Source organism: Brachyistius frenatus, unplaced genomic scaffold (assembly GCF_029030835.1).
Source record: "Brachyistius frenatus isolate BFR_SWC_R1_liver_20210118 unplaced genomic scaffold, ASM2903083v1 Contig_169, whole genome shotgun sequence".
Classification (NCBI taxonomy): domain Eukaryota; kingdom Metazoa; phylum Chordata; class Actinopteri; family Embiotocidae; genus Brachyistius; species Brachyistius frenatus.
In genome coordinates, this window is record NW_027210768.1 from 278,976 (window position 1) to 567,333 (window position 288,358).

The window sequence follows — 288,358 nt, forward strand, 5'->3', positions numbered from 1 at the left end:
TCAAATAAAAACATGGAAGACCTTCTGCCATGTTCCAGGAGAACAGCTGGAACAAGAACATCAAAGATGGCTGATTTCATTATGAATGTTTCAGTTTCAGGGAGTTTGTTTTCTGCAACACGTTTTAATAACCCGAACCCTTTTAATAACCCTTTTAATAAACCTTTTAATAACCCTTTTAATAACCCTTTTAATAACCCTTTTAATAAACCTTTTAATAACCCTTTTAATAACCCTTTTAATAACCCTTTTAATAAACCTTTTAATAACCCTTTTAATAACCCTTTTAATAACCCTTTTAATAACCCTTTTAATAAACCTTTTAATAACCCTTTTAATAACCCTTTTAATAACCCTTTTAATAAACCTTTTAATAACCCTTTTAATAAACCTTTTAATAACCCGAACCCTTTTAATAACCCTTTTAATAAACCTTTTAATAACCCGAACCCTTTTAATAACCCTTTTAATAACCCGAACCCTTTTAATAACCCTTTTAATAACCCGAACCCTTTTAATAACCCTTTTAATAAACCTTTTAATAACCCTTTTAATAACCCGAACCCTTTTAATAACCCTTTTAATAACCCGAACCCTTTTAATAACCCTTTTAATAAACCTTTTAATAACCCGAACCCTTTTAATAACCCTTTTAATAACCCGAACCCTTTTAATAACCCTTTTAATAACCCTTTTAATAACCCGAACCCTTTTAATAACCCTTTTAATAACCCTTTTAATAACCCGAACCCTTTTAATAACCCTTTTAATAACCCTTTTAATAACCCGAACCCTTTTAATAACCCTTTTAATAACCCGAACCCTTTTAATAACCCTTTTAATAACCCGAACCCTTTTAATAACCCTTTTAATAACCCGAACCCTTTTAATAAACCTTTTAATAACCCTTTTAATAACCCTTTTAATAACCCGAACCCTTTTAATAACCCTTTTAATAACCCTTTTAATAACCCTTTTAATAACCCGAACCCTTTTAATAACCCTTTTAATAACCCGAACCCTTTTAATAACCCTTTTAATAACCCTTTTAATAACCCTTTTAATAAACCTTTTAATAACCCGAACCCTTTTAATAACCCTTTTAATAACCCGAACCCTTTTAATAAACCTTTTAATAACCCTTTTAATAACCCGAACCCTTTTAATAAACCTTTTAATAACCCTTTTAATAACCCTTTTAATAACCCGAACCCTTTTAATAACCCTTTTAATAACCCTTTTAATAACCCGAACCCTTTTAATAACCCTTTTAATAACCCTTTTAATATCGAAACGAGCATCGAGGTCAGTTGAGCATTATCGTTGAAGGCGTCGCGCGGATCCCCGGACAGGTTGACGTCACGCACAGGTTGACGTCACGCACAGGTTGACGTCACGCACAGGTTGACGTCACGCACAGGTTGACGTCACGCACAGGTAGCTGTGGTTTACAGACATTAAAGGGTTACTCACTTTCACGTCCGTTTTTCGTCTTATTTTCTGGCATCTTCCGTAAGAGCCGGAACCGATAGTGTGCAACACCTCGTAGTCCTCAACACGGGACGGCATCTCGTGCTTCTAACGGTAGAAACGTAACGTAACGTAACGTAACGTAACGTAACGATAGATTCAGCTGCAGTTTAACCAGCTGCTTCCCAGCAGTCCTTCAACTTACTGATCTGCTGGTGAAGCTTTGCTGCCGGAGAAGATCTTTAAATGGACCAAATATTTGGGTTTCGTTTCCTTTGCTCGGTCGTTCACTCGTCTGGAGCAAACAGGAAGCGCTTCACTCTGTTTAAACTGGTGCCGAAATCCTCGATGTTGATTGGCCTGCACGCTCCGCACGGTACCTCCCAATTGGTCAACGGGAAAATGCAAGCTTGTGTGGTTGCTAGGCGCCTGAATACCGCGAGAGTAGCGCGCGAGGATGGCATGTATTCTCCTCTCCACATGGGGGCACCAAAAACACACAATCAAGTCGGAGCCACGTCCTTTATCACCGTAGCAATCATGCTGAAGGCATAACGGATATTACAAAATAAAAAAAAACAGCTTGCATTGGGACTGGCCCTTTATGTTTTTAATTAAATTAAATTAAATATTCTTTACTGGAAGACTTTTAGATTTTTTTTTTGTTGTCATATTTTGGACGACATGCTATAGTGTGACTTCCCCCCCCCCCACATTTCAGACAACATACCCAGGGCATGACGTTTTTTCCACATTACGTTTCAAAATTTCCAAAAAGGAAAATTTCCCTTTTAAAATGCTATACTATGACTTTTCTTTCATAATTTGAACAACATGCTATAGTGTGACTGTATGACTTCCTTTTGAATTGACAAGCATGTCTCCAGACGGAATCAAACCATTGACCTTCTCAATGAAAGGCAACAGCACTAACCACGACAGCTGTGATACTGTGACTTTCTTTGGTGCTTTTGAGGACATACAATTGTATGACTTTTTTTCATATTTCAGACGACGTGCTGTATTATGACTTTTTTTGCATAATTTGGATGACTTTGGGTCACTTTTTGGCTGCCACGCCACGGGCACAGCGCTCAATGAAAACAAATTCTTTTGATAACTTTTAATTCCAAACATGTTAAGAGTACACAGAATAAATTTCAAGTCGGTCCGACAAAATCTGTTCGTTAAAGTACAACATGTGTGAATCGCCAAAAATGGCGACTAAATTCAAAATGGCGGACTTCCTGTTGAGTTGACGTAATGGTGCGATGTAACTTTTTTGTACATTTAGGTGTGACACGTGTCCACCAAATTTCGTACATGTAGGTAAATGTGGCCGCCGGGGCATCTCTTTAGGGGGCGCTAGCGAGCCATTTGGCCACGCCCACTCGCGACTCCACTAAAATCCAAAATCTTTTGCCCGGAGAGACTCGCGGAACAACTTTCATGAGTTCTTGAATATGATAAAGCCTCCAAAAATGCAGTTGTTTACAGAGAATAATAATAACGCAAAATAATAATTGTTTGTTTAGTTGTTCTCATGTTATTGGGATTTGTTTTTTATTTACAGTTTGTGGTTTGGAGTTATAATGATATTGTGACTTTAATTCACTACGTGTAAGGCCAGACATAAATATGTATTTAAATATTGACAGCAAGGTGAGCAGTTGGGATCCAAATAAACATGAAATACAATATCATGTATGACCAATGCTCAGATTTAGAGGTTATGACACAGTTTCTATTTATTCTATTTTATTCTATTTAAAATAAAAACATGTTGAGGTTAAATGTAATGCACACTTAAAGGTGAGTTTGGCCTTCAGATTTTCTAACTGATCTCGCTTGTCTTTTGATGCTAAAAAGTGATTCTGGCTCCTGGGTTACGCACCGTACAGAGATATTGCGATTCTCAAGGAACAGTAGGAGTAGCTGTCTAGAAAATTAATCAAGCAAAGGTAAAAATAGCTCACTAAAAATATCCATACCCAAAGGACCAAGTTACATTTGAGTATAAATACAAAAGTTTCATGTGCACTCAAATCTTTGAAACTAAATTAACAGACCGCTTGTGTGTGAAACAGTCTTTGCAAACCATTTAAGGAACTGAAACAGAAGTAAAAATCAACATGTATCTGGAAACTAAACGGCATGTTTTTATTGTTTTCCGTCCCTGACAGTGACTGACATGATCCTCAGGGTAGCTCGCCTCACCAGGCCTTCCCCCGTGTCCTCCTGAATGCACAAAAAGGTCGCTGGCTGTCATGAGCTCCGTTTCCATGGCTGCATATGCGAGACAGACGGGAGGCCGATCGGCGTCTTATTGTCACTGAGCATTTGATTTGGCCATCAGGACCACATGAAGAGTCGCCATCTGAGAGCAGCCACACAGCGACCTCACATTGTCGGGCGCCACGTACGGCACATAAACAGTCTGCCCTGAATCAACTCATTCACTAATTCACTATCTGAAATGTATTTGGTGCTGCAGGTGTCCTCTCCCAGAAATATGATTCATTTGAAACAACCTGAGCTCCACGCTGAAATGATGAGTCAAAGGAAAGGAAATGAATCCTCAACAGTTTCCATAATTATTAGATGTTGAAGCGAGAAGCGCCAACAATTTGTTGACTTTGACTTCTGAACTTCTCTGTTCTCTCTGGTTTAGTTTATTTAGACTGTTGGTCAGAGAGAAAACTAGAAAAGTTCTGTGAACACTCACAAATCAGTCCATTTTTTTTACAGGAACAACTTCTCTCTCTGTAACTCTACAAAGTTTATTTCCGTGAAAACAACATTCAATCCTTCATCCGTATGACTTCTCCAGAAGGATCTTTATAGCTGACACACGCTGAGATCAAACTAATTAGATCTGCTTATTATCTGTAACTTTATGCACCTTCTCGTCATATTTCTGATTTCCAGACACCAAATAGGACCAAAGCAGAATTAGTTTAAGTTAATAGTGAAGCACGATCAAAGTAAATCCTGAGACAGACGAACGGTGGTTTCTCTCATTTCCAATGATGCGTGATCCGCTGTCCGAGATAAACGTAGTCTCTGGGACTCTGAGTAAAAGCTCCTCTCGGCGGGACGTCCGCCGCAGCAGCACTTCAAATGATCCTGTCGGCCCTCCCTGCTGCCGGGACCACCGCACACTGACACCACTCACACCGGTCTGCCTCTACAAAGGTCACTCCTACAAAGAGATGGAGGAGTTTGGACATCAGCCAGGAACAGTTGTGGTGGGGGAGGGGAGGGGAGGGGAGGGGAGGGGAGGGGAGGGGAGGGGGAGCGAGTGGAAAACTGACAGCTAAAAACACAGAGACAGTCGGGTGCCCGAGGCCGCTCTGACGTCAGCTGTCCTGTTAAAGCCAGCAGTTGAGAGGGAGGACAGGGAGGACAGGGAGGACAGACAGCTCCATCCCACAATAACCTCCTCCCCTCTGCCTCTGTAGTCGGGGTTACAGGAGGCTCACGGTGCCTCCGTCACCTTTGACTTCATTGTTTTGCGTGCAGCTCAAACCAAAGTAGCAAACACACGTTGAGTGACCACGTTCACCTGATTCTTTTCTTTTCTTTTCTGTCTCAACTTTCCCATTTTTCTGAAGCAGAAGTGATAAAAATCATCTTCTACGCACACAAAAGGTTTATTTCTCAACAAATTTTGTTCACAGATTTGTTCAAATCCGTGTTAGTGAGCTGTTCACCGAGATCCTCCTGACAGGTGTGCTTCATCGAGATGCTGTTTGAACACCATGTGCTTCAGACTGGTCACAATCGAAGGCCAGTCTAAAACCTGCTTCTTCATGACAGTGATGAAGTCTCAGAGACCGATATCACAAAACACGGAACGTAAACTACATTCAAGACACACCTGGAGGTAAAACAGACAAAACAACATTTGGGATCTGGAATAACTATTGTCACGATGATCTCTTCATCTTTACACTCCAGAGACACATGATCTCCAACACGACGAAAACTCGCACGATACGATTTTAACAGCAGCGACGGTTTGACCAGCGTGACAGCGGGACGGGTGCCGGGGACACTCTGGGACGCCCACGGCTGCTGCAGTGACATTTGACGCGTCCCTCCTCCACAGCTGGATGTTTTAATGCTTGCTGACTCGAGGGACTCCGCTGTCACCGGAGCATTCACGAGGGAGCAGGCATTAAAGCGTGATATTGAGGACCTCGGGGAGCAGGACCCGTTAAATAGTCCGTCGCAGGTGTCCGAGGAGGATCGCCGGTGGTTCTGCAGAGGAGACAAAAGTTCCTCTGGAGATAAGTTTGTCTGTGTAATATGGTTGACCTTGAAGAGAGCTCCGCTGAGGAGCAGGAATCTCCATGAAGGGTGATTGTACTCCTCCATCTCAACACCAACAATGAGCAGCAGCCACCTTGGCTCCTGACTCTCAACCTTTTGGTGCGTTGGTGAAGCTCGGTGCATATTTAATCCCACTTTCCAGCTCACTTCCTGCTGTTTTCACACTCAAGCCCCATTGGCTGCCCGAAGCGTGTGGCTTCTCAGACCCGACCCGACACACATCACTCCAGCTGCTGTAGAAATGGAGTTGATGGCACGCCGGCCTTAGTTTCCATTTATCCTGTGAATCTGACAATTTTAGGGAAAACCGGTAAATCAAGAAAGGTGATAATTCAAAGTCACTAGAAGCCTGCCCCTAGTGGCACTCAGTGGTATTACACTTTTAGGCGTTTCTGCAGTGGCATTGCAGATTCGCAGGTTACATACATTATTATATCGTCTATGATTTATTCTCGTCACCACTCTCATATCTGTGGAATAAATATAAGGCAACAACCAGCAGCCTGGAAGCTAAGTTATCCAAAGGTCAAAATAGTAGCAGCAGCACCAAAGAGCTTACTGATTACCAAGTTATAATTAGTTTAGACTTTTAGAGTTAGACTTTATTAATGTCACATTTGGGAAATTTAATCGTCACAGCAGCATAGAAACACACAAAAGGTGCACACAATATGAAAAAATTACAAATACGTATACATAAAATAAGAGAGAAAAATATTTATTTTAGAAAAAAAATAAGAGCGATGAATACACACACACACACACACACACACACACACACACACACACACACACACACACACACACACACACACACACACACACACACACACACACACACACACACACACACACACACAGACTATATACACAAAAACAAATAAAATAAGATACAAATAAATAAATACAGCTTTGTTTATCCTGTACTTAAAAATAAATAAATTTAGAAGTGCAAAGAGCCGACCTGGTTTAAGATGCACTCGGTTGGCTCAAATATTTTTTGACCACAATGCAAATAAGGTTTTGAGGGCAGAGTTGTCTCTTTAAGATGCTATAAAGTACCATAAACAAAAATCCCTCTAATAGATCTATTTTCCCGTGATAACAACTAACCAATACTTTTATTTTTAAATTGTATATGAATGATAACTCTAAGTACATTTAAGTACATATTTTGATTTAAGTAAAGGAGAATATTACTTGTACCCTGTATTTTTCTGTCCACTTACCCCCAAACTTACCCACTGCATTTACTACAGTCCTAAATAAGAGTAGGTTTGATCCTCAGGTCTACAAACACTCTTAAGAAGTACACCGACGTATCGGTGACCCTCCTGCTGAGGAAAGCATATCTCCTGTCTTGTGCTGAGATGGCACTCTTGACATCAGCTCCCTAACGTCTCAGCAGAAATCAGAGCTCTGTAATATGAACCAGTTCATTTCAGCAGCCTGTGACTGACGCCACAGTTAAACAACAAGTACAGAACTGAGCAAACACAGGCTTCGGTTACCCAGAGACCGTTCTCAGCAAGATCACCTCGAAGAAGACAGGATGTGAAGTTGACATTTACATTTGCAGACAGCTCGAGAACACCTCAGAGAAGGCTGGAAATCAGGAATGAGGATTTTCCCAGTGTAACATTAGATGTACATTTTTCCAGAACATTTGGTCACTTCTCTGAAATATTTCTTTGATAACATCAACTTATTTTTATCTCGCGCATTCATAAACTGCAATAACAGAAAATGAAGGAGCCTCTTGTCTTTCCACGATCGTGGTAATACTCACAATCCTTCACACCAGTTGCATGTGCACATAACAAAAGCAAAGATATTAAGCAAACGTTTAGCAATGGGATTAAAAAACAAACAAAAAAACCTGTTTAAAACCTGCAAAATTTACAGACAAAACTTTTACTGAATGCCTTCAGTTGTATATTTTTCCTTCCTCTTATGTATTAATTCATTGCTATTAAATAATATGCATCCTGTTATTTTTTTATTAATAAAAAAAAAAGCATTATTATTTGATCGGAAAACAGAAAAAAACTTGTTCAAACCCCTCAGATTAATCTTCTCAGAGGTGCTGTGCCTTTTATACAGTGGTGTGAAAAAGTGTTTGCCCCCTTCCTGATTTCCAATTGTTTTGCATGTCTGTCACTTAAATGTTTCAGACCATCAAACAAATGTAAATATTAGTCAAAGATAACACAAGTAAACACAAAATGCAGTTTTTACATGAAGGTTTTTATTATTAAGGGAGAAAAACAATCCAAACCCACATGGCCCTGTGTGAAAAAGTGTTTCCTCCTCCTGTTAAAACACAACTTAACTGTGGTTTATCACACCTGAGTTCAATTTCTCGAGCCACACCCAGGCCTGATTACTGACACACCTGTTCTCAATCAAGAAATCACTTCAATAGGACCTGCCTGACAAAGTGAAGTAGACCAGAAGATCCTCAGAAGATAGACATCATGCCGAGGTCCAAAGAAATTCAGGAACAAATGAGAAAGAAAGTAATTGAGATCTATCAGTCTGGAAAAGGTTCTAAAGCCATTTCTAAAGCTTTGGGACTCCAGAGAACCACAGTGAGAACCGTTATCCACAAATGGAGAAAACACGGAACAGTGGTGAACCTTCCCAGGAGCGGCCGGCCGACCAGAATTACCCCGAGAGAGCAGAGACGACTCATCCGAGAGGTCACAAAAGACCCCATGACAACATCCAAAGAACTGCAGGCCTCACTTGCCTCAGTTAAGGTCAGTGTTCATGACTCCACCAGAAGAAAGAGACTCGGCAGAAATGGCTGCATGGCAGAGTTCCAAGACCAAAACCATAAATGGAACCATGAATTCTACCGTCTACCAAAACATCCTGAAGGAGAACGTCCGGCCGTCTGTTCGTGACCTCAAGCTGAAGCCAACTTGGGTTCTGCAGCAGGACGATGATCCAAAACACACCAGCAAGTCCACCTCTGAATGGATGAAGGAAAACAAAATGAAGACTTTGGAGTGGCCTCGTCAAAGTCCTGACCTGAATCCTATTGAGATGCTGTGGCATGACCTTAAAAAGGAGGTTCGTACTCAAAAACCCTCCAATGTGGCTGAATTACAACAACTCTGTAAAGATGAGTCGGCCAACATTCCTCCACAGCTGGAAAAGACTCATCGCAAGTTATCGCAAACGCTTGATTGCAGTTGTTGCTGCTGAGGGTGGTCCAACCAGTTATTAGGTTTAGGGGGAAACACTTTTTCACACCACTGTACATCACCATTGTATTTGTTTCATGTTGAGAGCAAAAATAAATTCAAGAGAAGCACACCGTTAGGATCTTTATGATGTTTTATTCCAGCACAAGTTTTTTGTGTTGTAAAATGGCTGTGTAGCTAGGAATTAAAGGAGAAGTACAAAATGGAAAATTACAGACAGTTCTAGAATAATTTGTTTAAATCCCTATTGTGTTTATTTCCTAAAACCACATCTAGGAAAACATCATTTCCCTGCCTTCTTTGGAAACATGGTCAAAAAAAATAAAAGTGAAAAATAAAAACAAAATTAAATTAAACAAAAGAGATGAAGCTTCAATTCAAGTCACTCTCACGATGGAGGGGAATCTGAAAGGGCCGCGGGATGAAACACATTTACAGCCCGATTTAAAATGTTTTCACCTACCTCGTCAGGTAGCCCTTTTTATTTTTATTTTTTTATTTATTTATTTTTTTTTGCATTTCACACAGTTTTTTTTACCAACAGTGGCACAGACGGATGGCAGCCAGCGACAACTAAAATGCACCTTTATGCATTTGTTTATGACAATGATAAATACTGCTCCGCTATAAGTTTTCATAGTTAAAGCAGGCTAAGCAAATTACATATAACCGACCTCAAAACCACGACACGAGTACATTCGAGAAAGAACACCGGCATCATAGCGAGGGCCGTGCCAGAGTTTCCTCGGAAGTGACGAGTGATTCCCTCTTTCGCTGGGCCAGTTTTAGCCCCGAAGCCATCTTCATATCAAATACACCACATGTTTGTCGAGAGGGAACAGCATTATTTAGGATTGCGGTCAACCAAGAACACCTGGAAAGGTTCGATAGTTTTCCAACTAAATACCCAATGATGATTTAAAAAAAAAAAAAGGTTTGAAACTGGGCCCATGTGTGGCTGTGCACGTAGACCTGCGTCATAAAGCCCGCGCGTTAACTCGCTGGTCAAAAAAAAAAAAAAGAAAAAGAAAAAAAGAAGGTTTAACACTGAGAAGAAGGGAAATCCTTACTTTCTTCTTTTTTTTTCTTTTTCTTTTAAACATTCATATTTTTAAATAAAATCTCTGAAATGATCACTGACCAAAAGAGACGCTGCAGTCATCTCCAACAAAGACAACTCTTCCTCCGCTTCGTTATGTACAAGATTTAAACATACCAGGACACGAGGACAGAAACGGCTCATGTAATTTTAAATGAAATAAAATTTGACCACTGGAGGTGAAATTGCCGCCACACTCTGACATCACAGAGCAACACGACATGAATCATATATATCAAAAATGGGAGGGGGGGGGGGGACAACAACCACACACACTCACTTAGGCAGGTTATGCTGTAAATTTACAGTAATGACACCTATAGTTCCGTAAGCCAAAACCTCTATTGTAGAATGCTGAACATTAGGGGAGCTTTCTATAAAAATCAGCTTGTTTTTTCTCCCATGTCTTTTCCCACCCCGACGACACTAAGCATATGGCTTAAATATTTGTAAAACTATGTAGTCCGATGGGGAAGAAGAGTCTCTGCCTTGCTGACGTGGTCCTCGAGACAGACGTCCACTCTGCTGTGTAGCTGCACATGGCCGTGTGTGCGCGCATGTTTGAATGCGTGTCGAAGAGCAGAGGATGACGAGGGGGAGTCCACGAAGAGGAAGTTACTTTTTAGGTAATCAGACTGCAAAATCCTGCCCAGCGTTTGCCACCATGTTTTTTTGTTTTGTTTTTTTTCTCTTTAAAATTTAAATAAGTGTTTTACGGCACGTCTCCTCTTCCTCCCTTCTTCAAGTCTGTCACAGAAAGCGATCCGTCATGAAGTGGCGCTTCGTAGCCACCGTCCCTTCAGGCTTTCAGCAGGGCTGCCAGTGTAAACAAGATCCCCCTTTCTCAGCGAGCTCAAAATACTGCCTCCACAGACAGGCGGACACGGAAAAAAGTCCCGACGACGACAACAAGAACAAAAAAACAACAAAAAAAACATCAACAACAATTACAATGGCCGTTGTTGTGAAGATATGCGGGTTCAGGGAAGAAAACAAAAGAAATGAAAAACATTGACAGCTACCGTTCAGGAGCGTTTCCCGGGGCAGGGAGCAGTTAGGGCAGTATGGATCCTTAGTGCAATGAAGGCCAGAGGAGCGGCCGGCTGCGCAGCCTCAACGTTCGTACGGCCGCTCGCTCTGGAAGGTGGAGCCGGCTGATTCGTCAGCGGGCCGAAAGGTCCGGTGGGCTTCATCGACTCTCGCCAGGAAGAAGAATAGGGCAGACATTATGCTTCTAGTCACATATAATCGTTCACACACACACACACACACACACACACGTCCATACATACTTTATACTCTGTAAAACTACTACGGCTAAAGCCAAGGAGGGGAAGAGAGTCCAGTCCAGAGCAACTTCTGGAGGAGTCCTGAGCCTCGATTCGTTAACGTGGAGTAAAAAGTCATGTAGGTTTGAGTGTCTACGTGTATGAGGACGTGTAAACATCAAAATGTGAGTCGTGACGAGTGTGAGATTATTCTGCTAGGCCGCTGGAGCGAGTGTGTGGCGTAAGGGTTGTGTGCAAGTTAACTATGTCTGTGACCAGTTTCATATTGTATGGGATTTTGTCATCTGTGTGTTTGTGTACTTGTCTTCATATGTTTCTTGTTTTATTTGTTTCCTATTAAGTCTCTCCATTGTTGCAAATGTACATTCATCCATCGTAGGGGGGCAAGTGTGACGCTGGGCCACACACCGACTGATCCTGAGGCTTTTCCAGTGGTCCAATAAAGACTCTCGCCTCATCAGCGCACTCAAAATAAACAGCAGTAGAGGTACTGGAGGACGCTGTACCACATGTAGCCGGAGGCGAAAGCACACAACTGGATGATGCACAGCCACACGGGGTCGAGGGTCATCGGCCGGGAAACGGCCTCCTTCTGACCCTCCGGACGAGGGAACGACCCTGTTGAGATAAACACACTCGTCACCGTGATGCTCTTCATGGCATTTCTTCACTAAACAGTTGGTGCTTGAATGATGTCGATTTAAACTTGCTTTGAAGTCAGTGCTTCGTATTGTTCACTCGGGGTGCGAAAAAAAAGTGATATCACTGAACTATTGCAAAATATGTAATATTTTTTTAAACCACGTTTGACCAACAAGCTGATTCCTGAATCGATAACTAACTTATTAATCTCCTTAAACCAATGTAATAACAACTAGCAGCTAACTGTCGCCACAGGAAACCAGCCCGTCAGCCTGTCGGCATCGGCGTGTGAAGAAAGGGAAACGGGGAACTGTTCATTTATTTGAAGTCTCAGGTTTCCCAATCGTGAGTGGAAAAAAACCTCACGTTTAACGGCACCGCCGGCCGACAGCAGTTTAACTTCCTGCTAACTGTTCTCATCCGACTGTCTGGTGAACGGAAGCAGAAACTACATCAACACATCTGGCCTGAGGTGCTTCTGCTTCCATTCATTTCATTATAACAGCACTTTAACTTTCTTATAAAAGTCCTTCATTTATCTTCCATCATCAGATGACTTTGTTTAGCAAACAACCTTTATCTCCATTGTCTAGTAAACAAAAACCGTCCCAATGTCTTATCGCAACACTCGTAGAATCGCGATCAGAAGATGAGCACGTTGTGTACATGCATATATGAATTAGGTGGTGAGACCGACCTGTGTCGTAGAAGTGGGCCATCAGCTTCTCCTTGTCCACAAACCTCTGGTACAGCCAGTCGGTCAGGGCCTGAGCCTCCACAGGAACCTCTTTTATTGGGTACATCCTGAAGAGAGGGAGATGAAACACAGGAAAGGATTAGTGAAGCCTCACTCGGCACAAACTGTTTGCATTGATCTGTCGCGGAGGCGGTCGGTCCGAACCCGGGGAGTCGGCCGCCGTCCCCGAGCACAGCGGTCTATTTCAGACCGGAGTCTGTTACTGTCTGTGTTTGCAGGAGCTTCAGCTTGTTTTGGGGATTCGTGAGCTCATCAGAGTGTCAGAGGGAGACAGAAGTGCTGAGGGGGACACCGGCGGCAGAGAGACGACTCGTGTAGCTCCGCAAAATGTCTCGGTTAGAGGCGAGCGGGAGGAAAAAGTCCCAGAAATCAAACTGAAAAGTTTAATCAGCTTCGCTGTCAAGAAAGCGAGAAGTCGCAGTTTCAAGTGAGAGAGAAGCAGCACTTTTAAATCCCAGTAATTCAGTTTCTAAGCAGGACGCCTTCAGCTTTCTGTAATCACAGACAATGACTTGAATCTGTGTGGCGCGAACACTAGGGACTAATAAGGCTGCAAGTGAATGCTATATTCTTATCATGTGTTAGTTTCAGCAAATTGCTAAAATGGTTTGTTTTGTCAGATCAACAATTAACATCAAAAATGTTTCTAAAGATTAGGGTAAAAAAAAAAAACAGAAAAAAAAGATGAAGTTAGTGAAAGGTTAAGTTGAAACATATTCTGAAAATAAGGCAGCAGTATCGGAGGTCTCCAACAAATGATTATTGTCCTTATCAATTATTAAGCCACTGATATTCCCGATTGTGTAAATTCCAAATGTAAAAACCCAACTTGTGTATAAGATATTGAGTTTAAAATGAAATAAAACAGCAAATCATCACGATGGAGGAGCAGAACCTTAAAATGACCGTTACAAATAATACAAATAGTCTATTCCAGCTCTATTAAAATAGTTTTTCTATGAGCATATTTGATTATATTCAGCCATTTATATTGTCCTTGTAAAACAGTAAAAACCAAGAGTAACAATAATTTGTAAACAGGCGTCTCTCCCTGTAAACTGAGAATCTTTTCATATTCTACGGTTTGGTCGGACAAAACAAGACATCTGATAATATGGCGCAAGGACAAAACATTTTTTTTTGGTGATTTGGTGACAACTATTATTTAATGAAATGAAGGAAAATGTGCAGATGAATCAATAATTAAAGGTTTCATTATCTGTAGCCCTTCCTCAGAAACCATTGATGAAGACAAGATAGCCAACGTAGTGAAGAAAAGCTGTGCGGTTTATCTTAATTTAAACATATTTGGATTAAAGCAGGTCTGAACTTTGCCGTTATTATCCCCCAAAAGTCTGAAATTATTCAACCAACGGTCCAAAACTGCAAGACATTTGACTTCTTATCGCAGCGGATGGAGAGAACCCGCAAATATTCACATTTAGGAAAGTTTAACCACAGAACTGTTGCAATCCGACTTAAAAAAAACAACGTTTTCAGAGATCAAATCGGAGATCTGTAAACATTTAATTGTCAAGACAACTCCGTTAATGAATCAATTAACATGTTTAAGATGGCGACAACAATAAATATCTGCAATCACAAATGAAAAATGACCTTTGAAACCAAACAGAGTGACTGACTCAGCGGCTCGCGCTGCAAAACCAGTAGGTGGCTGATAAAGAGGGTCACTTTGAGAGCCATGACGAGGGTGCTGATGAAATCTTGTCTCTAGCCAGAAGGGGTCTCTAGTAGGCCGCTCTCCCACACAGCCGGCTCCTGGTCACCTTCAAATAGAGGTTACCGTCTCCTCCCTCAGACCAGCATTTCCTCTGCACTCAACGTTTGCTCAATGTTCCCCAACACATAATGTCCACCGTGAAAGTACATGTGAGGGAAGTCGTAAGTCATACACTATTGACTGCCGAGGTGATCGATGTATATTAAAAAGCAATCTAAGGGAAGGCGACGGCTCTACCGTCAGGCTGATGTCTGTCTTTTAGATGCAGCCTGAGAAGATTCTCGTTGGTCTGAACATCATGACGACGTCAACCCCGAAATATCATCAGTAAGACAAAAACAGGAAACGATGAGGAGGTGTTGGTTTAGAATATGCTCGTGATGTTTTTAATCATAGAAAAGAGGGATTTTTGCTGTGATTATTAGTAATTAAACTGAGATCAAAGGACTAGTCCAAACTAAGATTAACTGTTCATCAAGTAGAAACACGGCAAACAATCTCAGATTCAAACTTCCTCAATGAGGATTTTTGGCTTTTCTTTGTCACATATCAAGAGTACATTGAAGCTTTGAGCAGTCGTCACCAGTCAAGTCTTGATCGATTGATTATTGACTCCAGAAAAGAAATGAGGCGATTAATTGATAAACAAATTTTTAGTTACAGCCCAAATTTTCATGAAAGTATCAACATGATCCCCTAAAAAACTTTTAATGTCATGAAAATACAAAATAAAATTGCCATTGATTGATTATAAAAAGTTTTACGTTTTTACTATTTAATTTCTGTCTGTAGTCTCAGTAATGTGTATGTTTGAGGCATTCGGAGTATAATTGGTAAAAGTCTAAAAGAAAGACTGACACTCGACAGTAAAAACTCGGTCTTTGAACTGAAGCCCCCCCCCCCCCCCCCCCCCACACACACACACACTTCTGCTTGGTTCATATACTTTTAAGTGCACATCCATCGACACGTCTGCTCATTATCCCGCGGTTCACCGTGTCGGCGTCTCAACTCTGAACAAGATCCTGTCTGAGTAGAGAAACTTTAGTGTCCGCAGCGGCACGAAAACAAACAAACATCCGTTATCCGTTGAAGTTTCTAATGAAGCTGGACTTTTGAAAATGAAATAGCTTTTGACCAACAGCAGCACTGGGATATCAGGTGACTATGGTGTTTGTAACCAACGAGCACAGATGATGCTCGGTGAAAGAACCAAGAGGGAAAAGAAGTGTAGAGAGATGCTGAGAATAATAGTCACATCAGCAGCTCTTCATAAAGACAGATACGATAACGTGAATAGAAAGTAGCAATTAAAGCGAAGGGCGAATCAGGCAAGTCACCACCAGATGTTTGGTTCAGGCTGCTCGTGCAGGTCCCATTAGATTCTATTTTTCTGTATCATATAAAGCCCTTATTACACTGCAACGATCAGAGACTGTTTAATATAAGGGAATGAATGAGTGAATCTTTGATTTAATGTGACACGTGTGGGCCCCAAAGAGGGCTTCACACCTGCTCCACGATAGGATGCCTTCTCAAGGGCCGTCTCGGCTCTGAAACGTAAACCGATAGCGCTGGCAGAAGAGAACAGGAGCCGACACCCACTTATCAGAGGGCCGGAGCATTTCGGGTCTTGGGTAGCAGGTGGCTGCCCCAGTGCTTTCCTGCAGCTGAAATATTCATGCAGAAATCAGGATCTTTTGGTGTTCCCAGCAGCTGCTCGAGCTCCTGGGAAACAGCTGAGGTTAAAGGAAGCGCTGCCGATTCGGGACCAGAAAAAACCCAGCAACACCCTCAGATAAAGCACATATTTTTGCCGTATCAGCTGCTTTCACTGGTTTATCAGCCTGGTTTCTTTGAAGATAAAAAAAGACTGGAGTCACATCTGAACAAGTGGCTTCAGATGAACAACTTATTGCCACAATCAACCAGCGAGTGGAAGTTCCCCGGGTTCATTCACTGCAATGAAAACACCTGACTACATTTTAGGACACTATAAATTATATTGTCTTCCTCCAGTTAAGATGATAAATTCTGTTTATGGCTGCCCTAACGATTATTTTCATTATTGATCAATCTACCATTTATTTGCATTTAAAGTGTTTCTTTCTGCAGAATGGGGAGGGATGACTATAAACGCAATGTTGTCATGTTTGATCTTTTTAACTCTGAAAAAGGAGCATTTACTGAAATATTAGCTCATGGTATAAAAATCCAAACTGCGTATCTCAGACCATCCTGAGAAAGATGATCTAGCAATCAAAGCGATTAATGTAAAAGTCAACTAATTTTTGCAGTATTTGCAATTTAGCAAAAAATTCCTGCAGTAAATGTACTCAATAAAGTACAAAGTAAGCCTTCAACAACAACAACAGAAAGATAACTCCTCCTTTACAGCCAGCAAGGCTCTTCCACCTCTAATCATTAAAACAAACAACTAAACCAGAAGTGACGGGATTTATGGGTAATGTGGTCTTCTGAGAATTAGGCTACCAATTAAGGAATTCTTTCATTTACTTGCAATCTTTGCTAATTCCTAAATATTTACTGGTAGAAAAAAAAAAAAAAAACGACTATAAAACGAATTGAAAGTCCTACATCTCTTTTCTGTAGAGTTGGTTGCTTAATAGGTGTTGCTCAACTGTTTCTGAAATCTATTTGAGCAATTTACCCAAAATTGAGTGCAAGACCTATTCAATGTAAAAACAACAACAACAACAACAAAAAACATAATTTTTTTTTTTTTTTTTTAAACTAACCCTTTATATTATTAGCTGAAATAACAACAAATGTGGTACAGCCACTGACCTTACCTTTGAGCAAAGGGCACCAAATCTAAACATCTCTAACAACAAAACCCCAGTAAATTAGGCTTCAACCATTAACACAAGATTTTTGGCCTTGTAATATTAGCATAAAACAATACATGCATATAAATGCTCTTTAAAGTGTAGGTGAGTGTGTGTATAGATGCTGTGGAGAGGAAGTGCAGATGCCAGGACTCTACTGGCTGCTGATGTGCAACAGGCTGCAGTAAAGGTTTAATCTGCGGCATACATCATTGTTCTTGTTCTGGCTCCCAGAAAGCAAACAGCCTTTGATCAATCGGTGCTCCGCCACGCCGGCAGATTGAAACATTACGGCGACTGCGAGGACGAACCGAACAGTCTGTAACGATGCTCCGCTGTGGTTTTGTTTGCAGTCCTGTAGAAAAATGGAAACGGCGCGCCGCCGTGTCAACATTGAGAAACACAAGTATGGCGCTATTTGTATTTGTTGTGTGGAGAGTTTCAGCAGCATGTGGCACAGTGTATAATAGTGATGGTGGTGGTGGTGGTGAGGAGGAACTGGTGATGAAGTGTTGGCGTGGGGCCACGGCTGCGCTCTCATCTCCACCCTAACCCACTGGGCTGCTTGTTAACCTGACACCCTGGCAAACAGACAGACAGCTGCAATTTCTCCTGTCAATAACCTTCAACGTCAGGCTTTTACCATGTGCTGACCTGCGCTACGTGCTTCAGATGATGGACATCCTCACTATTAAGTGATGCCCCAGCATCTCTGGTTATTTTTTAGGACTTTTCTGAACAAAAATCTAAAGCAATTAACAGATTTTCGTACTTAATTTGACTTGGAAAGTTATGTACGTGTTTATTTATTAGAAGAAGAAAAAAAAAATGGGGTAGTAGACGGTGTGAATAAGAAGCTTGAGGTCCTTCATATTCACTGCCTTGTTTGAACCATTTAGCTCCTGTACAGCTCTTATTCTCGAGATATTGTTTCAACTCTGAACCGGCCAAGAAAGCGAATTAAATTTGGATCGTGGCTGTAAATGTCTGTCTACTCTACAAGCCTCTTTGGAGGGAAGCCAGTCATTGTTTGGGGACTCTATGAGTCTCTAAATCGGCGGCTGTGAAATCTTGAGAAACAAAGAGGAAGCCGGGGAGGCCTGCTCTCGGGCACGATGTTGTAAAGGTGAATATTGAGATTAGTGGCCGCTGTGGCTCTGGGACGGAAAAAAGAAAGTCTCCTGTCCTGCTCGCTGTCTCTTTCTAGTGAAGATAAGGTTCCTCATCTGAGTGCAATGAAGCTCCAAAATCCCAAACGGCTGACTTTGAGTTCTCTTTCTCAATCCTCCTGTCAGTCGTACAAGATGAAGCAACAATGAAAAGAATCGGTGTTAAAGTGTTGATACATCTTTGTTGTATTTGTGGCGGACTGCATCATTAGTCATGTGATTTCCTTGACGTTGGTGGAAATCCCTAAACTAACCACACACTCCACCTGACTCCAGAGGGCCCTCAGTCGCACAGCACAGAGACACCGTTATCTGCAATCAGGGAGAAGTTGAGGGACGGTAGGAGTCGGCTCCTTAATTGCTCCATTTAGTCTTTAATCTGCTTCCTCTCTGTCTCAAGGCTGTCTTTGTTCCAGGAAATAGTTTGGTGCAGAACAACAGACACCAAGAGATGCAGAAAGGGCTCCGCCAGAGGGAGAAAAGTTGAGAAAACTCCCAACATGCTGATACAGAAGACGACTTGTTCTTCACATAAAAACTTTTTCAGAACACTTTTAAAAAAGACCCCCCACCGCCCCCAGAAAGGCCAGTTCTTTTATTTGAATTCTTTGTCAACTTTGTTTATAAGCAGACCTACTCGTGATCGTTTCTTCTACCTCGACATGTACGTGCACTAATTTTGTAAAAGTTCTTGTGACCTAAAAAGGGCTGCGCAGACTTGTGAAGGTACACTGCATCTCCAGGCCTCAGGAAAGCGTTACCAGTCATAACGTGATTTCCCCACACAGCTCAATGTGGTGCTGATGATTCATGATGACAAACCAACACTGTCAAGTGACTCTTGTTCTGACCACGAGAAACAAAAAGTAAATGTGTTCATTTTGTCCTTTCTTCTGGATGAAATTACGCAATGAGAACTGACCTGAAATTGTGACCCGAGTGTCCAACTTTGTCTCCACTTTGATCGTTGTGTGGACGTGGCAGGATCGAACCTCCCCTTTGTCAACATGTCTGACAGAGCGTTGCTGTTGTCAGTCTCGAGGTTAATAACAGCCTAGCAGGAGCAACGACCTGTTATCAGTTCAGAGGTGAGGAGAATGGGGCAATAAAACCCCGGTCATAGGTGGGGAGGGACAACGTGTCCTGGACCGACCTGAAATAAACGATTTCAGAACAACCCTGTTGTTTGTGAGGCTTCACGGCCGAGGTCATTTTAGCCCAAAGGAAAAGGACGCTTGTTTATCTGTTAATCTTAGTTTGACACGCATCTTGTAAACTCTGTTGCAGGCTGATTTCTATGTTCGTCACTTTTTTAAATTCACTCCGTTTTAAAAAATTTATTTTATTGACATTTCAAGCTCGTTTCCTGTGAAGCGAGTTAAAATTGTGAATTGGCAGTTGTAAACATTACTGTTGTTGCTCCAGAAACAAAAACTGTCCCATCAGGATTATTTCAAGGCATACTTCATCTGTGAGCATGTAGGTTTTATTTTTCCACCCAAGTGTACTATAAAAACTAAAACCTGTGTGGGGTTTCTTTTATTAATAATGTGACCATAACAGTCCAGAATTATTATTATTATTTTTTTATTTCACTTTATTAATCCCTGAGGGGAAATGTCTTCACTACAGCAGGGGGGCTCTCAGGGGGGGCTCTCAGGGGGGAGCTGCTGCAGCAGGCTGCCACTAGCGCGGCGCCAGGTAACCTGACCTGAGGTGCATGTTTTTGGATGATGGGAGGAAGCCGGAGAACCCGGAGAGAACCCACGCAAGCACAGGGAGAACATGCAAACTCCGCACAGAAAGGCCCAGGACCGGATTCAAACCCAGAACCTTTTTGCTGTGAGGTGACAGTGCTAACCACTGCACCACTGCATGTAGAAAAAGCAGACGAAACTGTCGAAGAACAACTAAACACTGTTGAGGCTCTTGTGGTGTCGAAACCTAGTCATCAGATAGCTTTACGTCAGTCAGCTGCGCACACAAAGCTCCTGTTGTTGTATTCAAGTTCAATGTTTTACTCATTCTATTGAATTTGTGAGACTAAACTATTTTAATGTCCGATTCATCCGTGTTCATGTACTTTTTATGAAAATTTCATGATTTGTATTTGGTTTTCTAGAGTGTATAGTCTCTAATTGTCTTATCAGCTTTGAATTGCACCGTTTGACACCAATGTTTTTAATACAGATAGTTTAAGTACATTTAGCTGATAACAAATGCAGGACTTTACTCGTAAAGGAGTGATTAATTTTATCTTTGCGACATGGCTTCTTTTATTGATGTATTGGAGTACTTCTTCCCTCTCTGCTAATGAGCTTTGAAGTCTGGAGGAGGGCTTTCCATCGAATGAAGTGAATATGGGTGGGAGATGACTCCTACAAATGGGTTTCTATGGCGACACAAGCCCTCTGAAGACCCTCAGCTCTGGAAACATTTTTTATGATTCTACTCATTCATTATCCCAAGACACCATCTGTAATCGGCAAGACACTCATTACAATCATTTGTAGGACACGAGCATGAGAGATATTGATCTGGGTGAAATGTTGGGGTCCTTAATTAGCACAAAATGAGTAAAGAAAGTGGGAAATGTAGTGAGTGATTTACGTCTTGTAAGTGTAGATGTTTTTAACAAAGTGCTGGGAGAGAGAAAATAATCCGCCTCACATATCTTAGCAAAGCAGTGTGTATGGCTGCAAGCTCGACAATTCTGCGTGCGCGCCCGAGAGAAAGCCAGGTGCGCAGCTCAAAAGCATCCATGTGATGACCAGGCAGAGTCAGACTCCATAAATCACGTCACCTCGCAGATATTTTCAAACAGCAGCTTTTAGAAACGCACGCAGCAGCAAAAAAAAAAAAAAAAAAAAAAAAAAAGAGGAGAAGGTGCATTTAAAAGAAAATGATTTCAACGTATTTAACACCCACTACTGCCCTCGCTCGGCCTCTGTACACCCACCTAGCTCTCCCATCTGCCATTCACGGAAGGCTTATGATGCTGCAATCTGGGAGGCTGAGATTATATGGGGAGAGGGCAGGAGACACAGCGAGGGAGGGGGGAGCAGAGAGGGGAGGTAGAAGGATTTAAAAAAGTGCAGAGCGCTTGACACGGATTCATCTAGAATATTACTCAATACTCAGCTGCTTGTTGTGAAGCCGAAGCTGAGGCGCAGTCGTAATCTATACGGCCCCATAAAACGCTAACACGGGGGGAGGACGGCGGCGGCGGCGGCCTACTATCAAGGTCAGTTTACACAGAAATGCAGGCCGGGCCCTGACACGCCAACACAACTCTCCTTCTGTTTCATTTGGACCAGAACATGCCGCACTACAGCGGACATCTAGCTGACATGCAGCTATGACCTGGATCCGGCTGGAAGACACATAAACAACGATCATTTTCACGATGCTCTGAATCTGATGAAAGGGTGTTCGACAAGTAAAGAACACACAGAAGACGAGGACACGCCAGAGTAAACGGGCCTGACGTATAGGATTCAACACATTCAGTCACAATGAGGTACAACAGCTGAGTATCTCCTTGGTGTCACAGCTCCTCCACTCTGTGATGTCTATGGATTAGAGCTGCAACAATCAATCGATTGGTTGATCGACAGAAAAGTGATCGCAAACAGTCTTTTGTAGATTTCTTTTTTTTTTAAATGAAAAAAATCTTAAACTTCACCGATTCCAGCTTCTTCAATGTAAATATTTTTTTTATTTCCTCCAATGCTCGTTGATAATAAACTGAACATCTTTTGTTTGCTGACTGTTGTGGACAGAACAACATTTCAGGCTTCACTGGTGGCTTCGGGAAACACTGGTTGACATTTTCCACCATTTTTCTAACATCGAGGAAAATAATCGAAAGATTAATCAAGAAATTTCAAAAAAATTATTTCTGCATATTTTCTGATAAAGGTAACAAAACCAAACAATTCTCAGTATTACGACGATCTAAGGCGCTCTGGAGGCATGACACACTCGCCCCTAGTCGTTTAGTGTTTATATCAGTAGTGACACCTCTGGTGCCCAGAACTCAACACACCAGTCTGAAATGAAACACTTTGTCTGTTTGTGGCACTGAAAAGTTCTTGTTTTATGTCTTGTTTATAATGATCGCTTACACTTCCTGTTGTAATGCTCACGCTCAGTTTAAAGTCTTCTGCACTGTCACCCTTCAACACACTATGAGACGCCTTGGATTTTATTATTAGTGGGAATGCTGCTGCAATCACAGTAGAACCTGTCCTGAACGGACACAGCAGAAACACTGCTGTAGGGCGGCACGCTTGTCTAGCCGCCTCTCCCGTCTGCATCACCAAAGAGCATCGTATCGCTCACTCCCCCAGCGTTCCCCTGATCAGCAGGCGGATTAATCCTGCTGTTGACTCGGCACCTGTACCAACGTGGATCTAACTTCACTGTGATCAGCGCTGACTGTCTGCACGGCTCGAACCGAGTGCGCACACTCGTGACGGAAACAGCTGTGGTCGGGTGGCTCCCCGTCCGGTCCCCAGGCTGCAGAGCTGCTGACCAAGCGAGGGAAGCTGATTGTATCGATGTCTGATTAGAGAGGTGGGATGGGACCAGAGCGTACCCTGCTCTTCTAATTACAGACTTAATGAGTCCTGAGCTTTAGTCCAAATAGGCAGGGAGGCCCCTGGAGACGGGCCCGGCAAGCCAGGGTTCATTTTTACCTTTTACTTTGCCCTATCCAACCCTGCACACAAGAGGTGTGAACACACACACACACACACACACACACACACACACACACACACACACACACACACACACACACACACACACACACACACACACACACACACACACACACACACACACACGAGCTGTGTCAGGAGGTTGTTCAGAGGTGCAAGGGAACATATTAAGGAGTCCCAGTGATGTCTACCTGATGACTACTGCTTGAGCCTGGATACATCTTTTCTAACCTGTCGAGACAATGCACAGAGGATTTTCAGAGAAATCCAATCCCCGGCCCCCCCTTCCCTGTGTCCTCCAGTGGATAAACGAGCAACAGAGGAGAATCTGGAGGGCAAGGAGAGCAGGACAATATGGAGAGGCAACCGCATTTGCTTTGCATGAACAGCAGTGATATTCTTGGCTACAGCATTTCGGGTGGTGACTGTGGATACTGTAGCTTTACTTTTGAATGTTCGCAGACTGTTATACCACAACAAATCTTTTGAAACCCAACCCAGCAATTAAAACGTCTGGGCATGTCTTGATTTGATCACAAAAATCGATCACATTCAAGTCCTTGCGAACCAGCAATAGACCCGGATTTTTAAAACCATCCAGTTTACCAATAATACTAATAATAATAACAACAAGTACTACTTTTCATCTAAAATGTTTAATATGTATTAACACAAGCCTACGAGCATTGTTTGAACTTATTTCCTGTTGTAATGTGGTACCTTTTCATGAGACAGGTTTTTTTTTTTTCATGTTTGCTGTATAGTACATTTGCATGGTAAAGTATTATGGTTCTGGTTTGTCCCTCTCACGCAGGTGACAAACGACCATCCTGACATGAGTCACAACAAACCTCGAGCTAAAGTGGAAAGCAGGGTGTGATGATCAACAGTAGATTCTCACCTGTAGTGTACATGTGTGACTGTGGGAGGCCTGTAGCCAAAAATCCAGGTCTGGATGTCCATGGGTCTTGCTTTGGGGTACGCTATGGTCACGTCTATTACCCACTGCAGGCCTTTACGTTTATTAGCTGTCAAGGAAGAAAGAAGGAAAGAGAAAAATAGTTCAAACTTAACAATATATATAAATAATCCCCAGTGAGCATGTTCTTATCTGGCAGAGATTCTCTGACCCTCCACTAGCCTAGATCAGATCACCCTGGTCCTCCAGCTTTAGGACAGACTCTGTTACCAGAGAGTGTCCCTGGAGAATTTTATATAACAGCAAAGCATGCAATTGAAGGCTGGTTAACAGCCAAAGCGACTGGTGGACTATCAGCTGAAGTCCCAACTTCACAGAATTTGGCTGGTAGCTACGTGTATGAGTCACCATAAAATAAACATTTTCACCTCAAAAGCTAATCTTTCATAACATGTTATTCTACCAACAAATGACCACAAAATTCTCACTGTCTCATCCCCATTAATTCAAATAGAAAAGGAGAGGAGAAAAAAAAAGAAAAAAAGAGGGTGAGACGGGACGGCGAAGGGACGACAGATGGGAGAGGGGACGCCAGACGTGTGAATACATTTGGGAGTCTGCTGCAGGGTGCATGTGTGTGTGTGTGTGTGTGTGTGTGTGTGTGTGTGTGTGTGTGTGTGTGTGTGTGTGTGTGTGTGTGTGTGTGTGTGTGTGTGTGTGTGTGTGTGTGTGTGTGTTTAGCTGCATTAAGCAGGGTCAGCCCTGCACTCACCTGCACATTATCACGCACACTATGAAGATGAATGAAATAAGATGATGATAAGGATGATGCGTCTTGTCTACATTCAACATCTTGCTTGTTATTCAAGTACTGAATCTGAATCAAACATTACTTGTGTGTAAAGTATGTTTTAGCTTTAAGATTTACCAAAGACGACCAACGTGTGTCATTCCTGTGAATTCTGAGAAACATACAAGAGGTGAGCCGCCGCCGCCACAACAAGCTCTCGTCTCCTTCCCGGATGCACAGAAATAAAAGTGATAACCTGAACATCTGACTGCGGGCATTAAACTGAACGCTGGGAGTGTTCCTTTAAGCCTGAACGCCCTGCTCATGCTCGTCAAATGTAAAACAGCAGCCTCCGTCAGCACAGGAGACTTCACAATGAGCCTGATGTGAAGCAGTGCAGAATATTTGACTGCCTGGCTCATGCCACAGCCCAGTCTGCTGTTACTGTGCAGAGAGCACTTCCCTCTCAGAGCACACTGGCTCCTTTGTGCGACATCAACATGCCATGCCGTGTGACAAAGTGGAGCAAAATTTTTACTACTGATCGGTCACATTACATTTCCCTCCGTCAGGGTCAGCGGCGGGGAAACGGGGAATGTCTCCAACGAGTTCGAATTTCAACCTTTTCAAGAGCATAAAATACAGAAAAATGCAGGGAAAATGGGATGACGTTTATTTATAAGTTGAGAACAGACATTTCACGAGCAACATTGTTCCTCTTGTTTCAGTACATTATGTACATGTTGGTCAGTGCAGATCAATAAGGTCACGTTGTCTGTCAGTTCCTGTCAAAACAAACAATGTCTCCCAAAATAACCAACAAAATCCAAGTCATTTTGATTCCTTACTATACTTTGAATACTTCAAACAGGGTTGCCCCATGTGGCAAAATAAACAATGAGACAATACAACTTTGTCTACTGTAAGAGATATGACGGTGTTACAGGTAGTCAGGCACACTGGATGTATAATTTTGGTATAAACCTGTCGACAATTTCAGTCAACACTCGCCTGCCCTTCTGCTATCTGTGTTACCGTTTCTCCTCCACAAGACGAAACAACAACAATCTCCCAGCAGCAACATTCTTGCTGAAAAGTTTTATCAAAGAGTTGATTATCGGCCTGGCCGATATTTAGCATTTTTCCAACAATCTGTATTTTATTTATTCAATCGCCGATAAAAAAAAATAAAAAAATGAAGGAATTTAAAAAATGCACTGCTTTGGCTCTGATGCAGCGTCTCAGTCTGTAGTCACCACTCAGTGCTGTTGAGCAATGTCCCGCCAACAGCTTCATCTGATTGGTTCCAGCTCATGAGCAATGGCCAATCAACGCTGAGGACTTGTCTGGCACATAAGATTTCAGCAGCTCAGAGGATGGTTTCTAAAGTAAGACGGTAGACACCGCAGGAGTTCAAAACACCACAGTCCTCTACGGTTAAGTTGCAAAAAAATACCACAATTATGTCATATTTAATTGCTTCTTTTTAAGAGTTTATCGACACACGTTGTGTTTCATAAAAGCTCGTCGCACACAGAGTCGTTATCCCATGTTTCCCCCACCTCTGTCTGGGGAGAGCTGCCCTGCCGACGGGACCTCCGGCCCTGCCGACGGGACCTCCGGCCCTGCCGACGGGACCTCCGGCCCTGCCGACGGGACCTCCGGCCCCGCCAGAAGCAAACAAGATATGATGTTATTTATTTGACCCCCGTGCTCGCGCCTCATTTCAGCGCAGTCCGAGAGTCTCTCGTGCAATTTTCTGTCACTGAAAGTCGCGCTGATATCTGTGCTGCTGCTCTTCTGTCTGCTCTCTGTCTATCATGGCGGAGCTGCGCGTCGCTCACAGACGCAGCGCAGCTTAACAGAGACGATGAACGTTACTCGAGCTGATAACAACTACACTCTGTTAATCCCAAACACCTTTTCTATCCAGAGAACCTAAATTCAAGTCGGTCCGACAGAATCCATCGGAGGAGTTCGACAAAGTACAACGTGTCAGAATCGGCCAAAATGGCGACTAAATTCAAAATGGTGGACTTCCTGTCGAGTTGACGTAACGGTGCGATGTACCTTTTTTGTGCGTCCAGGTGTGATACACGTGTCCACCGGATTTCATGAATGTGGCCGCCGGGGCATCTCTTTAGGGGGCGCTCTCGAGCCGTTTGGCCACGCCCACTCACGACTCCACTAGAATACTAAATTTTTCGCCGGGAGACAAATGTGTTTCCACTTTCATGAGTTTTTGAATATGATAAAGCCTCCAAAAAGGAAAATCACCTTACGTAAGAATAAGAAGAAGAACGTCCAAGAACATTTTTACGAAATACAACAACAGGGCTTTCGCACCGATGCTCGGGCCCTAATCAGATTACATAGCAGCGGCATTTATTTATTTAAAGTCATTTGAATTACTTTTTTTTTTTTTAAGGATTAGTTTGTTATTCTAAATTTTGACATAAAGATATTCATTTTTTCTGCAAATGTATATCTGTTCCAAATATTGGTTTATTAGTCTCCTTGATTACCAATAATCGTTATTGGCTCTGAAAAAGCCATATCAGTCGACCCCTAAAAGAAATACAAACAAGCCTGAACAGTGACTCGGTCTGCTTTGTTGATCTGAACCTCATTAGTCTAGTAGGAATTAAATTACAACTTTTCATCTACTATATAAATTCATATCATGTGTTATAATAGACTGATATGAATACACATTTCAGACTTAAATACCAAAACATTCTCACCAGTCAGTACGACAGAAACAACTAGCTGATCCAGGAGCTGTGCAGGAGAACTGATCTACTGATGTAGGAGAAAGTCTCATTTCCTTGCAGCTCCCTCAGTCCTTCATGCTGTACTATATTTTATAATACTGGTGAGATTTGGGCTAAAAAGTTGATCACAAGCAAGAAATGACAGTCTACACATGGTGTTGAACTTAGTGTAAACAAAAGAGAGAAAACAAGGCTGGAGCACTTCCCTGATGCTCAAAGTGTTTTCTATTTAATTCCTGTATTGTAGTTCCAGGACTTTATGTTGATCTCTTACCGGTGTATTACTTGTTTTCTGGCTGGCATGTGGGACAATGTGACTGATTTGACCGTTTGTCCATAGTGTCATGAATCTAGTTTCCCTTGTAAATCCCTGAATTAAAATTGTTGTCTAACACCGATTTCACAGTCTGACAATTACTTCTAGCAAAAGCCAACTTGTCCTCAATCTTTATAGGAAATGGGTTTAGCTCGCTGGACAGCTGTGCACCCACATACATAGTTAAGACTGACCTTTAAGGATGCAAACCTATGTTTACTTAACATCTGTTTCACAAACCCCAGATAGAAGAGGCAGAAAGAAGCAGCTGGGGAAAAAGCTGGCTGATTTGTACCAATGTTACAGTGACATGATAGGCATCCTAGATATTGATGCGACACCACGGTTATCCCTGTGAGGGTAATTGGATCCCGATGTCGGTCCAAGTGTGCTGAAAGGCAGACATCGTCTCCTGCGGGTGGCTGGCTGGCCTAAGAGCGGGGCCCCGAGCCAAGGGATCGCTGGTGCCCCGTACGTCGTGGCAAACAATACTGTAATAGCAACAGCCGCGGTAATTTAAAATGACATCAGGCGGGTCCCGTCCTTCTGTAAACAGTCAGAGGAAGGAAACACGCTGGCAGGTATCTGGCACTCTATCAGGCCGCTCTGCAGGTCAGTTACAACACTTGAAACCCACACCTGTCCCTCCTACTGACTGAAGCACGGAGAAGAATGGCCACGGATTGGTTGGTGTTATGAAACCCGTTTACTCGTGTGTCACAAAGCTGTGAACTTTGCTTAGCCGCCAACTGTAAATATGGTTTTACAACTCAGACAACCTTATCAGTCTTTGCGACAAAGTGAGCCTCACCGCAAGCTATGAGCTACTTTGGCAACCGGTGACCCATGTACTTTGTACTGGCACTGAGCAGTGTATTTAGCCCGGGTGGCATTGCATGGCTGATACACAGCGGCACACACATTTACATCAAATCCTATTTTCTCCAAGTGGCCCATTTGTCTCTGAGTGAGTCAGCAAGCTCTGGGCACCTCTGCAGAGCATCAGGGAGGGTCAGAGGGAGACAGAGCTGTGTCTTTAGATCAGGCGTGCACACACAGAGCCCAGGATAGAGCAACACAGCGCTCCTCTGGGTATATGTGTGTGTGTTTTCTTGCCCTAGGTTTTAATGCCATTAGCTAGATTCAAGTGGAAGGACAAGCGCTACTGCAGCAACCAGCTTCCCCTCATCCTGAGCTGCTGGAACAGAAGAAAGGACGTAGTGGGAATGAATGAGAACTGGGAAGTGAACTGGAAGTAGAGTATACATGCGCAGAAAGGAATGAAATGCGCATTTAGACTTGAATAAGACTGACATGTCCAAATCCACAAAATGTTTAAAACCCACTTCCGCTGTCATCAGTATTTGTTGACACGGATGTGGTTGGGTTAAACTAGCAGAAAAGTCAAAACCACAACCGGTATATTGACTTAATTTAGTACATACAAACAGTCGTGCTCATCTTCATCTAAACTTTACAATGGCCAATTAGGAGCTACTTCTCCTTTGGTTTGACAGTCTGTCCTGCAGAGGGATAAACAGATGGCATCTTGCTGTTAGTGCTGAGGCTGTAGGACACAGAGCTGTGTTAGCAAACTCGAGGAAGCCGAAAATCTCTGAGCCACATTCTTAATAACGCCGGTCCGAAGCCTCTCCGATTTACAATTAACACGCACACCGTTAAAATGGATTCTGAATGAAAGCCAGGAAGAGTCCACTGGATGAACCGAGCGTGCAGCGTCGTCATGGGGGACTCTTTGAATCTGTATGTTTACGGCCGTCTTAATGTTTTTGCTGAGGACTGCTCCAAAGAACAGGAGTTATCTGGGTAATTTTGCTGAGTAAAAACCTAAACGTGTATTTTAGTCCACAATCCAGATTTAAGGAGGTGGTAGTTTTCCTCTTCAAACAAGGCTCTGATTCCAGTAGCATGAGAATCATTTAGTTCCACAAATTCAGCTAAAGAGAGAGTCACATGAATACTAATCATGTCACCACATCTATTATATGAATCGGGGATATGTTTATATATAATTATTAGAATATATGTTAACCTTAAGAGACATTTGAGGTCCGATACCCAACGACACGACAGCAAGGTGGAAATATTTACATTTACAAAAAAAAAAAAAAAAGGGAACCTCCTAGACCTAGAAAATGGATGGTCAGTAGTGGATTGAAAAACTGATATTTTCCATGAAGAATAAGTGAAGCTTTTCCTAGAAAATGGGAGACAACAGGAACAGAATCACATCAGGGTCTAGATATATCCAAACATAATATGGACATGTAGAGCAGAGGGAGAAATCTACACCCTACTTGGTTCAAATGTTTTGTTCATATGTGTTTTTCTTTTTTTGGGGGGTTAAAATTTCTTTAAATTGCCACAAATAGAAAAAAAATTTTTACTAACCAAGTAATTTTCAATCTAAAAGCTTGTTAACTGTAGTGTTATCTTCCTGCTCATTGACTGAATTTAGGCCTGGTCTCTAGACAGAACAATTACTCTCCTGCAAATCACCGCTGGGGTTTTCAGGAACACTGATGCAATTTCTGGCACCTCTGTGCATGTCACCCCTTTGCTCTCCTGGCAATCTTTACCACCAGTCGCCTTTCATTTAAGACAGGACTCCCAGAGGACAGCGGGCCACAGAGGTGATGATTTAATGCTTCATGTCTGAAGCATGCTTCGTCTCTGGCCTTCTAGCCAACATAAAACCCCATTTGATCAAGAACTACAGTACACCGTGTACAGAGGAGAGTTCACAGGGACTGTGAAGTGAAGTGAAGTGAAGTGAAGTGAAGTGAAGTGAAGTGAAGTGAAGTGAAGTGAAGTGAGAAAAAAAAACCCTTTTTCCAGACTTCCCCAGAAATAGCACTCGACTTTTTGAGACCCGGAAACGTCAGTGAAAAACACATCCTGCAACTTTGAAGAACTCCTTCTTCATTTTGTGTATGCAACGCCTAATGAGGCAGCTTAAAAAACCCATTTCAACATGGAGGAGTGAGTGTCTGAAGCTTAAGCGTGTTTCAGTTACCCGTCTGTTTCAGGGTCCCGACGTCGCTGCTCACGCTGCCATTCTCCTGCTGGGCCGACAGGGTTTTCAGGATAACGTGGGTGGCTCCGAGGCGAGGCAGCGTGACATGGTTCAGGTGGGGGAGAGAGTTCTTCTTAGCAAACAACTGGCTGGTTTCCCGCCTCTTGCGAAGGAAGCCGCCCTCTGGGAACAGCACTATCCACTTCCTGTCCCGGCTGTTGTAGTATTTGTCTAGGTGATCTTTCAGGTAGATCAGCTGCTTATCTCGGTAAGCTTTACCCTGAATGGAAGCAGAAAATATAACCATGATGTTGCATTGCACATTTAACAGAAACAATCGTATAAGTCAAGTATAAGTTTTAAAACAGGTTTTCAGTTTAGTTTCATTCAAAGAAGAATTTCTTAAATGAACTGACTGCATTTAAAACAGTGCAATTACCACCATCAGTTTCCCCAAGGAAGCCAAACAATGGAGGCTTAATGCCAACTTAATTCAATTTGATCGAAAGAATTTTTGTCAGCAAAGAACCAAGAAAAACCCGTACAAAAACAACCAAACAACCACAAATCATGAGTTGGCTGCAGTCACATTGTCGAGCACTCACAGCTACATTAATGGCATGATGGAAATGGATGAAAACATGATGGCCTTGACAACATTAAGAGCATTATAGGACGAGGAAAAGCGGGATTGCTTTTTGTTAGTCCTAGTCAAAAGTCATTTTAAATGTGTTAGCATAGCCCAGCTATGTTTATTAATGAAGCTGTATTTACTGCAAATGCTGCAACACAAGAGTTACAGTTAAGACCACATAATTATTCTGTCAAAACAAACGTCATTATCGAACTATTCTGAGCCGCAGCTATAAACTCTCTGATTCGCAGAGGCAGACAAGCTTTAAAAGACTCAACACAGCTCAAACCTATTCATGACCTTGAGTCTGTTGCAGTGGTTTTGCTGCAGATACAAGAACAACGTGAACTGAAGAAGGGGAAGTCCACCATGTTGCTTTTGGAATAACCTGAGATTGATCCGATTGTCCAATCAATGGATCTATATTACTACGACAGCACCCGAAATAAAGAGCACAACAGAGTAATAGAGTAATATTTGCAAACTTTCAAGCCTGGAAATAATCAATAATAATGAAACACAGACAGAAGAAGCCCCCATATGTTAAATGGACTGTCCCTTTACTTTACACATGAGGCTAAAAACTTTCCTCTAGAAGCGCCTGAACATGGATGGAAGACGACCCATGAGCTTAACCCTGCAGTAGCCATCCCATGACCCCAGTGCTGGGTATCATGTGGTTATTGTAACAGCGCTACTTGGAACTGCTGTTTTGAGTCTTCCCGTCTGGTGTACTGTCGGCATGTCTACAATTAACCATCTCCGTGTAACAATATTTATAAGTCACTGTGAATTAGCTTTTTCTTTTTTTTTACATCAAGATTGTGAAAAAAAAAAAGAAAAAAAGTACAACTGTATATTTCTAGACTCCAACTCATGTATTCATAACTGTGTGCAAGATTTGACACTCTAGATGTGTAAAATTGCACATTCAAAAATACACTCACATTTAGTATCACCTTACTTGCTTCCTTAACTATGAGGCTCAAGTGTAAACATGTGAAGAGCTGCTGGTAACTGTGATGTTCATGATTTTAGTGTATCCATTTTATGGCTTTGTATATCCTTAAATTAAAAACAAGATATTTTTAAGGCGTGCTTCCAATGTGAAAGTTCTCCCACTGACCAAATGAAGTAAAACGGCCAGCATCGCATGGTGCGTTGTGCACAATGATGCTCGAAGGCACGTCTGTCAGCCTGAGTGGACAGCAGATGCTCGGGTGGCCGAGGTAGCTGCTCACTGTGCTGTGTGAATGTCTGAAGTATTCTGAGGGAGGATGTCAAGAATGCACAGGAAAGAATGCCAGAGGGGATCTCCGAGAGAGGAGCATGGCAGGAAGGAGCGAGGCTGCTCAGACTTTCCACTATAGCCCGTCTGGCTGTTAGCAGGCTCAGGGTGCTTCACCCCCGGCACACTGCCTGATGTGAAATTCCATTGCAAAGCATTTCCATGACCTAAAAATGTTTAATTCCCTCTTGCCATGCTGTTTCTGCAAAAAGTGTGAGATGGGCGTGTGGGCTTTATCGCTTTTATTTGTCAGCTAAAACAAATGTGGACAAACACATTTGATCATGAACAGAGGCGACCCGTCAGCAGGTATTTCATTTACAATGGAGAAATAACATTTCCAAGTCTTTTGTCCATTTGGAGATACGGCTGTGATCATCGTGAAATTTTAGCTTACAATAAATTGTCATATAAATAATTATGATTAATGATGTAATTGTCTTTTTCTGCAAATCCAACAAATCACCTCCTCCAGGTTATTGGACTCTCCTTTTTCCTTTGGCTTACAACTGAGAGTTTTCCACACTGGTGCTCTGATGTTTGACTTTACAGCCAAATCCATGATGTTAATGTCAATAGATACTCATTGAAATGCGGTTTGTTGGCTATCAGAAGTTAAGCACCTCGAGATAAACAGTTGGTAGCGCTAACTGTCCACTCATGTGCCATTAAATCATGGGAGAAGAAAGATGATGTCATTAAAAGGGCACCAGTCAAACCCCAAATGGTAGAAAATGATGTGGAAATATGACATTTATGTTAGTTTCATCCAGCTGTTTGTATACAGATGAATAGAAACTGTTCTGATGATTATGCAAAATGAAATGCAGTCATAACTAAGATGGGTCTAACAGGAGCTTAGTCCTGTTTGGCGTCACACTCATTTCTGACCTCCAAAGTAAAGAAAGGAAATATAAACTCAGGCTCCAGAGTGGTCACGCATGCGATCAAAAATCTGACATCCCCAACTAATCATTGGTTGCACTGGTGTGCCTGAGATTTAGCAACAACAATAAGTGGGTATGCAGATGTGAATCAAATCATAAATCACACTTAAAAAAAAAATCAAGACTTGCTGTCTCAACATTGTCAGGCACTATAGCTTATATACACAAGAGATATCCCATTTGTTTCTTGTGAGTGGATGTGACCGCAGTGGATGAACTAGTGTTCCTGACCTCAAATTAACCTTTCAAACTTGCCTGATATTCCAGGAATTCCCTGACCAGTAAAAGCGCTGCCGGCTCCATGTGTAGGCCTCTCAGACTCGGCTTCAGCTGTCCTGACAACAAAGGTCTGACCCAACGAGGTTTGGCAGCCTTCCCACGCTACTGTCCACCGACATCACGGCTCTAGGAAGCCTGCTAATGTATCTGCTGTCCAGCTGGGACAAGCAGATGGGTAACGACTCCCCTTTTGGTGAGCGCAGTAAAAAAAAACGGGCCGCTAGTAACCAGGGTTGAATGAGTCGAGTTATGGCCCAAAGATCTGTGGTGTCAATCCTCAGACCTTCAGGAAGAAAAACGAGGTGTTGACTAGTGAGGGAAAATAGTCTTTTATCTTCCAGCGACAAGTGTTGCTGAAGCCTTCGAGGTCAGTATGCCAACTAAAAACATGGGCATCTTTAGCGTGTGAAACAGAGTGTGGTAATGGGCAATGATAAATATAGGGTGAGATAAAAAAATAAAAATAAAAAAAACATTTAACAATGTAAAAACTAAACATGCAAAGAGTTTTGGTGTCTCACCTGTCTGATGAAGAAGTCCCCATGAATCAGGGATACTAAGCCAAAGTTGGTGTATTTGAACACATGGTCCATCAACCACATCATTTTTTGTACCACCTGAAAAAGGCAGAGACATACAATCAGCATCAGTAACCATCACTGTAATTTTGCTCAGAGCCATGCTTTCTCCTCTAATCAGTAACACAAGTCTCTGGCTGTGGTGTCAGTGCCCCAAACTGATACCGCCCCTCTGAGCATTTCCGCCCTCATGACCTGCACTGATGCAGCTTTGGCTTACTGTCCTTTCAGTGCTAAGAGGATAAACTGGGCCGGGGATGCAGTTGTTGAGGCGGATCATGTCATCATGTTTGTGCAGTGCCAGCCTCAGCCCCCCCGCCCCCCCCAAAAAACAAAAAACAAAAAGGCACAACGACACAGCCGCCCCTCATCTGTATTTATGTTTGTGCTGCCAGACAGCTATGCAAGTTCTGTAGAAACACATGACGTGTTTTTTTTGTGAAAGTGTGAAAGAAATAACAAGTAACCTCATAAAATGTTTATGAATGTTTGGACAAGTTTGTCTAAAAATGTTTGGACAAGTTTGTCTTCCTTGCCCGTTTACAGTGACCGGTGTGAAACAAAGCAAAAGCAAAGCAGCCGCCACTTGACTCTTTTCCCATTTGCCGTCGGCTACCCGAGAACTCAGCAGCTGAACAGTCCAACGCATGTTTTGTAATTTGCATGCAGAGAACCGCAGCACTGTTTTGCGCTGCAGTCCTTCTTTACTGCCTCAGCAATTTGACTTGCAAAGTATCATCCCATAACCATGGCTATTTTTTACTACTAAGAAAAATATAATAAATAAGCAAACAAACAAAATAACTTCCTCCCCTAGAGGCTATCAAAAAGTAAAATGTATAATGGACAAAACCATTAACGGAGCACAAAAGAAGAAGTTCATTATAAAAATATTTAATCCTGGAGTTCACTAAACATCATTAAATGATGACAAATGATGGTGTACGACAAAGCAAAAAGGACTTTAAATTAGCTATGCTTTGTGCATTTTGCCTGTGTGGAGATAATTTCCGTCAGGTTCAAAATTAAATACTTGCAATAACTTAAGTAGAAATCCCTTTTATAGAAAGCTGCAGTCGACCAGTTGTGCAACACTTTGTTTCCCTGAATCTCTACAACAGAGGTGAAGAGTGTAAAGGTGGTGTGACACGTAAATCCACAATAGTCACATTGATAGCAAGTACTACTGAAATAAACACGAATTATCCTTTTAAAGAAACACACTCAGGCTGAGAGTGTTTTTAGAACAATGTTTGCAGTTCTACAGGAATTTCTTATTTGCAGTGACAAAGCCACACAAACATGCTTCAACAGCCGCCTCTTCAGAGGAATACAGACGGTGCAGAGCGGCCTGCAGGACCAAACTTCTGCACCGCTCTCTATTTACACTCAACAATATTTACACTATTTACAGTGCTACACTCCTGGATTTACTAAAAAGGACACAAACAAGGTTTCTTACCGTGCCCTTGTCTTGCAGGCACATCATTAGAGTGCACACGTCTCCCGTGGATTGGTGGTTGACGATGACCATGGCTTCTTCTTCAGTGACGGGCCGCACGTCATCGCCCCACTCCGTTACTGCCGGACGAAAACAAACAGACCAGACACGTTTTGATTAAACAAACTGTGCAATTAATAGCTTTCATATGTGCTCTCAGGAGTTTTCATGAACAAACTCCGTTTACATTTAGTGTTTCCCACTGCGTGTGCTTAAGGTGTGACAACCACGTTTCCGTCCTCATAAGACATCTGCAAAGACGACTTGTTTACATCCAGTGCAGGATGTTGTCACAATCATCATTTTTATCTGACAATCAACTATCATACACGTGATTGAGATAAACAATTGAATTGTCTTTTCTGTTCATTTTATGGCACTTTTATCATTAAAGCCTAATCATAGTTTGATATAAGCATACACATTAAGAAGAAGAAAAGCAAGTGGGACATATGCTTCAACATAACCGAGATCGAGAGCTAAGGTGTCTCTAGTAAACACTAAAATCCACTTTGTCTCCATCAACTGTTACACGGCTTAAAACTGAAAGTGTGCCCGTCATTGTTTCTTGTTTCTAATTCCACAAGTATCCCGACAAACTGACGACCACCTGTCTGATCTGCGTATCCTTCCTGCCTGCTTAGATCAGACAGTTTCTTTCCACGTAGCTACATCCGAAGTAGGCTGTATAAACATTTACACTTTGTGGCCAAATGAGTCTCAGACCAACTCCGGAGGTGGTTTGGATGATTACATCATGTACAAAAAATTGTATGTTTAAAAAATGTCCCCTCGGGGATTAATAAAGTATATACCTACCTACCTACAGTTGGATTTTAGCCATATTGCTGTGCTGATTATCACTGAACATGCATATTGAATCCATGTTGAAAGTGAATGAGAAAAGAGAAAAAAGAAGTGAATTTCAGGAAATGGTATCACAGCCACTTTCACTATTGACCACTGTGAGCAGAGCATATGGAACAAGTAGAAGAAAAAAAAGAGATGAAATGTAATTGCAGACTTTCAAACCTTGGTTTGAACATGAAAATACTTTCATATTCTGAGCTATCATGAGTGGTTTCTATTACAGCCATTTGATGTATGAGGTTCCCACAACAATGGCAAAGAAATGAACAACTTTCAGGGCTAAAAAACAACAACCGACATATTTATGGACATGTTATGACATTCTGTCATATTAAATCAGCGGTCATTTAATTATCCGTTTCAATAGGGTCACATATTTTCTCAACAAGTACTGAATGTAAGAGCTAACAGGATACAAAATATTGCCATGATCACGTCTACTTAGTATCACAAGTTGCACTTTGTTTTGGTAGCATTGCTTTATTTTTTAGTAAAAAACGAAGCAGGTTCTCAAACCTTACCGTCTGAATATTCTCAGTTTAAAGACGTAATCATCAGGCTTCGTGTCAACACGTGTTATTAGCAGACTTGTTGGTGTGGGAGCTCCCTGGCTGAAATAACATTTTTCATTTGGCTAGGCAGCACATTAGGTCTACATTCTGCTACAACAGTAGATGAGGCTTATTTGCATGTCCATAAAAAAATGCTCTCCTGCTCAGTGAAGACACATAAGGCATCCGTGTACGTCTGAGAACAGAACCGGGCCTTTGTTATCCATCACAGTGCTAAAAATAAAACAAAGCGAAATATAGCTGCAAGCTGCAGTTCTTTGGGTACAGGTACATCAAGCAGGGTACGCTGCACACAGGTGCACCAAGGTCTTATCTACCCACAGAAAGACCTTCATCATGATCCAACCAATCGTTGTGGAGATATGACTAATTTCCTGTTTCATGACTTTACAGGGAGCTTCATTCAAATGTCACAGACAAGACAGTTTGGATTAATAAAATGAAGGTCGGCACTAAATCAGTGATCAGCCAGTTATTGTTCATTCACGTCAATCAAAGCTTAGGGTCACATGCCCACAGCGTACAGCAGGAAGTATGAACTCTGGACGACTGAACTGACAGCTTTAAATGATGATCAGGGATGCAAACAGGTAAGTGGAAGAAAAAAAAAAGTGAGAGCTTTGCATGGATTGAAAAAACGTGCCACAAATAGATCCAGGAGCCACGATGCTCTGCCAGGAGAAAGCTTTGAAAGTCACTTTACACAACTACCACTACCTGTGGTAAAACAATCCACACACTTAAAAGGAATCAATACTTGTGAATAGATCAGAATACATAAAAATTTAATTTGCATTTTAACATTTAATATTGCTTAAACTCAAATTTATATCAGAGTTGCCAGATTTCGCTGCCACGTCAACCATAAGTTTGCCTTTTTAAACTCGAGATAATTTAAGGTCAGAAAGATTTTTTGGGGCGAACCGTAGGTGTTTCCGTGAGTCTGAGCCGAGGGGATCGTAGTTGTCCAGAACTTTTAGAAAAGTAAACATCTCTTGTTGAGACAGAAAGGACCAGAGGCATGTACACTGTACTGAACATTCAATTAAAGAGAATTTAAGGCTTTTGGGAGGAACCTATGGTCCTGCTGTGTTCCAGTTTTCAACAGCTGCTGTCACTACAAGCAACCACATGCATTTTGTTAAGATGCGCCGTACTCTGCCTCTGATTGGCTGGTATTTGTTGCCTTTTGTGGTTAGGAGTGAGATAGTTAGAGTAAGAGTGTACAGGTCAGAGCCAATCAGAGAAAACGTAGTGGCGAATCTTTGCAAAGTGTGGGTGGAAAAAAAGATTGCACCCACTTAAGAGGGTTAAAAATAAATAAATAAATATATATATATTTTCTGAGCTTTTGCTTTTGTCATGGTGACGCATGAGATGTCCTTCAAGTCGCAGCTCTAACCTGACCAAACCAACTGACCTGAACTGCTCCATGTCTGGAGCTCCAGGCTAACCAAGAGCAGCCTTGTCAGGCTGTTTGCACTGAAGTTGCTCTTCCAGTCTATCTTAATACTTTACAAATATACACACTCAGTTCTCCAACCAGCAGTTTTGCTTCCACTAAACTAGAAACTCCCTCTCTCTTGTCGCAGCCTATTATTCCCCCCCTCTTCTCCCCTCCCCTCCCCTCGAGTACCAGTAAGAGACTGAGCAGACCAAGACTGTATCTTCCCCCGTTGTATTTCAGGAAATCATGATGCAATTCATTGGTCATGTATCTTGAAAACGATGACATCATGTAAAAATGCGCTGATGTTGCAGACTTGCCCTAAATAAACTCATACTGGCTCGGGGCCAGCAGTTATATGTCTGGTCTGTCTGGTTCAATAGTCAAAATTTGACTAAATAAACAAATATAATCTAATTAATGGACAAATAAAAGCAATCAAATATTACTGAACCATGACTGATTGTTGCCAAATCTGCTTTGAATTGCAGTGTGTGGTAACTGTAACGTTGTGGAGATGATGAAGCTTTAATGTTGGACACATGATACTGAATCATCTCAGAGTTTGACATACACACCCGTGATGATTAGCAATGATGAAAAACAGTATGGTTGTTAATAGGCTTTCACTAAATTAACAGGCTCGTGCTACAGTGGTTCTACTTGACAAAGGCTTTCAACCTGACAATGCCCAGTGTCTATCATCATCTACAGGAGTGGATCCTCCAGCGCCCTCGTTCCCTTTACATCGTCAGGCCTCTATTCAGTAGCATACAGGCTACTTCACTACTCATTCACCTGCGTCTGATTGTTGATGGGAAACACACGGGAGCTACAACAAAGCAGGAAACACGGCTCATGTGAGACGAGGGGTGACAACAATAGCCCTGCAGCAGACCACGTGAGCTTCTTTTTCAAATTAAACACACTTCAAAAACTTTGCATATTAATGGCAGCCGAGGAGGTGAGAAGACTCCGCTGGGCTGCAGGGTTTTACTCGTGATCCCCGCAGTTCAGGGCTGATCTGACCCGTTTCAGTTCTGGGTAATGCCAATGTTGCATTAGTCGGGCTTTAGGGTGCAGAGTGAGTGAGAGCTTCTTCTCTATAGGGAGAGTTAACGTTAGGTTTTCTGGCTGATAAAGATTCATCAGAAAGTTTGATTTACACCAGATTTATCAACTCAATTAAGCAACAGCACAATTTTAACGCAATACAAGACAAGTGATTTTGATACTTGCACAGACAGAAATGCTTCGGTATTACAGAGTATCAAAAAAACGCCTTGTTATTTGGTATAAAATGCCAATACCAAGGCAACATACACACTAATTTGTTTTAGGGAGGGGACAGGATTTTTTTTTTAATAGTAAAGTAAAGTTGTTTACCAACCGACATTTAAAAACAACCGAGGAAGAAGGCCACTTTACTACTTCGGAGGGTTACTTTAAGTTAAACTAATTATTCAATATTCACTTGGAAATATTCTCCTATTGTTTGAAAAACCTGTGCGGTGCCCCCAAGTTTTAACTCGAGTAAATCTTACATTAGAAGGCCTGATTTCCTTCTTTCGAAACCAATGTTTGGCCACGTACCTGTCTTAAGTTGCATGCGCTGCGGTAACTGAAGCCTTCACTGTGCGCAGCTGACTAGCGATAACAGCTTGCATGCGAGGCATTTAGGGGACATCTGTAAATTGTAGCTAGAGAAGAAAAAAAAGCCTGGGTTACACCCTAACCCCTCGAAACTGCACGGAAACTAAGGATATGTACCGTAATGTGCAAGGTCATTTTCTTTTTGATCAAATAGATTTAAAGAAAAAAAAAGAAGATTGTTTTCAGTTACCAGTATTGAAGTCAAGGTATTTTGGTGCTGCTATAGCAAATATTTTAAACATACCCCGCCTTATACATATATGGTGAATGAAAACATTAAAGGGAACAAAACTAAATTGTTTTTCCATCTAAGCAGACATATCGATTTTTGTCCTGGAAAAATAAAACGTAAAAAATACCAACACGAGTTTTAAAAGGCTCTCGGCAGTAAAACGTGTATTTCTTGGCCTATTTTGTTATTGGGTGTTGTTTGTTAATTTCCCTGACACAACATGATGTCACATTACGATGGGAGATGACAAATGTCAGGCCTTAGTGTAAAACTCCCCAGCAATAAGAGGGGGAAAAAAAGGGCATAGCAGAAGCTGAGATCCCAATTCTCTCAACAGACTAGACCACCATGCAGTTCAACAGTGGAAGATCTCACCTTTCCTGGACTGTATAAACTCCCTGTCTTGCTTTTACTACTTCTGTTTCTTTATACACATTAGTACCAAGGTCACACGCGCACTTCACTTACTCTAAATCCATTCTGTGAAATGAAGGAAGTCAATACACAAAGCATGCAGCGGGAAACCAAAATGCATCATCTCGGAGTAGATTTTTTTCGTTTCCAAAGCGCAGCGGTCCCGACACAGTTGACACAGAAGTGCATATTCAGTTGTGAGGAAGTCCAGTGTCCCAAGGACAAGGCTGAACATGACGTGCTCATCTTCAAAATGGACTCAACCACTCTGGTCCAAAACAAAGTGAAAGGGATCTGCCAGTAAAGCTGGCAGCACACAACACAAATGGGATGCTAAACAATTGAAGAACGATAAAACTGATAAACTGCCTGGACGACATGATTGTGAAGTCATTGCTGCGGGCAATACGGCCTTAAAGTAATATGATGCAGCACTCTTATTTTTCCAATGAAAATATTTGCGTGGTGTTTCTCCACAAACAGCTTCCCTTGAATATCATCGATTGAGCCGATTTTGCAAATTTGTTTAAGCTTTAAATAAGTGCAGCTATTATAAAAGGGATCTATCTAATCTAGACTTCAAATCTTGTTAATCTAATCACGATGTAAACATACTTTTATCATTATCCTTCAAGTCTGGATTTAACTTCTTTCTTTTGGAACAGGACAGAAAAACTTCAGCTTTACTTCGAATCTCTGCGGTCAAGATTTTACTCTCTCGTGGGTCTTGGTGAGGAGTTCAGTTTTGCCCAACACGAGATGACAAGCTGCTGCTAAGAGCTGTGATCTGCATCTTCAAAGAAGCCTCCAAAACCTTCTTAATTAGCAAGCTATCTGAGAGCCACAGTTGCAGGCTCAATTTACTTGAGCACGTAAGAGTGTTCTTGAAATAAAACGGCTTAAATCAGTTCATTGTGTCAATTATATACCAGGCAGATATCCAAAAGCAGGAGGCCTTTTATGAGAAAAAGTCAGCAATTAATTGTTAGTGTAGACTCCGCTAAATGAGGTGTAAGATCTGCTGTTATGACCCGAGGAGAAAGGCATTCAAGCCAGCCGTCAGCATTAACCGTTTCTGCACGACTCGCACTAAAAGGCTAAATTATTGCCTTGACAGAATCGTGAGTGATTAAAGGTTGTAAGTTGATCTCGTTCCACCTTGAAATTCGACCAGCTGTACCTGCTGCAAGCTATTCGGCATGTTCACAATGAGATTTAGTCATGTAATGCTAATGTGCAACTTACTCATTCAGCAGTTCATTAGCAGATATTGGAGAACACGGTGGCTGGAAGCTTGAACAACATCTGCCAACATGCAGAAAGCGCAATCCCGGTTGTTTGTTACTGTTTATTGTATTATATTACAGATATGTTTAGAAAAGCCACTTAGACATACAAGCTTGATAAATGTCGGGCACGTGCCCAGATGACAGGATTGACGCGACAACAGTACAATCATTGATCTTTTCCAACCCAACAGCCAGACGACACAAGGTGTTTTTGAATCTTCCTGCATCCTCACAAAAACATCTCACCGAGGTTAATCAGCTTCTCTTGAGTCAAAGAAAGTACAAGAGGACAAGTTATTGACGTGTTCAATTTAGGCCTGTGTTTCACCTTCTGTCCTCCAAAGAATAAGATCAGTCCACATGGACACAGGAATCGAGAGCATACTTTGTGAAAAATGACACATCTGTGACACTTGGACAGGGGGTGTGCCGGGTGTACGTACACTGAAGGCAATGTCATTTCATAAGGAGCATGCCTTGGTGCTCGCTGAAGTCCCCATTGTTGAGGGAGAAGAGCGTATGTGATATCATAGAGATGGGTCATCTGTCAGATAGAATACATTAGGGAAATTGTCTTTGAGAGATGACACAGTTAGCGCAGCAGGATGACAGCCATGCTGCAGGCACAGTGTCTAATCCGGTATCTGTGGTCAGCTAAACGGCGTACCGCTGACCTTGCCGCCCATCTCTATACTTCCTTCTCTCTCAAGAGGAGAGAATTGGCAAGACATCATGAAATCTCCTTCACAAAGGTGGCTGTCCATCCGAGAGGACAACTTTGTGACGAGCGATGATTCAGAGCGGTATGTAACTGCCAGCCAGTGGACATTGGCAGACATAATTTGGAGCTCTTGCTGATTTTACAATAAAGCCTGATCTGTGCTACGAGTGCCGCCGGTAACGGTCACTACCAGAGAGCAAATGGTCCAGAAATTGTTTCTCCAGCAGGGGTCAAATAGAGGGAGGTTAAAGTAGCCGAGGACTCAGTCAATAGTAATCACAATTAAATCACAGATGTCAGGCTGCTAATAGCTTATTGCAGATATATTGGTATCGGTGTAAAACTGCAACACTGAAATGCTAAAGAGCGTCATAATTACATGACTCGTGCACCAGAAAGCCTTTCGATTTATGTTTCACCTGAAACATAACCTCCTCACTAAATACCTCGGCCACAGTTCTTTCTCATGACGTGTGTAGGATGGAGGAGTCTTCAGTCACGCTAGCGGCGCCGTGATGTTCAGTTTAAATAAAACCAAACTGTTGTTGTATGGTTTTAGGTGAAATGTCAGGTTCGTGAGTGATCAAGGAGACTTAACACCCAGTTGCATGGCAATCAGCCAACAATTGTTGAGACGAGGAGAAACTCAAAATGTCAACCTGTTTGAGGAAGTGTCAAAAAAGAAAATCTCCAGTACTCAGTGGGATTCATGAATGTCTGTACTAAATGTGTGCCAGTTTAATAGATGGTAAATGCTTCACTAAGTAAATGACAATCTGCCTTTCTGACGGCGCTAAAGGGAAAGTCAGGGGGTCACTAGGAAGTCATTATGATTCGTGCTCTGGAAACCATATACATCTCAATAAAATGTCATGGTTATTCTTCACAGAGTTGCGTCATTATTTTAGGCTGGACCACAGTGTGGGCTGACCAACCTCACCATCCCAGCTAGTGTGGCTATAAACAACAACAACAAAAACAACAACAAAAGTATAGTGGATTTACCATTATAAGATTTTTGAAACTCTAAAAATATTAATATCTGCCTAAAAATCCCTGAATAGATCAGGCACTATTCATGAATGAATGTACGTTATGATTGTGGCACAACTGTCTAAATTGTTTTTGTTTTTGTAAAGGAAGACAACAACAGTACTGATGTCTTCTAAATATGAGAAGTCTCAACATTGCCGAGAAAGTCGAGCAGTTAAAGATGAAATTGGCTCAACGGGAAAAGACATCTAACATTTTATAATCAACTACTTGATATGTAAAAAATTATTAACAGGTTACATTCGGTCTGAGTGTGTTCTGTGTGAAAACCTAACCAGCTACAAGGTTCAATTTAGTTCAGTCAATGTCTCCCATGTTGGTTGGAATAACTGGGTATCATCAACTGCCTTTAATTTCTTCCCCTCATTAAAAATTTAAAGCAAATTTAACCCCTTCCATTTGTCCTAAAAGTTCCTTGATTCAATTACAACAAATCATAATTAAAATATGGATTTCCCACATAATTCACTGTTCATCCACATCAATATCCCACAGTCCTTCTGTACACCAGGGAATTAAACATCAGCCTCCACCAAAGCAAACATGTTTCAGTGCCTCAGAACAAGAGATGTAAATGTTCCATTGGTGTTATCGCCATTTCAGCTGAACTGGAGACGCAGGGCCGATTCAACTCCTTCACTTGTGCTATAAGACACGACTGAGTCCATCTCAATCTACAGTGTGTTTTCATGCACTATACACATTAAACTTTTACTAAAGTCTGTTGGCAGGACATCACAAGTATGCTTTCCCTAAATAAAAGCTTTTAAAAGTGCACACAGCTCTTGCTTTTTAGAGCAGCTCTTACTGTGAATTCTAGCTCAAGCTACACGTTTGGCATCTTCTTGCCGTGCTTCTGGATTCTGGCAGGAAGTGGAATAATGATTCAAACACGAGTAATTTTCAGGACATTACGATAAGAGGTCAGCTAAGGTTGACCATGTACTGGAAAGAAACAAAGCTGGAAGTTATCTCGGCCGAACACGTGCAACAGAGATAATTCAGAACAGTCGGGGAAATGTCAATCAAACGTGATTTGTTTACACCCACACAGGCCAGAGAATAAGTCTAATCAGCCAAGGAACTGCTAACACTTCTGTGGGCGTACGGTGGCTTTAACAAATGAGAAGCAGTTTGCGTTATAGCCTCAAAGTGAGATGATCCGCGCTGAATTTACTTCACTGCCTACTGCTTAGCTAATCTTGACATCTGATCGTTCTCGTGCCACATCTACAGGAACAATGACATCCACGGAACGATGGAGTTTTGGGGAATATGCATTAAACGTGGCCGAGACTTTCTCCACGCCTGTCCTGGTTGGGAGACTGCCAGCTGGATTCTTTCAAAATAAAAGCAGACAAGGCAGCATCTAATCAGGTCCAACAGGTCTCTGAGCACTTGATGTTGTATGTAGTTAGTAAGCACAACAACATGACGATGGATTATCTTTATTAGGTATTATTTTATACATTTATAGGTTAATTGTTTGGACAAAAAAAAAATGTCAGAAAAGAATCATCAAACTTTCATATTCAGTTTACTATCTTAGAAGACCAATAGTGAGAAATAAATTACAATTTAGAAGCTAGAAATTGTGAATTTTAGGCATTTTTTCTTTAGAAATCACTGACAGTTACCATTTAAGTTTCTGTTTAAGTCATCTTAACAATATAATAATCAAAAACTGGATGTTTATTACTACTATTAACATAGACAAATCTAATCAATAAAAGACCTTGCAACAAATCAGAGTAGCCAAAAATCTAAGTGGAGTCAGCCCCAAACCGACTGTTTTCATTATTGATTATTCAGCTGACAATTTTCCAAAACAAATTAATTAGTCTATAATGATAAGCAAGTACCAATTTATGTATATAGAACTGTTCAAAACAGAAACTATAAAAGTGTGTCTTGGTGAAAGCAACTAAACAATACAAGAGCAAGACGATATAATTCAGCACAATGTAGTTGAGTCGATGGTGACATAATTAAATGTTTTGTGATCAATAGTCCAAAATCCCCAAAATGTTTGATTTCAATACACTAAAAGCTGGAAAAGGTTACCTAATCAATTAATTGAAGATTACTCAGTCAGCATTCAGAAGAAAGAAAACTTGCAGGAATAACAAGACGTCAATGACGGGCCTCTGTAGACTCCAGACAGAGATCATAAGTCCTAATAATGTGATATTCATGGGCGTAAATAACAGAGCCACACTGTGTTTCACGTAAACATTACATTCCCAATATGATCACAGACTGGGAAACGCAACACAAACAGGAAACAAGTGTGCAAATAATGTCTGCATGTTCAGTCACCGTCTCTGATCTCCTTACAGGTCCGACAGACCACCCACTCATACAAGATGCAATGAAAACGTAATCCTGCTGGCTTTAGGTCACCTGTTCAGGCCCACTGTTGTGAGGGTGACCGTCTAATCAGAACAAATTCAGTTGCAATGCTTTTTACAAAAACAGGGAAAAAGGAGTCCAATTGACTGACAATACAAAACTAAATACAATAAAAACTGTTTCCTGTGGCTTTCTGTCCAACATGTTTTGAAGTAATCAAGATAAATCCTGCAAAGCGAGTTAATAAATCATAGTTACCAGTCTTTGTTGCACCGATGGTATCAGTAGAACACAAAAACACTATCTCCATTAAAACAAAGAACACGATTCGAGGGTTGATATTAAAAGAACCTCTTCTTTGGAGCATGTTCACAGTTGTGGGTCTTGATATTACAGCGGCATATTTCAGCTTGTCAAATGCAGCTTCAGTAATCACATGCGAGTATCAGTTAGCTGACCTTACAGTGCCATTAGCTCGCCTGATAAAATAAAACACACTGCGGGCTTGGGAAGGGGTTTATGATGCACCGCTCAGTGAAGCCATCAGGCGGGCGGCGGCGGCGAAGCAATATCAGCTTGACATTGGTCGGCCTGTTCTTCAGAAAAATTAGCATCTTCAAACGGATGGCGCTCAGTTGTTTTAGTTATAGATGGCCGGCTTAAACAAATGTCACTGTGTCGTGCCTCGACCTCACTTTACTGAGAGCTCAGCTGAAATCCAGCACTTACATTTCCACAAGAATAACAGTATGAATAGAGGACTTTGTGAAAATTCTATTGTCAACATTTTTTATAGCAATCAAATCTCAGTTTCTTGTCTGCTACATGATACTTGTTTAATCACCTCTCACAAGTTAACCTGTTTGTACATTGGCTGTCAAATATTGTAAACTGTCTTCCATGAAAATATGTTGGGTTTTTTTTTTGCGACGCAAAACATTTTTGGTGGATTTAATGAGGAAGAAATGCCGGATGCAGCTTCTGGTTGAGTTCAAGAAACATTTAATGATAAACATAAGGGGCTAAGAGAGTACATTCACCTCATACAACCACAACTGCTCTAATCCTGACCCTTTATGAGACGCTCGACAAGATCTCCAGAAATCATGTGACATTTTGTGTAAACTGTCCTGGTGACAAAAAAAATCCAGTTCATGGCAGCACTTGGTGCTGATGAAATGATCTATGACATCTACAAAGCGCCGCTGTTCTGCTTCTCCAGAGGAGGTGATGCAACATCCTTCATGTTTGATAGTTCAACTACGGCTCAGTTTCCAGACTGCAGAACGTCCGACTCTGAGCGAGTACTCCCTGACACACATCTAGTACTTCTTGACTGCACATGCAGCCTGAACAGAATTAAATTAAAATTAAAATCCGCGTCACACCTTGTCAACAACACTACATATTTGTCTTCATGCATGTCAGAAATAAAACATCCGAGCGGCTAGGAGGAATCTGTTAGGGCTTCAACTAACCATTATTTTCATCATCAATTCATTATTTGATCAAAAAAGTCAAACATAAATAAATATTTAGTTTGAGACCACCGACCAAGAAAATAAGCAAATATTAACATTTAAGAAACCACAGAAATCCCAGCTTCCATGAATATGTTATCAGAGGAGCTGCCAATCAATTTCTGTTGACTAATTGCTGCTGTTGTTCTAAAAGACTTCATTGGTCAATAAGTGTCTCACAATAAGGTAAATGTACAGCTTCCTTTCCCCACTGCTGGTGGCAGCTCTACTCTACTCACCGGAGGTACTTCAGCAATTAGTTTTCTACTGCAGACGACACACACAGACCCACTGGATGCTTTCCTTGGAACCCAAACAGAGGAACGTTCGTCTGCACCTCGCACATCGATCCAGTGCGCTTTTTCCGGTTGCGATTAACTGAGTAATCAGGTGATTAATACTATAGTACCTTGACTTGTTAACAATGGCAGGTTTGTGCCGGATGTCACATGTCGCGAATGCAGTGGTGCAGTGATTGTGACAATCCTCTCTGACTAACCAGTGGTCTGCAGTGTTTTCATGTCACCTTTTGGCTTGTTTGGAACCTCAATGGACGCGATACCAAAACTTTCCGTCCGAAGGGAAACCAAACAAAGACGAGCAGAATGGAGCTGAGCCGGTATGAGCAGCGGTGAAGGGGCTTATGGTGGTCACCATTCAGCTCTCTGCTGGACTGTTTATGTTTAAAACAAAGGCTGCAACGCTCGCAGAATGCAAGACGTAATCTGCAGCTGTTCCTCGAAAGAATGAACAGAAATATGTCCTTTGAGTGACAGTGAAGCTGTGACCTTGGATAAAAACTGAAGTAATTGAATTTTGTGCTGAAAGGTCCTTTTACACAGTGCAGGAACCCGGTTGGTTACACAGGTAGCAGGTTGAATCGACCCATCCTCCTCCCACTGCCTTTGAGCACAAGTCACAACAACACCGGTGGTCACACGTGTAGTAAAACGACTGCTGCCGCCCGCTGATCTGTCAACAAGGTCAGATTTTCTAATGCTGTAGTTACTGTGTATCCCCAGTTTTTACTGTTTCACCTTTCTGAGCTGACATACCTGTGTCACAAAACACCACCACCAAAGATTTAACACGTGGCACGCTTACCTCATATGTTTATGTGCATCTCTTTGGAAGATGATGCATGATGTGACTTCTTTCATTTTAAGACTCTTAAGGTTTGTGTTGCAAATCCTCTAATGGCACCATTCAGCCATCTTTGTTTACATGACATGGGTACATCACATGAGTTTTTCTGCACTGAACTGTCATTTGAATTGATTATGGAGCCTCGTACCGAACTGCTTCTTAAAAATTGGCGATGCACTGTGGAGACAAATGTACATCGATTCTAATAAGACAGTTCAAACTGAGGTCACAATAGCTCAAATCTTAATAGTGTGACAGAAGGAAGCGCCGATGGGTCCGACAACAACCAGGCTATTTAATTCACACTAAACAGCAACTGATCCAAAAAGGCAGGATTTGGACCTTTTACATGCTATTTGACTGCAGTCCAATAAATGCAACTGCATGTTGAAGTGTATAAATGTAATATAAGAAACAACAGCAGGCAAATTACAGTGCAAGTTACATTTGATATTCTAAATTAAACTTTAGGCACGAAACAGCCAAACGGTGTCTCGCTTCCAAGTGCCGTCAATCACGGTGTGAGACACACGAGACCAGGTGCTCTATAGGCTGAACGCTTTGAATTATTCATCAGAGCGCCTTGTTGCTCCCGATGTCACCACTTAGCAATTTGTAAGCATTTTGCTCGCAGCTCTGTGCAACCGAACACCACTGTAGCCCGAGTCACGTCGAGATATTCAACCAGCCAGTTGAGAGGAACCAACACACACTTGTGACATCCTGCTGTTCTTCTATCACATGTATCAGGTGAGTGTGTTTGTTGTTGTTGTTGTTGTGGTGTCTCTGTCCGGTAATCATGCAACACCACGCCTCTGCATTGACTGTACTTATCATGTAATTAAGCGGCACAGTGGTTCAGTGGTTTGCACGGTCGCCTCACAGCAAAAAGGTCCTGGGTTCGAATCCGGGCCCGGGCCTTTCTGTGTGAGTCTGCATGTTCTCCGTGTGCTTGCGTGGGTTCTCTCGGTACTCCGGCTTCCTCCCACCATCCAGAAACATGCACCTCAGGTTAATTGGTGGTTCTACAAATTGCCCTTAGGTGTGAATGGTCTTTGTTTCCGTCTGTCTCTACGTGTCCCTGTGATGGACTGGTGACCTGTCCAGGTGAACCCTGCCTTCACCCTAAGTGAGCTGGGATAGGCTCCGCCCCCCCGTGACCCTGTTCAGGATAAAGCGGGTGGAGATGATGGATGGATGGGTCATGTAATTATGGACGTCACCAACAATTCCCTTTATTATCAACAGATCCGTCAATTATTTACGCTGATAATTACTTGATGAATTGATCAATTAAATGTCAAAAATAGATAAATCCAAAGTCCTTACGTTACCATAGAAACAAACTACATAAATTACATTTCTAGATAAGGAACATTTTCACATAATTACAGTTATAGAAGCAATTAATCTTGATTATTTGGAAATGCTCCAATTAAAGTGGAGAAAAGAGCAGCTGTACCACTTATGATTCAAAACAAAGATAAGATTTTTCTATAAATATTTCATATTTGTTCAACCATCTGTTCCACCTCTATTAGTGATTTATCTCCAGTTCAGAAGGAAACATTTAGTACATAATAGAAACTAACACCGTCCATGTTGGTAGTAACTGGCCTCAGGTTGTCGTGCTATTGTATTAACATTCAAGTCAATGATACGTTTCTCTGAAAAATATGTATCTGATGTTTGAATTTTGGTTTAAATTGCATAGATTAAGAGAAAAACATGTTTTGAATGGCTGGTTTGTTTAGATGAGGATAAAGAGTCTCTAACATTATAACACTTCGGTGCAGCCCAAGCTGCTGTAACGTCGCTGTAAGCTTTGCTTTACTAATGTTTGGTGATTATGATTTTTTATGGCAGTTTATGTTTAAATATCGTAATGACAATAATGCAAAACTACATGAAAATGAATGTGTTTTTTTTTAAATACCTGCCCACCACAACACCAAGGCCCTCCAGAAACCCTCCAGAAACCCTCCAGAAACCCTGAAACCCTCCAGAAACCCTCCAGAAACCCTGAAACCCTCCAGAAACCCTGAAACCCTCCAGAAACCCAGAAACCCTCCAGAAACCCTGAAACCCTCCAGAAACCCTGAAACCCTGAAACCCTCCAGAAACCCAGAAACCCTCCAGAAACCCAGAAACCCTCCAGAAACTGAGAGTCTGATCTTCAATTCAGGATAACAATCTGCTTTAACATCAGGTAAACAACATATTTCATCCAGACTGTTGGGAGGAGTTTTAAGATTCTGGAGATCTTCACGAACTGCTCAGATCATCTCAGGATGTCCAAACATTGCTGTGCAGGTGTTGTTCTGCATGCAGACCTGAGATCAGGTCTTACCTGTGTAGCCAGCGATCCAGCCCCAGGTGGACACCATGGCCAGCAGCCACTGGAACATGAAGCCTTCGACGTGCCAGAACATGGTGCTGTCCCACAACCGGAGCGGCTGGAGGAGCAGCATGTAGCAGCAGTAGGACGGGATGGCCACGCAGTTGTTGAGGACCATGAACACGAAGCGGATCGCAGACTTGAGGAGAACCCAGCCCAGTTCTCCGGCTCCGTCCAAGAGCTGAGCCATCCTGAAGCTCTGGCTGCTGTCTCCACCTGCTGTCTCCACCTGCTGTCTCCACCTGCTGTCTCCACCTGTTCCACAAAAGACAACAGTCTGTGTCTCATAACGTTGTCTTCTGTCCACCAGCTGTCTTCACCGAGGACACAAATCCGCTAAATGACCCGTAACTCACATCCAAGGACCCAAAGAGAAGCTAACCGGAACCGGAGAGAGAAGCTAACCGGAACCGGAGAGAGAAGCTGCTTCACGGATCAACACACACGATCTTCTGTTTATTATCCGGGTAGATACCGGAGAGACACCGGAGAACCGGAGAACCGGAGAACCGGAGCAGTAAAACATGTAGAGCCCGTTAAAGGACCGACCTAGCTAGTGCGGTGAGTTAGCATAACGGGGACAGACAACCGGTTCCGGTCGAACCGGTGATTTACACCAAAAGAGGCGGTCCGGGTTTCTGGGACACGTCCACCCGAGGACACCTCCACCCGAGGACACCACCACCCGAGGACACCACCACCCGTGGTCTCAGGGTGTCTCCGGTGTCTCAGGTGTCTCCGGTGTCTCCGGTGTCTCCGGTGTCTCAGGGTGTCTCCGGTGTCTCAGATGTCTCCGGTGTCTCAGGTGTCTCCGGTGTCTCAGATGTCTCCGGTGTCTCAGGTGTCTCCGGTGTCTCCGGTGTCTCACCAGTAGTTCTGTAGTTCAGAAGAAGGTTCAACTCACCGGATTAACGTCGCTGGAGCATCCAAGGACGAGATGGAGCAGAGAGGTGGAGGAGGTGGAGCAGAGCTGACCAGAGCTGGTGATGGAGGAGGAGGAGGAGGAGGAGGTGATGGAGGAGGAGGAGGAGGAGGAGGAGGTGATGGAGGAGGAGGTGATGGAGGAGGTGATGGAGGAAGAAGACGAGACGAGCTGAGATGTAGCTTGTAGCTTTAGCTTGTAGCTTTAGCTGTAGCAGGTCACGTGGAGCTAACCTGCTAACCTAAACGGTGAAATTAGCAGTGATGCTAGTTAGCATGATCCGCGTCTCTGAAGCTTCAGATTTCTGTTTCTCGAAGACCTGAAGGATCAAACGCAGCTGCTCCGTCCGGCGTCCTGCCGGGACGAACATCTGTTCAGTCTACAAACACATCAAACACATCAAACGGATCAAACGATAGAAACCGATTAACGGTTAACGGCTCCAGCTCCGGTCCACCGGCGACCACCGACAGCTCGCTAGCTCGCTAGCAAGCAGCTCCAGTTGAGCGTCGCTGGCTCCATCAGTCCGAGACACCGGGACGACTCCTCCGGTGCATCTTCATCATCTTCATCTTCATCATCTTCATCATCTTCATCAGCGTCGTCAAGTTAGCTAGCTGCTGAGCTCACAGAACAAAGCGAAGCGGCGGCTCCGATCAAACGGAAGAAAAACAGAAATATACACGTGAACATCAAACACGGCGGCGGAGATCCGTCCCGTTAACTCCCGTTAACTTCCGTTATCTCCCGTCATCTTCCTCCAAATCCCGTCATCTTCCTCCAAATCCCGTCATCTTCCTCCAAATCCCGTCATCTTCCTCCAAATCCCGTCATCTTCCTCCAAATCCCGATTCACAACAACAGATCCCACAACTGGAGCGGAAATGAGTTCATGTTGCTTTCAAAATAAAAGCTTCGTGGGTCACAAAGACTCTTCTGAACATTCTGATTGAAACGTCTTTTAAATAGATATTTAAAGATAGATATGTTTTACTTTTTTATTTACATATACATTTTTTCATTTATGGTGAAAATAAATGTTAATGTTTTGTAAAGAACATGCTTGTGTATTTCTACACAATTTGCTATCCAATATTTATATCAGTTTTTAAGATTGAATTGATTCCTTTTTATAGCTTAATTATGACCAATTAGATTATTTTGTATTACCTCCCCTTTGAATGGCAAATGTTGGACTTAATAAAATGACGTACAACCAGAAACCTGCCATCTGAGGCTTTCCTTGGCAGACGTCATCATACCTGCTAGAAATCAATTGGGAATCTTGAATTGGAAATTAAGTGATGACATCACCACGTGAGCATAACCAGTATATTTAAAGTAGTAATTTAGTAAAATAGTAAAGTTGTTAATCTTTAGAAAGTCAACCTCCGTATTTTAAAACGGAGTAGGATTTAATTAAATGGATTTCCTTGGTTTAATGAGGTATTAAAAACACACTTTGAATTGATTTTGAAATGCAAAACCGGAACTTTGTTAATTCATTCCTTCTCGGTGATGCTCGTCCACCTGACCAGTTTATAGTCCCTGAGTGACCAGACTCTGGTGGTTTCAGTGTCTATGAACAGGAAACGGCCTTTTTTTTTTCTTCTAAAAATTGCGACCAGATATTTTGACTTCATCTTAAATCATCCGGACTCATCTCTTTCTGCAAGTTATTTTTTTTAGATGACATCATCAGTGTGGGTGCGGGGCTTCACCGTTAAAATCAATGTATTTACTTCACTTTATGTTAAAAATAGCCTGAGCTATTTGATCCATGCTGTAGGTCAAAGCTCATCACATCTTTTTAGAAAAAAAAAAGTGATTTAGGATGAAATAAATTTTGATTAAAAACATTGATTTACCATGTAAATATAATTATCTAGTTAAAAACTGTTAAATGCTGATCACATTGTGATCAAGACAAGTCTGGAGTCAACACCAGAGATTTGAGAGTTCTCCGACTATGATGATCAGTTAATGACTAAGGTCTGCCCCCTAATGGCTCTCTGGGTTATAGCATCCATAAAGAAGAAATGACGTGATAAATCCAAGGACGTTCAGTACTACAATGGCTAACAAATTATTACGAGCATAAAATACTACAGATATGTGGATAGAAAGTTTAAAACATATTTGTGGCTGACTATGTTGAGAATCACTCCTTCAGGTTATACAGATGTCCAATAACGTGCTGCCTTTGATAGACTGCACACTGAAATGCCTGCAATAAGTTCTTTTAATCATTGAAAAAATATTTACATATTCAGTCTCTACAAAACCAAGCAGATCAAGTACACAAGTTGAAAGCACTGCACGGGCATTTGTTCACTAGAAGCGAGTGTACGCGCCCCTCTGTGGGGCCGGCTGAGCTCCTCCCTGCTGCAGCTGGTGGCGGAGCTGCTGGGAGTAAGGATCCTCCAGAGACTTGACCGACACCGTCGTCTTGGGCCCCGTCTTCCACTCGATGCCGCTCTCATCCACCACAGAGGCCTCCACAGTGACGGTGTGAGTGCCCAGGATGGAGAAATTCAGCAAGAACTGGGTGCTGAAGTAGTCGTTGTGTGGTTCTACGCGCTGCTCGATCTCATTTGTTTTAGCATCTAGTGGAATCTGAAAAGTGACGAATAAAAACGTGTAATGTGTGTTTGCTTATATCGATGAAAAAAAAAGATATACTTAGGAGAATTAATAATAAGAACACAGTAGAAAGGCTGAGACATTTTTTTCATCTGACCAAAAAACAAAGATGAAGCCAACATGCCTTGTAGTCAGGCCCGGTCTTGCTCTGGAGAACTGAGGTGACATTAAGACAGACAGATTGGATCTTCCGGAAGAGTCCCGGGGTCGAACCGTGTTGCACCACACCCTCCACCTTCAGAGTCAGCTGCTGACTGTTCTGCACTGGGATTGGCTCAGTCGGTGTTCGTGGGGATGGAGAGAGGGCAAGCTGAAACAATGAAACACATTCCTGGATAAACTTTGAGAACTGAAAGGATGTCCTCTAAAAGAATGAGTCACTCGTTTTCCCTTCACAGCCTCAGCTGCACTGTAGTCCAACATGAATAAACACAGCCAAACAAAAACGGATACTAAGACTTATAAACGGTATGTTGTCTTCTCTCCCTTGGCACAAAGTGAGCTGCTGATATCTGGTAACCATGGCTACCTGCACATCAGTCCATCATGAGAGAAAGTGTGCATTGTGCTGAAGAGATCATGAACGTTAAAGTGGTAAAAAAAAAAAAAAAGAAGCCACTTTTCACTGCTTTGCTGACAGTTACCAGTAAGTTGAGCAGCTTTATACCAGTTTCACGTATTTCTTTTAAAGTGGACTATTGGTTGGACTGTTTCTTGGCTATTCACACTGAAGCCCAGCCAAGAAATAATCCATCACATAATCCAAGAGAAATCACAGATAGTCCTTTCTTACATAAAATGTTAATTAGTGATCTTTAGAGGTGCTGGCAGGCAGATTTTTCCTTGTTTCAAGTTTTTATGTTTACCGGCTCCCTGCATTAAACATATTCAACAGTGCATTTACTTGTGAGTAATGCTGTGACTGTTTTAGGTTCTCCTTTATCCATTGTGATTGTGCATATTTTTTGTTGTGCTTTTCTCTTTAAAGTGATTAAATGAGTTACCTTGATGCTGGTTGACTGGAGCTTTTGGAAGAAATATCTCTGGAAAGACAGCGGCACCTTCAGCAAAGCTATGACAGCGTCACAGAGACAACCTGTGTGCTGAAACACAAACATGACTTTTACATCACTGAAATTATTTTACTGCCCCCATTTACAATTTTGGTTATCTTTATTTATTGAACCTGGGTGCTGTTGGGATTTAAAAAAAAACACACACAAAAAAAACACCTGACCAAGAGGGCAGCATTGAAGCATTGTTAGAGCTATTATTACAAAACACACAGAATAATGTGTCACGGTTGAGAAGAATAGTGTCAATGTCCAGTTGAGATGTATATTCAAATTTGAATGCAAAGAGCATTAATGGCATGAAATATTGTGTATATGAACGTATATTTAAGTACATAGGAGTCTACAAACTATGTAAAATAAACAGAATTGAAGGACAAACACACAAAAGAACAAGAAGAAGTGTAGAAGTAGAAGAAGCTTTGCTCAACAAACGCACTACATCTGTAACACGCATTTGACAGAACCAATACATTTTTCAGTCTGGACAACCTGCAGCACAAGTGTAAACCGCAGTACCAAATCACTGTTAATCTCACCAGGTGTGAAACAGGCGGGTGTTTCTTAGTGAGACCCTCCACTTCTTCCAGCACACGGTTGAAGACTGACATCATCCGTCGCTCATATTCGCTCTCCGTCTGGACCGACCCCAGGGTGCCGTACTCCTGAAAACTAGATTACAGGAACGGAGAGAGAGACAATATGTTACAAACGTCTGCCAGCAGAATGCCTCCGGGGGGGATGTGTGTTATAGTGAAGCACTTTCAATACAAAACACACAAGTCCAGGTTACAGTGAAGAAGCTTTTTATCAAATTAAATAAGGCGCATTTATTTTCATTACTGTGTCGTCTATCTGCGGCTTACAAAAGCTACATCTATTCGTCACGCTGTAGCCGGCCCGAAGCGTGATTGCATTCCTTCATAAACTCAATATGATGCATGTACACTTTGCTGACAGTCTGCCACAGAGAATCAGCTTCTACTCATGAGAGCTAACAATGATTTTGAAGTTATTTTGCTGCACAGAAGTTTGGCCAGATGTTTAGAAACAAAACACAATCCGAATTGCAGATGAATTTATTTTCCTAAATCAAATCCATAGAAATCTTATTTTTCTTTACAGTGACAGCAGCTCTCACCTGGCTGCCTGCGGGTCCAGTATCAAAGCTTCAATGACATGAGAGACGAGCAAACAGCTCTGTTGTTGTCTGGACAGACAGTTAAGGAAAACCTAAATAGAGAAGAGAAAACAAGAATGTCCAAAAAAACAACAAAAGAGTGATGTGACTAAGGCGTGTTTAAGGATACAACTCCACATTGCGATGGGTGGCATAATCAGCATCGAACGACGACTGGTGTAAGTCAGCGTAGCGAGCAGCGAGACTTCTGAACTCATCCATGCAGACCTTCATCTGGAGAAAAGAGAAACGACAGTGACCTCACGATTTACCACATCAGAGCACATTTATTCCTCTTGGACGCACACATGCTGCTCAACTACATAGTGTGTGACTTTTTTTTTTTTTTTTTTTAAAAGGACATAACAGGACATGACAAGGCAGCAAAAAAGAAAACATTTGAACAAAACAAAAATGCATACAGCTGCCAGATTAAAATAGCAGCACAATGATTCTTTCTGCTGCTTCTGAATTTTCACTTGTCGCGTCCCAATACTGCACGATGTTTACAGCGTATGTACCTCAGCTGAAATCAGAGAGTTGTGCCATTATCATCTCATTTCCTCGCATTCAGTTTAGGTCCGAATTAAAAAACGAAATGCTGTTTCACTTATTATGATTCACAAGCTGTTGCAGTTTGGTTAAGTGTGGTGATTTATAAGACATTAACAAAAAGCATTTCCACGACAATGACCTACCACAAAAAGCCCAAACTTCAGCACTTTACCTGCATCGAGATGCGGCCGCAGCGCTGCAGCTCGTTGCCTGAGGTGAGGGCGATGGTGGTGGCGATGGCAGGAGGCGGGCTGGTTTTCAGGCTGTTGCAGGTACAGATGAGCTGCGACAGGGCTTGCAGGGTGTCGATCCGCAGCTTAATGAACTCGCATTGGAATGTGAGTGGGCTCAGAGGAGTGCTGGCAGCCTGCAGGGAGGGATTAATTAGATAAAGGCACATAGACACTACAGTTAAATACTTCCACGGGTCTTGTTGAGTCGACCTAACAAGATACGGCCGAGTGTTCGGTGAGTTTAGTCGTTAGCAAAACGGGATGCTGTGGAACTGGCTTCGATAGCACCACTCTACGAACTGGCCCTCAGTGGCTCGAAGCATTCTGTCACTGGTGGAAGTAAACGCAAGTGCCTGGCAGCTTAACTGACTGTGAGGGAGGCGATGCCCTTCTGGTAGGAGCGCAGGGCCTCGGCGATGGCGCTCATGGCTTCGCTGTAGTCTCCGTCCTCCACGTGACTCAGGCACTGCTCGGCCTGAGAAAACTCCTTCAGGCTGTTCAACCAGAAGTAGAAGTGCTCCGACGCCACACGAGTCCGCAAACACTGGTACAGCTCGCTGGAGAACTCGTGGCACCCCTGCAGATTAACGATAACAATTTGACCATCTTGTTTCAGGTGTTTTACGTCCCTTTGTGACGCCATCCCGATTCAGAAGTGTGCTCACCATGCGGGAGGCTTGCCGTGCGATGCGATACACCGTCCAGCCATTTGCAACGTTCTCCAGCTGCTGCTTGATGACGGTCTTCACTTCAGCTGACAGAGACGACTGGCTAGCAACAAAAATCACTGTTGCCAAGGAAACCTGCATCAATCACAGGGATGTACAATAGCAATTGTAGTGAAGTGTAGTGGGGTAAGTGACATTTTTGCGGGTTTGAAGTAATGTATGGCCTAAATACAAAATGACAAGCTGCACGTCTAATTGAAAAAAAAAAAAAGAAGCATTTGCATATGTAGGTTGATTTTCAAGTAGAAAGTAGACATAATATAATCATCGGTACCACTTAAATATTTCGTAAATGCTGTTGTGAGTCTCTTATGGATCATCTTAAAACATAAAAGCTGCATTTAACTGTTGTTTACTGTCTAACCACCAGCTGACGTGAGACTCGTGCACCATCTCTCACCAGAAGCTCTTGCTGCTTGTCGGTGGAGGAGTGACTGGCCACTCGGTAGAGATCCACCAGATCTCCCAGCATGCCGTCTCCCAGCACGGGCAGGTGGGTGGCGATGGCCGCCAGAGCGTGGCACATGAGAACGCGAGAGGAGTCGCAGGACAAGTGGAGCTGGCCGAGCAGGAACTCCACTGCCGATTGGCTGAGATGGTGTCGACTTTTCAGCAGCTTAACCAACGAGGTGAGGGCGGTCTACGATGAAACACAAGAGGAAGCAGTAAGATGGTGTTACTCAAAATGTAGATGAGGGTCGGCTGATGATGTGGATGGCATGAGAGGTATGTGTTAGTTAGGTGATTTATGACATTTCATCTTCCGATTGAGAAATGCTCCCAAAATAACTTTAACTTCTGTAAACAGAGCTCGACATGTTTACATATCTTAAAAGTAAAAAAGGGGCATTTTGCACAGCCCGAGGAAAAGTTCTTTTTTTTAAACAGTAAGCATGGTACCTTCCCTGACTCGGGCTTGGTACCAGCTTTAATTGGGGTTTTCTTTGTATTTTTCAGCAAAGACCTCTTAAATTTAGCAAAACTTCTAAAAAAAAATTATGTTTTCTGAACACAAATATTCACACAGCTTTTAAAAAATAAATGTAGATCTAAAATAGCTAACATTCTGATTTAAATCAGAAACTATCCGATTAAAGAATATGCAAACACAACTACAAATCTGACCAGGCATTTGATGACAGAAGGGCGGGGTGATATACAGTGGGTACGGAAAGTATTCAGACCCCTTTAAATTTTTCACTCTTTGTTTCATTGCAGCCATTTGCTAAAATCAAAAAAGTTCATTTTATTTCTCATTAATGTACACTCAGCACCCCATCTTGACAGAAAAAAACAGAAATGTAGAAATTTGTGCAAATTTATCAAAAAAGAAAAACTGAAATATCACATGGTCATAAGTATTCAGACCCTTTGCTGTGACACTCATATTTAACTCACATGCTGTCCATTTCTTCTGATCCTCCTTGAGATGGTTCTACTCCTTCATTGGAGTCCAGCTGTGTTTAATTAAACTGATTGGACTTGATTAGAAAAGGCACACATCTGTCTATATAAGACCTTTCAGCTCACAGTGCATGTCAGAGCAAATGAGAATCATGAGGTCGAAGGAACTGTCCAAGGAGCTCAGAGACAGAGTTGTGGCAAGGCACAGATCTGGCCAAGGTTACAAAATCATTTCTGCAGCACTCAAGGTTCCTAAGAGCACAGTGGCCTCCATAATCCTTAAATGGAAGAAGTTTGGGACGACCAGAACTCTTCCTAGACCTGGCCGTCCAGCCAAACTGAGCAATCGTGGGAGAAGAGCCTTGGTGAGAGAGGTAAAGAAGAACCCAAAGATCACTGTGGCTGAGCTCCAGAGATGCAGTAGGGAGATGGGAGAAAGTTCCACAAGTCAACTATCACTGCAGCCCTCCACCAGTCGGGGCTTTATGGCAGAGTGGCCCGACGGAAGCCTCTCCTCAGTGCAAGACATATGAAAGCCCGCATAGAGTTTGCCAAAAAACACATGAAGGACTCCCAGACTATGAGAAATAAGATTCTCTGGTCTGATGAGACCAAGATTGAACTTTTTGGCGTTAATTCTAAGCGGTATGTGTGGAGAAAACCAGGCACTGCTCATCACCTGCCCAATACAATCCCAACAGTGAAACATGGTGGTGGCAGCATCATGCTATGGGGGTGTTTTTCAGCTGCAGGGACAGGACGACTGGTTGCAATTGAAGGAAAGATGAATGCGGCCAAGTACAGAGATATCCTGGAAGAAAACCTCTTCCAGAGTGCTCTGGACCTCAGACTGGGCCGAAGGTTCACCTTCCAACAAGACAATGACCCGAAGCACACAGCTAAAATAACAAAGGAGTGGCTTCGGAACAACTCTGTGACCATTCTTGACCGGCCCAGCCAGAGCCCTGACCTAAACCCAATGGAGCATCTCTGGAGAGACCTGAAAATGTCTGTCCACCAACGTTCACCATCCAACCTGACGGAACTGGAGAGGATCTGCAAGGAAGAATGGCAGAGGATCCCCAAATCCAGGTGTGAAAAGCTTGTTGCATCATTCCCAAGAAGACTCATGGCTGTACGAGCTCAAAAGGGTGCTTCTACTCAATACTGAGCAAAGGGTCTGAATACTTATGACCATGTGATATTTCAGTTTTTCTTTTTTAATACATTTGCACAAATTTCTACATTTCTGTTTTTTTCTGTCAACATGGGGTGCTGAGTGTACATTCATGAGAAATAAAATGAACTTTTTTGATTTTAGCAAATGGCTGCAATGAAACAAAGAGTGAAAAATTTAAAGGGGTCTGAATACTTTCCGTACCCACTGTATATCAATATTATATCAATACTGTGATATGAGATGAGATATAGTCTTAGATTTTGGATACCGTAATATTGTGACCTGTTACATGTGTTGTCTTTTCTTGGGTGTAAAACTTTCATTACAGTAAAGTAATGCAATTTTCTAAACTGACGTGACTCTTCTAGCTGTAATATTATTTACCTTTGTGCTTTTAATCAATATATCTACAGTAGTAATATTATTTATAAAGGATTTCATTGTGCAAATGTTTTGTGACTGTATCAAAAGTCATCCCCACAATATTGTTGCAATCTTGATATTCAGGTGTTTGATTTTGTTCAGATCTAGAGGGGAGCTTACAGAAGATGAGAGTTTTCTATATCATATGGTAAAATAAATCGTTGGTACAAAAAAAAAAAAGTATTAATGTATCCTGTAATCCTGATGTTTTCAATCAACCTTGTGGACTATAATGTTGTCTTACTTTGAGTGTGGCCTGTGCGCTGGGGCTGCTGTCCTGACTGCAAAGCATCAGAAGGGACTCCACCCCCAAAACGGTGTCCTGCTCCAACTGGACTATATCTGAGGAGAGGAAACACACACAGCGGCACTGAGCAGAGGCACACAACAGCAAAGAGTGAGTCTGAAACATGCTATCTCCCGCTGTAACTAACCTTTTTCTGGACAGGAAATTGCAATGTTGGAGAGCACTATGATCCCGTGAGCAGCCACTGCCAGGTTGCTGTGGTAACAGCATTCTTGTGCCAGTTTAACCAGGTCAGTGAGCCGGGGGGGAACCGAAGAGCCACCTGAGAAGGAAGTTTTACAGAATCCAGATTTGTTCCGTTTTTTAGATAACAAATAACAGCGGTGAAAATCTGCATAAGAAGCCTGGCTCCCTGGGATAAAATCAGCCCACACAAAAAGACACAGACACACACTGATTTAAAAGTGGACATTACCCGATGCATTACTGAAATACTGTTTGATTGCAATCGTTCCAGAGAGGGTGGAAAGGACAGCCAACATCCCCAGCTTCAAACTGTCGTAAGGGATGGTCAGGGCACACTCACACAGGGTCTGAAGAGGAAAAAAACCCCAAAAAAACAGTAGATGACATCGATTTTAAATCAACATCAAGACAATCCTGCAATGAAACTGTGAGCACCTTTACCTGAGTGTTTTCTCTGATCCACAGGTGAGGAGCCTTTTTAGCCAGGAGCTTTAAGTCATTGATTGCGAGTCTCTTCACAGCTTGTCTTGGATCATCTTTCAGGTATTGAAGGAGGAGCTGTAACTGTACAAATAAGGAATCAAACCAAAAGCCGATTGTTTGGATTTTGTTTTAAGGTGCATTAATAATTAATTGTTAAATAGTTTGATAGATATATTTCTCAGTCTCTTGTTGAGACAAAACACGACAGCTAATATTTACAACGAGGCACCGCTCCGTTAGTGACACGGCACTACCTGCTTGGGGATGTCGATGAGGGAAGACGCAGCCAGCTGGGTGAAGGTGTGCAGCGAGACGATGACCATGGGGGTGGAGGGGTACGAGTTCACCAGGTGCTGCAGGAGCTCTCTGCTGCTGGAAGCCAAGCTCGCATTGTGATGCATGTGCTGCAGCATCGGGATCAACTTCAGCTTCAGTTCAACTGGAGTGTCTAAACCTGAGGTCGAAGTGCACATCAAAGAGGAGTGGAAACTCAATGTAAAAGACCATTTGTGCACAAACTGACACCTATGTTGTCCTTCTGGATAACATAGAAGGACAACAGTTATGTTTGGATTTGTATTTAGTGTCTCTTTGTAGGGCAAAGGTACAATATGCAGATTTTCATACATTCTTTCAATTAGTATTTCGGCATGCAGCATGTTCAATGTTACATGTTTTTTTCATGAATTACCCATTTTTAACGGCTGTACTTCGTCGAGTGAGCAAACTAAATAAGTTGTTCTCCAAATGACCTCAGTAGAAACACTGATCCACCAGTTTAAGTTTACATTCAAGTATCTAAATAGTTGTGTGGAATATTTACCAAATATTATTATTGTTATTTGTATAATGAAGATGGAGAGGAGGTTATCAGGAGAGATGTTGTGAACAGTGACATTTTTAGTCCACAATAAACATTTTACCTTGAATCATCTCACTGACTTTGTTGCAAATTCCGGCTGCAAAGTCTCTGAAAATTAAAAACAGTGAGAAATTAATATCAGATTTAAACTGTGCAAAACAGCATCTCATATATGTTCATTACAGCTCAGTTGTAGTCGTGAGTTTTCTTACTTTGACTGTGCAGAGAAACTTGCAGCAGCAAAGATGGCTGCCTCCACTTCCACGTTGTCATGAGAGTCCAGGCTTTGGCGAATACTGTGGTGGGCATTTTTCCTCTCTGGGATGATGGAGGCCAAACTACCAAGCATCCTGAACAGAAGATGAATGAACAACAGGGGGATTTTTTTTCTTTTAAATCTTGGATGAGTGGGAAGAGCTGGAAGTTGGCAAGCGTATATGACTCATTTATTCAAATGTTATGGCATGAATCCCATGCCAACCGGCATGATGTGCAGCTGTTTCCCATTTCCACTGCACGTTATTACCTCAGAGTGATGGCTCGGGCCACGGGGTCGTTGCTATGGATGACCGAAAACACCCTTTTAACAAATTCGTCCACGTTGAGGATCTTCTCCAGATGTTTCTCACTCTGTTGGGTTACTTTCAGCACACAGAGACGCAGGAAGTTGTTGCTAAATAAGAAACAAAAAAAAGACGCGTGATGTTTGTGGCACAGTAGAACTTATACACTTTTAATGCTTTAAAATGCTGAGAAAATTGTGTAAAGTGTCTTTGAATTAGTTTCTATGTCTGACCAACATCTTAAAATAAGTTATGATTACATTCGATGCACAAAGCAGCAGCTGTAACATGTTGTTTTACTAATGTACCATGAGCAGTTTATTAGGCACACTTTGTTGTGTAATAAACAGTACAGTGAACCCTCGCTATAACGCGGTTCACCTTTCACGGTCTCGCTGCTTCACGGATTTGCATCGTGCATTGTGTTCTGCATTCTGATTGGCTAAACAGTCTCTCCGCTTCTTCTCTACCTGTTTGTCAATAACGTTGCGGTTTAATATGTACACGTACGTAAAACAGCTTGCCAAATTAAAAATAATCGATGGTGGCATGTCGGTTTATAAGAATCTTTTTGCTCAGAAGAAAAAAGAGCGACAACAACTACCGATAACTATGTTCTTCTCTCGAAAAACCACACCTGCACCGCCGGCTTTAGAAGAAAGAACCGCTGCAGAGCGGAGTCAGGATGCAGCGGCTCAGTCAGAAGAGCAGTGAAATACACGAGTCACTATTTGTCCGACTGTACTTTGTATTTGTTTTCATAATCATTTTTCATTTCCTCCCGTTCTAATCCAATGACTCGGGTCGCAGTGGGGCGGTGCTGATCTCAGCAATTTGAAGCCTTCAGTTCGTATTGATGATTCAAATTATTATTTTACAGTACAGTAGTTATTTGTAAAAAAAAAAACATTTATACAGTACTTTTATTTGTTAAACAAATGCTTGGGCCTGTAAAAAGGTTTTGTTCTTTGGTTTCAATGTATTATGGAGTATTTCATTGTATAATAATTGTAAAAAAAATAAAGGTTACTACTTCACGGATTTCGCCTATCACGGTTTCTATTTGGAACGTAACCCCCGCGAAAAACGAGGGTTCACTGTATTGTAAAAAATCTAAACTCAAATAAAGTTACAGTTGTCAGGATTGTTTCAAAGTGTTTCACGTTGGTCTTTTTTCATTGGTCTCAAATTGTTTGACTATTTATATTTGTACTGTATTATTATCAGGATGTCTGTCATAAATAAATCTCTTTGAACTGCATTATCCTGTACAAAAGGTGTTATACACATAATGTCTGAACGATTGAGGTCGGTCCAGATGATTGTGGGGTGTGTCCAATACTTACCCTCTCCTTAAATCATCTGGATTTATTACATCACTGCTATAATCTGGGAGCAGACTGTGTTAGTTTGGGCTAGGTGTGGCTATTAACATGTGAAATGACAATAAAAAAGAAAAGAATTAAAAAAGATAATCCGTTAACCAGCCATTACCCAAGTCTGAAGATGTCTGCTAGTTTGAGAAACGCAGAGTTGATGAGGATGGGAAAAGGGTACTTCTGGAAGAGTTTGGGGAACAACACCACAGCCTCGCACTGCTCCCCGAGCTTCCCCGACCGCAACCCTGGAAGCAAAGAACCAGTGAAATGTTAAAAAGCAGGTCGCTTCCATTCAATCTAACATGATGTGACACGACACACATCACAGTACAATCTAACATGATGTGACACGACACACATCACAGTACAATCTAACATGTGACACGACACACATCACAGTACAATCTAACATGTGACACGACACACATCACAGTACAATCTAACATGTGACACGACACACATCACAGAACAATCTAACATGTGACACGACACACATCACAGAACAATCTAACATGTGACACGACACACATCACAGTACAATCTAACATGTGACACGACACACATCACAGTACAATCTAACATGTGACACGACACACATCACAGTACAATCTAACATGTGACACGACACACATCACAGTACAATCTAACATGTGACACGACACACATCACAGAACAATCTAACATGTGACACGACACACATCACAGAACAATCTAACATGTGACACGACACACATCACAGTACAATCTAACATGTGACACGACACACATCACAGTACAATCTAACATGTGACACGACACACATCACAGTACAATCTAACATGCGACACGACACACATCACAGTACAATCTAACATGTGACACGACACACATCACAGTACAATCTAACATGTGACACGACACACATCACAGTACAATCTAACATGTGACACGACACACATCACAGTACAATCTAACATGTGACACGACACACATCACAGTACAATCTAACATGTGACACGACACACACCACAGTACAATCTAACATGATGTGACACGACACACATCACAGTACAATCTAACATGTGACACGACACACACCACAGTACAATCTAACATGTGACACGACACACATCACAGTACAATCTAACATGTGACACGACACACACCACAGTACAATCTAACATGTGACACGACACACATCACAGTACAATCTAACATGTGACACGACACACATCACAGTACAATCTAACATGTGACACGACACACATCACAGTACAATCTAACATGTGACACGACACACATCACAGTACAATCTAACATGTGACACGACACACATCACAGTACAATCTAACATGTGACACGACACACATCACAGTACAATCTAACATGTGACACGACACACATCACAGTACAATCTAACATGTGACACGACACACACCACAGTACAATCTAACATGTGACACGACACACATCACAGTACAATCTAACATGTGACACGACACACATCACAGTACAATCTAACATGTGACACGACACACATCACAGTACAATCTAACATGTGACACGACACACATCACAGTACAATCTAACATGTGACACGACACACATCACAGTACAATCTAACATGTGACACGACACACATCACAGTACAATCTAACATGTGACACGACACACATCACAGTACAATCTAACATGTGACACGACACACATCACAGTACAATCTAACATGTGACACGACACACATCACAGTACAATCTAACATGTGACACGACACACACACACAATCACAGACACGACACACACACAGACACACACACACGACACACATCACAGTACAATCTAACATGTGACACGACACACATCACAGTACAATCTAACATGTGACACGACACACATCACAGTACAATCTAACATGTGACACGACACACATCACAGTACAATCTAACATGTGACACGACACACACCACAGTACAATCTAACATGTGACACGACACACATCACAGTACAATCTAACATGTGACACACATCACAGTACAATCTAACACGACACACATCACAGAACAATCTAACATGTGACACGACACACATCACAGTACAATCTGACACGACAACATGTGACACGACACACATCACAGTACAATCTAACATGTGACACGACACACATCACAGTACAATCTAACATGTGACACGACACACATCACAGTACAATCTAACATGTGACACGACACACATCACAGTACAATCTAACATGTGACACGACACACATCACAGTGACACGACACAATCTAACATGTGACACGACACACATCACAGTACAATCTAACATGTGACACGACACACATCACAGTACAATCACACAGTACATCTAACATGTGACACGACACACATCACAATCTAACATGTGACACGACACACATCACAGTACAATCTAACATGTGACACACGACACACATCACAGTGACACGACACAATCTAACATGTGACACGACACACATCACAGTACAATCTAACATGTGACACCACACACATCACAGTACAATCTAACATGTGACACGACACACATCACAGTACAATCTAACATGTGACACGACACACATCACAGTACAATCTAACATGTGACACGACACACACCACAGTACAATCTAACATGTGACACGACACACATCACAGTACAATCTAACATGTGACACGACACACATCACAGACGACAATCTAACATGATGTGACACGACACACATCACAGAACAATCTAACATGTGACACGACACACATCACAGAACAATCTAACATGTGACACGACACACATCACAGTACAATCTAACATGTGACACGACACACATCACAGTACAATCTAACATGTGACACGACACACATCACAGAACAATCTAACATGATGTGACACGACACACATCACAGAACAATCTAACATGTGACACGACACACATCACAGAACAATCTAACATGTGACACGACACACATCACAGTACAATCTAACATGTGACACGACACACATCACAGTACAATCTAACATGTGACACGACACACACCACAGTACAATCTAACATGTGACACGACACACATCACAGTACAATCTAACATGTGACACGACACACATCACAGTACAATCTAACATGTGACACGACACACATCACAGTAAAATCTAACATGTGACACGACACACACCAGAGAACAATCAGAGACATGCTAACTCGTTAGCTCGCCCGTTAGCCACCTTTGTCCAGCTCCATGAGAGCAGAGTTCGCGTCCAGCTCTTGTTCTCCGTAACAAGCTTCTGACAGGAACGAACGAGCTGTTGAAAGCGACATTGTTGTTTCGTTGTTTTTTTACTCTTCATACAAAACTCTCCATTAGAAGTTCACTGGTCCAACAGACGGAGAACCGGCAGGGATACAGGAACTGCATCCGGTCCAGGGTTTTCACAATAAAGTGCTTGTTGTTCCAGTTGAAAACTTTTAGGTTTGTTCTCTTAACGTCAAAACGTTTTATGAAATGTGGGTAAACTATTATATTGAAATGTAAACCTTTTTGAAGGGGTGTAAAATACCAAAGTGCATTTACTCACCTCGTTACTTTAGTATTTTGAGTTACTTGTACTTCTGCTGCAAAACTTTTCACAGGGACAAACTGCACTTTTTACTTTACATAAATCATGTTATCGCTGAACACGGACATTCCTGCCACACTGACCCAGAAACAGCGCAGTGACTTTGAAAGGCTGAGTATCATCACCTGTTTTCAGGAAGAGGCCGTTATTATTGAGCTCAGTGACGTCACTACCGCAAACAGTACTGCGTTCAAGCAGCAAAGCTGTAAAACCTTTTGTAATCATTTATTTAATACTTTTGAAAATAAAATAAAAATGCTAAATGTTCCGAGTGATTTCACAGCAGAAACTATGAATCTGTGCACAACAACACGCATTTAGGTTGTTCACTTCAGAACAGGTTGACCATTTTATGGAGAATTTGAAGCAGGGTTGTTTATGTTGAAGGTTCAGTCCATCTTGTAGTTACTGTAGAAAACTTTACTTTACTTTACCAGCGGCACAAAGAAAACGGAAGCGGAAGCGCTCCCGGGCAGGAAGTCGCTGTTTTAACCAATGGTAGCGTCGAACGCAGTTTTAGCGGGGAATTCAGACTCTGCGCGGAGATCTGTTCGCGGGAAAGACCAGCAGCAGCAAACACGGAAGAAGAGCCGCCGGTGAACGAGCTGACAAACCTCTGAGGATCATCACCAGCAGCTTCAGGTCGTCTCCTGCTGCACCGCCGGGATGCTTTTCCGCTCGATAGTGGACAGAAGGTTTGGAAGACGGAGGCAGAATGGTGAGACTGGTGTGTTCAGGGACTTCTGCTACCGCGGTGTGTTCAGGGACTTCTGCTACCGCGGCGTGTTCAGGGACTTCTGCTACCGCGGTGTGTTCAGGGACTTCTGCTACCGCGGTGTGTTCAGGGACTTCTGTTACCGCGGTGTGTTCAGGGGCTGCTGTTACCGCGGTGTGTTCAGGGACTTCTGCTACCGCGGTGTGTTCAGGGACTTCTGCTACCGCGGCGTGTTCAGGGACTTCTGCTACCGCGGTGTGTTCAGGGACTTCTGCTACCGCGGTGTGTTCAGGGACTTCTGCTACCGCGGTGTGTTCAGGGACTTCTGCTACCGCGGCGTGTTCAGGGACTTCTGCTACCGCGGTGTGTTCAGGGACTTCTGTTACCGCGGTGTGTTCAGGGACTTCTGCTACCGAGGCGTGTTCAGGGGCTGCTGTTACCGCGGTGTGTTCAGGGGCTTCTGCTACCGCGGTGTGTTCAGGGACTTCTGTTACCGAGGCGTGTTCAGGGGCTGCTGTTACCGCGGTGTGTTCAGGGACTGCTGTTACCGCGGTGTGTTCAGGGACTGCTGTTACCGCGGTGTGTTCAGGGACCGCTGTGCTAGCTGTGCGGCTTCATGGAGGGTAATGCAACCTCACCTTTATGTTTAAAATAGTAAACAGCTGCATCGTTGGTTTTGTTCTGTTTCCGTCGACAGGAAACGGAAATGTAAGCAAACCAACTCACATGTAACGTCAGCTTGTTTCACTGGATGTTTCCTTTGAGCTTTTAGCACTTGTTGGAAATGTTCTCCAAGTACCGAAGATGATCAGATCTGGTTCAAACCAGCAGCAGCAATCATACGAGTCCAATCCAGCATGAACAAGTTGATCAGCCCTGAAACCTAAAAATGGCGTCGTTGCTTAATCAATAACAGTTTCAGAGCCCGACTGATCATCCAGTGGTTTATTACCGTACAACCAACACAAACGTTCATACGTATGTCGGTGTTAACGTTTGTGTTTTCTGATATGTGACGACATGATACGAAATTGCCCTACGTGTGTTTTTTATTATTATTTAAGTTAGTTATTTTTACTGTATGAGTGCACTGATGCTATTTTGACCAATAAAATGTTTTGTTAAACTTTAAATGATCCTTTTTCCAGGAAATATCTTTATCAGGAGTGATCTTTGCAAAAAAGATTGATATATTAGATCAATTTATATATATCAATTTATATATGTATATAGACATACAAAGTCAAGCATTGCCTAAATTAAAATAAAACACCTTACAGCCATCACAGAAATGTAGAAGAATAGATAATACAAATTTACCCCAGAATGCAGTGGAGTAAAAACTCACACGGTATCTCAGACTAATTTTACTACAGTGTCAAAATGACTTCTTCTCTGTGACTTCAATGTTCCCAGCCCTCCCTGCAGATCCGTGGGCCAGGTACCCCCTGAGCTCTCTGCTGGAAGGCTACCAGTGCGTCCGACATGACGAGCACATTTCTTATGGGAACCTGGGTGACACTGTGCCACCGTTTGGATTAGCTTTCTCCTCTGGTAATTATTTTGTCATTATATCTGCAAACACAGCAATGTTGTCATTTATCTGACTAATTGCAGTATCTCTTTTCAGTGGGGGACTTGCACAATGTCCTGGCAGCAGCTAATGAAGAAGGCATTGTGAGGGTGTACAACACGGACAGGCGTGAAAACGCGCTTCTTAAAGGTATTTGCAGAAACTTTCTTGTGCACATTTGACCTGTCTGTCATTTGAAAATGTCGGTGGCTTATCGTGTTTGAACTTTGCAGAATGGTTGGCTCATGAGAATGCTGTCTTTGATATTGCCTGGGTACCGGGGGAGCCTCAGTTGGTAAGTGCAAATTCATTCCATATTGTCAGTCCTACAAATATTCTCCTCAAATGCATTTATTGACATGACTTGTCTACCTCCCCCAAGTAAGATTAAGAGAGTCGTTTTTATTTTGTTTTGTTTTTATTGTGCTCCTTTGTTTTTCATAATTATGTCCTCTTGTTTTTAGAGCTGCATCTTTCTTTCTTTACAATCGAGTCCTTGTCTTATCGTGACTGGGCCATGCGTTGTTATCCTCAGGTGACGGCTGCAGGTGACCAGACGGCCAGGCTGTGGGATGTGAAGTCTGGGGAGCTGTTGGCCAGCTTCAAGGGCCACCTCTGCAGCCTCAAGTCTGTTGCATTCGCACCTCAGGAGAAAGGTATACTTTATACTGACCAAATAACTTGTTGCAGCAGGTTGTTTTGTTCCTTGTTGTTCCTTTAGTGTCAAAACATTGTGTTGATGGAGGAAATGTCGTGCTGGTAACACACCGAATCCTCTCAAAAAATAAATAAATCTGAATTTAAAAATCAAAAAAGAGAAAGTGGATTTGTTTTAGTATTAACTTTTAGGAATTGTATGCATGTCGTGGGAAATAGCATTTACAGTGAGACGATTTATAATCTAGTTAATATCTTGTGCATTAATTCTGCTTTGTTGTATCACATTATCAATGCTTCATCTTCTGTTGAACAGCTGTTTTCTGCACCGGGGCCAGAGATGGAAATATTATGGTCTGGGACATCAGGTGCAGCAAAAAAGGTAAGATGTTTTGTGTGTTAGACCTTTATTACTTAAATTTTACCATTTAACAGGCCTCAGGGGACAAGTACAGAAAGATAAATATTAATCATGGTATCTTTAATTCTGAGTATTTAGTTATGCTTGTGTCTTCCTCTCAGACGGTTTCTACAGACAAGTGAAACAGATCAGTGGTGCTCACAACAAAGCAGAGACAAACCCGCCCTCCAAAACCAAGAAGAGAAGAAGCAGCATGCGTGGCATGGCTCCCAGTGTGGTGAGTAAACAACTGTTTAATGAAATAAAAAGCGTGGGGACGCAGATAGAAGGCTAATTTTTATGTACTTAATCTTTGTTCACAGGATACCCAGCAGAGTGTCACAGTGGTTTTGTTTCGGGATCAGCACACACTCATCTCTTCGGGGGCTGTTGATGGGTAAAAAAATAAAAAAAAAAAAAAAAAATGTGTTCACTAACATTCAGCTCATCAGTGTAAAATGACTGAGAGCCACCACCTGACTTGCATGATCAATTTTCAGGGTAATCAAGATTTGGGATCTGAGGAAGAACTACACCGCACACCACCATGATCCTGTACCACTGCAGACGTACCCATACCCGGGGTCCTGCATGCGCACGCGACTTGGTTAGTTCTGCACAATACTGGCCATCACCTGGAATATACACATGAATGTCCGCTGAATGTCATTCCTCGTGTGTTGCAGGTTATTCTGGACTTGTTCTGGATTCCTCGAGATCCAACGTCATGTGTAACTGCACAGATGACAGCATCTACATGTTCAATGTCTGTGGAATAACAACCACTCCAGGTAAACAACCACTCCACCCTGGCTGTAAGCTGCATGTTATTTGTGCCAAAATGGGTATTGTCCAGATTATCACTGATTTATCACTAGATGGGGCTCATGTCCTTTGCCTTAATTATCATGGGGAGAATAAAGAAACAGTGTCCTGTTGATACAAATGAAAAGTAGGGATGCTTTGTGTGTTTGTACTAACATATTCTCATTTCTTTGAGTCAGACCCTGACTATGTTCTAAGTAATTACTTGATGTCCTAGACAGTGTAGCAGTGAATCAGGCGGTTAATGATGACACTGTAAAACAGGCAGCCATTTTGAAAGACATCACGAAACACTACGGTAGAAAGAGGGGGAACGTGTCACTTGAGTGTTGCATTGACCACTAAATGCACAGAAACTAAAGGGAAGTGCAACATTTCAGTGATTATTTTGGTGGTTTTTGTTTGTTTTGTTTTGTTTTTAATACTAATCATTTCTTTATACTCATTTGAGTTCTTCATGTGATATTTTATTTTAATTTTGTTCATTCCTCAAATTGAAGCTTTTTTTTTAGTGATCCTAATAATGGCATATGTTTTCTCCCACAGTGGCAGTTTTCAGTGGCCACCAAAACTCCTCATTCTATGTCAAGTCCACCATCAGCCCAGATGACCAGTTCTTGGCCAGTGGCTCAAGTGACAACCACACATACATTTGGAAGGTACATGCTTTGTTTTATTTTGCACTTATATTTATATCATGTGTTTTATTGTTTTATTTTTGCTGTTTGTGTCTATATGGTGTTGAGGGTATATTTTAGATTATTTTATTTAATTATTTTTACATTTTAGATCTCTGATCCTCAACATCCTCCCGTGATGCTTCAAGGTCACGGTGAGGAAGTGACATCTGTTGCATGGTGTCCAACAGATTTTACAAAGGTAAGACAGCTAAGATTCATGGATTTCAAAATTATGGAAAATGTATCGCCTTTTACCATCTCACCAGCATCATCTCCATCTTGTTCGCTTCATGCAAACCTTACATCAGATACAGAGGCTTTTGTATTATCCTGCTGCGAAGCTGAGCAGTTTCAATGAGCCTCTGTGTAATCCCCGCTGCTCTGTTGGCAGATTGCTTCCTGTTCTGATGACCACACTGTACGGATCTGGCGGCTTCACCGACAAACTAATGGAGCAAAATCATCAGTGGGAGAGGCTAACCTAGTAGGCTGGGCACAGCGAAAGTCTGCTCCAAGTAAGTACTTCAATTACCATGTATTCTAGTAAATTATGACCACAAACTCCCATTCAACTGCCACATAAACAGAGGGGCTCTCCTCGTATTATTAAAAGCAGCAACTTGTCTGTTTTTAGTCACTCTGTGTTGCTACCTAAACATGAAAAATATGGAAGTGCTATCTTGCCCTTGAATGCCAAATATTTCAAACTACTTGCAGTCTGGTGTCATATCTGAACTAAAATGAACTCGGGTTGTTGTTAAGGGCTTTCAATCAGAGCTGAGACGACCCCTGCCAAGACCCAGAGGACAGAAAGTCTCGGTGGGCTTGCCTCACCCCAGCTTGCTGCCTGCGCTCCCAGCGGCGCCGCCCTGCCTCTTCCTTCCAGCACCACATCACCCGTCCACTCCCGGGATGCTCGGACGACCGCTGTTCGTCAGAGAACACCGACTTCTATCAAACAGTGGTTATCCCCGACCCGTGGATCTCCCAATCAGATTAGTGCTCCACTCTGTCGGGTGCTGAGCCCGTGTCCCCAGAGCCCAGCGAGCAGCAACTCTCCCACAGAGCGACGGGCCAAACGCAGGCTGGAAACTGGTGACGGTTCATCTGCATGTGAGGTCGCTGAACAGTGTGACTGTGTTACTGAACTGTACCCAGCGGCCAAGAAAAACCGGGCTGTGACTGGTATCTGCTGCCCCGCTCAGGAGAGCCCTGTAAAAACAGACCGTCACACAGAGGACAACACACAAGGCTCGTCGAGGCAGACTGGGAAGGAGAACTACTCTCCTCGAGCAGTGAACTGGTTGTCGGTGATGGGCCAAAGGATGAAGAGAGGTCAAGGAAGCCCTCGCTTTCCTATAAGTCCCCGCGCCTCAAAGAAACAGGAAGGCAAGACACCAGCTTCACCAGTAAGTACAGAACTTTAACAAACTCAGTTATCACTCATCACCTTTTAACAGGGAGCTTTGAATTTAATGCACAGACTTGAGAGTAGTATTGAATAAGTGTGTTTCCCAAAACGCTGAAGTCTTTCCTTAAGGCTGAATGTATTGGTTTACTTCTGAGACACAGACATATCTGACAATCCTACACAGGCTTGAGAAATGATTAGTTGGTAACTGATGTCTGTCTCTCCGTGTCCATGCAAATGTTTACATCCATAGATGTTCTTATAGCTAATAAGATGATTATTGCTGTTGACCTTTTTTTACTTTTGTTTTTCAGGCCATCCACTCACCACAAACTATGAAGAAAATCTCCATGTATTTCACGAGAAGGCCTCTGGAGTGACCTGTTTGAGCCAATCAAACACTCTTGTGCTCCTGTTTAAGATACTGTGTTTTTATCATGAGTATTTTCAAGTGGAACCAACAGACATTTAGCCTCAAAGAACACTGATGTATACCCAGATTACACGAGTACACCAACCTGGGTTACACAAAGATGGACAAAACAGTCACTCTAAATATGTGACGCTGCGGTTTTGACACCCATTGGCTGCTTTTTTATGTTAAACAGGTTTTGCAGTTACTGCCTACACACTGGTTTGATGTTGCTGAGTAAATATTTCACTTTACTAGAATCTGTCAAGTTTAATAGATGCTTTAGCATTTTAATAGAAGAGCCCATATTTGGTCCAGTTGTTCAGGGGAGTGGACCAGAAGTACAAATAACCAAAGGAGGTTACCTGCTTTATTTGTACTTAACTGACACAAATTTGCTGTAGCCAAATTTTTATTAAATTTTAAATAGTTTTCAGTGTGTGTGTTGCATCCAGTTCTTCTCAGGATGTATTATATTAATACTTGATGCATGAAAAGTACGAATTATTAAGTACGATAAGGAGATATTGAAAAAAAAACCTGCAAAAGTAAATCTAATGTTATGTAACAACAGATGTTTTAAACGGGGAGGAGGAACAAAGGTGAGGCAGGCATACGTTTTCAACTCAATCTGATTTAAAAAGACTCCTCGGGGTGTCGAGGCCGTTCAGCCCTCTTCAACCGCACACCGGCAACCATTTGTTTTTGCATATCACATGTTCAAGGCCCGTTTTCTGCGTGGCTTGATTGGTCTAAAAAGTTTCTAGTTTTATAAATCCGCGCCCGTGATTGGCTGTTTGTAAACGTCGATCAATGACGTGCATCTGTCAGCGCTCCGCAGTCCAGCGCGCAGACAGACAGCGACGGAGCTGCGACGTTCACGGCCGCCTGGTTCCGTCCTCAGTACCCGCTGAAGAGGCCTCGAAGACGGAGCTGTCGCACGATATTCAGTGACGGGTGAACCCGGGAGTCTGTGAGTGAACCCGGGAGTCTGAGAGAGTCAACGGGGCTCAAAGAAATCCAACTTCACCGACTGCGGACCGTTTTTCTGAAAAACATTCAGCGGAAGTCAAAGTGGGATTAAAACCGATGCTCGAAAACGGCATTTTGCGTTTTAGAAAAACAGCAAGAATTGAATGCGTCAACTATGTTCAGTAACTTTGAATGCAGATGTCGGTAGAAACAGCTGGAGCCGTAAACATTACGAACTAACGTCCTCGTCTCTTAGCTAGGTGCGCTAGCTGCAGCTGCTGCGGGACTTCGCGTCCAGACAACTTTGTGTCATGATGGCGTCCACACGTTTAACAGGTCGACCTTCAGCAAACACCACGAAGCTGCACAGCCCGTCACTAATCTAGAGCCTCGGGGTCTTCTGGAGCTCCGGACGGCTTCGGGAGTCTTTTCTGGGTCGTGTTGTAAACATTGTTCCGTCCAACCCGACACGGACCGACCATGCTGGAGGACACAGAATAAGACCTGGACAGACGAGGAGACTTTTATTCCACCGGCGCTTGTCTGAAGTCTTCGATCCAGTTTGTGCATCAAAATGTCGGCCATCTCTGCATCCGAGAAGGTGGACGGATTCACGAGGAAGTCGGTGAGGAAGGCGCAGAAGCAGAGGAAGTCCCAAGGCTCGTCTCAGTACCGCACTTCCACCGCCCCGGTGGAGCTGTCCCCGCTCCCGCAGCTCAAAGGTACGTTGGAGGGTGGAGGTCTGAAAACACGTCATGTGTCTGCTGCATCCATCAACCTGGTCTGCAATTATTACTGTTCGCTGCACAAGTCTCAGGTCCACTGCATAAAGCTGCAGGTCCACTGGATAAAGCTGTAGGTCCACTGGATAAAGCTGTAGGTCCACTGGATAAAGCTGTAGGTCCGCTGGATAAAGCTGCAGGTCCACTGGATAAAGCTGCAGGTCCACTGGATAAAGCTGCAGGTCCACTGGATAAAGCTGCAGGTCCACTGGATAAAGCTGCAGGTCCACTGGATAAAGCTGCAGGTCCGCTGGATAAAGCTGCAGGTCCACTGGATAAAGCTGTAGGTCCACTGGATAAAGCTGTAGGTCCACTGGATAAAGCTGCAGGTCCACTGGATAAAGCTGCAGGTCCGCTGGATAAAGCTGCAGGTCCACTGGATAAAGCTGCAGGTCCACTGGATAAAGCTGCAGGTCCACTGGATAAAGCTGCAGGGCAGAGATGCAGTGGTCCAGAGAGTTGTGTACACATCTCCAACCATCTGCCCCACAGGGCAGGTGGCCTGATTACAGGCTGTCTGCCAAAGTTACGGCAGTTTTATTGTTCTTTATGAGTTTTGTCTGTTTCTGTTCCTTCATCATTGCTGCTTTTTTTGGGTTTTTTTCCAAGGTGTGTTACAAAGGCCCAGAATACCCTCATTGGTGCCTATAGGGCTGAATTATTTGACATGCACAGGCACATTTCCAGAGTGATGTTGAGGAAGGTTTAAGAGGAATTCATGCTTTTGCATCGAGGTGTTTTGCAGGCTACATCCAGATATCTCCACCATCTCCAGCTCTGATGGCTACATCAAACCACAAGATCTGTGACTGGTCCGAATGAGCTGCTTGTGTTGTCTGCTGTTTGTTGATGCTGGTTCGAGACTGTTGATAGTGAACACAACTTTGAGAAAGTTGAAGAACGACTCTGAGGCTTGGCATATTTATATATTGTGAAGTTTTAAAGCCGTTTCTTGTGCGAACATGCAGAATTACAACTCCAGTGTTTTGCCGGAGGCGAAATTGCTGGAACACTCAATGAAGTATGAAGCAGGCTTAATGCATTCGTACACTATCCAGATGATACTGATTAAAACCTGATATTAAAACACGCACACAGTACAGCATTTATTACACTTCACACGGCTGGAAGGACAAGAGACAATAAGACGCACCTGTTGCATACCAGCTAGTTTGTTTTCCAGTTGGTGATTTTCCAGTCTCAGCTGTCCTGAAGTGATTTGTATGACCTCCTCATGTCAGTGGCAACTATCAAGCAAAGCCCTGGGACTGTGCAGTGGAGAATACAGGACAGCAGAATGGCATCCAGTGAAGTGTGACCCTCGGTGGGATAATAAGGGTGGCCGTTATCAAACCTCACCGAGTCTGTTTTCAGTTGATGCACATGTGTGTTTTAGGTAGCTACAGGCATCTGGTAGGGTTTGTGTGGCCTGCAACCGTCACACTGGAGGCCTGAATATAACATTTATATGTTGAATTTTGTAGTTGTTGTTTTTTTTTATAGCAAATTATGCGCATAAATATTTTAATATATGTGTAAATTCAGCAGTTAATATGAAGTCTCTCTACACCCATGACTCTTGCCGTGGTTTTTTTTGCAAGTTGGCAGTTTGTACCTGAAGCAAGGTTGTACACCGATCGGGCTCCGAAGGGAGAAGCGTGAAGAAATATTTTATGCTTTACCTGTCAGTGGTTTTAATGCTCTGGCTGATTGGTAAATTTCATATTTAGATGATGAATTTCTAAGCTTTCAATACCTCTCATGAATTCAAATGTCACACACAGTAAGAATCTCACATCTTCTACCTATTTTTGTCATATTTTTCTTCAACAAAAACTGGTAACCTGACAAATCTAAACATGCACTTGACTCCATATCTGTTAGTTGTCTTCCTTTAGCCTGCGGCCAAATCTGATCCCGCTGAGCCTGCTAACCAGTGTGTGAGCAGATCATTGTGTACTTTAATAGATTCTCACTAATATTTCATTGTATTGCAGCACATATCTTGCGGTGTTTACAATTTTATGGACAGATGGAAATGACCGTATCTGCAGTATATCAGAGATAAAACACTATTTAACTTGTAACCCTTGTTACGTACATTGTATATTCGCTGCATATGTTTTGTAGAGACGGTTTTACTGAGAATTTAAATACTGTGAGATACTTGAATGTTAATGTGACCCACAAAATGAAACGGAATAGAACTGCATGATTAAATCTAATAAGTGGACTTTGATTTTGTTAAATTTCTCACGTAGAACTCAGACAAGCCTCAACAAATTTCCAACTGTGCTGATGTCACGTGGAAGAGCAAAGCTGAAGTAAGAAAGACTTGCCTGGTCAAGTAGTCTGAACTTTGCAACATGATGCAACTTCCCAAAAGCTGAAAACAAAATGTGTCACAGATGAGTTTGACTGCTCAGATACAATGTTTAAAAGTTCATAGAAAATGTATACGTCAATATTTTATGATGCATACAGACAGCAGATGGTAAAAAGAGTCTCAGCTACTCGGCATGATTTTGGTGTGATTTTCCCCAAAATAGAGCGTTGCACCACAACAACGCCCAAACTGACTTGAAAAGGGCATGGCAGCTACTGCCTTGACGAGGGTGGAAGCGACAGGCAAACCGTCCCGCTGTCTCCGACTGAAAGCTGGAGCGGGATTTGTGCTTCGTCTCTCGTTGGCTATTGCTGGTAGAGTTAAATTTGTATTTTACTTATTTTGTTTGACTAGTGTGCAGACGCTTGACCTGCTCGTTCAGTTGATTCTGCACAACATCTTCTTCCCCAAAATGTTTCTATTGATGTTTTGTAGGAAAATTGGTTCAAGGAGATGAACAGTTTTTGTGTTAAATAAAAGTGTTGAAGCAAAGCTGCAATTACTTGTCAGCAGTGCTAGAAAGCTTTTTATAGGGAAGGAGTGTCAGTACATGATGCGTATAAAGTGTGAAGTTACTCACGGAGAGTTGGACTTGTACAGGTTTATGGATTTTGGTACGAGTGGATCAGTTTGAAATGCTGCAAGAAATCTCCTACACATCAACGCTAAGGGTTTGAAGCATAGCTGATTATTAGATTGAATTATAATCATAAGCAAATGCTGTGATCTCATTTCATAATAGAAGATTTAGAAACCTCAAGGTATAAAAATAAAAAAATAAAAATAACATTTGTAAATGATCAACAGAAGGATGGAAAGATAGTTCAGTTGTCCTGATCAGTAAAGTTTGAATACAGTTGTGCAATTTATTTTCATCTCTTGTTTGTACGATGCAGCAGAAAATGCTCGGTCATAAATACGTTGTGAAGATAGCTGGCTGTGGTGTGGATATTTCCTTCTGATTAAGGAGGACAAACATGAAGTCAAGTAGGACACAGAAATATTCTGATCTAAATGTAACATTTAAAACCGTGATGGCACAGGAGAGGAATGTCATTTGTACTGTGTTGAATCTGTTTGGAATAAATTTGTTGTTTGGGATTCAGTCTTGGCGGTTAGCTGACTGTATACATGAGCATGTTAAAGACTTCTCATTCAGGTGTGAGACGGTGGATTTTTCACCAGATTCATAAATGGAAATCCATAAATTATAGATGCCTGCCTACACTTGTACTTACACAGGACGAGCCACAATTGTTCCAGCTTGTTTACACTCATCGATTGACCATCTGTTGACCGGCAGCAAAACGCCGTTGGAGTCATGATTCACATACAGTGCACGAGTCCGCTGTCACAAATAAGCTACGTGCACATGCTTAATGTTCATACTTACCGCATGTTAAGACGGTAATTTGTGGAAATGATTTCGATGTAATGTATGTACGTTTCCACGGCAACTTGATCCTTCTATAAGCGAGAACGAGCGCCGCGGCTGTCGGTGCACTATAGCGGGGGTGTTGTGCTATCAGCCCATAAAACTGTTGTCGGTTTACACAGTTGCCTGAAAGCCTAAAGTGATAAGAGTACAATGTCAACATGCAACAATGGACCTTTTTTATTTGCATTTACCAATCATCCTAGCGTGACTTTCCAAATGATGGTACCTCACCTACGTTAAATGAGCAACTGTTAAATTCATCTGCACTATTCCTGGTTGCTAGGGGACTAAGAATGGAAATGATTGCAGCCGGCTGTTTCAGTTGCTAAAAGATAGTGGTCTGCAAAGATGCCTCTTCTCTCCTGCAGTGGAGAGGCTGGAGTGCTTATAGCTCCTGTTGTGTGATAGACACTGAAAAGATGAGTCATTCAGAGACCAACATTGTTGCCATGGCAGCCAGAAGCCTTGAGAGCAAGTCAGGGAAATGTTTTACTTTCCAAATAGAGGCTGCCTCATTTAGGTTGATATTTCTGTCACTGGGGTGAAATTTTCAACTGAGCCATTATTTCTAACTGTAGCTTGCGTGAGGATGGTGTGGTGATTTATAGTCATTAGATTAACTAAAGTACAGTCACAGTGTCAACATTTATATTCACATTGCTGTTGTGTTGTGTATCTTTTTCTCTGCTTTAATGCTCTCCTTCGTCTGTTTTAAAGAAGCACTGTTGGTTCTTGAATCTATTGCTTGACAACTACATTAATCGACCCCCTAACACTTTCAGACTATCAACAGACAGTTTGAATAAATGGGATGGGTGGACTGAGAGGCAGAGTCTAGTCGGGGTTCTTACAACAGAAGATTTGGCGCCACAATGTTTATCAGCCCTAGAAATGAGCATTTAAACAGAGAATGTGTGGTTAAAAACTTTATACCAATAGATGTCATCACCACAGAGCTCGAAAATCCAACTAACAGCTGATCCAGCTGTACTGACATCATGAGAAATGGATTTGGCGTCACATTAATGTTCAGAGTACAGGACATTTCTCTTTCCCCTCTCATCAGGTCTTTTTCTTGCATCTCTCTTTGCTACTTTAATGGGAGGCACTAAGAAAATATTAAATATCAGGTGCATCAGTGCAACAAATAAAATGTTTAGCACCACTATACAGAGTTTTGGCACCCAGTAGATTATTGTAAATTGATTATCTTTGGATTTATGGTTAGTAAGTTGAAGACATAACATTGGAAATTGTGAAATTTATGAGAAATCTTTAAACATTTTCTGGTGTAAATCAAGAATAAAATTAGCAGCTCAATTGAAAAGTAAACGTAAGTTATAATTGCAGTTTAAATACCTAGTTACAGCATCCTTTTAGAAATGATTCATGAATGTCTGGACATGAAAAACATGCCCACTCCATTGGCCTATTGATTAACACATGTGTCCCACACAGGCTGTTTCCATCATGTCTGCCAGCAGATAGCAAATCGATAAATGATTTTCTAGGCAACAAAAGGACAAATTTTTGTTTTGGACTGTGTGTTCTTGTCACTGTTGCTGTTGGTCTGTGGCCTCGGGCCGGTTGGGATTTCTTTCCGCCTTTCTGTAAAAAAACAACAACAACTGCTGCCTCTACTTTATTTTGTGCTAGAGACCTGCTGGCTGCAGACGTGGGTTGTGTAATGCTGTGCCCAAATAATTACCGGTTGCAACTGGGGCTCGGTGCTAATACATAATACAGGTTAGTCTGTGAACCAATGGTAAAGATGTACAGCGTATCAGAATGCTTTATTTCCACCTCCTGAGTTCAAGATGGAATTTAGATGCTACACAGAAATATGAGAAATGGCTCCGTATGAACAATTATTACCAACTCTCGAGGTCTTAACTGCCACATAAAACAGGAATCGACTCGTTGAAAAAGTGTCCGGTTTCTTTTATGCTGACTTCAACTCTACTAAAAACGTCAAACTTTCCAGCGTCTGCTATCCGTCCACCTTGAGGCTGTTCTCCATGGCCTTAAATATAAACGTATCTGCTGCGCTGGCAGCTTGAGGAAGAGGAATAGTGTGAATGTCCTCTTGTGTGATCATTTGGAATTGACGAGCCAACGACGTGAAGGAAAATCACGCCGTGTTGAAATCTACTAGCCGAGGCAGAAAATAGGAATGCGCTCGGCATCACCCTTTCACCCGTGCACAGCCCTGACCTCTTTTGGCCAGATCACCTGACATTCATCTTTCTCAGCAACCGTAGCACATGCTCAAGTTTCAGAACAACCCGCAGAGGTAGTGAGCACATAGTAAAATAGCATTTGTAGTGTCTCTGCGACAGGCTGGGTTCTGCTCACAGTTCAACAGTACGAAGACTAAAATAGAACCAGGCCTCTCATCCTTGGACAGAGACCGGTTCTGGCTTCCTGCCTTTCCACTTGTGGGTTTTGTGTTCATCTTCAAATGAACAGTGGATCCTGTTTTTGGTGTTGAATGTGCTTGTAACGAGACACTGCTAAACAGACAACCTAACAAGTGGACACGTTGTCTTCACAGGTTTGAAGTTGAAATCAACACCTAATAAAACATGCATTCAAAAATATAAATAACTATAATTAGAGAGAATCTTTGACCCTGTTTTTATTTGGCGACATCAAAACGGACATGGCTGTGATCGGATCACGAGTGGCGGCAAAAGTACAGATGGAAACGCACTCGGGAAGCGTTGCGCTCGGATCTGTTCAGGCCACCTCCGACGGTGGAGTAGCCAAATGGAAACGGCCTCTTTGAGTCCTGAGTCTTGGCAACTAGTTTTTACTCTGTCTAGTTCAACAGGATTTAAAAACATCTCTGAATGACGGCTGATTTAATTGCTGAAGTTGGGTAAACGAACCTATTCGCCGCAGCTGTTACTCATTAGCATTCTGCTGGTGGCTGATTGGCCGACAACAGCATTCGGTTTCCTGTATGATTGCATGCCGTGACTGCATGCTTTGATTACGCTTGACCCTTGACCATTCATGCAAGTGTTAAGATCTGGGAAGGGTGCTTGTTTATTAGAGAGATTGGTGGTGAATTGATTCCTAAAACAGGAAGCCTGACCTCGACCAGCTCGTCATGTTACTCCCCGACTGTTCACCCTACATAGGAGTCATGTTTTCAGTGAAAACCCTACACAGCAGTGTGTTTTGCCTTAACAGGCCGTGTTTGCATGACCTGTGTCTGCCTTATGTGCTCCTTAAATCTGAGCATTTGCAGATTTTCTTTATGATCTTAAATGAAATCTCTGAGTTTTGTACTGTTGATTAAAAAAACACAAAACATGCTCTGTGAGAATGAGATTGACGTTTTTTTTTTGCAATTTTCAAGCATTCGACAGACAAAACAAGTGATTAATTCATTCTGAAGATAATCACCGGATTGATTGAAGAATGAATCAGTTTTATTTGCAACCCTAAAATGAGTAATTATAAGGTGTTTGTTAGCAGTGAGTGTTTTTTTTTTTCTTGTATGATGCACAACACTTCAATACTGCTCGGTTATCGCATTAACTAAAACGTCAATCATTTGTGCCTTCATTTGCATTTTCCCGCCTCTGACTCTGTTACATACACGTATTCTGACATTTCACAGTTTTATTCATGTGGCCGATTAATGTTTTATGGCACGCTAAAAGAACACGTCTTAACCACACGCGCTCTTGTACACACACCCACGCACTCACTCACTCACACAAACATAACCTTCTAGCAAACCTTAAAGGGAACGCTAACAAAGTGTGACTTACTGGAAATGACAGGTGTCTTGTTGGGTGTTTTTTCTCCAATCTACTTTAATAGATTTGAACTGTTAGTGCAGATAAACTACTTATTTAAAAATAAAAATACTCCTTTGATGACGAACTACCTGTTGAAATTGTATGATGCCATTTATATTATAGTAAAATGCCTGCGTGTTAAACATTCTACGTATTTATGTTTGTCTTTCTCTCAATGGAAGTCCTCATATCTGTGTGCATTCAATTATCCTTGGCCTTAAAGCTTTCTTTACTTCTCTGCCGTTTTAGTTTTGTAATTTATATTTAAACTGTTCCAGGGGATCTTTAAGATGCCTTCAAGTTACTGTATTTTGCCAGCATTATTTTCATGTGCAGTCTAAACAAATGTGGAGACTAGTCTCTAAAGCACAGTGTGGTACCATCTCATCCAACCAGTTCAGCAGCTGCAGTTTGACCTACGTGGCATCACTCCTGTCATGCATTAACAGACATATTTTTCAGGGTTGTGAATGTAGGAAGGCCGAGATGTTTTTTTAATGTCGCTCCATTTCTTGTGTTTTCATCGTGAACATTGTATGCCTGTTTAAAAGAAGGCAAACCAGTGAAGTCAGTACTGGACTCGTTTCAATAGCACCTGCAGATGTGCAGCTCAAGGACTTTTATTGCCGCCTCCTGCTGGGAGTTCTCAGCTGGTTTTCCAGCCAAATGTTACGATGTTGCTATTTTAGGTGATCCAGTTTTTCGCAGGTTTTTTCACATTCCTCCAATTTCCATGTTTCTTTGTGCCAAAATTATTCTGAAATCTGCCATGAAAGGATTTTTAAAATAGTCTCAAATGTCTCTTGTGGGATTTGCTGACAACTGTCAGAGATGGATTTAGATCAACTAAATTGTTGTAGTCACTTGATAATTTTCTCAAAACAGTCGCACATGAATCTTAATTCTTAATAGGTTTTGTTCTTTCTGTAATTTGTTATCCGTTTTAGCAGCACATGCTGAGCTACAGGTCATTTGGGACTTAAGACTGATCGCAAAATCTGATTAGTTTGTATGTAAGGAAACAATCTGGATTTGTATGTGCGCTTTGAAGCTGCCAGACTGCGTGAAAAATCTTAATATCCCAGGAAATAACTGCAGAGGAGGTCACCTGACCTGCATACTTTCCCTCAGTTTGTTTTGGTCTTTTTCTGCTCGGCTATAGTTCTGTGAACTGTTGATGGGCACCAAGAGGCCACATCTGAGTGTAAAGTTGTGTTGAGGAGGCGCGCTTTGGATTTCTGAGGTATAATATAAATATGTTTGTTGTATATTTAACTGAATAGGTCAAGACCCTTACTGTTGATACCATCATGGTGATTATTGTCCCGCGTTCACACTGGAAATGTACCCTGAAAGCATTGAAGCCAACATTTAACACGAATAGTTAAGTAAACCAACGTCAAAACGTTAATTCTAATGCAGAGATTTGATAATTTACCATAAAGTTTGCAAGAGGTAGAGCTGCATGATTAATCTTATTAAAAATGCAATCTCGATTCATTCCTTTATGCAATCTCAGTTCTACATGACAATTCTGCCTTGTTTTCGGGATTATCAGCTGCATCTAAATACAAGTGCTTATACGATCTCCTTCAACAAACGACAACGCAGCGTTACACCGCGTGATGCAGAGCAGCAGAAAAAAAAACAGCGAGCGGATTAAGAGACACAGTCTGAAAGAAACCACACGGAAAAATACCTGTTCAAAATTTGTTTTCATCTTTTTCTGCTTCAGGGGAATGAGTCAAAAAAGCATTTATATATAAAAAAATATTAGTAAATAAAATTGTGATAGGTGTTGCATAACCACAGTTTGAATTTGAAAGGACATACCAAGTGCTGCTGCTGCAAAACCGCAGTAATCAAAATGCAAATGGGGGTCAAACACTTGATGTCTGCTGCACTGCATCAAACTCTGAAAAATATCTCAACAGCACATTGTTAATAAAGTAGATTTTATTATTGTAAATTTATTTTAATACTTGATGCAAATTTTCAAACCGCATGATCCCTACAGGAATAGTGCATTTCTGTTTTCCTAGTTTCTCTTCTTCACAAGCTGCAGAACACAACACATCAGTCATGGGGGCAACGAAACATGGGATCTAAAATGGAAACTGATTGTGTAACTTCTGTAATCCCTTATGCAGTGTTCCTTTGTGCTCCAACCATGATAACAATATTCTGATTGTATTTAGACATTCAGTTGAGATACCTGTGTAAACATTACAGCATTTCTAAACAAATGGAACAGTAATGGTATTTTATTTAAAAATCCATCAACCTGCATGTCCTTTATGTCTTTGTAATATCAGACAGTCCAGTTTACATGGGGCCGAGTTCGGCTGATGATCAAGAAAAGCCTTGGTTCCTAACATTTCTTTCCATTTGACATTGATTAATCATGGAAAGTAAAAGCATTTTTTGAATTCCCAAATCCTTGCCTATTTCAGACTCGTTTCTTCTCGTCCAGAACAAACAACAACATTTGTCTGAACTACACACAATATATTAATATCAGCAGTCAGCTGTTGTGTATGTGTTTGCAGCTATGCGCCTCAGACACATCGGTAGTTTGCCATAGTAGCATATGTACGAATATTTGTAGCAACTTGCTAGAAATTGATCATCCTCACTGTTTTAGGGTTTCCTGACACTGATTACTCAACGGAGCCTAGTAGCAGTAATACTCACTCGTGGTGTTCCTTTAACACATTAGTGCTCGGTACAATAAGTAGACACTACGAGTCAATAGTGAAGCACAACTTGGAGTGGCCTCTTAATTCATTGTTTAGTGTGGGCTGTGCTTCAGTGCATATGAAGGAAAGCAAGATAGTAGCCCACTGTGTTTATTAATGGGAGCCTTCATGCTCATAAATTACAGGATGCATGTAATTATGTACTCTGTGCTGGAAGGGATGTTTCTGTCATGGAATATTGAACTCGTTCAACCCACCACTCAGCAATTTGTGCAATGTTATGCACAATACTTCCTCTTCAGCTCATTTCTGCAAAGCTGTTGCCCGTTTCCTATCGCTGTGCACTCACATCTCGGCATACGTTGGTGTTAAATTGATGCTAAAAAGAAGCGTGACATATTCAAGCTTAATTTCCTGTTCTTATTGCAAAGGGTCTGAAAACATAGTGTGGATATGGCATACACGGACAGCATTGTGCAAAGGTTTTTAGGCAATTGAAGGGAAGTGAAGATGCTTTCAGAAATAATTTTATGTTTTCAACTATTCAGAAACCTTTGTGTGGTAGCGTGTCATTAGTTAAAGTTTTTTCACTCATCGGTGTGGTTGATTAAACAGTTCATGGCATGTTTTTGTCAAACTCTGCAATGCTGTGGTCATAGAGCTGAGATCGTATTTCCTGTGTTGTCATCAAATCTGTACTTGTACTCTTCTTTTTTTTTTTTATAGTGTATATTGTTAAGAACCAGTCAGAATTGTTCAAGCAAAACTTGCTTAATTCCCGTGTTTAAAATCATACACTTTTTATAGAATTTTATCATGGAAAACATTGAAAATACATTGACTTGATCTGTAAATATTAAAAGCCACAGTTCAGCAGTTCTAAGCCCAAACACGAGTGCAAATTAGTTTCAAATGCAGTTTCATGTACAATCAAAAGATACTTCCTTCATTGGTTGTGTTAAGGAAATCCTGTGGATATGCAATTAAGGGATTTGTAATGACGACAGCATTGTACATCGTGCAGCCGAGCAAACTTGCTTTGTTCTGTAAGTTTGGTACTTAACAAACCACAACATGGTATTTGTCTCATATTGACAAACCGACATGGGATTCAGACATTTACTGTGGGATGAAAAATTGTGACCGGCATCAGATGGAACCCAGAAAATATTATTACTGAATAGCTTGTGCAACATGTGGTTTCTACATGACAGCGGTCGGCAAACATTTAGACGCTTTCTTTCCTAAATACAGAGCAGATGAGCTGCTGTGTTTCTTTAGTAACAGGGTTTTTTTTTTCAACAGAACAGCCTGCAGTAAATCGTAAGACTTAACTGTGTCATTCTCCCTCGAAGTTGTACTGAAAATAACCCACTCTACATGACAATTTTGTGGGTGATTGAGCCTCACAAAATTGTGCAGAAAACATTCAGGTTGCCCTGTAAATCCCGTTTTATCACTGTTATCTAATGGCATCTGTTCTTAATTGCGGTGTTTGGGAGTAATGATGCACCCTGTGTCTGTAATTTGAGGGCATGCTATCATTTTTTCCCCCCAAGATATTCAAAAGGTCAGTAATGAATATTAAAACCTGTAATCGAGGCTCTTTGTTTTTCTGGTGCCGTCGTCATTTCCTCATAGTAGAGGCATTTATTCTCAGAAGGTACATCAGTTCATTTGTAAAACACTTATACACTTTCTGACTCATGTCCATGTGTGGTATGAAATTGTATATTATGGCATCCAGGTAGAAGAGTAGGTGATTCCTGAAGCTCTTTTTAAGATTTAGCTGTTGGCATGTGGTGTACAGGCATATTTCAAGATAAAATCTTATTTTGGAGAGTAACCGAGTCCTTTATCTTTCAGATTAACAGCAACGTTCGTCACTGAAATAAACTCCACGTTCATCTTTGGCAGCTTGATTAATTTGAAATTTGTTTCCTCCATTCTCTCTTCTTGTTCTTTGTTCTCGTTCGTAGTTTCTTGGTTCTAGTGGAAATATTTTCCTTCCTTTGTTGAGCACCCTGAGGAATTTGTGCACAAATGCATTTGTATGCAAAAGGAAAAAAATAGCTTCACCTTGGGGGAAAGCATCTACATGTCAGACTGTAGCTAACAGGCCCAGCCATCTTTCCTTTAAGGGGGATGAAGAAATAAAAGGATTTTTTTTAATTTTTTTTTTACATAGAGGAATCTCACAGAAAAACATATTCTGAATATGTGAAAAGCCAGCTTGATCCATTGTCATGAATTATGATAAATGAACTGCTGAGCATGCTTTTTAGGTAGAAAGATATTTAAGATCCACTAAAAATGAAGAGCTTTTGAATTTAGACTTAAAGGAGAAGATTGACACGTTATTTCTTTACAGAATATAAATTCCACTCTCATGTCTATATTACATGATGAAGCCACAGCTAGCAAAGAAGTTACTGCACCTGGCAAAGAAATCGTCAATGAAATGTGTTTTTTTTACACTCAGATTAAATCTACAGATTAAAAAAACAAAAACAAGAACTTGTATGTTGATTAAGGAGATGTGGAGGGCCTGATAGGTGGAAGTTTGTTTCCTTTTAGTCAAAGTCATGCAAGCTTTCTCTTCTTGTTTCCATTGTTCATGCCAAGCTAACAGGCTGCTAGCTGTAGTTTAACATTTACAGTGCATTCAGGAAAGTGTACTGATCGTCTCATCTAACTTCCCAAATTGTCCAAGTCACACTACTACATTGCGAGTCTTTGAGTCTATCACTAAAGCATGCTTTTTTTGGCGACCTAAAAATCACTGTGGGTTTGATGACACCCAGCTCCACACACGTTGACCACATACCACTCACGGGGAAGAAATGTGAGCTATCCATGTGTCACGTTAACCACAGCACATTCAGGCCGAACGGTCCTTTCATCTCGTTCCACTTCGGTATTCAGTCTGCCCTTTCAGGATGGAATCCTTTGAGATTCAATACTTTGGAAAATTGGCATTAAGGCAAAGCAGTGAGTTAACAAGTCGTCGTGGTCCAGTTACACTCACACCGAGTTTATTCTGACCTGCAGGGTTCTGTTGCATCAGTACTTCATCAGCTGTCAACACCACTGGAACATTTTCACTACGTGTGAAACTCATTGTGAATTTTTTTTGCCTGACTGTGACCCCCCCCCCCCCTCAGCATTTCATGAGGTAAAGCTTGTTTCGTTACATAATGTCGCTCAATGGGAAACCGTGCACTGTAACTCCTCTCTGGTCGGCTCCTCTCAATCTGTTCAAAACAACCTGTCGCAGCAGAGTACGGAAGCACAGGTGTGTTTGTGTGTTCTTAGGCTACAAAAAACATTGTTTTCATCATTCACTCATCTGTTATTCTGTTTGTCCATAAAATGTCAGAAAATAGTGAAAAATGGCAATCGCAATACCCCAAATCTAAAAGTGACATATTCAGGTCGTTTGTTTTGTTTGCAAGTCTACACATTTGTTCGGGTCGAAACAGCAATTGTTGGGATTATTTGCTTGGGAATATGATCGAACAATTAATCGATTGACAAAATAGTTACCAATAATTTTCTGTTGATCAATAAATCAACCGATGGACTATTTTTGGAGTTTGTTTTTAGCCTGTGTGTTTTAGAACAGTTATGCATGCAAGTATTGGCTAACCGCATGCATGCAATCCATATTCTGGTAAAGATATGAAAGAGTATAAGGAAGTCGATAAATAAGCAGAATTAACTCATAAACAGCTCAAATATAATTTACGCACAAAGATATGCAGCAGAGAAAATCATTTTCATGTCAACAGTTGTCTCGGGCAGCCTGCACATTTCCGTAACCCCAGAACCTGTTGGGTATCTGGTTGTTGAGCTGTTGTAAATCAGAGCAGCAGCGCAGCTTCGCTTCAGCTGTAACGTCCTGCTAGTGCCACAGAAGGAGTTGAGTGTCTGCAGCGATGAGCTGCCGCTGGGCTGGAACAGAACATCACTGTACAGTGTGTCACTGCATCTCTGGACAGATGCCAAATGCTGTTTATAGCTTAGCTGGGGTCAAGTTTGACAGCTCTAATAACCCTGAACGCACTCACGGCCTAATCCATAAAAGGCTTTGCAATCAAAGCCGAGAATGACTGGATGGCCTCTGTGTGGCAAAAACATATGGTGTATTGTCCTGCGGTTCGGTTCTACTGTTTTGTTGTGCTTGTTGTGTCTTCAGACCTACTCAACCCGGTTTTAAATTGGCTACCGAGGCCAGAATTAAAACTCAACCCCTAACACGTTATATTTTAATTCTGTAAAAGCAACTCACACCAACTAGAATAACAGTCGTAGTGGTCACCCTGGCTTGTTTCATCTGCACACTGTTTCCACAGAGAATTAAATAATGCTGTCAAATGTATATTATCAGTAAATTAGTGTGTTTCCTCCATTTGTGTGATTGCAGATGCCCCGTCCACCGAGCAGCAAGAACTGTTCACCCAGAAACTCCAGCAGTGCTGCATGCTGTTTGACTTCCTGGACTCGGTGACGGACCTGAAGAGCAAGGAGATCAAGAGAGCCACACTTAACGAGCTGGTGGACTATGTTTCCACTAACAGGGGAGTGCTGGTGGAGTCGACGTACCCAGAGATCACTAATATGGTGAGGATGCATACATTTAACATAATTTGTGCTTCTCTAAATTTCCCCGGCCTTTTCAAATCTAGGCACTCGTGCAACAACAGCAGCAACTGATTCCCACGTCATGAATTGTGTACAATTATTAGTGTTTATTATTTAACAGCAGAGCGGTCTCTTCTCTGTGTCACTGTAAAATCCGGTGCACTTGAGTGGGATTAAAAATGGAGGCTGATCTTGTGTCTAGACAGGGTGCCTGTCATGTCAGCAGCAAGTGAGGTGCATGTTACCATCCTCATGCAAAACCCCTCACCATGCTGCTTGCATCATTGTGGATGCAGGAAACACTCTCCCATTGAACACATGATGAGTTCACGCAACTAGACTACAGTTTAGACATCACTGCACATCAAACACGTATGTCTGTTTCACTGTTTTGTTTGTTCTTTTCTTTCAGTTTTTCCTCGGTAATGATTTGATTTTGAGAGTAATGTTTTCTGTCTTACGTGGCAGCTGCTGTTGAGAGCTTGAATGATTACTTAAACTCACATAGTGCTGACAGTCCTTCAACAGCAGAGGAAAAGATGGCACCAATCGTTGTCTTTGTTTAAGACTTATTACAGTAAGAGTCCAAAGCTCATCACCAAACAAATTCACTGTGAAATGAATCCACTGATTTAAGATTGACACAAACTTCTAACCTCCGTTAAAACCAAACCAACGTATGCACAGCCAATTTCAGTGACTATCACACAAGACCTCTTGTGTCTTATTTCACAGCTAGAAAGATTTTAATCTGCAAAATCTGCAGTATATCCGCAAGCCCTGAAAGATTTTCTTTCTTTCTTGCCATCATTTTTATCTGACAGACATGACGGTAAAAATACTAAACTGAGTTAAAGGAAAACACACCTGTTCATCTGAGAGCACGACTCACCGGCAGACATTAAAGTGATCAGAATCAGGATACAGTTAAGCCACAGAATCAATATCTATAGGTTTCAATTAAATAATTAAGGTCAAATAAAGAAGTAGTACAGTTATTCTAATTATCTGTAACGTCAGGATGTGAAAAATGAATACACACGTTTTAGGTAACATTAATGTTCATTAGGTACTTGTTGGATTTTTGTGGAAACGATGAATAGTTGAAAAAAAAAATCAAAACACTTGCGCTGTGTTCAAATTCTCCACTTGTTCACTATATAGTTAACTATGTAATGCACATGTGACCAATCTGAATGATCTTGTTTACTATATCGTAGAGTATTTAGTCAATAAGTGGACAATCTGAACACAGCAAAACTACCTCAGATACATGAAGCTAAAATAGCCTCAGACCATATCAATTTGAAGAAACTTCTGCGTTATTCCAGTTTTTGCACAAACTTGTAATTTTGTAAATTTGGATGTTTTACAGTCATCTTGCAAAGAAAGTAATAAAATCAACTGAGTGAAAAAAAGTACACGTAAGGATCAGACAGTGATACTTAAACTGTCATATAAAGTGTAATCGTTATGTTTACTGATGTTATCCATGAGTGCAGCAGCGCCCTGGTGGACGTTCGGGTCCGGTGATTAGCAAGGAGTCGTGTTTTGACAACCAGTCCAACGTATCTGTGGCCAAGATGGTATAGATCTGTGTTCGTAGCGGGCGCCCTGAGCAGCCTAGTTTCCTCCCACAGTACAATAGTGACTCATGTGCAGCATTTAGAACACAACAGTCAGTGCTGCAGTGATTCACTCCACACTGCAGATTATCATGATGGATACCAGTGAGCACATCCTCAGCTGAGTCGAGGAGTCTTCACATTACTGATGGACCGCAGGCAGTAATTCATGTCATGCCTTACAACTATTGATTTGGGGTTCGCTTTTTCCCTCATTACTGACTTTAAGATGTTGTGCCGTTCAATGTAATTGTCCAATTAAAGCATCTGACAATGCACTTGAGAACAAAACGAGATGGATCGAAAGAGTTTTGAGGTTGTTACTTGTTGGAAGATTGTTCTCACCCAGAATAGCTACAGATTTCTTTTCTTTTTTTTTTTTTTTTTCTGTATTGAATTTCTTTCTGAATGTGTAGTTTAAGTTGGTGCTCTTTACCATCAAAGACAAAGGAATTATTTTCATTGCCTAAATTTTCCTTAAATGTAGTTTTAGTAAGCAGCAGTATTATACATTTATTTTTTCTGGGTTTGCTTGTCTAAAAACGACATGTTATATGTTAAATTCTTATTAAAGTGCTCATTTCCATAAAGAAAAGAGTCATGAACAGTAAACTGTGGCAACTGTTGGCAGCAGGAAGGTAACACAAACACACTTTTCCGAAAAACTTCCAGCAAGGACATCATTTCGATTTGGATGGAAACTGTCATCTGTTTTGGCAACTTACAATACAAACACTTCAATAAATACCAGCTCTCGACTATCACTTTGTTACCGGTCAGTAAAACTCTGCGAACACACCAAGTGGAATATGCATGAGGTCGTATTGACTTGACTGACACATGTCAGTCAAAACTTATGTCACTATATGTAAAGAAAAGAAGCAAAAAATAAGGTTGTTTTTCAAGCCTGATCTCATTGATTAAACTTTTCCCATCATGTTGTCATCACTGTGCTAAAACAAACTTCATTTTTTCACTGTCTATGTTGCAGTAAATGTTTCCTAAATATAAACTGACGAAATTCATAACCTCGTAGTGGCAGATAAAAGACTTATGGATGTGTTGTGTCTGCAGCATGACATGATAAATTGCTTCGTATGTCAACACATGCAGTAAACATAGCAGCAAGTCCTTTGAGGCCATCAAGCCAATTAAAAATAAAACCGATCAATTATACTCGCACTAATAAATCGCACTCAACAAAAGCAAGAAATATCTGTTGTAGTTATGTTGTGGTTATTATTCAAATCAGGAATGCAAACTGTTTTAAAATGTGCTTTGATCGGACGCATCTGAAAAAAGTTTTTCAATCATGAAGGAGCAGAAAAGTGCACAAATAGACACGAGTAATTTGAAAAACAAAAAACAAAGTTGAAATGTTGAAATTACAGCTAATTAAAGACAGCAAAAATTTGTATTAATGCAATTCAATCAGATTAGTAGAATATTTCTTTCAAGAGTCATCAGAAAAAAGCTAAGAAAATAGGGCTACTGGAAATAAGTCACAGGCCATTCACTGGATGATGAGCCACTCTGAGGCTAGTGCAGGTGTGTTACTTGGAATAGAGTAAATACACAACTCCCGCAGGTGCACAGTCATCGTCAGGGGTCTTTCCTCATAACCTCATTTGTCTACATTAGGCTGCGTATCATGGAGGAACAGGGGTTGAGATTAACGGAAAGCCCGGTTCAGAGCCAAGTGTCTGGGCTACCGACGGGCCTCTGAATGAGGTTAGACAAATAGCAGCTGCACTTTCAGAAAGCTGGCTTGATAATAGCTCTCCTGGATACTCCATGCTTGGCATCACATGATAATGAAGAGATGAGTGTTTAAAGTGCTGCCCATTATTCTGCAGCAGTGAGGACAGCTTTGATCACTGAGGTTGTTCGGAGTACCAACAGGAAGGTTTCTCATCCACGTGAAAGGACTTTTTGCCTCTTTTGCAAACGCTATAATTAGTGTTAGTAGTATATTATCGAAAATCTCTTCTGTCAGACGGTGTTGATTGAATGCCGCAAAGTCTGTGCCAGTGATAATAAGTGTGGCAAGACTGTAGGTTTGATGAAAACAACACCCACGATATATAATTCCCATTTTGTTCACTTTTTAATTTTCACCTTTTGCATCTTTTTTTTGTTACTGCTGCACTCTCCGCTTGCACTTCTTCGCACCCTCTTCACCCCCCGCTGTCATATAATGTGTTGCTGGGTATTGGTTGCTACTCGCGTCACCCTCAGACGGACCCGTTTACAGACCATCGACGCTCCGACATTGGTTTCATCTGCAGCTCTGTCACGTCACTATATTTAGAATCTTCCTACATTAACTGTCACACACTCTCACAAATAACTGTTTCCTTTTGCTCCTCCATGAAGGTTTCTCACTCGCCTCTCATGTTTGCCATCTGCCCACAATATTCTTTCTTGTTTTGCCCGGCTGAAGTTATTTTTCATTATTGCGAAGTGACTGGGGGGAATTGATGAAGCATGCCTGATGCTTGTGTGGTGAATAAGCCACGTAGACGGCGTAAATCGCAGACAAATGAGTACCAACTATGGAGCCGGAGCTCCTCTGTGGTGGTAAATATGTTGAACAATAGCTACACCTCACTGGCAAGACCAGGCATTCATTTGGTTCTGATTATGCTCTTGTCTGTTGGTTCTGATGTTTTAAGCATTTGGCTGAATGTCATGTCTGGCAACCCACTGTGTGATCTGAGTCATCTGGTTAATGCTCAGCCAATGATGCGCCTCACACCAGGAAAAGGAAAATGAAACAGAGGTTATTCATCTGCCTCATCAGCTTCTGCAGATGATAACGTGGAGCCATTACTGTGGTGCAGAGGGTTCACTCGGTATAACCTGACGACTTGTGATGCATCCTCACATCACGTCAAACGCTTTGTTCTCATTCATTTATTCTTCCTTTGGGAAACGAAACGTAAACTTACTTAATGTAACAAGAGACGGACTTGATCGAGAGTCTGCCCGATATGCGCGTGTTAAATGCACGTCAGTGGTGGTTCAGACTGGTTGAAGACACCACTAAGACCATCAAATAGGATTCAGGAAGTCTCATTGGAGTAACAGAATTATGTTAAATTAGACACATCACACCTCACTGAGAACGTGATGACCAGAGGTGAGTTGACGGATTGAACTTAACCTCGTTTGTCTGTCACCACGTTCAGGTGTAAAGTATTTGTAGGAGTGTAGTGAATGCTTTAAATGTGTTACTTTATTTACGCAGTTGTCGCAAAGTGCTCCTTAAAGCAAACAGCCTGAAACTCCAAAGATATAATTACTCTGTTAAACCTGGCAGGCGGTCAACAGGTTGTGCCGCTGTTTGGCTAAACGCTGGATGAGACGCTGGATGTAAATGTGTTTGAACTCTGTACGCTCATTATTACCAGATGGTGTTTTCATCAGTTCAGAAAAAGCCGCCCAACAGTGTGAGACTTCTCTAAAGTAACTGGAAGGACACAAGCAGGCAAGTAACAGCTTCATAGACTAGCAGTGTTGAGCTGAAGGCCTCATTCGTCCTTGACTGCTCACTGAAGGTGATTGGCTGCAACAGGAACACGACACGCTCACTACCATTCCTTTCAGCTGATAGTGAGATCTGACTAAAATAGTCATGTGAAAATCAAAGCTGAATCACCGTAGCAACCTAAGCATTCTCCCTGATTTCACCTGCTTCCAGTGGACACTTCCAGCAGAGCAATCTCTGGATGGGTCCAGGATAATCACCACGACTTTGCAGAAGCTGCAGCCAAAACAAGTCCCGTAAAAACCTGCAGTGAATGAATGATTCTGTCAAGTCAGCATAGATCCAAATTTCAAAAGGAACATATGGACAATTTTTGAATCAGTTTCTTGAACAATCTGGTCTATGAGTATAGTTGCCAGCGAGTGTGAGTTTGTGAACAGCATGTGTTCATTGTGATAAAACTTTAAAGGGCTTTAACACCAAAAACAGCTGCACTCTGAGACAGCTGTGCAGACAGACAGAGTGCTTTACACTGAGTTTTGCGCTATGCTGTGCAACCAAAGTTACATTAAACCTTGACCTCCAGTGAGATTTTGACATTGACGAGAAGAATTGTGGTAGAGGTAATTTTATGCATCTGTGATTCTCTGAACTCCGTATGTCCGACTATGGACACTCGAGGTTTAAAGGTCTGACTGTTGGCTCCACCTCGAATCGAGTTTGCTGTCAGATCTGGCATTGTGTAACAAGCTTTAATTAGATATGTTTTAGTAGGACGTCTATTACTGTTTATGACTTATGCTGCCTACGATTGCAAAATTACACTGAGAGTAAAGTTGTTCTGTGGATTCCTCCGCCTGACAGAATTTGGGCCGCTGTCAGGTTTAAAATGCCTTTGCCGCATTCTCCTCCTATTAGTGTCAGTTGGATTTTCCAGCTGCCAATAGTTAATTTGATGTTGTCTTTATCACTTCAGCATGAGAGTGTGCATCCAATCACATAATGCTGGCGTTTCCAGCACCCTGCTGCTGTGCGTGTGTCACTCAAATTTACCCTGGCTAAAAATAACAAGGTGGAATAGAGGTGGCGGTGACCTGTCTACAGCCATTGTCTTCGGTACAGAATTTTAATTGGGGGTTGTGACAGATGCAGAATCTGTAATGGTTTTTTATCACGCGCCTCTCTGATCCTCAGTTGAATTTAACATGCTCAGAAATAGTCCAGAAACAAGTTGCTGGTATGTTTGTGTTGGCGCTCCTTTAAGTTTTAAGTTTTATTTTATCTCTGGGAAACGATAACGGCTGCTTATCACAAAAAGATGGCCATACAACTCAGAGAGTGGATTACAGCATCTATTTTGGTGCTTCGCTTCGGGTGTCTGAGTTGTCTGACGTATATACAAGTTAACTAACCAAATTCATTAAGAGGTTTGTCATGCTCTAAGAACACTACTCATTTACTCAACACACAGAGTACGGGATTTTAAAAAAGGCAAGGGAGGGTGTGGGCAATATGAATAATTGTAACAATATTAGCAAATATCGAGGAATTGAAGCCAGAACAAGTCTTTAATGGTAATTTACCGACATGGCGTTGAACTCGGGTCACAAAGGGGAAGGGATCTGTGTTTTTTACAGCTTGGTGAGGTGCGGCGCACAACATACGTCACATAGTGGGCAGAGCTGATTGGTTAAAGGCTGCTCCAGTAGTTTCAAGATTAGCCCGAAGTCTACACGCATTAGGATGCAACAACTGGAAACAATCCCCGATGGCCAGACTCGTATATTCATGCAGCGAGTTTGTGTTTGGTCATACCAGGCTCGTCGAGGTTAGTTGGATGTCCTGAACAACCTTTTGTGGAAAACTACAAGTCAGTCACTAATTGGTTTCATAGATATTGTCTTATAATCTTTCATACAAACAAGACAATGTCCCTTTTTTAAGCAAATGCTGCGATTATTTCAATTTATCCCCTCAACTGTCCGTTCAATATTTCTGCGTGTCAAGTAAAGGAACTTCTTGATTATCTGTGAATATTTTCCAACTGTATTTATTTGCTCTCATGGGATTTTAACCCTGTGTTTCAATTTTTTCGACTATTAATAAGACTCTTATTTTCCCCTGCAGATCTGTACCAACATTTTCCGGGCTCTTCCGCCAAGTGAAAATCCAGATTTTGACCCTGAAGAGGATGAACCCACTCTGGAGGCTTCATGGCCTCACATACAAGTACGGATGTGATATTTAAGCCTGTTTGTTCCTCTACAACTTAAACTGACGTATTTGTGTTATTTGGTAGTTACAAAGTACATTTTATTTTTTGTTATATCTTCCAGCTTGTCTACGAGTTTCTGCTGCGCTTTTTAGAGAACCCAGACTTCCAGCCCAGCATTGCAAAGCGACATATTGATCAGAAATTTGTTCTACAGGTAGGTGTATTTTGCTGATCACTTTCAGCATTACTCGGTTGTTTCATGATATTGATTGTGGAAATGTCTCAGAAGATTCCAAATTAACCTACAACTAAAATTCCACCATTCTCAATACCAAAAAACAAACAATTAAAAGTATCACAAGATAGGCTAAACCATATAATGTTAGACTTTGTGAGCATTGTGTGTGCAGCATTACTTCAACAAATGCAGGAGTTGTAATTCAAACAATAACGAGAACATTTTAAACTTTTAACAGGAACATTTTTAACATGAAGTTATCAACTGAAACTCACCAAGAATTCTGTGTGCTGATACAGATGTCTGTCTTTTTTCGTATCTGCACAACAATCCAAAATCAAAATCTAAGTTCACCAGCTTCCGGTATGCTGTTTCTGATTAGTCAAACCATTGATACTCAGCAGCTCATCACCATCTGTCCTGGCTCTGTACCCACCTACTGCAGGAATGCTTCACTTCTCGCGAAGCAGCAGCTAACGTCGGACCACAAGGCCCTGGAATGTTGGCTGGGCCACATCCGAGGTGCCTGGTCCGACTTTTCCATGATGTGAGTGTGCCGTTGGGGAGCTTTAAATAGCTGCCTGTTTACTCTCCAGGAGCAGAGAAGTGGAGTGCGGTTGAAGCAAAGAGAAACGAGGTGGAGGTTTGGGTGGCAATAAAGGCGGGGAACGAAGGACTGTGACGTGGTTAACTTCACTTATCATAATACTCAGAGCATAGGAATAGGTTCTCTGTGATGTTCTCAGAGCTCAGCGATGGCCAGAAAAGGCCAGAGGAGGCAGCGCTTGAGTTGTTTGCTCGAGGGTGTTTGACTGTGGGGAAGGTGGAGAGTGGTGGTGTTGGTTTTTTTGTGTTGTTTTTTTTAGACTTTGTCCCGAAGCACTTTGCACCTGAAATACACACAAGACAAACCCTGCTGTGACTTTTCTCACTATTGGTATTTGAAGTATTTCTGTCATTGCATCACTGTAATGCAGGTCCACCCTTTAGACATGGGTGTGTCCAAATGAAGCGTAGCAGCCAACAATAAGAAGTTTCTATTGTCAACTTTGATTTAATCAGTGCTTTGTGAGTCTTGTTCGTAGCATAGATCTGATTAGATGATGCAAAGTCGTTACACCAACATACAGTAAAGTCCTAGTAGCCTGTTTTTCCTCCCTTCCAGTTAGTTTATGGCATTTTGTTTTTGAATCTTGAGTAGCTCTAAAACACTCACTGCTCCGGTGCTGCTGGATCGACTAGTGTTTAGCACAGCTGCTGCGGAAAACAGTCCTCATCATGGGAAAACGAGCATATGTGGAGCTAAGAGCAGAACATGTGGTCAGACACGCTTTTTTTTGTCAGGAAAACACTTTATGGAGTGTGTCTGTATGTTGGTATGAGTTTTGCAGGAAAAAGGGAAACGAGCAGGGGATTAACTTGCAGGGCATGTACGTACAGTGAGCAAGCATAACACAAGACCACCTGCTTAATATAGCTCACGACCCCCTTGTGTCCCCAAAACAGCTCTGACACATCAAGGTATGGACTCCACGAGACCTTTGAAGGTGTCCTGTGGCATCAGTCCTGAAGATATTGTCTAAATTTAGATTTCCATTTCTTTTTTTTTATTATAAAGCAGGTCTAGGTCCTATGTAAATACTAAGAAAGTGTCAAAACACTCCACAGAGAAATGATCTGTGCAGTTTGGGCTTTCATGCGGTTGTGATGTCACAAACTCTTGCTCATTTGTGAGTGTCATATGTCCACCACCAGCACAGTGTGAACATGATGCAATAATCTGATATCCTGGTTAGCAGCTCCTCGTGGCAGCGCTGACAACCGATAAGGACATTTAATCACCGAGCAAAATGGCATCACATAGAGGTCCAAAGTCACGCAGCATTATTCGAGTGCTATCTGCCAACACGGTTTGTGGCATCATGCTTCATGTAGCACAGCTGACCCTCCGGCTTTAATGTGACATTGTGCAGCCAGTGTCAGTGAGAGCCTGAGGTTATATACGCAAATGGAAAACTGCTGTTTCACTTGCAAGTCATTACAGCCAGGATTATGAACACTCATATTTTACTGTACATACACGGTGTTGTTGTCGTCACATGGCTGCTCTGGTTGTCAGAGCAGTATCTCAGCCAAGTTTGGGGGGGAATTCAATTTCAGAAATGATCTGGTTATTCTTCATGTCATAACTATGAAAATATGTTTCTTCAAACATGGAAGAAGGATTGTGGTCTCCTTAATTTTTGTTGTTTTCTCTATATTTTAGTGGACCCACGGTAAACAAATAGTTGTGCTTTATGTCAAAATACACACAACATTTAGCTCAGTAATGACGTTTTTTTTAAAATCTTGACTAAAAGTGAAAAATTCTTCCGTGCCTAATTGGTGGTCTTGGGAACATGTAGTGCTCACGCTCCACAGAAAACTCAGAACCGAGTGTGACCTATTGGGATTGAATATTGACGTTGCCTCAGGCGCAAACAGCATGTCTGACTTTATAATCTGGCACTTTATGTTTCATAGTAAAATGGGGTCCAGTGTCCATATCTCATTTATTCTTTTTTAATCAGTGCAATTGAGAGATCCGAACCAAAATGATGATGAATTTTCTGTCAATCATCTCATTTTTTCAGCCCCTAATGCTAATTTTACCCTCCATGGAAACAGAAAGCATTGTTAATATTTTGATATATGGATAAATCTTTTACTACATACACAATACAATTCACAATACAGTGAATGAACTTTTATTTTTTTGGTAGATATAATAATAGATGGAAACATCTCTGGTTTAATGAAATACCTGACAAAGCAAGTTACTTAATCACATTAACAAAAAAAAAAAATCCTGTAAACCCGATATTGGCTATAAAGTAATCCTTTGAGTTAGTTTGCAGCTCTGCACACAATGTCCCGATTCCTCCAAAGAGATTATGGATTGCTACCTCGGTTAAATTGGTACGTCAATATCTTAGACAGCAGACAGCTGTTTAAACCACACAGACATACTTCTGATTATATGCAGTGGTTGATTAGTGCTCCAAGTGTGTTCCTGTCCTCTGAGCTTACTGGTTCCTTCTGCCTGCTGCAATGAGCAGAGAAATAAATTCAATGACTTAAAAGAAAACAATGCTGTTTTCTTCCTCATGTAGGATACGTATACTATATTTACTTATAGTCTGGTATCAATCAGCTTGGTGAAGACAATTTGGTCGGTCGCTGTCCTTTCAGCTGCTCGGGAGGCGGCAGGACCGAGACGCAGAGCAGATGCTGGATTGAGCTGATCAAATGTTCCAGTAGCGCTTGCAGACTTCTCACGTCTCGATTTTAACGTGACTTCTCAGATGCAGCTTAAGGATCTCTGCAGAACTGGGAAAAGATGCACGAGAAAAGAATAAGCAGCACTTGAAGCGTGTTGAAAACTGCCGGTGTGATGCCCTTGAGCAAAACCTATTGTGGCTCGACTGGAGCTGCTCATTTACAACACGGAAAGACTGGTTGCACTGTTCAACAAGCTGAGATGAATACGAGTCCGCGGTGTAGGAGACGAGCACGTGTGCGCCAACATGATGAAACCCTTTTCCTGGATATACGCAGGGTTAAAAATAGACTGTCAGGCCTGTCATGGAGGTGCTGATCGCATGCGAGTGGAAGATGAGCATCACGCCCTGAAGCTGATCGACGTCTGAAAACACTCTTTTCAACTCGGTCGCATTGGCTCGACTCATCATATGTTGCTGCAAATAGCTGCTTTATACCACAGGTTTCAAATCTATTTACATTACAGAGCATTCAGGCAGATGAAGCTTATAACACAGTAAAACATGACTGCTTACGCAAATTACTGCCTCACAGCTACTCTGGTAAACTTGAGTGGCTATAATCTATATTTTCTATACTGCCTACGTATCAAATGAAAAAGTCAGTGTGAAATGTTTTGCTCGTCGTGATGAGGAAAGAGGAATCTCACCTCAATCTACAGTTATCCTCATCTTTACAGAGTTTTACGGCGAGTGTCAGAGCAATGTTTTGCTGATCAGCCTGCGGTGTTACTGTTTCAGTTCTGCATTTCTCTTTTTGGTGAAACCCACCGTGCTCCAGCTGCTGAGCATCAAACACAGCAACTAGCTGGAGAAAACACTGGAGCGTTTATGAATGGATAGTGTTGCTCTGTAAAACAAGCAAGTGTTTGCTCGCAAAATACTCGTTTGCATCCGCCCGCCTATTGCTCACAGCCTCGGTCTTCGCTGTGATGGTGTTCTCCCTGTCCGCAACCTACGATATTTGGTGGTCGCTGCCGGTTGGTTCAAGGCCGCTCCAATAGCTTCAAAACGAACCCGAAGTCTACACCCGTGATTATGCAATAACTGGAAACAATCCTTAATGGACCATAGCTAGACACATATAGTCATGCAGAGAATTTGGGTCTGGTAGAAATATAACATGTCCAATATATGTCATATATATGTATATATGACTTTTTTTCCGTTGCTTCAAGGTAGCTAAGAAAAAAGAGTCTGTTATTGCATGTGTAAGATTTGTAAGAAAAATCCTCCTTGCTTGCTGGTCTTTGTGTTCAACTCCTCTTCACTGTTAACCTCGGAGTGGGCAATCTAGAGAAAATGAATGTCTTCTCCCAGCAGTTTTCCAACATTGAGGGTCTCGCACAGCGTTTTATCATGTCGGCACCCCGACCTCCTCAAGTAAAAGAAAAAATTTCCCCTCGGGGATTAATAAAGTATATACCTACCTACCTACCTACCTACCTACCTACCTACCTACCTACCTACCTACCTACCTACCTACCTACCTACCTACCTACCTAAAATCCGCCCACAACAACGTCAGAAGGAAGTCTTACAATTTTCTGAACTATAATATCGGGCTCATTAAGCCACAAAGACACATTGAATGAGTCACCTAGTGACTGCATTCATTTTGAGATGAAGTATGTCTTCAGCTCAACAGTCGACTGATTGATCGATTACGTTGTATTCTGGCTTCTCAATTATTTATCAGAGCAGCACGTCATAGTGTTTGACAGAAAATTGTCTGCCCCATTAGTCACCAACACAAACCAGCACAAAACCTTCACAAATACATTTTAAGATTCATCAAAATATTCAAATTCGTCTGGTACAAAGTTAAATTCTTTATATGTTAAATTCATTGAGTTGAATGCTTTAGTGGTGAAGAGTAGCAGTGAACCGTAATATACTGTAGATACAGTGAACCTTGAGAATCTTCCCACAGTACGGTAAAGATAGTTATTGATTTGTCACTTAAAATACTTCTTAAATACATCCGGACTGACAACTGTATTTTCCTCTCTGGCTTTGCAGCTGCTGGAGCTGTTCGACAGCGAGGACCCGAGGGAGAGGGACTTCCTGAAGACCATCCTGCATCGGATTTACGGAAAGTTCCTGGGGTTGCGAGCCTTCATCAGGAAGCAGATCAACAACATTTTCTTACGGTGAGTTGACAGCAGCCAGAAAACATCGATAATTTCGTATTACTTAATAAGGAATCGTGTCCTCGGGTTCTCAGTTTTGCTCCTCCCAGCTTGTCCAAATATGGTCACTTCTGGCCCCAAAAAACTAAGATGGCAAATAGAGGCTTCAAATTGGCAGTTCGTAAACCACTGGGTCGATTGCAGCTTGGTGATACTTTTCAAATTGGGGCAGAGTTTGTAGGGTTGAGCGTTGCTGGTCAATCAAACACAGACCACACAACTTGTGTACTGCCTTGATAATGACACAGCGCAGCTGCTGCTAGCAAAAGGTCATAATTTCTTGTTATGCTTATCAATGCTTAAAAAACCCGGTCAGCTTCCTGACTACTTTAAAAAAAATTAAAAAAAAGAGAGAGAGATAAAGGTAAAGTGTATATGAATGTGCTGAGAACACAGAGACAGAGTGATGGTTTAGAGTCCAAGCGAGACAACCAAAAGAATTTAACTTTATTTCCTTATTTTGTTTTATAGCGGATACATAACCATCAGACTCAGAGTTGATTGTCTACTTTTGGTTTTTAGTGTCTCCTTTTATTTCAGTAATTACCTCCAGTTCAGACATAAAATACAAACTTGTCTTAGTGTTTCCTCATGCATAAAAGCTTTTGGTTTTTGACTCTACCGCTGTTTTAATCTGCCTGAATTTAATGGTTCTTCAGGTGCAGTTGGGACTTTTTGGTTCCCACCTTTGTTCCCGAGTTGGATTTCTTTGGTATCACAGTTACTGGAACTGTTTGGTCCAGAAAAGGTTATGACTGAGGATGAACTGTCTTCATTGTGGTTATAAAAGGCAGTTTTCCTGAGGGAGTTCTGGACCTCTTTCCACTCAGAATCAGTTTACATCTGCACGGACAAATGTCTTCCATCGACTCAAGCTCTGGCCTGTAGTTTCCGGTCTTAGTTTTCAGATGACCCCAGAATGCACATTATGGGCTAAAATTAGATGTTCAAACCATCTTAAAGATTATTTTCTCAACAGACAGATTCACTGTAACCTTCTTGAAAACAGAGCGGAAACACAAATGTTCAGCTGGAGGCGTCACTTACTCGCAGCAGCAATGTGTTACGTCTTTACTGCTCCTGTTGCTGCGTGACAATGAGCTTTAGATGATTGAAACAGGGGACACTTGATGTCGTTTCCAACAGGCAAGGTAGCAAAATGGGTGCACCCACTTTGACCATCTGCCATGGAGGATAAAAATAGTGCCACAGTTGTCAGGCTCTGTCTGAACATACCAGGGCTGCACAGCTAAATGGAAATGTGTTACCAAACAGAGGAGGTGAATGATGTATGGATCATTAAGTTACATAAGAGCCTTTTGGTCTACAGATAAATGTGTTTATTTTTTCCCAGATAATTCTTCTGAGTTAAAGACTTTGCAGGCAGGTGATCCATGTTTCCTGAAGGCTGTGATTCAGTGGCAGCGCAGTGCAAGCAGACTGCTGGCTTCAACTTGAATATAACTCAATATAAAGGGGATTTTACATGATGAGTTTTGAGGTCTGTGTGTGAGATTTGATTTATACAACCCAGCTCCTGAATCAGTGACACTGTTTAAAAGGAGCACATTACTGGGCGCAGCATGAATCAATTGTTCTGATCAGTGCACTTTGCTTTTACAGCTGCGATGTGTTTCATAATTTCTGTCGTCAATGTGTTTGTGACTGTTGCAGGTTCATTTATGAAACTGAACACTTCAATGGAGTTGCTGAACTGCTAGAGATTCTGGGAAGGTGAGTAACAAAAGTTTAGACCAGAGCTGGTTATTAGATTATTTATTAATTGATTAGTTGATTAATCTTATCAGTGTAAACACCAAACATGAACTGGTTACAGCTTCTCCAATGTGAGAATTTCATGCTTTTCTTGTCCTATATGACAGTAATCCGAGTGTTTTTTTGAGTTCTTTGTTTGATAAAGGAAACTATGATAATTTGTCAACGTGGGCTCTGGGAAATTATGATATGCAGAGTCTAAATAAAACCTCAATATATCCTTATAATCCTGGAAACTCAGTTGGGCGTCAAAAATATGAAGTGCATTTGTCCTTTAGTGTTGACATTTTGTAAAATTTGTATTGTGTATGCTCACAAATCAAAATTGTTTTAGTCTGTGAGGTGGCTCTGAATGGATGTAACCAGCAGTATCTTACATCCAGGCGTCTTTCTGTGAGTTTTACTGCAGGCAGTTCAGGGTTTGAGGTTTTAAATCGGTTCGTGCAGATTGTTACGTTTGTCCGATGACGTGGACGACTTGTGCTCTCTCACGGACCAAAACTGAAATGCCCCTCAGGCTTCTTCTCTTCTGTCATTTCCAGGCTGTGATTGCAACGAATTCTCTCCATATCTCTTTTCCACGGCGCAAACCAAATATTCACAGCCGTGCTCTGCTCGGATCTCGCAGTATTTGGTTCATGCTGCGTTTCAATGATGCCTCTAACGTGCAGAAAGGAGGGAACTGTCACAGATACAAGGCCACTGAGCAGGAGAGTGTAGATCACGTTGAGGAAAACTTTGCAACACAAATTGTGATTGAGCATGGGACCGTCTACATGTTTCACCAGCCACGTTCACAATAAACCAATATCAGGTTTAGGGAGGTCCAATTATCACAGGCAGCAGCTTTGGGTTTCTACCCATCCACTGCAGGTCCAGCTATGCTACTTTAAGTTAATGCTACTACTGTTAATATGTGGATAAATAGTGGAGCTACTGAGCAGGTGTGAAGCAACGTTGTCTTGCTGTGTCTCTGTTTACAGTATCATCAACGGGTTTGCGTTGCCTCTGAAGGCGGAGCACAAGCAGTTCCTGATGAAGGTGCTCATCCCGTTACACACAGCTAAAGGATTGGCTCTTTTTCACGCGCAGGTATAAGACACGTCACTTTGGTGTTTTTTGTCTGTATTTGACTTCAAATCCTCAAACACTTTTTCATATCATTGCACAGGAAATATGTGTGAGCTATTACAGCTGTTTGTAAGAATTGTCTCTGCAGGATTTAGCATGTCAGTGGTTTAATGTCTCTACTGTAGCACCTTCTAGTGGCTTGGAAATGAAAGTACCTGGCTGATTGATTTTGACTGTTTTAGTCCATTTTCAGATATGCCAGAGGGAATTGATTAGAATAATACATATTTAACAAGTGATATCTTTTCAGACGAGGTTTGCGTGATGCTGTCTTTCGTTCAGTTTGTGTTTTTTACATTCTGTTCTCATTTCCCGTTTTGTTCCTTCTGTGCTCCTCAGCTGGCCTACTGTGTGGTCCAGTTCTTAGAGAAGGATCCTACGCTCACAGAGCCGGTATCTTTTCTTTCTTTTTTTTTCATCATTCCTCCCACTCAAAGGCCTTCAGCACTAAATTTGTCTACACTGCGGAGATATGTGTCGTGGGTGCTAGAAAGCGCCCACTCAAACAGGCATGAGAGAGAAATTCTCAATAAATGTTCTGTTATCTCTGCAGGTGATCCGTGGTCTGCTGAAGTTTTGGCCTAAAACCTGCAGCCAGAAAGAGGTAGCCTATAAATACACTGCACACTTATATCAACTGTCAAATGCATTTGAATGCTCTGCATCATGCGACGCACCTCTTCTCCAATCAGGTGATGTTTCTGGGTGAAATCGAAGAGATTCTGGATGTCATTGAACCAACGCAGTTCAAAAAGATCCAGGAGCCATTGTTCAAACAGATCTCTAAATGTGTGGCCAACCCACATTTTCAGGTACATTGACAACAAACAAACAAACAAACAAACAAACAAAACACAGTTTGCTTTGAGCCTCAAATATTCTGTAGTGTTTGTCTATATCAATGAGGAGAGGCTGAATAATAAATGCACCTCCTCTGATGCAGCACATTTGATGCAACAACACAAACTGCATCCTTGAAAAATGACCGTCAAGGTCAGCCAACACCAACAAACACTGAACATTGTAACTTCCATGAAAGTTATTGCGGTTATTACCTTAAGCTAGCTGTGCCTAGTAAATCAAAAACTGAGTGTATTTTCCTTGTGCAGTGAAGCTTGCAATGACTTTCACATAAAGAGGACTCGAGACAAATTGTCATGACATTTCCACAATGAGGTGCACGTGTGACAGGAGCTTCGGTCGTCTCTCTTCTGTACATCTACACCGTCAAACAATACAATCCCAGCTTCAGTCAACTTTGCTTTATGGATTTTTTAAAAACCTCTTGACAGTCTTCCTACTTTCTTTCCGTTGACACAGGTAGCAGAGCGAGCGCTGTACTTCTGGAATAACGAGTACATTCTCAGCCTCATCGAGGAGAACATCGATAAGATCCTTCCCATCATGTTCGCCAACCTGTACAGAATCTCCAAAGAGCACTGGAACCCGTACGTACCGTCTCCACACACTGCTGTTCTGCCACAGTAACTCCGGATAGTATTCAGATCATGTGCTGGGTGAAGAAAAACTGTGGTGTTATGAAGAGAATCTCAAGGTCAAAGAATCACTTACTGATACTTCAGAGCGTTCAGCCACATCTTTCAATCCTTATAAAAAGGGCCGATTCCGTTTGGATTCTGTACAAAAGTCCCAAATGAACATCGGTGCACAGAAATCTGTGCAGATATTGGAGGTGAAGGTAAAACAAATCTCTGCATACATTTCCTGCTTTATTCAGGAATAACAGATATTTGTGTCACCAGCTTCTTTATTGTTTTAACTGGAAAATTGATATTTTTTTAATGGTTTTTTTGGGTTAAGTATGACCTAAAAGCTCATTAAAATATCACAGTTTGCATAAATGTATCTTTAAATATGTTGACTAATGCATCACTTACAGTAGCTCAAATGTTTTAATACTTGTGCACCAGTTAAATCAGTTGAGAGCTTTACATGCTAGTTTTGTGGTTTATGTAAAGGGACACTTCACCCAAATTGCAACAGAACAATTTCTCATTAGACTCTTGTGTTTTCTAATTATGCAGATAGTTCGGGATTTTATTCGGGTTTTGTTTTTTTAAGTTTTGAGGTTTCTGCTGCCACCTTAACTGAATGTGGACAAAATACATTCACAGTTTTGAAAAAGAAAATTTAGAAAAAAAAGTTTCTTCTCAAAATTATTGACTTGCTGTTAAAATGTTTTTATTGGAGTTACTTTGAAATAGTTCAGGTTGTCTGAAATGACCCTTTTAATCCAGCAGCTAAATTTATGTTCTGAATTGAAAAGACTGTTGAAATAGCTCTCTTCAAACAAACAAACAAACAACAGCTTACATTCAGTGTTACACACCAGAACATGTTGTATGTCTTCTGAGGTCAGATGTGATGACCGCTTGCTTTACGTAGAAACATCGCTTCAACCTTTAACCTCGACATCCTCCGTTAAGCAGCACGTGAGTGTTTGGTGTTACTGATGGCAGCGTGTCTCTGCTGCGTTGCAGGACAATCGTAGCTCTGGTCTACAACGTGCTGAAGACACTGATGGAGATGAACTGCACGCTGTTCGATGAGTTGACATCCTCCTATAATGCAGAAAGGCAGCGGTGAGTAGCAGTGACATTCTTTTTACTCGTGTTTATTGTCGTCTGCTGGGCGTCCGGTCGCTTTCAGTAACTGTCGATGAATCCACTAAATCTGCTGTCTAAACTATAAAAGTGGTTCATCGCAGTGTCTCTCAGTCTGTTGGTTTTCTGTCCTACCACGTACTGAAAAGTGATGTGATTTATGATGTATTAGGGTATGAGGTTTGTCTTTAGCCCTTTTCTACCCGGCAGGTCTCGGTGTCGGGACCAGGCAGTATCTGTTTTGAAAATATAAACAATGCCATTTTTCAAATCGATATTTTATTTATTTAAAAATGAAGAAAAATGATCCAGTTCATGCAACATTTATGACAGTTTTTTTGGTTGTTTTTTTACATTGCTGGTCAGTGTGTCTGCTTGATCGTGTCTATGGCTTTACATTAGTAATTTGGACATTTTTATTATATTGCTACTCTACTCTCAGATTTGACCGCTCGCTAATTGGTGGTGCATTAGATGAGGAGTTAGCACAGTCAAACATTTGTAAACAGTATGTCCTCTTATTTCGTTGGGTTTTAGCAGTGTGTGAAGGCGTTGTGTATTACTGCACTATTTTTAATCAAATACGTGGCACAAAAATTGTAAGAATTTGGCTCACAACCTAACTAATAAGGAAAAATGTGGGCCCTGTAGCTACCCAAGATGGGAACCATGGGTCCAAATGTACTCTGGTCCCTTTTGGATTTTGTCACTTTTCGGAAGTGAATTTATGCGTCTGGTTCAGGAACGTTTTGCAGGCGTCCAACATTGACTTTTGAAATTGCCACGTTTGGAGAGGATGGCGCTACTTGAAGCCTCAATTAGGTCGAAAAGTGTTGTATTGGAAACATGTAAGAGTGCTCAAAGTGATGGACAGAGTTTGTTTCATTTACCGTCCGGTTTCGGCTTCTTTTTTTTGGTCTTTTTAAATAATAGTATAAAAATGTTGTTTTTCCAGGGAGAAGAAGAAAGAGCAGGAGAGGGACGAGCTGTGGAAGAAGCTGGACGAGTTGAAGCTCAGCAACGCCACTCTGGTCCAGAACAACAGCCATGGGCTCGCAAGTGTCCAAAACAACAACAACAACAACAACAACAATAGTAACAATACCAATGACAACCAGGACAAGAGCGCTGCTGATGATGATGATGATGGTGATGCTGCTGCTGCTGCTGCAGCTGCAGTCACCGCAGGCGACAAAGATCCTGATGCCGCTGTGGCAGCCAGCGACAGCACCCCATGTGCCAAATGACAGCGGATGTCAGTTTTTTATTCAGTAACGGTTTGACACCGTGTTCAGGACCGTCACGGGAGGATTGGAGATGTAAACACACAAATCACACCTCAACAGTATATTAAATCTACTTAGAGTGACTTAGAACGCCAGCATTTCTTTGGCAGAAAAAAATATATATATATTTCAACTTAAAACTATTTTTGGATGTTACAGTGTGGCTGCAGTATATTGTTTATTTGTCTGATCAAAGATTTATCCTTTCGCATTTAGTTTCTTAAATGAAAAAGATTTTTTTGCGTTATATTCATTGTATGATACACGGGAGGGGAGAAATTAATAATGACTTGAATTTAATATTTCCAGTTGTGCTGCACTTAGAAAAGCTGAATAGCTTTTTAAAGATGTCTATTTTCAATGTGCTTTTCCTCAATGCTGCCAACACTTGGGTGCAAACCTTAAGAGAGAAGGGAAAGGCAGATTTGTGGGAGTGTTTCGGGCAGACGGGACCAGACCCAAAATCAAACATTAAGTGTCCATTAAGAAACAGAAAAGACTATTTTCAGGAGCAGCAGCAGCAGAAGAAGAGAGTCACCTCCTGTTAGAGGGAGAGAACACGGCCAAAACCATAAATCACAATGAAATTAATCCCACAAATGGAGTGACAGCTGCGGAAGTGTCTCCATGGACTTAAAGCTAATTAACACTTGGGGTAAGTGTCATGTTTGTGAGACTATTTCTGTGTTTCAGGTGTTGATGAATATTTTTTAATCTGGGTGAAAACATGAAGCTAATAGTTGTAATAGCAAAACACCTGCATTTATGAAATTATTTACACTAAAGTATTGAGAGGACTTTCCAAGAATGCAATGTTTTTCAAAATGAATTAAAGGAATAGTTCAACACTTTGTGAAATACTTTTATTATTATTCAAGTAAATATGAAGCTACAGACAGTTAGCTCAACATAGCAAAAAGACTGGAAAGAGGGGGAAGCAGCTAGCCTGAAATAAAACAAACAAAAACATCCAAAGCTCAGGAATGAACACATTATATATTATTTGTGTAATCTTTACAAACACTGTAATGCTAAAGGGGTTGTGGACTATAATGTGTTGATTTGTTGGCTTTCAAGGTGCCGGTCAGCGTGTTCTGTTAGTTTTCGGCTGGCTGTTCACCCGTGTTTTTAGTATTTTAGGCCGATTGGCTGCGAGCTGTAACTTAATATTTACTATGTAGACACAAGACCTTTTTTATAATATATTATTTCTCAAAAGGGTGAACTATTCATTTAAACAGTGGATTTAAAAAGATAAAAACACAAGAGACCTACAGTACTATATTTTTCCAGAGGATTGACGAGGCTGATATTTTTGAATGTTTGGTTTTGCAGCAGGATTTCGACGGGATGCAGGATGCGCTTGAGTGTATATTTGTTGCATATGTAAACATGTTAGTTTGGAGGCTACTTAAAGGGAAATGCCACTCAGTTTCAGATGTTATGTACAGTGTAATGTTTCTGTGGTCTGGAGATATGCAGTCATTTGTTCTAGAAACACGAAGGGTTGTCGTTCAAATATGAAAAGCAAAGACTCAATTTGTCTTTGCACTTATTCAGCATTTGATTGCTTTTTGTGGCTCCATGAATCCTTATAAGAGTTTTTGTTACCAAACAAGGCTTATTATGACGTAGTAATAGCAGAAAACCCTGCAGGAGTGTTGTCACTCGACTTTTTAAAGTCACATTTGTTTATATTCTCCAGTTTCTGATGTTTGGAGCTGATAAATGTGTCCATGATCTCAATCTCAGACTGCCACAGATCACAGGAACGACTTCTGAGAGTTGTTTTTAAATTGAACGGTGTTCCCTCTGAACCTCGGTGTCTGCTCTCTTACTTTTAAGTTCCTATTTTAGGTCCAGTCTTTTCTGATGCCTTTCAGCATTCCAGCCTCCGTGACGTTTAAAGAAACTATGTGGGGAACCTGTTTTGTAATCACAGATCTTATTTAGGTTTCACCATTAAATAAAGTCTACTCTATCTTTCTATTTAAAGCGTAACTACCAGTTTTTTTTTTTTTTTTTACACTTAGGTGCTAGTTTTCAGTACATCATGTTGGCCAGCAGATGGCGCCAGGTTGTTGTTTTTCTGTGCCGTTTGATTCTGCCTGTCATCATCCAAGAACACTTTTTTATTTATCAAATAACTTTACACAAAGTGCAGTAAAATCAAACACAGGTTTTCAAGGTTCTTGCCACAGTTGTTCTGTGGATTTCTTCTGTCTCAGTGTCTTAATATAATCCCGTTGTCCCTTATAGCCAGGTGTCTAATCACAGCAGGTGTGCTAAAGCTCCTGTAAGGCTGCCAGTGATTCCTCGCAACGAAAGTTTAGAGCTGAGCACCGTATAATTCTGGGATTTAAGGCTGTTGTTTTATAGCACATTATAGGAGACATGCAGGACATACAGGATGCATTACAGGCAGTGAAGTTATATGTTAGTTCCCAGTGTTTTAGGCTCTTCTTCCTATTTCTGCACTTAAAAAGGTCCATGATGAAAATTGCTGAGCTAAGCAGTGGTACTTTAGCAGGCTCTGCTGGTGATACGTGGTTCTATCGTTCATTGTTTTTATTTAATTTTTGTGTTTTGTTGTTGTACACTGAGGGCATCATTTTTAATTTGTTGATCACCAGCACCACTGCTCTGAGTCAACACATCATCTAAAAGGTCAAAGTGGTTTTTAGAACTTGCCCTCAAGTGGCCAAAAACAAAATATTTGGTTTAAGAGTTTTTTTAAAAAGTTGGAAAAAAAAACCCTGCTAAAAGATATAAAAAGGAAAGATAAAATGTGAGAAGATTGAACCTCAAAAGAGCTATAGAATAAATGGTCAAAATAATTTCCAACCTAGTCTAGATTAAAAATGAATCAACATTTTAAAGACTCTTTATTTCTGTCTACCCAAATGTTTATTGTTGTTGCCACTCATCTGATTGACAGTCGGTGACGTTTGTCGCCTCTGGGACTCCATACCTACTGGAGCAGAGACCTTTCCTCCCGACAGACGAGTTAACCCTTCTGGATCGGATCACTTCCTGCATGTGTTTTAACACACCTCATGCTCCAAGTTACCATGACGACGCACCAGCCCCGCATAAAAGAAAGTCAGCTTCAGGCACACGCATATCTCACTTTGAGAGACGTGTCCGGATTTTACCCGCTGCAGCGTCAGGAACAACCGATGCCTCTGAACTCCTCCAGTGACAACCGGACAATCTCTGCCTTCACATCCAAACTCACCCCTGCTGCTGACATATGTGTGGGACTGGCCGTTCTCCTCGTCGGTATGTGCATTTAACTGCTCTCTCCCTTTCTCTCTTACCTCTCTGTCCTTCACTAGCCAGTGGCCACAGACTCATTGTTAGAATATGTGATTTTTTTTTTTATCTGCTAAAATGAAACACAAATACACTTTTATTATTTCAAAAGTCACTTTCAAAGTAGTATTTCCTGAAACTAAAGGAAATAAATGGATTTGATCTGTAAGGTTCATTAGGAAAGTCCTCTGGCAGATTTCATAACCTATTTTCAGCAAAGCAATACACATTCAGTTTTCCTTTTCTCTCCCTTATGTAGCTTTGTGGTCTTAACAAATGTTTTATTTTACACCCAAGATACAGTTTCAATTATTATTCTGTGCGTCCTGAACTTTATATTTGACGTATTGTTTTATTGACCCGCAGGGCTCGGTGAATCATGAGGCTGATTATAGCAGAGTGAGAGCAATTAGACTAATGGATGTGTGTGAGTGTGTTTTGCAGTAATGACACTTGTACACTTGCATGCACTGCCAGGTGCCGGATCAAATGTTAATACTGTAGTTAGTCTGCATGCTGTCCCTACTATGTTCTCATGAGGAGCCAATTAGATGTTCTTATTGCTATGGGAAATACACATACTGTAGATTTTTGTAAATTAATGTCAAAAAACGAGAGCAACTTTTAAAACCATTAAAATTCCACTCTCGATAAAATATTGCTTTCTGTCTAGTTGATTTATAAATGAATATATCTCTATAAGGCAATAATCTCCGTTTTGTGTTTACATTTGTGCTGCCTCCAAGTGGCCAACATTTAAAAAAATGAATGCATGTTTAATTGAATCCTTTTTTGACTCCGGTCTTCTTCTCCGCTGCACAGTTCTGCTCTCCGTTCTGGGCAACGGGCTGGTGCTGCTGATCTGTTACCGTAGGAGGAAGAAGATGGTGGGCTCGGAGCTGCTGTGCGTCAACCTGGCCGTGGTCGACTTCCTCTGCTGCATCTGCTTCTACCCCCTCTCCATCCTATCCTCCTTCCACCACGCCTGGCTGGGAGAGCACGTCACGTGTGTTTACTACAGCCTCGGCTGCTACATCTTCGGCCTGTGTGGCATGTTCACCATCACGGCCATCAGCGTCATCCGCTACCTGAAGACCTGCTACAGCTTGGTTTACGGTTGGGGCGGTTGTTGTTGATTTGTTACAGACAGTCAAAGGTTTGATGGTGCAAGGACAAACAAATGTAATAATCCTTAATCAAAGTTACCCACGAAACCCTTTATGCTCAATACTGGATCTTCTTTGTGTAGATCGAGCAAAGTGAGGGAGAGACTATTAATTTGAAAACAGAACAAACATGTGACTGGATGCAGGAGATCCTACATTAACCCAACAAGCATACAATTTTCAAAATATGAATTTATGGCACGAGTAAGACTTCATCTGTTAAAATGAGGCGCAATCAAAAAGTTCAGAAACTGGTGGTGTTGCGCACGCAGAGAGCACGGCGCAGTGATGCAGAAGGAAGCTAAATCCTTTGTGTGTAAGTAGTCTAAGTTTCACCACAGAGAAGAAACATCAGATTTGGTGTAACATTTTTGGGAAACAGAAAGAAGCTGGAGGGAACAGGATCCGGTGAGGAGGGATGGCTGGAAGCGACAATCGTGTTAGTATAGGCAGGAAACGTGTGACCTTTTTAAAGCGCTGAGTGGACACGTTGTTGTGTTCGAGAACCAAAGCGCCACCACGTTAAATTCAGATCTTCAGCGCTGGATGTTTCCCCTCAGATGCCTCCGAACGTCAAAGTAGAACTCCGTGTTGGCGGTCAGACTCTCGGGGTCGCTTTGCTCTCTTGAAACGTGGATGTCCTTAAACCACGTCTCCAGTCTCAGTGCTTCATTGACGTTGATTTTCTGAGGCACATTAAGGGTCTCTGTTGCAGACTTCCTAAGTTTAACACACATTTTGACGTGTGCTCTCTGCTCAAGTTTCAAGGCCATTGTGAAATTGCAAATGCACGAATACTAGCGGTCACAACAACGTGTGTGACTCAGGGGCTGATGTTGATCCAGCAATGTAAATTGGACTACGTACGTATGAAGGTCATAGCTTCCTCCTGCTCCGTACACATGACTTTTTGCTTCTCATGCGCAACAGGAACAGTCTGGGAACGTTTTGGTCACACCTCGTATTTCTCTGCAGCAACGGACCGGTGGAATAAACTTTACAGTTTTTATTCTCAGATGTCTCCCGTGTTTTGAACTTTGAAAATTACGAAACTCATCCAAGAAACAGTCGAGCACATAATCCCCTGGAACATTCACCGGTCCCTGTTGGTTCATATTTTTAGCTTTCCGCAGATCCATGCTAACTGTTTCCCACTATTTCTAGTCTTTATTCGAAGCTAAGCTAACCAGCTGTTGACTGTAGTTTCATATTTATCTAACTTCTGGCAAGAAAAAGTCGTCATGTCATGTCATGTCCTAAAATGAAGTACTAGATCAGCTGAGTCGTGGATTGTATACATGTCCAGTCTGTAATCCAGGTTTGTTTCTTTCTCACAGCAGAGTGGCTCAAAGGAGTCGACATTCGGCTAGTGTGCTGTTGCATCTGGCTGGTCGCCACGGTGTGGTCCAGCTTCCCTCTGTTTGGCTGGGGCGAGTACGTCCCTGAGCCTTACGGACTGTCCTGCACCGTTGCCTGGAGGCGTTATCATACCTCAGCAAAGGACGCCTTCTATGTCATCTGTTCCTTCGCCTGCTTCACGCTGGTTCCTGTCATCCTCATCGTCGCGTCACAGTGTCGGATCCTCTACGAGGTGTCTCGCTTCTCCTCCTCGCTGTCCTCAAGAGGCATCCGCAACAACCTGCGTCCTTCGGAGAAGCGACTCTCCATGGTGAGATGCGGTTGATTTATTGCGACTTGACCATAGACTGTATATAAAAGTGGACAAAGCTTCTGGGTCTGAAAAACGAGGCCGATGCGGAAGCGCTTTCAGCTGCAATACCGCCGAGCGTTGCTCGAGGTCGGCTCCAAAAAGCCTCCAGCTCCACAGGCTCCCATTCAACTTCTCTCAGGAAATACGAAGTCAATACAGTTATTTTGGTTTTGCTACATGAAGTCGGCCCTTCTTATTAGTTTTCTAGCTGTCCATCGGACAATAATCCCGTCATTAATTAAAAATAAGCCGAACCAGTCATTTTTCCCCATGCTGGATATGAACATTTCCCATGAATCTATAAGAACAAAAAGCAAAGACTAGTGAAAGAAATTATGAAAAAAAAAATTCTACCTTTAATTGGTGGTATCTCAACCTCCAGGTCTTCAACCTCCAGGTCTTCAACCTCCAGGTCCTCAACCTCCAGGTCTTCAACCTCCACAGGTCTTCAACCTCCAGGTCTTCAACCTCCACAGGTCTTCAACCTCCACAGGTCTTCAACCTCCAGGTCTTCAACCTCCACAGGTCTTCAACCTCCAGGTCTTCAACCTCCAGGTCTTCAACCTCCACAGGTCTTCAACCTCCACAGGTCTTCAACCTCCACAGGTCTTCAACCTCCAGGTCTTCAACCTCCAGACCTGGAGGTTGAAGACCTGGAGGTTGAGGTTAGAAAATATTCAAAGAAAATAAAAGATTCTGGCTCTCACTTTGAAGTGACAGTACTGAAAAATGTGTCTGTTCAGAAGGAGAAACCCCGCAAACTTGAAACACATAGCACCAATATTGCAAACTGAATCAGACATGCAGAGATATCGATGGTTACACCTAATGCTTATAAACATACTGTTTTTATGTGGTAAAAGACAGATAATGTCCCTGTTATTTAAACCAAATCTGCAATACTATGTCCCCAGTTCATCTACACAAGGCGTTTTGTAGAAATATATCTGCAAAAGCTAGTATGGTTGATTTATTCTTAGAAGTTTGACTTTAATCTTGAAATCTCAACATTATTCTTGAAATGCAAAATGTAAAAAAATGTCTTTCCCTTTTCTTTTCTTTTATGTGGCTCTAATGCTACGTTATAGTTTTGCTCCTGAAAATAGAATCATGTGACCAATGCTGTCATTTTTTATTCACATGACTGTAAGACATTCATTACGAGGAAAATGTTAACATAGGACGTTGTTCACTGTTTCACCGCATGACCATTACTCTGTTTTTTGCAAGAGGATTGTTTCCCAGGACACGTGCTTCTTGCTGCCTTTATTTACTTGTGTGCGTCATAAAAGATGATTCATTACGTTTCTGCTTTTACAGCATTGGTGTGTTTCCAGTTTACAAAATGATCCCCCCTACTCTCTTACTTCCTCTTCCAGATGTTTTTCTGCATTAGTTTGGGTTTTGTGATTGCCTGGGCGCCGTACGCTGTCGTGTCCTTCATCTCCATTTTCCACAATGAGCACTGGGACATGGCTCCTGAGGGTTTTGTTTTCCCCGCCCTCTTTGCCAAAAGCTCTCATATCTACAACCCGTTCATCTACTTCTTCTTCAACAAAACTTTCCAGCGGGAGCTGCACTGCCTGCTTCTCTCATGCTACCACAAGCTCGGGGGAAACCGAGTGGGGGTCCACACTGCCACGGGCCACCAAGCCCCACACCCCATCCACATTCAGCTCCAAGAACGGGGCTGCGATCAAAAGAAGATCTTTGCTTCTTCTCACGACAGAACTCGCAGCAAGAGTAAGCCTAAAGGCAAAGTGACGCACACCTGCAACAGCCATGTACTCGGCGGGCCGGTGTACACCTGCTGGGGGTCCACGTCAAAGAACGGCCCCACCGTCTCGGACAAAAACCCTGCCGAGGACTCCCGGCCAGTCTCTATATAAACTATATCACTGCTGGCACAGGGACGGGGAGCTATGATTTAAGGCAGCGTGGTTAAACGTCACACAGATCAAATAATTAAAAAAAAAAAAAAATGCTTTTACACTATTTTACTGAAGGCTGGGAAACAGAAAGAAGCTGGAGGGAACAGAATCCGGTGAGGAGGGATGGTTGGAAGCGACAATCGTGTTATTATAGGCAGGAAACGTGACTTTTTAATGCGCTGAGTGGACACGTTGTTGTGTTCGAGAACCAAAGTGCCATCACGAATTTATATTTGGGTATGATTCCCATCTGTTGAGGGCACAAAGACACACAATTGTAATTTACAGTACACGTCGACATCATTTTGTTTACTGCTGACGTGAGATGACAAACATTGGAGAGGCCATCCCAAAATCATATCAAGCTGTCTCTCTGAGGATGTTATTTTGTTCAGCATGCTGGATCACTGTTGTGGCTAACAGGCACGGCTAAACGGAGCTGAACCATCATTCACATAACCTGTGTTTTGTTGCACTAGTGGCACGGCGCTGGAGACAGCTGTCACTCCAGACTGAAATATCTAAGCAACTGCTGGATGGACTTCCATGAAAAATGAATTACACCCGGTAAAGCTCAGTATATAATCCTTACTGAACAGACTCTGAAATCATTCCACCGTTTTGATGTTGTGAACTTTCACAAAGTGTAAACATGAGAATTCATGAATCAGCAGTTATATTTTTGCGGGTTAAACCAGTTCTAGCTTTACCACCCTGCAAATTTGCAGCTTGCTCAATGCTAAAGCTCAATGCTAAATGTGTTTTATGATTCCTGTGAATCTCTAATTTTTGGTATTTGTTGTTGTCGTCACAGAACACAAAGAAACAGGAAAACTTGATGTTTCTCTGAAATTTGCTGAAAAGGAATGATTGAAGCATTTTCGTATTTCTTCTCTGACTACACTTATATATAAACTTACTGTTTTTCTGCCTTTATTGAAGAAAAAAAAATGGATCCAAATAAAAAAACAAAACAGACAGAAACAACAGCAAGGATCACGACTGATGAACAACATTTACAAGATACAACTCCGTTCATTAACCATTTGGAATAGGATGAACAAGCATGAGCAGAAATTTGCAGAAGAATTTGTGCAGAAAGGCAGCTGCTTTAGGAGTTGAGTTTTATTTTGAAAATCAAGAATCTGAAAAAATTATCTGGTTTAAAATTTGTGTTCAGAAAGTAGCAGACTGTGTTGGAACAATAAAGCGTGGATGAGGGAATGTCACAGTCTGAGGCTCTTTTGCTATTTTTTTTTAACATTGGTATGGATGAACTTGTTTTTTATTGACGGATTCACAAACTAAAAAGAGATCTGCCAAAAATGACTGAAGCAACAGGAGTAGATCGGTGAGCGGGATAATGATCCAAAGCATACCAGCTGCCCGTTGAAAGAAGATTTTTCCCCGGAGAAAATCAAAGACTCAGACTGGCCCTAGCAGAGACCTGACTTAAATCACATAGCAACTATGGGATATGAAGGAAAAATACATGTAAATTCAACAGGGCTTTCGCACCGATGCTCGGGCCCTAATGACGAATACTTAAACATGTCAGGTCTGACATTCAGTGAAGCAACTAGCTGTCCAAATATTTTTTTTAAATTTTATTTTACGCTCTATGAGCCTGATTTCCTAAATGTTTACGTGTGTAAAATCACATGCAACGATATTTACTCAACCTGAAAGTAGAAATAGGAGAAGTGGTTGCGTGTGTATTTTCGTCTTAATCAGGAGGGCTAATCTGGAGAGACGGCTGCTCTTATTGTGGTGAGAAGGAGACGCAGGGAAACTACAGGACACGCAGAGAACGTGGCTTTACACTGGTGGGAAAAAATATTCACACATACCGTTTGTATAACGATGACACTTCTGAGTTATTGAATGAACTGAATGATGATTGACAGCCAACAACAAGGAGGAGCCACAAAATACCAGCCATTAAAACACTTCTTGCGACGCAGCATTGTCCTGCCTCTGGGAGGTTCCAGCGTATCGCTGCTTGGATATCCCGCCCAGTCCAGTTATTCAGGTGAGCTGTCACAGGTGCTGAATGTGTCCCGCAGAATTCACAAGTAACTTCGTAAGGCTCCGCGGCACTTGTGAGACACTGAAAACTCGTGCTATTATTAAACCTTTTTGTTTTTCCCACAGTATTGACTGATAATCTCCGAGCGTTTTCTTCTTGTTATATTCATATTTTTTTTATTTCAATGGGATCAGATTTCCTTTTCTTTTTGCGGTCGCTCTGTTTTTCATCGCTGGACTCACTTTAACACACACAAACCCCTCATTTAAATACAGCGATTTGCATCTGATATCAGTGAAGCAAATACTCTTAGTAAATCACCTGCAAAATGGGTGCAAAATAAATGTGCAAACTTTTGGAAAAAGCACACAATTTACTACCCTTTATTTGAGATCTTAGTAAATCATGCCCTATATCCATTGGTGGATCATTTAAAATCTCAAATTAAACCTTTTTTGTGGCATATTTTGCTCGACACGTGAACTTGTGCTCTATTTTCTTTAAAATAAATGCAATTTCCATTGATGTTTTCTTATCTAATGACTCAAGTGTCAGCATGACATGATGTACCTGGTAGGAAGGTAGGTATGGAAGGAAATGAATAAAAACAGTAATACTGCAGACCAGATCAAATCAATTTAAACTCAGAATAATAAACTGATCAAAACTATTTCTTTAAAGTATTCCAGTCATTTCGTATCATGAATGTTTGATGGTTCAAAATCATTAAACATTCTCCTATTTCTATTCAATCCACAGTCTGATTGTCTGAGATGCATAAATGGATAGAAATAAAATTCCCACCGAGAGCAGAACTGGCTTCTCCGCATGTAATTCTCGCCTTACTAATTTAACAGCATCATGCATGTTAATAGGTGACATAAAGCTCACTGTTCAAAGAACTCCTTGCAGTAATTAGAAATGTACATTTTTGTATGCATGTGGAGGAGAAAGGATGACTCCAGCAGTAGAGGACTGTCTTAGTTTTAGACAGCATTTTAAATAGCTAAAGCTTTGAAAAACAAAAGTACACGGCCAGTGCATCAAGTGTCCTCCAAATGAACGTAGAGCAACAGCAACATATAGTGTGTGTGTGTGTCCATGTTCTCTAGTTTTAACAGATTGAAGGTTCTCAGGTCTGATGGTCCCATCACAATGACAATCATTTGTCTGTGGTTTCTTAACATTTTTCACATTAGTGTTAAAAAATAAACCAGTTTTATGGTGTGACGACACAATCTTTTAAGGTTTGGTTAGTTTTAGGGAGAGATCATAGCTCACCAAGCATTTTGTGAACATTAGGAAGGTCAGTAGCGATGCAAACAGAGGTCCGATGTTTTGTTGACCCGTCCATCCAACCTGAACTTTTGGCTTTGCAGATTTTGTCGCTCTCGTACAAACTCACCTGACTTCCCCTTTTGCTCCCAATGTGACTTCTTACAGGAGTCATTTTCAGGCATTTGCTAAAATGACCAATTGTTGGAAGTTTTTGGAAAAAAAAGTATCCAAACAGCAGACAGACAGAGCTCACAACTAGCTAGCTGGCATTGTATTTCCTGTTTTACTTTGTGTAGTTTCTCACACCTTGTGTCTTTATTTCATTTCCTGCTTGTATGATTTGCTGTGTTTATCGAGTTCCTGGTAATAACAGAGAGTGACATTTGAATTTCATCGGACCAAGGACCCACACTACCGACCTGGTTATAGATACGGTGTCAAACTGTTTCCATGAAAGATGAGCACAGAGATGTTTAGCCTGGCTTTGTGTATGTGCTGATGATGTAACATCTTTGACAATAGGCCGCATTAATGAGCGAAGCCACAAAGCAACGCTGTGTTTCCTCCATCGTCCAAATCAGCAATTTAATTTCCCTGTAAAAGCTCCATACAGGGAGTTTCAGGAATTTGACTGTGGTGACCAGGGCATTACAAAAATGCAGTAAAGTGCAGAAAGAATATCGTTGTTTTCAAAGCTCTGATTACTGCTTCAAATATTCAACCCTGGAAGAAAAAGCCGCATCTGGGCAGAGGAAAGCTTTTTAAGAGGCAAATCAGTCTGTGGCTGATTCTCCCATTTATTCTCAAATTTTCCCCTTCAGTTTGAGCAAATGCATTTCACTCCTTAGAGCTGCTTAAGAAACAAACTTTGTACCCTTTTCATTTTAGTATTAGACCCTTAAAAGACTGTTTATAAAACATATGATATTTCTATCTGTTAATGAAGGTGTTTTATTTACCTCCTTTAAGTCTGAAAAAAGCAGTCTTCCAGAGGTGTAAGCAGGAGGTAAACTGATTTGGTCATGTGACCTTTCACACTGTTCACATGACGTTGATAAATTTGAACCAAGATTATACATTTTTTCTTTTGAAATTTAAATTTCTTGCCCAGAAGCCAACAACAACACTTTGAAAGCTTTCTTAAACATGGGGGTCACAATTATGACCAGTGAGAAAACAGTCACTTCCAATCAAATAACAGACATGCACACACCTCTAGAATATCTCAAAGTAGATCTATAAAAAAAGAAAAGAAAAGAGAAATGACATCACAATAGTCATCACAATAATGGGGTACATCTGTAGAATAAGTGAAGCCCATCACTGCCAACACAGAGATCAAAACAGAGGTCCCCCTCCGAATTGGCTCCATGCTGAGCTTTTGACAACAGCATGGAAACTATTAACTTTTTCCAAACAAGGCTGAATGGAGTTCTCCACGATCAAGGCCAACTCAAAATGTGGATCACAAAAGGGCACGAGCACTGTTTGTTTGTTTGAACATTTCCCCGCTGTCAAGTTAGTACTGGAGTTGGACGTTTAGTCCAAATAGCGCCAGGTCAGGTGAATAAAAAACCCTGAAATTTACTTTGACTCTACAAGAGACCCGCAGTCGGAGCATTATAGAGGCTTCAGTGTTTTGGGAATTAGGGTTGAATAAAAACTGAATGCAAACTGACAGCTAAACATATTGTTTGTATTTAATCTGTCTGTGAGGACAGCAGCTCCTGCTGTTGGCATCTTTTTGTGGCCAATTTCTTTTTTTAGCTGTGTAACATAAATTTGAACAGTCTTCTTGTGAGCTTAAATAATAGACAAGGAAGCATCATAGCTTTGAAAGAAAACCATGAAAAAGGAAGCAGATAATAAGAGCCAATGTTTTAGGTTTCATTTATGCACCTTTGACTTCAAATACAGAGACCACGTTTACATTTCGAATTCTGTCTGTGATTTATTTAAGAAAAAAACAAAACATAAAAGAGGGTGTTTTTCTTTTTTTCTGGTTGTATATGTTGATAGGTAAATTGTGTTGTGATTCAACTTCCGCCAAGTGCTGTTACTGCCTATTAATAAAGTAATGGTATTCAAAAAGTTACAACATTTAGTAAAAAATTATTTTCTCATTTCTCTGTGGGTTTGTGTGAGAGACGCCCTTGACAGGATCCAATATTAATATTAAAATATTGATTAGTGCAGCTTTAAGGCTGGGTTTATAGGCAGCACAACGCTGGTGTGAATCTCAAGGAAATATATAAATCAGTCCTTCTTGTCAAACACTTGCGTGTCAAAATATGGACTGCGGCTGTAAGCAGCCTTTTCTCAGAGGGGTAAAAGTAAAAGCTCAGCAGGCCTTTCATAATTATATTTCTGCCTCAGGCATGAGGTTACAGATTATATTGAGCTGTTCAGTCCTTAACGATCCTAATTATCCTGTGACTGCACTCTAAAATAAAACTGTTAGAACTATACTTAATCAAAGTATGAACTTAAAGGGATAATTTGTGAAATTATCTGAATAGTAAATGGAGTCCTCTAAAGGAAATTCTCTGACACTTTTCTTGGAAACCTAGTGGGCCTGTAATGAAAAGAAGAGATGCCATGAACCGGCCATCACCCTGGGGACTGCATGCTACATCAGTACTGGGTCACCAGAGAATTATATAGACGGTCACGTTGCTCGTAATAAAAACGTGGAATAACCTTTTTTAAATACATTTTGTCATCTCAGTACTTAAACTGTTGAATCTAATCTAATCTAATCTAATCTAATCTAATCTAATCTAATCTAATCTAATCTAATCTAATCTAATCTAATCTAATCTAATACAAGCACACTTGTGTGTGTGATTGAGTTTTCCTTTTCATATTGGTATGTTTGTCAAAGAAAGATTTACTGTAATTCACAAGAAAAAACAGCAAAGATCAGAATTCATGAAGGGAAACTCGTTCTGAGACCCTTTGGATTTATCTTGCCATACATTTGTGTTGCTCTCATCCCAGATCCTTCTTTAAGATGCCATCTAGTCTAAAACTGCTTAAAGGACTGACAGTACAAAGCAGTGTCAATATCTGTTCCATTACTTTTATCAGATTTGTTTTATTGCTGTTAGGGTTAGGTCTTTTCAGGCTGTGTCACTGTGGCATACAATATCTCCAATTGTTAGTATCATGAGACAAACAACCTACATAGAGGGCAATCAAAATGTTCAGAGACTGCTATTGTTGCAGGTAAATGTGCACAGAGCAGTGGAGAGCTTTAACCTTCGTGAGTAAGTATTCCAATTTACAAATACTTGAGCAGAGAGCGTGCAGATGATTTTTAGCTTCAGCTGAGAGCCTTGAAATGCTTCAGCACGTTTACAGCAATGGAGCAACGAGCCAGGCGAGGTAGAACCTCTGTCCAAAACCGATTCACAGGGTTGTGCACCGTGAATTCATCCCCCAGTTTAAGACACCGAGCTCTACTGTGACGATCTGAGGCACCTGAGGGAAAACATTCAGTGCAAACCCACTGATCTGTGGAGCGGTGGCACTTTGGTTGACATGACAACCAGGCAAGTTTGTCGGCCACAACAACCCAATTATGGCTCCCCACAACCCCTACTCACTGAATTTGTCACCCTGCAAACTCTTTCTGTTACCCAGAAATTTGAGCCAAAATGTGTTGCGCTCTCTGCTCAAGTTTCAGGTCCATGGTAAAATTGAAGATGCGCCCGAACCAATGCTAAAAAAAACACATGTTCAGGAACTGCAAAAACCTGAGCTCAAAGGTCATAGCTTCATCCTGCTCGATGTACATCACTGTACTGCGCAGAAGTAAAAGCCTATGAACTTTTTGATCAACCTTTGTATTGTTGTTCAGTTTGTATTAAAAGCGGGGCAGGAGGTTTGACTGTGGCTCGACCGGTAATTACATGAAAATAGAAGGATTTTTTGCTCAATAAATGTGTATTTATGAGAGACGTGGGGTCAACCTGCGACACCCTGTTTTTCCACTGGCTGTCACGGCATCTCACCCTCATTAGCTGGGAAATGGGGACGAGGTGGCAGGCCCTGCTGGGACACACGGCTGTCTCATTATGGGAGGAAGCTGCCCCACTGGAGCGTAACAGGACAGGCTGGGATGGTGAGATGGAGGGAGGGATGGCTAGAGAGGGTTTTCGGGGGGGGGCGATGCAGGTCCAGGTCAGGCCCAAAAAAAAAAGAGCCCTCCTCTTTTGTGTGCCAGCAAGACCTCCATTGTTTAAACCCTCATTAGCACCAGTTAGTAGAAGCTGTTGTGCAGGACAGGAGGCATCATTCTGAAGCCGCTCCCTCAGCTCATTCCCAGCAGAGTCCTCAAACTGGGATGGGAACTGCTTCTCTTCTGCTTTTCAAATTGAAAACTGATAACTGACTACACGAACTGCAGTGCAGGACAGAAAGGGTTTTGAGGACTCGCTTTGAGACGCCAGCATGGACACTGCAGGTTATGGAACTGCATCGATGAGGAGAGGAAGCTACGATGAGGCTGCAGCTTCACTGCGTCCTGTGAGTATCAACCCACTGGCAAAAGGGAAAAAGATCCTGTTGGTGACGACTGCTGAGTGTAACTCTGTTAATTGTTTTGGACACATGGATCTATGTACCACATTGGCACAGCCTCATGTTCATCAGTCTCTGTGTGCCTGTGAGGGATTTGAAAAGGTGTTTCATTATCAAGGACAAGGAGAGAAAGATTTTGCCACTGCACAGTTTGACAAAAACCTACTAACTTTTACTGAACTGTCATGAGGTGAAAGGAAACATGGAAGGAGTCAGCTCAAGAGCAGGTAGCTCAAGAGCAATCTTGCTAGCGTTAGGCAGTCAGCGATGGTAGTTATATGGAGGGTCACTGAGCTTTACAGAGTGCAGATACAAAGCAGGGAGGATCCTCATTGACAGCATAGACATCAAATCTCTTTATACAAAGACCTTAGAGTTAGTGCTAGTTAGTAATTGTTGGTCCAAACAATTGAAACCCCAACTTAGTGTCCAATTTCCAGCCATTTCTGCCAAATCTGTTTCCCTGTGTTGTTGTCGTCCAAAACATCCAAAACAATTCCTCTGAATGATGCCTGGGATGAGGACGCACTTCTGTCATCATTTCTCCCCAGGGGGTAAAAACCTTTGTTGTCAATATGTTGTAAACTTGTTTGCACTGTGTCAGTTATCCAGACTTGTACTGTGTTGAGAGTAATCTGGTCGAACAGACGTAGTGCTTATTCTATGGAAGCTGAGAATGGCCGTCATCTCGAGATCACAAGTTTTTGTTATCTCAGAAAAATGAGTTTTGTTATCTCGAGATAATTGACCCGTTATCAGAACAAAACCAAAGGTTGTTTCTTCTGATTACTTGTCACGTTTATCAGCTGTCAGGAGTGCCACGCCAGGCTGGCTGCACCTTCCCATTGGTCCAATACTTTGGTGTCAGAACTTAAGCCTACGTATTCAATCGTGAGCCGTCTCTAGCTGCAAGGAAATAAATCATTCATCAGTTAGCTACGCCATAAATGTGTTGAGGGTCACAGTCAACCCGTGTCTGGAGGCGATGTAAAGATGCTGTGAGGGTCACTATGTAGAGTGGGATGGGGTGGCAAATGACAAATTGGTCTTCTGTTTTCTTGTGATAGTGAGATAAACTGTACTGTTATCATAAGAAAACAAGCTTTATGGTGTTTTATTACTCAGCTAACCCCTATTTTGATCCGCTCCCGTTTGCCCTGTTGAAGTTACTGCATGTGTTAATAGAATTCAACACTTCCTGTATCTGTTTCAAATTAAAAGTTTAAAAACATCACTACAACTTTTTTATAAATGAAACTACTTCTTACAAGGCCTGTTTTTAAAAATGTACATCTTCAGTAGGAACAAATGGGCTTGGTGCTGCAGACAGGATGGGAAGGGACACTTTTGAGAGACAGACCAACATGCTGTTGGCCTGGGTGTGTTGGCAAGAAAAATCTTGAATATCCAGGCTTAATTTTTAACACCACACAATTAGAAGGCTACAACACAAACAGGGTTTGGGTCTTAACAAGGAATAAACACATTTATTAAAACACTACAACTTAGTTTATTAGCCCAGTTTTCATGTTAATGTTTTTAGCCGTGCTGTTTGAGCACAGAGTGGTCTTTCCATTCAAACATGTCCTCCTCATCTTGTCATGTCTCGTTCCTTTCAACATGAAGACTTTCAAAATTGGTGCTAGCAGATGGAGACGTGAGTCTCCCATCATCAGCTGAAAAGATTGCACTGATTTTGGATTAATATGAAGAAGATGGAAGGTGGTTGAACTGAGCCACGGCTGCTCTATAGAAACTTTCACCTTAAAGAGAACCTTTATATTTTCATCATAATGTTTGAATGGTGAACATGTAGAGACTTATTGAAGCTGTATGGCAGCTTCAGACATGGATAAGATACAATAAATAATCTCATAACATCAGTAGTGTGCACAGACTGGAAGGAGCCATACCTCAGGGATGTACATTAATGCCTTCATAGCAGCTGGAGGTAGGTCACGCCGGTCCTTGATGGGGTCCATCATGAGTCAGTGGGCTTTACGTGCCAGAGAGAGAGACGCTTTGTCAAGTGTTCCAACCTTTGTGTTTGATTTGCTGTTTTTCTCTTCATCTTGAATTCTGCTCAACCCAGTTTCTCTGTTTGTCCACCAATTAGAGCACAAGGACCGCCACAACACCACGGAAAGTCTGTTTGTTTTCTCTCACACAAATGAACAAACGTTGATGTGTGTGTGTGGAAGACTGTTCTCCTGCTGGGAAAATGAAAAGATAGATTAAACTACCATGAAGCGAACATCATCACCTAATTTAAAGCTGTGATGTACTCGTTAAGTGGCTAGCTTGACTGCGGAGCCTTAAATCTTGTTTAATTTTACCTTATTGCTAAAATATCAGTCTTTAATTTTTCTCTTACAAGTCAGAAAACACGGAGTATTATCAAAGTCATACGCTGCTGGGACTCCGTATGTTCCAGGCAACAAAGATGTTTCTCCGATGGTGTTGAGTCAGAAAAAAGAAAGAAAAAGCACTGAAAGTATTTTAGTAAACATTTAAAACTGCTCCAATTAAAGCTGAGACTTGTAACATATCTTAATTTACTTCATGTATATCTATATAGAAAATGTGGTTTCACTGTTACGTGCCTTCTGTTTTCATCCAGCACTTCAGACACTTGGCTCGGAGAAGACGCTCTGCTCCATCCCTGGTGTTTGGGAAGGCTCTGGGGATGTCATGGTCTCCGATCAGGTGTGCACGTCATTGTTTTAAACCTTTTACCATCAACTGAACGTTTTATTGATGGTTTTATAGGTGGATTTGCTGTCACTATTTACTATAAAGCCCTGTGAAGTGTGACATGTCTTGAGATCTAAAGTGTTGTTGTGTAACAGCCTCAAAAAGGTCAAAGGTCATACCAACAGCATTTCATTAGAAGGAAGTTTCACCAAGATAATCAAATATCAGCGATGTAGCATGAACAACACCTTAACATATTTCCTATGAAGTTGTAACCACACTTACTTACCAACCTGCAGTCCTGATGACGTCGCAGTTTTTACCGCTGCAGCAGGTGCAGAGTGAGTGAGGCTAGAAAACCCTCAACAGAAAACGAAGCAGGTGCTCACAGCAGGTCTCGACCAAATAAAGTTCACACAAATATGACAGAGTGTGTTTTAGGGCATTTTCTTCTTTCTTCTCTACTCCTTGATTCAACACCTTTAATAAGGGGTGCTTTGTTTAAGAATTACTGCCTTCGTTGATATTGTTATTTGAGCATTTAAGAATATATATATGTATATATAAACATTTAAAAAAAAGGATTGAAATGGTGAAAACGTGTTTCTATTTATTATGAAAAAAGTATTGTTTTGGTCTGTGTACAGAAACAGCTCTGGCCTCGGTGTAACAACAGTTGGATGATTATTTATTTCCTACTGTGAGTGTTGCTACAATGCGTTTGCTTAATTAACCTGGTAGGTGCTCCGTTAAATACAAAGAAAACCTCCACAGGAAGAAGCCTGTTGTAACTTCATGTTATGATTTGCACAACTGTAACCTTAGTTACCGTACTCATTATGTCCCCTTAATTATTCTGTATAATATACTTTTCAATTACATATTTGTAGTTGTATCGTATTAAATATATTATAATAACAATTATTTGGATCGTTGCAGAATTAAGATGAACATTTTTATTAAACTTTTACATCAACATATAGATGCTTATTTAAATTTCTTCCTGCCCTTTCGCCTCATGATATTTTTAGATCCTGCCAGCTGATGTTTTCTCGGCGACAGATGGTAATGAGTGTGGAGTTGAGAGAGCGTGGAGATAGTTTTATCATCTTTCCATGTCGGGGAAAGATTAGTCCAACTAGACCCGAAACACTCAGATGATTACTAGACGGAGAGAAAATGCATCAGTTGCACCTCCCAAATTGTGATGTTTTTCGCAGCCCTTATGTGTCTTATCTTAAAAGTAAAATTATATGTTTGGGCTTTGAAGCTGTTTGCCAAAGAAAATAAGACATTTGAAGATAACAATAATTTTTTCTAACTTGAATCCTTTCCTAAACCTAAAATTCACATTATTTGGATGATGTCAGGTGTATTGTCAAATATTTTGGTGAATTTAGAGCAAATGTTTGGATAAATATAAAATCTTGTGCATACAGTACACATTACAGCAAGATATGTAATATCACTGTGGGCTCACTGTTTGACCAAACTTAACCCCTTTGAAAACATGTGATACCTAGTATCCAAAGAATGTCTCTGTCCATTTTTCTAGCCTTTCAATGACTATTTATGGAGATATAGATGTTAATTGATTTTCTGTATTTCTATATTCTGATGGCCATTATCAAAGAGAAACTCATTGATTCAGTGGTAGGACCTGCAGCCACAGCACCATAGCTGACACCCAGGCGGTGTGGATACACACACACACACACACACACACACACACACACACACACACACACACACACACACACACACACACACACACACACACACACACACACACACACACACACACACACACATGCAAGCAAGCTGCAGCTAAGACGTGCGCATCACTTGGTGCTCAGGTTCCAAACTATGCTGCTTGGGCCCCTAAATATTAGTTGTAGCCCAGGTTAAAATATCACAGGAGAACATTACGCATGAAAAATTCAGGGTAGCATATTTAGAAAGTCATTAATTGCACCATTTATTTATAAATTGAATTATATCAAATATTGAAGCCACATCCGAGAGCAGAGGAAGTACTATTTTCAAGAGATTAAAAAATAAATTGAAACCCTTACGGCTCCCACCCAGTTTGACCTTCTCTGCAGCCTCCAGCCTCCAGGTGGCAGCACTCAGTAATACAATCCCAGAGCTTGTCACAGAAAAAGGCCTCTCAGACCATATACAGAAACAGAAACTGACTTCCCTGCCTCCTGATCCTTCCACGTGTTCAACAACATCATGATCTCAAATTGTTGTCGCCCATAAGGCCACACAGCCCACTCTGTTCAGCCCACAAACACAGATGTCTTTGTGGGGATTTACACAGCAGGTTTTGAAACGTACCCTCAAACTGTTTAAACCTCACTTGCTGTTACCGCTACGCAGCGTGGATGACATTGATTGGTCTTCCATTTTAAAAGAGTAGCTCCAGAAAACTTAATTAACTGGTCATCATGTTCAGTTGACCTTTTCACACTCAACAGTCTGTTTAATAAACCTACAGGAGTTTCCCTCTTCTACAGATACCCACAAACACCTCCACAGTTTTGACAGTACAAGCCTTCTGAACTAGGCCTATACAAAACAGTGACCATATTACTGCAACATCCTGTCTTTTCTTTTGTTCTTCAGTTTAATATTATTAACCTTGTAGGCTTTATGTTTCCTCTAAAGCAGCTTTAGAGTAAAAATAAGACTTTTTTTTTCATTTGACTAACAAATAGAAGAATAAGACTTTGTTAAAGCTACTGTATGTGATGTTTACACGCCAACATTTCCTATTTTCTTGTACATCTTATGATAAACATTTGTTTCTGATCTTTTCTTTTAATTTTGATGCTGTACAATATGAGTTTAATCAATTTACAGAAAGTTTAGGAAACTGATCTTAATGAACTATCTATACTTTCAAATAAAGATTTTATTTGGGTCTGCAGCCACCATTGAGATCCCTGAGGTCACGTCCTCTGAGATTTTAACAATCTGCAGAAGTTTACTTGCAGTCAACACACTTATTTACTATTTTATTGGAATCCAGGATATTTTTTAAAGTAATAGAAAGACCAACAAATAAACAGAAAGGGATTTCTCCATGAGACTTTATTTTCTATCAATGCCCAGTATTTATGAGTCCAAGTCTTCTTCACTCTTGCTCCTTACTGACAATGTAAATAAAAAAGACCACATGATTATTCTTATAGTTTGGACCTCTTTTTGCTGATATTTATTAAGTTTACTGTTTTATGACATAGAAGATGATGATGTAAATGAAATATCAAACCTTTCATACTGCTTTAAATGTCTGAAGAAGAAAACCCGTACCTACCCAGAGTTATTTTATTCCACAAGTCCTTGTTATTAGAATTGACTGTGTGAGTTTTGGTTCTGGCTCATTTTCTTTATCAAGAGCTAACTTTCACTTTGTTTCACAAATGTGGACTCTTATCTTTAGAAAACAGAATAATTCTTTAGAGAGGACGTTCATCATCAGATTGTTGTCAACAGTCAAACTTTTTCTTGCTTTGATTCTTCAGGTGTAAAACTTCAATTGGGTCATAACCACCTACAGCCTGTTTAGTGCCCAGTCAAGCCAGACGTGTGGGCTCTATTTCTTATCCTTCTGACATTTAACCTTTTCGAGTTGTTGTACTAAGACCACCATAGCATCCAGTGGGCAAGTCCACTGTCTTCAAAGCAAATAAGGCAAATGTCAGACACGTCCCACTCTCACACACCCACCGTTCAAACACGCTCAAACACACATGATGCATTTCGTTCCAGGATGGGTGTGGGGGCTTTGTGGGTGTTAGTTTCACTGTAGTGGGACTGACACTGACGTAGACAATGCCTCGCCATAAACAGAGATAATTAGCCTTATGTCGTTAAACATTATACAACACAAACATTATTGTTCGAATATTAATATCAAGGAAGAATGGGAACTAAACATGTACTTATTTAACAAAGTCTTATTGTTTCTTAACTGTGTTCAACCAGCAGTTTGACATTTTGAGAAAAATGATTATCAACTCATCCCTCGGTCAAAAAGCCACTACACATGATATTTGATCATTTCCACGGGCACCCAGAAAGCAACCCGAAAATGATGAACCATAAATGATTAGTTGAATGATCAATTATTTTATTGACAGTAAACAATTTTCATTGAATAATCATGTCGGTACTTTTGCAAAAATTTGCCAAATTCCAACTTCTCAGCGTGAATATTTGTAGTTTTAGTATTCTGTGATAGTAAACTCAGCATCTTTTGATTGTAACATATTCAAAGAAATGTTCACGTGTCAATACGCTGTCTGTTAGTCATCCTGTTGAGGTTGTCCAGGACAGATTTAATCAAGGGCAACTTAACCTGTGAGTAAATGCTGTTAAAGCCTTGTTTTTCAAAATTGTGTGACATTTTATAATTGTTTCATGATGTCCTTGACCTATTGATTTGGAAAAGAATTGCTGTGTGATTAAATAAAACCACTTAGTTTTAGGTTTTCTTTATGTTAACTATTATTATTTTTAAAAAGACAGAAATTTGATAAAGCACAACTTTACAACAAATGAGCTCAATATGTAATAACAGTTCATGTTTTAAAACATCATTGCTTTAAAGTCATTGCTGATAATATACTTCAATGGCGCTAATTATGGACAACTTTATAATCAATCAAATGATGTACACCTAAACAATTAGGAGGAAACGTGGGGAGAGCCGTGTTGAGCTGCCTGCTTGGTCAGCCGTTCTCGTCCCGAGGATGTCGATTCAGGCCTTTTTGATTTAAAGCCACTGGTATCAGAGAGATGTGCACAAGGTGCCCTTTGACGACCTGAGTCTAAGAAGACAATGTGACTAAGTACAAAGAGGAGTAAAGTCCATGTAGAGAGGAGATCAGGGATGGTTCAGTAGAACAAACCTTCCACCACGAAGGGAAGGTGTTGAGTCCACGACAAAGCAAAACGTCGTCAAGACTTGGATGTCTTGTGACGTCCATAAAGTTACTTACGTAAAAGTGCCTTTTCTAAACCAAACCATGAACTTCTCCCAACCTTAACCGCATGGTTTTTTTTATGCCTAAACACCTTGTGCATCTATGTAAGACGATAATGGCGTTAATAAAGTGCAGAATTTGACATCTTGGATGTGAGATCTGTCGACCCTCTGCTCGTCGAGGCTTTGGTTAGCATTAGCTCACCAGCTAGCCTCGCTTTGTCCAAAGGTAATCAATGCGTTAAAAATGGCAAGCTGTAGTTCAATGGAGCGTTGAGTGTCAGATATGAAAAACTCAACTTTGTCAATTTTACTCCACACAATAAACACTATTTTGTGTTATCTTTGAACAAAGCAAGGCTAGCTGCAAACTTAAGCTGAGATTGACCATCTTCTGACAGTAGCAAGACACAAATAAGTGTAAATCCCCAAATGACATCACCGGATATTGATAGCAGTCTATGATAAGTATCACTATGTTGTAAACAATCCTAATAAAAAAAATCATACAACAAGAATAAAATCGGTGGTTTATTTGAACACGGCTTTCAGTCAAACATAGTTAGTACACACAGAGTCCTCCCACTGGTTTACCTGCCAGTATTTTATGTGTCATCTTCTGCAGGGACGGAGAGGTGACGGGGAAAGTACCTCTGCTCTACCAATTTGAATTTCTGCCCCCAGCGCAGAGTCAGTGGGAAGAACAATCACCAGCACTGGTTTCATAATCACGTTCAACAAAAACTCTTACTTGTTTGGTCGACCCCTTCACTTGCATGTGTGAAAAACAACACGGCAACAACAGCATGATCCCATTGATTCTTTTTTTATTTTTATTATTAAAGAAATCTTACCAAGACACATCAAATATTTAAGTCAGGCAAAGAGAGTTGTAAAATGTCATCTGAGATTAGCGTTAATCTTTTCAATAATAAAGTCTGTGATTCTATTTTAAGAGTTCAGCTGAACAAATAACCAGTAATTCAATACCAGTACCACTGCCTGAGATTCATACAATTAAATGAAATTCCATTATTGACATGATATTGATTTGTGAGGGTCGGAGTCGCCTTCATGCACAGATCTGACATTTATCTTCCAATTAAAGCATTATTCCCTGCTGTCTACGGTATTTGGGAAGTGTTCAGGCTTTTGACAAGAACGAGTTCATATTTTTTTTACAAACCAAATAGTGGACCAAAACACAACAGCTGTGACTCCTTTGAGGTATTAAAATATCATTGCTGATGTTAGTTTCACAGCTGCTCATTTTGACAAGCAGTTTCCAACCTTTTCGTGACCTCTGACCCCTTAAAAGCAGCAATGTTTGCTTGTGATGTTACGGCAGGTGTGGGTCATTAAGTATCACTTAAGAGTGTTGTGGCCTTTTCAGATTGGTAAATTTGAACATTTTCTTAGAAGCCCTAAGATAAAGAAAAACCAACAACAACAAAAAAAATGATTAGTTCGTATGTTGTAGAAAGCACACGTGATGAAGAGTTCAAAGAGGATTGGACAGTTTAGTACATTTATTTTCTGCGCTCATATCTTTTGCTTTGAATCCAAATGAGTTGGAATCTTTTGTTACATTGAATTTTCTTCCTGCATACCAATTCAGATCTTAACCATCTGCTTTCATAAGTTTCATAAGATTCAGGAAATCTTATGCAATATATTACACGTGCATTTGAAATTTCAAAGAAAATGTGATCCCATGAAATGGTTAATATTACTTTTAAAAGAAAAACACCTGGTATGGGTAATTGTGAAACTATGTTATCATCCTGCTCTATTTATTAGATGTCAGTATGTCTGATGTCGGAAGTATAATTGATGCATATCGATGCTCCCGGGTGTCCTGTAGGTGTTGCTCAGTCAATGTTAACCCTACAGCCCCAACCTTAACTGTAAGCAAAACCCCACCCAAACACTCTTTGTCATCTTGAGCAAATACAAAGCAAAGGAATGTCTTTGTATAATTTTCACAAAGCTCTCCTTCTACTGAGTCTCAGACAATCAATGATGAATTCCCTTAGGGAATAGCTGTACCAATACCAGTCTGAAGCTCACGTGCTAAAACTACATTTTGATTATGTATTCAATTCAATTCAACTTTATTTATATAGCGCCAAGTCACAACAGAGGTTATTTCATGGCACTTAACACATTAATGTCCTTACAGCAAGACGTTACAATATTATACAGAGAAACCAACAATTCAACAATTCAACAATTCCCACATAAGCTAGGAGGGAAAAAACTCCTCTTTAAGGGAGAAAAACCTCCAACAGAGGGAAGAAAAACTCCCTTTAACAGGAAGAAACCTCCAACAGAACCAGGCTCAAGTGAAATGTATGTCTTTGCAAAATGTTTAACTCTTTCCTTAAAATCTCTACAAATACTTATTAATGAGTCAGTTATTGTTGCTTTGGTTTTTGTCGTCAAAGCAGCTTTAAATTCCTGGAAAGTTGGTGATTTTTCCATCAAATATGCAAATTTTTAGGATGTGGTATATCATCTCTGTCCATCAAAGGATATTTACTGTACCTGTAAACTATTGTTATGGTATAAGGCCCGAAGAGTTAGAACAAAAAATGTTACAGTTGTCAGAAATATTGACCTCATATGTAGACTGGTCTGGCTGTGGGTTTTCCATGTCACCCACCTTTTCTGTTTTGGTGTGTTTCCTGTGGCTCAGGGAGGAGACTCCCTGCTGGGTTTCTGTGGCTCAGAGTCCGTTTGTCCTCGGTCTCACCAGCGAGAACGGAGAGCTGCTGCTGGACGAGTGCGTCCAGGTCACAAAGGGCACGAAGACCAGGGAGAGACACCTGTTCCTCTTCAGCGATGTCATTGTCTTCACCAAAGTCAAGTAAGATATTAATATACTCCAATATATAGATGGTGATGACCCGATATTGTCAGCAAAATATGTATAAAAACAAATTGGTGTCCAAGGAACTAGAAAATTCAGTTTTAATGCTGATGTGGTACTTAAGTAACTTTCTGTTAAAAAAAATTTCACATATGTGAAATGAGAGAGTGAAAGAGGAAGTAAAAACAAAACTTGTATTTTTGGATTTGGACTGTTGGGGAATCTCCCACCAGTACAGGCTGTGTATGCCTAGTCACTGACTCCAAATTCATTAAAAGAAGAAGAAAGCATGGTGGTTCCCATCTGAGCGAAGTCACATGATAGGAAAGTTGATGGTATTCACAGAAGAAATGTTTTCATCTTAAAAAGTATTGACAACCCATCTTCAGCTCATCTTGTTTTGACTTTAAAACAAACAACGTGTGCTGGTTCTTTAGTCTCAATATATTTAAACATAAAGGCAGTCTTGAAAATGGAAACTAGAAAACAAGTTGTTTTGGACATTCACTTGCGCAAGGGTACAGAGCGGGTACATAGAAAAGCTCCCTTTCTTTAGGATGAAAACTGCATTGTCTTGCTTTGACAACACAATTCATCTCAGCAAGCTTTAAGTTATTTCAGTAACTGGTTATGAGTCTAAGTTAAATCTGTTTGTTAGTCGGTGGAAGTTTTAGAGGTCTTGAGTAGGAGGAGAATCACACTCATCTCTGTACCACAACCTACCCACTGTTCCTGTAGGTACACACAGCTGCGACAACAGTACGATACAGTAAACAGACTTCAGATGCTTTTCAGTCTGTATATATGAACACTCATGACTTGTAGAGATGATTGCATGTGGGGCTACCAATTGATTTTTATTTTGTTATGGACAAGTGCATGTTTGGGTAATAAGAATCATTAAATCACAATATCAACTCATATAATAACAGCTTTAAAATAATAGTTCAGACACTTTGGGAAATTCAGAAGTGAAAAGATTCTCGAGTTAAGTAGTCGGTTAGCTTTGCATAAAGACTGTACACCAACTTGACTCTGCCCAAATTTCATAAATATCCTTTGCAACACCTCTGAATCTTAATAATTTACACATCATAAGTTGTTTCATTTGTCAATGTTTGAACAGAAGTGTACCATTTTTCATCCCGTAAGATAAGCAAGGCTGACCCGGAGTCACTCCTGAGAACATAGGACCCCGGGAACAGAGGATCATGGGAACATAGGATCCTAGGAATATTAGATAGGACCTTGGATAGGACCCTGGGAACACAGGACTTTAGAAATATAGGACTTTGGAACATAGGATCTTGGGAATCTAGGACCTTAGAAAGCTAGGGTTTTGGGAACTTATGAGCCTGAAAACACAGGATCCTGGAAACGTAGACCGCGAGAACCTAGGACCTTCGGAAAGTAGGACCCCAGGCACATAGGATATTTGGTATCTAGACCCTTTTGAACATAGAAACTTAGAACCTAGGATCTTGGGAACTTGGGACCCTGGAAACATAGGACCTTGGAAACATAGGACCTTGGGGACATAAGACCTTGGAAACATTGAGCTTGGGAATATGCTACCGTGATAACAGGACCTTGGGAACTTATGAGCCTGGGAACACAGGACCCTGGGAAAATAGGACCTTGGAAACCTAGGACCTTGTGAACATAGGATCTTGGAAACCTAGGACCTTGTGAACATAGGATCTTGGAAACCTAGGACCTTGTGAACATAGGATCTTGGAAACCTAGGACCTTGTGAACATAGGATCTTGGAAACCTAGGACCTTGTGAACATAGGATCTTGGAAACCTAGGACCTTGTGAACATAGGATCTTGGAAACTTAGGACCCTGTAATCATACACTCCCTCACTTCCAGGGTCCAGCTCCAAACTAAACCCACATCTGACTCTCAGCTAGAAAAACTCACTTCTAAACACATTTCATCTTGCTTTTTTACTGCTGTCTACTACTGCCACGTCACCCTTACTGTGTATTTCTCCCAGTGTTTCTATAACTCCAGGTGGACAATATGCCACTTTTGTCTTTCTATTTCTATACCATAACACCACTTAAATCCCTAAGCTCAGTTCCTCTGTCTTCATCCCCCTCCAACTCTTCTTTATTGCTCCAAACTATCAGCACTCACGGATTCAGTCAATGCACCTCTGCTGCAAACACATTGAGGTCAGCAGGGTCACACTCAATTACAGCAGTGTGGCTGTATGGAGGCGCAGGCGGAAAATAATGATTCCTTTTTAATCATTCAATAGGCACCTTTGTGGAAATTGTTTTTGAAACACTCACAAAGGATATTCATTCAGACTCCACCACAGCCCCCAGCTTTCAGGAAACAAAAATTGCAGTGCTAGTTATGAAGGAATCCAGTGACCTTGAGCTTTTGCTTTGATATTTTCTGATATATTTGATATTATCAAAACAAACAGCAGATTTGTGTGTCAATATCGTTGACAACCTGCGTGTGACTCTTGCTCATCAGTATATTTTCATTTACAGCATTCTTTCTTCCATTCAAGAAAATGTAAGAGGGAATTATTAAATATGGTCAAATGATTTCATTTAATGTTTTGAATGATGCCTTTTATTTCTGTTCAGCTCCAAGTTTTTTGTTTTTTTTAAAAAGGAAAGTTAATCATATGAATAAAAATCACTGTTTTCCACAATCAGCAATGATTATAAGGGGGAAAAAAATTCAATGACTAAGACATAGATTTTTGGAACTGAAACCTGCACTGTAATCTTATAAAACTCGTTAACAAACTAAAAAATAAAAGGCTATTTAAAGGTCCATTGCTTCTCTTTTTGCTTGTGTTTTACCAGGTCGACTGCCAGCTACCGCCTGAAGCACACAGTGAATCTCGAGGACATCTGGCTTTATGGTTTTGAAGACGAGCCGGAGGAAGAAGATGGAACGATGGAGGGTGTTGACCTCAGGCTGACCCTCGTCCTGGCCTGGGCTCTCTCTTTTTGTCTGGTGTGTTTTCGGTGAGAGGACACACAGCGGATGACGCACATGCAAACAGCAGCACGTTAAATATTGATTCATGTACAACTTTTATGCCTGGATGCACATCAGGGCGTCTTTTAGGATTTCTTTCAGCAGCAGGAGAAAAAGGGTTTTGTTGTACCAGAGTTGAATACATAACTAGGACTGCATAACTAAGATATTGACTTTTATTGAAAAGTCCAGCGCAGTGAGACTAAAACACAATATTTTTTATTGTTTATGTGCATGTTTGTTACGCAGGAATAATAAAAGCCCTGCACCACCTGCAAGGATATTATTATTATTATTATTATTATTATTGTTATTATATATAGCAGTATTCATAAATAGACTTTAAATCATATAGCTACAGAATAACCAGAGCACAAACACCCACTTTAATAGTCTGTTCCAGCACAGACAGAGCAGAAAAATCCAATCCCCCTGTACCTTAATTTTCACTTGGTGATCTTTAGAGATGCTGACAGTGGATTTAGTTACATTTAAACAAAGCTCGGCTAGCCGTTTCCCCCCTTTTTACAGTCTTTGTGCTAAGCTAAGCTAACTGACAGAAAATGAGACCAAGAGGAAAATATGTCCCAAAATATTGAACTATTCCTTTAAAGGTCTGGAAATTTAAACTGGTTTTTGACTCTTACACATACAAATATAAGCTTTCTGTTTCTCATTTGACAGTCTCTTCTTTCCGGTCATAAGATCAGTGAAATCTGTTCATGAAATATGTGGACTTGTAAATTGTCATGTGATCTGTGACCTTTATTAAAATGGAGAAGTAGTCCAGAGAAAGTCCTCCCTACAGCATCACGAGACAAAACGGTTTAAAAATAGGAAGTGTGGAGTTGGCCGCCAAGCCTTGTTGTGAAGGAATAAACACCAGCTGACTTTACCATGAAATACCGGCCTTTACAATAAAGATGAGGCGCAGGAGAAACACTGGCTCACATGTCTTGTCTAGACAGTGTTATTGACGAATGACAGTGGTTTCCTTTATCTATAGTGAATTTATGATCAGAAGCGCTAAATGGCAGTTGGCAAATACTTCATTTGTGTCATTCGTTAACTCCTACATTTCTCACAAAGTAATGAAAATCAACGCATGAAACTAATCACTCGTTCATGTATTCCAAGAAGATGATGAATAATTGGGAGTGATTTGAGTTGCTTTGCTTGAAAATAAGAAATCCCCCCCCCCCCCCCCCCCCCCCCCCCCCCCCCCCCCCCCCCCCCCCCCCCCCCCCCCCCCCCCCCCCCCCCCCCCCCCCCCCCCCCCCCCCCCCCCCCCCCCCTGTTTCTGATTGGATGCCAGGACTCTGGTAATGATTCAGTGTGTGAAAGTTTCACTCGTATGAAGGTGATCATGGTGCCGAAAAACACTTCAGCTGTCACCGATGTACTCAGCCATGCAGTACTGTAAAAGTGTCTGGCATTAAAATGAGCTCATTCAAGGTTTAGGACCTGCAGGTGGGCACACTGTACCTGTTTCGTCAGCATGTTTCCACTGATGTACTTCAAGCCACAGCAAATGAGTCTAGAAGGAAGTGGAACGTGTCTGGTTGGGGGCCGCCGTGACGCTGCTTCCTGTTCCCATGACTGAGCTACAGTTTCCACCAGAGTTGATAAAATAAGCCGTGGGTGCACAGTTCATCTCATTCCTCCCACTGTCACCTGCTGGCTTGTTTGATTCTCTCTGTGGATTAGTAACTCATACCATGCTGTTATTTTGCCCACAGCTCGCCTGAGGTGAAAGAACGCTGGTTAGATACTCTTCACAGGTAAGAACAATGTCATTGATACTCTTTTAGTTATCAGAATTGATAAGAGTTGGGCAAAACTTGAGCGAGATTGTAAATCCTTTTTGAGTTATGCTGCACAAATTCAGATCAGTATAACCCCTAAATTAGGCTTCAAATGAATTCAGACAAATTAGATTTTAATCATCAATATTTGAAATAATTCAGGCTCGATAACATCAAAGATAGGATGTTTGTTTAAACAACATAGATTTCAGTTAATTTCATCTCTAAAAAAGTAGATCATGGTATTATATGGAGCCACCATTAGGTTTACTTACAATAATCTTCAAATAACAATCATTATTTCTGGTTATGTAAACTCAAAACACCTAAAATGGGATTTCTTAGTCAGAGAGTTCGTAGAGTTTGACGAAAAATATTACATTTCTAAATAAATGTATTTTGTTCTTATCACAGAAAAATTAAATACGCAAAAGCGAGGGCTGGTTGCACTTCATCACCTCCAGACGTCCTCATGAAGGTGTTGAGTGGCAGCGTCGCAGTAAGTCCCTCACTCTACGACGTCCAACAGACAGCAGATTATTAGAAAAGAAAAGAAAAAAGCTACTTGTGATTAAAATGTCTAACTGTCTCTCTTTTTTCATGCAGACTAAAACTCTAACGGGAGGTGTAATGGAACAACTAATCGGGTTTCCACTTGATGTAAGTAAAATCCTCATTTCATCGACTTCTTGTGATGAAAAATGTTTAAGCAAAACGACTGTTGGCAAAAGACACCTGTGTCTTTCTGCTCCTGCTGAAAGGAGGCCATGTTAGATTCTGCAGGATATTTACTGCTTCTGAAATGCTGCAGAGAATACTGTCATACTTCACCATGAAAAACATTATTAGAAGAGAGATAATACATTCGTCTGAATATTGGCTTGTATTAGTGTCTTTTGCAGTGCGATTATATCACCCCAGCTCATTCATGTGTTACAAAGCATGTAGGGTGAGGGTGTGTGGTGCTGAAAAAAAAAAGCACAACCCCTCCCCACTTGCTCTTGCTTGCGTACTCATGTTCCTCTTGCACACTCGTCACCACATCTCTTTTTCTTTATTTTGTTGCCAGGGTGATGCAAAGCTCTCTATCCTGTCAAAACAGTTGAATAATCAAGAGGACAGGCTGACACAGCCCATTGGTGAGTTTGAAAGTTTCAGGTTTTTGCAGATGTCCCTCAATGTCAGTTTTTGCTGGAGGGAGGGCCTCATTACGTGTGCCATGTGCAGAGATAAGACCAAAGAGAATAACCACAGAGACAGAAAATAGAAATAACGGCATATGAGAGTAAACAAATGTAGAAAACAGTTTTTGTCACATTGGCTCTCAGGCTTTGACTCCTTCACATCTGTTTTTTATCACTATGTTGCACTCAAAATCATTCATCTAGATGTCAAATGTTGACGGATAAAATGTTTCTGCTGCCATCAGAAACCAAGTTGACCCAAGTGGTGAGGAAGCTCAGAAAGGGCTCGAGTTTCATCAGCAGAGGACTCCGAACAGAAGCTGACGTCAAGACTCAGCTGTTTGGACAGCCTCTCCGCAAGATATCCCCAGACGACTGCTCACTCCCCAAAACTGTCACAGTAAGTTGGATTTAATGTCGGATCAGTAGTTTAGCTCTCTCTAAGAATTAACAGTTTTAATCTTATCTGTATGGTTTCAAGATCTTAACAGACTTTGTTTCTACAGTTTAATCATTGTCTTAATAGAATTTCCTTTTGTTTTAAGTTATACAACTACTAAAGGACAACTTTTTAAGATTAGTTGTACATTTTCTGTCAGCATAGATTACAAACAAGAATCTACTAAATTGACCTTTACAGTAGCTCCCAGAATTTGTCACTGAGGACAGGAAGCCGTGCAAACACACGATCTGTGCATGGAAGAACCGAAAACACACTCACAGCCTGTTTTTGTTTTTAACAAGAGAAACTCACCTCTCTCCGCCTCCTCTCCTCCGTCTCTAACCAGGAGCTGCTGGTGTTGCTGAGGAAGAGAGGCCCGTCCACAGAGGGGGTGTTTCGGAAGCCATGCAACAGCAAGAACATGAAGGAAATCAGGGAGCATCTGAACAGCGGCGCGGAGGTGGACATGGAGGGTCTGCCAGTCAATCTGCTCGTTGGACTCCTCAAAGTACGTTTATATTTCTACACTGTAAATGTGAATCATTAGTAACATCCTGCACTGCGTCCACAAAGCCTTTATCAATATTAATGTTATATTTGACCACAAACGCTACAGAACTTGTTGTATCATTCGCCATTGATGCTTCGCCAGGGTTATTTCAACCAGTACCACTACTACTGCAACCACAGCTACGACTGCTGCTGCTACCAGATCTTTTACAATACTTAAAAAATAGTACAACAAATATTAGCATTGGAATATCCTTAAGCCGCTAAATCTTCAAAGTAACTAGCAACTAAAGCTGTGAAATAAATGGTTTTTTTTAGGCTAATATCTAATCTGCTCTTCACAAAATATATTTAAATCAGCATCTACTCTGTCACAAGTTTTAAAATCAGTTCAGTTTGAAAGTACAGCTGACTGTTACACCTAATAATGTTACTCCATCAATAATTACTGTGTCTAATCCTTGTTGCTCTCTTGTTTATAGAGTTTTCTGAAGGAACTTCCTGGCAGCCTGCTGGTGTCTGAACTTTATGACAAGTGGATGGTTGCTCTGGACAACAAAGACGCCCAGCAGAGAGCTGTGGAAATCACAAAGTAAGCAATCAATGCCTGCTAATGAGTCGAGTTAGTGGAATTTACCTGCGCCTTGCATTTACAAACTATATGTCAGAGAAAAGCTGTTGGTATTTTCATGAATGGTTATGTGGCTAAAAGCAAACATGGGGTTCTTTGAATGGAGTTTTGTAGGTCATTCTCGATGTCCTCCGCCTGTAGGCTGAACACAAGCCACTTCTCTTTTTTAGTCTGGCCTAGTTTAAGAAAAAAAAAAATTAAAACGGAAGAACCCCCCCCCCCCAAAAAAAAAGAGCGCCAAGCTAATCTTCTTCCTGTTTATTGTTCCTTCCCTTCCTCTTTTTGCCACCAGGGTGGTAGAAGATCTCCCGAGGCCCAACAAACTCCTCCTGCAGCATCTAATCTGCGTCCTCCATCACATCCTTGAGAGCGCCGACGTCAACAAGATGGATGCCTACAATCTGGCGGTGTGCATCGGCCCCACGCTGCTGCAGCTGGACATCACCCTGCTGGACGAGCAGAAGGAAAAGATGAAGAAGGTAGAAAGTCCCGATATGAATGTGCTTTGAAGCTTTGCGGTTCATAGTACAGAAAACCTCAAACGGTTTTAGAAGTAAGATTACACTTGAACAGACACTTGATGGCTGTAGGTTAAGGGCTGATTAAAAACAACAACTGTCTGGAACAAGCGAAGCCCTGCAGAGAGTCTGGATTGTATCTGTTTAATGTCATTTGCAATTTTCATTTTATTCATTGATGTTGTTAGTAACTGTTCTAATCATTACTTTTTTTCTGATTTGCTGCAGGTCACAGAGCTCACTCAGTTCCTCATCGAGAATTGTGAGATTCTTGGAGAGAATATCCCAAGTTTGCTGGATACCGATGACGGTAAATTAATTCAAATCTTTATGGACTGATCCTTATTTTTTTCCATTAATATTTTGGTTTAGACCCTCCCCTTGACTTTTATAACACTATTCTCTCTAATTTCTCACCTCAACCCCATTTAAACAAGCTTAAAATACTTTACTCTTAGTGACACATATGGCACAATAGGCCTTTGTAATCCATGATGCCTACATAAAGTTTTTATTTGCATTAAATTGAGTGAAATTTAATTTATTCATGTCTTATTTTTCACTCTCTACAGACTTCCTGTCCTCCCAGCATCATGATTCTGCGTATGACAGCACCGACCCAGATGGAGACGGAGAGGCGGGAGAGAATATTAGATCCAGACACCGAAATTGTGACTCATGCTCCTCTTCCTCCTCTCTCAGTCCAAGCATGATCAACTCTTCCAGGTCAGCCGATGCAATAAAGCCAGCATTCAACCGCCGCTGCTCGGAGCCCATCATCCTCCTCTCGGCTGATCTTGAGGCCCTGCGCGGCCACGCCAGGAGCCACGACGACTGCTCCGTGGAGAGGAGGGACTTCGACGGGCAGCCTCTGAGAAAGCAGATCTCCGATGACTCCTTCTTGCTCAGAGGTCACGGTGAATCCAAGTCAGTTCTGTCTTTTACAAAACTGAGAAGCAGATCCAACATGGATCCGCTGCCCTACATGGGCAAGGACTGCTCTTGCTCTTCGCTAGAGAGCACCGCCTCTAACCAATCAGAGGGATCAGTTTTCACCAGTTCCCCAGTGGGGTCACCAGGATGCCCCAGGAGAGCCAACACCCCCAACCAGCCTCCGATGGCTGCCAAGGCCCAGCAGGACAGACCACTTCCAGAGAAGAAGCGCTCACAGTCCCTGAGAGCAGCCACGAAAGTCCTAATGAGGACCAGGAGCTTAGGTGCCTTCAGCAGGAGCAGCCTGAAGAAAGACTCTCAGAAGGAAAACTCCTTCCCTTGTGAAACGCTACAGGAGGACTCACAGAGTGAAGCAGATCCTCCAGTTGAGCTTCTGCACAAACCACGTCCTCTGTCTGCGATCGAAGTGTTTAAGCAGGCGGACAGCAGGCTGCCCTGCAGGCCTCCATCATACGAGCAGGCGGTGCAGAACGTGACTCTCCCTCCGCAGTATCAGTCAATGACTGTACAGGATGCCTTTGAGCTGGAGAGGAGGTCCCGCCCTTCCTCTGTATGCTATGACTTTCCATCTACCTGCTCTGGCAGTCAGTACATGTACAATCAGGACTGTTTTGCTCAAGCAGCACACGACCAGATTGACGCGGTCGAGCGGCGGCAGCCTTCCCGCCAGAGAGCCATGTCAGAGTCTGTGTCTGCAGGCCGGCACGAGGTGCTGTCGCGGAGATGCAGCCAGCCTGTGTTCGAGGAATTCTCTTACGCCAAGGAGTCTTATGTTTGACTGACTTAGTAATAGTTTTGCAGATTGGACTTTAGAGACACAAACATTTCTCAAAGACAGAAATAACTTACAGTTAAATATCACGGGGCAAAGCTAAAAGGTTTCCCTTTTCGCTTATTCCTTCACAGCCTTCAGTCCTGGATTCAGAAGGCTGGCTGGACCAACTTTCTCACATACAGTGTTGAATATAGTCAGATGTATTTAGTGGCTCACCTTTCCACGGTTTGTTACATCTGTGTTTCTGGGTTCTGCCCACTGAGCAGCTCTGTTTTAGAGGAATGTTTGCATACATAAAGTTCAATCCTTCTACTTCTCACTGTTTCACTTTGAATGAATGGTTTTTTTTATATGTGCCGTCTCTGTGGTTGCACATTCTCAGTAGTGCTATTAAGAGTACAGACATTAAATCAAATGTAGTTATTATGATAGATATTTAGTCTATCACAATGAAGCTATGTACACACAGTTCACTGTGGATAAAATATGCTATGAGTTTCTATGTTTTGTTTGAAGTTTTGTTGGCATGGTGATCTGTACAGTTGAGCATTTTGTGCACTTTGTTTTTGCTTTTTGTAAATTCACTTCACCTTGCATGGTCTTCTTCTTCCACTACATTAATGCACTTTTCTGATCATTAACTATGCTTTTACTATGCTAAAATGTAAATAAAGTAAGATAGCAACCGATATGGATGTGTAATCTTTGTCAAGGGGCTCTTTCGGAGTCATGAGAAAGTGGAAAAAAATTAAATCTAACAAAAGAAATTAAAGTAAAGAAGTGTTTTTTCCCTTCTGTATCTATGAGCCCATTTGGAAAGCTCCTGTTCCAAACGGATGTGGATGAATGAGCATGGTTGTGAGTCGCTCCCCAGTGAACTCATTCAAGGCAGAGTTAATGAGAAAATGGAGGAAAGTGACAACTTTGGCTTAACTTCTCTCAATGTGTTGCATAACTGAAGCGAACAGGCCTCATTGAGAGAACAGCGTGTTCTGGCACACAATGCTCAAACAGAAGGAAACCAGACGTGGTCACATGGACGGATTTGGTTTTTCTGTGAATTGCTGTTCCTCGTCTGACTGCACCGTGAGCTGATGCCATCTCTTCCTCCTTCCTTTCGAAATATATATTTTTTTTATACCACTTCCTTCCTCAATGGGTTGATTTAGCTTGTCAGAAAGTTGCAGCAGATTGAGGGCAAGCTTTACACTGAATGTTTAGATAAACAGACAAAAACCTGGCAATCTAAAAAATAAAATCCTTTTGTAAATTATATTTTATTATTATTAACTATTTCCACAGGGTACACACGATAAAAAAGCAGCTTCTGCACAATTTAGTTCAGCAAACCAGTGCTACAGACCTGCAATAAATACTGCTGTATATTTGTGGGCACATCAAATGAGTTAGGTAAACGTTTTTTTTGATTGTTTTTTTTCTGTTTCTGTGTCTGTTTCCAGCCACTTTTCACATCCTGTCATGATTTTTTAAGATACTTTCCAGAGCGTTTACTCTCCACCTGTCTACCAGACGCCCTCAGACTTCCACATCCAGCCACTCACCTGCTCAAGTTCCCAAATCATGCTCACCTGCCGACATACCCGCCTCTCATTATCCCATCAGCTTGTTTCCTTTGACACTTAGTCCCAATCCCAATGTCCATCCTAAACCCTAAACCCTCACTGATTTAGCTGATGTCACAGTTGTAGTGTTTGAGTGATTGGGTTCATGAGGGCTGAAATGCTGTGAATGATTGAATGAATAATGAAAAATATTATAGATAGATAGATAGACAGATAGATAGATAGATAGATAGATAGATAGATAGATAGATAGATAGATAGATAGATAGATAGATAGATAGATAGATAGATAGATAGATAGATAGATAGATAGATAGATAGATAGATAGATAGATAGATAGATAGACAGACAGACAGACAGACAGACAGACAGACAGACAGACAGACAGACAGACAGACAGACAGACAGACAGACAGACAGACAGACAGACAGACAGACAGACAGACAGACAGACAGACAGATAGATAGATAGACAGACAGACAGACAGACAGACAGACAGACAGACAGACAGATAGATAGATAGATAGATAGACAGATAGATAGATAGATAGATAGATAGATAGATAGATAGATAGATAGATAGATAGATAGATAGATAGATAGATAGATAGATAGATAGACAGATAGATAGATAGATAGATAGATAGATAGATAGATAGATAGATAGATAGATAGATAGATAGATAGATAGATAGATAGATAGATAGATAGATAGATAGATAGATAGATAGATAGATAGATAGATAGATAGATAGATAGATAGATAGACAGACAGACAGACAGACAGACAGACAGACAGACAGACAGACAGACAGACAGACAGACAGACAGACAGACAGACAGACAGACAGACAGACAGATAGATAGATAGATAGATAGACAGATAGATAGATAGATAGATAGATAGATAGATAGATAGATAGACAGATAGATAGATAGATAGATAGATAGATAGACAGACAGATAGATAGATAGACAGATAGATAGACAGACAGATAGATAGATAGACAGATAGATAGATAGATAGATAGATAGATAGATAGACAGACAGATAGATAGATAGACAGACAGATAGATAGATAGATAGATAGATAGATAGATAGATAGATAGATAGATAGATAGATAGATAGATAGATAGATAGATAGATAGATAGATAGATAGATAGACAGATAGATAGACAGATAGATATAAGCCTATATGTTGGCTAAATTTAGGCCTATATAATGTTTATAAAATGTAAAATGCCAAAATAAAATATATTTGTATTCGTTTTAGCTAATTACCAGAAAAGGCATTAATGTTAGTAAATCAAATGCAGACATCTAACTTAAAAATGTTTTTTACTTTACAAACGTGCGATAAATAACCAGAGCAGCGAGCAGCCGAGTGCTGTCACTTTTAACACCCTCCGTGCTTTGTTTGCTTACATTTTGTGGGTAGCAGACTACGGGCAGGACAACGAGAAGGGTCCAGCTGTAGCCGGATCTTATTGGAGAGAAGACCACCACGTTTAACATGTTGTAAATTTTACTATGAAGTGTGGATAATTCCCTTTGGCAAAGTTTGCAGAAATGCGGACTTACAGAAAGGGTGCTTAAAGGGCTCCAAATGTCCACCAGAGGCCCTCACAGACTCGTTGATTTGACAGTGGGACAACCCTAAACCATCGCAGACTTACCGGGGACGCGCCGCAAAGTCTGTGAGTCTGTGAGGATGGACATTCAGGTTAGGGCCTTACTATGTGGTCAGTGTAGGGCACCATCTGTACATGTATTCCTGGTCCTGATTTTCTGCCTGATATCTGCTGCCTTTGTTCTGACCTGCTGCCTGTTTATCTGCTTTTGGATTTGCGTTTCTGGACAGCCTTCTCAACACAAGCCTATTAAATTGAACACAGATTTGCTAAAGCCTCCTTTCCTTCCTTCTCTCCTATTACCTTACACACATTCAACAGCGTAACATAGACAAGGTAAGGCTTGCCTGAATGGCAAAACAGTCCAGTACAAAATCTCTGCGGCTCATTGTTCTCTGCCGGTTGATAAAACAACACAAGGCTTCTCAGCTGTGCACATCATTACTTTAATCATATCCTCTATTTTTGTTGGGCACTGGATAATTAGGGGACCGTGTTCAAAGAGGTTTAATGAAGAAAAGTGGACTGCACTTGTCTTACAGTGAGACTTCAGATGTCTGAATGGGAGAAACCAGGAGAAAGGATGGCAACAAGAGAAAAAAGTATTGTTAGACATTTTTCCCCCTTCTACTTCAAGTGGCGTGTCTAAAACTGCCAACAGCGGCTCATCTCGCTGTGTTTGCCTTTCATTTTCACATTTCCATTATTCATATATTAACCTTAACTGGCAGACCAATTAGCCACCATTTGGTGATTAACCGTTTGTCATGCCCCTACCTCACTGTGATTGGACGGCTGGTGACAGTGACGAGGGCAACTCTTGGTGACCGGAAAAAAACGCTGAATGCTCAGCACCTCGTCACGCTGTTGGTGTTCATTAATATCAACCTTAAAAACACGCTGTGCTTAAGAAAAAAACCTTTGGTGGACATGGTAGGTTGTTGCAGCAGTGGCAGAGTGTCGGCCAGTTTCGTCGCCAGCTGATTGGTTAAAATTAACCCGAGGTATACGCCCAGTAGGAATGAATGTCTGCAAACGATTCTCTATGGAGCATCCCCAGACCCATATAGGCCTATTCATGGGATGAATTTGAGTTCTGGTTCGCACCAGGCTAACTGTAGGCCTACATACTGTTTCACTAATAACCACTTTTTTCTGCATGGATGCCTTTTTACTTTAATTGCTTGAGATACTGTCTACTTTTTTAAAAAGGGTCAGTGCAAGACAGCATGATGACACACAGAAGTCTTTTGAGAACAGCCCAGATCCTCACAGGTCCTCTTCACTGTGCTGAATCTCTGTTTTTAATCATATAGTAAATAAGCTTTTGTGAACATCAATCAAGACTTCAAACGTGGAATAAAAAAAAAAAAAAGATTGAAAAGATTATGTTGTGAGTACATTACCGCACTGAGACAGGATGAATATGTGGAAACATGCCCCGCTGGTTGCGTAATATTGTGGCCATCAGTCAACACTAATGAGAAGAGGCTAATACAGTGGCAAGCCGAACAGTTTACCCTTTAATAATGTGTAATGATTTGTGACAACTGAAGCATAAACAATACAACATACACAGAGTACAGAGCGAGTCCAGGACCTAAACAACACAGAAACCCCTCGTTTGAATAGACATTCATTATTCTTTTTATAAAAAGATCAAAAACACATGACATAGCTCCAGCACGGTCTTCTCCACCAGCTGTGTTGTGAATAACGCGTAGGTTTCATGGAAATGTTACATAATGAACCTTTGTATATTTTTTTGATAGTCAGTGTGGCCTGTTATGTAACAAATCAAAGATACAGAACTGAATAAAATAAAAGAGGCGCTTCAGTCATCCTTCACCACAGAGATCTCACCTTTGTCCTCGTGAATATAGTTTCGTACAGACTCCGGTGGCCTATTTTCCTCTGACTCTTTTTGCACAATTGAAAATGCTTTCTGTGGTTTAGCACCATGTTGAGTTGAGTTTCTGCTTTTTACTAAATGCGTTATGTTGTACACTGTTCACAACTGGCTGTGAGCAAAACAAATGTGTTTTCAATTGCACAGCTTTGTTTTGCTCGTGTACTCTTCTATTATGCAGACAATGTAGCTGCAGCAACAGATCTCAAGCCTGAACCAAAGCCCCCGTTGATATTCAGTCTTTTTCTAACCACTGACATTAGAACGGATAATATCAGTATCAACTTCGTACCAGCTTTTAAAGAAAAGCTTTTAACTATAACAGTCACAGAAAAGACCTAGAAGTGCAACAGCAGCTTTTCTTTGTCAACTTTTGACTTGTATGTGCAGGAAGTGGTCCCTGCATCAAGAGGTGATACTCAGAATTTCAGAAAAGCAACAGAATACAAAGCAAAGCGTGTTTTTCAAGTCTGTTTAGCTAGTTTTCTGATAAAGCAGGACTCATGCAAGCTTTCTTTTCATATTTTCAAACTTCAAATTAGATGTTTGCCTTTCAATTCCTAAATATGTCACATTGCAGAAAACCTGGTGCTTTAACTAGGTGAAGCCACATCAGTGTGATATCACTGGGGTTTCTGGTAACAAGATAGAATGCAATCAATGAAATTGTCAGTGTTAAAATCCTCTCTGTGTTGCTAAGTGCTCATTGCTGTGGTGTTTTTGCACTGAATTTTCTTGAGCTCAAGTAAGCTGGAGGATTTAAAATTTTTTATTTTTTTATTTTTTTTACTAACAACACACTAGCACACACTAAATCTTTAGAACAGGAGATATACAGTAGCTGCCTTAATTCAAAAAAAGAAACCTGTATTATGAAAATCTGTTAAATCTACAGAATTTGTGCTTCATTAAAACTAAGGTAACGTCAGGAGTGTAGACTTGTCCAGCAGAGAGATGTGCAGAAGGAACAAGAAGAGGTTGCAGAGATGTTTGCTGCACGGCTTCATTTATGACCCTGTGGAGAGAGGTCAGCGTCTTCAGCTCTCTCCTCTCTGACACACGAGTGCATCTCTGCACTCCACTGTACATACAGCGACATGCCATTAAATCGGTGACCAGTTATTGACGAAATCCCACATGAAGGTTTTGACATAAAGTGTTTAAACTTTGATCATATGTGTTTTTCGGATTTCCAGATATTAAGACGATTTTTCTCTCATGTCTCATGGCAGAGGTGAACAACAATCTGGAGACTGATAGATACGCAGCGAGAGAGCTGTCTATCTTCAAGTAATTAAAGTATTATATCAAATAGGTGCCATTCAATTTCTTAGCAACTAATTATTGGGTTTTAAGGCTGTATTTTAGTTTTAGTGCAACTGTCACTGCTAATTAACAGGCACTAAAGGCTGATTTTTTTTAAAAATGTATTTATCCCAATTGATTCTCTCATCTCGATCACTCGGGTCATCAGGTCATAGATATTGTTTGAGTGCCATCTAGTGGTGCTTGTTAAACATTACAGAGGTCACTAATGTCAGTACTGCACACACTGTAGATGTTCATTCGGTTTGTCTTTTAGCTCTCATGATGTCACCCAGAAAACAGTGTTCGGAGAGGAGGCGATGCAGACGGCCACATCTGGCACATAAACAGATTCCCTGAGTGCATGAACGTATTCCTTCATAAATAAACAGTTCTTTTAATTGACCAAAGCACCCTGACTTGTGTCTTTGCCAAAAGTAAATTAAAGCATGTGTGTTTACTACATTATGAATAAGTAGAATTGATTTTTTTAAAAAGTGGAACAAATTCAAGTGCAATGTTTGTTTATTTGTTTAATAAAATACAAAAACACATGACGGAAATATAAAAGTGTGAGTGTGTAGAGGAAACCTGTCCACACCTAAAAGACTTACAAAAGGTCAAATATAAATCATTTTGTATTATCTTTTTTTGCACTCATTGTTATATATTAGTATCAAGTACCTCTAAACAGAATGATGAGGTTATGAAACTTTTCTATGAAATGTGGCCTCAGTGTCGTCAACGCTCAAAAACAAATTGTTTGATTTTTGAAACCAAACTTTCTGATACAAAGCTTCAAAAACTAAAACTGTCTCTCTAATTTTTTCTTTTGAATTATTTAATTATTTTTAGGTCGTGACATTTTTTAGTTTTGCTGCACTTAATGAATGAAGAATTAAATATGAATTGAACATGAAGGTTCGTCACTGACCTTAAAAGTAGCAGTTTAACAAAATCATCTAATGTTTAATATGAAAAGACTTGTGAAACAATGCAGGCAGCTACAGTATGTGCTGTAAATCCACTTACCTTCTATCTGCCAATAAAAGATCTGAAGTACTTAAACATTTTACTGTCGCTCTGAGAAATCTTCTCATTATTGTGAGAGTCAGTCAAAACAATCTTTTTCTCTCCAGTGTGCAATATGTTTGTCCATTTTACCGCTTATCAGAGGAAGGTTCCTCCTTGTTACTGGGTTTTCAACATACCAACCAAAGAAAATCGGACAAATTCTCACAGTAGAGGAGGTGTTATCTGAAAAAGAATGAGTCACATCAGGAGATATCAGTCATGGTGCAGCTGAGCAACACATTCTTACTGTAGATACTCAGAGGACCATTCAAAGTACCTTCCTTTATTTGCTTTATTTGCATCTGGCATCACACTGCAAACAGTTCATTCAGGTGCCCTAACAGACAAATTCAAAAATGTTTTGCATTGCTCAGAGAGAATATTGATCGCTTTGACTATTCGTATCCCAAAAAAGTTATTTATAATAAATGCTGCTGCTCTTTCATTCTTTCTTAACCAAACTGTGGCTCTCCTATTAATCTAAAAAAAAAAAGAAGTAAAACTTTTAACCACATTTATTATTTTTGATCGGCTCAAAACTACTCCATAGCGAGATGCTTATGGTGATGGTAGAGATGACAGCGGCCATGTAGTGGTGGAAGACGATGAAGTTGTAGAAGTAGTGGTGGTTAGGACTGTCACGTCACTCCGTTGGTATTATGGTAAGAAGTGTGACTAACCTCTGATATATACGGCTCTATTTTAATCCCGTCATCTCATTGGCCAGCTCACCAACGACGCCTCCCCCCTCTGGGCAGCGCGGATGACGCGCATTTCTCTCGTGAAAGTTTATGCTGTGATGCAACTCTGCTCAGTTCAGGCGACACCTCAGTTTGTACACTTATTGACAAGGTTTGATTGTATTTATTCAGACTCATCCATTTTATAAGCAGCAATCACTCAAATATATTCTTAATAATTTAAAGCTATGGTTTGATTCACCCATATTTCTGCTATTTACTGTGGTTATTGAAGGTTATTCATTTAACTTTCCAATATGACAATTAAAATAAATCAACACCTCTTTAGGGGGTTCTCCTTATAGCTTTCAGGAAGCCTTAGGTGCTTAGTGGAGGGTGGATTGGGGGTAGTTAAGAATTTGTTTCATGATTTGGGACTATAATTACAACATTTATTTAAAAAACAAATACTCTGTGAAATAAAAAAAATTATATTCACAAAATTGGCAAAACAAGTCTCATGTTATCTTCTTATCTTAAATCATTTGAGCCTAGTTAGAACATTTTTGAGTTTGGTTCAGTATCAGATATTATTACAGCGTGAAGGACAGAATCATTATTAATAGGCTACGTTAAACATACAGTCATACAGTGTTGGTGTATCAGCTTTAGCTTTCATTGGCTTTGAATAAGAGAAACTCTCCTACAGGAGCTGTTTTCATCATAACAGCAATACAGTGGCTCATATTTAGGTTGCAGGTATTATGGGCCATTTTAAAGAGTCAATGCAAGACTTTCATTTTTCATGTCAAGGAACCCCAAACGTAACTATGCAAATATCTATCTGCTCTGGATTCACAACTACAAAAGTCCCCTGCTGTATGTGGGGAAAGACCACTTGCTGTTAAAATGCCACTGAAACATTTTGTGGGGAAACCCCTCAGAGTCCCAGTCAAGCCCCCGGACCCCAGGTTGTGAACCTGTGTTCCTGCAGCCTACCGCTGACAGCAGGGCTGGGCGGCACTCAGGGATGGATGAGCGCCATATTGCGCCTGGTTGAACAGAGGGAGGGGAAATCTGCGGCTGCGAGCTTCGGACGTCCGCAACAATCACATCTCATCTTCAAATCCACATCAGCCGGTAAGATTCAAACTGCCGTCTGACGTCCTGATTCGACGCACACAGCACCGCGAGCTGGAAGATGTGCAAACAAAAGCCACTTTTCGCAGTTTCCTGCGCATTTTCTGCTGCTCTGCACAAAGGAGGCAAATCTCACAACAGGTGTCTGTGGGATTAGAGAGCAGATGAAGCTCTGCACAAAGACACGCGTCACGAAGACACGCGTCACAAAGACACGCGTCACAAAGCCTGAATTTAAGATCCTCGGACTGAATATTTCAACCGTCCTGTGGTCTATTTCAGTAGAAAGTCTTTGGGTGAAAAGGTGTCATATTGAGTCTGGTCTGGATTAGGATCCGTTCCCGGCCGCTGTGGGTGTGGACCCAACGGAACCCCGCGTGGAAACATTCCTCGTGGGTCATCACTGTTGTCACATTTCCTTACAGTGTAACAAACCCTGATTATTACAATGTGGCAGAGGACCATTCATCTTTCATGCAGTGTAACGCAACATTGTGTCTTCACTACTGAAACCGACTTTGTTACGCGACGCGGACGCGTAGAAGAGCTTCCGTTAATCGGTTTGTTAGCGAATAAACGGGTCAAATGAAATGTCTAAAACAGAGATGGGTGGGGATCACCGGTTTATTAAAGGTAGTGGGTGAGGCACGTTGAGTACCAAATTTACCCGACGTGGTGTCTGGATGATTCAACAGTGTCAGGTTCAAACAAGAACGCGGGGTTTCCGGTGTTATCTTTCAGAATAAAATCTAGACGAGGCGAGAATTTCAAAGTTGAGCCGAAATATATAATGTCAAATGAAAAGTGAATAAAAGGCTACTAAAAGCTATTTGATTTTACTGGATAATAGAAAACAATGTATCGATTAGTGTGAACTATTGTTGTATTAAAAACATGAGGATAATAGTTGATTGGGGGGAAAATAACCTGAAAAATGTTCTCCAGTTTGACCTTTTCTGTACATCAGTCCCTGTTCTCTTCCAACCTGTCCTATGTCCGTCTTTAATGCCTACAATATAAAAATGCCAACACAAGAAAAGAAAACTTGTAGCTGGAAACTAGTTATTATGCAAAACTGCCAATGTTGTGTCCTTGGTTAATCCCTAAATTATTTTAATCACCATAAATTGGTGGACAGTTTTGTAATTTGTACTATTGATGTCTTTCTCTCTCTGACACACCAATCATATGGAAGATGCCCCCTCCACCTTTAAAATGGTTTCTGGAAGTTTTCATTTGATTCCAAAACTGGATCAAGCATCTCAAATGAGAGGGTTTGCATGTTTTTCCTCTAAATGTACCTCGGACTCAAATTTGGATAGAAATGTTAACTTCTGTGTGACTTTTTATCATGTAGGGCTGATTAAAAGAAAATAAGATGATTGACTTATAAAATAATGTCTCATCCCTTTTAAAAATATATATTTTGGGTAGCCTACTTAAGTAGAAGTTCTACTTCTACGTGTAATCCATGTTTATATTAGTTTATCATTTAAGATGGTTGGGGTGGTCATAACAAGGGAAAGTGTCTTGGCAGGACTTGGCATCCAGCCCCTTGCTCTTATTTTGAAGGCGGGTTTCTCTCGTATCCGCTGTGTCAGCTCGCTGCGGTCAACTTCCCGGTGATTCATCCTGATGACTGTCGCCTGCAGGAGTGTCGATGTGCTCTCAGCCGGCTTTAAGTAACGCAGAAGTGGCTGAAACTCGTTTCTCTTCTTTCTGTCTTTCCAGGAAGCACAGCTCGTTTCTTTGGAAACACTTTTTTTGTTACTGAACTGCTGCAGGAAAAGGACAGAAAATGCCCAAAGCGGTAAGAATCGCGTCGGTTTATTGATATTGTCACTCAATGTTTGTTGGAACCTCTTTATGGCCAAGGTAGACAGGCTGAACTGAAACGTGACAGGCAACGTTCATGGCGGTTATAACTTCCTAAAACCAGTTGAACGTTCTCGTTAAGAAGAGATGTCCTCATCTTTTATTCCATTCATGTCATTAGAAGCTGATAAATGTGTTACAGAGAATGGCAACGCTGGCACTCTCAAATCCCAGTGATGCTAAAACTTCTCAAAGAATATTCAATTTAGTGTAAAAATGCCACAGTCTGTGACTCAAAGTGGATTTGTGGAGGTCTAACGGGTGATAATTCATCTTTGGCTGCACTTGTATTTTGGTGAAACCTCTGACATGTTCACTTACTTTAATGTAGGCTATTTAACATGTAGTCACACAAACTCTCAATGAGCGAGCCAGAAACTAAATATGGGTCATTAAAATGAACAGGAACAGAACAAGACCTTCACTGGTTCACTGGAACATGTCATCAACATATTAAAATGATGTCTGTGTTAAAGGGAAATGCCACTTAAATCACATGCTCTTCTTATATCCTGGGGTGTCCTACATGTATGAGAACACTGCTCCAAAGCTAACAATAATTGTTGGACTTTATTTCTTGAAACATACTTTTCAGTTTTATTTACTGTAGATGGACAGATCCATATTTAATCAATTATTATCTTGTTCTTCTTGAATTGTTCTTCTGAGCGGGATAGAAAGTCAAATTTTAAGGCTGAAATCTTGGGTTTGCTGCTCACTTAATGATAGCTCATAAGTCTCCTTGGAAACTTGGTACAAATGTTTTGTATTAACTAATTACATGAAGTTGCCATATATATATATATATATATATATATATATATATATATATATATATATATGTGTGTATGTGAAGCGTTTTTGCCTTCAATCATTTGCCTTATTTTTGCCTTCAGTTATTCCTGACTCACTTTGCCCCACCCCAGCTATTACATACTGTCCAGTTGCACATGGCTCACATCCCTCCCTCAGCCCTCTGTTTGGAAATTTCTGGTGGGCACACAGCAGCAGGCGATGTGTGTTTTTATTGTATGATGGAAAATGTGATGGTAATTTGTTAGACGTGGACATGACTAAACCATATTTCAGTTTTTTTTCCCCAACACTGAATTTTTTTTCCTCTATTTTAAAAGTAGAAAGTCCAGAAGTGCCTTAAACAAACAGAAAGTAAAGTTTGATAAGTAGAAAAGGCTAAAGTTTCGTAGCTAGAAAAAAGAAATGGTTGTTATGATGCTGTTTAGATCATTATGTAGACATGTTGCGGTTGAACTGAGCAGTATTGTGATGACAGTGACTGAAGCCGTCATAAAGCGTGTTGTCGGTTTGTTTAGAAAGACTTCCGGCGTTGTCATGAGCGTCGCTGTGGAAATGACATCATTACTGTCTGATAGCAGCAGCACATCGAGTCCAGTTGCCACAAAACAGCCTTTTTGGACAATAATGCCAGACTGTTTTCTTTTCCATGACCTTCACCAGCCCATGTTCGGTGTGTGGCCTCATCACGGGCCCAGCGATTGCAACAAAGCCTGAAAAATATCAACAGCACACTTAAGTCCGATTTAATGAGGCGGTTCCTTTGATGCTGTTTGCGCCACAAAGCTTCGTAATTTAAAGTTTATCCTGCAAATGCTGAGTCTTACTTGTAGTATCGGGGGAGGTGTGTGTGTGTGTGTGTGTGTGTGTGTGTGTGTGTGTGTGTGTGTGTGTGTGTGTGTGTGTGTGTGTGTGTGTGTGTGTGTGTGTGTGTGTGTGTGTGTGTGTGTGTGTGTGTGTGTGTGTGTGTGTGTGTGTGTGTGTGTGTGTGTGTGTGTGTGTGTGTGTGTGTGTGTGTGTGTGTGTGTGTGTGTGTGTGTGTGTGTGTGTGTGTGTGTGTGTGTGTGTGTGTGTGTGTGTGTGTGTGTGTGTGTGTGTGTGTGTGTGTGTGTGTGTGTGTGTGTGTGTGTGTGTGTGTGTGTGTGTGTGTGTGTGTGTGTGGTGTGTGTGTGTGTGTGTGTGTGGTGTGTGTGTGTGTGTGTGTGTGTGTGGGGGGGGGGGGGGGTGTGAAATTAGACAAGTAGTTTGAAAAATGTGAGTCGACCAAGACAGAAACCTGTTGTGGGTGGGGGCTGTCAGCAAACAATAGCCACGGTCAGATAAGCCTTATGTTACATACAACCTGTTTAATATAAGGCTGCAAGTAACGATGACTTACAGTATCCATTAAGAATAGTTTGTTTTGTTTCACCAACAGTCCGAAGCTCATATATATGAACAGAAAAGCATCAAATTGTCACATTTAAGAAGCTGAAATCAAATAAGTTCACGATTATTTTTGATTTACCAATGACTGAAATGGTTTATTGATTATCAAAATAGTTTCTGGTTGATCGACTGATCAGTTACTTAAATAGTTGTTGCTCGAGTTTAACTCCCTTCTTATTTGTACAGTTTTATGCTAAGGTATGATAGATAGTTGATGCATAGATTAAAGTGTAAGCCTCTAAAACTAAAACTCTCAAAATGGCGGTAATGTACGTGCAAAGCACATGATGTGTGTGAGACACCTTCTGCTGTATGCACATGACGTCAACACATATCTTCCACTCCTTTCCCCTGACCTTTTCTCTCATTCTTGAACTTTTACCTGACACAAAGCACCAATGCCCTCCAAAAATCTTTAAACCAAGGGTCAGTATAATGCAAACATTGTCTCACATTTGACCGCTGCAGCACAGAGAAGAAATTTAAATGTGAAATCATGTATTCTTAACTGCAGTCGCCATTGAAAGCAAAAATCAAAGAGGATAAAAGTGCAAACTTGCAGTAAATTTGATGCTAAGTGGCACAGAAACCTACAGGCAGTCTGAATTATCACAGTTCGGATACTTGGCGTGAAATCAAACATTTCAACATTGTGTGTTTATAAAAGAGAAACTTACTTTTTATCCCAGGACTCAGGCAGCCAGAGGCGGGAGCTTGGACCAGATTTAAGGAGCAGTATAGGCTCCAGCATTGACGCCTGTGTGACTCATGTTTCACTCTTCTGAATGACACATTGTCGGGAGTAAACGATAGCGCTCCTCGGCTCTCCCAGAATCCTGTTTCCTTGCGGTCACGGCCCGTGAGGCGTGGCCGCCGTCAACATGGATGGGTGTTTCCTTTTTGTGACCAGTCCTGTTGTTAATTATTTGTTCCTTTAAATAATTGATAACTCAATCATACCTGGAACACCCTGCAGGTGTGATTCACCAATCCAAACGTGTTCTTTAACTTGAATCATTCTTTAGTTACGTGTGTTTAATGTCTCCAGCCTTCTTGTGCCGCTGCTCCGAGTGGTAGCAGTCGTTTATGGCCACGTTAGTCTGAGACCATTTCAGTGGGATCCCCATGGCGACTCCCATTGTGACCGAAAGCCACGTAAACTACGCAGAGAGTTAAATATTGAATGGTATTCAGTGAAGAATGCACTGCGGCCCGTTCACGGTTTAACTACAGAGGTGAAGACCACTTCATTTCTTTAACTTAACCTGCACCAGCTCCGTAACCTCACGACTAAAGTCTGGAGAGAGTGATTCAGTTCATGAGTGTACAAAACGGTGAAGGGCGGTGGGACACTTCACAGACTGGAACGAGGGAAAAGGGGGCTTGAGGAATGACTTGACTGATTAGTTGACAGCCAGTTTTAGTCAATTATCTCCATGTGGTAGTTCAGGGATGTACTGTGTAATGTGAATTATGAGAGGTGTCTGATGTCGATTTTTTTTTTTTTTTCTTTTTTTCATTCGTCATTCATTTATTGGTCTTTGGGACCTTGATATTTACATCAGGACAGACATAACGCTGCAACTAATGGCTATTTTCCTTGTCATTCAATCTGTCAACTATTGTCTTGTTTAATCCATTTGCTGTCCTGTCTTTAAAATGTCAGAAAATGATAATAAATGCAGATGCAGACGAGTGTTTTCCAATGCCCAAGCAGCAGCCTAAAATGTCTTGACCACCAGTCCACAACAACAAAATTCAGTTTATTTTGATGGAGAACTTAAGGAACCAGAAAACATTCACATTTAAGAAGCTGGAATCAGAGACTTTTCGTTTATTTAAACAAACGATCATTTGATTATTAAAATAGTTTTTCTGTCGATCAGGTAAGCGATTAATCAACAAAAAGTTGCAGCTCTAATTATGTTAGATGATTTCTTGAGTATGTGTTTAATTGTTTTTCTGAAAGTCTGATTTAAGGGGGAAAAATGAGAGAAAAATAAAGAGGACAAGAAAATGTCTGCTGTTGTCTCCTCTGGTAAAGAAAAACAAAACAACAAAAACATGTTTTCTTAGAGATGTTACGATTAAGTTTTGGCCTTTTCCTTTCAAGACACACAAATATATCCAATAAAATAAGAAATAAATAAGATGATCAATAGCTCTCTCACATCTGAGCAGTAAATCTGCAGCCAGAGCTTTGAGACGGCTTCAGCTCAAAGACTGGAAACGAGGATAAAACAAGCAGCCTCCCTCAGTCCAAAGATTTAACGCCTGATGTTCTGGACGGAGCAAGAACAACTGTGCCCTTCTGCTTCCAGGCTTTATGCTAAGCTAAGCTAACCATCTGTACCTGACAGGTGTGAGAAATCTTCTGATCGACTGTAATCCCTCGGGGATTAATAAAGTAAATACCTACCTACCTAACTCAGACAGCAAAGCAACATACAGAGCGGTTCTTCTAAATGTTTCTTTTTGAATTAATGTGGGTTTGTAGAGAGAACCTACGCTCTGTTCATCATCTCTTCGTTGCAGTGTTTCTGTCCCTCTCTCCTGTAATCTGTGTTACCATAGCGCTCGTTGTTGTTGTTGTTGTTGTTGTTGTTCCTCGGTTACCAAAGCTTTGTACCTTTCTATCAAGAGTGTGAACATTTGTTATAAGCTGTGCAGCAGCTTAGATGTGTGAACCAGTGCTTCTGTATCTGGTGACTGAGTCAGTTATGAGCGTGATGACTCGTGAAGCTGGAGTTTAAACGGTTAATTTGAACTCCTGGACTTTCCTCTGACTAGAGTTGCTCATTGTGGAACTCTGGGTCCTTGCCCGTTATATTTTTAGCATATGTGTCATGTTTTCTTTACCGCTGTGAATGGCCTCAGTTTATTGTGAGTTACCGTTGGAGGACTTAGTTTGAGATCAGATATCCTTCGCTCAGTCTGCTCCACACATTCACATGTTCCAGTCTCTGTCGGTCGGGTGTTTTTCTGGGTGCTTCATCTGTAACGGTGTAAATACAGACCACGATGTTCAGAGAAGCATCTCCAACTGTCAGAGTTGAAGGAGCGTCTTTTGAACAAGGGGAGTCTTAGAAAAATAACACTTCTGAGGGCCTTCTGATCACTTGTGGTGTTAGGTTTGAGTAATCTGGCTCCAGTGGGATGAAGATGATGATAGCGAGGGACTGCGGCTGAAAGGGGAACTTTGTTTTGCTGTTCAAATGCGGCGTTCCCCTCCCTCCTCTGCTTTTTAGCTGTGACTTGAGGCTGCTGTGAGTTCTTCAATGGGGCGTCCGACTCCAAAACGGTCAACTTGTCTGCACGTGTGTCGTGACGGGACCGAGCCGGAAAAACCTTTGCGGCTCTTAATGCTTCATTATTTCGATTTTTGTTGGTAAAGTTTGAGTTTGTCACAGCTTCTGTGTTTTTAATTCCAAGTGAGTCGACTCTGCTGATCCTACTCGACAGCAGCAGACATGTTTGAATAAACGGGGCGTCTTGAATGTCTACCGTCCAGACTAACGCGTTCTTACAATATCCTAAGCAAGCGCAGCAGTGGCGAGGTGCTTTCCCTCCAACGCTGTGATTGGATTTGCCTTCTCTGCAGGATTTACATCTGTCAGTTGGTTGCACAGCTCAGTGTCCCTTCACGGGAATCAGTGGTGCGCTGACTCACCGGACGAGTGACCGCTCCAGCCCAGACGTCCCTTCTCCAGTGGGCGTCATTGAGTTTGAGGCTCAGCTCAGCGCGGCTCACAATGGACTGGAGATGAAAGACATCACTGGAGGCTCCTGTTGGCGGGCGTTCCCTCTCTTCACTCTGTGTCCACTAGTCTCTGTGTCATTTTTCACCGAGCATTAATAAGTCCGGTCAAATCTTTTCGTGCCCCCGCAGATACCAGAGACGTATGACATCACAGAAAAGACATTCAGAATGTGCATCACCTCAAAGCAGCCTTTGTAAATATTTGTGCATTGTTGCCTGGCCTTTGTGCAAATTTCAGATGCAGTTTGCTGATTACTAACCAAGCCTACAATACAGAATATTGTTTCTCTCCATTATGGAAGTTGAGGTCAGTTTTCATTATTCTGAGTAGCACGCCAGTCATGCTGCTTGTAATGATTTTGAAATTGCACATTAATCACATGGGTGGATCTCTGTGAGTGGACATTAGATTCTCTGCCTCTAAAGCAGGTTTCCATCAGATGGTCCTTGTGTTTTTGTGTGCAGGTCACTCTGATCAGTCATTAACCAGAGCTGAAAGACATGCCTTATTTCTGTCAGTGGGAATGAGTTACTTCTGTCTAAACCTCCAGAATATTTTTTTAGCTTATGAAACCAGTGTTAGATATGCCCATTGCTTAATATAAGAGGCAATGTATTATTTCCTCGCTTTCATATGTCTCATGAGTAGAAATGTTGCAGCCATCACTGAATATTTCAGTCAGTAGCTCCTCAGATTTTGCAGCAGAGTTCACTTCAATCAGCCCGTCTGTCTCTGAGAAAGCAAAGCCCCGTCTGTTTACTCTGCAAATACAACCCGTCACCAAACAGGCACACGCACACCGATGCACTGCTCTGCAGCGGTGCAGCCGGCTTTAGCTGGTATTGGTTCCTACCTGTGAGAACCGCTGTGTTGCTGTGGGTCAGTGTTTGAACCCCTCTGTTTTCTCATGTTTTCCTGCAGGTCAATGTTCGCGTCACCACCATGGACGCTGAGCTGGAGTTTGCCATCCAGCCCAGCACCACCGGCAAGCAGCTGTTTGACCAGGTAGAGAACAAATCCGTTATCAGTTATAGATACAGTATATACTGCATCAGTGGCGGCCTCTAAATATCTCGTTGTTACAATTTTTTAATCATATGGAAATACTGAACAATTTGGGGTGCAGTTTTGAAATAAAGTAATTCTTATTAAGAGGATCAATATGAATCAGCCTGTCAATGATGATAAAAGCAGATGACGTGGAAGCAATTTGGGTGAGTTAATAACTGGAAAAACATGAATTTAATAGTTTGATATTTTGGGAATTATGCTTTGGTGTCAGAGTTCGATAAAAAAAATGTATACCACTCTCACATCTGTAAAGTAAATAATGAATGTAGCTGAACCCAGAACATCATAAGCTCACTAATTAACATGTTTCCTTTCTTGGCTACGAGCAGGAGACTCCAGGTTTTTTTGTGAGAATTGAACGAGATATATAATGTATTAATGAGCTTTAAAGATGCTGGTCTCTACTGCTGGTCAGAGCCAGGTGAGCTCTTCCCTGTTTTCAGTCTTTATGCTAAGCTAACCACCTGCTAGCGAATATCTAATATCTACTGTACAGAAAAAAAAGATAATGAGCAAATGTATTTCTCAACTATTCCTTTAAATCAGACTTTTTTCAGGTAAATTCCTGCAAACAAACACAGGCAGAGTTTTAATCTGATCAGCAGTTGTTTTTTTTTAAAGTGTTTCCAAAAATATGTGCATATAGATTTGTTAGATATTATCTGCTGCGACCATAACTTCAGAAACTCACAAAGTGCCGCAGCCTCCGTTGTCATGCCGGCTAACTGCGCTGATGAGCTCTGTGAGGAGAAATTGTCCGCCCTCATTATTGTCCCTCCAAAGCTCTTTCCGTTCATTACATCCAGGTCTGAAAAGTTATCTCGTGCACACAAGATTACAGGAGCTTTTGTCTGTCTGTCTTCCCCTGTGAGGTTATTAAAGGTTTCCTGTGATGAAAAATGACAGCTTAACACAACTGACGTGAACAAAGTGAAGTCGAGGCATTTGTGAGACTAATTCTTAATGACTTCAGTGATGTTTAAAGTTACACAGCGTCAATGCAGCGTGAAGTTGTGGCCACATTAGGGAAACATTTTCCTCTTGTGGCAGAAGCTCTTAAATGTAGGACACTGTGTTTTATTGTAGACTTATTATTGATTATTGACTTGATATTTGTAACTGAACACATTAATCTTGCGGTGTCTGACACTGTGAAAGAATCTCACCAATTTTCATTTTCTTATATATCTAATTATTTTACAAAATGCACAAATACAGCTTTTTATTTTCATATATTAATGCCTCCATCATTTGACCTCAAATTGAATCTCTTTCTTCAGGTTTGATTTGAATATTGAAGGAAGTTAGTGTATCATTTTCCCTATGACAGTGGGTGGGTTGTGATAAATATGACTCATGGTGGTTCCTATTATTATTATTATTATTATTATTATTATTATATCTTTGCAAGAGCAGAATCCTCTTTTAATTAGCATTTTCCTCTTGTTGTCCGAGGCTGTTGTGGAGCCACCTGAGATCCAAATGCAGATGACATGTCATTAGTATGAGCTGCTGTGTTTCTTTATGGTGGCGCCGGGGGAGGAAAGGCATTGTTTCAGCCACATCCTGTAAAACTCGTTTTTCAATAGCAAGTGTAGCCAATCTCTCTCTCTGTGTGTGTGTGTGTGTGTGTGTGTGTGTGTGTGTGTGTGTGTGTGTGTGTGTGTGTGTGTGTGTGTGTGTGTGTGTGTGTGTGTGTGTGTGTGTGTGTGTGTGCGCGTGTGTGTGTGTGTGTGTGTTGTGCCTGCATGTCGGGACTCACCGTTCATAGGGAACATTTTAGTTAAAAGACATTTGAATAAAATCAAGTAAACATAATATCTCCCCCAAAAAACTACACCAACTAGCATATTTATATATTGTTGTATTTTGTGATATTCATGTGACAGATGTCTTTTGAAGTCAGCACTTGATTTATTGACAGTCGGCGCTCTAAAGCGCTCCATGTATAGTTTTGTTTAAGGATAGCTAATGACCTCGATATTTGCCTCTGACATCTCTATTTATAGGTGCGGCTGAATTCCCCTGCCTACTTGTTAGAATGACTCTCAGTGGGGTGTGCCACAGATGATCACTCATTCCCTGTGATGGTGTCATCGACAGTTCGGTGCTCTATTTTCGTACACAGATACAGTTTACTAAATTTTAGCACTGGGAAACTGTCTACGAAGCCTCGCCCCTTGTCTGAAGCCCGATCAACCGTTCACGGAGGCTACAGGTTCATTTGTCCGACATTTAACTCGAGTGGTCGCGTCTCTGAAGTCCGTCAGCGGCCCGATTTAGTTTTTGACCGGTGCTTTGGCAGCAATCAGCTGCAGAAACAGAAGCGTGCTCACATGGTGTTCGACAGGTTGTGTGGAAATGCTGAGTAACAGCAGTGAGCTCACTCTCTGGGGTGGGGGAGGGGGGTTTGGTGTGGCCCCTGTGGTCAGTGCTGATCATAGCCTTCGTCCCGGTCATGCCGCGCTTCAAGAGAAACGCCTGCCACTCCCCTACACACCCTCGTCCAGCTTCACTTCCACATGACACTGCTGCTTCTTTCATTTTGTCCTGAACTACAGTTTAAAAGGAACCACAGCCTCAGCAGTTTACCTTACTGGGTAAATATATCGGCCCTGTTCAGACGCCATCAGCCAGCTCCCTCCTGTATTACTGTGGCTTCAAAAGGTTTTCAGTTTCAGCTTCAGCTCTGTAGAACTGCTTTGGATAGGTTAAAAGCAGCAGCAGGAGGACGATTGATGTTAAACATGACAACATTTGAACGAGTTCAGCAATGTCTTGAACTGAATTCAAGCCCAAACAATCAGGCTGACAGGTGTCAGGAGCAAAATGTGAAACTTGTTCACACATACTCAACCCACATGTCGAAGTTGCTTTTGAACAAGCAAAAGAGTCGTTCCAAGTCAGGAGAGGCAACGTGGCGGCAGTAAGGAAGACTGGCTTTGTAACGCTTCAGCTACAGTGAACGTTCGGCCTGACGGTAACAGACTTGTTCCCCGCCGCTGCCCACCTCCTTCACCTTCGGGGCCCGACAGGGTGAACCCCTCCCTTCCCCTCCTCCGTCCCTTGAGGACTCCTGGTTATTTAGCCCAGAGGATGCAGTGAGTAATGCCGTTTCAGCCCAGCGGCATTCCTCTCTCTCACCACAGGGCCCGAGCTCCCATGAAGCAGGAGGAGAAAAACCTTCACTCTGTCAGATGACCGAGACGAAGCTGCAGACTAAAGTCTTGCCAACTGCTCCTTTGTGGCGCTGCGACTTTCGCTCCTCAAACTAAAATGAGTGTGACGTGGTCGGTGACCCAGAATCTGTAAAGTTTTTGCTTCTTCAGCCCGACTGCAAATGTTTCACAGAGGTTTTTTCAATTATGGCCAGAGTGAAGCAGACTTGTGCCACCTCTAACGGCTCGTACCATTTTATTTTACAGATGTATGGTTTTATTTTCTTTCACAACGGGATAAAGTCACAAAGATATTTTGCATCGTAGTTTGAAAAAGAAAAAAGCCTCAGGAAGCATTGAATTCAACCTCCTAAAGAAAAAGCCTTTACAATCAAGAACTCTTAATTTAGTCTTAATTAAACGTGTTTGACAGTGAAATGGGAAATGAATTGCATTCTGCGATATTAAAAAAGGTCTAAAACAGCCTTAAATATAACTAGATGAAGCTTGCAGAAAGCTGGAAACTGAATTTTGCATCAGGGTGTTTTAAGTATTCTTACTTGGACCGAATCGGTACTACAGTCGTTCTTTGGGGCTCTTCAGGTAAATTGGAGCAAACTAGTGACCCATTAACATCGAGGCAACCTGCCAAACCAACCTGCTGCGATGTCGGTTTACTAAACCTGCGTCCCCAGATTCAGATTTAATCCTCCTCTAACGAGCTGTATTATTTTCAGCGTCCTTTGCCTGCAGGTGTTCATAGCAGGTACAGCGTGTTATTGAGGCCAGGTTATCTGTTTGTCGCGTGAAGGACTGCGTTGTTTAAGGTTAGTAAGCTTGCACAGCAAAGTGGTTACCTCACTGACGAGGTCGCATCGAGCCTCTCTGCAGTAAATCAGAAAGCAATCGTTCATTTAGGTGTCTGTGTGGCTGCCCGTTCTGTTTTCCTGCCTCTTACTCTGTGGATCCCCAAAGTACAAACCCACCATGAAAGGGCTGATTGTTTTCTGAGGCCTTATGAGTTTCATTACAGGTGAGATGAAGTGCTCTCTCATTTCAGGCCTCTTCCAGCGCTTGTTGTTGTTGCACTAAATGCAATCCATCAGAAGATCCCTGAATCAAAGCCATTCATCTTCACTCCCACAGGTCGGCCTGCCCTGCATTTTGTCGGCCACTAACAGAAGGGGAGACTTTGATTTTCATTTTAACCTTGGCTGTAGCTTATCATTGGGAACGGGCTCGGCCGGAGTACCGGCATGTTGACTCAAACGTCACCCGGGCAACTCGGCACCTCACCTGGTGAAAGGGTGGGAAATTTGGCAGAGATGGCACACACACACAGGCACACACACACACACACACACATGGCACGCACGCACGCACGCACACACACACACACACACACACACACACACACACACACACACACACACACACACACACACACACACACACACACACACACACACACACACATACATATACATATACATATATACACACACAAAAACCAGGGTTTCCTAGACTGTGCTGTTGGAAAACTTCTCTGTCAGCTGTATAGAACTTCTGGTCGTTGAGGTTTCTTTCAGAAGCCAGTGGAAAATGGCAGCAGAAGATATTATTCCAGAGCTACGACTGGCTTTTCACTGTCTCAGCTGCAAAACTGAAAAAAAAAAAAAAAAAGATCCTCAAATTGCTGATGTGAAAACATTCTCGTGAGGTCAGACATGAAGAGTTTCCAGTGAAATGAAAACTGGCTTTCTTTTCACACATTAGTATGAAGGAGTTGCAGTTTTCAAACGGTCTCGTGAGTTTCGCTCCAGCCGGCTCAGTCTGTTCCTGGAGTCAGAGACGGGACGCTAGTCATGCAGCACGCCCTCGTTATACAGTATCACTCCTCCTGTCTGCTCGGACAATAAGACCGCTCTGTTGAAGACCAGTCCTCGGCGTGCTCTGGTGTGCTGCAGCAAATCTTCGCAGACAACTGCCAGATTAATCCATAACAACCTGGGTTATACTCTCCCCCTCTAAACTGCATGAAAACCTAGATTTATACTGTAATATGTAACTATTTGTTTTATTAAATGGATTTATCTTGTATTTATATTCGATTTGAAAATGTAGCGTTTAGGAGCTGGTATCAAAGTCAAGGAATCGGTAGTGGTGCCAGTATTGAAAAGTGTTGAACAATAGTCCATTGTTTATCATATTTAGCTGAAGACATGTAGTATTTAACAGAGTACTTTTGTTTGTCCTCAGCCAAATCGCCTGGAATGTGTAATACTATGAGGGCTGTCCACCAGATTAGTTTGGTAACTGAGTATGTCACCTTAAGGTTAGATTCTTCATTCTGAAAAGCTTTTGAAACTCTTTCCACATCTCCTCGTTTTACTCGGCGAAAAACATCAGTGACTCATTTACTGGAATATTATAAGGTGTGAAAGCATGATTTCTTTCTGTTGACAATTTCCATTACATCACCTCATATTGTGTTTTCCTGGAATCGAAGGCTGGGTATTTGTTGCATTTATGCAGGTTTACATCTGGTCTTTTGTGATATTCCTGTGTCTCTTCCAGAAATTCTGGATTATGTTGAATTACTTTTATAATTCTTTATAAACCAATGTAACCTAGATTCGTGTTAAATGATAATGTGATGTGGAAACTTCTTCTGTCTGTTTTAGAACTGAAACAGTTGCTCAGCTGTTTTGACAATTAATTGTTTTAGTCGTTTATCGAGGAAAAATAATGCTCCGTTTTTCTTATTCCCCCTTCATAATAAGGAGGAATTGCTACCTCACTTCTTTATACATCAAAGTAAACTGAATATGTTTGGGTTTGAAGATGTCAATGTGTGCTCTGGGAAGTTGTGATTGCCTTTTTTCCACAATGTTTTGACATTTCATAGACCAAACACTTATTAGATTAATCAAGAATAACCAGGCGACTGTGGTAAAGAAAGTAATCATTGGTTGCAGCCCTGCTCTGTCTGAACACTTTATTTTTCTCTATGCAGGTGGTCAAAACTATTGGCTTACGTGAAGTCTGGTACTTCGGACTTCAGTATATGGACGGCAAAGGTTACTACACCTGGCTAAAGCTGGACAAAAAGGTAAGATCCAGGTTAAAAATACTTTTATGTTTGATTTGATCTCTATTTTATTGGTTGGAAGAAAAAAAAAATTCCCTATGTATTAGTACTGATTATGAATCTGTCAATTTAGATGATGTTAAAACTTTGATCACAGCATTTCTGTTTGATGATTATTCGACAGTTACTCAACAGTATACATCTGTTTTCTATGTTATTGATGTCGTTATTATCTTTTTAATACAGTGATTTCCTCTCTTATTACATATCCAGATACTTACAGCTTGCATACATGCATCTCTACAACTGAGTACCAAACTTCGACACTTTTGTGGTACAAAAAGAATCACTTTGATATTATCTAGTACCAAAAATAGCTTTGTCATTTGGTACTTAATGTCAGTACGTGATTTTTGCACACACAACTTTAGGCTTCTCTGCGGCTCCATCTTGCCTGCATGTGATAGCATGTGAGGCGTTTATGGGACATTTGTTATTGTAGCTCCAAAAAACAACCTGGGTTACACTGTCCTCCTCTAAATTGAGTGAAAAATCAAGATTAATACTGTATTGTGTAATTTATTTGTTTTTAAAATGGATTTTATAAAATAATCATAGAAAAAAAAAATCCCTCAGGAACCTGTATCGAAGTAAAGTTATCGGTACCCAGCCCTATATACGTTTCAGTGATTTTCAGTGAGTTCGCTGTGTAGTATGTAGATAAATATAGAAGGAATGTATTGTTTTAATGTGACAATACAATCAGAGGTGCAGTGTTTGCCTTTCAGTCAATCAGTAGCCACCATATTATAGTAGGAATTCTTTGTGAACCACAGCTGTCTCAGTTTTTCTCTGTTTACCTGAGTAAACACAAGTGACCTGGACTCCACTAACTAAGATTCCTGAGTCATCCATAATCTGACTAAGCAAAGGTCAATCAGTCAGCGGAAGGAAATCACGCCGGCAAGTAGCAGAACTCCAGATGTTCAAGATTGTGCAGATATCACAGTTTCTGTTTGATCTGATAAATCTGCAGCTTTTGACACCAGATTCTGAATGAATAATCTGTTCAAGGGGAATTCCACAGATTTTACACATCAGAGTCTATTTCCAGGTGTTGGGCTGTAATACTTCAAAGGGAGCTGGACGAGTCAGTGTTAAAATTTAAAAAAAAGACACCTGGATCACAAACTGTAGTTGGTCAGGTAATGTAGTTTTGACAAAGAAGAATGTGTGGCATAAAAAAGAGAAGATCTCTGGTTCAATTTTGATATTTTTTTGTATCTGTACATCATGAGTCTGAAAGATTTTATAGGAGTCTGATGCTAAATTGTCTACTTCGAAATATACAGTGGGTACGGAAAGTATTCAGACCCCTTTAAATTTTTCACTCTTTGTTTCATTGCAGCCATTTGCTAAAATCAAAAAAGTTCATTTTATTTCTCATTAATGTACACTCAGCACCCCATCTTGACAGAAAAAAACAGAAATGTAGAAATTTGTGCAAATTTATTAAAAAAGAAAAACTGAAATATCACATGGTCATAAGTATTCAGACCCTTTGCTGTGACACTCATATTTAACTCACATGCTGTCCATTTCTTCTGATCCTCCGTGAGATGGTTCTACTCCTTCATTGGAGTCCAGCCGTGTTTAATTAAACTGATTGGACTTGATTAGGAAAGGCACACACCTGTCTATATAAGACCTTACAGCTCACAGTGCATGTCAGAGCAAATGAGAATCATGAGGTTGAAGGAACTGTCCAAGGAGCTCAGAGACAGAATTGTGGCAAGGCACAGATCTGGCCAAGGTTACCAAATAATTTCTGCAGCACTCAAGGTTCCTAAGAGCACAGTGGCCTCCATAATCCTTAAATGGAAGAAGTTTGGGACGACCAGAACTCTTCCTAGACCTGGCCGTCCAGCCAAACTGAGCAATCGTGGGAGAAGAGCCTTGGTGAGAGAGGTAAAGAAGAACCCAAAGATCACTGTGGCTGAGCTCCAGAGATGCAGTAGGGAGATGGGAGAAAGTTCCACAAAGTCAACTATCACTGCAGCCCTCCACCAGTCGGGGCTTTATGGCAGAGTGGCCCGACGGAAGCCTCTCCTCAGTGCAAGACATATGAAAGCCCGCATAGAGTTTGCCAAAAAACACATGAAGGACTCCCAGACTATGAGAAATAAGATTCTCTGGTCTGATGAGACCAAGATTGAACTTTTTGGCGTTAATTCTAAGCGGTATGTGTGGAGAAAACCAGGCACTGCTCATCACCTGCCCAATACAATCCCAACAGTGAAACATGGTGGTGGCAGCATCATGCTATGGGGGTGTTTTTCAGCTGCAGGGACAGGACGACCGGTTGCAATTGAAGGAAAGATGAATGCGGCCAAGTACAGAGATATCCTGGAAGAAAACCTCTTCCAGAGTGCTCTGGACCTCAGACTGGGCCGAAGGTTCACCTTCCAACAAGACAATGACCCGAAGCACACAGCTAAAATAACAAAGGAGTGGCTTCGGAACAACTCTGTGACCATTCTTGACTGGCCCAGCCAGAGCCCTGACCTAAACCCAATGGAGCATCTCTGGAGAGACCTGAAAATGGCTGTCCACCAACGTTCACCATCCAACCTGACGGACTGGAGAGGATCTGCAAGGAAGAATGGCAGAGGATCCCCAAATCCAGGTGTGAAAAGCTTGTTGCATCATTCCCAAGAAGACTCATGGCTGTACGAGCTCAAAAGGGTGCTTCTACTCAATACTGAGCAAAGGGTCTGAATACTTATGACCATGTGATATTTCAGGTTTTCTTTTTTAATAAATTTGCACAAATTTCTACATTTCAGTTTTTTTCTGTCAAGATGGGGTGCTGAGTGTACATTCATGAGAAATAAAATGAACCTTTTTGATTTTAGCAAATGGCTGCAATGAAACAAAGAGTGAAAAATTTAAAGGGGTCTGAATACTTTCCGTACCCACTGTACGTGAGGTTTTACTGGCTCTAATGAGTAAAAGGGCTACATTAAACACACACTGTACAAAAACTAGAGCAAAGCTGTTTTTGTCTCATGGTTTTGAAGAACATTGTTATTCTAGACTAAAATAAACGTGACAAACCATGCAAACCTATCTAGTCAAATTTCTAAAGTTGCACCTTTTGCATTTTACAATCATGAACAAGGGTAACAGAGAGAAAGAGAAAGACAGAGGGTTATGCTTGCCTCAGTCAGCAGCAGTAAACTGTGTGCTGACACGGCGCTGCAGCTCATCAGCACAATGCAAAGCTCAAACTGGAAAATTCCCGGCCCCATTCTCTCCATCAAGACCGCTTGGTTCCTGTTTTGAAATTAAAGGAAGAGGCACATTGTGTCAACAAGTACTGCAGCTGGGAGTTAATAAAGTGTATTTCCACTAAATGAGAGGGGAGATCCTCTTTTGGTGAGGCCGATGTGGCTCATTGAACTGCAGAACTTTGTGGTTCCTTCTGTGTAAAGTGTTGACATCCAGTATTTAGTCTGCTGATTGTGACTCTTTTGTAGACAATAATACAAGTGACATGTTTGACAGAGAAAACATTATTTATACTTTTTACAGCATCATGATTTTGTTTAGCCTGGTGTTACCAGACCCAAATTCACTGTAAATATACGGGGTTGGCCACCCTTTCTTGGGATATTATTTCCACTCGTTTCATTATACTGGGTGTAGACCTCGGGTTGATTTGGAAAAGTATTCGAGCAGCCTTTAACAAATCAGCCTTGACCACCATGTGACGTATGTGGTTTTTCCGAAAATCACCAAGAGGAAAGACCCTCCCTCAAGAGAGCAAGGTGTAACGCCATAAATGACCACTGCAGACTTTGTAAAGAAAATTTAAGGATACAAGAGGCATTGTTTTTGCTTCTGCCTCAATTCCTCAATATTTGCTAGCGTTGCTGCGACTTTTCGTATCGCCTGCTCTTGCTCTACCACGGCCACCATTGTTGGAACTATATTCCGAAACAAACGTTTTACTTCAATGTCATTGCATTTGGCCACACCCACTAGTCTACTCTAAACATGACTGACAATACTGACGTTTGTACAATACAGCTTTTAATTTGACATTTTAGCAGCCGGAGCTGGCAGTCCATTAACTCAGCTTTTCAGGCTCTCATCTAACTCTCTGCAAGAAAGTGAAAAACCGTATTTATAATATCAATCTATTCCTTTCATGCACACATAATATGACCATATAGGTTATTTAACTATGATTTCAAATTGTTTCCAGGTGTCGTCTCAAGACGTGAAGAAGGAGAACCCGCTGCAGTTCAAGTTTCGGGCCAAGTTCTTCCCAGAGGATGTCGCTGAGGAGCTGATCCAGGACATCACCCAGAAGCTCTTCTTCCTGCAGGTGAAAGAGGGCATCCTGAGCGACGAGGTCTACTGCCCACCAGAGACAGCCGTGCTGCTGGCCTCCTACTCCGTTCAGGCCAAGTTCGGAGACTACAACAAAGAAGTGCACCAGCCCGGATACCTGCTGTCCGAACGGCTGCTGCCGCACAGGTGAGGTGTGCCGGTGGGCTCAGGACAACAAATTGGGCATTGTTGTGGTGAAATTTAGATCAAGGCAAGATGTTATGCAGTCATACACTTGGGTTATTCGTCGGAAGGCACTGCACTTGGTGCTGCCAGAAAACAAGTCTGTTAAAGGAGATAATTATTCAATAAAAAGAGAAATCTTAGAGAAAGAAGGAACTAAAAAAACAGAAAGAGTGGGAAAGTGCTCCAATCAGCAGCACTGGTCGAACCTGCTGCAAAGAAAATCACCATCTCCACCGCTAGAAACAAAAGAGGAGCCGTTTACGTAACGATCATTATTTCTAGACAATGTGTTCCTTCTATCCAGATTAGCTCTCCGTACACCATCAACACTGCCGGTATATGAAGCTACCAACTGAACTCTCGTACAGAAACTGGTAGAATTGAAAACAGAACGGGATGAACTCTGTGGTTACATTAGAATATTCACAAGGAGGATCAAAGCTCTATTACACCAATAATCCTGGCACTCGCTACAAAGCACAGTCCAGAGTGCCAAAAGATCCCGGCTGAGAGCGGGCCGTGCAGCTCTGGTGCACTTCCAGGAGAGATTGAAAATAGTTTAAACGTGGGTGCGTCAGGGATTGGTGATGATCGTGTCTTATCAGCTCCTCTCGTCTGCCGGAGAGGAAGTATCCGACCACCACGATACAGCGACAGATGGAAGCAGAGACTCTGGACCTGTTTCTCCTGAGAGGACAGTGTGGCAGTCATCAGAAATATAAATTAGGCATCAATTGACATATTGAAAGCCATACTGTGTATCTGGAAGTTGTTACTAAACTAAACTAAGAAACCGTGCAGAAAAAAAAAGATGCCTAAAAAGCACATTTGTTGTACTTAAGAGGGCAGACGGTCATCATCTCGCCTCGCTGGTCTTCATCAAAGTAGAAGTCTTTTTTTTTTTTCCGCATGTGTGTAAAATAGATGCAAAAATGAAGTCAGTCTTGACATCAAATTCCCGTGCGTTGCTCAGTTACCATTGGCACACTCCCCATTGTGCTGTATCTCTCACTCCGATGCACAACAAGTAGCCAAAACACTGAACTCGTGCCAACAAGGGAAACACGACGCCTCAGGGAAATGACCACAATACTAAAAAAAATTAAAGCACTTTCCACAACTCGCTTGCAGGAAAATGGAGTCCGTAACGCTGCAGAACAGACCGGTTTGTTGGTGGTTGGTGTTGCAGCTGACAGTTGTGGTTTTCTCTCTCTGTCTGTAGAGTCCTGGAGCAGCACAAGTTATCCAGAGAGCAGTGGGAGGAGAGGATCCAGGTGTGGCACGAGGAGCACCACGGCATGTTGAAGTGAGTCCACGCGAACTTGAACGTGGAGCTGATAAGATTTACTTTAATTCTGCCTTTTTAATTTTAAACATTTTTTTTTCTTTACTTTTTCTTACCTATTTTATTCTTAATCGTTACTGGTCATATTTCTGCCTGTTTTTTGTTTTTTAAGCCTCACTTGTAATGTTTTAATCCTGGAAATACCTTGTTAAGCACTTTGTAACTTTGCTTTTGAAAAGTTCTGTAGAAATACAGTTTGTGAATATATTATTATTGTTATTAATCCCGTGAGATCTCTCTTGCAGGGAGGATGCTATGCTGGAGTACCTGAAGATCGCTCAGGACCTGGAAATGTACGGAGTCAACTACTTTGACATCAAGAACAAGAAGGGAACAGAGCTGTGGCTGGGAGTGGACGCGCTGGGACTCAACATTTATGAGAAGGACGACAAGTAAGCACTGTGTCTCAAAGTAACCGGCCTCACTCAGTGTTGGTGTCTGTCGTGGCTCCTGATTCCTGCATGTTGTTGCGAGCTGCAGCGTTGTGACAGAGCGAAACCTGCCGAGCCAGGTCCACGTCTGTACTTGATCACCGCTCCTGTTTCTCAGCAGACAGTATGACAGGAATAACAATGAAGGCTGAATGGATACGGACATGTCTATGTATTATTTGAAATCTGCATAGCTGTAGTGACATTTAAATCTTCTCTGAGGTGAAACAATACAGTTTTTATCTTGAGGGTTTTTATCACATAATTTACTTTTTTTTTTAATTTTTTTTTTTTTTTTTACATTTGTAGTATTATTGTCCTGTCTTGTCTTTATCTCTGCTTGACTCTGTTCTGGCTCTCGTCTCAGTCCCGTAACACCGAGTTAAACTCGCTGAATTTTTTTTACCCAGTTTTTCTGTTTTACCAGAAACAGAAATGTAAATATTCCTACTTTGTATCATCCTGCGGTTTTTGCCGTTGGACCTACAATGAAAGCTGCTGTTTGAGATGTGTGACGTGATGTTTCCATCATCCAGTCTGGCTTCGGTGGCGATTTCCACTCTGTTTGTAGGGCAGGACAGGTTGTGAGATAATCACCCTCTCTGTGTGGTGAAATGAGTTGTGAGAACTCCCGTGGCTGGTGGCCTCCTCCTCTTTGGGGTTATTGGAGTGAAGTACACTGTTAAAGGAGCACTTCATCCCAGGTGACTTGCTTTTCAGCCACTGACGCTGCGCTGGAAATGCTGCCGGCAGCGCCGCGGCTGAGTTGACATTGTGGCTCTTCTCTTATTAAAACGGCTGCACTGTGTCAGCGGAGATGAATCCAGCACGTTGATGGCGGCATAATGACAACGTTTAGCGAGTCAGCCGCGTCATGAGGCCTCTAATTGAACCTCTACAGGCTTTTAGTTTTCTCAAATCTAAAAGATTTAATTACTGACTGCCATTGTGTTAAATGTTCATCTACTCTTTCAGTTATTGTAACTCATGTGGAGTATGAAACCTCCAACAAGACAGAGGAGTACGTACTAGATCCTCCTTGTGTGAGGCTGTCTCTTTGTGTTCCCTGGGATCAACAAAGAAATGCCTCTCCTCCACGGTGCCCTCTGTGGTAACCATGGCTACGCCGACTGGTTTTTCAAGCTGTGCAGCACTTAAGAATGTGAGGCCAACCTACAACACTGTCTCTCCAATGAGGGCAGCGGCCACAATGCAGCAGTGCAGCCAAGGCTTCACCGAGGTGCAATCCGGAGCTGGTTTAACTCCTTGTGCTCCTGCTGCTCCGCTAATCGCTAAAGGCTTTTTTCCTTAAGTCAAACCCACTCCCACAGTGCAGCCGTTCACACAACAGGTTCACGTATTTTACTGTTAGTTACATTAGAAAAAAATCCATACATCAGTTTCCGTTTTTCTGCATTGCAGTAGATGAATTTACCCCGACTCAGTTGTAACTTTGGTATCTAATCAGGATACAACAGTATCTGAGCCCTTTACATATGTTTTACTTGTGTTTTTGACACCACAGCTAAAACGGTAGATCAATTAATCACTTTTAATCAATTCAAGTAATGATAATGCATCCAAAAGTTCATTTTTCAAGCAACATTCTCTAGTTTAAGTTTCTACTCTGATGATTTGCTGCTTTTATATCACCATAAAATGAATATCTTCGGGTATTGTGTATATATTCATTTTATGTTTTTTTATAATAATATGCCAGAAACGAACCAACTTAATAAAAGCACGTATCTGTTGTTTCCGCTTATATGAAATCATTGATAAAGCACAGCTCAATAAACCACAATACTCTAATAGAAATATTCAGCAGATCATTTCCACACTGTTCTCTCAATTCCTCACACGTGTCAGGGTCAGCGAGGGAGGAAAATTCCAGTTTCGGGAGTTCTGTTTCACAGCAGGGTTTCGATGCGAGGTGGATGGCTGCTTCTCCAGATTACAACACTTTCGGCCCGTCTGATGTTTACACTGCTGCTCTGCATTGTGTTGAATGATGTTGGCATCCGTTCACTTTGTCTGGCCCGACAGAGCTGTGAGCCACACCCGAGATTCACCCCTCAAACTTGAGCTGTGGATACAGTAATTCATGTTCAGAGAGGTTTATTCTGATGCTACAGTTTGGAGCAGTCGATTGATGGCATGTCATTGAAATGAAGGACTACGGATGGCTGTTTTAAGCAAAAATAGTATTTGATATTTGCTGGGAACTATTCGACTATTATTCAAAGACACCTCCATATCAATATTTCTATTGTATTGTAGGCATGACTATTGGTGCTAGATATTTACATTTTGGATAGGTAATCATCAGTAATGTGGACATACTGACTAAGTGGGTAAAGGCAAATAATAGGACAGCTTCAACAGTCTGGTAAGTTCAGAAAATATCACTTTACTGTGATGCAGTCATATCATGATATTTCAAATATGACGATATTTAGTTTCCTACCATGACGATAACATATTATATATAAATACTTAAAATAGCAATATATATGATAAATGATAAATCAATATGTGTATATCACCAATGTGTCTAGCCGTGTCCCTCCCTTATAATGAATGAAGATTTACATTGTGCTGTGATATAATGTGCCTGAATGGAACGTCAGCACATAACAAAACTGACTGCAGCTTTTGTAAATATTTTGGATTTTTATAATATCAGTTTTTTTGTTTGTTGGTCCAAACATATCAGAAGGTGTGATTATGTGTTATCCCAGGTTACATCCAAGTTACATTATGACACTCTTAGTGCGATATGTATCACAGTCTAATGTTCCTGTGGTCTCTGCCTCAGATTGACCCCGAAGATTGGCTTCCCCTGGAGTGAGATCAGAAACATTTCCTTCAACGACAAGAAGTTCATCATCAAGCCTATTGACAAGAAATCTCCAGTGAGTAAAATTTCATCCAAGATGTCACACATGCTAACATTTCTAAACATCAAAATACGCAAGCCTCCTTATTAGTTCTCAGTCTCCTCCAGTTTAGGAGATCTTGTTCCTCTTTAGGTCAAATTAGACTTTTCAGAGCTTATTGAGTTGCAGTCAACATCTGTACTTAAGCTCTCTGCTTCCGTTTTACCTGCAGCATCATGTCTCTGCAGTGGAGAGAAAAAACATTGGACGTATCTGCAGTGCGATCGAGCATAGCTTTCCAGGCAATGCTATTAGTGACACACACACACACACACACACACACACACACACACACACACACACACACACACACACACACACACACACACACACACACACACACACACACACACACACACACACACACACACACACACACACACACACACACTGAGTGGAGCAGTCTGTGTATGAGTGTTTTTAGCAGTAATCTGCAGAGAAGTTTCCCCACAATGGGCCGGCAGCTGAAGGTTTATTAAGTCCGGTGTCTGTTCTGTCTTCTCTTTGTCAGGACTTTGTGTTTTATGCCCCGAGACTGCGCATCAACAAGCGCATCCTGCAGCTGTGCATGGGCAACCACGAGCTGTACATGCGGCGCCGCAAGCCCGACACGATCGAGGTGCAGCAGATGAAGGCCCAGGCCAGAGAGGAGAAGCAGCAGAAGCAGATGGAGAGGTACGATACAGATGTTCACACAGAAGAAAGGAACTGCTGACTGTAGTGATGTTGCTTGGATTTCTTTATGAAATCTGTTTCACACTGACTGAAGTAACATTTGGACAAAATGACCTCCGATATGGTCATAAACTGTATTTAATATTAAGATGTGAGCCACTTTGGAGTTTCTTGGCTACAGAAGAATTTATAGGTTTTTATAAGGGCTGGATGATAATTCAGTATTATTGTTTACAAAATTTCAGCTGCATCATTTGATAATAAAGGTTATTACCAATTAATGACTCTGATAAAACTATGATTAAAAACAAATAAGTGTATGTTTTCCACTGGGACCCAGGTCATTACTATGGCTGCAACAAGTGAATATTTATCCATTTATCTGCCAGTTGTTTGCTCAATTAATGGTTCAATCATTTTGTTTATAAAATGTCAGAATATCATCAAATATTTATCAAAGTGTAATTTGACCTCTTTACATCTTTTTTGTTTGACCATCAAAACTGAAATCCTAAAGACATTAACAAAGTTTAGTGATAAATCTCAGACGTGGTTGAAGCTGGAACTAAAGACATTTTTATGCAATTTAGATTTAAAATGTGTCTTGATGTAAATCTTTAAGCACAAACATTCCTAATATATTGCTATTTGGAAAATATCAACATTGATCATGATTTAACCATCATAAGCCAGGCCTATTTTTTTATATTGTATATTTGAACAACTAACCCCAAATTAACCTTTTTGAAACAGTTTAGTGCTGCAGCAGGTAATTATTTCTGTTATTGATTGATCCCATTAAAAAAAATACCCCAAATTCAGTGATGCCTTCAAAAATCTGGTTTTGTCCGACCAGAAATCTTCAAACCTTCTAATAAGTATTAAGACCCTTCCACTTCTTGTAGACTTTATTGCAATTTGATTGTACATGGATTTCAGTTCTTGATTTGACATTTGCCACAAATTATAAAAACAACTTTTTACTTTTTCATTGTGGGTAATTGAATTTAAACGGGTGACAAAAATGTCAACTTTATCCGTTTAAAATTAAATTTACAACACAGTATAAATGTGCCAAAAGTGGAGCGGTCTGAATACTTTCTGAAGTGACCAAACGTTCCACCACCTCGAATAGTTTGACCTAGTTCGGTTGCAGCGGCAGAAATTCTTCTCAACTCACCTTACAGAGAGAACCATGACGCAACTCGGCGTGCGAAGTGAAGCGCTCATCGGGTAATAACCCGACATTCCTTTTCAAGTGAAGGAAGTCTACTTCCTGTACGGGCTTAACCGAAAGCGAATGGATGTTGACCCTGGTCTCAGCAACAGCTGTCGGCCCGCTGTCTGTCCCGTACAGCTGTTCAAACATGGTGATGTAACGTCGAGCAGACAACACGCTGAATACTACAGGGAGAGCCATTAGATCACCAGGGGGCCGGCAGGCGGGAGTTTGAGCTTCACACACAGTAGCTCTCGGTGGTAAGAGGCTGAGAGAGGCCGGGCTGGTGGCCAAATACGGGCACGACACACGGGTTGTCATGATCCCCTTGAGAAGCATCAACAAACACAAACAAATCCCAGAAGGAGATTCTCGGCTGTGGCTTCAGCAGCTGTGATCAAAATACAACAAGGAAATGTTCAAAAATTTTAAATAAGCAATAGTTTGTTTTGGAGAACGCCAGAAAAACACTTCCGTGTGCTGCACGTAATAAAAACACACGAGGACAAGGAAACAGTCATAAAAAGAAGGAACGGGATGTAAAAGAATAAAATAAAATAAAATAAAATAAAAGTAAAAGTAAAAAAAATGGAGCTGCTTATTTGAGTAGTGAAGCTGCTTGTGCAAACATGCGGTGAATCTTGGTTTATGTGTGTGCCGCCGTCACGATGCATCAACTGTCAGCTGTTTTTGTGGGCTCACGGTGGTTGTGTGTTATCTGCAGAGCCCAGCTGGAGAACGAGAAGAAGAAGAGGGAGGCCATCGAGAAAGAGAAGGAGCAGATGGAGCAAGAGAAGCAGGATCTGATGATGAGGCTCTACCAGTTCGAAGAGAAGACCAAGAAGGCAGAGAGAGGTCTGGAAGGGAGGGAGGAGAGAGGAGGGGGTGGGGAGGGAGGAGGGAGGAGGGGGTGGGGAGGGAGGAGGGAGGAGGGGATTTTAGCAGCTCATCCATCATGTAACCATGAGGACACAGTGTGTTTGTATGGGAAAAAAGAGGGAGAGAGAGAGAGAGAGAGAGTGTGTGTGTGTGTGTGTGTGTGTGTGTGTGTGTGTGTGTGTGTGTGTGTGTGTGTGTGTGTGTGTGTGTGTGTGTGTGGTTACTCTGATAGGTAAACAAAAAGCTAACAGGTTATATTTGCAGGTTACGGTTGAACAGGAGCCAAAACAATGAATTAATTATAAGCTGCTCAGCATGACGCACTGCCATCAGTACTTTTCTTAATATTTGTGTTTATTATATGTCTATATTTCAATATCCAAAACAGACAAACAAAAGCTCTGCGTGAGGCTCTAATCTTCATATTTGACCTGTTTCTAATCATGTCTGCAGTCATGTGTTTAAAAATGACTTTAAGAAGAAGGTTGCTCGCAGTCTTAAGATCATTAAGTAACTCCAGGGCTCGTTCTTTAGTTTCCTAATAAATTAGCTCCTAAAGATTTGCAGCGTTTGTTTTTAAAGGCTTTAAATAGCAGCTGATTTTACACAGAGTAATACCAGTATCATTTCACCTTTTTGACACTTTAAAGCTCTATCTTTCCGCTAACACTGAAAATAACTGTAATTTAACGTATCACTTGCACTTATTCTAGAAAGACTCTGGTAGAGCTTTTGTATATATGTTACCATATCTAATATTTATCACTAGAAAAGGAGACAATCGCAGGTCTTCATCTTGGATTCAGGTCTAAAAAAAAAAAAAGACACAACTGCAGCTGGAATATTTCATAAAACTGCTGAAAATCTTTCCTTTTTGTGCTGTGAGCATAAATACATACAAGTTTAGTTTTTGTCTCATATTTCTTTTTCCTCTGCCTCCCCTCTGTGTTTCAGATCTGCAGGACCAGGTCCAGAGAGCCATGATGCTGGAGCAGGAGCGCAGGAGAGCCGAGGAGGAGGCGGCTCGTCTGGAGGCGGAGCGTCAGGCAGCTCTGCTGGCTAAAGAGGAGCTGGCCCGCCAGGCCGAGGACCAGAAGAAGGACCAGGAGCAGCTGGTTAGTAGTCTAATGACGCAGTCTTGGAATTTAGGTACTTAAAGACGAGTTAAATATTCCAATATCAGCCAACCGCTGTGACAATACTTATTCATTTCCATAAAAAAAAATGAAAAGGCCTTGCAGAGTCGTCCACAAAAGACTTGAAGTGGGCTCTGGGAATCTGTTGTCGGCTGTTTGTCCCGCTCTGTACCAGCCACATGCAGGGTGCAGTATTCAGCAGCGCCTGGCTACAGGAGCTCCACACAAAAGCACTTTGTGGAGTCCAGCTGGACCTTCGCTTCTGACCGCCACGCAGCAGCAGCGTTTTATCAGGCCGAGACACTTTGTTTTGTTTTTTTAACTTGAACCCTATTAAGACGCTTGTGCAATGGAGTAAGTCTCCGTCACTTCCACTGACTGAAGACATGTGGGAGTCGGGCAATCAACTCGTTTTAAATGCACTTCTTAATAATAGTGTCTCTGTGTTATCACTGAGGGACTGAATTTTCCAGCTGAACAGCTTTCACATCATCATTTCAAGGGCCAGTGATCCAAAGTCGACTCTCACTGAGCAGCTGAAGCAGGTTCAGTGTTTACTGGTCAGTTCAGTGGTGAGAGACGAGCTGTTCACCCGTTCACCGTGTTCACCCCGTTCACCGTGTTCACCCGTTCACCGTGTTCACCCCGTTCACCGTGTTCACCCGTTCACCCGTTCACCGTGTTCACCCCGTTCACCCGTTCACCGTGTTCACCCCGTTCACCCGTTCACCCTGTTCACCCTGTGGTGGGCAGACAGGATTTAACACACATCATGATGATCACACTTTTTAGATGCTGACAATTTAGAGTGATTTTTAAAGTGGATTATTTCACATCTAATAAATCTTACTTTAAACCGTTTAATATATGTATTTACACAATTTATTATTATTTTGAGTCCTGAAAGTAAAACGTATTAGATCATTTTCTATATAAAAAAAAAAAAGTAAGATTAAGGAAAGTCTTCTTCTCTTCTAATTCACAATTATGAATGACAAAAATATCTTTAGAAATGAAAGGAAATGTTTTCTTCTCCCTCAATCCAGGCACTTGTGTAACGAAGAGTCTAAGAAGCATTATAGTTCAATTTGCATATTCAAATATACTTAATAATGCTTGTCTTTAGTTGTTTAGTACTTAAAAGTCAGGAAGGAGTCACGATAGTATGAACACCTATTGGTTGCAGCTCGCTATATTCATTTATGGAAACTAATTTGACTTTACGGGGCCAAGATTAAAGGAATCAGAACCATCTCGTGCTATTATTTCATTTTGTTCTGGTCTGCTGCAGTAAAACTGAACATTATCGGTAATTTACGAGAACAAGATCATAAATCACATTTTTTTTCATCTTTACTCGCCGACCTGTATTAAATTGTGCTCCTGTTGTTTGTCAGGCTGCAGAGCTGGCAGAGCACACAGCCAAGATCTCCCTGCTGGAGGAGGCCAAGAAGCGCAAGGAGGAGGAGGCTGATTCATGGCAGCTCAGGGTGAGAGCTTTAACGGATGCACCAGCTGATGTCCAGTTTACTGAGGCTCATTCAGCTATTTCTGTCTGCTGGGAAGATTTACAGCAGACGAGACCAGTACATTACTCGGAAGGAATCAGATTAGTTTAGACTCTTTCTTTACTTTGGTTTGTTTTGCTTTTAAGAGTTTTGGGTGCTTGTAATTTTAAACTTAGGACGGATCAAATGCAAAAAAGGAAACAAATGTGGGGAATCTGGAGCCGTGTAACAAACGCTGTGTTCGGCCTCAGATCAGAGACAAGACAAGAGTTCAACTGACGCTCTCCGTTTGTCTCCAGGCCCGCGAGGCCCAGGATGATCTGATAAAGACCAAGGAGGAGCTGAACATGGTGATGACGGTGCCCCCGCCGCCTCCGCCTCCTCCCATGTACGACAACCTGGACGACAACAGCGACAGCGAGGAGAACGCCAGCACGAACAGCGCCGACCTTCAGTATGAAGGCATCAACGACCACCGCAACGAGGAGGACCGCCTGACGGAGGCCGAGAAGAACGAACGCGTGCAGAAACAGCTGAAGGTGAGGAAGGCGCCGTCTGGGCCGAGAAAATGAACACCTCTCAGCCAATCAGTCACGAGATGCAAATACGATTTTAAATTCCCTTCATGTGAAAGAAAGAAAGAAAGAAAGAAAGAAAGAAAGAAAGAAAGAAAGAAAGAAAGAAAGAAAGAAAGAAAGAAAGAAAGAAAGAAAGAAAGAAAGAAAGAAAGGAAGGAAGGAAGGAAGGAAGGAAGAATGAATGAATGAATGAATGAATGAATGAGGAGGTTGACAGACTTGCTGCAGCACCGCGAGGTGATCATTTTCTGAAAATGTACGAGTTCTTTCACGACTTTAGAGAAGCTTTGCAGCACATTACGGTCTCTCATGAAATTATCAGTTGACTATTAAAAGGACCAGTGAGTAAGATTTAGGACTATAAGAATAATAATTACGTTTTCAGTAGTTTATAATCACCTTAAACTGAGTCGTCGTGATGTTGGACGAAGTCAGACAGTGAGAGGATGTTTCAATTTGCGTACTCGCGTAGGCTACTTCCATTTGCTATTGTGAGTACATAAGTGCGCTTATAATGACAAGTGCAGCAACATTCAGCGCACTGTGAGCACCCAGATGGTACGATGGGCATTTCAAGCAAAATTACAATTCCATAATCACTCAGAACAATTTGATTAGTATTTGACTATTAACCCACATTTCTCCTGTTAACATCGCGGCATCTAATCTCACAGCGACACACAGTTTTACCTCTAAAGCTCTGGCGCCTGGTGGTTACATGCTCTTATTATTATTATTATTATTATTTTTATTATGATCTTTAATTGGCAGCCGGCAAACAGCTTTTAGGGGCATTTTCGCCACCTTCTAGTGAGAGTAATGCATTACAACCAGCCGGTGGTAAAAATGGGCAATAAGGAAGGAAGATTTGAGTTTTTATATTTCGATTACTATTCAAATATTCTAAAATCACGATCCATCTGTACCAGACAGTGTACTCGTAACGGAAAAACTACATGGCAGACGGGAAGAGACCACCGAGCTGTTTTCAAACTGCAAACCGGCCTCCGAGGAAGCTGCAGTGCGCTGAATGCAGCACTATTCAAATAAAAAGTTGTACATGTCCACGCACAAAGTGTGTATTTTTTTTTTACAAAGTGGCACACAGAGGGCATTAAACCGCCTTCGGGTTTTTTTTAGTGAAATGAGCAAAGACAACAGATATTTCGGCAGGTGACGTTTTCAAATGTTGCGTTGGTCGTCATTAAGTGCAGAGCGGCAGAATGCAGTTTGAGACGCTCCCCTTTCAAAATTCAAGCACAATACAAGTAAGCGTGCCAACGTGCAGGTGTACCAACAGAAGTACATGAATCGAGACACTGCACTGTAACATTACTAATGACCACTCTTAAAGTTGTATTGGCGTGGTCGTTTCTGTGCTCTCATCTCCTTCTCCTTCTCCTTCTCCTTCTCCTTCTCAGGCCCTGACCTCAGAGCTGGCTCAGATGCGCGACGACACGAAGAACACCCAGAACGACCTCCTGCACTGCGAGAACGTCCGGGCCGGCCGAGACAAATACAAGACCCTGCGACAGATCAGGCAGGGCAACACCAAGCAGAGGATCGACGAGTTTGAGGCCTTATAAAAAAACCAAAAGAAGCCTTCGGCGCTCAGCCGCGTACCCTTTCTGAATGGTCACTACGTCTCGGGCCGACACACAAACATGCTCGGGCACGTTTAACACAGCGGTTGCAGACGTAACCGGAGCAGTAGAAGCGCAGCGGCGGGGGACGGCGGCACCGCTTACAGAGAGATGAACTCCTGTTCGTCTGGCGGGATGCAGGGCTTTGCAAAAAACCTGACCAAAACTTAGTGCCAAAACCTTCCTTCTTCTTTCTCTTCTTAGTGTTTTAAATCTTCTTTGTGTATTTGATTGCGTGTAATTTGATCACTGCAGACCAAAATCACGTTCGTTTTTAACCAGAGGTGTGATGAAGTAACGGGACTAGCCAAATTTAGTATTTTCATGACGTGCACATAGAAAATGTAATCAAAGCCTGGCTTCTTTTTGACGTCTGTCATTTGCTGTGTAGGAAGAAAAAGGACAGTTTGTCACCCATAGCGACCACTCAGAAAGGGGAAAACAGTATAAGGAAAATGTATGTTTATTTTTGTTTTCCATTATATTTGAACACTTCCATTTATGTTTAATATTGCTATTCAGTAGGTTAAAAATCAAGCCTAGTTTGATATTTATACTGTATATGGGATATTACAAAGGGTATTCATCTTGGTTTGTATATTTTTGCTATTTTGCTATCTACTAATGATAACAAAGACATTCAATATGTTTCAAAGGTTTTATATATTGACCAAAATATTAACAGTCTTATGTTCCATGTTTTCCTTTAGATCACTAAATTAAAGAGATTTAACTGTAAATTATTATTTTTTACTGTAGGAGATATCCGGCTGCATGACATTGAAATCAATTAAAGAGACTGCTAACTATCTAGGTACTTTTGATTAGTTTTCTTATTATTTTTTTTTGCCGTGCAGTTCACAGCATGCTGAGGAACGTTGTCCTCTTCAGAGCACTGTGTTGACTGGGACACTTAAGTTGAATATATTTGATTCTGTCTGTTCTGTGTCATGCCGCTGTAGAGTGAGAGAGGAGCACGTGATGTGTGCTTTTTACCCTCCCAAGTGGCCTTTCTCTCCGGCTGTGCCCTTGCAGCCGAGATGGTTGGTCTCAACATGCGCAGTCGCAAAAAATACAGATGTCAAAATCTTTAGTTTTATATTTTAGTGTTAGTCCTCCACTGAGGTTAGAACGACGGTTGAGGTGAACTTTGTAGAGTTTCGATTTTGCAGCTTGGTCACAATGGACTGACTCAGACAGTATAACAAACGACCTCTCACTCCTCTCTGGACTCGAGTATCATTTACCGACACTGTAATGGAAACACACAGCTATGCTGGCCTTTGTATACGAAAAGGATTTATAATGAGGTGTTCAACATATTGGTAATAAAAAAAACCTGATTACACAACAGTGTCTTTACTTTGTGCAATAGGTGTTGAGAGGTATGTTGACACACATTTTTGGGCTACGGATTTTCCATCGGTTTTGATTAGACCTCTCAGTTCTATTTGAAGGAAAAGTCTGGCATTGTTCAACATTAGTGAATTGAAGCCTCGGAGCAAACATGGCTGTAGCTTGTATTGAATGTGAGAGGAGGCATGTTTACGCTTCAGACTTTTTAATCCTTAAAGTGATTCAGTCTGACAAATAAATAGTTCAGCTCATGGAAATACAACACATATTAGAAGCTACGTTAATCAATAATGCTGACAGTTGTTGAAATATAAATATTGTCCCGCTAACGGAGCATAAAGTGCGGCTGAGTCTTTCGTATTTAAATAAAAAATAAATAAATAAAGTCAGTTGGTGGGCAGTGACACCGAGTGTCGTCATAGTTGGCGTTGACGAGAACTGGCGTCACGCCATTTGTTGGGCATCTTGTTGCCATGGCGACCCAGGAGCACACAGGGTTAACAGAACTCCAGGTGGGTGACATCACCGCTTCTTCCTCTGCAAAGTTTTTTTTTTTTTTTTTCCCCGTTTCTTCTTTGCGGCTGTGAAACCAGGAACTGAGCAGATCTTTCACACGCTGCTTCCACAGAGACAAGAAAGGCCTCATTGTCCACAAGGAAACAGTGAAGAGTCCGGCCTGCGAGGCTCCCTCCCAAATAACAAACCACTTCCTGTCCGGACCGGGTGTGGCTCCAAATTTCATTTGTCAGAAATATTACTACCCCCCTCCAGTGTCTTTCCAGCGTAATTTCATTTGCATTGATGTTTGTCTCGTCTGATAGAAGAACATCACATTAAAGAGGAAACTGAATCTGGAAGATGCCTTGAACGCAGCAGCGTGGCCTCTACCGGAACCATAGCAACACTTCACTTTAACCGTTTACTGTAACGTAGTCCTATCCTGTAGGAAGTTCATACATGCATTTATAAACCCCTCCTACTATGACGCACTCATAAGCAGTGAATAACAAATAATAACAAAAACTAATCCTAAACAATTACACAAGAATATTATGAAATGTTATTTAAATGTGAATACACGTGTAATAATCATTCATAGAAATGTTTATAAATAAGTTAATGTGGAGCGGGAAGGTTCTGGACCTCGGAAATAGTAGTTCAAAGCTGCTGAGATCATATATGTCGTGTCACCGGTGACGGCGATGGAGAGAAATGAGGAATTATCGACTGCAGTTTCACTCCGATTGCAGATTTTTCTGAATTTATCATTTCATTGTTTTGGTTGTAGAGCTGCAATTACTATTTTCAAATATATAAATTGAACTATGTTTCATCTATATATAAAACATAGGAGATGTCAACATTATGTCGTTATGAATAACATATTGTTTATATACATCATCTAAATGCTTCATCGGTGGGGTTAAAGTAAAGTGTTACTACAGATTTCGTCACTGAAGAGGAACTCTCTGCTGTTACCAGGATCCACTGGAGCCCCTCAGGGAGGCAGGAGGGGCTTCAGTCCCACAGGTCCAGGTTCAGAGACGTCCTCCTGGACAAGCAGCAGCCGGTGAGGACGCCCGCTCTCACCGTAAGGAATGGGCGTCGAACTCTCAGCCTGCACCCAGACTCAGACACCTAAAGACACCACACAAACACAAACAGCTATATAAACCCACCCTCACGCCTATTAAACACTTACACGCTTTAATGCATTCATAAAAACACACCAGAACACATACGACACGCCTCGCAGGCCTGCAGACACTGAAGCGCACACAAAGAGACACGATGAGGAGTATGTACACTCCGACGCAGGCGTTGCGATCAGTGTTTGCATTAACGGGAAGGTGTTTGGCACCTTTGATAAAGACAGTTAGTCTTTGCCATGTGGCCCAGTTTGAACCTCTGCAGGGAACCAGACATCATGTCTGTCATGGAGGTGCCCAAAAGAGTCGTTCTTCTGACCTCTAGTGCTGAAATAAAAACCACCAAGAGCTCAAAGCAGCTGAAATGTGGAGGTTTCATTCCTCTTTAAAAGCTTTTCTCTATTTGTTGAATTTAGGATTTTGTTTGTGGCTCATTTGATCATTTTTGAAAAGTTGGAGGCTACTCTTAAAATGTTGGCACATTAAACCTTGATGAGTACTGAATATAAACCACTGCAATGATACTGGAGGGCAAGAGTGTTATAGTAAATATATTTAAGATAATGTTGTTGGGTGAAAACTCAAGTGGAGTTTATTCAAGTTTATTTGTACATCCTGACATCAAATATAATATTTCATTGAGGTTTACAGTCCTACGACATGAACACAGTGGCTCTCAACTCAACCCAAGACACTGCGAAGAAGCCTTTAGTAAAAACTGTATTTTATTTTCATTTGAATGATTAAATACTTTTTGTGGTTGAAAACTGATGAAAAATACATCAATAAATAAATAAAGCAAGCTACACACAAGGCTGACAGCTTGTATTGTGTAGTGTTATATATGCAACAATGACAAGATGATGTGCAAATTTAAGTTATTGTCATGGAACGACAAAGCAGAACTTGTTTAATTATCATTAAATTAATATTAAATGATCTGGCGAACGGACAGCCGAGACTCTTTCTCTTGCAGATATTTAAGGGAGCTGAGCCGCAGGAGCTCACCCTGGTTGTCGGTGCCAAACTTGACTCTGATCAGCAGCTCTCCTCCGTCCTGCTCCACGGCGCCTCTATCTGGACTCTCAGCCTGGTGCACACAAGGGGGAGAAGATTTGAAAGAAAAGTTAAACATGATTCAATATGACCAAATAATATACAAGAAATATAAACATGAATAAACACAGATTGTTAACAAACAAAAAAACAAATGTATTTTTTATTAATAGAAATGGCATTTAATCCTTCTTTTCACAATAACTAATACATTTATCAGTCCCTGTGTGTGACCTGCTTGTGTCAACAGGAAATGACTGATGAAAAGTAGCATTATGAGATAAAATTGTCATTAAGAAAAACGGTATTGTGCAAAACAAATTTGGAAATAACTTTTATAAAGATGAGCTTAATTTTAAGAAGATATTGTATCACTGTATTACTCAATTATTAATTATCTGTGTATTTCATAATGTCTAATTTATCTATTTAAAGAAATGTTTTTTCAGTTTGAAAATGTGCGTATGTGCTTAAATGCTGAGGAGACTGTTAGCTTAGCTTGGTTTAGCATAAAGAACCAAATCAGCAGTAAACAGCGAGTCTGTTCCTGTCCTGTAACCAAATCAACCCACCAACCCACTGTTCCTCTGAAGATACCAAATATAAACGTGCTAAAACCAAAGTGTTAAACGCCACAATTTGTGGTTGTGTGGGATCTTATGTGTGAGATTTTTCTTCCAGCCATAATAATGTCTTGAACCCTTGAAATTCTGGCTGTCCAAATCCCTCACAACACTCTCCTCATCTAACTCAGTTTCCTAACATGTCTAATAGTTTTTATAACGATGAACACGTTGGGGGTCCGTAGACGGTAGAACTTTTCATTCTCCTCTCCTCTCCTCTGTATTTCAGAATTCCTCTCTGATCCGTTTTACCTTTGGACACAGCGGATACCAGTTGAAGTTCTGGGAGGTCTCGTCTTCAAACCTCCAGCCGTCCAGGGGGATGAGGACCTCGCCGAGAAAAACTTTCCTCTTCAGGGTTCCTGAATGCCACACAGAGGCCTGCAGTCTCTTTCCAAACAGCAGATGGCGCTCTATGTCGTACTGTCAAAAAGCAGATGAGGAACTTAATTAAATTTGACCATCTGAAGCTGATGTAAGACAAGCTGAAGGTGATTTTCTTCATTCTTTTTACCTTTAAAACTTCATTATAAACCGGATCAGTCGTGTTTCTCTTCCCTGACGTCTTCAGTTTGCCGTTCTTCTCTGGCAGCACGTAGAGTTTGACATATCTACACATCGAGATAAACAGAGGATGCTGAGGTTTGGAAGGAGGAGCATATAACAAAATGTATACCATAATAACTTGTCCTTACGGGTGACACTTCCTCCTCTTGCTGTCTCCATAAGAGAGGTTTCTGCAGCCGCCGACTGTGATCTCCAGACAGGAGGTGTTGGTGTTGTAGGCCAGCGCCAGCTCCACCTCTCCGGCCACAGTGACGCTCTCGGAGAGGCCGCAGTCTGTGCTGATGCTGCTGTTACTGCCCTGAGGAAGCAAAATACAGACTTCAGCTTCTCATTTTGGATCTCAAAGAAAAGAAATACACAACACGACTGAGTTTAATTCAATTAAACATGCAGAGGAGGGGATTATATGAGCGAGGAAACTGAAATGATCATAATCTATAATCTAATATTTCTACCACAGGATGTTGCTTGGGGATTTTTTTTTCCTCTTATCATGAGCTTTGACTCACTCTCTTTCCTCCCGAGTACTCAGAACTGAAGGAAGTTTCTTCTTCCGCCCCGGTCGAGGAGCCCTCCTGGTCGCTGTCTTTGCTTTTCTTGAACAGGTTTGGAAGACTCGGGACTTTAAAGAGCTGCGAAAAGAAGAAGGATCATTTTATTTACTGCACTTGTGAAAAAAGAATAACATAAAACTTATCAGAAGGCATTTAATCGGTTTGATCAATAATATCAATTTCACTGATATGTCAGCTTGGTGGCCTTTGTGGTGGCACATTAACCAAAATGTTTCCCTCTTTAAGACCTATAGCAGCTGCTGTTATTCCCTGTCATCACCAGCAGGAACCGCTAAAGTCTTAGATTAGTTTAAGCCCCTTTTACTGTCATTTTCAGTGTTTCAATTTAGAGTTTAAAAAAAAAAAAATCCCAGAATCAGCTGCGTGTTTTGTAACAGACAAAATATGTTAAAGGACTTTTCCCTCACATGGGGTGTCATCTCTAAGACCCCTTGAGTTCAATGACTGATGTTGATGTGATGAACACATGAAGTGTTGCAGCTGAGATCGTCTTACTTTGCTAGATTTGTTGATTTCGGTGTCAGAGAGGCTCTTTTGGGTGCCGTGGTCGAGGCACGATCCCCTCCGGCTGTTGTCGACTCTCAGCAGGTCGTCGCGCACGTCGTTCTGAGACGTGGAAATCTCTGCAATGACAAAAGCCAGAAACTGATGTCAGAAAACCATGTTGAAATTCATGAAAAAAAACAACTATACAAAAAAGGGAAATGAGAAGATGTGTCCACAGCTTGGAGAAATGTTTATATTGCTCAAAACAATGTGTGGTATCACAGTTGTTTTTTGTTCAGTGTGCACATGCATGTGGTTGCTATCTGTGCAAATCATCTCATGCAACTTCTGCTCGTGCAATAGGTTAGATCAACAAGTGTTCAGCTCATCAAGGTAGAGATGAGAATATGTCGTGATAACATTCACAGGAAATGGACCGTCTTATTCTGAAGATGTGCACTGACAGAACCTGATGGCAGGTTTACCAGTTAAGTACAGTTCCTCCTGTAAAAGTTGATCATTAAGATGAGGTGAGAACATGTTCAACTTACTTTTAATGTGACTCGCGAAGGAAACCATTAGATCTTCCACAGATTTGGTAAAACACTTTGAGTTTTTCCAATCCTGCAGATCAAAACACAAATAATTGGCACTTGATTCACACATTTTACACTTTTACTGTGAAGTAATGCTTAAAAATGCATCAGTACTTTACCCCAGATCTGCTCAGAAACTGTTGATCCAAGTGTGGCGGTGGAGTTGGAGGCACAATTGATATATGACTGGGAAAAACACAGGAAACAATCTTGCTTTTAATTTAATGAATCAAACCTGGAACACTCAAAATCAAAATGTAGAGGTTATCAGTACCTCAGCACATTGTAGATCTTCAATAGGTTCTCCCCGACTGTCTCGTATTTGTCTGTAAAGAACATGAACATTATGAAGGACTACAAGAATAAAAGACTGACGCATTCAGAAAGTGTGTAAACGCTAAAAAACACAAAGTATTTCAAATCCAGACTCGTCCAAGACATCCATTATCACCGGAAATATTACAACATCGTCGACTGATAATAATGAATAATTCAGCAATTTAAATTCCACAAAGCAAACAGCTCAAACAAACAACCTGAAACATCCATATTTAATCAATCAATGTAGTTCAACTGATGACATCAAGGGAGCATCAATAGTTAAATGATGATGAATTCGAGCAAAAGAAAGCAGTCGTGAAGATATGCAGTCTGAGGATTGTAAACAAACCTGTGGTGAGCGGAAACTTCTTTGACTTTTCCTCTAAAAACCACTCTCCTGACCGGATCTTCACTTCCCTGTGAACACGAACAACACTCAGATCAGCAGGTAGAAATTGTTCCACAGTCAGCAAACAGACAAAGAATAGTTACTATGGTGAACAATATCCTGATTGTTATGATATATGCTATCATTCTTGATGCCTCGTGTTAGTTTGGATTGAGTTCATTTACATGAGACATCTTATGTCAAGACAGTTTTACTTTTGTTTGATGTGATCAGCATATTAAACCTGCGGGGGAAGTTTTCTGTCCACTTAAGGAGGGAAATCATGTTGTCAAAACATGTGACGTGATCAAGGGGACATCTACACATTTTTTTGTCTGACCGACAATACAAACATATTCGGTAACACAAAAGACGAAGCGAATCAGAAAAGATGCAGTCTTGACGTCGGGCATTTTTCATGTTAAAAATGGCTGAGAACAGTTAACGAGTTACAATAATTGGTTGATTGTTGCAGCTGCAGGTGAGAGTGAAGCAGAACAGTGAAGTTGTGGCTCTGACAGCTGAACATTGAGCTGGAACTCCCTATAAAAGCTCCATGAAGCCCAGCACAGATGCAGATTAATGTGATGATGACTGTGAGTGAACCCTCGATCCTTGATTTCATGTCATCATTTACTTCCTAAATCTTTGCGAGTCGTTTGTTTTCTGTACTAGAAAGTCAGGTTTAGTAAACGTCTGCGTCATCACTTGATTCCCCCTCAATTATGCTGCTTCAGTTTTTAAAAAGACAACTTCACCAGACTGTGTTTTAGTAACTTTGGTGGGAACGACATTTAAACCTTCATGTTGCGCTCCTAGACTGAAGCGAGAGTTTCAGTTACAGTAACTTGCAGAACGTCACCGACTGCAGCTCTTCACAGTCATCTCGTGTCTCTCGGCCTCAGCCCGGCGGTTGCCTCCGTTACCTGTAGGCGTGGCAGACCGTGCACTTCCAGTCCTCCGCTCCGACGCGACACTTGCAGCAGATGCGGTGGCTGCAGCCGCGGCAGACCGCGCCCGAGTTCCAGAACTTCCCCAGCGGCCTCTGGCAGCGGGCGCAGGTCCGCTCGCCGTACTGACGGGCAAAACTCTTGGCGCCTTTCCTCCGAAGCTCCTGCAGCTCGTACTTCATCCTCCTGAGGTGAGAGGAGATGGAGAGTCACAGACAAGTTGAACTGCCAGAATCAAAGCTAATTCTTACACAAACAATTTCTCTTCTCGTCAGTGCAAAACACTATTTTCAGTCAATTTTGAATGTTATATGAACTTAAAACCTTTTTTTTTTCTCACCATACTGTAAGAGATACAATAACTGAAATTTGCCCTTAAAATTCTGATACAAACAAATGTAATTTTTTTTTTAAGGGAAAAATATGACTTTCTGGAAAATGGATTTCTTTGTTTTCATGGCGAGGGTTAATTGAGTTACGTATGTTTGCATTTTAATATGGAGCCACCGAAACCTTTAGAGTAACAAACAAACTGCACTGAGACTGTGAATCTCATCAATTTAATCAGCACATCAGGTTTGAAAAAAGATTTGTTTATAGAAAAGAACCACAAATCATATTTTGTCTTTGCATCCTTGTTTGGTTTCCAATGACACATCTATCTGTTCTGTCTCCTTAGAGCCTCATTAACAAGCATTTTTACATACAAACATTGTCTTGAGAAGACTCACCTGATTCTGTCCTCCTCGATTATACGCAGCTGTTTGTCTCTCCGAAGAACCTCCAGGACTCGCTCTCTCTCCAGGACTTGAAGCAAACTTAAATCCATCTCCACAGGACCGTCTTCAATCATCCTTCACCGCTCCTCTTCTCTCTGCCCGTCCTCCCCTCTGCCTTTCTGTCTTCTTTTGGTTCTCGTCTCCTCCTCCTCCTCCTCTCTTCGTCAGCCCTCCCCCTTCCTGAACGCACTGTCAGACCTCCTTTTTAGTCTTCTGGAGCTGAAAGATAAAAAGGTTATTCAGCATGCTTCTGAGATCCCCCACCTCCCGTTTGTGATCTCCACGGAGTCTCTATCCACGTCAGAGCCGGATATAACCCCCCTGTGCACAAAGATAGTTGTAGTTTCCGCTTGGATGATTACATATCAGTCTGTCTCAACAACTGTGGAAATACCCTTTTCTAATATTCTTGTCTCTACGGATGAATAAGGAACTACAAGTCTGCTACCTGATGACACAGATAGTCGGCTTGACGAATTTCAACTCTCGGCAAGCACAGAATATGATGACGTATTTCATTTGTGCAACATTTCAAGCTCCAAATAATCAGTTTCCCCTCATTTCCTCTCACACCGCAAACGTTCTCATAATTCTCACAAGTGTCAATGTCACAAGCTTTTTTTTTCTTCCTCCCAGTATTCAACCACTCGCCTGGCAAACCACCTCTGCTTCCTCAGCAGGAGGAGCAGCGATGCTTCACTGAGGACAGAGCTGCAAAACAAACCAAATGCCAACCATTGCATTATTGATGGCTGACATGCGCCTGTGTCCTAGTTTTTTTTTTTTTTTTTTTTTTTTTTGCAGGTTAGCAGACTTATTCAAATGGATTATCTCAAAATAGAATAGTTTAACATTATGGAAAAGATGCTTATTCACTTTCATGTTGAGATTTAGATGAGAAGATACCTTCTTGTCTGTGAACTACACGTCCCAGAAAGAGCTTGAAAATATTCTGACTCTTAGCAAGAAAGTAATTAAATGTATTTCCCAAAATGCGTCTGTTCCTTTAAATTCTCATCTATCTCTAAAAAACATTTTCCTCTGCAGTAGCAGACAAGTGAAGCACCAGGAGCCGAGTAAATAGCTGGATGTCAGCCTGTGTTCACAGATAGGAGCCTGTCCTTGTTACTAACTGGAGCTGCCAGGAGGCCAGAGAAAACAATCAGCGTCAGTTGTAATTAGGCCTCATGGCTCTGAGAGAGGGACACAGCTGTTATCTGTCCTCTGCTGACGAGCACCATGCCTCTCAAGTTGTAAATTTGCTAAAAAAAAAAAGCTGTCAGAGGAAGATGTTAAAATGCAGTGAACGGTTATTCACGCTTCTCTGTGATCCCTCATTTTTAGAATTACAATCAGTTTGGTTATGATCATCACACACTCATTTCTCGCTACCCAAAGGAACGTAGTGATTCCGGTTATCTGTGGTTTAAGTGATGAATGAGTTATCATCCGAGAAGAGAGGGTGAGAAGAACATACGAGCCCACCACAGCAGTGTCAGAAAAGGTCACCTGACTGATTACATTGGGACCCACATATGGTACACAGAGCAGCGTTTCCTGGAAGACCTGTGAGTGGCTGCATAACTCGGCTCTGGCAGCACGACTTACGACGTCCAGCCACTGCAAGCAAATTCCAAATAAAACCGACCGTCACAGGCGTACACAACAAGCTTTTGCATAGAAAAACGGCAACTCTTATTTTAGAAATGACCTGCTCCTGTTTCCAACTAGTTTTCAGCAGCTCATCTTATTGTAATTCTTTACAGTAACTAGAACTACACGTCCAAAAAAAAAGATCAAGTTCAGCAAAGATGGAGTTACAAGGAAACTTTTGCTGTAACAATCCTGGAATCTTTCTGTATTTCATTCTCACTTTACTGATGCATGCCAAACACCTGCTTTTGAAAACTTTCATACAAGATGCAAGTTAAAAAGCAACAACAATTGAATTCATTGGACTGAAACTGAGGTAGTGAAAAATTACAACTACATTTGTAGATTCATCAAAATTTGCTTTTTCAATACGTCTTTATCAACACGAGATACATGCATGCAGAATATGTTAAAACACCTCATTCAGCAGCACAACAATAAACTGCACAGAGTAGGAAACATTCATTTATACTGTTCATTCACTTTAAAAGAAAATCACTTTGGATTTTCCCTTTAAGACTACGTGTTGTTCACACACACGATTGCAAAAACATTTACTCAACTCCCCGTTTCAGAGAAGTGCCGTTAGTGGCCGTTTGACACGCAACCAAGAAGAAAGCTCGCTCAGGTTTGTGACATGGGAACGAGGTCACAGCAGAGTTAAAGATGTGCAGAGGAGAGAGTTGCAAGATCTTACCTTCTGGCTTCTTGCAGTGCATGTTGAGTGGTCAGCCTGAGGAAGTGGCAGATTATATAGAGGGAAACCTTCAAGAGCTCGGCTTCCTTCCTTTTAGCATTCACACACACACTGTAGCAGTGTGGAGGGGAGGGCGAAGAGCAACTGCTGGTTTGTTATAGCTCATATTTCACTTTCATCTGAAAGATTCTCTTTGCTTTGGGTGCAAACCTGTGCACAGAAAGTACTTTTGAAGCCCTAATCTGGGCTAAAAACAGGTTGTAAACATGGAAAACAAGTCACAAGGTCAGTGTCAAAGAGTTTTTATATGAAATTGTGTATTTGTCCATACCTGCAATTTCTGACAATATCAAAAAGAAGCTGTAACACATCATAGAAATGACTAATATATTTTCTACAAATTACCTGCAAATTTCATATTTTTGAGCCGCTGTGAAGAGCAAAAAAAAAAAAAAAAAAAAAAAAATCTAAGACTGTTGATCCCAAAAACACACACGCACACACACTACTGAATAGCCCAATCAGACACAGACAACCTCTCCATCTCCAGCTAAATAGTGAAGTTCAGCTGGTGTTTTTCAGACAGCAGTCACCCGAGTGTTCAACTTCCAGAATTTTCACTGACAGAGACACAAAATGACAACAAAGAAACAAAACCTTCACCTACAGATGCAAAACAACCTTCAAGAGTTGCAAAACTAATTCACAGGTTGCAAAATGACTATGAAGACATGCAAAACAAAACAGAGATGCAAAACGCCCACAAATGGACATAAAATGACCACAAAGAAACACAAAACAAACCCAAAGAGACAGAACAACCATGAAGAGACACAAAAAGACATAACAACACAAAAAGATGCAAGTCAACTGCAAAGATGTACAACGTCAGCAAAGAGACAAATGTCTTGTCTGTAGTTGTTTTGTGTCTCTTTGTATCCGAGTGTCTTGTAGGAGAGGTGGAAGGGAGGCTTTTACATGTCTGTGTCCTGCCTCAAATTTACCTCATGATCCATCCAAGCATACAGCACACATACATGCACACAGGCACTCACTTTAAACTGAACAATTATATCAAAAATTTACAAAATACTAAAATCAACACTGGTGAAAAAACATTAAAATACAAAGACAACATTTGGCAGGAACAAAATGTATTCATGTTGGATGTTTTTCCAGCTGCTGCAGCCAGCTCTCCAGATGTTTGGCAAGATTCCCTCAACAAACAAAAATGTTTCCAGATCTTCAGATCTCAGCAGAGACGGTGTTTCCTGAAATGTCGCGGCCAATAAATTAATTGTTGGGATAAATAGTTCTTCCATTAATAAATGTTTTCTTTCCCGTCCGGAGAAATACTTTGGAGCCATTCAGCAGATATCATGGCTTTCTGGAGCCCCATTGATATGAATACCCTTTGATTGTCCTTGTACAATTCCCTTTAAAAACATGAAAATGAAAGAAATGCAGGGCTTTAACACTGGTAATGATCATCAAATTTGTTTTGTAATTAGACATACTGACAAAAAAATGGATGGAACATGTCGTTGGGATCAATTTGGTCTGAAAACAGGAAACTTTTCTGATTGCTGCGCCAGTTAAACCCACTGGGCTGCAGATCAATATGGCTTCCTTTGGGAATTAAAGCGCCTCTGATTTTAATCAGTCTGTAGAAATGTCTTGAGCTGTAGCGTCTCTCCCACCGATAACCTGTCATGGTAGAAGCTGAGTCCGGTCAGGATCTCGATGTCTCGGACTCGAGCAGTATGAAACTGCATCCAACCCTCCACCCACGTCAGGTCCGAGCCGTCCTGGTGAGAAAGAGAGAGGCAGAGGAGAAATGAGAGACAAAGAAAATGTATTAGTGGGTGATCTGTCGAACATTTCCACTGAATGATCTGTCAGCAGGTTTCCACAGACGCAGACAGTGATGGAAACTGATGTGTAGGAAGACCGTCGGTGGCGTTACTCACAGCACAGCTCTCTGTGTGGTCAGGTCTGTGGGGAAGGATGAAGGACTTGGCCTGTAGCGGACCCTCACAGTTAACAGGGCTGAAAGTCGAGTTCCCACAGCTGGTCAGGATAACAAAGAAATGGGATGGGATGGGAGCCTTGTTCCTGGAGAGATGAGAGTTGACAGTTTAACAAAATGCTGCATTTGAACTGTCTTGAAACAATTGAATACCTCATTTATAAAAGCTGAAGTGGAAATGTTCATAACTCCAGGTCTCATACTTATTACCTGGCAGTTATATCAAAGCCCCTAAAAAAACAACAAAAAAAACGCTTTCAAATCCCATTTCTTACCAATTCAAAGTAAAAAAAACAACAACAAAAAAAACACATCCTAAATTATGATTTAAGTTTAACACTTAAAAACTCCGTTAATCTGCTTCTTCAAGGCTTTGTGGATGTGATTTGATCAGCAGCTAAACAAACCACCAACAGTCATTTGATTTTGATCAAAATGCTGCTAAATCCTGATTGATGCATTGAAGTCTATGACATCACATTTTCCAACTGAGCCTGAAGTAAATAAAAAACAAAACACGGATCTCTAGTAAAATAACGACAACCTCGGCGTATATAGGAAATCATCACTTACAGAGAAAGCTGATAAGAAAAAAAATACATGTTCAGGGCCTTTAAAATAATTCAGGACAGTAAAATCTATCAGTGTATGGTGTTTAAAGGCTGCATATAAATACTTTAATTCAAACAAAATGGCACAGATGAGTTTATTTAATCATGCAAGTTTACAGGTTTTGAAAGATTATTGAACTCATGACACAATATCATCCGTTTGGTGTGTTGAATCTGGAGAGCTTTGTGTGGAAACCACGGAAACGAGACTATTGTACTCTATTCCCCGTGCTCACACTTTGAGTGTTGCATCACTTTCATGACAGCTTGAATTATAATTCATTGTTTTGGACAAAAGCAACTGCAAAATGCTTAAATGTAAATGTTTAAACAATAAAAGGTTTGGACTTTTGATTGAATACTTTGTGTGCACAACCTTCATTTCCTTAAAATTCATTGCAAAATGAAATGGAATAGCTAATGATTGCATTTCAAATCTTATTGATGTACTTTTACGATGCGAATATGTGCAGCTCTACTAAAGAACTTAAAAAATAAATATAAGTTAGTTGATTAACAAATAACATTTTAAGTTGACCAACAAAAGTAACCATTACATCTCATCTTACCCAACAATTTGTGCGAGTGCATCAACCGTTCCATCATAGTCTTCATCAAATATCGGCCCACTCAAGACGTTAAGTCCGTTCAGCTGCTGTGAATATTTTGGAAGCAGGACATCATGGAAATGGGTCCAAACATCTGTAAACATACACACAAAAGCGTTTAGTGCTCCAACAGCACATCACAATGGAGGACACCGTGGTCTATAAAAAGAAGCCAAACCCCAAATCATTACATTTTAAGAGTACTGCATGCAATGATAATGTTTATGAGTCCATGTGGCCTCCCATCATGCTTTTCATTAGTTCATGTGCAAACAGTGAGGAGCCACCAGGGGGCAGCACCTGCCACCGGATTATTATTTAGGCTTCCAACATGCAAAACTACAGTATTTTTGTCCAATGAGACAAATTTATGGTACTTTCCATTTATAGCATGGGAGGCCCCAGTGGAAAACCTGGAACACTCTTTCCTACGTGACACAATCAACAGGTTTCAACAAAAGCATGATTCTGTGCAACAATGAGAAACCACTGAATCATACTATCTGTGCTCATACTTTCACATCTAACAAGATTGATTTTGTAACGCTGCCTGGTGCAAGTTCAGACTAATTCTGGATGGAAGTTATGGCCGAGTTGAGCAAGACATTTTCAATAAGCAATACACCGTGAAAGTGTACTAATATTCACGAGGAACCCGAATCCATTCAAACGCAATGAAGGATTTAATGTTGAGTCCCATCTATTGCTTCTTTAGAGCACAATGTGGTGAATCAGCTCAGTCACATTAAAAACTAAACAGCCTGAAACTGAATCTTATTGTGAAGTAAACGGCCGCGTCTACAGCAGGATGGCAGGAGGATTAACTCTGGAAAAGTTCCTCTGAGTAAACCTTTAATTGTGTTTTACAGCAAGAGCTGAATTAAATTAAAGTCGAGTAGTCCCATATAATCACAGTGGTTAGATCTTTGAACTTCTTTTATATATATATTTAGGAACCAACTGGGGAAAAGTGTAGCCTGTCTTCAGAAATTTAGCCTTCAAAAGTATAATATTGAGCAATAAAAATGGCTCACAAGAACTGGCAAACCTGCTGTCTGACCTCAAGTAAAGATTCAGAGATCTCTTCAGTTCACCAGTTCATTAAAGTGTTTGATTAAAAAGCTCTTTTTCGGTTGGCAAACTAACCCTTTTGACGACTTTTGAATACATTATTGACATTGTGAATCACACAGTTCCCTTAGACGGGTTTGGGAGAAGCTAGAAAACCAGAAACCGAGAAATATTTGCCAAACTAACTCACCTTTAAATGCAGGGAACATTGGTGCCATGTTGCTGGTGATCAAAGAGTCTGACTCTGGACCACTGACATTAAGATCTATAGAGAAAATAAGAGGTGTTGAAAAACTGCACGTGATGGTGATTCAATAAAACTCATTACATGTTTTGACAGTCTGACATGTCTACTGTGAAACTAAGAAAAAAAAAAAAAAAAAAGACTTACTGGCTGAAAATAGAATTTACAAGTTGGTGGAGCTAAATGGAGGAGGAGGTCAATTAATTTAGGGGCACAACTCAGATACTTTTTATATTTATTAATCCACCATTAGCAGTGAATCACTTTGTCTCAGATCACGCCAAAACATATTCAATTAATATTCAAAGTATTAAAGTATATAAATCTACCAGATACACCGCTCTGAAGTCATTTAACTGCACAAATCACAATCTGGGACTTTCTACCAGAACCAGAGGAAGACAAAAGATCCAAGTTTATCCAACTTTCTCTGGTCACACTCGCAGCTGCTGGGGAGCTTTTACTTTTTCTTTTTTTTTCAGTCTGTCACTTCCTTTTTTTTTGCTGCTATCTGAAACCAGAATTTCATTAAAGAAAATGCAGTGAATCGGCAGCGTCTCAATCGGGGGGGATGGGACGCTCTTCTCTCCTGCAGCCCTGCAGCACGGGTGCATTTCTACATGAGAATGTGGCCATGAAACACGTCAACTTGAATTCAACACCCGGCTGGGGGACGACGAGCTGTGAAACCCCGACGCCGCACACGAGCACTGTCACGAACACACACTCACTGGCGGGATGCAGCAGGCCGTAGGACAGAGCCACATCGTCTCTGTAGCGCCGACACAGCTGGCTGGAGGCCGGTGGGATGCGTACGTCAGCACGAACACACGCCTCCGACTCTGGGCTCAGGGGTCGCACTCTGGTCTGAGAGAGAGGATCAGTCAGGGGCGGACAGTCAGGAGTGGGAGTCCAGGCCTGTACTCAAGAGTTGTGCAAGATCACTTGGCTTGGTTTTGCTTCGCCTGTGTATGTGGGTCAGCGAGGGCCTTGCACCGTTTCTGTTTGTAGAGCTCTCTAAAAACAATAACCTCTTCACACACACCCTGTCACAGAAGAAAAATGGCTCATTTTTCTGCCGTTGCACTCTTAGTTACACTCTAGACTGTGTAATTAGTAACAATTATACAGAACATTTGTGTAAAGTCACAGAATACCGTTTCAAATAGGGAGGAGAAGTGAAGCTGAAACTTCTGGGCTGTTTCAGAAATAAAAAAAATCTCTGCTGACTATTTTAAGAATGCTGGTAAGAAGAACTTTGGCATTGAAACAGTATCTGTATTCAGTATTCTCAATAATGTCCAATGTGTAGATAAGGATGGTATTACAAATTCTGATATGGTTGTTTATTCATTGTACCAAGTTTAAGTGGACATTAAAAAAAAAAAACATTTCACATCAGCTCTAAAACTTCTTGGGTTAAATGTCTCGACAGAAGAGGAGAGATTGCATTAGGTTACAGAAGCTAATGCAAATGAAGCTCGTCTAAACATGAAATCATGAATTTGAGGTTTCCCTACAATTACTAATAAAATGGCTCTTTCCAGGGAATATCATGGAAAATATATCAAAAATACTTAAATTAAATATGGGTACATTAAAGTGTTTTTTTTCTGATTACAAGCAGAAAAATGCAGGATCAAACGATATGCATGTTTCAAACATACAGCATGTACAGGAAAAGCAACGCAGGCCTGTTTAGCTGCATGACCTCGTGCTTTTCATTGATTTTCTAGAAGGCACATTAGCTAAAATCCATGTTTATATGGAGATATTTGACTTGACTTTGGACAAGCCACGAAATTGAAGTTTGCCGTGGGTGGACAAGTGGGTTGAGCCTAATAATGCAACGTTATGCTGTGACACGGTAACAAACAAACAACTGATGCCATGACTCTTTCAAATAAAAATGCATACCAAGAATACAGCCTACAAAAGTACAGAGTCTATATTTTGCTTGTACTGTATTTGGATAAAGCTTGAATGAAAACAAATCTAAACCCTCACTTGCTCTGTCATTCAGACAGTACAACAGTGTAAACCCTCCCGGGAATGCATCACTCCGCCTGAGGTCATGATTTACACTGCAGCTCAACCACACATTGAGGAAGACAAGAAGTGTTTGAGCCAACACGAGCAGAGAAGATGAGTAACGGCTACTTAGAGAAGGGATTCGGATACTAGACAACCTCTTACAATCTGCTGCCAAACCGTAAACCACGGAAGAAATACAGACAGGACAACTCAAGTGAACAGGCTATGTTTAGACATAAAAGACCGCTCCAACCAGCGCACTCACCAGAGGCTGGACGGTGTACGACACCCAGAGGGGCATGAGGCGATCTTTGCTGTATCCGTTGACGTAGTCAGGCTGGTGCAGCACACAAAAGGCGGCGTCTGATTGGACGACTCGAGGGGTGCCGAAAGGTTGGTGGAGGCGATGCAAGCTGGCTTTAGCACCTAAAAGGAAAAATGTATATTGTCAGACTAAGATATCTACCAAAAACCTTCATGAACACTAAATAAAAGGACACTCACTTGAAATAATGGAGATGAGATTTTGGTTCATATTCTTCTCCTGAAAAGAAATTCACACATGTTGTTAGTTTGACTGCGTTACATAAATTAAAATTAACACACTTTCATTGTGCACACAGTAAACGGAGCTTCAATGTGACTGAACTGATGACAAGTGAAGTTTTGCACATTATTGTACAGAACTCATCAGATTCAGACTTTTTTCAATTTGAGGGTAGTGCAGCTGTACTCGCACCACTTTATTTACTTCACAATATTTGAATTAACTGTCGATCCCAACACATTTACTTCAAACAAACGCACACAGTTAAGAAAACATTAACTGTAACACCAAAAAAAATTGAACAAACCTAAAGGTGTACAGCCCCCATCTTTCTGAGGCTGGATGTTGGCCACAGCATTTCTTTGAGCTAACGGCTGATGTTATGATGCTAATATGTTCACCATGACGACAGCAACACACAGATGATTTTATTAGAGATACTGTTTACTAGGTTAGTTTAGACTCTTACCATGCTAACATCTGCTAATTAGCTGAGACGGATGGGAATGTCATTAGTTTTGAAGTATTATCTAATGCATAAGAAGAAAATAATGCACCATTTGCATTTCTGACTAGATGATGAGGGGTCACGTTTAGTCTTTACATTTCCTCCTGGGGACGACGGGGATATTTCTTTCACTTTTTCATGGCGCAACAGTTGTCAAGTGATACAAAAGGAAAGAAAAGGTTTGTGAACCATGAACATACAAAATTGTTTGTCCATACATCTAATAAAGGGTCAGACCAAGTTAAAATCAGAGGTTCTCCAAAGACATTATCAAACTTGCTCCGCGTCCCATGAATGTCTGTCCAAAGTTAAAAAAACAACCCAATCCATTCTATAGTTGTGAAGATATTCCACTCTGGACCAAAGTACTGAACTGACACGTTAAAAGGGCCTAAAGAAATATGTGACCTCACGAAGTTGTTAGCACATACTATTGCCGTGGTTTGGTTTCCACAAGTGCACTGCAGGTCGTCCGTGGGGACGGGGTCAGCGGCCTCACAGGGGGTGTCGTGGGAGAGCTGTGCTGGGTGAACTGGCTGGTGGACAGGGTTCTTCAGGAGGTGGTTCAGACTACCGTGGGTGCCGTTGTTTGGAGCAGGACGGATAGCAAGGAGATCTCGTGGAAAATGACAGAGGACAACATGTTAAATATGACAGAGGACAGTAAATGTGTCCAACTCTTTAACGTGCAGTACTAGTAACGTATTTATGTGCAGAGGTAGTTTTTTTTTGTTTTAATGGCAATGTCACACATTTTGATTTTGAACCTGCCAGTTCATCTGCTAACTCAGGGTAGTTTTTTCAGTGGTTGCCTTTTTTTTTTTTTTTTAAAAGCAAAGCATAAAATTGAAATTTAGTGTGTTGATGTATCTTTGACAACTGAGCAGCTGTTTTCAATCAAATAAGCGCTCAATAAAACTATAAAAGTTACAACTTTAAAAGTAAAGAAGCTGAGTTTTAGTTTAATAACAGTGATTGTGTACAGCCAGTAGTTGGCGTTAATCTTATGGACATGATTTTACAAACTCATTTGTGTACCAATGTTGGAAAACATTTTCTCAAAATTAATATTTGATTTTAAAGTATTTGAAACAACCAATAATCAGGACTAGTTAGACATTTAAGAAAGCACGTTTACTGTTCTCTAGCGAAATGATGAGATTGATATCATTCTCATGAGTGAACAGTAAACATGTAGCTGCGCCTGTTAGCTTAGCATAAAGACTGGAAGCGAGAAAATGGCTGAACTGACTCTGCTCAAAGGGCAACAAAATCTGCCAACAAACACCAGTAAAGTTCACTAATTCAAAAATTACATCTTGTTTAATCAATTCCCTATAAAAACTGAAGAGTAACACCATGATGTGGTTTAAAGGGGTTTATATACCGGACTATTTTTTGGTTGTACCTCTTGAAGTCTCGAGTTACATCGATCCTGTCATCTCAGCATGAAAATGCATAAGCATATTTCACAATGAAGTTACAGGAGCAGTGGAGGAGCATAGGGTACAGCGAGTACAAACAGTGACTCACCACACATGAGGTTATATATTTCGATGTTTTCAAAAGGGGGCACAACTGTCTTTTCTTTAAACGCAGGACCGTAACCAATGAAGATTGCCTGGAAAAACAAAATAACATAGACTTTCATTCCTTTATTTGGAGACTTTTAAAATAGAAACAAGAGTTTACATTGAACCAAAACAATGCCCACCAGTTTGTGAACTGGAATCTTTTATTTAAACTCTTTCTGTAAACTACAAGATGGCAAAAACTCAATACCATAATTGGGCAATATGTAAATATTTGAAATAAACAAAAGCACTAAAGTGACTTTATATAACTTTGAAAATATAACTTGCAGATTATTTTTCCAATAAAGACGGTCTGGTGGAATTCAGGGATATTTGGGGAGTAAACTGTCTATTTCAAGGCCACTTCTCTACTTTTCTCAGCTGTGCGTAGGCAGACTGAAAGACATTTGTAGAAAAGTTGACTTTTCTTGACTCACAGACCTTCTTTTTAGACAAGTCAGCCACCTTGTAAGCTAATTATACCAAGTCATAGTCCAGTGTAAACCTGTGTCTGGAGACATACACAGACATACTGTGATGACTAACATTAAGGTGGCTGACAGAAGCATATTTCCAATTGAAGCACTCAGTGCAAAGTTGAGTGTAGGAGGGAAGAAACGTCTCGCAACAAGTATAATTATTGTACTTCTACAGTTTTAGAGCTACTGAGTTTTGTGTCTTTCAAAGTACGTTCTTTAATGTCTACTTTGTATTTCACATCACAACTTTTGGTTTCCTATTGTGCTAAAAGTTTATTATCACTGACAAACACACACATTCTTCCTTCCTCTGACCTGCATGTTGGTGAAGACGTTATCTGAGCCGTGGAATCCACCAGTGCAATACTTGATATCCCAGCTGTTCCTGAGGACATAAAATAAAAACATTGATCTGGGGAAAGAATACAGGAAGAAATGACGATTTAAAGTCACTATGCCACCACTCCGATAGTTATTACCATGTGTTTTCATCTTATATTGAAGGAGCAATTCATCCTAATAACCAGCAAGTGACTTTACAGGGAAACTATATTGTTTGTTGTGTCTGTCAAGTCAAATAATTTAATTCTTCAGCCTGAAACAATTTTCCGTGATTACACGGTTGGTATCAGTAATTACTGCAAAGGCTTCAACTTCTGTGTGGTCAAAGAAAATTAGTTTTTTCTTATCAGATACCTCAATTTGTTTCCATGCTACTCTCTATTCTGTCACATAAGACTCGTCAACATCTCATCTAATTTGATTGTGAAACACTGCGTGAAGGCGAATTCCCACAGGAGTTATTCAGAGATGTTTGATCGGCATTTAAAAAAAAATACTTTTTTTGTTCTCCGTGTATAACCCTGCATCACAAAAGGACGGGGATCCGTCTGCAGCGACGTGCAGGTCTGCGTGACTCGTTGAGATTTTATGGATGTGCACACAGTTCCTCATCATCACTGTCCGTGTATGTCTGAAAAGATGTTTGCAATGGTTGACACCAGCTGGAGTTTGAGTGTAAGATGTCGTGTGATAAGTTCGGCCATCCGGCTCTACTTTTTCACGCTGCATATTGTGTCTCAAATGTCCAGTCTCAAACAGAAGCTCAAATGAGTTTGGATGACAGGTGAGTTAATAAATAACATGATTTAAGTTATTTGGAGGAAAGTTTTAATTTTATGTTGAAATATGCCTTTATTAGGTTTATTGCCGCTTCATTGTTGTTGTCCTCCAGCTTCTTTTGTTTTTAACACTGCAGAGTTTGATTAACTAATATTGAAATTAAAGAGAGTGGAGTGACTGGTCACTTACAGAGCTGCCTGCCAGCCCGACCTCATGTAGAGGTGACCCCTCTCTATGCGTACGTTGTGAGCGAAGTGCATCCTTTTTGGGAGATTTTCTTTGAGGTACGGCCTCATTGGCTGGTCATTGGTCCTGCACTTCAGAACAGACGAGGAGAATCAACACACACGAGAAGGAGAATGGGATTGTTTGACACGAAGCCAAGCAAGCAGATAATTTTTCATTGTTCTTATCAATACAAAGGTCACATTTGGAATATTTCGCATACCGACAGGTTCTTCACCAGGCCTGCATAGTCGACTGAGGAAAGAAACAGGACAATGTCAGCCACTCTAACTTCAAACAAACTGACACAGATTGATGTTGCAAAGCTTGGAGGAAGGGAAGTCGGGTTTGATGGACAGGATCTCACAGGAAAAGTAATTCTCTGGGAGGCGGGTTGGTCTGATGCGAGCAGCTGGGCCTTGAATGACATTAAATTCAGAGGTATGCGCTTGGTAAGTTGACACGTAGGATGCCCTTTCACATGAAGCTTCCTCCATGCCTGTTGAAAGAGAAAATATTAAACTGTCCTCCGAAGAGCATCAAACAATACAAATATACTCAAAAGAAGTCATAAAAAAACAAAAAACAGAGCAGATCGCAAGTGCATTTTTGTCCTCAACAGTCGCCGTCCTCTGCTAAGCTTAAATAAACCTTAAAACCTTCCACAATAATTAGATTGTTGAAGTTTATGAATGGTTACTGAGTGTTTCATAGTTTATCTCATAAAAATGTGCCTGACGATACAAGCACTTACTTTATCTCCACGGCTTCACAACCCTTACAACTTACAGCACAAGCAGCATACGATTAAAATTTATTGTGACATTTGTTGACAGTGTTTTGGGTGTGACAGTTGAAAGCCGATGGATCTTTCTTGTCCTTTATGAAAAGCTGCAGACTAGTAACTAGCACAGTACGTTGAAATTATTATCTTCTCTTGCAAGTAATGTCTTTGATGAGGATAGCTGGGCATCGCCCTGAAACAGATTTAGTCCAACACATTGATCTTTAATATTCGTAATTACAAGGCTAAACATATGGTCTCCAGATATCAAGAGTAACATCTTCTAAAAACAAAAAAGGAAAAAAAAAATAAAAAAAATCCTTCCGCTCAGAATAGTTTTTCCAACATACCAGATTCATTTTTCAGTCATTTCCTCTCTGGCACTGGCCTGTAGTTTTCCATGCAACAGGTGTTGTGACTGAACCAAGGCAAACATTTGAAGCTGACACTAAGCCTCGAAAGTCCCCCACACTAGCACATAGGCCCTAAAACGATGCTACGCCTTACTGCTGTGAAACCACAGATTTAAGAAAGATGCACCAAGTTTGTTTGTGAACTAACATAGCTTTATATAAAAAGCAAAGAAAAAGCATCAAGGTCAATTTCTTCTTCAGTAAACCTTTTAATGAATCGGTTTCATTTTGCCTTCTTAAAAACTGAACAATTTGCTGGTGTAGTTTAGATCATGTTTCATTGTTTTTACATTTATTTTAATTTCAATAAATCTGTAAATTCATGTTCTGCCCCTGCCTTCACGTATAAACTGTATCCTAACTCTGTCTAGACTGTATTTCACTCACCGTGGTCAGATATGATCATTATGTTGACACAGTGTTGCAGGTCTCTCATTGTCAGACCATCCATCAGCTTGCCCAGAATCTTGTCCACATATTCCAAAGCCTTACCAACCTGGAGACACAACAGCAGTTCAAGCTTAATTAAAAGTTAACATGATACTACGGCTGGAAAACAATGTTGCCAAAAACACTGTAAATTTGCACCTCATCAACAACTTGCTTCAGACAATACATAATCAGATACAATGAGCTAAATATCAAAATGTATCTCGTTTCCATTCAAAATGCAGTTTCAATGAGTAACTGACCGCGAAACTTCCTGGCCCATATCGATGTCCTGATGTGTCGGGTTCGTCCAGGTACAAAGTGTAAAAGTCAGGCCTAAAATCACAAACGCAGCAGTTAACATGTTGTTCAGAGTTTCTTAATGGAAACTCACAACCTAATCTTTGTAAATACAAAACGAAATACACCTTTTTTCTTGAGGTAAACTTAGCCACTCGAACAACGTCAACAGTCTGTCCTCAAATGTAATGGTCCTGTGTAAAAGAAAGGGTTAATGTTATTTATGAAGGCCTCAATAAACCACAGCAATATGTTATGAAATGTAAAATTCACAGGCATGAATTTAAAAGCATGTAACATAATGACGCTGCTCTTACTTATCATACTTCTTGTAGAAATTTGGGAACATGCCATTGATGGCTACATCAGAGCCTGGCCAGAAGAAAGTCCCTGCTTTGAGTTTCTGACGCATGGCAGTGACCCAGACCTGAGGAGGAGGAGGAGGAAGAGGAGAGGAGGAGAGACTATCTAGTTCACGATTAATTCAGACAGACCAAGTAAACTAACAGATAACGCATTCATCTCAGTACATCACAGCAGCAGTATTTATTCCATTAGGATAAAAACGTAATCCCTCACAGCCCAGTCAAGTCTGATGGAAATCTAATGGCATGTTTTTATTGTAAATCCATACCTATTAGGCCAATTTGCAGGTAGATGTCTAATTTAGGCAGCAGGTTTATAAACATATTTTGGCACATGCACTTAGTTGTATTTGCTTGAACGTCATTATGAAAGAAGTCATTCCTGCACAGTGAATCACTTGATGGAGGATATCCATCTGTCCTTTCCTCCTGGAAAGTGGTACGCCTGCTGCCTGGTGTATTTTCAAGAGAAGCAGCTTGTCAAACCCTTGAGGAATGAGATTTAAGAGGCCTCCCATTTAAACGAAAACCACAAAGCGTATAAACAAGCCCAGCTCGCACAAGCTGTCATTTAGCACAAGCTAAATCCATAATTATATCAAGAAGCTCATTACGGAGCGAGCTGATCCTCAGTGATCAAACTTACTGTTTTGTTCATAGCAAGTAAATCACGGTGTGATCTGAGCACAAGGCCTCACATTTCTTACACAAGACAAGTGCCTTGTCTTGATTCCCGTCAGGGTTTCCACAACATCAGGTTGCTAACTTACGCAAGCCAGTGAACAATACTGTCTGATGTGCAGGAAGTATTACGAAAGTATACTTCAGAGCTGACATTTTGTGGCAAAAATCTTGTGATCGCACAGTCACTTACTGGTTCTCCTTGGTACCAATTTGAGATGAATTTCTCGTCAGTTTTCAAGCTGAAAAAAGCGTTACGGTCCACATCGTACATCTTGTTGTCCACAATCCCATGAGACTCGGGATAAAGACCCTGCAGGAACAGGGCAAAGAGTGGAGGCAAAATAAACACACAGTCAAGGGGAGCCGCTTTGATACGGAGGCTGTGAGGACTTAACGTGATTATCCTCTCTCCGATCTTTCTAACCTAAATATTACTGGTAACCGCAACGGTTCATTTTAATTGTGGGGGCTGCTTTAACCAACAGAGGTGGAATCCACTTTGTAAGGCCCTCAGTTCTTCTGCACTACTTATGCAGCACATGTAAACCATTAGCTCTCAACAGTGTGAGACCTTTCTACTGTCGTTAAGAAAGAAGAGTGAGAGACGAGAAGTGAAATTGCAAGGAAATGACCAGAAGTTCACTGTTGAGAAGAAACAATACAGCAGTGATAGAAAGCAACATTGACTCAAACACTGGGCTCCAGCTTCGGAGCGACTTTAACAGTTGAAGAGTCCCAAAGATGTAGAACATAAAAGCAAAGATTATAGAATATTAAAAGAATAAACACTAATTTGTCTGTCAGAGCTTTGCTTTTACTTATTTCCTCTCCAAATAATCCCCTCATGGCACCTAAGATTTATCTTGTGACCCTTTGGAGGAAACCTATGCATTGTAGCAACAACATCAACTATAAACATAAATATATTACAACCTGGGCAAGCCTTCTATTTGCATCCAATAAATCAACTTCTGGTCACATCACAGTGAGAAAAGACTTACAGTAACAATGCTGTAGTGGTTGGGGAAGGTCTTTGTGGGATAAACAGGCCTGATGTATGGTGCTGTTGTTCCGGCGTTTCCTGCACACAACACAAGACGGTTATGTTCAGTCACACCAGCATGCCCGGTAAACTTTGAAGAGCTGTGGAGTCAACAATGTTGGTGACTTACGCAACTTGTTGATGATGGGCATGTAGTTCTTGTGATCTTCCAGATACTTTGCCCGGAAACCGTCCAAGGACACCAGGATGAGAGGAGGTCTGGAGAAACTGGGCAAGAAAAGACACCTGATGAATGGAAGTCCTTTGAGAAGACCCCCAGGTGAGTTTGTGAGTTGGAAGGGAAATCATTACTCAGCAGGAGACGTGGATATCTTTGGCAACAGTGGCGTAGCGGTAGTGTTGTACAGTAGATTTGTGTAGAGGTAATACAAAGCAGCTCTTTGACTGAGACACCAAGAGGAGGAATTAAGTGAATTCACACACAGGAGAGGAAGAAGAGAAATGAATCAAATTCAAGGTACACGTTGGTCCTAAAACAATCTGCATATTTAAGAAATTAACATTTAGAAAATGTTTTCAATCAGCATTTTCCAAAAGAGTATAAAGACCAAACCACACATAACAATAAAAGAGTGGTTTACCAACAAAAACAATAAAATCAAACCAACAGAATGTGACTTTGATAAAAAAAAATAATAATAAAAAAAAAAATTATTATTATTATTTTTTTTTACAGACGACATTTATGTATTTGATTATATTTTTTTAAACCAAAAATATCTTCATCTGAAGCCACAGGTTTTCTTTTCCATAGTGTGATGAGTCTGTCTGGGGTTACTTCCTTACCAAAGCACAAACACTCACACGGGGCCACACTCTCACGCAAACACGCGCACAACTCTCCAACACATGCCTGATTACTCAGAGTCATTACCCAAGTTTCCATAGAGACAGTTACTTCCCCAATAAAATGAGAACATCGGAAAAAAAAGAAGTTGTGTTTGGGTTATTTACACACTTCTAAAAATGTGAAGATGAACCGACTGAACTGCCACACAACAATGTCTTTTATCTCAGGTTAACTGTGGGCGATGCAGCTGAATCGTTTCATTCTCTGCATCAAAATATGTTGATAGGTATCGTTCAAAGACGAGGAGAGAACCTGATGCAATCCAAACAAGGCCAGCTGAGATTTCAGTTATTATTTTTCTAACAAAACCACATCTGTTCTCACATTACACAGTAAAACAAGAGTATTTCATTACCCGCTTGGACACTGTAGCAGTTGGACATCTCCAGAGTTGTTCGCCAGCCAGAGATCCCCCTCCACTAGGAAAGAGGAGTGGTTTCAGAAAAAACAAGGCAGGTCTTTGAATGCGTACAGCGTATTTTTCTGAGCTAATGAGTCTGTAACACAATATATTTGTCAATAAACACAGGATAACTTGAAGTAAAAAAAACAAAAAAACAGACTTACTTTAGGAGATAAGGTGTTAAGAACTATGTTGAGAACCATTAAAAGCCACAAAACTTGGTTCCAATTCCTAAATATTCATATAACAATTAATATCGATGGCTAAATTATCAACAATCTATGGTAAGCATTCAGAGACATCCTTATTAAACAGTTTAACACTCAAAAAGTGGTGCAGGTTAATCAGAACGTTTCCATTAAATGGGATTGTTGATTCATTTGACAGCCATTTAACAGGATGTAAAAATAACAGTAAACCCATTGTCATCCATATTTATGAGATAACCAGAGAGTTAGACTGAAGGGCTCCTGTGCTTCGTTCCTTTCCAAAAAAAAATTGAGGCAAGAAAATAGCACAACTCTAAATAACAGCACATACAGACTCCATGAACAGAGAGAGGAGAAAAAAACAACTCAATCATCATTTTTTTATGGCAGACTTTGTGCTGGACAGAATGTGCTCACATTCAAATGAAACCATCTGGATATTGTTCTCATGGAAACAAAACAGGGAGAAACTTTTCCTTAAGAAGTTCAGTCATATAACAAGTGATCACCTGGTGTCATTTTTCTTTTGAGGTCATACATAGATTTGAAACATTTCATTTCCTTAATCTGAGACAATTTAAGTGAAATAGAAGGAACAACGGCATCCTAAAATTTGGTGAGGTTTTAAAATTTGCATTAATTGAGTTTTTGTCCAGATAGATGCAGCGCAATAAGCTGTAAGGACAACATTGACATACACTTTGTTAATGTAAACTTTTCAGCTAACAGTTGCTAGTCAACACACTTAGCAGAAAAGAAGCACTATTACAATTAGTTAGTTGTGTTTCTGGTCACTTGATGAATTCAAGTTCAGTATTCACTCTACTTTTAGCTGTGATTTTCCCTCCACCAACCACCAAGGTAAAAAGTAAGAGTGTATATACTGCAGTTAAGCGTCATTGTGGTTGTTGTCTGTTTTTTTTTTTATCGTTACATATTTATACTTTTCTTGTTTTCTCTTTTTGTTTTGCACACCGTGGGACTGTGAGAAACAATTTTTCGATCTACCTGTATGTCATATGGTGGATTAACATTAAAGTTGAAGTTGAATTTACACACATAAAAGTAAGTTGCTAAATGCTACTTTGTCTCCCATCTAGGTTTTTTCAGAGCATTATTACATAAAACTTCTACTTGCTGCAACTGTGAGTGAAGCAAACCAGTAAAGATGTGGGCGGTAAAACAAAACATAGCTGAAAGACGCTAAAATGGCCATAGCGCACGGGGGGGCTGCAGAGACATGTGATAATTCCCTGTGGGTTAGTCACCACGAGTGACAACTTCCACATAGTGATAGGACAGAAAAATATTGATGCAGCCTTCAGAAAAGAACAAAACAGAAACACAGGACAACATTGATTTTTTTTTTTTTTGGAGCAGGGTCGTTGAAAAATTTGTTCAAAATCCCACAACAGTGCACACAAGCAGACACAAAACCTGAAACAAACACAAACTAACTTACTCAAGGTGTCAGCGACCAGAAAGCTCTGCACCACCTCCTTCATATTTCAACCAACTGCTCTCCCAATACATCTGTTAAGCCTGCTGCTGACTGGACATATGACAGGGGGGAGCCTCAGCATGTTGGTGAGAAACCCCTGCTCACAGCCTCCAGAGGTCAGCACTGTGGTTAGGACCGAACACAGGGATGCTGTGCCTCGAGAGATATGTTGCTGTGGTCTGCAATCCACGGGAAAACCCGCTCTCAGCATTTTGCAGCACATACGGTCAGCCTCTTGACAAAAGTGGAGTCCTGGGTTATTTTTATTTCTTTTAATCTGTTTCCAAAGGCTTCACCAAGAAAACAGCATTATGAAAGATGTAGAAATTCCAACAAAACTGCATAGATGTGAGTAACTCCTAAATCAGAGTTTGGGTGGGTGAAAAGGCAAAAATCTTCACAAATAGCTTTCATGTTAACCGGGTAGGAAATCCAAGTCAAAGAGAAATGCCACAGCAGAGCGAGCACCCCGCCCAGGCTGGGGACGGCTACCCACAGTCACCACCGCTGCCCCTGAAATGGAACGGGCTGTTTTGGCAGGGTGGTTTGCAACAAAGAGCACACTGACTCTGCTGCCCACGTCTAACCAGAGGGAATCTATAGCTGCAGAAAACATTCCTGTCCCACTAGAAAGTCTGTTTACGACATGTTTTGCAACAGTGGTCCAAAAAAGCTCACTTGCACCGCTCACGATCCTGTCAACAAATCATATGCAGCCCCCCCCACCACCCCCGGGGGGGGGTGGTGGTTAACATTCACCTCAGTTTCTCTCTTTTGCTGGCCAGTTGGTAACTTGACCCCCCCCCCTCCTTACCACTCCTCTAAATACTCCCAGTTTCGAGTGTCTGTAGAATCTGCAGTGGGACGGTAGCCGGCTATACTCTGTCTGGTAATCCAAACAGCAGATTGTTTTAGACTCACAATGGCAGTAAACAGCCATGATTGTTATTTGGACAACTGAAAAACGTACCAAACAAGTCTTCACTGAATAACTGATCCAAATGTAACATGAGACAGTCGGTCTCACGCCGGTGCAGCCAAAGTCCACGATTTCCTGTTTATGGTCACTTAAACCAAGCTCAGACAGAAAAAGTATGAAATATGACTTATATTTACATGTGAGTGAAAGAAAACAAAGACACACATTTGGAAGTCTGCATATGAAGTGTCAACACAGAGTTACTGGGCTCTCTAAAAAAAGAAATAAGTTGGCACTGATTTATATGTGTATGTGAAGCACAAGGCTTTGTTTCCCTATTTTTCAATTTTCCAACACCAGCACCACCGATCCTGCAACTGAAAGCCCCTGTGTGTTTAATTTTTGGGAGATGTTTCTCCAAATAACTGATTATTTTCTCAGAGCATTAAACTAAAATTGAAAAGAAAAAAAAAAAACCTCTTCAGTAATGTATATCGTTTTGCCGTAAGGGTCTACAAGTAGTACTATGGATCGATTATAAGCAGTTTGCGGTTGTATTTGTATCCAGTGGACACATATAGAGGGTTAGATGCTAAGTCATGCTAATGGTTTCACCTTGTTCCACTGATCGACAGCTAGCAGCAGTAATAAGTCAGGAAAGGCACCAACAAAGGCATTCAGTACAAGTATTACACCTCAAAGATTTGCACAAGTGGTTTGGCTAGAGACAGTGATGTAAATATTACCGTGTTTACAAAAAAGTCCACAGGTACCTTTGATAGGTAAATTACAGTATTAGAGAGGTGACAGGAGGGAATAGAAGGATCTCACATGTTGGCACCTTCATAGTGAACACTTGATTGTTATCCAATTTCCCTTAAATCTCAATGGCAATCCGACTCTAATGGAAACCCATCATCCTCTGAACAAGCCACGTTTTCTCTCCTGGCTGCTAAATGTTGCGATGGATCTATAGAAGGTGTTGAAATACAATAAACCCAAACTGTAAATGAAGCAGAGAATAATAACATTTGTTTTAAAAATGTAAAACTGTGAAAGTGAACGTAGGTCAATTAAACAGTGAACCTTACCGTTGTCATCTGGTTTTTTTCTCACAGACAACAACACAGCCAGGATGACCGCCAGGAAGCACAGCAGCAGAACCTAAAATCCAGATGGCAGAAGGGTTGTTGGAGTTAAAGAAGATAACTGTTCATTAATCACATGAAGCCGTCACAGAGAACTGAAAGTGTTTATTTTAAATTCCAGGCTCTCGTGATAATTCAAGCCACGATGTTCTTGTATAAGCACAATTAATGATAGTGTACCATATTGCCCGATAGCTGTTCTGAATCTCCAAACTTAATAAAAGTGAAAATGTTCTAAATATTTTGCATGAATTGTGGTGAAAATGGTTTTGGCAGAAGTGAACTCAAGTTAATTCTGTTGGCACTCCAGACACACACTAATGTCAGCTACATACCTCTGGAACCAAAATATAAATGAAATCTAACAGACTTGTGGCTCCTTGTGAGAAGCCACAAATCACCTCCTTCAGTAAATACAACACAACGCGTGCTGTAACTACAATTTCGCGCCCAAAGCTTTGGCTCTGGACACGGCAGCTTTGGTTGTTTGGTTCACCACTTTGGTTCTTTTCAGAGTGAAACATCTCAATAATTTACTATGGAATGAACTGCCATGAAATTCAGTGTAGATATTCGTGGTCCCCAGAGGATGAATCCTAATTACTTTGTTGATCTCCTTTGTTCTCCTCAAGCCCCGACATCGAGTTTGAAAATTTAAGTTTAGAGTCCACTTTTATACAAAAGATTGCAGATGATACAAAAAAAAAAAAAAAAAAAAAGATCCCCTCAGGTTCTGACACACTTTGTAACAGCAATTAACAAATGTAATGTTAATATGCTAAATTAAACCAGTGAACATCATGTTAGTACTACTATTGTAAACATGCTAGCAGCCTCACAGAGCTGCCAATGTGGCTGTAAACCTTTGGTCATGCCATTTTGTTTACCCAACTGTCATTCATTGTTTAGTTTTTCCTACAGCCTCATTCTTTTAGATTAGATCGAGGTCTTGCAGCGCTGTACAAAGGGAGGCCGTTGTATATTCATCTTTGCCTTTCCGTGTGAGTATAATCATTCCCATCTTCCCTCATACATCATCTCCAACTCTCTGCAACTGAAAAGTCAACGAAGAATGTACGCCTAGCTGCTGTTTTTATCAGATGCTCAGCTCATATCTGCCTGCGGACAGTAGCCCACGGGGGGGCGAGGGCTTAGTAATTAGATGGGCGTTTCAAGGAAATCTCCATCAGTATATTTAGAGATGAAAGTGTTCAGTTGTGTTGTCACTGCTGCTTACTTTGAAACCCCTACTACGCCCAAACCAGGCCTGCAGTAGTTATCATGGTCGGTTAGTCTGAAACTCCATTTAAAGTCTGTTTTAATAATCCTGTAAACTTCTGGCTTGTAAAAAGTACAAATGTGACGCCGTATCAGTTTATGTTAGATCCAACATGGCCACGAAGGTCCATGATTCATGCGAAAGATGTTTTCCTTTACATACATTTGACTGCCTTGTGACTCCTCTGCTGGAAGTGGAACTCTTCATGCTTATTCATCACATCCTTCTCATGACTCAGTGAAAGTTATAATTTAAGAGCGACTCTAAAGAAATATTCACCTTCTCTGCCAAAATATTTGTTGTTTTTTTTCTGTTATAGCTATTTGCTGCAATGAGGAATAAAATGTCCTAAAAGTCATAAATGATTCTTGCAGTTTGTGATACAGTAATATGAGGTTAACATTTTAAGTTCTTATCTTTTCTGCCATCAGCTTTCTTACCGATGTTGAAATACAACTGTTTTCAAGTATCCCTGTGTGCATCATTGTAGATTTACTCGTCTACGCTTTGCGTTTAAAACAAAAACTCAATATAAAGCTGAACGACACAAATCCAACACAAACTCCCCTCTGGGAGGATTTCATGCCATGTTGAGTTACATAGGAAACAAACTAAGCTGTAGGAGACAATTTTACTTGTTTTAATTACAAATATGAACCTCTGGCCTCAAAAACTGGACCCCCCTCCTCCCCCCATTATTTTGTGCTAGAAAGCTACAGTAGTTCACAGTTAGGTCCCAAAAGGAGGATTGTGGGAATAATCAACCACAAGTAATCCACTTAGTGTGATTCACAGACACAAGACTTGGAATTCCTAGACAGGTATGAAAATATGCTGCTGTGTGTGCACGCTGTCTGGGTATGTGCTCTTATTTTCCCCCAGCTATAGGTGAAGAGACAGAAAACCTGGATGAGCTCCTTGGGAAAGCCTTAAGACGTCGTCTTGTGGGTTGTGAAAGTAAACAGTCTGTCTGGTGGAAATCTGACTCTGAAACACTGCTTACGTCACGACAACCCCCATGTAGCTATTGTCGACATAAAAATGAAACGGTTGTTGGAAGCCCACTTTGAATTGGACGTCACAAAAAAGGCCACCAGCATTAAAACTGTCTTTCTACAGGGATCATTATTGTGAAAACATTTAATGATTATCCCTCATGTTAAAAACTGTCCCTCCTTTTTGTCTTTAGTCCCTAGGTGTTGCAATCACCCGTTATGCACAACCTTAAACAACAAATATAGGGTGGCTGATGGGGCGTAGCGTTGTCTAGACTTTGCCTCCTGAGTGTCTAATCAAAGCGAAGCAGACAACAGCAGGTCCCTGTGGGTTTTGCACACAAATAGTTTGAAGGTTGTGTATATTGTCAACTGTTTTCCAGTGTGCATAGTTTATTTTTCAGTGACAAGGCAGATGACGCACAGTCCATACATTGTTAATTCATAACGTGTGCTTTGGCCAAATAAACCAATGAGTTTCACTATTTCACTGTAAAAGCCATTTTTCTGATGCCAGCAACATAAAAACACTGTATAAATCATAATGACATTTTTCTATGCAAATCTTTCAATTATGGTTTTCATGTAATGTCCAAAATGTAATAGTGTAAAATGTTGATCGTGAATATAAAAAAAAAACACAAAAAAACAAGTGTCATATGCACAATACAATGGGAACTAAAACTCTGACCCCAATAACGCAGAGATGTTGCTCAGTCAAAAAAAAAAAAAAAAAAGATCTAGAAATTCTTGTGATGATTTATTTGCTTAAATCACTTTAATGAAAATGGCTGACATTTTGGAATTTGTGCTTTCTGTTGTTTTTTTTTGGTTGCTTTCTTATTGAGCGAAATATTTTGAGGGTATTTGTTGAAGTTGTTTTTTTTTGGTTGGTCAAAACAATACTGATGAAGATGTCATCTTTTTCTCCAATCTCCATTTTGTCCTTATTTTCTCCCATTTTATACGCCAAACGATTTCCCAATTAAATCAACAGCCTAATCAATAATGGATCCCTACATTCATAAATAAATAACAATGGAAACGCCTTGAACAACTGCCCGTGCCCCTCCCTGTAACCCTGCAAAAAGACAGAATAACAAAGCGTGAACTATTGGAATACAAAGTGGCTGTAAAAACCAACTCCGTTTTCTAAATGCAACAAACATTCGCCTGAAACTTTACCAGCCGTGTGGGCTTAAAGGTCCATCCTGCTTTACACTAGGAACTGTAGATCAGGTCCACCTGTAAAGACACTGCATCTCCATCTGTTTGCACTGGAGTGAAAACATTTTGTTTCCACGTTCACACTGGCACCTCTGACAGTCTCGTCCGCGTGACAGACAGCTGGATGAATGACGATGAGAGTAAACAGTGAAGAAGTGCAGACATGAGGCTGCGGGTTTTGATTCCTGACGATGAAATTTGCCTCAGGATAAAGTCACGTACAGCCACCAGGGCTGCTACGGACAATTATTCTCATGGTCGATTAATCTGCTCATTACTTTTACAATTCATATGTTAGTCAATGTCAACCTTCAAATGTCTTGTTTTGTTTGACTGAAAGTCCAAAACTGAACTTTACAACTATATCCGACAAAGAAAAGCTGCAAATCCTCTTTAAAAAGTCAAAATTTGCATTCTTTATTATTTTTTCTTGCAAAAAAAAAGTACACCTTTAATCAATTATCGAAATGGCTGTTGATCAATTAATTGACTAATCATTTCAGCATCGAAAAAGGGTTTTCCCTACCAATTCTAACACTTGGGAGCTGCACCCAAGTGTTTTTACCGAGCGCCTCACCCAAATAAACAGGAAAAAACAACAACAACATTGAATACTGACTATGGGAGCAGGAGAAAATTGCAGATCAAATCCACTCCCTAAAAGCCTTGTTTTAACAATGTTTTGTCATTTCTGTCTTTATGACACAATATGCATTTCTAAAATATTCTAAATGATAATAGTCCAAATTATATGTAAATGCACTGTTTTTAACTACACACCCAAACCCACTCCTCTCTGGGAACCACTGAGGACCTACAGTAACCTAAAGAAAAGCCTGTAAACAACACTGTAATGTAAGCATCTAACAGTTTAGAGACATTTTAAGGGTCATATTACACAGCCTGAGAAGACAGAAAAAATAGACATTTTATTTGGGAGACTGAACAAAGTCTCAAGATTTACAATGCAGAATTTTACAGGAAAAGTTGTCTTTGATTGTGCAGCAACACCCAGCTTGTTTCAATTAAAAAGTACTCTGACTGCGTGGAAGTAAAATGACACCATGTGACCTCCAAATGTTGCTTGTCTCAAGACAAAAAGGTGCTTTGCAGTTTGGACAGAGAGGGAATTGTGTAGGTTTCAGTGCTATTGAACGTACCCCAGTAATGATTTTACAGTAGTTACTCCTTCTCTTTCCCCGTTCATTGTTGCTCCTTTGACTCTCCAGCTCTGGTGTCCCAAATAAAGACGCCGCCTGTTCAGCCGATCGGTCCTCTCCTTTAGTTACTTCCATGCCGTTGAGCGCAAAAGCCTCCCGACAGGGTTTTCCAGGAGGAAGTGAGTGGCAGCCAGAGCTCGTCCCGGTGAGGAATATATGCTCCTGGTAGGATATGACCCTGTGCTCCGGTATGGCACCGCCTTTCTGACGTCTCCAAGTGTGCAAAGCAGCAGCATGTGTTTGGATGTGACCGAGTAGGAAGCTGATTAAAGAGCAACTCTGCTACTTTGGCACATGTTCCAGCGAAGTCTGCTCAACCGAAGAAATAAGACTTTTCCCTCTTTAAAAACGAACCGCAGTCTCACTTCAAGAAACACACTGACCCACTCCGGATGGTTTATTATTTTTTTTTTTTAAACATGCAGCAAAAGTGTTCATCACAACTAGATGTCAGCTGTAAGAACAGAGCCACTTTCAAACGGGTGTTAAGGAGCGCCAATAAATATTAATTGTAACATGAGCGCTGACGCCACCACGTGGTTGGACTGGAGTGGTGCACTGGCTCATACTGGTCCTATTAAAAACCCAAATTAGGTTAGGTTAGGTTAGGTTAGGTTAGGTTAGGTAGTTACTTTATTAATCCCCGAGGGGACTTTTTTTTTCGCTACAGCAGCAAACAGGAGCAATAAGATAATAATAGAATAATAGAAAAGCAATAAAATAGCAGTAAAATAGCAGCAAAAAATATAAAATGCACAGTATATACAGTATATACAGTACAGTATATATCTATATATATTATATACAAACAACCAAGAAACACAGTCAACAGTGTTATTGTTATGTGATGGATTTTGCCAGAGGTGAGTTATTGTACAGTCTCATTGCGGTCGGCAGGAATGATCTCCTGTATCAGGAATGATCTCCTGTATCAGGAATGATCTCCTGTATCTGGAATGATCTCCAGTATCAGGAATGATCTCCTGTATCAGGAATGATCTCCAGTATCTGGAATGATCTCCCGTATCAGGAATGATCTCCCGTATCAGGAATGATCTCCAGTATCTGGAATGATCTCCCGTATCAGGAATGATCTCCCGTATCAGGAATGATCTCCCGTATCTGGAATGATCTCCCGTATCAGGAATGATCTCCCGTATCAGGAATGATCTCCCGTATCAGGAATGATCTCCCGTATCTGGAATGATCTCCCGTATCAGGAATGATCTCCCGTATCTGGAATGATCTCCCGTATCTGGAATGATCTCCCGTATCAGGAATGATCTCCCGTATCTGGAATGATCTCCTGTATCTGGAATGATCTCCCGTATCTGGAATGATCTCCTGTATCTGGAATGATCTCCTGTATCTGGAATGATCTCCCGTATCAGGAATGATCTCCTGTATCTGGAATGATCTCCTGTATCTGGAATGATCTCCCGTATCTGGAATGATCTCCTGTATCTGGAATGATCTCCCGTATCTGGAATGATCTCCTGTATCAGGAATGATCTCCTGTATCAGGAATGATCTCCTGTATCAGGAATGATCTCCCGTATCAGGAATGATCTCCCGTATCAGGAATGATCTCCCGTATCTGGAATGATCTCCCGTATCAGGAATGATCTCCTGTATCTGTCCTTGTGACAGCAGCTGGAGGAGTCTATTGGAGAACGTCCTCCTCTGTCCCTGCAGCAGGTGGAGAGGGTGGACAGGATTATCCAATATGGACAATAGTTTGTTCAGCCAGGTTTTCAGGTTTGTTCCACCTCTCCTCCCCAGCAGACTACTAGAAGTACAGTTCACTGGCCACAACAGATGGTAGAACATCTCCAACATCTCGCTGCACACATTGAAGGATCGAAGTTTCCTCAAGAAAAAGAGTCGACTCATCCCCTTCTTGTAGACAGCGTTGATGTTGGTCTTCCAGTTCAGTCTGTTGTCATGGAGACACCAGGTACTTGTACTCCTCCACCATGTCCACCTCCTCTCCCAGAACTCTCAGCGGTTGTGGAGCCGTCGTCTTCCTCCTGAAGTCTGAAGCCTCCTGGTCTTGGCCACGTTCAGGAGCAGGTGATTTCTTCCCACCCACTCCACAACAGTCCTCCTCTACTGCCCTGTACTCCTCCTCCTGTCCATCCCTTATACACCGTCCACTGACTCCTCCTCCCGTCCGTCCCTTATACACCGTCCACTGACTCCTCCTCCCATCCATCCCTTATACACCGTCCACTGACTCCTCCTCCCGTCCATCCCTTATACACCGTCCACTGACTCCTCCTCCCGTCCATCCCTTATACACCGTCCACTGACTCCTCCTCCCGTCCATTCCTTATACACCGTCCACTGACTCCTCCTCCCGTCCATTCCTTATACACCGTCCACTGACTCCTCCTCCCGTCCATTCCTTATACACCGTCCACTGACTCCTCCTCCCGTCCATTCCTTATACACCGTCCACTGACTCCTCCTCCCGTCCATTCCTTATACACCGTCCACTGACTCCTCCTCCCGTCCATTCCTTATACACCGTCCACTGATTCCTCCTCCCGTCCATCCCTTATACACCGTCCACTGACTCCTCCTCCCGTCCATTCCTTATACACCGTCCACTGACTCCTCCTCCCGTCCATCCCTTATACACCGTCCACTGACTCCTCCTCCCGTCCATCCCTTATACACCGTCCACTGCAGAGTCATCAGAGAACTTCTGCAGATGTCTTGACTCTGAGTTGTTCTGGAAGTCAGTGGTGTAGAAGGTGAACAGGAAGGAGACAGAACAGTTCCCTGAGGAGCTCCAGTACCACTGACCACCGTATCAGACAGCACACTGCCCAGACGGACAAACTGTGGTCTGCCTGTCAGGTAGTCAGTGATCCAGGAGACGGTGGACGTGTCCACCCCCCGCCCCCACCCCCAACACCCCCACCACCTGCAGCTTCTCACTCAGCAGCAGTGGTTGGATGGTGTTGAATGCACTGGAGAAATCAAAGAAAGTGATTCTCACAGTTAACACAATTTCCCAGGTCTGAAATAAGAGTTTGTAAACTTTACTCACCGTTGAAGGATCTTGAAGCTTCTTTTCTTGGTGACGGTGATGGAGTTAGTGGATCCATCTCAAGAATCATATGATAGCTACAGGAGATACAGGAGATCATTCCTGATACGGGAGATCATTCCTGATACGGGAGATCATTCCAGATACTGGAGATCATTCCTGATACGGGAGATCATTCCAGATACGGGAGATCATTCCTGATACAGGAGATCATTCCAGATACAGGAGATCATTCCTGATACGGGAGATCATTCCAGATACAGGAGATCATTCCAGATACAGGAGATCATTCCTGATACAGGAGATCATTCCAGATACTGGAGATCATTCCTGATACAGGAGATCATTCCAGATACAGGAGATCATTCCTGATACAGGAGATCATTCCTGATACAGGAGATCATTCCTGATACAGGAGATCATTCCTGATACGGGAGATCATTCCAGATACGGGAGATCATTCCTGATACGGGAGATCATTCCTGATACGGGAGATCATTCCTGATACGGGAGATCATTCCAGATACGGGAGATCATTCCTGATACGGGAGATCATTCCAGATACGGGAGATCATTCCTGATACGGGAGATCATTCATTCCAGATACAGGAGGGAGATCACAGGAGATCACAGATACGGGAGATCATTCCTGATACGGGAGAGATCATTCCGGGAGATCATTCCTGATCACAGATACGGGAGATCATTCCAGATACAGGAGATCATTCCAGATACAGGAATACTGCTATTTTACGGCTATTTTATTGCTTTCTATTATTCTATTATTATCTTATTGCTCCTGTATGCTGCTGTAGTGAAAAAATTTCCCCTCGGGGATTAATAAAGTAACTACCTAACCTAACCTAACCTAACCTAACCTAACCTAACCTAACTAACTGGTTAGCGAGGCAATATCGTTGAACGTTAAACATTGAAAATAAGATGCAACTCAAAATTGGCTAAATTAACGTATATTTCATCTCCATTCTGCTGTTTCCACTTCCCACTCACGGGTCCAACGTGTTCCGCTGTCGGCTCCTTCTTCCTGGTTCACTTCGGCCTGACAGCAGTGACGTAGCTCGTCAGGTGTTTCAACTACAACTGATCATCCGCCAAAACCTGATTGACTGGCGCGCGCACCCTCTTATGGGACGTTCAACAGCAACTAGAAAAGTAGGAAACCTCCAACTTTCGAGTGGCAAAATGCACCTGAACGAGGAATATTCATCGATTGTGTAAAATATATTACATCTATCTAAATCTATCTATATAACATATAATATACTTTTGCAACTTAGAGATAGCAAATATTTGACTGACTCCGGATTATCTTTTTTTCATCCCAGTATCAATGATGTTAGGAATAACTGGAAGTATTTGGCAATGACATTACACTTTTCTATATGCAGTCTGCAGTTGTTTTCTTTGCAGCAAATAGCTATTTGCACCTGAATCTGAACACATCTACGGTTACGGACGAAAAAGGAACTCTACATATACATTTCACTTGTCATTAAAAAGAATATTGGTACTTGGTGTCGATGTACTGTGGTAATCCTGGCATGAAACATCCACAAGATGGCGATGTTGGAATAGTTATACAGTGATACTACATTTTCCTCCCTGAAGAGATGTTTTTGTGTCACTGAGCGCAGTACTGTGATACAATACTGCTCCTGATCATTCACAGCATTAACATATTTCAGCTCTGTGAGGTCCAGGTTTCTTTCAGACCCATCTGTGTCCCATGGTGTGATAATATAAATCACATGTGGCTGGTGACCCTGACCTCTGAACTTTTTGCTCTTGCACTCATAAACAGCAGAGGGTCAAATGTTCTCACTGTCTGTTTATCTTTGTCTCCCAGTGTGTGTGTGTGTGTGTGTGTGTGTGTGTGTGTGTGTGTGTGCTGCATAAGACCGATTTAATGTTTTAATTCAAAGCTATAGCAATGTATGTCGATGTCTGAATGTGTGTTTTGATATGTCTAGTTGTGGTTACAGTGACTGTGTGTGTGTGTGTGTGTGTGTGTGTGTGTGTGTGTGTGTGTGTGTGTGTGTGTGTGTGTGTGTGTGTGTGTGTGTGTGTGTGTGTGTGTGTGTGTGTGTGTGTGTGTGTGTGTGTGTGTGTGTGTGTGTGTGTGTGCTGCATAAGACCGATTTAATGTTTTAATTCAAAGCTATAGCAATGTATGTCGATGTCTGAATGTGTGTTTTGATATGTCTAGTTGTGGTTACAGTGACTGTGTGTGTGTGTGTGTGTGTGTGTGTGTGTGTGTGTGTGTGTGTGTGTGTGTGTGTGTGTGTGTGTGTGTGTGTGTGTGTGTGTGTGTGTGTGTGTGTGTGTGTGTGTGTGTGTGTGTGTGTGTGTGTGTGTGTGTGTTGTTCTGCTCAGTGAACTGCATGTCTCTCAGCAGCGTCTCCCTACAGCTGTCGCCGACCAGCTGGACATGACAACATGACCTTTAACGTGCACATGTGGCACTTACTGTCCCTTTACATTTTACAGAAGTGTGACCAAATGCTCAAACTGGCAAAATAATCAACATTTACAAAACTACTAATAAAAACATAAAACTTTAACCAGTATGTGCGTTTTATCACTTCTGAATCTTCACCATAAATAAGAAATGAATATGCTTCATATGTACCTTTGTCATTCAGTGTAGAACATGCATCACATTTTAAAGCTGTATTTGTAGTATGTCCATGAACTGTGAGCGCCACTATTCTGGGGCTTTTTCCCCTGCAGTGTTACATGCAGTACATGGAATATTTTGCATTGGCTTTTTTCAACACTTGATATCATGGTTTTACATTCATAAAAAAAACATAAAACATACCATTAACTTACACGTGACAGAATTTCCCCCTGATAGATTTGTTTATACATTTTGTGAGGTTTAATCTTGTCTGAGATAAGAAAGGTTTAAACTATGCTTTGCTGCACAAATAGTTCGAACAATAAACCTGCTGGTGAGTCAAGGGGCCAAAAAAGGTTTTTAAAAAAAAACAAAAACTGCAGAGGTTAAATAATGTCCCAAAGGCACATTTTTACAGACATACTGACCTTTGCATTTGCCTGTTACCACATTCCCATAATGCATGTTTATGTAATTATTTTGACTATTTTTTTGCTCTTGAAACATTTGAATTTACATTTTCATCTACCACAATTTCTGCATGTGTTTGTTTATTTACTGCACTGTCAAAATAAGCCGATTATTGATTAGATCACCTGTAACATCCTCAGAAATTTAAACCGTTCTTTCATCTTCAACAAGTTGCAGCAACAAGTGATAAGCAAGTTTAAATCAGTTTTACAGTTCCTGCTGTTTAAATCTGAGGCGGTTGGCATAATTCAAAGCCTCCGGCAACACTTGAAGAGAAGTGAGGCGGCTTGAACTCAGACCGAGCCTTGATTTATAAATGATACATCGGGGAGGAGAAGCAGTAGGCGTGCTTAAAGAATTCATCAGCTGACAGTTATAAGCACATCCTCCCCAGGAGACTTACTGTGGGCGCTCGTAAGTCTCCATGAATTATTCATTCATCACTGTACAATCCTCGGCACAATATATTGAAAGCTCCTGTCCTCTCAGACTCACAGTATCTGTTACTGATTACCTGTCAAGCAGGATTTACAGCAGAGCTGCATGCCTTTATTTTGCTGTTTGCTGTTGCCCCGAAATAATGAGCACCTTTCAAAGATTTGAATATGCACTCACTGTAAAATACAGCTGCCCACCTACGGACTTTCTATATGTTTCATTATTTCACTGATTTTGATCGAGGACTTGATGTAAGGACTGACAGCATGTGACAGTAAAACAGAAGATTTGAGCATTACAGTGGTTTGTTTTGTAACGATCAGTACAAATCTATGTTTTATGAATATATTTTATATTGTTGTTTCACTGTATAATTAGCAAAGAGGTCCCAAAATAAATCATCTTGTTCACGCCTACAGCACATTCGCCTGTTCAAGAACATAATGGGGGAGTGAATGCTGGTGCAAACAGTTCACAGCTTGAAACTAGTGTGAGATTCATTCTTGCTAATGAAGCTCGAAATATATTGAAGTGGTATGTAACGTTTTTAAAAAAGTCAAAGCTGTGAAGATATAATCTTTTATCCCCAGGTTTTGTTGCTTTTTCTGATTTAGCCTTTCACATTTTGTATTTAAAGATGTACTTTTAGAACCATATGGGTCGGTTGGTCAGTTGGACCTCCACTTTGGTCTCCACTGAAATATAATTGGCCACTTAGATGGATTGTCATGGAATTTTTTTCACGTGCCCAACGAAAGTCCTTCCCAGTTGTTATAACCTGTCCCTGTCTTTGTTTCACATTTTCAGTATTGCCACTTCCTATTTTATAGTTGCCCGTGTCTCTTGTTGTGTTTTGTCTTTCTGGTTTAGATCTGCTCTCATAACAGTTATGCTCCTTACTAATTCAAGGCATTTTTCTACAATAAAAGGGAACAACACATAATCTGTGCATCTTTGTCAGGGTTAAATAATTACACTTGCTTCTGTGTTCTGTGTATGGATATCATTTTGTGTTTCCTAACATGTCCATTTTTATAGGTGTTATATATTGTTTTGGACATAATTAAACCAAACCTTCATCCACAGGAGAAAGGTTCTGTGAGGTGAATGTCAGTTCTATCATAAAACTGCATATATTTTTGGAGATGAACCTCTGGGCAGAGAGAACAGCAGAATTTATTCTGTGCTAAGTGACAGTGCAGGACACATAGTAACAGACAGCAGTGTGCCCACATCTCTCCACATATAAATGGATGTGTGGAGGCGTTACGATCAATATCTGCAGCTGCAAACTTTTTCAGGACACAATGATAGTCCATCATGCGGCCTGTCAACTCTGCTCAGGAGTAACAAATAACCTTCTTTTTTTTTACACTATGTACGAGTTATCCTCAATGTTCTCCTCTCCCGATCCTGGGTGGAGGCTTTTTCTCTGGCCCAGCAGCTCTGCAGTGGCCTTAACGCTACAAGAGGTGCTTTACTTCCTGCAGTTCAATCAAAATATGAGAGAAATGCGGTCTTTTCATTTCTATTATTCTTATACCCTTTGACCTCTGTGCTTGTTGTTGTCATCCATTGTTGTAACATTTACTTGAACACTGAACTATGATAACTAACAATTTGTGTCTGCACAGAGAAACAGAAAGAACAGACCTAAGTGAGCTTTGCCTTAGCCTGATTGTTATAGTTAAACAGTTCTGTTGTTGAAATATTTGTATTTCTTTGTGAGAAACACAATCAACACACCATTTCTTGAATGCAACTTCTGAACATTGAGAGATGCTATTAAAGATGAGCAAAATGTTGAACTTGTGTCCCATCAGGGCCAACAGGACAGCAGTGCAGTCACTTTCAGACAGTAATCAAGCCAATGAGTGGGACTCACTCACACAGACCCAACATATATTCAACTGTGGCCCAAACATTTACTCGGACTCAAGGATGAACTGATTAAAACTTGGTTGTCAAAGGTTAAAGGTCACTGCGACAAAACATGTTTGTGGCCATAACTCAAGAATTCATGGGCCAATTATGACAATGTTTTAAACAAATGTCACAAAAGGCTCAAATGATGAAGTTATACAATATTTTTTTTTTTTTTTTACCAAAGGTCAAAGGTCACCTTCACATCATCATGTTCTGCAAAAGCATTTTTCTGTCCAATATTCCAGATCCTAACTCAGGAACAGAGGGGGAGATTGTGACCATGTTTCTCATTTGGTCAGACACTGAATTGGTGACGCAAATTTTGGGTGTCCAGCTTGAAACTGTGGTGATTGTGTTGATCTTCTGTGCTGTGGGGTTGAAGATGTTTTGGAATTTGCAGCTTCTTTGCTGCAGCATCTTTATTTGAAGGCTTGTCTACTGTTAGCCAGCTTTATTGGCCGAGCATGTGAACTTATAGGATTCCTTCAAAGTCTTTACTACATCAATTATATAAGACTGGACAGACGTGGATGTAAACTGACAGGTTGAGGAAGACATACAACCGCGAGGCGGTAATTCATTTATTTATGTTTTATTTTAATAGGAGGTGACAGCTGCTCGTCATGCTAATGCTAACCAACCCAGCCGTTTTTGAAGCAGCTGTAAAAATAAATGAATGAATGTGAATTGCAACAGATTTTCTTCAGATAGCTATAAGAAAAGGGCAGGTTAATGTCACTATTCATGAACACCACTGGCAGGAAACAATCAACAACGTTATAAAGTATTTAACAGAAAGAGGGAAATGACAGAGCTGAAAATACAGCGTCTTCTGAAAGGAAATCCACCTGGTCTCTGACACTGAAACAAATCTGCCAGACTTTGATCAAATACTGTTAATAACTGCATACCGCATGTGTATGTTCTCCGTGGACAAAAGAAAGATGAATTGAGGATATATTTCACGCTGAAGTAAATCATTTAAATCAGGGGTTCTTGATCTTTTTAAGTACATCATTAATCAAGGAAAATGTCTTTAATTACTTCAATCAATCTAAATTCTCAACACTGATAGATACATAAATTATAGTAGTAACCTCTTGACCATAAGTGTCTGAGCCAGCACAGCATCTGAAGAAGGATAAGCAGTTTTTACAATTTTAGAGTGAAGTAAAAGGGCCTGGAAGACACTCTGCCAGACAGACAGACAGACAGACAGACAGACAGACAGACACTATATGTCCTGTCCGTGGGAAGACCTGCTGAAAATATAAGGAACAGTTAAGTGTCTCATTCCCGTTTGTCAGACGTGCTGCCTGAGGGGACACCGAGCTGCAGCAAGAACCCCACGTTTACTCTCCTAATCGTTAATATCAATCAATATTTCAGGAGGAAGAAAGCTGAAACCTCAGAGTACCTTTGGAAATGGTGGAAAGGTTACAACTTATTGTTTTCTCTGATTAAATTGAGCTAAATTGGCCTTGAAATCTGAAGGCAGACAATCTTAAGAGCAATGTTTTGAAACTGACATCCAGACTACAACAGTGAAGAATTTAATTAGGGGGAAATTAATAAAAGATAATGGTATTGTCAGATTTAACCTTTCAGATGACATCATGAAGAAATTGCTTGTTAATTTGAATTTCCAACACAATTATACACATAAATAGGTGTATATTCCATTGCATCTAGATTTTAAAAAAAGGCAAGAAATATCTATCAACATGCTGATTGCTATTAATTATATCTGACTGCATAATAAAATAAGTTAAATTTAGCATTTCTTTATCCCCCTCATTTCCTGAAGTGCTCCTAGGGTGCTCGTTTGTGCACAATATATAAATGTATCCCTAATATGTAATCGATCCATTTTCAGCCAAATGAACAACTCAGAGCAGATACGGGACCTTTCTCACTTTAAGTTCAATAAGGGTCATGCTGTCAATGTTTTTGAGTATCTATAGGGAAAAAAGCTGGTGACAGGGTGAGTAATTACAACTGAAGTGTTCACATAGAGAGACAAGTGTTACGTAATATCACAACAGACATGTGACAGGTTTCATTAGAGTGAATGGTGATAATGGAGGCAGCAAGGATGACTTGTTACGAGAGGCAGCGGCTTAGACAGACGGTGACAGGACCGTGTGCAAGTAAACATAGATGTTGTAACTGCATGTAAACCACATGTATTCTTACAGCAGCAGAGGAATGGTGGATGTTGATCAAAACTATTTTCATTATCCGTTAACAGTGCAGGTAATTTTTGCATACAAAGTTGCCAAATATTCTGCACTTCTAGTTTCTCAGTTGTGTCAGTAACTGCTTGTCTTTGCCTTATTTGAAAATAAACTGATTATCTTTGAGGTTTAGACAGTTGATCAAACAAAAGGAGGAAAAACGTTTTCCCTACTCGTGTTTCCTCATCAGAAATTGTTGATTTCTTTCTTTAATATTGCTTCACCTTATGAAGCGTAAATTGGCTTGAAAAGACCAACAAACAGACTACACGAATACAACTTTTAAGAAAATAATTGATGCATCTATCAATACTAGAAAATAAGTGTTCGTTTGTCATGTTTTACCACGTGTGTGGATAAAAAAGTAACACTTCATATGTATATTTTAATGTGAATCATAGGTCAGGTAAGTCAGGTAAGAAAGTATTGGAGATGTCCAAGGTTTATCAATAGATTTGAAAAATTATGAAATGAAGAAAAGTGAAAAAGACAGAATGCTTACTATGATTCATTACTTTTTGAGAACAGTGTTGAGGAAGAGGCTGGAGAATGGATGCAAATAAAAATGTTATAGCAGCAGCTCCTGACCAAAAAAAAAAATCCCACCTTAAAATCCACAGTGTACTCTTTGGACATGTCTTTCCTAATAAAGTGTTCTTTTAGTTTTAGAATAAAATCTGCAATTGTCAATGAACTACCGAATTTGAAAAAAAAAAAAAAGTTCTCTCAGATGAATTAATCAATTCTTAAAATAGTTAATTTCATGGATAATTAGTTAAGGTTTGACCCTTCATTAGTCAGTGTCACAGCTCAACCTTTACAAAATGTCCTACAGGTCAGAGGCACAGATTTACCACAACCATCTAACCAGCCGCTTATTTGCTTTATTTATTTTCATCACTTGACATCCTTTGATCCCGTAGCTCAACGCAGGTGTATTACACCTCACTGGGGTGTCGAGGATAACAAACAGAATCACCTCTAATTGGAGGGATGTTTGGAATAATTAGCAAATGACAGCAGGAGCGGCGGCAGAGTCACAGAGGCAGAGCAAATGATGGGAAAATGAAAGCCTCTAATTGAATGTCAGCGCGAGGCTGCAGGCCACGTTGAACCTCATGTAATGAGATGTAGGCAGCTGAAGGGCACCCCTCCTAGGATGCTTGTAGGGTAGGGATGGAGGAGGTGGGGTAGGATGGGTCCAGTCTCCCTGGCATTGCCTTAATGATGTCCTCGTATCATGGCATTATATAATGTGTTCTCCAGTAAAGTTTAGTCAGCCTTATACACCCCAAGCCCTGCCAAAGAGTACAAAAGCTAACATGGAGATGTGTGTCTGTGTATGTGTGTGTTTGTGTGTGTGTAGGACTTGACATATGTGTGCGTGGATGTGCATATAAATTGGGAACACAGCTGGAGTTATTTTTGCCTGGGTTACCTGGGAATCAATGTACATTATTTCTCCAAGAGATATGGATTTTTCTTTTACTTCTGAGTTTTTCAGTTTGCCGATGAAGTACGACAGCGAATGCACTGAGAATTGGTGAATGGTAAAGATCATGTCATCCATCAATAGTCGGTGACAGTTTAAAACGATGGACTTCTATTAGTCTTCTATTAGACTTCTATTAGTCTGCAGAGAAGAACAAACTTGTTTTGTATTGAATATTTCTCGATGATCCTATCTATTTTCACTGAATTTATGCAGGAAAATAATAAAATTCTTTGTTCTCATTTAAATAATTCTATTATCATTATTATATTATTGAACATAATTTTAAAACTCTTTCAAAAATATTTTCACTATTATGAGTTTTTCACTGAATTACATGGTTCTCAACAGCAGATTGCGTTTACTTCTGTTATAATCTGCTGACAAGTGCTGTATGATATTATTAAATGAGTCAGAACAGTGAAGGAAGTGGACATTAAGTTCGAATTGCTGTATGAACGTTGGGCTGTCAAGCTGAAAAACACTGAACTGACAGGACATGTAATGCACAAAGACTTGGGGAGGGAAGTTTTTGTCCTGGGGCTGCTGAGCAGGTAAATATGGCCATGTTTTTTATAAAGTTCATCCTCTGTTTATTTATCAATCAAACGCTAGAAAACGTAGTGCTGGTCATACCCCAGTGTTTGGTGCACATTAAAACGTAGGTTGTGTATATTATGAGAGTACCTACAGAGGACACATTTTAAAGAGTATGTCATCAAACTGAAAGCCTGTTCGAGTGAGATGAGATGAGTCGCAGGTAAATCACAGATTAGAAAGGCACGGCAAACACAGTATGTCTCATAATATCAGCTGTTTTCTTCTGTTTATTTGACTGACTTGCTTTAGCAATTAGTAAATGCCAATTAGCAGTATAACAGTATTTACAGTGTGCAGCCTGGAGATTCCCTCTACAGCTGAGTCATTAAAAACTGATATTTATTTTTTAGACACATACTTTAAAGCACCAGAGCATAAATAAAACAACTTTAAAATCCATGTCTAACTTATTTACCAGTTTTCCTCGGTGGGTACTTGCCATTGGGAACTACAGCAGTGTACTTTTTGGAGGTTTCCATTCTGAACACCCTTGAGGTTCAAAGAAAAGCTCTGACTTCAGTGTGGACTTTGCAGCCTCTCCAAAATCGCAGTAATGAGGGTTCAGGCTCGATCCCCTGCTTAAACTGCTGGAGGTCAGAACCTGCCACCGGAAAATTTTGTCTGATGGGTCAGTGGCTGCAGGAAGTGCTCGGACTCAAGAGAATGTATTGGTGATTACACAGTGGAGGAAACACGGAGCGCTGATCGGCCTCCAGCTTAAACCCTGCGGGTCTGCACAACTCCACAGCTGAGACCGATTCTCTTATTTCAGATAATGACCCAGAGACAACCTGAGAAATAAATAACACCAACACAACAGAGCACCATGAAAACAGTTTTTGTTGGTCAGTCAGCTTGTCACATTAAGGTCCGAGATATACTTTTAACCACGTGTTTACGTGCACATGATGGTTGCCTCGTGTATTCTGCGTTTATTTCAAGTGTTGGTTGTACAGAAATTATCGTGACGCCACCGCAGGCTGCAATACGCACATGAATCACAGGGGCAGTGCAGAGGCAGCATGGGGATGTGACAGGGTCAGTAGGCACGAAAGTAGTGACGACAAAGGTGGGATGTTTTGAAATGCAGCTGCACAGTGAAACATTTGTTTGTCAGAATATCTGGCATGAGATCAGTCCCATTTAAGAAGTTGACATGGAAGCCTGTCAAAATAGATGGAAACAAGTATGAGACCATTTATGTCCTTTCTGGAAAAACGAAGTGGGAAAGGTGCCGATAGGGTGTTTTGTCCCCCAGTCATCAGACGCATGAGCTATATAAGTAATTTTATTATTCAATGAGCCATTGAGACCATTTTCCACAAAATAATGCAATAATGTTTCCATGTTTATTTTTTACATCAATCAAATCCAAAAGTTCTATTATATCCTTAGCGCTCTGGTGTGCCCACTAGTGGAATCTTCAGTAACGTGCGAAGTACATGCGAACAATGGGAACAATTGAACTGAGAATGGTGCTATGTAAAGTTACAAATTCGGGACATGAATTTATTGGCTAATTTTGTTTCAAGTTAAAAAGTTAATTACAAAAATACTCAGTCTCGTTAAAAACTAAACTTGTGACCAGTAATTGGTGATTTATGTATTTTTAATATGCACTGCTGGGCTTCGAGCTGAGAGCCATGGACAGGATGGGGAAGTAAGAAAGTACTGTAATATTGTTGGTTTATGTCTTGTCATGAGATTTTCTTTTAGATAATTAAACAACAATCAGTGTATTGTTTACTTATTCTTTTTTTGGGGCTTTATGACTCAGTAATACAAATAATAACAAATTTATCTGTTTCGTATTTTGATTAAGACAATGGACATTTATATTTCTGTAACAATCTCTCATACATGATTTTTCAAATATACCACACTATACTAAATATACAACTTCGAATACAATAATTTATCTCAAATAAAACTTTTTTATGTCATTAGTCATATTAGTTCTCTTTCAATGCAAACTTTTTTTTAAAAGGCCACCGTTTTGATCAAAGTGTCATGGATTAATTGACATATTGATCGGCCGAGGCTCGCAGCACTTCAGTTTGTGAAGAGAGGATTTATGCAGGCTCAGTCACGGTTGACTTGACTGACCTGTTTATTGAAGCCAGAGCTATTTTTGGTCTCGCTCACAGTGTGGAACTTAAGATTGGCCGGGATCTATCAGTCAATGATAGAGGCAGTGAGGTGCAGTGCCGATGTCAACGTCTGTCACAGATCGGTGGATGTACAATTATAGACACATTGTTGATGGTTTCAGACGAGCTGTGTGTAATTTCTCAGTTGTGGCATTTTGGGGAATAAACAGCTAACCTCACATTCAAATGGAAGTCATAAATAAGTCATAAAATAAAAGCATTGCATTGCCCAGTGGTTCAGTTTCAGTAAAAACCCTTTAAAAATGTAATTTGTTCAAATGAAAGCTTTTGTTTGTGAGGAAAAAATCTTTAATAATTAATTGATTAAAAGCAATGAAATCTGATCAGGATTGCTTTAACAGCTTCTGAGTGTTGTTCACAGTTTCTCCATTTCCTACTGGCGTGCAACACATCAGGGAACCACTTACTGGAAACTAGTGACTCTGAGGTCATGAAAATTTGGCGCCAGATAGACTTTCACTTGACATTTTGTCTCTTTACGTCATCATCATCATCATCATCATGTGTTTCTGTTTTGGCTTCAGACACAGTAAATTCACTTGTCACACCTCTTGTAGCTAAATTGCTTGTCAGTGTAAACACACAATAATTTAACAAGGCTGGAAAGTTTCCTATGAAAGTTATTTACTCTCAAGTTTGAAAAGAAGCTTCTGGTATTGTGTTGCTGTACGGGGGAAGCCAGACTAACTGCTAGACATTTTGTAGCGAGACATGTTGAAAGCATCGGTCATAGATAGAGACAGATATTTTTGGGTTTTATTCAGATTCACAGCAGTGAGTGTGAATGAAAAAGGTTGTTGTTTTTCTACTCCCAGCTACACTGCTGAAGCAGGTCAGTGGTCACCAAAACAAAGCTTCTGTTGTCCATTTAGTCTCACAGGAATTTTGTGTTATATTCACACAAAAATTGACCTAAACTTGTTTGTATGTGACACTTTTTTGGTCATGTTCTGTGGAATTGCAGTACATTGAAATATATATATTTTTTATGAAGGCTTACAGCTTATTTACCATTTTCAATTAAAGTTTCCTTGGAACATTGTCCTCTACAGGTCGCAGTAATTATGATGGATACCAAAGAGAAACTGAAGAGGCGTATACAGAGGTAAAAGTTTGTGTCGGGAGGACCTCGGGGTGGATAGATAGGTTAACAAAACATTGGAATTGAACACAGGAGACACCCACTCGTTTCCGATTAAAACCAACGTTACTTTTAACCATGACTGTTCCATTCAACGTGTTTGTTATTTTATTTATGACAGAGAAGATTGTCTATTTTAACTCAGAAAACACCGTAATTCTTTGAGTTTAGGTGAGAAAACAGCTGGCGTTACCATTGTTTGGGAAAATGCCATGACTTCCTGTTTTCAAATTTCAAATTAAAAGCCCTCTTATATCGCACAGCCCAGCCATATACATTTTGACCTTGTCTTGTTACTCTAAAACTTGTTGTTTTGGATTACATAAATCTATGTTGTGAACATCAGCAATATTTCTAAGCATATTTTTTATTCACTTTAGAATTTCAGAAACCTTGTAATGATTTGCTGATACCATTCAATACACACACCAACATGTAAATATAGGGAGTACTGGGACTTTTCTTTTACAACTCGAACACTGAATCAAAAATATAAGTGATTTGTGGAAAGAGGCCAGAAAAAAACCAAAAAGTAAAACACGAGTATGAAATGTGTAGGTCTTGGTAAGATTTTACTGCGTAAAAGTAAAATATTTTCCAACGCTGGGGCTATCTTTGCTTTGTTAAAAGTTGTTAACATTTTGTTCATATATAATGTAGAGTTCACACTTAGTCCACAGACTCTGAGATGCCTTAACATGTTGAAAAGTAAAATCTCAGGAACAGAGAGAGAGAGAGAGAATTGGGGGTGGGTGCATGAAGGGGGAGGATTCCTGTTGTGGGGGAGGGAGGGAAGGGTGGTGCTGAATGAACAGCTCCTCAGCTCATAAAGTAATCAGAGAGCTCTGCTCAGTCAGAGCAGCACAGCCATGAGCCAGCCGAGCTCCCCGTCCTCCAGACCCACACTGACGCTCCGCCTGGCCCCCTAACACACACCGCACCACCATGAAGAGGCAAAACGTGCGGACCCTCGCCCTCATCATCTGCACCTTCACCTACCTAATCGTCGGCGCGGCGATCTTCGACGCGCTGGAGTCTCAGCAGGAGACGACCGAGCGGATGGAGCTGCACCTGAAGAAAGTGGACCTGCTCAGGACTTTCAACTTGTCCACGGAGGACTTTGACGCACTGGAGAAGGTGGTGCTGCAGCTGAAGCCGCACAAAGCCGGGGTGCAGTGGAAATTCGCCGGCTCCTTTTACTTCGCCATCACTGTGATCACGACCATAGGTAAGAGAGCAGCCCTGACACCCTCTGTGGAAACCTCTGATTCGTATTGAACTCCGGCGAAAAAGTTGAATGAACGAATTCATATAATGCTTTGTTGCAAAAACAAAGCTCTACATGTATAAGTTTACATTATGTGTGCAAAATTTTGAGTAGCAAAGAAATAACTGTCAAATAGAGTGAAAACTACAGTTATTAATTATTCTCTCTGGATTGTAGTGAAGTAAAAACAGTGAAGTAAAGTGCCACATTTCTTGGCAGGGGCTGAGTAAATGTCCTTACTGTCCACTGCAGTTGGAGACATAAAAGGTTTCTTGTAGGTACTTAAACACAATATGCTACAATAATTAATGATAGCACAGAGGGAGGAAATAAGACTATAAAGTGTCATAAACATATGTGCAACAGGTGTATCATATGATACACTTGTAAGAGAATTCAGTGGCAGAGAAAGTAGCCTATTCATATCTACATAGAACAAAAGATGAAATAATGTTATATAAAAATACTGCATTACAATTAAGATCCTGCCTTTAAGCATGAAGAAAACATCCCATATAACAGTAAAAACCTACTAACCCTAAAGGCCTGTTTAACTTAATATAACGCCAACTAGTGGTTATATCATATAAGAGGTTAGAAGTATGAATGTGATAAGCTTACCTGAGGGCAGAATTGAACACCACATACATACAGCCATGAGGCTTTCATGTCAGCATTAGTGTTGGTGGTAGCTTCCTAAGGCCGAGCATTGAGGAGACATTTTCATTGAATATGGTTGCTTTAAAGTCAGATTTGCAGCAAGCAAGCTAGGGCCTTTTAGAGAAAAGCTTCTCTCCAACTATAAAACTCTCCTGTTTATAATTGAAGGTTATTATAAGAAATGATGCTCAAGGAAACTTATGAAACCTTAATAAGTTATGAGACATTCATTTGCCTCCTCTCTTGTGCTCTTTCTCATTATTCCTGCTCCAAAACACCACAAGGCTGGCAGCTCTTTGCTCACTTTAATGCACATGTCCTAAAAAATTACCCTGTTTGCTTTAGTTATTTACTATCAGCCCAAATTTAGTCTTTGCATAACAGTCTGCTTGCAACAACAAGTCCAAGTTTAACTTCTGATATTTTAAATTTCAGAAAAATGAAACGAAAATAAAAGGATTCACTGAATTTTGTTTTAAAAGAATGGATAAAAAAATACAATGTCTTGTCTGATGCCAGATTTATACCCCTACTATCATATTTAAAAGAACTATAATCAATAGCTTATTGTGTAAAAAATAGCAATGTAAAAAAAACAATCTGTCAGTACAAACGGAGAATCATCACCCAAAATCTGCAGCTCCCTTCAGCTCAATGCTTAGCTGTCCAGGCTCAACTTTACCATGTGATCACTTTCACCGCTCTCATGTTGTTTTTGGCTCCAGCAGGTAGTTGTTTTCAATAAAAAAATTAAAAAAAAAACCTCTATAAATGCTAATGTACAGGAGCTATTCAGCAACAAACAATAAACAAACACTGTTAGTGGCAAGCTGATGAAGATAGTGGGTCATTTAGCAGCTGAAAAGCCAAATATTTCTCTCAGGGGTTGGTAGAGACCAAAAGCAGAGCTCAAAGATAATAATGAATAATTCAACTTATACTTGTCAGGTGGTTATCAAACTCAAATTGACAATGTTGTCCTGTAACTACTGGATGTGTAAATAAGCTATTGTTTATTTATAAGTTAAGATTGTATGTCATTTTCATCAAAGTTGCAAACATTTTTTGCTGCAGATTATAAGTAACATTATGAAACATCTGCTCACAGCAGCCTCTGTGTGCCACAAGTGGTAATTAACAAAGAAAACCACATTGAATTTGCCTTAAGAGTCCCTCATATCAGCTGCTTCACAAACACAGTGACATGCTGAAGTACGGTGTAGCAGGAGCACAGAAAGCTTTAGATTCATAACATCAGTCACCACATTTATGTTTGCTTTTTACCCCCGAGTGGTGAAGGTCATTCAAAAATATTGACCAAAACATTTATTATTATACCAAGAACACAGTTTCAGTCTGAATATATGCAAGTAAAATGTTCAATCAAATAATAGCTGTATTCAATTTAAGCCATTAACTGTGGTTGTGGTGTTTGTTTAATTGCTTATAAATTCATATTTTCATTTGTTGAAGGGAGAGTTTGTTATTTCCTCCTTTAAATGACACAATCTCCCTTTATCATTTCTTTTCATCTGTTTAGAAGCCGTCCTTATCTTCCACTCCTATCTGAGGCTTCTTACCTGTATTTAGTGACCGGGCAGTTGTCAGTAGTGACCTGTGACTTGTAACCCTATCATGTGCAGGCAACTAATTGCACGCTAACCCAACCCCGGGTGTCTGTAACCGCATTCTGTAATTGTGAGCCTCGAGCCTGCTACAAACACAGTGATTGGCATTTTAGCCTGCCATTAAGTATTCATGACAACACCAGAGCCATGCTGTTCCACTGGACTCCTGGCACACAACATTAACACTGCAGATACTGTCGTGTACACACAATATCACGCAGCCATGACTTACAATAACGAACAAATTCTGAGCCATAATACGAGGGTGAAACACCTCATTTGTAAAGCTAAAAGAATAAAAATAGACGTTAACTTCTCATTTCCTGACATATTCTTTGAAATTATAATTAAAGTCATTTTAGAAATGAGGCTTCGAGACACTCAGCTCCAACACAGGACACCCCCCAAGGACCAGAGGCAGCTTCAAGCAGCTCTTTAACAAGAGTAAAAGAGGAAATGAGTCAGTCCTAACATGGCTATTTTGAAATCCATATCGTATATAACACGCAGGCTGTTGATTTTTATTTTTTAAACAATTCATATCCTGGAAAGCTATGAATAAATATATACTTCAATTCCGGCTTTACTAAACGGCGCAGCTGCATGTGGAGAACAGCCAACACATGACAAGATCTGGCCCTGGCATGCTTTACTAATAATTTAACATAAGTGAAGAAGGGAGGAGAAGCTGCAATCAGTAATCAGTCATCACTTTCCACAGAGGAAAGGGGAGGCGGAGGGCAGGGTGTCCATTTATTCACCAACTGCGGGGAAAAGATTAGAGTGACGTGAGACACACCACATGTGGAAAATAAATGAGCTTTTAGCAAGAAAGTGCTCTCACGATGGCGGGTAACTGGGGAGCTCCTCCGCACGTTTGGGGACGGGGTGTGATAAAAGTCTGAGGTTCGGGGGTCTCTGTGACACACTCATCCTCCCTCTACCCTCACCGGCCTCCAGGGGGTGAACATCTTGCCCCTGCCACGTCAGTGTGTGCACCGCCCCTGCTGCAGTTCAATGTCGTCTTGACCACGTAAAGGACAAATACGCAACATGAAAACATCATAGTTATAGACATGTCTCAAATCCTCTGCGTGTGTGTTATCTGATGGGCTGTTTGACATCTGATGCAAGGACAGGAACATGTGAAGCAGTCGTGTTGTTCTTCATGGGCAGATGGTTGTGTTTTTTTAACACAGGATGGCTAAAAGTACACTCGTCTTTGTGTAAGCAATATCATATCACAGTATGTTTACACAAGCTAAATGAAAGGGTCTGTTCACTCAAATTACACACACACACACACACACACACACACACACACACACACACACACACACACACACACACACACACACACACACACACACACACACACACGGTTCTCATAGCATTTAAAAAGTACATTTAAAATTTTAACAGTCGTATCTCTGTCAATGTAAAAATACTTTCATGTACACAGTTCCGATCAGCGCTGCTCCAAAATACACACAGTTAAGTACTTCCTACTGTTGTTGTTGGTGGTTTGATACGAAATAAATTCAGGTCACCATCACCTTCTCTAACCTACTTGGCTTTTACATGTTACCAAACTAACTGACAGCCGTATAAATAGAAGCATGTGCAGCCTTAAATAGTGCTGCAAACTCACCTGCGTGACAAAGTTTTGAGCAGTGCTGGTGGTGATTGACTGAATCATGTTCTCCCCTCGAGGCTATGAGTACATTTATAGTTCAAAATATATATAAATACACTCGACACGACTTGACTGATGCTGACACAAGCTGCCTGTGGACTTTGAGGAGACTTGCTGCTGCAGATTGTTTAAGTTACACAATGTTTAGCACCAGTTTTATCACTGCTTCTGTGGTTATAAGTTATTCAAGTAAAAAACATTTGATTTTATAATTTATCGGCTTCATGTCGCCCACAGTTTAATGTTTTAGAAGGATAATTCTTTGAGATACACCCGGCACATTTAGAGATTTGGATTTGGTTTATACTGAGGACCCTTTCAGCATATCCAGTTATTAAAATTTGCAGAAAACTACTCTTGCAAAAGAAATGCATTTTGTCTATCTGAATAATTTCTAATCTGAGTCAGAGACTGAACCTGAAGCAGAACTAATTGAAGTCTTTAAACTCAACATATGGTTGCAGTTAGCATAACACTCCCTAAAAAAACATGTTTTTGTAATTTTTATATTTGTGAATCACCTCTTGTTAAATAGCTGTTGTACAAAGATCATTTGGCCGTCTGCCTCTTGTTGATTCAGCAGATGTGAGCTCATTGTTTTGATGGAGTAGCTCATCGTCTGAAGTCTATGAATCTGTGATCTGTCAAGGAGAGAAACAGAATACAGATGTGTCTGGGACATTCAATCTATATGAGTCGCTATAATCCAGAGATAACACCCAGGCAGGGTTGAAGCCACCGACTAGTGAGGAGAATCCGCTGGTTTGTTTGCAGAAAACGCTCCTCCATCCCAATAAAAAGTGTCTCGAATGGAGCTGAAGGCCTTCTAGCTCTGGTTTAGTTGCTCTGTCACCACCAGTCCACCAGTTGTTGATGTCCTGGTCAGCCACCAAGTCTGTAACCACACTAGTGGATGAATATAATGCAGGCTGCTCCTGAAAAAGAGCCGGCATGAAGCTCCTCTATGAGTCAGTCTATCTAATGTTTCTATATGTGGACTGACAGTGAAAAAAAACACCTGATAATTTTTCTATTTTCATCGCTGACACCGACTTTGATTCGGCAGCAGGCTTGAATCCATTTTCAACTGTTGCGTAATTACATGCGAGGGCACATCCTGAATTATTAATGGTAATTACTTACATTAGTATGATCATCATTATTATTCAGTGAGCTTAAGAGGTTAGCGCAGTAAGTGCTTGAGTGCGCAAGAATATAACTCTTACCAGCTATTCCTCATGGGCCCCCCATCATCACCAGACAGATGGAGACGGATACTTCAGCTCTTCTCAGAGGAGAGCATGGGAGACTGAAAAGATCAAAAACAAAGTGACAACACTAGTAAATATACATCTACAATAAGTCTTGCGACAATTCAAAGTCCATCAGCGTATGTGGTGCAACACTGACATTAGCAGTGAGAGGATCAAGAGCCATTTATTGAGTTTTTCTAAATGGTGAAAGTGCTTTTTGTTTTAGGATGATAAAAGAATAACTATGGTTTTTAGTTTTTGGCAATAAACATTTAAAAACATTTTTACTTCTCTATACAAATACTGTAGAAAACAACAATGCTCTTCAGTTCAGTGTTGTCTCCTAGAAATTATGTTAATTTATTTTTTCCAAAGATGTGATGAAATGTCATGTCTGTGTGTTTATTTGGTGTTTGATATGCAATAATTAAGGTCGATTTTAACAGAATATCCAGAAAATCAACAAAAAATAAAACAAAATGCACATAATGTGCGTTTCCATCTACTTCGTGCAAATGTGCGGAGTTGAGTGCATCAAGATAAACAGCTTGTGGTGTTAATTTTCCAGCTGGGTGCCAATAAACCACTTCAGAAGAAGAAGGCAAAACAACATTACATAAACCTCAACCAAACAAAAGCTGTGTGGAAAACAGGATGGGAATGTGGAGTAAATGTTAGTGTCGTACATTCATTTGAGGAAGGTTATAGTCTCCTCATCACTCCACACAGATCTGATGTTTTCTTCTGCCACAGTGTCATTTCAGTGAATTGGCTAATACATGGTTTTTGCATCTGCATCCACAGACAACTGCAGATTTAAAATAATAAAAGCATACATGCACACTTCTTTCAAAACTAAAACCAGCGATACAGAGACACATTCCACACATGTGCACTGACAAACATGATGGCAACCCATTGACAGCAAGATGACACTGCACCCCGGACGGGAAAAAATGTTCAACATGAAAACCATGAACTGGCCTTTAAGCTACATGCTCCAGGTCCGTCAGTTTTTATTGAGTCTGTTTCCATTGCAGTTTGTAACATTTTGTTTTTGTCGATACAACAACTTTTCTACTTCAGTAAAGTGTCGAAATGTTTGTGCAACATTCATTTTCATTCATATTTATTTTTAAGCACAAATTTAAAGTTTTAATGCAAACGCATTTCGTGTGTAACATGCAGTACTCCAGAAAACACCAGAGATTCTGGATTGCAATCTGGAGTCAAGCGCCTTGTTTGATTTAGGTAATAAAAGCAGTTTGTTGATGTTAGAGAAGGAGTTTTGTTTCGATTGAATGTTGACAAAGTAAATTCATCCTTTTCAGGCTTCAGGTAACAGTTTTTTAATATTTAACCAAGACCACAATCTTTCCTTAACGTTACATACTGTGAGCATAAACAACCATGAAAAGTCGAGTGTGATTATAGAACAAACAGATAAACTTTGTTAAGTACTAACATTTACAGATATGTATAAAATGTATGTCTTGAACATTGGCTTTAGTCTTTGAGTGTCATTTCTCAAACCTCGTTTTGTGAACTTGTTAAAAAAAATAGTAAAACTTCTTCAGAGCACACCTTCAATCAAAGGAGACAAAACTGGTTCTAATTAAGCAGAGCAGTTTCGGCTTACAGTTTAATTGAATTGGTGGTGAATTGATCCTGGGCCTGCTGTGGAGTGGCTGCGAGTTTTGAGTGATTTGGGAGATAAGGTAACTGTAACTCTTCCTGCTGCTTGCATAGAAAACGCCCCAAAACAGTGACTTACCCCACATAACCCAGTGTTGCACTCTGCAGGGAGGCTCTGCCATCCAAACCCATCATGGACACACACTGAGATGTAATGTGACATAGGAAGGAAAAGGCACAATACTCTTTCTACAACTGATGTCAATGTATTTCTGTGAATTACACAAGTGTCAAGGTCCCAAAGGTCCCAGGTCACACCGCATACGACATATACGTGCATGTTAGCAATGTTTTAATTAAGAAAGAGCATTGGACTCAGCATCTTTGAGTCAGTGCTGCCACAGGGCTTTCACTGAAGAGCTGAGGAGATGACTAAGCTCTCTTTGTTTGAATCGCCCAGCTCGGTGTCACTGAGGTTTCAGAAAAATCACAAACTTAAAAAAAAAAAAGAGGAAAAATGACAGCTATAAGTGTGGAGAGGACACAGAGGTCAGGGCAGAGGAAAGGTTATTGAATGAGGTATCAACACAAAAGTAGGAGAAATATCCTCAGATAAAAGCATCTGTGTAGGTGGCAGCTCTTCAGAAGTCATTGCTGCTGTTCCCAAACGTTTAAAATGATATGAAGTCAAATCTCAACTCTTCACGCCTGGTACATCTTTGAGCTGTGAGCACTTCAAGCGAGGCAAAAACATTCTCAGGTTGTGTAAAATTAGCATAATGTTGTGGAGCACAAATGTTTTTGCCAACCCCCCCCTCACCCCCACCCCTCCTCCCCACACAAACACAAACACAAACACAAACACAAACACAAACACAAACACAAACACAAACACAAACACAAACACAAACACAAACCCGCTGTCCCAATTCTTTAGGAGACAGTTGCCAGTTTACACTTACTTTATCTGTTTTGGGATCTTTGGTCGAGTTAACTAACATGATGTAAGAATCATTTTCTGTGTCTTGTAGCAGTCTCTTCTCACTTGCTGACATTTGCGTACAATATGCTGCATCATAGTGAATAAGATTGAAAGACGTGGCATCGCAAAAAGCAATGAAGAGGCATTAAGCAATCCAACCATAGTTATTGTATTGAAGTTATTGAAGAGAGTAAATATTGTAGTGCCACAGAGGACGGTAAAAACTTCAGTCCATAACTCAACAGTGTAAATAATCTGACACAAAGCAAACAAATCCAAATCCTAATGTCAAAGGGCTCTAATGGATCTTCTGTATATGTTCAGCTCTTCCATCACTTAGTCTGTTTAATTGAAGATACAGTAATGTATCTTTAACACAATAAAGCTCATATTTTTAACACCGGTGACCCAGAATCAAACCTTTACACTGAGCTGTAGAAATAAACTGAGTCTACAGAGAGAGATGTTGAAACATCAGCAGCTATTGTTGGCTGAGAGAGCCTGTCGCTGTTCTGGATCTGAGGGAGCAACGTCTGAGAAAGTTGATAGAAGCGACTCTCATTGCTGCTGCTGCTTCGTTCACATGACCAGCGAATGTTTACCTATTGTGCGCCTGCTTAGCGCTCCGCTGCCTCGATGGAAAGTTGAGTGCCTGCCTGACTCACTAAACATAACATGACGTTGTATTTGTTAATCTTCATCATCCAGCGGGAGCTGACTGGAGCTAAACCAAATAAAATAGTACAGTAGTGAGATTTAAATCTCTGTGACTTGAAGTTTCCTACCGATTCTCTACAACACAGGACACAACATGGAAAGCCTCGGCTGTACCGTGGCAAACTGACTACTTTGAGGTTTATTTGATCAGAAATGGGAACTCTCTTCTCTATTTTTTTTCTCTGAATGGAAGAATGCCTGTAATCTCATGTCCTGCAATATTAAATTATGGGCCTCTTTCACAACCCAGAGCTTTTAGTGAGGGCGGGCCACAGCCGCTCGATTAATGTCATAATCCTTCCAGTGGAAATTTGAGATTAACTGAGATGTGTCCCTACGCTTCAGACACGAAATATGTGTTAAAACTCCATCGACACTGTAGCTGTGTAAAGGAAATAAACTGTTTCAGTTAATATTTAGATAAAGTATTCGTAGATTTATGCTTTTTATTCAAAACCCAGTGTGTTACTCTTACTTCCTACTTTTGTCTTAAAGCTTATAACTAAATGTTTATTGGTGTATTTGGTATTTTTGTTTTGGAGAATATGACTAAATTAGTTTGATTACAAAAATAGCAACATTATTTTAGTTAATCTGAGAAGTTGATAATATTTTTTCAAATGAATCACATGATCTGCTACATTTGTCTGGACATTAGGCTTATTTTCTCCTGCATAACATTCATCTCTTAGTTGCAATTTGATCTTTTCTAATTTTTTTTAATTAAATAAAAAAGGTGAAGTAACTAAAACGTGTGCACTGTAGCGTTCAACGAACGTGACTCAAACACGACAAAATGGCACATTTGTTCTACTGCAGCAAATCAATACATATTTGGTGGCCTCATGAGCCCATATTGCATATGAAAGAACAGCGTGTGTTCATGAAGTAAAATGTCAGCCAGTGCAACGCTGTGGTCCACTTAGGAGTTTGAAATTGTGTTTGGACAGCTAAGAAGCTCTGTGGCACATCTTTGGATACTCAGCCAGTCTTTGTTAGTTTGATGGATTCATTGTTGGTTTTGGAATATTAATGTGCTTTGTTCACAATAAGAAGATTTATCCGTTAATAATGGGTAATACTGCAAGCTGGAATGATTGTTTTCACAGTGTATATTTCTGTGTAGGAATGTGAAAAGCAGCAATCTCAGACTAAACTTTCATTAAAACCTTGATCCTTGATCAGAGGCAATTAGAGCCAATTGACAAAAAGAAAAATAAGACATGTAATGTGAGCCTCTGTGCAGAGTAGACTGACTGCATGTTAAAACCATCCCAGTCCTGTCTCTTGAATAAAGCTGTGTCACTGTGTTTCTCCTCTTGTGACCTGAAAAGGAAAGGTATTGGAAACTTGTGCAGACAGTCGGGATGTGACTCCTGGAACGATGCTGGTAAAAAGGCTACGAAAGTATCCAGAGAGTGTGTGTGTCATTGAAGATGTCACAATAGTTTCATGTCTATGACGACCAGCTACACTGAGGAGGTACTGTCCGAAAAGTAGCTGCCAACAAAACCGAGTAGAGTTGAGTCCACTCGAGCTGTCCCATACAGTGAAAAAGCGGCATGTGTTTCATTGTTTAATTTAAGGACTTGCTGAAGATGATTTGACATGATTGTAACTATAGATTTGCGTTGACCATTAACTTACAGTGAACTGACAAAACAGAAGACACTGCTGCATACATGGCATTACAAAGACATTCATTGCACATTCACAGGCACATTATGACGACGAGTTCTTCCTTTTGTTTCTTACACTCGTAACGGGAGACTTTGAGCTTCTGAATTCCTTTCCAGCATGATGGAAAGAAAATATTTGTCTCTTCCTCTTGTTTGCATTGTGGCTCCGAAAAGTCTCTTTTGTTTTCTCTCTTATTTGCAAGTGATTCCTTTTTGTTTTACCTTCCGCATCTAATTGACGACTCCCCGGTGTCCTTATCTTGTGACCTACAACCAACTCTGTATTACCATACGAAAGCAGATACAAAGGAATTGGGGGTGACTGTCAACTGTTTGTCAACTGTATAAAAGCTGCCCTACGGAGGAGTGACAGGGAGCACTGCTGGGGGGAGGACTGCTGGGGGGAGCACTGCTGGGAGGAGGACTGCTGGGGGGAGCACTGCTGGGGGGGGGGGACTGCTGGACACCTCTCTTTGAGGGTGCATGTATTTGCTCCTTCTTGCAAGAATAAATGTCCGATATGTTTTATTTTGAACCAAGCCTCTGAGTAATTTTTCTAACACAGCACAACAGGACAAATACAGTATGTCTTCAAATATGAGGTCTACATGGAGGATTTCGAGGCTCTGATTCAACTATCGTTGTCAATCAGATGTGGCAGCACAGGTCAATAATCAAACACATGAATTCAACAATATGGCCTCCCAACATTTAGCCTTTATGAAACAATAATGCCCCTGTTGTCCAGGCTGCTGCAGCCAATAGGCTACGAGAGCATTTATCTCAAAAATCCATGCAAGCCAATTTGTATGAACTGCCTGAAACGACTTATATTGTGTTTAGCAAATTGTGCAGAAATGTGGGAGATGGCAGCGACAAAAGCCTCTCGACACTTTTCGGCAACGATCCTTAAGAGACAGAATATTATAGACAACCCTCAGCTGCAAATTATCTGCATTTATTTCTTCGAGAAATTAATTCTGATGGGACATTTTTACCAAGAAGCTCATTATGGGCTCACCGGTATGTGTGTGCTGTGTTTGCACTATTTACCCTGATTAATAAACATAAGAGTTTCTGAACAGAGAGCAATGAGATCTAGTATATACATGTATAAATAGCGCAACGCACACAAAACAGCTCATTGCACTAAAGTCAATTTAATCAAGAAATCAAATTAATATAATGCGAAGTAATATTTATCCTTGCATATTAAAAACCAATATATCTCCAGAACACAAAGTTACAGTTAAAGCCTTTTGTAGACTCCATTGTGAGCCCTAAAAGCCTTTACTGCCATAAAACGCTAGTCACACGATCACATGAGAGAAATTCTACCCGAGGAGCACACACATTGTCATAAAACGCAGCGCTCACACACACTTCCCTGAAAAATTGGTGGTGGTGTTAGAGGGGGCGGGGGGGTGCGGGAGGTGGGGTATGCCGACCAGCTGAGTGCTGATTATCTGCCCAAAGCACTGAGCTGTCTCCTCCAGCACCCAGAGCTGGTGGAGCCTCAGCAGCCGTCGCTGTTCTGCCTCTGTGCATACATGTGGCATCTCTCCACATCATGTGTAGTAGGCTACTCAACAGTGTACGAAGCATCGAAACACTGAAGTGAGAGGTAAGAAGTTAATAATTCACAGAGGGAAAGAGGGCTTTCGTCCTCATCCTTATCATAACAGCCTGAAGTGAGTTTCTCACAACTCACTGGCTCCTGACGGCTCCGACCTTCTCTGTGTCCAGACATGGGGGATTGTGCTGGATGCTTTGGTAACCCGGGTGTTTTTTAGCTTTACGCTACTCCAACTGGCTCCGAGCAATGGAATGATTCGGTCCAACAGCGCCAAGCGGCTGCAGCTCTCCCGGTTCATATACTGTCTCCAAGGGGAATTTGTTTTCCAATTTGTTTCCAGCATCTGTTTAATCTCTGAACAAGCCAACCTGGATGAGGTGGACTGTCACACACTGGGGTGTAATGATAATAACAATAACAGTGATAGGTGAAACGTGTTTACCCCTGAGGGCTGCGATCGGAGCACAAGCTTATGACTACACATTTAATATCCATCCAAAAAAAAGGCTCCTGTGAGAACCTTGGGCTACAACGACAAGCTACTAACCTATTTTCTCAGAAATCATCTGAATATCACAGCTGTCACTGGTGATGTTATGTCTGCTCCTCCTCCACATGCTGATGTGTGGTGGTGGAAAACAAGTGTTTGTGCCAATTTACGCCTGTGGGAAATGAGGCAATCTGATTGGTCAAAGATATATTGAAAGCAGGCTGTGATAATAACACCAACAACAACACTGTATTATTTATAGCAAGTAGTGAGATAGGTTTTCTCGTGTTTGTTATATTACTATATTACAATCCCTGAAAATATGCCAGCATTGGATATGACTGTACTTTTTTACCCAATAAGACAGAAACTAAATGAGCATTGTCACCATAAACAGACCTGTGAATGAATTTCAGTCAAGGCCGATGTGAACATTGATCCATTAACATTCAATTTTGAGGACACATTTTACTGTTCTGAAAAGCTACCGTGGTCGATTTATCTTGCATTCAAAACTGCTGCATGGACAACAGAAATTCAGCATTCAAGATACAAAGCAATAATAATCACAAGTCCCCCAATTTAAACATTCTCCAACCTGAACAGTCAGACAGGTCGTTTGTCCCTAAACGCTGAGTACAATGCGCACATATGTAAAAACTATTTGGATAGGTTAAGGCACAAAAATGTCTCGGTTATGTTTAGGTGTACAGAACAGTTGTCATAATGTTTACAATAATAAACGTGCGGTTTGGGTCGTGGTTAAAAGAAATGTTGACCTTTAGTTTGAAATGGGAAACTGGTACCGGCTTCCTCCTGTCAAGTCCAAGGTTTTGTCAACCCATCCATCCACCCCGACCTCCTCCTTGCCCAGACTTTGTGGATGTATACCTACATTTCCTTATTTCCGAGGTTGCTCCTTTTTTAACTAATACAGCTACTCAAGGAAATTTTCACAATGAATCATAACTACAGGTCGTAATAAGCTGTTTGCACAGACAACTTTTATTTCATTGGAAGGACTGTCTCACAAACAGCTGCTGTGGGTGCAGCAAGATGAGTTTCAGCACTATCTTTTACTTTGTTAAATTGATATAAGGCAAATTTTCCCATAATGTAACCTTGTATATCACTGGGGCAGTATGACTGAATATGAATATCAGGCTTTAACAAAAACTGTGGTGACTGAGTTTTCTGCATCAGAAAAACGAATTAATGGCAGAAAGTCAAGACGTCCTTTAAAACAAAAGTAGCTTCTTAACAAATATTTCCCCGAAACTAAAGATCGATAATGATAACGAGCACTTTGTTGCCTCAGACGTAAATGGAAAAGTTAAATATCCTAAAATCCTGATTATGCTAAAGCTGTAAATGTCATTAGTCCAGTTCTCCAAGTAGGTTAGAATAAATGCGACGGATGGATTTGCAGATATTGTGTGATCCAGGTCTTGTAAGGTGAACCTGCAGATTGAGCGGAGGTGGAGCTCCCTGTCTGTCTGCTGCAGCCATATGGGCACCCCGAGGCAATGGTTACCTCACCAAGGTGACACGGAGACCAGACAGCCAAAACTGGATGGTCATTTTGTCATAGTTTTCACAAAGTTATTCCACTCGAAATGATTTGATGAGGAATGTGTCCACATGTATTGCATGTGTTGTGTGCATGTTGGCTGAGAGGCGGAATAAATAGCAGCCAGGGATTCAAGGTCGCTTCAACAGGGATGAACACTAACTGAAACTGTGAGCTTAAAGGTGCCCAAAAAACTGTGAAACTGGCAGTGAATGTGCCTCTATGTTATTGTATCACATCATTTAAAAAGCTTAACAAAATGCAGAGGAAGCACAGAAAATCTGACAAACTGCACTGGAAAAGAAAACGTGTTGCTATTAAAGACGTTTGTGCCCCCATTATTTTTATTGTTTAGCTGCGCAGCTTTTCCAGCCATCTCAATCGAGGCATGAATGCATGCTGTGAATGACAGCACGACTCTCTTATGAAACAGCATTAAGCCAAATAGCCTTTGTTCTTTGCTATTTTGTTCAGATTCATCTGTCGGTTTTATGACGGAAAAATAATCAAAAGATAAAACAACAAAACATCTTTTCAGTGCTGAGGAGGATCGGGGGCAGCAGGTCATGCAGTTTGGGGTTCATATAACACCCTAATGAGATCCATTACTTGATTTAATTGCCTCTAGTCATTAAGCCAGGTGCCAGCATTAGTCTCTTGCATCACATGACATGACATATGATACCTTTACAATGTTGCAATGAGCCCAGTCAGACAGCTCAGTCGGGATGTTGATGGGCACTTGTGTCTCCAGTAAAGAGCCGTTGTCAGAGGGCCACACACACTCCTGTCTTTGTCAGAGGGCCACACACACTCCTGTCTTTGTCAGAGGGCCACACACACTCCTGTCTTTGTCAGAGGGCTGATGTGTTGTAAAGCACCCACACATTCTCTCACATGGGCTTGTGTTTGTAAATATCTTCAAATTCCTTTTTAAAAATGTCTCAAACTGTTCAGATTATCAAAGGACAAAAGAAGGACACCCACAAATTTCTGACAATTTAGATGAGCCTCCTTTTCTCTAGCATTTTACATAACGCTGTTCGAACCCAGTCAAACATGTAGCTTCGAAGATAAACTTGTCTCAATTGATCCAGGACTTGCGTGTGTGGAGTGAAAGTTTCTACATGTTCTTAAACAAGAGATCTGCTATCGATGAGTTGCAACATCCCTTTTGTAAAGAGAATTGTCTTAGCTAGTTAGCCAAGTTTCTAGCTACATCTGGTAATTCACCACAATGTAAATCCCCACATATAAGCTGAGTTTCCAGCCAAAACATCTGTTATCTCTAATGCAGGGGTGTCAAACATACGGCCCGCGGGCCGGATCCGGCCCGCCAGGGGGTCCGGCTCGGCCCGCCGGATGACTTTGCTAAGTGTGAAAATTACAGAAAGACATAAATTGCATTTCTATGAGAATATGGAGGTTTATGAGTACAAACGTTTTGTAATTTTTTTTAATCGATCCAGTAATTGCTTCAAAAACAGCGTAAATGTGACGTCTGCTCCGGAGGCAGCAGCTCGCTGCGAGGGAATCTGCAGAGGAGATCCAGGCAGATAAACAGTGGGCTGATGTCGGAGTTTTTGGTCTTTATGGTTCTAGTTTATTGTAGAAAGACCTTAAAACAGGGTTTATCATCCAAAAACCTTCACCAATGATTTAAACAGAGAGAAATATTGTCGTTATGTCTGCGTTATTATGCTATGATTTTACTGGTCTGGCCCACTTCAGATCAAAGTGGGCAGTATGTGGCCCCTTAACTAAAATGAGTTTGACACCCCTGCTCTAATGTCATCATGAGGATTTAATGGTGATTTACAAATGTATTACTTAAGGTTATAGAGACCTACTTTTACATGTAACTGAACGTCTATTACATTCAAGCCCATGCCAAACGCGTTCACGTAATGCTGAATAAGCCTATCACAATCAGATAAATCTCTCTGTCTTCTCAGATATACAGAGTCTCCAAATATCTGCTGTGGTATTCCCATGCTGACTGGATGAATCTCACCAGGGACTTTGGCCGGCTGAACCAGTAACCTTTAGGTTCAGTCTAACGCTAATTTGTATGGAAATAGAAACAAATTCATTCACGAGGCTCTTCCAGACTTTCCAAGTGTTATTGGACTGAATGGATCAAATTTGGAAAGTGAGATGACGATGGTGAGATCCGCGGTGGTGCTGACGCTCAAAACTATCCTTCTGCCGTGTTCCAGCCGTGGCGATGGAGTAGGCTGCGGTAGATCCGATGATGTAAGCACGCATCAATAGTGTTTTTGTAATTACTCTCACAGGTAAAAAGGGGGAGACTGCAGGTGTAAAACAGAAGCTTGAGGCTTTTACTTTCCTGTTTTTTTCCAAGTCTAAAACATGAGCAGCCGATGACAGCAAAGCCCAGAGAAGAGGTCTCACCATCTTGTCAAATCTGATCAAGTATAAATTTGTATAAACATTTTTGCTGTCTTTTAATTGTAAGGAATTGTGGAGGAAAAGATACGTGTGACAGTGTTTCTAAATACACTCTGAAATGTCTTTGGCATCGTGCTGCAGCTTCTTGTTACATGAACCAATTACGGGTCAAGCTTTCGTCTTCAACCCAAACATGTATTTCTTTGCTAAAAATATTACTGAGTAGTTTGGATAAAAAACAACAACAACAACAGAAGGATATACAGTATCCTGACATGTACACACAGATTATATTTCTAAATTAAAATTCTTTGTGTAACCAGGCACAGATGCTTATCAGTGGGACTGTGTTCCTCTGTCCTCTCATTTAATCCAGGTTTTTTTCCATATTGTTTTTCTTTTGCTGGGTAAACTGATCTTTGTGTGCTGTGTGCCAGACTCTGCCCTCCCTCCCTCCCTCCCTCCCTCCTCCACCACATGTCAGTTTAGGACAGCATCTGCTCCGTGAGAGCAGCTGAAGGAGTTGAACGGGGGGGCAGAGCGTGCACGCATACATCCCTGGATTCAGGTGACAGAGGCAGGTACAGGCTGCAGACACAGAGCACATACGACTCTTTGAATTAACGGCTGAGGGGTCAGAAAGAGAGAGGAGAGTGGAAAAAGTCACAACTGCAAAGAAAGTAGATGTGAGAGTGAGGGGAAAGAAACAGAGGAACAACATAGCAAGATGAGCAGCAGCTATTTTTATAAAGAGTGTTCAACTGAATAAAACATTACTGCTGTCCAAGTGACCAGAAATCCCAAACTAAATGTGAAATGGCCTCATGTAATTAAAACAGGCTTGTCACATACTGTATGTTTTGTTCTTAATAACACTATTTTCTAATGCAATTTCCCACATGCTGGACCAGAGATGTCCCCTCCAGTGTGTCATGTTTAACAACCATATAATGTTGGTTATGTTCTCTGGCATGTTTCCTCTGTACCATGCGAGAAACACAAAACACTGTTTGGAGCATAAAAGGGATCAAAGGCAATTAATAGTGTGTGAATTTTAGCAATCATCTGCTGCTTCACACTTGGCCCCGTTCCTAGCCTAGATGTAAGTGTGTCTCTGCTCTTTATATATTCCACTGAAAATTACCCTCGTCATCCTCGCCACCGTCACCAGCAGTGACACCTGAGACTAATTATGAGAACTGCAGGCCTGTGCTTCCCCACAGTTTTGGTCTGATAGCCTTCACAGTTCAAACATGCATTTGTTCAACTACTATTTTGAGGTGCAGGATGTTTTTGTTTTTTACCCATTAACCTTTTAATTTGAGCTATTTCAGCACATTATCCATTACTTTAATCCAACTATTGTTTGTCACTTTTTTTTTTCAACAATCATCTACTAGTTTTAGCAAGCTATTTAAATTGTATGTGCATTTAGCTAGCTTTTGACCGCATTCGCTATCAGCTGACTATTTCAGATAAACGGTCCGTTTCGCTGTCTTCTAACTTATTTGTCGAAACAGATAAACAATTTCGTCATTTATCTACTGTTAGCTGACCTTTTGACCATTTAGCCACTAGCTATCTCTGCTCTGTTACTAATAAATTTACACACTTAAATTGTAATATGTAATGTTCAGGCATAGCTCTCAATATGTTTCCAAATAGCAATCTCTATTTTAGCAAATTAATTGAGTCACTCCACATTTTATCCATGTACCTCTGGGGTTAAAATTCTGGGAATTACCCGACTAGGTTCATTATGAATACAGCAGTCATATAATTGAGCCCATTAGTTGAGCAATCCCGTCGTTTTTCTGTACTTCTCTGCTTGTTTTGAATTCATGCGTCATAATTCTTGGCATTGGTGGGCAAGGCATGTTTTGCACTCCTGCCAGCTGTTTACCGTAAAGAATTTGCATTTATTCCCAAAAAGAAACTATTTAAAATGTCTGTATTATATTAGACAACATGTTCTCTGATTCTCCTCACCTTTTCTCTCCTCCTGCCCACGCAAGCACACTTTTAAAGCAGATAGCCCAAATGGAGCTCTTGAAACAGATACGTCTGTTATTTGAGTTGACCTTCTAAAAGCCGAGAAAGAAATCCTAACTCGGAGTTCCTGCATTAGCAATGACTACAAATTAAAGACTTCCTACCATCTAAATTAAGTTTTAAAGCTTTAAATGTGGCTCTGCTTTTTTGACGGATCTTTTTTAACATCATTACAGTGCATCCAAGCGGGAGTTATGTAGTTTAGAATCTGTGTTTCTTCAGTTGTATTTCTAAACCTTTAATCTTGTTTTATTTCCCTTCATATTTCATCCCTGCTGTCCTCTTCTGTCATTTCCTCCTCCTCCTCTTCCTCCTCCCGCCTTGTGTACAGTATCAGTGTGTGTGAACGCCTTTTTAGTCCAGCTGTGTTGTAAGTTTTATAACAAGTCCATATCAACTGTGTATCAGGTACATAAATCACGTGATTTATTTAATTAGCTGAGCCTCCCAGAGATCTCACTCTGCTTGGAATGCCTTGCTTACTGACCTCATGGAAAACGGTGGCCTGCCAAGGTTTCCTCTCATATCCCCTAAAAAGGAACCTAAGGAGTACGTTTGGAAACAGACGGCGATAGGGTTTGGGGTTGGTTTTTTTCGCAGTGAAAGAAAAACATAAGAGTAGGATGGTTGGACACACACAGGCACAGATTGCTGCTTTGATTGTGGATTAAGGGCTTCAGCAGATAGTCTGTGAATGTTGTGGGTGTACTGGGCCATGATAAGAGGGTTTTACTACAAGACAGGTAAATTCAGGGCACTGGCAGCCGAGTCACAGCTCTCAGATCTAACGCCTGGTTGCTTTTGTCTGAAGGTTTGTGATGTTTTAGTGTTCGGGTCTCAGCTGTGTTCTGCAAGAGAGCACATGCTCCCTGGCCCAGTTTGGAGCCCACAAAGGGGTAACCGAGTTAAAGTGAACCCAATGTGCTGTCTCCTCTGGCATTACATCAAGATTGCTTGTGATGAATACATCCTGCATCAACCATTTTCTCTCTCCCTGTGTTTCTCTCTCTAATACTGGCTGGACGGGCTTGTTGTTCACTGTCGGTGCATATAATCAAAGTTTGATTAGAGAGTTGATTATTCTTACTAGTTTACAATCCCGCTGGCAGCAACAGCAGAATCGAGAAGTTGACAAATCTGACATGATTATTAAATATAACAAAGTACATCCTTACAGATTACCTGATCAACGTTAAAAAAAAATCTGATAAATGTCATACTAAAATGTCCAATGTCCATGTCTAAAGGTACTACCAGTAAAAATTGTATGTAATTTCATTTCATTTGGTGCATAGCACGTTACCTTCTATTCACACACACACACACACACACACACACACACACACACACACACACACACACACACACACACACACACACACACACACACACACACACACACACACACACATTGATAGCAGTGAGCTCTGTGTGTACTTGTCTCGCCTGCATTGTCACCAAGCGCAAACCAACAGCGATGTCACCCACTGGTTTGTGAACGGCCGTTATGAAGCCCCGAGTTCAGAATATGGCCGGCGCCGTCTTGCTAGTCCCGAGTGGTTTGGAGCCAGTAGTGACCATATCTAAGCGAGCTGGGGGGGGAGCAAGCAAGGGATCTGACTCGATCTGATTGGAAACCCAGCAATATAACTGTCAATCAGAGCAATTGTTTTCTCTGATTTCTGCCCATTTTGGCAGGACAACATTATTTATCAGTGCCTTTCAAAAATGTTTTAATCCCCATTTGCAAAAGTAGAAATATGTGCTGATCTGCAACAGCTGAAGTTAAGGTTTGGTTAGATTTTTTTTCTCTCCCACCACCCCCCACCAAGAAAAGTCGATTTGCGCACACTATGAACATGGTGAATGTATCAAATAGCTGAGTTAAGGTTTTAACTCAAATTGATTGGATTCGGTTCAGGAAAAGATGATAGTTTGGGTTCAGATAACCATTTGGTTTGAGAATGATTGTGGTTAAAAGAAACAAACGCTGACAGTCTCCATCCATCACATGCTTTTTGGCCTTTACATGGTTAATGAGAATCTAAAATCTTTGTTACCAATAGCAGTGTTCATTTGTTGGACCTTAAGTTTCCCATCAAGAACTATTTGTAATGAAGGGCTGCTCATGGCTGAATAGCAAAGTTGCATAAAAGAGAAAAAATAGTTCCACTTTAGTTGTGCTGTGATGCTGTCGGGGGGCGTAAATAACAAGAGGCTAACAGTATTTCCATTGTGTCAAACAGCACTTACTATAAGTTCTTATTTGTACCGACTGCATATACTGGGAGGGACAAAAGAGACCCCAGACGCTGCAATTATAATCATCTCCTCCAAAAATATTTATTGCCACCTGCTAAAGGCTAAACACCACTGCATCACATTTTCTTGGCAAAACTGTGTGGAGCTTAGAAGTGAGTTTTACCTTCTTTTTTTTAAAATGTTAAAGATCTCATGTGTCAATGAGCCTTTTTTCAGGTTGCCAAAGTTATATCGAGTCATTAAAATTATAGAAAATAAATCTTTATAATCTGTTACTCCATGAAATAAACATTTGTGCATTGTTTTTCCAGCTGCATGAGCACACAATGATTTTAAATATCAATATTTCTTCCAATAGAACATAAAAGGCAGACTTTGGGCTACATAGCAGCTGTCAGCGAGGCCTTTTGTAGGTCAAAAGCTGGTGGGAGTAATGGAGGGAAGTGGGAGGACCAGAGCTGTGTTTGAGAGCCTGAGTAAACAATCCTGGGGTCGTCTGGAGTTTGAGGTGTCTATGACTGAGAATTGATGGGGGACGGCATATCCATTATTTTAGATTGAGATGGGACATGATTCTTGGGAAATACAAGATCACAGTTGTCTTTTGATGTAACATCTTCAGGTGGGATCCATGGAAATGCGTGATGCTTAGAAGTGGCCAAGAGTTGCAGTTTGTTGGGTCGTGTAATGATATCTTTGGTCAGACGCAGCTGGAGATGAAAGCGAGCGGTGGCGAAGGCATGCTGGGAAGCAGAGTGGGCTGCTGCTCAAAGACTGCCTGTACCAAAGAGGATGACACAATCTGTGTTTATTTGCACGCTTGTACAGAACATTCCTTGATTTGCGCAGCATTTTAGGGATGGCGTAAACGCAGAAAAGAGTGACGTCCCTCTGGGATGCCTCGTCAGGCCACCTGTATGTTGAAGAAGTAGGCCAGCCATATACCCATATACGGCTGAATATTGTGATTGTGTTCAACACCTCTCAGCACAGTCCAGCTTTGCAGATGGAATTTGTTTACAGACCACTACAGTAGTACATACTGACAGTCATGTCCTCTCAATGGAGCTATAAATCATTACAATTAGTTACTCGGCTTCATAATAAGCTGCTTGCCCTTACGGTTAACTTCCAGTAGCTACCTAAGCTCTTGACATGTTATTTACAGTATTCCAGGTGTTGATACACAAAAGACAAACAAAACTGCTTTCAAAATGTGTGTTCTGCAATATTGTTAGGCTTTGGTTTGGCGATCTATTAACTTAATGTCATCCCCAACAACCCGAGTTGTTGTCTTTAAGCAGTAGTTTTGCTAATTCTCAGTTATTTGTGCTCAATACTTAGATTTTTGGAAATGCAACTGAACCAAAACAGTAAAGCTGCAGCTATAAAACTAAAACAATAAGCTAAGATGCTAATATGCCCCACATATCTTGGGGAACAGCAGAATAAGGTTGCAAATTACAAGTGAGTTTATGAAAGATGTTGAGTGGTGCATTTTACAATATACTAGTTTCTTTTCTTTGATGATTGTCTTATTTCTTAGTGTATTATTGCTGTGAAATGTGTGTAATTTTATAGAAACCAGTGGTGAAAGCAGATATGTCATGGTGGAATAAAATGGAAATACTCAAGTAACATACATGTACTTTAAATTTGTACTTAATTACTTGAACATTGTAGCACTGGTAGAACAAACAGAAAATGTGTGTTTGTGCTATCCAGAAAGGCAAGTTGTTTTTACAAAGCACAACAAATTAATTGTGTTAAATATTTGACGTACTTATTAACTTAAACATTAATATTCATGAGAATGAATAAAGAGACCATGCAAATATTTTGCAGCGGTAGAAAGCTCTGTCAGAGCCTCTAAAAGACAAATCCTTGTTTTTCTTTTGTGTCCCAGTAAACACTGAATTCTGATTAAAGTGATTAACCATATTTAAGCTTCTTATTTGTGCAATAGTGCAAAGAAAACTAAATCCAGCAGGCAACTGTTTTCACCTTTGCCTCAGTCTTGAGTGAAACGGTGCTGCCCACACACTGATGAGGGTATTATAGTGCATGGCACTGCCTGGTCCCCAGGGTGGGGAGATGTCTGAGGACATTATCAGTCAACCCCAGAGAGAGCAGCGCTGCCACCAGCATTTCTGTTACATAGTCTGGATCCTGAGGTCCGCTGTGAGACCTTCCATCTTGTTAGAAACATATTGTCCCCTTGTGGTCTTCTACTTTGCATGTTTTCAACTTTTGACTGAATTCTTTATTCTTTGAGTCGCATGCAGCCTCTCCTTTTGTTCTTTTAACTAATTATTGATATGTTCACGCCTGATAAATGCACCACCTCCTTTCCTATTAGGTGAGCTGCTGTGCTGGATGAATAGGTTGTGGTCCTCGTCTTGTTGGCGAGAACAAATTGTGCCTGGTAATCAATGTAAATTTAATTGAGTGACAGATGACGGGAGCCCAAAGAGCGACATTTTATTCTTTGATGTCTTTTCAAAGCCCCTTTTCTTATCCCTGCCTAATTAATCAGTGTAATAAAGACTTGAGATGCACTGGGTAATGTGGATGATGTTGTGTTTTACAGGCAGACACCCAGGGGAAGAGACTGCACATACTGAGCTGTCATCTTTGGAGACAAACTGGCTACCACAGCACTAAAAAGTGAATTGACAGCCAGAGTCAGTTTCGTATTTGCGTTGCTGCAGATGAGCAGTGTTTGAAGATATCAGACATTTAATTTGGGAAATCTGATTGAGGGTTAATATGGCACAGCGCTGAGTAAAGCTGTGCACCCATCTGCTAAAGTGAATACGGGAGGATTAAAAATTGTGAAATGAATTAGAGGGTAGAAATGTGTTACAGGCCAGGATTGAAGTCAGAAAGAAATTAAATCTTCAAATTACAAAATGTTGGCAGTATTTCAGAACAGCAAAGCTATCATAAGGGGATATTTCTCCCCTCTGTAAAATGAAAAATTTGTTTTGAAGCATTTAAATTAGCACTAGTGGGTTGCCAGAGGCATTAGCTTAAATGGTTGTCTGTAAATTCTGATTTGGTAACGAGAAGCGGCGGCGAGGAGTGAATGAGAACTTATGGTGCACCTGTGTTCTGCTGACATTTATAAGCCTCTCCGCTTGTTAGTTTTGCCTAATAAGTCTTCTAAAGGCTCTTATCGCCTTTCAATGTTATGCAATTTCCCTTTTTTCTTTCACATGTTAATTACAGAAATTGGGTTATGAGACAATCAGCCTCGGGTTGCGGCAAAAGTCTTTGATACCGGTTTCCTATCTCACAACAGTCTTTACACAAACTGAGAATCTGGACTAATTTTAGAGGGAATTAGTGATTCCTTAGGAAAAACCTAATAGCCTGTAATTTTCCAGATGTCTCCTCTCTCTGTTTTTCCACAGCTTTCCATGAAATATGTGAATTTAAACATGTTGCATATTAGCAGACAAAAGGCTCACAGGGATCTTTGGATGTCAGTCAAACCTCTTTGGTCCTTTGGTTTTTTTTTTTTTTTACACCTTCCAGAGGGGTGAGGCTGCGCCTTTCCTCCGCCAGTGACTGTAATCCGTATAAACAGAGCAAATGGCCCTGGTGGCTTTCCCTGCATGCCAGGACAAGCCATGGAGACATCCTGTCTCATGATAACTTTGTCACCGTTGGAAGTGCGGGGGAGGCTCTGGATGGAGGGATGAGCTTGTCATGCGGGCCTTTTCCCCTCTCTCACATGGTGCTAGGACTGCTGGCCTTGTCGCCTCCGGCTCCTGCGTCTGCTGTTGACGAGCGCCGTTGTCACCGCGGTCGTCCCCACGTCTCGATAAGCCGCTCCCTGCTGCTGACATCTCCTGACAGGCCGGAGCTCGGCCTCTGTGCTCACCTGAACACACCGTCCTGCTCGCTCCACGCTGAATGGTTAATACGTGTTTCTACCATTTTAACCTGTAAGTTAAAATGGTGTCAACATATGTCACCAACTTCTTAAAGCCAAACTATGCAGCTTTAAATTTAAAAAAATAATACACCGTCTTTTTGACCAATTTAAAAAAGTTCTATTTGTTGGAATTAAACACAATGAGGGGTTTTGCCCCTACAAACTTATTCAGACTTGTATGACTAATAGCTTAATTAATAGGCTTAACTTTTCTCATTAATTCTTCTGCACTTTAAGTCTGCACAATGTTTAGTTAGAAGCAAATGCTTGTTCAAAGTTGAAGCAAACACATTTTAGGGTTGAACTTCTGATGCAGTGCTTAAGGGAAGTACAATAAATAATGTTTAAATTGCACCTTCTCAAATGAGGTAATAATGCTGACGTTTTCATCATAAAGTTTTGATTTGTTCATAAAAAGAACAACATTAATATTCACAGACCTGAGCTGAAATGGGGGGAGATATATTTACCATATAGACTTCTGCATTTCTGATTAGCGTTGCCTGCAAGAAAAAAAAAAGCAGGTCGAGATAGTCTGCAGTTCAGATGATGTCCGTATCATGTGACTTTTTCCATTTTACGAGTATGCAGGTTCGATGGAAGGTTTGATACAACATCCGACTTGTGTGAGGGAGACTTCCTGTAACAAACCACGCATTGGGAGTGTTTTTAAAAGATCTATTTACCGTTGCTATGATGACGAAGGTTGCATAATGCTGGGTGCAGTAGACTGGTGGTCGCTTCCTGTTTCCAACCACGAGTCAGAACAGTTTTTTAAAAGCTTGTTTACTGATGCCATGATAATGATGGTTGCATTACATTAAGGAAGTAGGAACTTTAACACACCACACGTCAAGTCATAATTTTAACCCAAAACATTATCTTTCAATTGGCCACAGAGAATCAGTCTCATCAGTCGTTTCTCTGTCCTTAGAAAAGGAGATCAATTTCTCTATATTGATGAGATTAAAAATAGGCCAAGCTACAAAGAAGCAACACGTCTCTGTGCTCGGTGATCAGGTCAGGTTTTCCTCAGAGACATACATCAGCTGTAATGGCTCTCGTTTCGGCGGCACAACTTGGGAAGCTTTAAACAGATTTGGCACCAGACAGACAGATGGCTCAACGGCACGGATCAGCGTGACAATAAAACCAGAGCCTACAGAATTAAATCAACCCTTGGAGTAATTACATTCAAACTATCCCATGTGTCGATCCTATTGTTATCAGGGACGTCATCTTCTCAAGTCCACTGGGCAACAGGTCCACACGCAGGGAACGTATATCAAACTGTAATGATGTTGCGTGTGAGGGCCTCGTACCCTGCTGGGCAACAGGAGTGAGAAGATGACGTTAGAAGACAAAAGGTTGACACTCAACCCTGAAAATCCATCATGAATTTCATGAGCGCTACACTGCGAGTACAAACAGAATCTCTCTATGAGTCAGGCCATATCTGAAAGTGGCTGGTGGTGAGCACTTGCTGGTACTCTCCAAGAGACCATTTCAGTAAACACATGTCACTGACAATACGTTGGTACAGTAAGTGGTTTATCAGCTATTTTCTGTTTTATGGGGGATAAATGAATGGAAAATTTCTGTTCAGAACTCTGACGTCATCTGCTTATTTATTTATGGGAAATTTTGATTCTTTTTCTGGGCTAAGCTGTTCAAAAGACTCAGGGGAGCACACACCAACCGCACTGCTGACTTTTCCTGCTTTGCTGTAGGGGTGTTGTAATTCATGGATTAAAAAGGACTGCGGGACAAAAAGTGATTTTATAAACAAATAAAGACCTGTATTTATAACCTACCCTTTGGTGTCCTGTTTATTTGATCTGGAAAAATGTTGAGGCCTAATTGTGTGCAAATGCACTCATTAGCTGAAGCCACTCCGCATAGACCAATTGTCAATGAATTATTCAAGCTCTCTCTCCCATACGCGACATCAATACTTGACCATTCTCGCCACACTGCTGTGCATTCTCATCTCCAATTGCATTCTGCCGCTGTGAAATGAAGAGTCTTTGAATCTATCAGAGGAGCTGCTCAGAGAATACAAATCATTTATATCTGTCTAGTCCAGGTTTGACTATCTTTGCAGCCTCCAGCCTTCTCTTCTCAGACCCCATGTCACCTGCACTGTAGAGTTAATTAGTTCTGCCCCAGTAACCCGGCTTCCTTCTCCCTCTTTCCCTCAGGATATGGCCATGCAGCCCCCAGCACAGATGCAGGGAAGGTGTTCTGCATGCTCTACGCCCTCCTGGGCATCCCTCTCACCTTGGTCATGTTCCAGAGCGTCGGTGAGCGCATCAACACCTTTGTCAGGTTCCTGCTCCACCGCCTGAAGAAGTGCCTTGGCATGAGGCACACTGAGGTCTCCATGGTCAACATGGTCAGCATCGGTTTCATATCCTGCATGAGCACACTATGTGTGGGGGCGCTGGCCTTCTCCCACTTTGAGAGATGGAGCCTCTTTCATGCCTACTACTACTGCTTCATCACACTCACCACCATCGGCTTTGGGGACTACGTGGCGCTGCAGAGTGAGCACGCTCTCCAGACCAAGCCGGAGTACGTGGCCTTCAGCTTCATCTACATCCTGACGGGTCTGGCTGTGATCGGAGCCTTCCTCAACCTAGCAGTGCTGCGCTTCATGACCATGAACGCCGAGGACGAGAAGAGGGATGCCGAGCAGAGGGCTCTACTCGCGCACAATGGTCAGGCAGGCGGACACATCAACTGCTCTGTCGACCCGGCCTCGCCTTCCTCTGCGTCCGGGTGCGGCGGAGGCAGCGCGGTCGGAGGGAGCGGGGGAGGGGCAGCGGGCCGCGGCCTGCGTAACGTTTACGCCGAGGTACTCCATTTCCAGTCCATGTGTTCCTGTCTGTGGTACAAGAGCAGGGAGAAGCTGCAATACTCCATCCCCATGATCATCCCGCGGGACCTCTCCACCTCGGACACCTACATGGAACAGGGAGAGGCCTTTTCCAACCCTCTCCATTCTAACGGCTGCGTGTGCAGTCTGCAGCGCCACTCGGGCATCAGCTCGGTGTCCACCGGCCTGCACAGCATCAGCGCCTACAGGAGACTCAATAAACGCAGAAGCTCCATCTAGAAACCTTTTTAGATTCCACTTGTGAGTAGCATGAAGTGAGGGAGGGCCCTCCTACCGCCGTGCGAGATGAGCTGTGGACATCAAGGGAACACGACTCTGGTCCTCCTGACGTTTCTTTCTTTCTGGTACTGAGGAGGCTCACGCTGCAGCTTCCAGACTCCAGCCATGTCTTTAACTTCCATTAGCTCAGCACAAGCCATTTAACACTAACATCATTACTGATGTCACTGAGAAATAATGCTAATGGTTGTTTGAGAAGCATTTGTTACATAAACTCTGAAGCTGTTGCTGTTGGAAGACGGGAGGAAAAAAATATGTGCATCTCTCCGCACATCTGGACACTGAATATCTTAATATTGAACTCAGTATTTTCTCGGTTCATAAGACAGACTTTCATGTTCTAATATGAAAAGGGACAGAATACACTGTGAGAAATGTTTTTAAGAGGGACTGGGGTGTAATAATTGTACATAATACCCTGCTAAGAAATATTTTATTGAATAAACTTATATCCACTTTTTCCAAAAGGAATCTCTGGTTGTAAGTATTCTACTCGCTTCAGTGTAATTAAAAGGTGTATATATTTGGAAACTTCACTCAAAGGTGTTATTGAGGGAAAGCCTATTTTTTCAGTCAAAGTTTTCCAAAAAGAAAAATAATCTCAGTGTCTTCTTCTGTGTGTCTGTAACTACAGTTCAGGTTCAAGCCAAACTTTTTGATCTGTTTTATGTTGTTTCCTTCCATGAATAAATTCACATTACAGGCGCTTAAATGACAGTTTTGACTGAGAATGATTGAGCAGGTTTGGTTTAATTGTCTTGCTGAAGAATGGGATATTTTGGATGCTGCTATGGGAATCAAACCTGTGACAGTGTCGTTGACCACTAGGCCTCCCTGCCGCCCCTCTCAGACCTCACTATGAATTTCTTTTTCATGGTTTCTTCCTGTGGATCAAACTATTTTATGTACACGTTGCCCTCATATGTTTTCATACAGCACAACTATATTCTGATAGTTTGAATTAGAGCATGTAAGCTCACTTGTGTATTGTAGAAAGGCATATCTTATTCACTGCTGCACCTTAGAGGACTGTCGTTGATGCTTTCAGACACTGGAACTCAGTGCACAGTTATATTTTTTTAATGAAATCGCATTATGTTTTATGTAAATGATACGCCCTAATTACTTCTCTCTTGTGTTACTAGTCGCAGGTGTTTGACTCAATACTCTGTGTTGTTGATGATTGACAATAATAGCAGTGCACGTCACTAATTTAATGGCCTCAGAGTTTTGCACCTCATGCACTTATCGGGGTCTTTTGCTTCAGCCCCATCTATACACACTTGACTCAGCCAACTGAAGTCTTTATGCAGTGTTCATTTTTTGTTGTTGTTCTAGTCCTCTGGAGGAGTTTTCTTATCTAATCTTCATCCTTTTTTTTAAATTTAATTTTTGTAGTTTTACTTTACATTGTCTGATTTCTGTCACATTTTCATCCTTTTTAGTTTTCTACTGGAATGTTCTCATTAACTGCAATATGCCTGTTAACGTTGTTCAGAACCTCTCATGAACCGATGAGTGATGAACAGCTATATGTGTGAATATACATTTACATGTTTTTTGTTTAATCATAATAAAATATTATTTAATTTCAAAGAATAGTTTTCTTTATTTAAGTGTTGGCTGGTGTATTAAATGTTGTCTGCTGTCTTTGGTGAAATGTGTATTAATTCAAATGTGTTCCCTTGTTATTTGATATTAGGCTTAAGAGCACTGTAGTTGTTGAGTACTGTAATTTGGTTTGTCAAGAAATCAAGCAAGGCCTGCAGACAACTACCAGAAAGTCAGACGATGATAAGCAATTTGAAGTAATATAAGTAAAAATGCATTTTTTTTTTTTTCTGTATGCGTTTAAATGTACCCTGTGGAGATTTCTACCACCGGCAGCACAATGAAAAGAAATGCAAGAACAATGGCTGTGTAGGAAACATCTGCTAGCAGGTGAGCATGGATGTTAACAATTCATGGTTTAATATCCTTCCATCATCTACACCCGCTTTATCCTGAACAGGGTCAAGGGGGGGCGGAGCCTATCCCAGCTCACTTAGGGTGAAGGCAGGGTTCACCTGGACAGGTCACCAGTCCATCACAGGGACACGTAGAGACAGACGGAAACAAAGACCATTCACACCTAAGGGCAATTTGTAGAACCACCAATTAACCTGAGGTGCATGTTTCTGGATGGTGGGAGGAATGGTTTAATATATTTTTGAAAAAAAGACATTTGTTACAGCCAACATCATTGTTACTGACTCTTTGTTATGAGGCTGTTAGTTACTTTCTTACTTACAGTTTTGATCCGGGGGAATGTAAAAATTGTCCAATTTTCACTCAGGTCTGGTGATAAAGGTGAGGAGACTTATGGTCAGTAATAATGAGTGTCTCTCATCAATGGAGCCAAAAGTTGTTCATTTTGGCCTCACTGACTCTATTTGGGAATATTTTTAGAGAAACTTCAAAAACAGCCTCCCGCTGAGGGGGTTAATTATGTTTTATTTAATTGCTCTCCCGTCTTGTTTCAGAGACATAGAGAAAAAACTTGAATATTTTATTAATCTTGACTGAAACGTGCAAAAACACAAAAAAACATTCCACTTTTCATGAGTATTAAAACATTTCAGCCATTAGAATAATATGCTGCTACAACGTGGCTATAATCACTCAAGATTTACACTTAATGGTGTTAATAGGATTTTACCACCACAAACAAGGTGTTCTGTGTTACCAGAAAGTACACTTACTGAGGCTTCATAAGAGCACATTTTATTTGTCTGCATATGCTTGAAAATAACGCACAGAAAAGCTTGAATTAAGCTTGAATTCAGTCGAGCAACACTGTGTTGTACAGAGTCACGGGTGCTGGTCATACTCTATGCGTGTTCCAGCCCTTCCTGAAAACAGCAACACTGGTGAATTGTTGAGAGAGGTTGAAACCACCAACATTTACATTTATTCATTGTAAATATGACAGGAGCAATGGCAGTAATCAGGTCAGTATAGTTGGATGGATTAAGCACAAAACTCCTTGAAAAGTCAACGTTGAACACATAATTTGTTTTAACTTAAGCCACGTGACATAACTTATGCAAAAAACAAAGTTATTTTAACCCAAACCAAGATCTTTTCCTAAACCTAACCAAATATAAATTTGGTGATGAAACCAAACCATGATAACAAAGGCCCATTACGCTTGTCACTGGCACTCTTCAAAGGTCAAATTACCTATTTTTATGTTTAGGGGGCACTTAAAATGCTCATATACATTTATGTTATTTCAAGAGTCATTGGAAATCAACCTATTGTGTTGTTCCGGTATGAGGATGCATCATATATTCAGCGTTTAGGGTAGTATAGATTGCAGGTGAAGTGAACAGTCTTCATCCTTTGTACTTTTGGGGAATAAATAATAAATAAATGCCGTCAACAATCCCAATACTGATATTCACACCACTAAGAATTATTTCTCTGGTAAATTCCCAACAAATAATACATAACAACTAAGCCCAAAACTATTTTGTTTTCATAGCTACAGATTGGAATGAATCTTTATCCAAATATGCATCTTATCAACACAAAAAACTGCAGTACGTATGAGAGGAACTTATATAGTCATATTTTTCCCCGTTTACATAAAATAAACCATCATTTTACTAATCTTAGAATTTTTTTCCAACCAGTTTTGTAGTTTATTTGCTTCTGTCAGACATTTTTCTCAGCTTTTGTTTCTATTTCCTCTTTTCATACGATGTTGGTTTTATGCGTCCATGTCCGTGCACCAATTATTGCATCCTGATCAATAAAACATGCTGTGTAAATTAAGCTTAAACATTTGAGACAAATGAATCCTGTTATGTAAAGCACAAATCTGCCATGTGAACTGATATTGTTGCAACAAATCCCTGAATTTGCACTTCTGTGTCACCACTGCTTTCATCACAGCTAACTTTTCAGGCAGGCCTCAATGACACATTACGCAACCAAAGTTAAGATGAGGTGACTCAGTTTATTCAACCCTGCTATGATATTTATTATGTAACTGTCACAGTGGCACCTTTCTAGCTGCAAACCATAAACTCTTCCGCTCCACTTCCAAGGAGAAAGTGCCGAGATGATCAGCTTAGATCTGTACATCGTTCGTTACCTTTCACACTCTATAAGTCCCGACCTGTGCCAGTTCTGCAGCTATACAATGTTCCCCTAAACTTCATCTATATGCACACATCACCTGTAACTCTAAATTTATGTGACAACATACAAACACACCGAACCAAGGGGGAGCAGCAATCTTTTGGGTTGCAGGATTTTTCTTTAAGACACAAGTGATGTGACCAACTGTTGTTTCTGAATGTGAAATTAATGATGAATTGCTGGCAGTCTTTTATTTTTATTTTTATTAATGTGGTGTTGTGTATTTGTTATTGTTTATAAGCACAGTTTGTAACATGAATATAAGTAAATGGAAGCCCTGGAAACTGTAAAATAAAAAGGTTTCCTTTTGTAAACAAAAGATTTCAATCCTATATTTTCAGTGATGATAAAATGATAAAAAAGTTTAATTGATTAATGTTGTACCTCCATAATAACATGATAAACTTAAAATATATACTGTCTATTGTCACGACACTGTTAAAATGTTCTGTTGTCAGTTTTATGGGATTTAATTACCATCACGTTGTACGGCTGTAATGAATACTTCAGTTGCAAACCAGAGAGGAAGCAGGACTCATCTGAACACTGATGAGTTTGATTGACCTTATGGAAGTGCTGTACTCCTCTCCCACAATGCCACGTGGTTTGGGCCCATCTTTTTCTTCAGTTCATGTAGGTAAACAAAAAAAAAAGTCACATTAGACACAGGCTTTAAAAATCTCTCAATGTACTGTAAAATATTTGTGTAAATTCCTGCTTCTCCCCAGCATTTCCTGAAACAATACTGAGAACATTTTGTCCTCAGTGGAGGCTACGATGATCACAGGCATGTTTTTCTCCGTTTATTTAATCACTGATGCTTTCAATCTTACTGTTTAGTGAAGTGAAGCAATGTCATTCACTTTCCTGTTTAAAAACATCTGTAAGAATACAATCAGAACAGACTATTGAAAATGACAAAGGATCCATGGATCGATGAGTTTAAGGACACAAATGGCATCTGACAGGCGGCAGTTCTTCATGCTTGGATGGCTGAACATTACAAAATGAACTGAGGAAAAATTCAATCTGAAGTGATGCTTACATTAAACAATTTCTGCTGTGTTTTGAACACCAGGGAACATTACTGACACACTGCCTGTTCTGTTACATAAAACTGCTCCTCACCTCAGATGAAATACAGATTCTTGGAAGTAGCTTATAATGTTTGTGGGAAAATACAGTAGTGTGAAAAAGTATTTGCCCCCTTCCTGATTTCTTATTTTTTTGCATGTTTGTCACTTAAATGTTTCAGATCATCAAACAAATTTAAATATTAGTCAAAGATAACACAAAATGCAGTTTTTACATGAAGGTTTTTATTATTAAGGGAGAAAAACAATCCAAACCCACATGGCCCTGTGTGAAAAAGTGTTTCCCCCTAAACCTAATAACTGGTTGGACCACCCTCAGCAGCAACAACTGCAATCAAGCGTTTGCGATAACTTGCGATGAGTCTTTTCCAGCTGTGGAGGAATGTTGGCCCACTCATCTTTACAGAGTTGTTGTAATTCAGACACATTGGAGGGTTTTCCAGCACCAACCTCCTTTTTAAGGTCACGCCACAGCATCTCAATAGGATTCAGGTCAGGACTTTGACGAGGCCACTCCAAAGTCTTCATTTTGTTTTTCTTCATCCATTCAGAGGTGGACTTGCTGGTGTGTTTTGGATCATTGTCCTGCTGCAGAACCCAAGTTGGCTTCAGCTTGAGGTCACGAACAGACGGCCGGACGTTCTCCTTCAGGATGTTTCGGTAGACGGTAGAATTCATGGTTCCATTTATCACAGCAAGTCTTCCAGGTCCTGAAGCAGCAAAACAGCCCCAGACCATCACACCACCACCACCATATTTTACTGTTGGTATGAGGTTCTTCTTCTGAAATGTGGTGTTACTTTTACACCAGATGTAACGGGACACACACCTTCCAAAAAGTTCAACTTTTGTCTCGTCAGTCCACAGAGTATTTTCCCAAAAGTCTCGGGGATCATCGAGATGTTTTCTGGTAAAAATGAGACGAGCCTTAATGTTCTTTTTGCTCAGCGGTGGTTTTGGTCTTGAACTCTGCCATGCAGCCATTTCTGCCGAGTCTCTTTCTTCTGGTGGAGTCATGAACACTGACCTGAACTGAGGCAAGTGAGGCCTGCAGTTCTTTGGATGTTGTCGTGGGGTCTTTTGTGACCTCTGATGAGTCGTCTCTGCTCTCTCGGGGTAATTCTGGTCGGCCGGCCGCTCCTGGGAAGGTTCACCGCTGTTCCGTGTTTTCTCCATTTGTGGATAACGGTTCTCACTGTGGTTCTCTGGAGTCCCAAAGCTTTAGAAATGGCTTTAGAACCTTTTCCAGACTGATAGATCTCAATTACTTTCTTTCTCATTTGTTCCTGAATTTCTTTGGACCTCGGCATGATGTCTGTCTTCTGAGGATCTTTTGGTCTCCTTCACTTTGTCAGGCAGGTCCTATTGAAGTGATTTCTTGATTGAGAACAGGTGTGTCAGTAATCAGGCCTGGGTGTGGCTCGAGAAATTGAACTCAGGTGTGATAAACCACAGTTAAGTTGTGTTTTAACAGGAGGGGGAAACACTTTTTCACACAGGGCCATGTGGGTTTGGATTGTTTTTCTCCCTTAATAATAAAAACCTTCATTTAAAAACTGCATTTTGTGTTTACTTGTGTTATCTTTGACTAATATTTACATTTGTTTGATGATCTGAAACATTTAAGTGTGACAAACATGCAAAAAAATTGGAAATCAGGAAACACTTTTTCACACCACTGTATTATGCAAGGTCACCTCAGGCCAAATTAATGTAGAGAACTTTTTTTTAATTTTTTTTTTTAGATTTCTACCTGCAAGAAATTAGCTGGAAAGGGTAATTTTCAGACTCATGTAGTCAAAACATCCTTGTGACACTGAGTAATCAGTATGCTGTCAAATGAAGGCATTGATTTTGAGAGAAGCATTAAGTGTTTCTCAGTTAACGAGGGGGCTGAAAGGGGTTGGCAGAGGATGAACACTTCTCATAAATTAAGGCCATTTTTCCAAACATTTGAGGTATTTGTGTCTGAAAATGTGTCAATTCCTGTTATTCGCTTGCGCAACATTTGTAAACACGCAATTCCACAATTTCACCTCCTCCTTCCTTTCCCTCATGCTTTACCTCTTACTCTATTGTGTCTTGAGTTTGGCAACTTGTGGAATAAACTGTCATTACTCCACAGAATAATCTCTGAATGAGTTCCTTTCAGGAGTAGCAGAGCATGTTCACAGGAATAAATGAAAGTGAAGAGGGTGACGGGGTTGTTTAGTGGGTGATGGGTTTTTTAATCTTTTCAAAGCCTCCACCTCTGAATGTCAAGTATTCAGTTCCTCTCACATGTCTGTCTCACTGCATTGCATAAAGCTAACTCATTTTTCACAGGAAACTGAAAATACGCCGGTCTGCCAGGACCTTTATCTCATAAGCAGAGAATGCCATTAATGGCCTGTTCCACTCTCTGCTGTTAATCACACTGAGAGGAAATGTCTTTTTATGTGCTGAAAACCATCTCTTGTGTAGAAAGCAGCAAGATGTTGTGTATTACCAACTGACACGTCAAAATGACCAAATTGCAATCACTTTTCCGTCCAGTTTGTTCTTGTCAGTCAGCATGTGGTATTTGATCTTTTAAAACACAACCACTTTACTGGCTTTCTTTGGATTGACAGCAAAGAAACTCTTAAATGTCAAACCAATTGTTTCCACTCACAAAGAAATAAATTCAACTTGACCTGTTTACCAATCCTCATCTTTGAAATTGGAATGCCACTGTTTCTTTTTTGATGTATATACATAAATATATATATCTATATATATATATATATATAGATATATATATCCTTTCCTGCTGGCTAGAAATGTCTTGCCTTTGTCTCTTTTTTAATGTTTTATTTTCTTTGTTGTACTTTTTTCTTACTATCCTTTTCTGTCTCACACAAACATAGCTGCATTCATGAGAGGTCACATGAACCAGATTAAAACTAGAAAAGTATAGAAGGCCTATACATACTCAAAGGAGTCTACATTTGTAGATCATGTTTTAATAAAATATAACGGCTGACCTCAAAGTTTGAACCACTTCCTTGTTCCTGGCATGTGTAGGACTAATGCACTAATGTCTTTACATTTATATATATTTATTTGAGGTTGAAGATCCATTATTGAGCTTTGACACAGCTGATTGACAGAAAAATACACAACAAAAGGTCACAACTGATAGAATGTGTAGTCTGTAGTCTCGTGCTAACAACGAAAACGTCTCCATGACTCCATTTGTTGAGGAAGGCAATAAACTGTGGTTGAAAACTTCAGACACGTTTAATGAGGAAGCTCACTAATGCACATGTTGGACACTGATTGTTGAATCATTCCACAAACCAAAGGATACAAAAGTTGTAATTTTATTGCATTTAGTTATTTCCTGTGCTTAATCAATTCCTTGTAGTGTTACTGACTAAACAAGGACATTCGTTGTGTTAATTAGTGAGCTTTAAGGCAGGTTTTGTTATACCTTTGGAAAGATCCAGGCTGTTTTTTGTTTTTTTACATATTCTATGGTTATTTCCTTCTTTATACTAAGCTAAGCTACCTGAATGATTGGTGCAGCGTCACGTTTACCTTGCAGACGTTACGTAACATAATGTTACAACTGAAGATTAATTACCAAGGCTGTTTAATATTTCTATTTTCTTGGTTGCTGACAGCAGCTCAGATAGTTAACTGATGTTGTCATTGTGAAGATAACCAGGCTATAAAAGATGTATGTTGAACAGATTGACAGCATTTTCTTTTTTTTCCACTAACACCTGGATTTTTTTCTGTGTCTGCCAGCAGATGAATTGATGGGATGCTTATGATAATGGCGGGTTATAATAAGTAGACGACTTTGAATTCCTCGCTTTCGCTGCATCTCTCATATTCAACTCTGATTTTCAGATGTTGTCTGTGAAATACGGTGAGGAACCCACAAAATTTACATGTGCTAAAAATAAGTTTCTGTGTCACAAATGCACAACAAAATTGATAGATAGATTTTGATGGCACCCTTTCAAACAATATAAAACCTTTCCACTGAAGTCAGAACACATTGGCCCCGTTCTATCTTCATTTTACACCTGAATCGACTGGACATGCTGGTTTGAAGCAGCTGGCTGCCACGTTTCAGATCGGCAGTAGTGTGATTATTTTAACTGATGGAGAGGGAAAATGGCATCTAGTAACAGGGATGCTGGGGAGGGTCTCATCTCATGTGAAGGTCTGACATTAGTGGTGTTACATAACTGTGACCTCTGGCTCTGCTGCCGCTGACTGTGGTACAGTCACCCCCCCCCCCCTCCTCTCTGTAATCATTCTGCTTGCATTGCTTCAGACATGAGCCGAGCTTTGTGGCCAAACGAGCTGTTGGCACTTGCTGGGATGTTCTTCTGATCAGTTGGTAATGTCAGCTGAGATGAGAACAAGCAGGAACACGAGCCAAAGTGCGCACAATCAGACGTTACTGATTTCACTACAACTACGAATGAAAACATGAAGCTCGGTGAACGATGATCTCCAGGCTGTGACCAACATCAAGCCTATTCCCTATTTGAACTATTCAACTATAATACAAATTTTAAAGCCTGATAGCAATGTGCTCTTCTTTCTTCTCTTTGTGCCCTTTGATGGCGGATGGCAAACAGCTTTTCGGTACATTACCGCCACCTTCTGGTAGTAGTAATGCATTACAAACAGGTGCCAGTAAAAACAAGATGATAGTTGCTTAACCTATCAGATTTTTTTTTAATGTAAAATCCAGGTGATGAGTTTTACTTCAGAAAATGGCTGCTTTTTCATTTTACTACATATTTTTCAGTTTTATTCAAGCGATATGAAATTGTGATTTTCTTTCCTTTAAAACAAATAATAAGATATAAAAGTAGGAGTGACACAAAACAGCAAAATGTTAACATTCACTAATATAGCCATAATGTCAATGAAAACATGCCAATGTGGATGAAGCAGATGTGTTTGTACGATGTTCACCAGCTTAGTTTAACATGTTTGCGTGCTGAAATTTTGTAATTGGCAACAACTCAGGTTGAATTAGTTAGATGTGAAGGGATCACTTCAGCAATTAAAATTCATCCTCTGCTTAAAAATAATAACTTTAAAGGAGAAGATTCAACCTCTGGGAACCATCAATGTCAGAAACAAATTTTGTACCAATCCATTTGTCAAATTGTTGAGATATTCTGGACCAAACCCTCGAGCCACGCCTCTGTCATGGTTTACATTCATTTCTAAATTCATTATGAATCTAACACACCGTAGGAACTGATCATGGTAAATGTGCTGCACTTCCATCATTGTTTTTCACCATAGCAGATAAAGCACTTTTACAGCTTGTCTTCAATCCACGAACCCTGAGAAGGGGCAGGTGTGCCTCAAGAGGAAAGAGGACCTCTAACCTCCTGAGGCACACCTGCCCCTGCTTAATCCTACATGTTAGCCTGAAAAGGCTTGTTGGCATTAGTCACTTTACCTTCTAATACAGTCTTTTCCTGTCTGTGTCACAAGACTGAAAAAAGCCCCCAAAAAAGCACATTTCTGCTTTAAAAATAATATTATGTTGTGATACTTTCTTCAAAATTTTGCTGTTTTTTTTCTTGTTAATTACTAAATGTTGTTTATTGTTAATTTAATGAAAATTAATTGTTCCTGTTCTTGCTTCTTTAAATAATGTCAATGATATAAATTACCAGCAATGCAAATTTAAAAATTTTAAAAATATAAAATAAAAAAGATTTTAAAGAACATATTATTTTCTGACAACAACAAGAGCAGTATGGCCTTACTTTCATTTGTAAGTGTAGCAGAAATACAACTCACTGATTATCTATTAGTTGTCTCTTACAGTTTCAGTGGAGCTATCCGACAAAGTCGTGAACTAACCAGGAAACAACCAGTTGACCTGTTGTGCTGCTGTTTTGTTCCCACTTCCGCTTTGCCGCCTGCTCTCTTCTCTCCTTGTTCAGTAATCTTTTATTTATACTAAACTGTGTTGTTTCTCGTTCTGTAAAACGCACTGCTGCTGTCATGGTGGCCAAGTAAGACATCCTTTGCCTCAACAGGACAAACACAGCAGAGACAAGCCGAATCAAAAGAGGGAAAACGCAGGCCTACGTGTGGAGTCCCATGTGAGATTTTTGCTGATTAAAGTATCTGGTGTTGGATCATCAGAGGGTCTGTGAGGTCGGAGGTTGTACGTGACTAATGAGGAGGTTTGCTGGGCTGATTTGATAGAGCAGCACTGCAGAGGGACGATCAAACGAGAGATTTACAGCCACGAAACATCAAAAAACATGCAGCTACAGATTCAACACAGACTCAGAGGAAAGGAGAGGAGAAGGCCTGACGTTCAGTTTAACCAAACTAAAACCTACAGCTGAAGCCAATCATTCAGTGTCTCCATTCAGGATTGAGGTTGCAGGAAGAATAAAAGTGGCTCTCTAGCATCAAATAGTGTCTGGTTGCTTATTTTCTCGAATATTGTTAACAAAAAAAAGAAAAATTCACCTTAATTTTACATCCAGTCTTTGTATATTTGATGTTTTTCTTGCATATTCCTTTGTTTTCATTCTCTATTGTCATGATGAACTGAGTTCAAAACTGAAACAGCAACACCCTTTTACAACAGCAGACAGAGCTGCAGGGAGTCTCTGTCATACATCAACCTTGGAACTTCAACTCTGCTTTGACAGCCTAAAAAAATAAAAATCATTCATTCATTGTGTATGTGTTTTTAATATCCTCACCACGTCATCACAATTGTAATGTGCACAGTTTTGAAGTAATGGATAGATGCTGGTGAGGACAGAGACATTGTGCAGGTCAGAGACTTAAACAACATAAAATATGTAAAATATGTACGCATTTTCTACAGGGACAATAAAACCTGGCATTCAATGCCAAGTAGAGTCACACATGCCAGGGCGTCAGGGAGAGCCGGCACGCAAACAGGCTGCCCTGAGCTCGGCTCTCTGGCACATTTCAAGGCTACAGTAGTTGGATGTTTGTAATCCTTTATTTTTATCTCCCGACTCGTAGCCTAAGGTGTGTGTAAATGTCTGAAATAGGTATCACATCACAGCCTTCATGGCACAATTTCAGTTGTGCCCTTTTATCTTGAAAGAACTGCTGAGAGCCTTGGAAATGTTTCTGACTTCAGCATGGATTAACATCAGATTTGCAGTGCTGCTCCTGTGTCACTTGTGATTAGATGTCCTCCAAGAAGATCTGGAGGAAAATTTGCCAGGCCCTCTGTACGTGGCACACCCCGGCCGTGTCGCAGAGCTCCTCGACGGTTAGATAATCAGCCCAGATACGAGCTGAAGTAATTGTGAAATCCATACACACAGCTTGTGTAGGATCAGCAACACCAAATGTGACAATTCATTCTGGACAGAGGATGATGACGTACTCTTCATAATCATACCCTCCACCGTCGTAAAAGAAAAAGAACAACAACACTAACCAAACCCTGATAATTTAAAGGCTCCATTAAGGAACCATATAATGTCTCAAGATCTTTCACAATGATTCAAGTTTTAGTTCACAGGTGCTAACCTTTTCATAATAACTATGCAGCATCCCCTTTCTAAATACGGAGCACTTTTTGTAAGTATATTGAACTAAAATTCAGAGAATCAAACTTAACCAACAAACAAGACATGTGGCACTTAAATGTGATCTGTAATTAGAACAATGTGAGAGTTTGACAGAGCGACTATGCCCCAGACTTTTATGTCTTGTTTTGTGCTTTTGTGGAATAGTTTGTGGACAAGGCTGAAGATCAGCAAGTGTTGAGTTCGATAATACAAAATAATAGTAACAAATTGACACGTCACTACAGTTTCTCAAAAGCAGCCCCTCGATGGCTTCTAACAACTACAATAAGTAATTTAATTAAATTTGCAATAACAACTGAAAATGGGCAAAATCCATAAAATGTACTATACACAAACAAGCAAACTAAATTAGGGACGTGCAGAAATGACTGTGACCTGAAGAAAGGCCTTTTACCTTTTAACCCCCCCCCCCACACACACACACACACACACACACACACACACACACACACACCTCCACCACCCCCCCACCCCCCCACACACACACACACACACACACCTCCACCCCCCCCCCCTTAATATTTGGACTCTGAGTCCAAATCACAGATGGCCTGAAAGTGTGCAGAACTGATTGCAGAAAATAACATGATTATTTTGATGTAACTATTTTGTTCTCTTTCTTAATGAGCAGTATAAAGAATAGCTGAATTAAAGCTGCAAAAAATAAAGAATTTCAATGTTGTCCCCTTTTTTGATCCCTTTATGTTCTGCCAGTCTTAAAAAGTTGTTTCTGTATATGATTAATGCAGAATAATACCTCACTTCTGACTTCACATTAATGTAAAAGGTACTCGATGCAAAAAAAAAAAAAGGGGGAATTACACAAGTGCAATCCCCAGGTAGCAACCAGCAGGTGGATTTTCCTTTCAGTCTCGTGAATACGTTACATATCAACCTCATATTTGGAAACTTCTCAAGGGGATGAGATGCTTGATCATTTCTCTGAAGCTACGTTGGCTCAGAGGCCTCTTCAGGTCCAACATTTCATGAGAGCACCGGTTACAGCTACTCGCACACTGAGCACCACTGGAGAGCGGTTGCGTAACCAGTGACAGCCCTCAGCGGCTGAGGCATAATCACGACAACTGTCCTAGTGCGTTGCTGATACAGTAGATATTAGTTAGAGAGAAGATGAGTGGACAGGGAAGACAGAGGGTCACGGGTCGTAGCGTGTCTTCGTCAGATATGTTGTCATAGTTTCAAATGTACCACATATCAAAGCATTTTATCAACATTTCGCAAAGTAAACAGTAAAGATGGTGTAGGAGGTAAAATGTCACGGCCTGCAGTTGTATCACAGATGAAAAAACACCCAATTAAGCAAGATTTTATGACTTTTAATTCATTTTCTTGATTGATATGCCCTTTCGGTTCAGGGTTTGGTGTCGTTGGAATAAATTTAAGATGTTGTTACCTGTCATTGCTTTTCCATAAAACACTACTTAAAAATTGAACCAGTCCTGGTGTTTGGACTCCACCAGGGTTTCCGCTGAGGGAGATTTACTGTTGAATAAATTATGGTGATCTCCCCCTAACACAAAGAGAATCTGTCCCGTGTTACTGTGGCCAAATAAGGACGGCTTTCTGACCTCATGCCTTGCAGCGAGGCCTGCTCTGTCACAGGTGGATAATGTCTCAATTATTTGAATATAAACTTTCTAAAAAGGTTTTCTCTATATATTCGTGCTACACATTTGCAATCCTAATTTGACCTTCATTCCTGAATTAACTCAAATGGTGTCTTATAAGATTTGACCTTTCACTTACATTTAAGATTTCCAAAATGGAAAGAATGATATTTAAAGGAATAGCTCTGCCTGGAAGTCTTTGTTTGTGTCTGCTGAGTTCGTGGTACCTGTTGTTTATTCTATTCTGAATCTAAAAGCTCATGCAATAAATTTCAGGCCAGTAAATTGATGTATAAACAATGCCAGGAATATGGAGCCAGTCTTTTAACAGGACAGGCCAAATTGCAGCTACAGCAAGAGCATAGACATTTTGTTTTTATGTATGGTACACTACAACTTAAGCTATGAAAATTTAAACTATGATATGATTTTAAAAAAATCCATATACCTTAGGAGGAAGAAAATACAGCTAAATATACAGCTGAAATTATTCCAACAGTTACAAAAAATATAATATACAATTAGCCCTACTATTTTTCTGTTTTACTGTCATTGTTATTAGTGGGACATAGATACTGCACGGGTGTCATAACAGTATTAATGACTATTGTGTTTGAGGGTAGATGTCCTATTTGATGCATGTAAATAGAGAACAAGGGGCCGAAGATAGAGCCTTGGGGGACCCCACAGGGCAGAAGGCGGCATCATCAATGATTACTGAGTATGTTCTGTTTGGCACGTGACCTAAAGCCATCTGAGGCAGTATTTTTGAAATGGTCATAGTAATATGAAAAAAAATTATAACGTCTGCTTTTAGTTTAAAGGAGCTGTACTGTTAAAAATAACGTGCAAATTTATATTTCAACATATTTGGAGTATGTTGAATGGGGGTTAGCTCATCTGACACAGCTGTGGACGTACGTCAGGGCTTCACTGCTTAGTAATGGCAATTACAAAACCAACCTGCAGATCAGTCCATAGTGACATCATTTTGCCTCATTTACATGTTTTGATCAGTGAAAGAGTTGAAGAGGACTGACCTTTACACAGTGTCACACAATAACCTTTTCATGATCTAAGCCGCACTATCACAGTGTTTATCTCTGCAACAACAACACATTAGTTGTGATGGTCTCCAGCTGAAGTTTTTTTTCCAATTCTACATGAACATACGAGGTCCTGGCAGTGAAAGACCTTCTGGGACTAT

General features: G+C 41.0%; 10 protein-coding genes across 14 annotated transcripts in view; 6 read left to right on the top strand and 4 right to left on the bottom strand.

The window, feature by feature from the left end:
• nek2 (NIMA-related kinase 2) overlaps positions 1 to 1,669 on the bottom strand; it is a 5,608-nt gene extending 3,939 nt beyond the window's left edge. The window contains exon 1 of the mRNA XM_069717113.1: positions 1,474 to 1,669. Coding sequence (XP_069573214.1) covers positions 1,474 to 1,569 — 96 coding nt within the window. The 5' untranslated portion in view covers positions 1,570 to 1,669. The remainder of the gene's footprint in view (positions 1 to 1,473) is intronic.
• Positions 1,670 to 10,725: 9,056 nt separating this feature from the next.
• On the bottom strand, positions 10,726 to 202,665 carry LOC138631932 (acyl-CoA:lysophosphatidylglycerol acyltransferase 1-like). Of its 3 annotated transcripts, XM_069717133.1 has the most exons (17): positions 202,616 to 202,665; positions 200,218 to 200,484; positions 199,463 to 199,672; positions 198,498 to 198,565; positions 198,102 to 198,153; positions 197,947 to 198,013; positions 197,783 to 197,855; positions 197,241 to 197,368; positions 196,680 to 196,802; positions 196,308 to 196,468; positions 51,970 to 52,262; positions 36,312 to 36,430; positions 34,793 to 34,888; positions 31,124 to 31,403; positions 24,189 to 24,315; positions 12,745 to 12,851; positions 10,726 to 12,023 (listed from the first exon to the last, which is right to left on the bottom strand). In XM_069717133.1, the coding sequence occupies exons 2-17, from the start codon at positions 200,337 to 200,339 to the stop codon at positions 11,872 to 11,874; spliced, it is 2,178 nt and encodes a 725-aa protein (XP_069573234.1). In that variant the 5' UTR covers positions 200,340 to 200,484; positions 202,616 to 202,665; the 3' UTR covers positions 10,726 to 11,871. The 3 variants fall into 3 exon arrangements, with proteins under 3 accessions (XP_069573234.1, XP_069573236.1, XP_069573235.1); XM_069717135.1 differs by lacking the exons at positions 196,308 to 196,468; positions 196,680 to 196,802; positions 197,241 to 197,368; ... (5 more) ...; positions 200,218 to 200,484; positions 202,616 to 202,665 and adding exons at positions 52,922 to 52,997; positions 107,987 to 107,996 and having other exon boundaries at positions 51,970 to 52,272; XM_069717134.1 differs by lacking the exons at positions 196,308 to 196,468; positions 196,680 to 196,802; positions 197,241 to 197,368; ... (5 more) ...; positions 200,218 to 200,484; positions 202,616 to 202,665 and adding an exon at positions 52,922 to 53,007 and having other exon boundaries at positions 51,970 to 52,272.
• On the bottom strand, positions 55,164 to 69,505 carry ints7 (integrator complex subunit 7). Of its 2 annotated transcripts, none has more exons than XM_069717130.1 (20): positions 69,350 to 69,505; positions 66,254 to 66,383; positions 64,723 to 64,869; positions 64,409 to 64,546; positions 64,258 to 64,304; positions 63,589 to 63,788; positions 63,293 to 63,409; positions 63,081 to 63,198; positions 62,793 to 62,927; positions 62,603 to 62,700; positions 59,752 to 59,991; positions 59,289 to 59,426; positions 58,994 to 59,200; positions 58,563 to 58,757; positions 57,966 to 58,069; positions 57,797 to 57,865; positions 57,195 to 57,327; positions 56,587 to 56,685; positions 55,707 to 55,892; positions 55,164 to 55,555 (listed from the first exon to the last, which is right to left on the bottom strand). In XM_069717130.1, the coding sequence occupies exons 1-20, from the start codon at positions 69,441 to 69,443 to the stop codon at positions 55,274 to 55,276; spliced, it is 2,877 nt and encodes a 958-aa protein (XP_069573231.1). In that variant the 5' UTR covers positions 69,444 to 69,505; the 3' UTR covers positions 55,164 to 55,273. The 2 variants fall into 2 exon arrangements, with proteins under 2 accessions (XP_069573231.1, XP_069573230.1); XM_069717129.1 differs by having other exon boundaries at positions 63,293 to 63,415.
• dtl (denticleless E3 ubiquitin protein ligase homolog (Drosophila)) lies at positions 70,383 to 76,851 on the top strand. The gene is made up of 15 exons (XM_069717150.1): positions 70,383 to 70,460; positions 71,874 to 72,011; positions 72,088 to 72,180; positions 72,264 to 72,325; positions 72,566 to 72,686; positions 73,004 to 73,069; positions 73,210 to 73,325; positions 73,411 to 73,484; positions 73,588 to 73,694; positions 73,774 to 73,878; positions 74,459 to 74,571; positions 74,702 to 74,791; positions 74,984 to 75,107; positions 75,355 to 76,001; positions 76,318 to 76,851. Exons 1-15 carry the CDS (start codon positions 70,409 to 70,411, stop codon positions 76,381 to 76,383), a joined length of 1,974 nt encoding a protein of 657 aa, XP_069573251.1. The 5' UTR covers positions 70,383 to 70,408; the 3' UTR covers positions 76,384 to 76,851.
• ppp2r5a (protein phosphatase 2, regulatory subunit B', alpha isoform) lies at positions 77,649 to 115,043 on the top strand. Its single transcript, XM_069717138.1, has 13 exons — positions 77,649 to 78,109; positions 92,934 to 93,130; positions 100,394 to 100,495; positions 100,603 to 100,695; positions 106,062 to 106,192; positions 107,906 to 107,965; positions 108,991 to 109,099; positions 109,478 to 109,531; positions 109,692 to 109,742; positions 109,831 to 109,950; positions 110,459 to 110,586; positions 111,640 to 111,741; positions 112,718 to 115,043. Exons 1-13 carry the CDS (start codon positions 77,962 to 77,964, stop codon positions 113,007 to 113,009), a joined length of 1,587 nt encoding a protein of 528 aa, XP_069573239.1. The 5' UTR covers positions 77,649 to 77,961; the 3' UTR covers positions 113,010 to 115,043.
• opn8c (opsin 8, group member c) lies at positions 116,228 to 122,400 on the top strand. Its single transcript, XM_069717117.1, has 4 exons — positions 116,228 to 116,330; positions 117,186 to 117,479; positions 118,867 to 119,198; positions 120,620 to 122,400. The coding sequence occupies exons 1-4, from the start codon at positions 116,228 to 116,230 to the stop codon at positions 121,127 to 121,129; spliced, it is 1,239 nt and encodes a 412-aa protein (XP_069573218.1). The 3' UTR covers positions 121,130 to 122,400.
• Positions 128,854 to 150,146, top strand: tagapb (T cell activation RhoGTPase activating protein b). 2 transcript variants are annotated; one of them, XM_069717132.1, is made up of 14 exons: positions 128,854 to 129,008; positions 131,683 to 131,768; positions 139,451 to 139,621; positions 142,461 to 142,625; positions 144,378 to 144,419; positions 144,858 to 144,942; positions 145,050 to 145,103; positions 145,513 to 145,582; positions 145,873 to 146,027; positions 146,416 to 146,577; positions 147,062 to 147,171; positions 147,503 to 147,689; positions 147,957 to 148,038; positions 148,301 to 150,146. In XM_069717132.1, exons 1-14 carry the CDS (start codon positions 128,934 to 128,936, stop codon positions 149,458 to 149,460), a joined length of 2,604 nt encoding a protein of 867 aa, XP_069573233.1. In that variant the 5' UTR covers positions 128,854 to 128,933; the 3' UTR covers positions 149,461 to 150,146. The 2 variants fall into 2 exon arrangements, with proteins under 2 accessions (XP_069573233.1, XP_069573232.1); XM_069717131.1 differs by lacking the exons at positions 128,854 to 129,008; positions 131,683 to 131,768 and having other exon boundaries at positions 138,965 to 139,621.
• ezrb (ezrin b) lies at positions 158,686 to 190,876 on the top strand. Its single transcript, XM_069717136.1, has 14 exons — positions 158,686 to 158,785; positions 160,517 to 160,595; positions 167,584 to 167,667; positions 173,908 to 174,003; positions 178,253 to 178,527; positions 179,789 to 179,872; positions 180,157 to 180,303; positions 183,161 to 183,257; positions 183,793 to 183,956; positions 185,900 to 186,030; positions 187,009 to 187,169; positions 188,588 to 188,680; positions 188,998 to 189,237; positions 190,698 to 190,876. Exons 2-14 carry the CDS (start codon positions 160,584 to 160,586, stop codon positions 190,860 to 190,862), a joined length of 1,749 nt encoding a protein of 582 aa, XP_069573237.1. The 5' UTR covers positions 158,686 to 158,785; positions 160,517 to 160,583; the 3' UTR covers positions 190,863 to 190,876.
• Positions 202,666 to 204,230: 1,565 nt separating the features above from the next.
• enpp1 (ectonucleotide pyrophosphatase/phosphodiesterase 1) lies at positions 204,231 to 227,838 on the bottom strand. The gene is made up of 23 exons (XM_069717139.1): positions 227,397 to 227,838; positions 222,679 to 222,751; positions 218,911 to 218,974; positions 217,815 to 217,912; positions 217,644 to 217,723; positions 216,833 to 216,952; positions 215,911 to 216,020; positions 215,722 to 215,787; positions 215,557 to 215,629; positions 215,252 to 215,360; positions 214,035 to 214,166; positions 213,891 to 213,922; positions 213,632 to 213,759; positions 212,636 to 212,705; positions 211,801 to 211,888; positions 210,699 to 210,883; positions 209,717 to 209,756; positions 209,478 to 209,638; positions 207,910 to 208,045; positions 207,125 to 207,199; positions 205,825 to 205,957; positions 204,586 to 204,730; positions 204,231 to 204,423 (listed from the first exon to the last, which is right to left on the bottom strand). Exons 1-23 carry the CDS (start codon positions 227,529 to 227,531, stop codon positions 204,271 to 204,273), a joined length of 2,406 nt encoding a protein of 801 aa, XP_069573240.1. The 5' UTR covers positions 227,532 to 227,838; the 3' UTR covers positions 204,231 to 204,270.
• A 16,672-nt stretch (positions 227,839 to 244,510) lies between these two features.
• kcnk3a (potassium channel, subfamily K, member 3a) lies at positions 244,511 to 274,220 on the top strand. Its single transcript, XM_069717148.1, has 2 exons — positions 244,511 to 244,859; positions 271,655 to 274,220. The coding sequence occupies exons 1-2, from the start codon at positions 244,577 to 244,579 to the stop codon at positions 272,569 to 272,571; spliced, it is 1,200 nt and encodes a 399-aa protein (XP_069573249.1). The 5' UTR covers positions 244,511 to 244,576; the 3' UTR covers positions 272,572 to 274,220.
• The last annotated feature ends 14,138 nt before the right edge of the window (positions 274,221 to 288,358 follow it).

Excerpts from the sequence above, each read along its gene's own strand:
- enpp1 (XM_069717139.1), bottom strand. The coding sequence starts at position 227,531 with ATGGAAGTAACTAAAGGAGAGGACCGATCGGCTGAACAGGCGGCGTCT. Across the intron at positions 217,913-218,910 it reads CTGCTACAGTGTCCAAGCGG|TTTCTCCAGACCTCCTCTCA; the intron begins GTAATGAAATAC and ends TTTCTTGCCCAG. Across the intron at positions 204,731-205,824 it reads GCACTCGCACAAATTGTTGG|GAACAAGGCTCCCATCCCAT; the intron begins GTAAGATGAGAT and ends TCATCTCTCCAG.
- ezrb (XM_069717136.1), top strand. Across the intron at positions 174,004-178,252 it reads GGCTAAAGCTGGACAAAAAG|GTGTCGTCTCAAGACGTGAA; the intron begins GTAAGATCCAGG and ends AATTGTTTCCAG. Across the intron at positions 179,873-180,156 it reads GAGCACCACGGCATGTTGAA|GGAGGATGCTATGCTGGAGT; the intron begins GTGAGTCCACGC and ends TCTCTCTTGCAG.
- dtl (XM_069717150.1), top strand. The coding sequence starts at position 70,409 with ATGCTTTTCCGCTCGATAGTGGACAGAAGGTTTGGAAGACGGAGGCAG. Across the intron at positions 72,012-72,087 it reads TGGATTAGCTTTCTCCTCTG|TGGGGGACTTGCACAATGTC; the intron begins GTAATTATTTTG and ends ATCTCTTTTCAG. Across the intron at positions 76,002-76,317 it reads GCAAGACACCAGCTTCACCA|GCCATCCACTCACCACAAAC; the intron begins GTAAGTACAGAA and ends TTTGTTTTTCAG.
- tagapb (XM_069717131.1), top strand. The coding sequence starts at position 139,242 with ATGCAAATTTTTAGGATGTGGTATATCATCTCTGTCCATCAAAGGATA. Across the intron at positions 142,626-144,377 it reads TTTTGTCTGGTGTGTTTTCG|CTCGCCTGAGGTGAAAGAAC; the intron begins GTGAGAGGACAC and ends TTTTGCCCACAG. Across the intron at positions 145,104-145,512 it reads TAATCGGGTTTCCACTTGAT|GGTGATGCAAAGCTCTCTAT; the intron begins GTAAGTAAAATC and ends TTTTGTTGCCAG.
- ppp2r5a (XM_069717138.1), top strand. The coding sequence starts at position 77,962 with ATGTCGGCCATCTCTGCATCCGAGAAGGTGGACGGATTCACGAGGAAG. Across the intron at positions 109,743-109,830 it reads AAACCTGCAGCCAGAAAGAG|GTGATGTTTCTGGGTGAAAT; the intron begins GTAGCCTATAAA and ends TTCTCCAATCAG. Across the intron at positions 109,951-110,458 it reads TGGCCAACCCACATTTTCAG|GTAGCAGAGCGAGCGCTGTA; the intron begins GTACATTGACAA and ends CCGTTGACACAG.
- kcnk3a (XM_069717148.1), top strand. The coding sequence starts at position 244,577 with ATGAAGAGGCAAAACGTGCGGACCCTCGCCCTCATCATCTGCACCTTC. Across the intron at positions 244,860-271,654 it reads CACTGTGATCACGACCATAG|GATATGGCCATGCAGCCCCC; the intron begins GTAAGAGAGCAG and ends TCTTTCCCTCAG.
- ints7 (XM_069717129.1), bottom strand. The coding sequence starts at position 69,443 with ATGTCGCTTTCAACAGCTCGTTCGTTCCTGTCAGAAGCTTGTTACGGA. Across the intron at positions 58,070-58,562 it reads GCGGCCGCATCTCGATGCAG|ATGAAGGTCTGCATGGATGA; the intron begins GTAAAGTGCTGA and ends TCTTTTCTCCAG. Across the intron at positions 56,686-57,194 it reads ACCCGCCTGTTTCACACCTG|CACACAGGTTGTCTCTGTGA; the intron begins GTGAGATTAACA and ends TTTGTGTTTCAG.
- opn8c (XM_069717117.1), top strand. The coding sequence starts at position 116,228 with ATGCCTCTGAACTCCTCCAGTGACAACCGGACAATCTCTGCCTTCACA. Across the intron at positions 117,480-118,866 it reads CTGCTACAGCTTGGTTTACG|CAGAGTGGCTCAAAGGAGTC; the intron begins GTTGGGGCGGTT and ends TCTTTCTCACAG. Across the intron at positions 119,199-120,619 it reads CGGAGAAGCGACTCTCCATG|ATGTTTTTCTGCATTAGTTT; the intron begins GTGAGATGCGGT and ends TTCCTCTTCCAG.
- LOC138631932 (XM_069717133.1), bottom strand. The coding sequence starts at position 200,339 with ATGATTGAAGACGGTCCTGTGGAGATGGATTTAAGTTTGCTTCAAGTC. Across the intron at positions 36,431-51,969 it reads CTGGATCGCTGGCTACACAG|TAACGGAGTGGGGCGATGAC; the intron begins GTAAGACCTGAT and ends TTCGTCCGGCAG. Across the intron at positions 12,852-24,188 it reads GTCACACATGTACACTACAG|GATGTACCCAATAAAAGAGG; the intron begins GTGAGAATCTAC and ends CCCTCTCTTCAG.